Raw genomic sequence first — 288,358 nt, forward strand, 5'->3', positions numbered from 1 at the left:
GTGCTGCCAACTCTCTCAACTTTTTCAGGAGATTTGTAATATTTGATATCTTTTCTTAAAGCCCCTACCCTTAAGACAGAGAATCTCAGCTTTCATTTAAAAAAAGTTCCTAGCCCTCCTGGTTGCAGAGAAAAGCTTGAAAAAGTGATCCTTAATAAGTCAGCAACAGGAAGGCAAATAAAAAGAACCTATCATTTTCAAGCCACTTAGTTTTGTAGATCCTGACTCATGATTTTTAGATGCTTGTGATTGGCAGTACTGCAATTTTTATAAAAAGAAAATAAGATTACATTATGATGACTAAGAAAGTGACAGGAAAAATGTCAGACATTCAGATTATTGGAAAAAACAACCCTGTATCTTTATTTATTTAGAAAGCACATACAGCAATGTATGGGGAGGGAACAGAGATGCAAAACAGGTCAGCATACAAATTCCTTTCAAAAGATATGGTGAGACGCTTTTCCAATTAGTTATATATCAGTCTATGTGAGCATTTAAACTGCTATACCTTCCCCAGATAAAAAGAAGCCCCACACAATTTCTGAAGAACAAGTTAAATGTCTATTTTCAGAAATTCCTTCATAGTCAATTTTGTAGGCAGCAAAGTTTTTTGTTTTGTTTTTTATTCCTGATGTTTCCCAAGAGGGTTTTTTTGTTTGTTTTTGTTTAAGCCATGGTTTCTTTCCTCAGTGTCCGCCTCTGATGACAAGTAAGGATACTTGTGAACGATGATCTCCCTTTAGTTCTTGACCTTTTCTTTAACTTCTTCTGATGCTTGAGTGAAATTCCGAGCTCCTCCATTATAGCATTAAAAGAAAGACACTAGAGAAATGTGGAAAAAGTGTTTAACATTCAATGAACATAAATTTCAAACTTAAATTCTGCAAAACTTAGGCTTTAGGTTTCTATAAACACAGGCTTTAAGGCTTGATTCATGGACTTCATGAGTTCTGGGAGTCTCTTCATTGAATTAAACAGTCTGTGGAGTAGGGCCATATTGCACAGTGGATGGGATTTTCAAAAGCTCTGGGCACTGACTCAATCCTGCTCCCTTTGAAAATTAATTTAACATTTATTGCAATGGAAGCAGAGTTAGGCCACTGTTATGCGGTTTTGAAAATCCTACCTAAACACATTTATGCCTTCCATGGTGCCTTCAGATTATGAAACTTACCTTTCCTCGGAAAACCGTATTCACATTAGTCTTGAAACACATAGTGCTAAAGAGAACAAATACAACTTCTTTTGACGATTATTTGATTTCTCCTCCCCCACCCATGAAATTAATGAATCTATAAATAAAACATTTTCCAATGCTCTTTTGACAGAGAAATAGAGGAAAAACACTTTTAAAACGTGTGTCCAGGAAAGGAGAAATTACATTAGAGTGAAATAGTTGGAAAATTGCAAAATGGTTTAGAAAGTGGAATGCCGTTTGGCTACAGGATTCATGAAGATGTGTTGGGGGGAAAATAACATAAAGCTGACTGCTAAAATAACACCATGTGGTATGGAAATGTAGATAGCTTCAAATGGAAAGAGTTGTGATGTACAATTAATATATAGATTTTAAAAAAAATCAGGTGATAAGTGTGATTAAAATGTACTTTTTTTGACCACCTCACCAGTACCCAGCCCACTAGTCCATCCCTTATTTTTAACGTTCCAAACCCCTCTGAGGAGTTTTAAGAGATGCTTTTTTAAACAGCCCATAGAAACGTTTCCTATATCCCAAACATGGATTTTCCCCTAAAATTACACTGCTGGAAGATGGGCTGTATTCAGTCCTTGACCAGTAACAAGTCAATTCTAATATGTCAAAGCCCTGCAGAGCTAAATATGAAATATTTATTCTAGGGGAAAGAGAGAAATCCAAGCTTTCCTACCAGCTTCGAGTTCCCAAGAAAGACTTTAAAATGTGAAGTATGGCATTATGTTTAGGGCTGTCAATTAATCGCAGTTAACTCACGCGATTATCACAATTTTAATCTCACTGTTAAACAATAGAATACTAATTGAAATCTATTAAATATTTTTGAATGTTTTTCTACATTTTCAAATATATTGATTTCAATTACAACACAGAATGCAAAGTGTACAGTGCTCACTTTATATTTTTATTACAAATATTTGCACGGTAAAAAAGATAAAATGAAATAGTATTTAACAAAAATATTTAATAAATTTGGTATTCTATTATTGGTTAACAGTGTGATTAAAACTGCGATTAATCGTGATTAATTTTTTAATAGTTTGACAGCCCTATTTATGTTAGATGTTAACTCAGGCAGAAAAGTGATTTACCAAGGCTGCAGAGGGAATCCTTGTCAGAGCAGAGATTAGAACTCAGGAATTCTAGACTTCCAGTACCATGTCTGGTCTACTATTAACCATGCCCTCCTTTATCTGAGTAGTGCCTGGTGCTGATTCTGCAAGCTGGTGTGCACACAGCTCCAGTCAGAGATTGGGGCATTACTATGAATGCTTCTTCAGTGTACATGCATATATTGTACGTACTCCATACAATGTAGTATATACTGTGGTGTACCTGGTGAGAGTTTATTTGAGCAATATGTTGCACACGGACCTAGTATGACCCTAGATTATTTAATATACACTTTCTTTGAGAGGCTTCATTTTTGTTCATCTTATGAAACACTGAATGCCTTAAGTATATAATAATTAAATGGTTATTAACTCATGACTGACATAAAATGTAATCGATATGGGCAAGAAAAACATACTGCTTTCTTCAAATTACTTTCTAGTAGATCAGCCCTTGGTAATAGTCAGGACTTCACTGGTGTAATTATCATTTTAAATAGAGCTTTTGGCCACACAATTTAGGAATTTTTGGTGTTAACCATTAGTTTGAACCAGTGATATTTGATAGATCTCTGGGCCCTCTGGCAGCAGTTGCTGAAGCAGGTGTCATCCTGCTGTTGAAGTGACTTTTAAATTGCATGAGCAAAGCCTTTTCAGAGAATGTCACCACTGATTTCTGCAGCTGATAAAAATTATATGCACCAACTCACTGGCTCTAATGCGTGGTTACTCCCTCTACATTACTTTAATTGTAATTGGATTTTTTTTTTTAATCCAGATTTTTAGAATGAGCCAAGAATTCCATGGTGATTGAGCAAGGGAATATATGAATCGCTAGACTATCTACTTTTTATATAACTGTAATGCAGCGTCTGATACTAATCATTGTTCGTTGTGTGTGTTATAGATGTAGATTTCTGCAAGATGTGCATAGGGATAACTCCTATAGTCGGAACAATATCTTTTACTGGCATGTTAATGTTTACATCTAGGTTTTCCCCAAACTTATTCAGTTTATCCAGATCATACTGTACTCATTACATTGTTTATCATTTGATATCAAGAAACTTAATCCCACGAAGAACATGTCATATTTATGCAGAGATGTTTGACACATCATTGATAGGTTGATGCTGTTTATCCAGGTCTGTGTCTGTGTGTGTTTAGATCTTGCATTTCAGAAGTAAACTTCTGCCATCTTGCTCATTATTAAACATTTTACGTTATCACCAGTTTCAAGAGTTATTGGTTTAAAGGTCTGTTGCTGGTCTTGGTTTTAAATTTGGCTTTATCTATAAATAGTTTATCATATTTACAAGAAGTACATATGGGGGCCCTGGCTTAATCCCAAATGTCTTTGTCCCGCAGAAAATATCCGCAGCCATACAAGCAATTCAGCATATAGATTTGGGCTGACCCATTCAGAAGAGAGGTTAATCAGCCAAAAGCAAACACACACTGGAATCTGCTGTTATATACAAGGCACAACTTGGGAAAGGGGAAGGAGGAAAGCTTATATGACAACTTCCTGACTCCTACACACCACAGCTCTCAATGCTGTATCTATTGGAAACACACGAGTTGTTGTAGCCCTAGGGTTGGATTTAAATCTATGTCTTGGGAGAATTAACCAGCTACAAAAGTTGTTTTCGTTTAACAGAGTCCTATAATAATGAAGTGAACGTAAAAATAAGACTGGGAACCTGGACTGATCCTTTTAAGGGAATATTGACAAGGTTTGTAGGCTCCAACTTTGATCTATGGCATATCTGTGTCTGTCTGCAAAGTCCTGCCACCTTTTAGAAAACAGAGTGGAGGAGATGGTGGGTCTCTACAAATAGTTTTAAAAGGCCTTGAGATGAGCGACTCTGTACTGCTTCTCCTTCCTCCCTTCCCATTTTCATGCACTTTAGGATGTTCTGAAGTGCAACTGGAGAAGGTTCCTTAAATTATTTACTAGAACACTGAAAGTTCATCAGAAGAACGTCATACAAAATCCCCTATGGGCCCCATGAAACATACCCCAAAGTACTGTTTATCTTAAACGTGTACATAGATCACACTTCACTGCTTCTAAAGTGACCTAGGCCCAGTAACAACATGAAGCACTGACAATTGCTCTTTCTAGTTTGTGTCATGCAAAGTGGAGATGAGGAAGCAGGACAGATGTTCAAAAATCAGAATTGCCCTGAACTTTTCAGATGAGGAGACAAACTTGCATCAGCACTACAGAGCAACTGTAAGCCAAGCCAGCGTGCATGTGACTGACAGAAGAAAAAATGGCGGTAAGGAAATGCATTCCATTATCAAGCTGCTAAAGGATCTTTATGAAAAAGTAATGTATATGAAATATCATAACATTCTTTTTTTAAAAGGGCATTGTGAAGTTAAAATTACATTTAAAATCACCTTCTGGGTTTTACCTCTTCTTGAGGTATTCAAACTGAAATTTTTTAAGAGCTTTAAAAATTGTTCTAATACTGTCAATTCCTTAGAGTTAGTTGAGGGTGAACATTGAAGACAGACCTGTAAATTTCATTTTTGCTTATAGTGTGCTTCACTTGCTGGTTCTGTTGGGATGCTGCAGTATTTGGCTTGCAAACACTGCATGGGAACGTTATTCCTTTAAAATATATTGGTTGAGGCCTAATTAAACAAGGGAATTGGTCTCTCCACTGTATAATGGGCATAGCAGCAGATCCATCACCTGCTCAGGTCTTCCAAATCTTTCCTCCGCTCCCATCTCAAAACAGTGAAAATGCTGTTAGACTTTGGGGTAGCTACCTAATTGGACAGGGATTTAAAAAAAAATGTAATAGAGACTAGATTGAGGAAAACAGGGAAATGTAATTCTTGACTCAATATGCCACACATGAATCTTTGAAGCCTGTGGTTTCAATCTATTCAGAAGACTTTATACTGAACTTCATAAATACCTAAGAAGAAATACCTTAATCTAGAGGTGCTGTGTCACACTTGAGAATTATGAAAATTCTTCACTGATGAGACAAATTTATCCTGGCAGAATATATGACAAGAATCCAGCTCAGAGTTTAGTAACAGAGAAAGAAGAGCCTGAATCAGGATTTCCCTTCTGTGAGCCACAGTAGCCATGTTTTTATAGTTACACATAGATGAAACAGTGGCATATGCTTAATATGGGGGGGGGGAGGGGGCGGAGTACTTTGCCTTGTATCTAATATACTGGAGGAAAATGTTTCAAAGTAGTTCTTTCTTGTGAAAATATCACTGCTGTAGTGAATTCAAAGTCTGCTTGAGTACTCCGCCACTAAGAGCTAATTATACAAATTAGACCAGCAGGCAAGCTATTCTAAACTGTGCATCAGATTTTTAGAAAGCCTAGTTCTGCACTGAAAGTGACTGTAAAAATGGGCATTTCATGTTTTTTTTCCCAGTTTTCAGTTGGTAAGAAAAAAGATGGTTTCTCTGATTGCCAGCCCCACAAACCACAAGGCTAGTGGGATAACTGAGAGTAAAATCTGACCTGCATATCTTTCAGAACTAGTGTAAATGCATGAGAAGGACTGAGTGCCTATTGATTTTTGAAGCAGACGGTAAAGTTGCAGAGCTAGTAGTTTGGGGAAAAATCCTTCTTGAAAATTTGACGTAGATGTTACTGAGAAATGATAAAATGCTATTTGTATGCAGTCACTTCTCAGAGTAGAATTAAACTTCAGAGATGTGAAGGGTTTTATTAATTATTTCAGTGATCATTACCACACCTTTCTGGTTTGTACCACACTTGCTCAGAGTACACAGATTTGTTTATACAACTCACAAAACATTAAGCATGTGTAGAGTCTAAGTCATGCATGAAAGGACTCTAAATGTCTCCTGATGCTTACTAATAATTTTAGAGACTGATGTCTGCATATTTTCAAGTTGCCTTTTAGATAATTATATTTATAATCTGAAACAAGCGACCTGTTCCTCATAATGATAAGCACGTTAACCATGTTATAGAAAAGTGTAATTGCAGCGCATTTTGAAGCCTTTGCAGAATATTGTTCATAAGGACATGGTAAATAATAGGTAAAATATAATTATCTAGTTAAGCAAGGATAGTCTTTGGACATAGTCCTCTTAACACAAAAAGTATTAAATAAAGATAACACTTCCAGTTCGATGCGCTACAACATTCGTTTTTAAAATATGTAAAAAAATGGTCGTAGTGCCTAGAACCCCCAGTCATAGACCAGGTCCCGTTGTGCTAGGCATTGTGCAAACACAGAAAGAAAAGATGGTCGCTGCCCCAAAGACCTTACAATCTGTGTGGACAAAACATTTAAGAATTTGATCATCAATTGGTTCAGTTTGTTGATCTGCCACAGACTTCCTGTGTGACCTCAGATAACCCATTTAATCCCTCTAGGGCTTAGCTTTCCATCTGTAAATGGAGATGGTGATGGTTTTTGTCTTCCCACTCTGTCCTTTTTTTGATGTAGAATACAAGCTGTTTAGGCCAGGGAGTCTCTCTAAATGACTGCACAAGAGAGCCCTGAACTCTAGTCACCAACATAATACAAATAAATATAACCATTTAGGATCAAGTACTTTGGCTTTGATAAGTGCAATGACTAAAATTACTAAATGCCCTTAACTTCCATTAACCTCAATAGGAGTTGAGAGTGCATAGCTCCTCTCTGGAGGCACTGAGCACCTGGCAGGATCGGGTACCTTCGCTACAAATGTACCTTCTATTAGAGCTCAAGTGATTGTCCCATTTTTCACATGAACAGATGCTGGTATAATTTTTGAACGGCAAGTTTTTTAACACATCTTTGTGGTTAGATATAAAATTCCATTTAAAAACAAGATAATTGTTTCATGATTGTCCCCAGAGGCAAGCTAAATCTACTATGCTGTTTGGCACAGTAAGACAAGAAGTAAGGAGCATTGTTCTTAAGACTGGCTCTTTTTTTCTATAGTCTTTCTCAAAGATGTGATGGTGCTCATCTAAAAACTGAACAAAACAAAGGCACTCCACACTGAATGTCCATCCAAAATTCAATGGAGATTAAGGGACTGGTGAATGGGAAACTGAGGGGGACAATGTTTAGGATAATAAGCATATTAGTCATTGTCCTTCTCTGAGAGCTCAGAGGAGCTGGATTTGATTGGCATTAAAGTTTTTTTCTCACTGGGGAAATCACATGCTTAAATGCTTTGTTGAATTGGGACTAGAGTGCCTAATTCTCTCACTGCGATTAGATCTTGGTTTGTAAGCACACAAATTTTGCCAAGACTTATGGATCAAAGCTCTGGGGGCCTTAGCCAACAAATTTTGTTACAAGGTGAAGTATTAACTATTGTGAGTAATTCCATCATAACCAGGATAACTTCTTCCAGGATCTTGAGTGGGACAGACACAAACTGACATGCTTACATTGTAAAGAGTACTTTCTTGGTCATAAAAACACAAATGGTTTTTAAGATCAATAGAAGAACCAGGGAAACCACTAAGATTATTAAAAGGGTAAATAAAATTGGCCAATAGACAATAATGCAAAATGGAAACAAAATGAACAGAACTCCTGTCACTGTATATAGAAGACCATGTTTTCTTGTCTCAGTATTCAGGTCAGATAGAAAGCAGATAGAAGAAATCAGAACAGGGCTGAGTTGGAGTGTGTTAAGGGAGACTAGAGCATCTGGAGCACTTCACCTACTTAGTGTGAAGAAGTCAATCAGCAAGAAGTGTTTAATTGCAATAGAGCTCAGACATGGTCCATCAAAAAAAGGGGATCATTAACTTGCTACATCTTGTGTTGCAAGGGTAAACTGCAGTGTACAAAGAAACCATACCAATAGATAAAAAAACTCAAGTACCCATAGCAGACAAAGATGATCAATACAAATGAATTCTAATGGTCAGGACACTACCAAAGAGACAGATGGGAGTGATGTGTGGGAGATGAAATAAGTGAAATTACAGGATCAGCTGGGGTATAATCAGATCTGGATAAAAAGTAACTGGGTTTATTTAGAATAAAGGGCAGTTTATCATGGTTCATGACATTATTCTGATTCCAGATTTATATAAATATATATCTAAAACTACAGTCACAATAGTATTTCAGCATAGCTATTCAGACCAACTTCCTACACACAACTTTGTAGTAACTTGTATATTTATTGTGCAAACAAATGCCAAGGGTTTACAATTCAACATGATTTGATATCCTGATTGGTGCTTATACCATGAAAGAATCCTCTGTCTTATAATAAGTACAGTATGTCTGATCCTCCTTTCAGTTACACAGACGAACATCAAAATTAAATCTATGCTATTACACTGATGTAAAACTAGTATATACAAGAAGAAAACTAGGTGTTCTATGAGGATGTATTCACGGAATAGTTTTCTTTTTAATGTTAATGGTTACCAGCTTAAAACCTAAGTGTGATTTTGTGGTACAATAGTACAAGCTGCTTGGAGGTGGTGTATAATGAATTTTAAATGGATGAATTAAAATTAATTAAATATTTGACACTGGGAACAAAGTGCTGTCAGCTAAAAATCACTGGCTCTTTGCCATGAACGGGTCTTTCAGAGAGTTAATGGAATCCTGCAGATTGTTGATTTGTGAGGTTTCTAAATAACTGCCTGGACTTCTTGCTAAATGCTCTGCAGAGACTAAAGAGTGAGTTCCTGCAAATCATACTTTCAGCAAATGGCACTGCAAGGGAAAGATGGAAAGAAGGTAAATACATTTTTCTCACCTGAAAATGCTGAACTACCCAAAGGAATGAAAAGAAGCTTATTCTCTATAGAGAGATATAGAGACTAACACTTTTTTTTAAATCTATTTTTTATTCTATGATATGCACTTAACTGCTCAGTTTCTCAGGACCCTGGAGAGCCATCTGCTACAGTAGTCAGGCTTTAAGGCTATTAATATGCGAGGCAATATTTTGAGCACTGTCATGTACACTCTTTAAGATGAATGCTTTCCATTGGACACACCTTTTTCCTTTACTGATTATACAGTATGAATTGAGGGTTGTGTTCGAATCCCTCGCTCCTCTCGGATTAATTTGCCACAGTCTAACTCCGTAGATAAGGTGGTTCCAGAGGTGGAGTTGGATGGATGGGTTTGCTTACATTGTAGTCCATAAAAGAAACAAAAGGCCTTGCATGCAGGAAAAAAAATGGAGAAAAAATAAATAAGTGAAATAACAAAAAATATGAAAATGAGACCTCTAAATTAAAAATACTATTATGGAAACAGAAAAAGTCACAGATTATATGCAATTTATAGTCCTAATGAAACTCTCTGTATTCTTCTTTTTATACAGTCATTTCCCACATATTCTGTGATAGTAATATATGATATCGCCACTTTACTCTAATGCAACTGAAGATTTTCATTATGATGAGACAAGCTACCGTCTATTGCATGTTGCTGTGATATAGTAGCAGGATTTGCACATCAACTGAACTTGTCACATCAGATTCACACTGGTACTCACCCACATTATAAAGAAGTGAATTAATAGTCTTCTTGGGATACAATTTTTGGCCTATTCATTATGATTCCAGAAATATTGTCCTACACACTTATCCCATTATCATTTTTCCTACAAACTTTAATCAACTGCATTACCTTTGCTTTTTTATACAAAAAGGATAGAAATAGAATAATGGATAAAACCTATCTGAGTCAAGAGCTGGAGAAACCCTCTTTTCATTGTATGTTTTTGAAACTGGTAATTGAGATTTTAAAACTTATAAGAAATTAACAATATATACAAAGTACATCAGTTCTCTTGAATTTATGCCTAAAATACCAAATGTTTGGCTTACTAAAGCCTTGATCCTGTAAATCGCTCCACATAGGTAGACCTCTGTGTCCATGTGCAGCGCCATTGACTTTAGTGCGGGTCTGCTCAGGTGCAGGGATCTGCCTGCATGGAGCAGTTTAGAGTATTTTAGGCCTCGATCATGCAATAAGCCTATCCCTGTACCATGATGGCCAAACTAATGTGATGCCACTAACACTGTTATTGGCTCTAACTGATCCACTGGATGCACCTAAGCGCCATACAGACAAATAAAGCCATGGTGCCTGCCTCCAATCTGATCCCAAGCCAAGTCCCGTAGAAGTGAAATGGGGGGCTGAGCAGGCCCTGGGGATCCACCTACAAAGATGAGATAGCAGAATCGGGGTCTCAGTAGAAAAGTGACAAGGGAAGACATAGGGACAAAGTAGGGATTACTGAGGACAGTAACTGTACTGTAGCTGGAGAATGGCAATGGTAATTTTGTCTTTCTAAGGAGACCCTGTAGAGCAGAACAAATTATTTAGTATTCGTTGCAGGATCTGGGGTGTGCTTAGTAGTACTGCTCTTCATCGCGTTTTGTTCTTAAACATATTTAGTGTGTGCTAGGTTCTATAATGAAAACAGAATAGTATTTCCTCAAACATTGCAAAATCCATGTATTTGTTTCCATCCATTATTTTCTTGGGTTTTTATATTGTTCATTCCCCTCAATGGAGTTACTTCAGGGATCACTTTTAAGCTAGATCCTACTGTTCTGTGGCTCCCATCTTTCTATCAAGGCTCCCCACTTTATGGCCTGCCCTTCCCTGTGGAACATGCAGACACCTGGCTTTGAAGGAATGCTTTAGAGTGAGAGAGAACTGCATTGGTGGAGACAGACCAGTAGATTGCTGCCATTACCAAAGGGATGATACTGAAGCTATAGAGAGAGCTGCAGTTTTCTGTTTTTATTCCTTTCCAAATCCATTTGTTTGAAGAGTTAAGACCAAGCAACAACTGTTCGAGAAATTAACTATGCTTGAAATTTCTGCACAGTCATACTAAATAACGCTAATTGGATTGAGTGTGAGGTACTTCCCTCTTCTCATTTAATAAATTTATGTGGCTTTAGTGCCAGAAATGCATGGCAAAGATTCAATAACACAAGAGCCTGAATAGACTCTTAATGGTACAGCTTCCTATACCATGGCAACCCCAGCCCTAAAAAACAAACCAGAAACGAGTTGGCAATAGACAACTCACCTGTTCAATATCGCTGTTTTTCCTGGATTTATATATAAATTCTCCAATGGCTACGAACACTGAAAGAACAAGTCCGGCAGCAAGCACTATAAAGATACCCCCAATATTCTCAACCCCCAGAGCACTGGCCTCTTTGCTGTCCTCCTCAGGGCACCCATTGCCCCGCCACCACTTTTCTTTCATCATGTGCAGTTTCCCCTCCTCCTGTAGCTGGAGAATGGCAATGGTAATTTTGTCTCTATAAGGAGACCCTGTAGAGCAAGAACAAACCATTTAGTATTTGTTGCAGGGCTGGGGCGGGGAGATGTGCATTTGAGACAAAAGTGCACCCTTATAACAATACAAATTATTCCTGATAGAGTATAACCAAAACAGTTCTGTGAATGACTGCTTATGTTTAGATTTCTCTCTCATTCTTATAGATGGATAGCATTAGCTAGTGAAATTTGCATTGTTGACTGACAAAGAGAGGGATCTCTAAGTCTAGCTATTCATTTGGGAATGCATTGGGATTTCTCTGGGTGCCTACAATGGACTTTGGCTAACCCACTGCATTGCAGCAGATTTTCCCCTAAATTCCTTTCTGTGTCTGAGTATTTCACATTCTCCTAGACTCTCTACTTTTACATCTATTCAGTTTACTTCAATTTTTTTTTTACCACTGCATTTAAAACTCAGCACAATCTAAGAAAACACACAGTGAGTTAAGTAAGTTCTGGCCTCAGTTATACCTTTGCGTCCTTATTTATGACAATTGAGCTGGATGGTTATGAGAGCTGAAGCTGGCCTTGTATTTTCTTTGCATTCTGCAAAGTTTTGCCAGCATATAGGTGCAGATAATAAAGTACTTGAGGCCTTTCTTTCTGTTATTTATTGCTTTCCCTCCACTGACAATCTACTGGTAACAACACACCAATGCATGCTATACTATCAGAGTGGATGAGTATGCACGAAGCCTGGCAAGCAAGGGGTTAAAACTGTGCCTTGGCCACCGCCTCCCCCTGCCAGAACAAAGTAGCAATGGAGCAATTAAGCTTAATAGATTAGCAGGAGCTAGCAGTGTAGACAGGACTAATTAGCAGCAAGCACAAAATTCCCCAGTCTGGACTTTCAACTGTAAGAAGCTTTGTCTCCTAGGCTGGTCTACGCTACAGCTTATGTTGACCTAACTATGGAAATGTCTACACATACATTTCACTCCTCCTGACGTAACTGTCCTGCTATGCCAACTTCATAACTCCACCTCCCTGAGTGGCGTAGAGTCGAGGTTGATGTAATTAGCTTGGCGCAGTGTCAGTGCTAAGTGTCGACTGTTGCTGGCTTTCAGGATCCTTCCCACGCTGACAGTACAATTGATACAAATACTCCTGGTGAGGGGGGACACCGCCGACACAAAGAGCAAAGTGTAGACACACACAAGCGATGTAATTACTGTGGTGGCTGTGTGCCAACGTATGCTAGATCAACTTAATTTTGTAGTGTAGATATGGCCTTATAGTAGAGATTGGAAGAACTCCAATGTGGTCAATCACTTATTTGTGTGACTAGTCATCGTACCTACTAGCTTAGTAATTAGCAAGACAGCTGTCTAAGTAATGATTCCACAATTGTAATTTTAGCTGCAGACTTTAGATGCAATTTCCAACCTGATCAATGTAAACAACACTGAGTTCTTTAAGGCAGGACTTGCAGGTCAGATTTCCATAGGTGTTTAGGCATGTAACAATAGGCATCTAGTGGAATTTTCAAAAGTGCCTAGGTGTTTTGGAAAATCCCACTAGGAGCCTATCTACATCTTTAGGTGCCTAAATACCTATGAAAATCTGTCCCCATAAATCCATTCTCTCTAACATGCCATGCATCTTATGGTACAATAAACAAATGTATTAAAATAATTGTACTATGAATACAGTAAGACACCCCCCGAGCTTTTTATTTCCTTTAGCCTACTATATTGTTTAGAGAAACAATGTAAAAAACATCCTAGTTCATTCATTTGCAGTGCCAAGCCTCAGATAGCTTTCAGAGCACAGTCTGTTGTCAGCAGTAGGATATGCTGAGACCGCAGATGCCAAGAGATATCAGATTATGCAGTCTTTCTGGGTAACCAAAGATCAGCAGCCTTTGCTTTGGGTAGCCAGCAGGAGTGGCGCCAGGGTTTTTGCCGCCCTAGGCGGCAGCGCTCCTCCTCTGAGCATTTGGCGGCGGGGGTCCTTCCACTCCATGTCTTCGGGGCACTTTGGCGGCGGGTCCCGGAGCGAGTGAAGGACCCGCCGCTGAATTTCCGCCGAAGATCCAGAGCGGAAGGACCCACCGCAGCCGAATTTCTGCCGAGGATGGCAAAATGCTGCCCCCCAAATCCTGCCGCCCTAGGGTCGCCTAGTGAAAGCGCCGGCCCTGGTAGCCAGCAATGAAGGGAAAATTATACCCTGTATAAGAATAGCTTATTTTAATGAACATGCATTCTAGATTTTTAAAAAAATCTTAAAAGAAAGTTAAAAGTTGCCAGTTAAAATACAGTAAGCAGTGCCTCCTGGAAAGTGAGTACAACTGCCTAATCTTTAGGAGGGGTTCTGATTCCTGCAACAGCTAGAGTTTGTTAGCCTGCAGGGTATACTGCAAGGCCCCTCTTCTCTCCCTCTGTTTCTCCCCCCTTCCGACCCCACCATAAGGAGATGGGTTGGTGTGGGGATTGTGTGGAACATCTATTCTTTGTTTCTGTTGCTGTGGGGTTATTTGATTCAATCTTGGGAGTAACAGAGACAACTGTATTTATACTTGTACTTTTAGAATTTTTGCCAAGTGTGCCTAGGGCATTGGATTGGAACTTTTAAAATTATTATTGGAAAGTAGTGAAAATTCACACAAATCCATTCTGATACCTCTTTGTTCAATATTTAATTTATGGCCTTGGTGCTGTTAACAGAAGCCACCTCTCAGGTTGTTGAAATACAGCTACCCACTTGCTTAGCTACCTCCCAAATCACTGTTAATAGTTAGTATGAGAATTACTAGCACACGGGCACTGGCAGCAGTAATTGTGAAATTAGTGCTTGTTTGACGCATTTAATAACATTTCTTTGTTCAACTGAATTCCTCCTAAGATGCCCTTTTGCATATTGTTTTTTTTTTAAATGTTACCTATGTCCTATGCACTAGTCCTCTCAGAATGCACTAAGCAGATACGTGCTAAAGAAAAACAAGTATTGGCTGCTTTAGTTCAGAGCCAAATGCAAAACCCATATCTTACACAGTCACTAAAAACCACTAATAGAAACAACACAGTGAAGGTCCCCTATATCTGCCTCTTTGTGCTAGGGAAGGAAGAAAGAGCCTTGTCTCTCTCTTTTTTTTTTTTTTTAACTTGTGGAGATTGCTCAGATACTAAGTAGAGCTGGTAGGAAAACAATGTTGGAATGATTTTTCCAATGAAAAATGCCCTTTTTTTGGGAAAACTGAAACTTTCAGTGGAAACATTTCAGTTTCTCTCCTCCCCCCTCTGCCCCCCCAAAAATCAGTTTCCATCAGGAAAATCAAAATGACAGCTGCCTGCCTGGAAGGGTCTTGTCAATTGCACTTTCTGAGTTGCCGAGGCAGAGCACCTGGAGCTGGAACGTCTATACTGTAATTAAACAGCCCCTTAGCCTGAATCCCGCGAGTCCCAGTCTGTGGGCATGGGCCAGCCCCCGTTTTTTAATTGCAGTGTAGACATTCAACTTGGCTGTCACAGGGTCAGGCTCTTATAATTTGACAAGAGCCTTTCAGCTGGGCAGCTGCAAACCTGGAAAATTTCACTTTGGTTCCTCTGAAATTTAATTTTTCTTGAAAACCTTTCCCATGAAATATTTCAGTTTTGATGTTTTATCCCTGTTTTACTGAAATTTTTTTCAAAGATGCGAAATTTTTCACAGCTAAGGATTTCCATTTTCCAGCTATCTCTAGTGCTAAAAGCCATGCATGTCCCCAGGTAGATATACAGATTTTTTTAATCAAGAATTACATTTTTATCTTTTCCACTTGTCTGAGGACAACACTGTGATCCTACTTGGCACATTCATGAGGATTTCTGAAGTGCCTGGGCATCTGTTTCCACCTGTAAAGTGTAGGCATGTTTGTGCATTTGAATTCTGAGGATTGCACAAGGGCAGATTTGGCTAAATATTTGGTCCTAAAAATACTGAGAACCCAAAGTACGTTCATCTTAGAAATAACTTGATGGGATGGTCTTGGATACTGGGAGAAGACAACTGAGCCCGATTCCTTTGGGAATTCATGTGTGTTATGGGAGTATCTTTGCGGCATACCTTGTCTAGGGCAAGTTTCAACTTTTAATTTCTTATTAAAATTGCCCATATGACATTAAAATGGTTTATTTCAAGACACTTGGAGACTTGTACATATATTCTATATATCCTTGAATCCTAACTGATCTTTCTAAAACAGCGTATTCATCATACAAGAAACCTCTTACAATATATTCCACAGCTGCATTTCCAGTGGATGTATTCTCTCTGAGGATTACCATCTGTTCCAATTATCCTTCATTGTTTTTAGTTTAAGCATGGAAGCTTTATAACTGCTATGAAATTCTTGCCATGTATTTATCTTTATTTTGGGATATTTAAAATTTTTGGTTCATTCTTCTCAGCCAGAGAAGTTTGTTCTCACATAAGCAATGGAAAAATATTTTTACAATATCATCTCTAGGGAATTTTGGCTAAGATTGGGCAGAGTTCAATATACTGGGGCAGGCTTTCTACCTCAGTGGCTCTCAACCTTTCCAGATTACTGTACCCTTTCAGGAGTCTGATTTGTCTTGCATACCCCCAAGTTACACCTCACTTAAAAACTACTTGCTTACAAAATCAGACATAAGACAAAAGTGTCACAGCCTCCCGTTACTGAAACATTACTTACTTTCTCATTTTTACCATATAATTAGAAAATAAAGCAACTGGAATATAAATGTTCTTACATTTCAGTATATAGAGCAGTATAAACAAGTCATTGTATGAAATTTTAGTTTGTACTGACTTTGCTAGTGCTTTTTATGTTGCCTATTGTAAAAATCAATAAAGGCAAATATCTAGATGAGTTGATGTACCCCTTGGAAGACCACTATTTACCCCTAGGGGTATGTGTACTGTGGGTTGTTCCACTTCACTCAAAATGGCCAAAGAAGAAATTGAAAGGACAAAGTCTGTGAACAGTTATACCGGTGTAAATCTATAGCTAATTCCATTGAAGCCAGTGGAATTACGCTGATGTAAACCGAGAAGAGACATGGGTGGGGTGAGTGCATGACTGAGCAGGACAAATATATTAAACTAGAAAAAGAACTGGCTACACAATGTCCATTTGCAGAAGGACCCACTTTCTGTGGAAAATACGCTATCTCTTTAAATATGTATAACTGGCAAAGTACTGAAACATACAGGGGCAAGGCAAGCAAATCCACCGAAAAGGGCAGCTACTTATTGGCGGAAGTGAGGGAGCTGGGTTTAAGAATGCACCCAAAGCATTGAGATTCTTGATGTAGGAATATAGTCTTGCAATGGCTTCTTATAGTCCCTACATATTGCTCTGAAAATCATTGCAAACTTTGTAGACTATTCTACTAAGGTGCACAGGCAATGGCGCATAGGGTGCGATATCAATCCTGTCTCCTTTCATGCAGCTTTTCAAGGGGTACATATGTTGGAGATCACATTCACCTTGATTCTCCCCCCACATCCCCATCTTTATATATATTTATATATAAAAGGCTCCTGGACCAAATATGGAATCTGTCTTGCTAGCATGGTTTAATAACATGGGAGGGAGGAGCAGAGGGCACCCCGTCACCCGTGAACAGGACCTTTTATCCACAAGAGCAGCAGGCCAACTGACTGCTTCTTGAAGGCACGCTCTACATCTTAATTTTCCTGTTTGCTTACAAGCCGCCCTCTTGCCCCTGCCGAGTAGAGCCATTGCTGTAGCTGGGGCAAGAGGGGAGACGTTGAATGAAAGAAGGATCCTGGGTGCTCAAAGGTTACAGAGAGCTCCTAATGGGCATCCAGATTTAACTGCCCAGAACCTCTTGAGGTCTGCTGATCATTAATTATCTTTAATGCATCTTACCAATAGGAGTTCCCACGCCATAGCCTTTAGAATCAATGAGTCCGCCGATCTGTGTGAGATTGCAGTTTCTCTGAGTCACATATTCTATGCTGGTTGATTCCATCAGCAGGGCATAGTCCGTTGTGAGCACCCGCTGGATTCCCTCATCATTGTTCTTCACCAGTGCAGTCTGCTGCCTGCTGCTCATGAATGCCCACATTTTTTCATATGTTGATATTTTGGATTTCTAAGGAAGGAAAGTGGATTCAGCAGAAATGTTAGTTCTCAAATTATACTTGCAAAACATTCCTATGCTTAGCGTGAACGCTGTCAATAACACCTCTTGAATTGGGAGGGACAGAGAGAGGACTCTTTCAGACTCCCTGGAAGCATTTTCCCCCACACACTCTTTTCACACTGTGCAGTGTGCTGTGAGCTAGTTTCTTCCTGCCTCCTGCCCTAGAGGTGCCAGCATTTCAGTGTTCACATGTAACCTGGGAGGAGCTGTGGGATCTTTTTGGATGAGCAGTGCTCTATAAATGTAAGATGTTACAATGAGCCCAATGAATTAGTTAGCTGGGTTACATGTAAGCAAGTGTTTGAGATTACTGCATTGTGGGACATTGTTTCCTCTTCGTTGGGCAGTAGTACCACACTGTGTTCCAAAAGCTGATCAATAGGGTACTATTTATCCGGATGCCAGTAGTCTGTAAGTCGTGCACTCCACAAGGAAGCTCGAAACTATATGAGAAGGAAGTGAAATCTTAAAAGCCAAGATGCCCTGATACACTTGTGCTTCTGCCTCCCACCACAGCGAACATAAAGGGCCTAATCCTGCTCTCACTGAAACCAATGAGCATTTTGCCATTGTGTTCAAAGGGAGCATGTAGGGCCTTAATGTGCTGAGACCTGGGCTTCAGATCATGCCATGTAATATGATGCCATCTAAACAATAAAACTAAAGAATAGATTGTGCCGGGTCCCTGCTGGGGTGCTTGGGAGGGAGAGGAAGTACATAAGGAGTGTCCTTAATGCTCCTCACCTAAGAGCCAGACACAATCCCAGGGAACTCAAGAACTGTTCCCCTCTTAGCTCCCCTTGAGGGGAATAAGGGAAAGGGAGGAACTGAACACAGCAGAGAGCAGGTTTCACAATCCTTGAGGATGGTGCACAGTGCACACTCCCTTTTTTAGCTCAGGTGCTACAAGAGGTGTTATGCCGCCTTAAGCGCCATTCCTCCTGGAGCTCTCGGGGGTAGTAAGACACTGCCCATATGCTCAGTGTGCGCCTCTCTTGTAGCTACAGTCGAACCTGAAGTGTTTGCACTATATTAACACTATTCCCTGCTTCTTTTTTGTACTCAGTCATGCTATATTAAACACACACCTTTTTTTTAAAGTTACAAATTGAGATTTGGTCTAAAGGTTAGAGCACCATTCAACGTTTTGTCCACATTACCTGTATTTTTTCTTAACGCTTCATAGCTTTCCACCCATTTTACAAAAATGAAAAACTACTGTAACTGTACAGTCCAATTACACATTTGTACATGGATAGAAAAGTTGTTGCATTCATCACTGCAGCTGAAATCAGTTTATTAATAGCATGTTTTAGCCAAAAATCAATGTACCACCATTTTTATGTCTGCGCTCTCTCTCTCGCTCTCTCTCCTTAATTCTCTAGAGTGTTCCATTGCACTTTAGGATAGTACTTCCTGCATAGCCACTGGTGCTATGGATGTTTCCGTCTATTGGACATCTTTCTGTTCTATTTTCACTCAGCGAGACAACCAGGCTGTATTGCTTCATTTGACTAAGGCTACCCCATCAATGATGTAAATGAAAGTCTGTTCTCCATTTACAGAATGAGTAATTAATAAATTGGAGGTTTTATTTTCATTTTTTTTTTGAAATTTCAAACACTTCACAGCTTCCCAAGTAGCACTCTCCCTCTTGTCACATAAATGCAAATACTGTTGGAAAAGGACTCGTTCTCCTTTAGCCTGGTGCATTTTCTGTTACTTAAACTCACAGAAAGGATCCAAGTGAAAAACACACATACTAATGAATCTGGAACAAGAAACACAATCCCTGCTGTAAGAGTCCTTGTTTTAAACTTCTATTTTTACAGCAACCAAGAAGTACCTCTTTCAAAGTTGTTAAGACTAGTGAGCTAGCAGTAGAGTGGGTGCTGAGCTGTGGGTACGAGACAAGCTGGGGTTTTGTTCCTTGTCTCTGCCTGGCGCTGACCTGCTGTGTGACCTTGGGCAAGTTGCTTCACAATTCTGTGCCTCTGCTACCCCTTCCCACCCTTTGTCTATTTAGATGTCACAGGCTCTTAGATATTAAGAGTCTCTACCTCAGTTTGTATGCCTAATGGGGGCCCCAATCTATTTGAGGCATCCAGGTCAGTGGTTCTCAAACTGGGGCTGCCGCTTGTGTAGGGAAAGCCCCTGGCGGGCCGGGCCGATCGCGGCTCCCACCTGCCGCAGTTTGCCGCTCCAGGCCAATGGGGACTGTGGGAAGTGGCGCGGGACAAGGAATATGCTGGCCGCCGCTTCCCCCAGCCCATTGGCCTGGACCGGCGAACCGCGGCCAGTGGGAGCCACAATCGGCTGAACCTGCGGACCCGGCAGGTAAACAAACTGTCCCGGCCCGCCAGGGGCTTTCCCTACACAATCGGCGGCTCTAGTTTGAGAACCACTGATCTAGGTGCTACCGCTAGAGATGCAAGACATAATCCGGTTACCCACATTGGTTACTGAGTGCTTGTGAATATTGTATTGTTTCCCCACCCTAGTAGTAGTTAGGCTCCAGGTTGGTGTGGTTTTGAAAGGCTGGGGGAATGGAAAGGAAAAGTAAATGTACAGGAGTATGGTGCTGCCTGTAGCCAGGTCTGTGGACATGGGCACTTCTGTCTGGGGACTCCAGGCTACACTGAAAATGATGATTGCATTTATTTCTTGTGCCGAGTGCTGGGTAATGTGCGGACTCTGTTCCCGGTAAACTAAGCTGGCTCTTTATTAAGAGAGCTGCTCCAATGGCAATTTAACATTCTTAGCCAAGGGCACACAGATTGACTTCTTGGTGCTTCCTCCACATTCTTCCCTTCTGCAACCCATAGAACCTTCCTCCAGCTTGCTACAGTAGTAAAACCACATAATCTCATTTTCTTCGTCTGAATAGTCTTGATGTAACACTCTTCTGACCATGTCACAGGTCAGGATAACTGAACCTGTATTTCCGCTCACTGGTCCAGCAATGGCACCCATTCTCAGGCTTCCAGCTTCCCTCTGGTTGCCTCTCTTGAGTGGAGACCTGTGTCTCTTCCCCTTCTGACTGAGGTATGTCCAGACTTTACAGTTCCCTGCATTTGCTGCATTGTTCCCAGCAGTGAGAGGCTTCATCTTCAGAGATAATTAATAAGTGTAACTGCTATAGTTAAAAGTACCACACAGTTCTTTCTATGCAACCCTATTTTATTTTGAAGGTAAAAAATACTACAGTAGAAAACATATTCTTGCAGGAGCAGTTCTTTAAACCCACACCCAAGGCACTGGCTTGTGGTTACAAGTTCATCACAGCTTCAACTCAGAACAAGCACCCAGTCTTATGGAGCCTCAATAGGCCCAGTCCTTCCAATCCTATCCTGAGGACTGGGGCTCTCTGTGAACCAGGGGTCCTGTCTGGTTGCTGGATCAGGAAGAAAGCCCTGAGCCAGTTTAAAACCAGGCTATTTATCCAATGTCTGTTGTCATTTATCTTTGTCTGTTGGTCCCTAGAATCTAGTTTGAACTAGTATATGCGCACCTCTCCAGAGGGGTGGCTTCAAAGCGTTGATAACAAAGGAAATGCATTAGCATTCTCCTCCCTACTAGAGAAGGTACCATATAATTCCACAAAAACACATACACAATTGCCTTTTTAATACAATGGACCCCCAAAAGTATGAACCCAAATTGAATAAGGTGTAACTTAATTCAATACATTTTATTTTAATGTCATAAGGTTTGTGCAGGATATTGTCAGTCTATCTCAGACCATTTTTAGGTTCATTGGGTAGAGTTAGTCTGTTCTTATTAAACACTATTCTGCATGGCAGCTCATATTAGATATTGACTTCCTACTTGGCTGCGTATTAAACTTTTAAGCAAAATTTCTTTGACTCTGAAGTTTGGGGCTTAATATTTCTTCTACTCTTGAGTTTGTTCAGTCAGAGGACAATGCTAAACTTTGAAGGTTAAATGGATCTGCTCAGTTTCTTCTCAATTAGTATAAGCTATTTTTTACCCTAATTAGGAATATATTTTTGAAACTGATACACTTTATAGGGTAGTTTAAGACTGATACAGACCTATAGAGGTTATAGGAATAATGTATTCTGTATGCAGATGAGTTTGCAAGAGATATTTTAGCTTCCTGCTGTGTTAACCCCTCCCCTCCCCCCCCCTTCCACCCCCCTGCCATGCCCCCTCACACACACAGATTTCTCCACTAAGGATGAAATTCAAATTTCTGCCCTTTGGATGCAGATGCAGGACTGACTGATTTCAATGGAGCTGTATATGCATAGCAGAAGGCAGGATTTTGCTAGCTTCAGAATGGGAAATTAAACATCAATTATTATAGATGAGCCAAAAATAAAGTGAGAAAACAGAACAAACTGATAGAATTACAAGAAGAGCTGGTTGCAAAAATTTGAATGAGACAAGTTTTCATCAGAATTTGCCGACTTAGCAAAACTGAAGCATTTTGTGGAGACAGTTCTGTGGAACCCAAGCATGTTTCTACCCAGCTGCTGGGGAACCAGGTTTCCAAGGTCCGTGGCCCCAGGGCAGCCTGCTATGCGGAGTGCTGTGGTGCCTTTGAGGGGAATTTCAATTTTGTGGGGGTCCTATTTGGAACAAAATAGATTTTGAAACAGATCTTCCATGAAATGGAATGGCCCGTCTTTGCACAGCTCTAGACGGGATAGATGCATTCATTTCTTAAAGCTGCTCTTATTCTAAAATATTTTTTTTGAGAAATGTGTAGAGGCTTGGAGTTTCTATTGAACTAGTATAAGGTATTCAACACATGAATGGAAATATACTCAGAAGTGTGTGTGTTTGTATTCTGTGTGTATTGTAAACCAACAATAGGAATGCGAGTGGGCGTGGGACTGAATAAATTCGAACAGAGTTCCTAGACAAGTGATGTAAACATGTTTTCCCAACCTGCTCCTACCATATTCCCTATACACTCGATAGCTTCTAAAAATACCCCCTTCTTGGGATTTCCTTTTACTATTTTAAACAAGTTATAAATTTAAGCTTGGGCTTTCTCTAGAGTCCAGCTGGTCCTAGGATTTCTTTTTGCAGGCTCTTTCCGCTTCTGCCCCTCCTCCTAGTTCTTTTTACTTTTAAGGAGTTATCTATGTCTTACATTCCATAGATTAGAACTAGTCAGTCCAGATTGGGCTGACTGCTAAGGGGAGTCCAGAAAATGGCTCTGCATCTCATGTAGGGCACGTGACACCCTGTCACCTATCTTTCACCACAAAGAGCGCCTGGAACAGTGGGTGTGCCTTAAAATTTTCTACAGGTTTGAAAGAGATTGATTCTACTGGCATGTCCCATTTTAAACACAAGGAGTATCTTCCAAAAGAGAATACACTTTTAAAGAGTGCCCGCTCTATGCCCTTTTTTCCTTCCAACCTAGTCAGAGCTAAGCTCCTGAAGAGCTATGTTGCTGTACAAGACCCAGACTCACTGCTGTGGCTGCTGCTGCTGCATGCCTTGTTTCTATTTTGGTGGCCACGAGTGACCTCCTAATCACTTCAGCACTTTCTGAAGGGCAGGAAACTGCTCCTCGTCTCTCCCCAGGAAAACATACCAGGCTTGTGGGCAGGACACTACCTGCCTGGACTCGACTCTACTGCACTAATATTTGGGCACTCCCGGAGTCCACTAAGTCCAATACCATCCCCCCACCCACTCACTGCCTTCTAGCCAGACTGGTCTGGAACAGCCCTCTGGGAACCCTGGGCCTTGTGAACTCAACAAGACCACATCTCCCCCACAGTCACTTTCTGCAAAGGGACAGGACTTTTTCCTATGTTCCCTTTAGAACTTCTACTGTGAGCCTAATCATCATTGATCTTCTATGACTGCCCATGTCTGATCACTAGGAAAACTCACAGCACTTACAGTCTCTTGAACTGAAAACCATTCTCTTCCTGCTTCACCAGGCTCACCTGGAGATTTTCATACATTTCTCTTAGACTTCCCCCACCTGTTACAGCAGCCATCTAGTTCAGTGAGCTTGGCCCCCCTCCATCTGTTTTTCTTCGGATTATGAGTTTCCTAGGAATCTATTTTGAGGGACAAAGCCTTTCTTTTAACTGAGCCACTTGAACCTCACACCCTGCTGGTTACCATATTATCCACTGTGCCCCATTCAGCTAGCAGTATTGCAAGCTGGGAAACAGTTTGATGCCAGTAGACTGCAGTATCCTCTTCGGGAGAAATATGTTTTTTGATATCTAAATATCTCCCCTATCCTATGAAAGTTTTATTTCAAAAAATAAAATAGGAAGGCTTGTGCTTAAATTTAAAAATATAACTGCCCTTTGTCTCTACTGTGGCTCTGAATTATTTTGCAATATCTGCTCTTTACTATAAATCATGATGGGCACACAAAACTCAATCCTCTGAGGGCCCTCAACTCCCAGTGACGTCCCTTGAGTTGAGAACTGTCAGCACATTGCAGGGTCAGGCCTGAAATGATTTCTTAGAAACATTGGGGAGGGAAATCACACCATTTCCTTCTTCCTCCCCCAGAAGTAAGCCAGCTCTTCCCTGACTTCACATGGTAATGTATAACTCATATATATAAAATTACAGCTGGGGCTGGTAGAAACTGCCTATTAATAAGGTTGACTGACACTTCCCTTATAAGACCCTGTGCTTTAAATTTTGCCAACATTTGACTGTTTGGCCTATATTTCTCATGCTTCGTGTCAGCCTCAGGGTGATTTCTTTTGCCTTGGAAAATTTTAGCCAAAACTATGTGTTTCCAAGAAGGAGGCTAGAGAAAAATAAATTGCTTCATCCATGTTACATACTGGTGAACTTTTCTTTGAAAAGCTCTAGTGCCCCCATGCTGTGGAGCAGGGACTCAAAATTTGGTAGGGGGTGTCCTTTATGTCCACGATGTGCCTCTTGACACCCTAATGAAAATCTGCTCAAACTTGGGAAAGTTATAGGCCTTTGAAAAAATCACAGTTTGCACATGCTCAATAAAGACTTCTCAGATTTTAGCAGCTAAATTCCCCCTAAATTCCATCCACACTGGGTATGCATCAGCATGGACTGAGCAGGACTTTCCCTGCTGTTGCAGCTCTGGGCTGTGTTGGGTCTGGGCACCTGAACTGAGAGTATGGAGACTATGTCTCCTGTGCGCTCAATGACACCCCTCCTGCCCCCCGCCCTCTCCCGGAGCCCAGGTAGCATGGAGGAGGAAGCTGTCGGATTCAAATGCAGAGGGGACAAGAGTTGAACCTCTGGGGAGCAGTGGAGTAGATTGGGACAAGGAGCCTGGCAGGCATTGGGTGTTAGGGGGGATGGGAGACAGGGACTGCAACTGGCAGTCAGGGGCAGAGATGGGTACTGGGAACTGAGTGGAGTGAAGACTGGGCAAGGAGACTGGAACTGAGAACCCTTGGGATGGGGGGGGGAACAAGGTGATGGGAGGCCGATCTGATGAGAAGCCAGGTTGTAGGGCTGGCTGGACAAGGACTTGGGAAAAGGACCAAAGGGGCACACTGAAATTAGATAGAGAGGGAGGGGGAGATTGGAACTGGAAGCCAATGCAGCCAAGGGTGGGTGGTTAGGTGGGGAAACTGGAGGCCAGGGGTGGGGAGAGAGGCAAATCAAAGGAGGGGCTGGGAAGGAGGGAAATAGAATGGTTGGGTAGGAAGATTGGGACTGGGATGAGAAACATGAGGAATGTAGACAGGGAGTGGTAAGGTAAAGAGAATGGTACTGGGGCAGGTTGGTGGCGGTGGGACAGAATAATCTGTGCCCACTAGAGAACACTCCCTTCCAGAGCCTGCAGTGGAACCCAAGATTCCTGAGTCAGCAAATATCTGTGACACCTACTGGCAAAGTGTCCCATCCCCCTTTAGTTGTGGTCACATAAAGGAGGCCCACCTATTACTGCTACTATTGGTTACTCCATTATCTAAAGTGGCCGAGGTCTTTGCGGTGGATCTAAAGGTTCCAATCGTGCTGATGACCCATGTGGGTGTCAATGTGATGCCACCTGATGGAACTTCTAATTTTTCAGTTTACTTTTTTAAAACCCTAGGAAATGATACACTAAAAACTATATTAAAAGAACATTATCAAGGTTGCAAAGTCAAGCACTCAAAAGTTAGGAAATGCCGGAATGAAGACAGCCTGGGAAACCTTAATTCAACCCCCTTGTGCATATGCATTATGACAGTCTTTAATTACATGATCACATAACTATTTTTTCCATAGGCTCATTGCCTCAGTCAGTGCACAAAATGGACCTGCTTTGGGGGTGAATCAGGGTTGTGTAGTTTAGCAGACTGTTGTCCATAGGATTCCTGCTCCATTTAGTGCAGAAGTAGGAAGATGCATGGTGAATGTGGCAGGGAATTACAATAAGAGGATTTCATGGTTAAGGCAGTTAAATGCTTCCCTGGAGAGTTGGATTCTATCCCTTTCTCTGCCCCAAAAGCCCAGATACACGCAGGGATCCGCTGCAGGCTCTGGAAGGGAGTGTTCTCTAGTGGGCACAGATTCTTCTGTCCCACCCCCACCAACCTGCCCCAGTACCATTCTCTTTACCTTACCGCTCCCTGTCTACATTCCTCATGTTTCTCATCCCAGTCCCAGAGTATGGAGCCTATGTCTCCTGTGCTCTCAATGACACCCCTCTTGCCCCCTCCCCTGGAGCCCAGGTAGCATGGAGGAGGAAGCTGTCGGATTCAAATGCAGAGGGGACAAGAGTTGAACCTCTGGGGAGCAGTGGAATAGATTGGGACAAGGAGCCTGGCAGGCATTGGGCGTTCGGCAAATCCTGCCCAACCATTCTATTTCCCTCCTTCCCAGCTCCTCCTTTGATTTGCCTCTCTCCCCACCCCTGGACTCCAGTTTCCCCACCTAACCACCCACCCTTGGCTGCACTGACTTCCAGTTCCAATCTCCCCCTCCCTCTCTATCTAAAGGATTTAGGAGTTGCAGTGGAACAGCTTCAACAGGAGAGATTGAGCCCACATCCGAATGTTTCATAGCTCAGTGGTTAGGGTAATCTTCTGAGAGAGAGGGAAATCTCTGTTCAAATCCTTTATCCCCTATTTGGCAGAGAGGGGGGAACTGAACTTGGGTCTCCCACATACCAGGTGAGTATGCTAACCACTAGGCTAAAAGTGATAAGGTGGACACTACCACCTTCCCTCCCAAATTTGGTATAGGACTGATCTTGTAGGTAGCCTCTGCTCAGGCCCCACAGATGAGATGGGGGAGGAGCACCTATCTTCCCCCATTTTGTGGATCTCTCTGGGACTTAGACAGGAGATAGACATTCACATGCCTATTGTGGGGCACATGCCCAGAGGTGGAAATGAAGGCACCTGGGGAACTTTTACCCTGAAAACTTAGGTGCCAACTGAGTACAGGTTTTGCGAGAGCCACGGTTTTGTGGTTTGCAGTGGAATTTAGGGGTTTAAGTACCTATGTATCTTTGTGGATCTGAGCCATTGTTCCTATTTGATGTGCTAGGCAAGTCATTTAAACCAGCCTCTCACTACTGCTCACCCATTCTGTATTCCTCATTTCTGGGTGCCTGGCTTGAGAGTCTGGTGTCTGATTTGCAGAAATGTTGGATGGCATATAACACACAGTAGGTTATAAATAATATATATCTTTGTATGTATAACATTTCGACTGAATGCACCCTGGGGACATGGATTTGTCTCCTCTACCTCTGTACCTAATTACCTGATTTGAAACCTCAGTTAGATATCTAAATGCTAAAAAAAAATATTTAAAAAATGGATCCATCTTTATTTGTGCCTGCAAAATTCCACTCTCTTATTTGTGTCATAAAAAGCTGGTGCAAAACTGGAAGCCGCTTTGGAAAACTTGTTCTGATTTCCACAATGCTTAGAGTATGCAGTGATTTCCTCTGCTATAGAGCAGGAGCCACAACTGTGGAGTCCCTCTTTGTGCAGATTCATCTTTCAAGGCCCTGTATTGTGGTGACCTTTCTTGGCCAATGAGGGGAAATTGGGCTAAGGAATTTTTCTGGGGTCTTTTAAGTAGTAGCAAAAAGTTCTAACCAGCCTAATAGGTGTTCCTTATTAAAATAAGTGATATTGTAGTTACTTTGTGACAATTCCTAGGGTTCTCGAGTTGTTTCCCAGCATATGTTAATAGAGATTTCAACTTGTTATTTCAAAAACTGACTAAATAATCAGGCTTTGAAAAAAGCATCGTTTATTCTCTTATTCAAATACACAGTCACCTCTCCGCAATGATAGATGGAAGTAAGCAGGGGCAGCAAGAGAGGAATTTGCCCTTAACTGCTAAAAACAGGGTGGCCATGTAAGATGTAGCAAACTACTGCAGAATCCTTTTTGAAAATTACTAGTTTTGAGACATGATCCAAATATTTGAACTGCAATCCATTACTTTCCTTTATTTGTATATAAAGAACCTTTCTTCATCTGAAGGCAGTCTTGTGGTTAAGGTACTGCACTTGGATTTGAGGCATCTGGGTTAAATTCCCAGGTCTGCCACAGACCTTTTTAAAATCCTCACTTAAGATGTCAAACTGACAACACCAGAAACTGAAATGTTCATTCACAGAACATCTATGACACAGGTAGCAGAAGCTGTTTTTCCACCATGTTGCTTCACCAATGTGACTCATTGGCCTGCTAAACCCAGGGTTGTGAGCTCAATCCTTGAGGGGGCCATTTAGGGAACTGGGGTAAAAATCTGTCTGGGAATTGGTCCTGCTTTGAGCAGGGGGTTGGACTAGATGACCTCCTGAGGTCCCTTCCAACCCTGATATTCTGTGATTCCATAAGATTCTATGATTCTCTTTAGAAGGACTGCTTCCTAAAGGTTAGTTAAAAGATGCTCAGATACCATACTGAGGAGCATGATATTAATACTTACCTAGGTACATTCAATCCTTGGATTTCCTGCTGCGTGTGACAACAAAGCTGCTAATTAGTGCTAATTGCCAGGGGATGTTTTTTGTACATTTTCCATATTTAAACTTCTTGGTATATGTATTGACATTTTATGAGATCCATTCATTTCATATGTAATTAAAGTTGATTATCAAAAGGAATTTAGTTATCTACTGAAGCAATTTCACTAGAAAATGCTTTCACTTAATTATATTTATTAAACTTTAAATCTATATTCTTTATCTAAAATATTTTTAAAAGCAAATTAGCTATTATTTTGTATTTTTCCAATTGCTTTTCAAGATCAAGTAGCTATCTTAGCAAATTACTCGTTATAAACTTCAGGCCAAACAGCCCCCTTTTGAAGACTGAAGAATAGCTAGTAGTAATGAGCCCTGATGGGACAAAACTGCGGAGGTTCTCCTCGCAGAGTTTTCACTAAATTCTTTTGGCTAGGGCATGGGTTTGCCTTTCTCAAAAGGAGGAGGTTGTTGGGCCCCAGACTGTATAGATCTTGGGGGATTCACTAAAAGCATGGGGCTATTCCAGCAGAGACTTTGTGCCTGTACATTGTTCCAGAGTCCTTTATCCCCTCTTGTATTGGACCTGTTCTAGTAGGGACTTTTCAGATTGTAGCTTCCCTGGAGCTCTCCATTTTTAGGGAGCACTGGGTGCCACGGTACCGAGGACCTTTCACTAAAGGTGCTACAGTGTCAGACTGTAATCTATTTGTGGTGATTTCCTGTTGGTTGGCAGAAGGAAACATGCATATAACACAACCTTCCCCATCACTCAGGTGTAGATTCCTGGAGGATGCTCTGTGGATTAGGGATTTGTTATAACTGCTAAATTTCTAAACTAATGTTTTCAAAATTTCTCATTCTGTTCCACGTTTCAGAATCTATTAGTGAAAGGTTACAATACTGACGGTGCAAAACCACCTGGCACCATCTTACCTTGAAGAAGGTCATTGTTGATCCATCTCTAACAGCCCCATATTCTATCTTGGTTTGCTTTGCCAAATCATCTGCTGAATCGATGGGGGATTCCATTCTCTCAACTGTCAGGAAGGCAGCCAAGTTGGCAGTGTAGGATGAGATTATGATTAAGGTGAAAAACCACCATATTCCTCCAACTATTCTGGTAGAAAGAGCTTTGGGCATCAGCTCTGATCCTGTTATAATATCATCAAAACAATCATATTAAAACATGTTGAAAGAAGTCTTTCTCTGGCAGTAGATTATTTTTAGGAGCATAATACATTTATGAACCACAGAATAATAAAAGAAATCTACACAGTAATCTCACATATGTACAGCTAACATTTATAATGGTAACATACTTTGAAGGGGATGTATGCCATGATACCTAACAAACACGATTATCCATGGGTCTGAACACCAATTTGTCTTTGAGATAATGTCACCTTTGGAGTTAACCTTTTAGACTCCTAGCAAGCTATACTAGCCATTTATCTGTATCTTAACTGCTTGTTACAAGTACTGTAATGAGGCTTTAAGCCTTAAACCTTCAGAAGAACAATACAGTAGAACTTCAGAGTTTCAAACACCTCGGGAATGGAGGTTATTTGTAACTCTGAAATATTTGTAACTCTGAACAAAACGTAATGGTTGGTCTTTCAAAAGTTTACAACTGAGCATTGACTTAACACAGCTTTGAAACTTCACTATGCAGAAGAAAAATGCTGCTCTCCCTTTATTTTATTAGTAGTTTACATTTAACACAGTACTGTACTGTATTTGCTTTTTTTTTTTTTTTTTTGGTATTTGCTGTTGCCTGATTGTGTACTTCCGGTTCCAAATGAGATGTGTGGTTGACCAGTCAGTTTGTAACTCTGAGGTTCTACTGTATCCCATTCACCTCTTAGAGGAAGTGCTTAAAAAGATGGCTTTACCCTGTCTCTCTTATCTACACATCCAGGTATGTATGGTCCTGCAGCCCTCACTCAGGCAAACAGTATCATTGCCTGATCAGTCAGTGGTGTTCCAGTAAAGTCAGTGGGACTTACTCACATGAACAAGGGCTGCAGGGGTCAAGGCCTAAAATATGTCGTCTTATAAGCCTATACTCTTTGTTTTAAAGGTAAGAAAGTTAAAGCAACTATACAGTCCCTTCTGGATCTCTACATGATGGTGCAATGTTACGAATAATAAATTAATCCCAGTTTAAAGGACAGAATGATGACTGAAATGGCATTAGCACATCCGACTGCACATCTCACATTGTGAGACTAGGACAATAAATGGATAATTTGTATGATTCATTTTACTTTTTAAGGGCATATAATTGACTCAGGAGGGTTAATTTGATCCCAGCTGTGAAGCAAAGTACTCCTAAACATTACGAGCCAAATACTGCCCTGACTGACACAGTATGCAACCTTGCTGACTTCAGTGGATTGCCTGGGGTTTAAGGCCCAGATTCAGACACGCACTTGATTGTGTGCTTATAGTCAACTGACTTCAGTTTAACTTCAGAGTTAAGCACACTGCATAAGTGTTTTGTTGAATAAGGATGGACTTAAGCAAATGCTTAAGTGCTGGCTGAACTGGGGTCTGAGTGTGTACAGAATTTGATTTAATTAATATTCATTATTGTTAGAGAAAGGTCCCTGTTGTTGAAGTGTTATGTCTTCTGAGCTACTTAATGATTAGGAACTTCAGACATTTCACAGAAGGTATTTAAGGCCTTGGAAGATTTTAACATAAAAACTCTATACAATTTGAGCAAAAGTTGAAAGGGTAATAATCTTCAAACCACAGGCAAACAGATTTAATTTAGCTTTTTATAAATATATGTACATCTCTCTTAAAGGTCAGAGCTAAGCATAGCCGAGGGCTCTGAGTACATTGATGTAGCTACCAAATTATGAGAGGTAACAGCAAAGCAGACTTCCTGCCGTGTGTAGCCTTTGTGTTGTACTGATTTTAAACTAGGCCAACAGTCTAAAAGTAGAGGTTCCTATTTAATTTAGGGAATCTTAATGTATCATTTCAAGAGCTGCAGAGTCATCCAGATTTATGTTTGTTAATTGTGCTTTTCTTGGTGCTTTATCAGACTAGATTTTTTTTAATGTAGTGAAACATGATTTTTTACTCCTAAGGATGTATTTATTTCTAAACTGTAGTTGATCTAGCAAACGTAAGAGCAGGCTGCTATGTATGCTGATTCAGATCTTCATGAAGATGTCATTTTCTAAAAGCCTAGATAGTTATAGGAATATAAAAGATGTAGTTAGACACTGGTACAATACCTAGTTTTAATGTATAGTGATAGTAATAGCCAACTAAACTTCAGAGACCTTAGCAGCTTGCCATAAAAGCTGGTAGTGCAGCCTTCTAGTTAGAGGTACACGACAATAGATGGAGGTGGAGAAACTCTTGGTTACTGTAGCTTTTTGGCAAAATTATAATACTCCAGTGGCAAATTAGTTGTATAAATGAAACAGAAAATCTTTAATCTAATTAAACTAAGAACAGTACATTTTAACTTGCCACTGAGTGTTATAAGCAAGGGGATTGATCTTGTAAGATGCTGAGCACCCTCCACTCTCACAAAAGTCAATAGGAGTTGAGTGGGGTTCAGCATATTGCAGGATCAGGCCCATGATTTTTTTCAGTATTCACCATCTCTTGGAACCCACTTCAGCAAAGGGTGTAAGCACATTTAGTTTCATTGATGTAATCTTGTGAGCCTTAAGCTCTACCTTTAAAAGTAAGAATGTGCTTATGCACTTTGTTGAATTCGGGCCTTAGCAGGTTACTTGAGTTTTTAAAAGTAATAGTTTCTCATACATTTTTTTAAATTTATCTGCTGACTATAATTAGAAGTATGCCATGTCTGGATACCTTCAAAGACCAGAGGAAATATCTGGGTTGAGAACTTCAAGGGAATGGGGAAATAACATCTAAGTAAAATGTACTAGCAAGATTCAGGGTCAGAGACAATACTTGCTGAAGTCTCTCTAGTGCCTTTTTATGGCAGACATGACAGCCAATCCTGATCCAGACTTTGCTCACGCTCTGTAGAAAAGAGAAAGTCTGATCATCACATTTTAAAATTTAATAAACAAGTGGCTTCCAATCAAGCACAACAAGCAGCTTCTGTTAACAAGAAAGAGCATAACAATAGATGCAGAGGTTAGCAACCATTCATCTCTTGTTCAAACTCTACATGTTACTGATGGTGCACTTACAGTCACACGTACCACAAGTTTGTACATGGAAACATTTGCTTCACCTTACAAATGTTTTTGTAAAGCTTCTTGAAAGACAAGCAGAGTCTGGTTGGGGCTGACTGTCATGTACCCAAGGTAGTGGTAACTAGTAGACACTGCATCCCACAGTTTGCTGTGGATGATGGTAAACTCCAAAAAGGCAGGACATTAAAAACACAAAATCTTGGGGTACTCTCACACACAAGGCAGTCACAATTATATACACACACCTGCCTGATACTGTAAAACCTTAGTCTGTACTTTACAGATACATTGGAAAAAACAAAAACACCTTATCTCCAATCTTCTTCAAAATAATTTTGGTGAGGGTATGTGTGTCCTATGAATATACCAATAAAACTGTGTGCATGTATTATCCTAGTTACAGTGTGAAATTTCTTCACTACCCTGTCTAAGAAAAATTCCTTTATTATTATTATTATTTATTATTTTACAAAATCCAAATTGGTATTCATGCCTATGAAAAGAATAAATTGTACCTGAATGAATGTAGGTATTCCTTCCTTTCTTAAATATTTGGGAATTTAATACCAATATATTGCTGTGACTTCCTCTATGTGTTGACTTTTTTTTTTTTTTTTTGGCCAAAAAATGTTTTCAGAGATGTTGAATGGAGCCCCCTATTGATACAATATAGCCCTTTAATGGGAAGCCTCAGTATACACACGCCATAAGCATAAGTGTTTAGTACATGTATCTGCGTGACTTCCCATATCGAGTGCACTTCGCTGCCCTTCATTGACATGCGAGTATCTCTGTGCAGTTTCCAAAATTCAGCAGCAACTGGCACTTGACTTGGTTAAATTCTAAGGTTGGATGCATTTACAAGAGGATGGGACTCAAACCTGCAGAAAAGCCAATAAAAATAGGTTTTGTTTTGGTTTTAAATAAGTTTGACAATTGCCAACAAAACTTAACAATCTTTGTGAAGAAATACCTTTTGACTGGCTGTTACTGTATGTGTTCCAGAATTGCTATGGCTATTACTGTCTATATTGGGATGAAGCCTACGTGAATAGAGATTTTTCCTGTTTTCAGTGTAGGAATTTTAGATTTATCATCAATAAAAATACCTTTGTAGTCATCCGGCTATTATTTTCTGTTTTGTCCACAGAAGCTCCCATATAGGACAGCTGACTTGTATGTTTTCCCTTCTAATTTCTGCGGTTACCATATTTTGTATTTAAGCAAGTGTTAGTTTCATTTCCCTTCCCTCCCTATCCCCACTTCACTGTGTAATCTGCTTTTTTAATTTCTGAGATCAGGTTTTACAATATATGTGGTAGCTACAGATGGTGGAGTTTACCAGCACAGAAGCCCGTGAGCAGACTGTGGGATGTGTGCAATAATGATGTGTGACCGGTGTACCTTGCTGCATGAGAGCTCCAACTCCAAACCAGAAACTATTTAGTAAAGTAAAATTGTTTTCCACCACATCTGAGTCAGGGTTGCACGGGTGGGGGTTATACCACTCATAGGGTGTAAACCTGTGGTAGTTAACAGAAACAGTCTGTAAACATCAGATAAAATACACACTGAGCCAGCAAACCTGCTAAAGAATGCAGAAAATGAAAAGATTAATGAAGAAAATAACCAAAACTAAAGCATAGATATGTGTCCCGCTACCGTATGCAAGCTGCAGAGCAGCACTGCAGTGCAGGGAGGGGCTTTCAGAGCTCCAGTTTTAGCATAAGCCCTACTTCATTAATCCTAATGCTCTTTGACTGTAATCCTCAAATATAAGACTACTGTTTCTTTCAAAGTTCCCAGTCATTCCCCTAGCCACGCGATTGATGACCTGCAGAGAGGGGGATGCACTGATTCCATGTAGCTGCTCCCTGGCGAAGCATGAAAGAAAATGGCACTCTAAAAGCAGTGCCTTTGGAGTACTATCTATATAAAGAACTGGCATTGGGCATGACAAAAAAACTATATTACAAGACCCGTTGGTGTTAAGATACTAATTTTTGTGGCACTTTCTCCAATAGTGAGGTTACAGCACTTTAATAATAAGTTGTTGCTACTTTGCGGGAGTAATTTCAGTGCTTAAAAACCATAGGGGTATATTTTCAGTATCATGTATAGAGAATTAGGCAGCCAGTTTCCCCTTAATGAGTGGAAGAATAGTGCTTAATTCCCAGCGCACCTTGCTGAAAATGCAAAATCTAGACCCTATTTTGGTCTGCAAAATAGTTGGCAAAGTTACTTTAAAGATTGTTCCTCCCCATGGTACTGTGCCTGCTGCTTCTCAGCTCTGCAGGGCACATTAGGTACATTCCTGCTGAAGTTTATGAATATAGCTTTAATTGACAATGCCATGCTAATACATTTTAATTACTGTTTCAGCAATATAATTAAGCTTTGAATTTATGCACTCTTGCAACCAGAGTGCTACGCTAAGCTGAAGTAATGAACGCTGATAGTAATGAACGTACTAATTGAAACAGTAGGTAGCTTAAGATGCCATTAACTAAACAATATCATCATCACTAGTACAATAGTTGTTACACATAATTGCAAGAGGCAATATAAAGATTAAAGATGACAATTTTCTACATACGCCATTTAAAAAAAACAAAACCAAAACCAAGCCATTACATTCCAGCAAGTTTTTCACTGTGCTAATAGAGTGAAAACCACCTTTCTACAATCAATGAAATTGTTCTTAACTAGATTTGTGCACAAAGGGTGAAACTCAAAGGGTGAGCCACAGCCTATGTACCAGCTAACTTGCACATAAGCCATCGAAGTGCAAAGGCCTTCTGCTGGGCATTCACACACACTGAATTACAATGTTGACATGTTACAAGCAGGGCCGCCGTTTCCATTCAGGTGACCTAGGCGGTTGCCTAGGGTGCCAGCATTTTGGGGGAGCCGCATTTTGCCGTCCGCTGCTGAATTGCCGCCGAGGGGGGTCCTTCCGCGCTCTGGGTCTTCGGCGGCAATTCTGCGGCGGGTCCTTCACTCGCTCCGGACCCCCCCGCCGCAGAATTGCCGACGACGACCGGGAGCGCGGAAGGACCCCCGCCTAGGGCGCCAAAAACCCTGGCGCCGCTCCTGGTTACAAGGAGTGTAAAACAGTAATTGCGCATGATCTTTTGCTGTGAGTCTTGCACTGCAAATTTTGCAGGGCTGGGCTCTTACATTTTTTTAAGTAATAAACATATTCTGTAGCTTAGACAAAAATGTATCTATAACAGAAGGAACAAAATGGCAACTGCTAGAAAATAGCAATAAAATTCAGTCGGCAGAACTACTTCTGCCAGACTAGAAAGGCTTTATTTTATTATATGACCTTTTGATTATTCAAAGAGCAAAAGTCTACAGCTGCTATTTTAAAAAAAATTGTGCTAGTATATCAGTGACTCATTCTCTATTAGAATTAAATATCAGATTTTCTTGTTATGCACCTTATTCTGTGCGATGCACTGTATAAAATGTTGATGCAATGAACAGAGGAGGGGCAAGTCAATGATTCTATTCCAGGACTTGGCTAACCTAGGAAATTTCTGTTAATATTTCCACTGTTGTTTCTCCTGATTCATTTCCATCAGTGGGAGCAGTAGTGTAGACAAGATGATGTAGGTTGCTGGCAGTTAAGCATTACTTCATGTAGGGTTTCTCTGAGCAAAGTTTGATGACTTGCCTATATCATTGATAGACACCTATGCTAGCACTTCCACCACTGATATCACCAGTGGAGATGAAATGAAGGTGGCAACAGAGAGAAATTTTAGCAGAACATTATTAGTGTAGTCACAGCTAATGTGGAGAAGAAAAAAAAAGAAACTGTAAAAATCAGTAACTTTACAAATAGTGATAAGGCATTGCTATTTGTTTAATTATTATGGCACTTTATACAAAATTTAAATAACAATGGTAATGCTACATAAGACCTCGGGAGAACTAAGATATGAGTCATGCCACCGAAAAAAAAATCTTTAGAAGTACAACAGACATGTCCATAAATATTATCCATGAATATTTCTCTCAATGAGAGTGCAACAATAAACAATGACGTTTATTTGTTATAGCACTGCTAGAATAGTGGAGATTTGTGTGCAAGGGTCTTCCTGAGCTCTGCCTCCAACAGCTCACCAAAAGGTTCTTGAGAATTGACCTGTCCAATCCCTGGTGAAAGAAGCAAATCTTTAGCAGATGAAAAACAGATTTGGAGGTGTGAATGGACTATTCTGGCTTTTCCTAGATATGTAGTCGGAATCCTAGCCTGGTGAAGCAAGTTTAAATGTCAGGTGTGTACTAAACACCTTCAGCATAACTATTTGCCAGCTAATTTAGCACTGCTTCTAGATACCAGTTCAGCAAAGCACTCAAGCAGGCTTTTAAGTTCCATTGACATGAATAGAACTTTTGCTGAATTGGGCCCTTAGTCTCCTGTTTTCCTAAATAAATAATCAGCAAGAATAATAAAGCTTGATATTTCTAAGGATTTTTTTAAAAATTAGAAAATGGGAATTATCATTGTTCCGGGGGCAAAGGACTGGTTTTATCTAAAGGGAGCAACGGTTAGCAGTTGAGAGAGTGAAACACAAGGGATGATGATTCAATAATATTTTCCTCTTTTTTGTTTGTGTTCATTTGAGCATGCATTTGGGTATAGCCCATTGGGTGGCTTTCTTGATTACTTGCTGTATCCAGTGCATTCTTTCATATACTTAAAGCTTTGTCTGTTTTCTGAGTTTGACATGGTTTTCCTAGAGAATTTACAGGGCTGAGGGCAAACTGGGGCTTGTTTGTTTGTTTTTTTCCTTCTCCCTGTTCCTTGGTGGAGAAGGCTGTGGGATGTTTTTAGTCTTGGCGCACAACAGCAGAACGAAGTTAATCTGTCACTGATGGGCAGATTTAATATCAGCCATGAATGAGACGAGTTGTGTGCAGTTAGAATTATTATTCATGGTACAGTGAGCTACTGCAAGAGCTTGTGGGAAATCATGACTAATTGTACACAGTCTTGTGGCTGATATGAGATTAGCCGTCAGTTATGGATGAACTCTTTCTGTCACCCAGGACCTACACTAATGAGTTGTCCCATGATCCTCTAAGCAGTTTAAAACAAAACAACAATAAAACCTACAAATTGCCCCCCATCACTGTAGTCTGCCTTGGGCATTGGTGCTGAAACCAGCAAGCAGACAAAGTTTCACGTATATGAAAGAGTGCGTTTGGCAGTGCATCCACTTGAAAAGAAAGCTGTTCTGTGGGCCATAAAGAAATACACAACCATGTCAAACTGACCTCTGTGGGACTGCTCTTGTAAATAAGGGAGCTCGCCAATTAAAAGAAATCATAATTTAGGGTGCGGGGAACTCATGACAAGAACTATGTAACTCGTCTCAGAGCTGTATAGGAAATCAGACAGTGTGTATGCATATTATCAGAATGACTAACATGGGGCTACTATAATGATGCTATTTTATTACATTTGCTCTTTCATTGTAATCTCTAGAATCAAAAGATACAATTTTAATTGACTCAAATTAGTTTGAGCATTTACAAGAGTTTTGTATTAAATGTTTACATTGTATCTTTACTCTGATATGAGGAATATTTAGAATTTCAACAATACAGCATTACAGCTTTATATATTATCCTATAGCTACCTGTATTATATAAATGTTAGATCATGAAGAGTTACATTATTTGAAACTTGTTTTCTTGGAGTATCTACTCTGATGCTCTTTTTCCTTCATTAGCGTGAATTATGTCATTGTTTTATATTCAAAGCAATACATGATAGAATTGGGGGGAAAGCTTTACAAGGTGTCAGAAGAAAAAATATAATTGTTGGTAATGGAAAAACCAATAACCCAGACAAATATTTTTATGTATATTCCTAGGAAGGAGGAGGAAGGGTTGGAAAATGTTCAATAAATAGTGATGAAAATTATAATTCCAAATAGTGGAAGAAGTGAAAATAAATGATTTTTTACAGAGTCTTAGTATGGATATCAAATGCCATCAGAAAAAAAAATGTTTCAAATATGGCATCCAAGGGATGTTGAATTAATATTTTATATATAAAATATTGAAATTCCTTAGGAAGGGATATCTTGGAAAGTTTCATATGCAATGTAGATGTCTGATCCCACAAACCTTTATTCAAATGACTAACCCTTATTCATACTAGTAGAGGCATTGAAGTGAATGTGACTACTTATATATGAACTATTCATGTAAGAAAGGCATTGGAACATCAGACTCCAGAATTGCTAAGAAAGGAGTACTGCTGAACTTTGTCAATCATATTTTCATATTTTTCCTTTTCAGTTTTTAAACACAATTTGTTGAACTTTTCATTAATCAATTCCCCCTTTCCCCCCCAGTTTCTAAACTTGTTGTATTCTATTAGGAGTTTGCTCTTCCATGGGTTAGGAGTTCATTGTTAGCAGAGGCCTGATTCAGGACAGCAGTTAAGCATATGCTTAATTTTAAGCCCAGTTTAAGTCCTATTGAAGTTAAACACATGCGCCCCTGGATCATAAGTGCCTTCCTGAATACGGCTCTCACTTGGGATTTGAGAGTACACAGTGCTTTGTACCTCCTGTGACAATTCACTTTAGAGAGAGGTATGGGAGCATCTTGCAGAGCCAAGCCCTTGGGTTCTCTGTTATGCTATCCTGAATTTTCAGAGTGAATTGATCTGAGCTGACTTCCACCCTTCAGCAACAAAGATTTTCAGATTCTCTCTTGGCTTTTAACTGTATGCATTGTTAGTTGAAAAGTGCAGTGTTTAGAAAGGAGTAACTATGCTGAAAAGCAGTTGTATATAATATTTTCATTTCTATTAAGTAACTGATGACACATTTTATCAATTTTATTTTTTCTCCCTTAAACTCTTAAGTAAAGAAGAATCCCGTCACACTATGAATATTTATTTTCAAATAAAAATAATGCAAGACAACCCCTCTGGAATGCAATGTTTTTGGTACTGTATAAAATTCCCAGAATATTATTAAATTGTCATTGGTGGAGTGAGTATATGTTGTGTGACCAGTGCAACACATATATGATAAGAGGAAAGAAAAGAGGTTGTCTCTCACACAGTCTTTTAACTTACCTTGCAATTACAAAGAGTACACAACTGACTCCAAGGCAGGCTAGGAGGACATACATCCAAATATCAGGAGAAAGAGGGTTGAGAAAGGAGAAAACACCAGGATTTGTGCCATTGGGTTTCCGGTACAAAATACTGATCCCCAGTGTCATGAAGGGTTTTGAAAAGTCGATTACTTTCTCCCTTACGTAGGTGATAGTGAGAGGAGCAACCGCCAGATCGGCTTTCTGGGAACACAAATTGGAAAATATTCTCATTTTCTCTGCATTCAACAAGCATATTTTTATTCCTTCCACCTTTTCCCATGGGTATTAAACAAGCTAAAACAAACATGTCTAGTTTTGCCTAGAAGCTGAACTGTAATTGAGTGTAAAATAAAAATTCTTGGTTTCCTTACTAAAGGTCATTGTGGGCAGAAAAACTACTTCAGAAGAGCTATAGTAATTTGAGTATGACTGAAACAGTTTACATCAAGAAACTGTGGCAAAACAGTGCATTATTAGGACGTTACCAGAAGCAGAATGGACAAGTCTGACATATTATTCATGGGAAGTGAGCACCCAAACAATTCAAAGCTTTTCCTTGTCTTTGCAGACACCGAGATCCTTTGATGCAATAATACGGGCACCTTTCCAATGGATAGGGTAGGGCATGATTTGCAGAGCCTGCAGGGGGGCTCAGCACCGCTCATGAACTGCAGAGCAGTGAAGTGCAGCGGCTCCCTGCCTACTGTTGTGTAGGGGAGATTGGGTCTACTGCTATGGAGATTTAACTATCATTGCTGCAGAGTAAGGGCCTAGGTGCTGGGTGAACTACTGTAGTCTCAGGGCTGTCATAGTAGCCATGGATGAGGTCTACAGTGTGGGGGAATGTATTTCTTCCCTCCTAGAATACCCCAGCACTGGGGGGAAGGATTTTCCCCCAAAATGCAGACCTTAAGTACTTGTCTTTGCTCAAAGGCTTTTCTGCTCTGTGAAAACGGCTAGTCCTCCTGTTAATGTAAACACTTCATTTGACTTGGCTTCTTATAAACTATCTTAGGTTAAAGTAGAATAAAGACAGAACAATTCATTCTTACATGATCTATGAGTTCTTTGACCATCCCATTCCACTCTCCTTTGTCATTCTGGGCTCCATATTTACCATCAGAAACTAGTTTGACCTCATAGATGAAGCCTAAAATATTTGACAGTTCCTTCAACAAATCCAGGCAATATCCTTCAAATCTGTCATTTCCATACAAGGGCTTATCAGACTTTTTGTACATAACATAGGGATCTTCCTATAGAATAAACACACCAAACATGTAACAATAGAAATGAGGTACATTTCAGATAATCTCAGTTTATACATGACACAAATAATTGGATGATTTACTACAGTTGTACAGGTGCAACAAATTTACCCTGTCCATTAAAAGTCATCTTAGATATGTTAGTAAATTGCCCAAATCAATCAGCTATAAATGTCCTGGGTCTGAGTTTCATGGGATCTGAGGGACTGTTACTCCCATTGGCTTTAATTAGAGTTGTTGGTGTTCAGCGCCTCCAAAATCAGGCCCAAGATCTATACTATATAATGTGCCATGTTAAGGGATGGGTAAGGATACTGCAGTAGTACAATAAATACTAGACCAAGAATCATAAAGTAAACCTAAAAATTGACTTTCTAAATAAAACAAACCTTAAAAAGTATGAAATAATATAGCCATTGACTGGAATATATTCATGGGAGAGAATAAAAAAATAGCATAGGTAGAGTGGTTTTGTGTACAGGGTATTTCCTTTTCAGCTCTGGGCAAGGCAGGTGTCTGTAGTTTTAACCTAAAGCGCAGGGCTCCTGGCAGGGGAAAGTCAGCAGAGAGGAAGTTGTGGCACAAGGAATCTGCAACTTTCCTTTCTCTAGGGAACCCAGAACCAGCCAGTACAGCCCAAGAAGTAGCAGCACTGGCCAGGAAGACAGGGATCAGGGTGGCTGGAGGATACACAGTTCAACACATCCTCCCCACCGTAACTTCCATTCGACATCAGTGAGGATGTACCAGAATCTGTCTGTCCACTCTGCACCATAAGCTGCTCTTCTCATCCAACCTTGTTTGTAGTGAGAAGTCAGAACATGTACACGCTGACTATAAAAGTTAGTATTTGGGTGTGTGAAATTTTCTTTGTTGAAAGAAATACAAATTGTTTCTTCAAAGTACAGAGATAAGCTAAACATAATTTGGAAATGTGATTACTTTAGTGTATAGATGGATAATGGGCAGTTTGAGTCTGTGTCTATATGCAAATAATATGCTGGGCTAGAAACATGGGGTGAAAAGAAGAACAGGAGTACTTGTGGCACCTTAGAGACTAACAAATTTATTAGAGCATAAGCTTTCGTGGACTACTTAAGTGGGCTGTAGTCCACGAAAGCTTATGCTCTAATAAATTTGTTAGTCTCTAAGGTGCCACAAGTACTCCTGTTCTTCTTTTTGCGGATACAGACTAACACGGCTGTTACTCTGAAACATGGGGTGGTTTGTCAAACCATACATTGGTACAGGGAACCACAAAAGATGAAGTGCGGAGTTTAGGCTGAAAAGGAAGGCTTCATATAAATATGTAAAACAATGTAAGCAATGTATGATCTATTCTACACTATGGATAATAATATTAACACTGAGTCCTGTGGCACCTTAAAGACTAACAGCTGTATTGGAGCATAAGCTTTCGTGGGTGAATACCCACTTCGTCAGACGCATGTGGGCATTCATCCACGAAAGTTTATGCTCCAATACATCTGTTAGTCTTTAAGGTGCCACAGGACTCTTTGTTGCTTTTTACAGATCCAGACTAACACGGGTACCCCTCTGATACTTAATATTAACACTATGCAGCAGGACTTACCAAAATGGTAGTGACTATGAGTGTTCGGTTAGCCAGTGAATCGGTGATATTGGTAGATCTGTCTTTATTGCTGTCAGTCATATTAAGGCCACTATTTGAGTTCCAAACCCCAATCTGCACAGAACAAAGTAGATAAATGGCTGCTAAGCCTCGGGGATTGCATTCAGTGAAATTATGTATAATTTTCCATAAATGTGCATTATAGTTCACAGTCCAAAAAAAGAACATTGATACCATACATCACTGTGATAAATTAAAACATAAGCTGTATGAAATGTTTCAGGAACAAACTGGTTATAATTCTAAATAAGGGAACAACATCAAATGGTTGATTGTCGTATTTAAATCATTAGGAACACACTGCTCTTTCAAAAGCAGGTTGAAATGAATTAACCATGAGTATAAGGTATGTCAATATAGCTGTGCATTTGCCCATTTACTACAAAAGTGGAACGTGTTGACTTTGTTTCCTCCTAAAAATGTCAAATGTCTATTTTCATGAAATTGGTTCTTTTTGTAAATGGTAAAGTTGAAACATATGGCAAGACCTTTCCTTTCCAAGACAACAGATTAAAAGCTTGGATAAATATGCTGAAACAGATTGATGGATGCACTGGCCTTTTACTTTTGCTCTGAACCTGCTGAAGGCACAGATGATTATTCCAGTCACTTCTTGACTACTGATAAGACAGAACCATCAAGGTGATGCCATTTCACCTCCGATCAGTATTTGTCAGTAAATGCAAAAGACTAAAGGAGAATGTAGGTTTAGATTCCTTTCCAATCCCCACAATAAGTAGTAACTCCAGCATTTAGGGCCTGATCCAGAACCCAATATAGGCAAGAGGGAGGCTTTCACTGATGTCAATGGATTTGGATCAGTATCTTTACAGTGGTGCAAATTACAAAAGTAAAGTTAATTTATTCAGATAAATATCAACTTTACATATATTCAAATTTAAATCGTCTCAAGATTTTATTTCCAAATCTTTCTGGTATTAATGTCTTTTAAAATAAAGTTGTATAGATTTGGAAATTGGGCAATAATAACTGACCCCACACAAGTTTTCCTCCTGAAAAAATATTGTGCCTCCAAATAGGCGTAATTAAAAATGCTACTTGCCTAACTTTGCACAAGGCCCCAGTTCAGCAAAGTATTTAAGCACATGTCTAAGTAAACACATGAGTAGTTCCATTCACTTCAATGGGGCTATACATGTGCCTAAAGTTAGACATGTGCTCAAGTACCTTGCTGAGCACATGTCTAACTTTAGGCACATGTATAGGGGCCTAAGTGCCCGGCTCTGCAATATGTTGAGTGCTCTTAAAGCCTGCTGAAGTCATTTAGCACCTCACAAGACAACTGGCACATTGAAGAATCAGGCTGAATGTGAGAGCCACTGTTCTGAATGGGCTTGATCCTGCTAGGTGTCGAATGTCTCCTACAAGACATGAATGCCCAGATCCACAAAGGGACATAAGCGTTCCAATGCTGAGAGTCACAATGCCCAACTTTTAGGTGCTTAGAAAAATCACAGGAACAACATTGCGATCCACAAAGCCTGAGTTAGGTGGCTAGGCTCCCTATACAATGAATGGGGAAAGATAGGGGCCTTAAACTGCCATCCACAAAAGCCATCACACTAGTCAGCTCCCTGCTAGCCAATGGCAGATGCTGACTGGATCAGGGCAGAGGTATGTCTTAAGCCCTGCCCCTATCTCTGCTTGCACTCCACAACTGGGAAGTCTCTTCTGGAGTCAAGTGGCTTAGAAGCCAAAGGTGTTTCTTGTGAGATGGAGCTAGGTGCCTGTCAGTCTCCACACAAGGCATCTCGGGGGTGCGGAGGGGGAGCATTTCAAAACCTTTAGCCCAGTGGTTAGGGTACCCCCTGGGATGTAGGAGCCCCCCTGTTCAATTCTGCCCTCTCCTTGGTGAGGAGAAGGGAGTTGAACAGGAATCTGTCACCTCTCTGGGTGGGTCTCTCTCCACATTAACATTCTCTCCCCACCACCAGATCAGGCCAAACAAGCAAGACAGGTGTTGGCGTCACTAGGCATAGCTACCAGGTAACTCGGGGGAGTGGAAGGCCATAAGTGCCGATGAAACTCCTGCGCTCTGGGTCTAGGTAAGCCATAATAACTTTATTTTGTGAACTTTTACCTACTTTTATGCTAACTTCTTACATGCTGTAGCAGAAATGTAATGGTCAGCTTTTCTAGCAAAACACAGTAGAGATAAGGACAGGGGGAAGGGGGAGGGAGAAGCCTCTACGTCTTAGCCTGTGAAGGCCGAAGATAAGCAGACAAATGGGAACTGTTCTAATAAGCCACAATGTGTGTCTGCTGTAACTGCTCGAGGAGGGAGGGGTAGAAAGGGTAAGAAAATAACACAACAAAGGCTTGCACAGAAACAGCTTGAAATATAAAATGGGACACTTGCTTGTATTTGCTGTGCTTAATTTGAGACACGCTGGTCTCCTAGTGCCTATTCAGAGCTCTTAAATAAAATTGGTTTGCTTCTCCACCTCGGTGTCTTCATTAATGCAAAGCACAGCAGGCAACGAACCCCGCTGTTGCCCCCCTCGGGCCCTTTTGGACCGGCAACACAGGCACTCCTCTGCCTACCTTTCCCCCCAGTCTGTGGATTGCATTGGGGCTTAGGTGGGTGATTGGGGCCTGGGTGCCTACAGCGGGGCTGCAGTGTGCATGCCTAGAGGCAGAAACATAGGCCCCTAGGGAATATTTACAGCAGAAATGTAGGTGCTAAATGAGTCTAGGTGCCTACAGAGTTCGGTGGCAGCTGAGCAGGAGTTTTGTGTACAGCAGAGGAGTCTAAAGCTGGGACTTAGGTGCCGAAATATGGGGTTTAGGCATGTAAGTACCTTTGTGGATCTGGGCCTATGTGCCCTCAATTTTTATGGGATTGAATATGTCACTTCAACGGGAACTGACTTCAGTGGGGATGGAGGGCACTGAGCATTTCCAGCATTAGGCCCTGAAGTGACATCTGAATACAGCAATTTGAAAATGGAGCTTTTCATTATCTATCTATTGTTAGACACTCGTGATGAAATGACATATGCAGAAGATGTTTAGAGAGTATTCAGTATCTTTCTATGCTATTAGAAAACTTGATGAATGAAGCATAATATGCCTTAGACCAAATTAATGCAAAAAATGCACAAAACGAGCAGATTCTCTGTACCAACATTCCAGGCTTTTGAAAGGTTAGAAAAAGAATCTTGCCAAGTTAACTGTCAAACAACCGGAAATACAGAATCAAAATATCTGTTGCTGAGGAATGATACATTTTACAAAGCTCACCACAGGTTTTACTTTAATTGCATGGAAAGATTTTCTTCTTAACCTGAGCTAATGAAACAACAACCTCCACTTTGAGGAGCAAAATCAATACAAAAATGGTATATGAGCCATCTGCGTTAAACTGCCAATTTAAATATGATCAATACCCATATAATGATCCACAGTCATTGATTTGTTAAAACAGTCTGGAATGATGTCACAAACATCACTTACCATCTTAGGCTAGAAGAGTTGACCAATGTACCTTGGATTTAAAGAGACAGGGCCAGCTTTGAGTCTGGTCCATTCAGTATACATATATTTTAAATTGAAAGTTTGTGAAAGGTACCAGATTGATGGCTTTGGGGACTGGCATACTCCATCCTCGGAACAGCATGCTTCATCACGCTGGTCTGCCAGTGCGTTTCAACCGTATCCTGGAGGGACCAGCTTTGAGTGCCTCCCTGCTGAGATTGCCAACAAGGCTGCCAAATCAGACCAAGACTGAAACTGCTGACCTGCCTCACATACTGTACACCTCCATCAGCTGTCAGATGGTCAGTCACTACTGACTCAGGCGGGATTCGTTGAGATTATTAACTGAGGCAGGGACTGTCTTTTCTTGTCCAGAACCCAGCACAATGGGACACTGCTCCTGATTGGGGTTTTGGGGATTGCTATTCTATAAATATTACAATAACAATTATATCATTCAAATTATCTATGGCTGAAAGCCCCAGGATCCCATTGTCAATTTCTTTAGCTAACCATTTCTCCTCCTATGGCATTTTTAATTGGGATAATGTTGCTCATGATTCCTTCCCCTCCCCATACAGACACACACATACACACACGTCTTTTAGGTTTCTTTTGCTTCCAGGAGATCAATTTGATCTGAAAAGTATTTGTATACATGACGTGTTGGGCATAATCAGTTTAGTTAATCTGGGGCCATGATAAATAGCTAGTTTCTTTTCATTTGTTTTGGGGCAGTGCGCATTAATCAAAAGCTATTCTGCTCAACGTTGCTAACTTCCTGACACACTGGTGTGCTTGAAATAGCTGGCAATGAGGAAGAGCAGAACGGTCATACAGAACATGGAATAGTACAGTCAGTGTATACACAATACATCAAGATGGCCACTGTACATTAAAATTAAAGGAATGACACCGTAGGTCAGTCTTGATACTAACAATGAAAAAGGTCAGAAGGGCATTGGATGAATGAGGCCAAGGTATTACATCACTATGGTGAATCTGGAGGGGTTTATTGCAGTTTAGTGACAAATTCAAGACATATAATATGCCCTTCTCAATGAGTCTGTGTTCTGAACCAATTGTAATTTGGTTTAAATTAATTCAACGTAACATGAAATGCCTAGAGTCAAAAGCTAGATTGGTTCAATAAGCTTCTGTATGTCAGGTAGGATGATCTATCCACTAGTAATGGGGAAAATAGAATCCGTTGTGCCTTAGCCTGATTCACTGAAGATTAAAACAAGGTTATTAAGTATGTGTTTTATTAGATTAGAAAAAGAGTGCTATAGGACACTCAGCTACTCTAGAGTAGAGTGCCAAAAAAAAGTATTTTTAAATGGGGGGAAAAAGTTTAACGTTTTTAAAGATGTATGCAAAATATAGTTGTTATTTTACACAACATTTTTTTATCTGTATATCCCAAGCACTTTACAAAGGTGGGTAAGAGATTATTATCCCCCTTGTATAGAGGTAGAAAACAAGATTCACAGAAGACTAAAGGCCTTATCAGAGGTGCTGAGCACCTGTAGTGCCCTTCGACTTCAGTTGGAGCTATGGGTGCTGAGCACTTCTGAGAATCAGGCCTTGTAAGTGACTTGCCTATGGCCACTCAGTGAGTCCACAGCAGAGCTAAGAATAAAACTTGGTTCTTCTGATTCTCAGTCTGGTGCCTTTTGTATTGGTCCAAGCATCTCCCATATGTTAAAAGGAAGCATGAGATGCCTGGAATAAGTTGGACAGTTTATAAACAAGCCTGCTTCCAGTTTACATGTGTTATTGAATGTCTGAATTGACCATTAATCGTACTGTATGCCAGGAGCTAATGTAGTAGTGAAAACTTAAGTCAACGATACTAGAAAAGTCATTCATGGCACACACTTTGTGGGAGTGTCAATAAGCAACACACTTAGCACAGCACCCACCATTAATGCTGTTAAAGGCACTGATACTTGAAACCCCACTTTAATGAGTGAGGTAGGGGAACAGCTGTGAAGGTGTCTGCTTTTTAATGCCATCATTCAAAGGAGGAAGAGGGCCAACCCTTGAGAATTAATAAAAAAATATTATTAGGGAAAAATATTTAATCCATCTGAGGCCTCTTTACAATTTGTAAGTACTAGAGTACATATCCTGAGTAGGAATGGAATTCATTCTATCACAGAAAAGCGCACTCTGAGATAGAATATTGTCTCTAAACTGCAATCTGAGATCCATTTGTCAAAACCCAAAGGATGAGTTTTAAGACCCAACCTGAAGGTTTCTTGCATCACCTGTCTGTGTACAAACCTTCTTCCACACTTTATATAAATGCTTAGAAACCTCGCCAGCAGCCTTGGTAAAGAGAAAAATAAACAGAGTGCTTCATTAAAGATGAAAAGTGAAACCAGTCTAGAGAGCTGGGTGCTAGTAGTTATGTTTCAATTAACTCATAGATGATTATTCAGAATCAAAATGGAAATCCACTGAGCCAAATGTTTTAAGTGGGAGGAAAAATAAAGTTGTTTTTAGTTGACATTAAGCACTGAACTCTGTAAATCAAGAACTCTAACTTTTTCATAATTGACACCTCCGGTCTCCCCCCTTTCCCTCCCACCATGAGCCCTTTCCTCTCTAGCTGGAGCACAGGGAGCCCTGTGGAGCACAGTTCCTTGATGCACAGGGTGCATGAAGCCCCTGAGTGGGTGTTTGGTATCCTACCCTTTACACCACACAGCAGAACTGTGCTGGTTCCAATAAATTCAGAGACTTCTGCATCCTTCATTTTTGCCAGTAGTAATTAGATCTAGCTGACAATATGATGCTTGAGATTGCAGCAGTAGCTTTGCGTCTGTTGTTATAGATCGGAGCCTAAATGGAATCTTCCGGGATTAGGTGCTTTTTCTTACCCTGTGTATTAAATAAGGAAAGAGAGGTAGGTTCTTTAGTATCTTCCCAATCTGCTAGCCTACAAATGTGGATTATTTGCTTTTGTTTAATTTAACAAAAAGAAGGTCCAGATAGGTGTCCAATCTGCATCCTCAGGACAACTGGTAAACAACAGTATAAGGGAGACAAGACCTTTTCACATAAATTATTTCTGAAGTATAGCTTTGCAATTTACAAGATTCTAAAGCATGTCCTGATGGAATGTGATTTTGCTTGACCTTTGCTTGAGTGTAATACCAAATTCAGAAGCTTATCCCATAGAACACTGTTTAATCTCAACAGACTAGACCACAACTAATTTCATTTTTCCTCAGTAGCATAACCATTTTAGTGCAACTATGAGTAATTAGGGATGGGTGAAAACATAATTGATTGGCTCATCTTCAATAATTAAACAATTTTTAGTATTTTAGCACATTTTGAGAATATTACTTAAGTTCCTTAAACCCCACCACCACCTCCTTACACATTCATTAAAAAATTCATAATAGATATATAACTTTGGCTAAACCTCCGGAAGTTAAAAAAATCACTTTCTTTAAAATACAGATGCTATTCTTTACAAGGCACACCGGTTTATTGTCTGATGGTACCTACATAAAAGTTCGTTCAACTAGCGCCATTAATTTTGTGGGGAGTTATAAAAATTATAAGATTGAGTTGACATTTAAACTTATATTTACAGGATGTGAGTTGACACAGTGAGGCCTGGGAGGAGCAAAACCTCATGGGAGGAGCAAAAGAAAATTTATTTTCACTTAAGATAATGACTGCCATTTCCAGATTCCTATTCAGTACCCAGATATGTAAGATAATATGAATTGCAAAAGTCAAAAATCTTTTCTCAGTATCTGTGTAGGAGAGTGAGGGAAGGGTGACTTGTCTCCTTCCCGCCCTACCCCAAAACCTGCTGCCCTCCTGGAAGGATCTAGGGAGGTGAGTTTTCTTTACCAAGAGCCCAAGAAACTTTAATGGAAGTTTGTCTCATTAAACACAGCCTTTTGGGCTTTCTGAATGGGAGGCGGGGCGGCTCCAAGCACCAAGCACATGCCTGGGGCGGCAAGCCATGGGGGCCGGCGCGCTGGTCGCCGTGAGGGCGGCAGTCAGGCTGCCTTTGGCGACGTGGCTGCGGGAGGTCCGCCGGTCCCGCAGTTTCGGCGGCAATTCAGCGGCGGGTACGCCGAAGACACGGGACCGGTGGACCTCCACAAGCATGTCGCCGAAGGCCGCCTAACTGCCATGCTTGGGGCGGCAAAATAAATAGAGCCGCCCCTGGTGGGAGGGCATCCCAAACTAACTTAAAAGACAGCTTTTCCAATCACTCTCAGAGCCCCAAAATGTGTCCCAAGGCATGGCTCTTACTTCAGAGCCTGGGTGGGTGGGGAAAAAAGGGGTTCCTTTGCAGAGTATCTCTTATAATTTCTTAGAAGGTGACTCACCCTGCAGCTAGTTGTGGTACCCAAAGCTGACTCCCTTGCAGCTTCTCAGAGTCAGTCTTTGTCCCATCCTCCACCCTCACCCCACAAACTGCTTCAGCTCTCTTATAAGGAATCAGCTGCTTGAGATTTCTTCCCTGCACCGGTGTCTCTGGTTAGCTCATTTAGCAAGCCTGCTCCAGACTTCGTCTCTTGCAGGACAGCTCCCTCACTCCTTGGCTCTCTGCCTTTGAGTGGGTCTGTCGGGACACTCACTGTGTGGCTTTCCATCTTCGTGCACATTCTGGTGGTTCTTGTCGGCATGATGGTCTATACGAAAATGAAAGGGCTGTAAGGTGAGGTATCAGTGGTGACCTGGGCATTGTCTGGAGCCATTGGAGTCCTGTGTGGTCAGTGATGAGAAGAAGGTGGATCCCAAACAGATGATAGAGCAGGACTTTCTCCACCCAGTGTATTGCTAGGCATTCCTTCGAGGATCGAATACCACATTTCATAGTCCAGGAGTTTCCATCATATACAGAATAGGGTGTTCCTGGCCATGGAACTTCTGGGGCAGTACCACTCCCAGGGCCCAGTATGAAGCACCCGTGTGTAAAATAAAATCTTTTGAAAAATCAGGGCTACACACTACAGGTTTGTTACAGAGAATCTCTTTAATTTCTCTGAATCCCAGTCACTCTGGGGGGACCAAGTGACCTGCCGAGAAGCTATTTTTTAATGAAATCATTGAGGGGAGCTGCTAGTGAGGAAAACTGGGCACAAATCACCTATAATACTCTGCCAGCCGAAGGAATGCCCAAACCTGTTTGTTTTATTCTCAGAATGGGTGTGTTGGCTAGGGCTTCCACTTTGTCGACCAAGGGTTGTACTTTACTGTTTCCTGCTAAATCAGTGGTTCTCAAACTTTTGTACTGGTGACTTCTTTCACATAGCAAGCCTCTGAGTGTGACCCCCCCACCCCCTTATAATTTCTTTTTATATATTTAACACCATTATAAATGCTGGAGGCAAAGTGGAGTTTGGGGTGCAGGCTGACAGCTCGTCACCCCCCATGTAATAACCTCGCGATCCCCTGAGGGGTTCCGACCCCCAGTTTGAGAACCGCTGTGCTAAACACTCTAAGTAGGTGGACTCCTGCTTCCCTTAAGTGTATTTCTTTGGGTTTACAGTTAAATTGGCATCCCGTAGAGCAGGGGTTGGCAACCTTCGGCATGCAGCCCGTCAGGATAATCCGCTGGCAGGCCACGAGACATTTTGTTTACGTTGACCTTCCACAGATACGGCCCCCTGCAGCTCTCAGTGGCCACGGTTCACTGTTCCCGGCCAATGGGGGGCTACGGGAAGCGGCAGCCAGCACATCCCTGCAGCCCGTGCTGCTTCCCGCAGCTCCCATTGGCCGGGAACGGTGAACCGCAGCCACTGGGAGCTGCGGGGGGCTGTGCCTGCGGACAATCAACATAAACAAAATGTCTCTTGGCCCGCCAGCAGATTACCCTGATGGGCCATGTGCTGAAGGTTGCCGACCCCTGCTGTAGGGTCTGAAGGATGGCAGCTAAGTCTCTGACGTGAGTTGGCCAGTTCCAACTATAGACTGCCACATCATCCAGGTAAGCTGCTGCATAGGGCTAATGTGGCCATAACACCTTGTCCATTAGTGTTTGAAAGTGGCCAGGCCACTGTGTAACCTGAAGGCAGTATTAATGAACTGAAACAGGCCCACACCGGTCAAGAAGGCAGACGTGGCATGGAAACTGGGGGAGAGCAGGATCTGTCAAAAACCATTAGTGAAATCTAATGTAGAAATGTATCAGGCTTTGCTGAGCCCATTGAGCACATCACAAATTCGGGGAATAAGGTATACAGTACATTGAAGTCAGGGATCATGTTTATCTGGTGGAAGTCTATGCAGAATCGAACGGTCCCATCTGCTTTAGGGACAAGGATCACATTGGATTACACCAGGGACTTTGATGTTTCAATTATGCCTAGCTTTAACATCTCCTGGACCTCCTGTATTAAATGGGATTTTAACCCTTTCAGGACAGGTACATTTAGCAAGCCTGCTTCAGGCTTCAACTGGGTTTTATCTGAATGTAGTGGTTGACTAGCAAGGTTTGTCTTGGCAATGGGTAAAGTACGTCCTAGTATGCCCACACCAGGTCTCTAATTGACCTCTCTGGTCAGTGGACAACCCATTACCAAGTTGGATCCCTTTGACCCCTACTGCAAATAGTTCTGGGAGCTGGGGTCCTAACTCCTCATCTCTTTCTGGATGGATGAAGAGATATTCTGCACCCTCCAAGGTCACAGCAGGGTAGATCTCCTGTGGCCTTTGTCAGTCTGGGTAGTAAACCTTGTAATCAGCTGGCCCAACACAGAGTACCTCACAGGGGCCCTGAAATTTGGCTAGGAGTTTGCTGTCTGAGCTGGGGAGAAATAGGATGACTTGGTTGCCAGGCTGGAATACCCTCATCCTAGCTTCCTTATTATACTGCCAGGCCTGGCTCTATTGGGCCTGAAATAGGTTGGCCCTGGAAAAATGACCAAGGCACTCCAGCCTCTCTTTCATTTGTAGGACATAGTGGAGGACATAAGTGGGTTGGCTGGGTTTCCTGTGACTCCTCGACCAGATCTAAGATACCCCGGGGTTGTCTTCCATTGAGAATTTCAAAAGAGGAAAAGCCAGTAGATGCCTGTGGAACTTCTGTGTGCCACAAATAAAAGGTACAGCAGCAATTGATCCCAATCTCTGGTTTCTGTCCCAATGAACTTTCTTAGCATCAACTTAAGAGTCTGATTAAACCATTCAAGTAGGCCATTGGTCTGAGGATGGTAGGACCAAGATCCAGCGTCAAACCTTTAAGGGAAACAAGACCCCTTGATAATTTCTGAAGGAAGGCCTACCCTGGAAAAGATCTGCAGTAGCTCCTGCACAAGGGTGGAAGTGATAGGGTTCTGCAAGAGAGCAGCTTCTGGTTACTTTGTGCCATACCTGATGAGTATGAAATAAATGTGGCCCCGGGCACTTTTCTCAAGGGGGCCTACGATGTCAATCCCTACCTTATATTGTTACAAGAAGGAGGGATATTAAGGGTGCCTGGCCTCGTTCCTTATGGGCTACCTTCTGTCAATCCGGGCAGGACAATAAAAATCCACTACTTCCTAAAATATACTCAGCCAAAAGAATTGGGCCAGTAGTTTTCCAAATGTCTTTGCCTTATCCAGATGTCCAGTCATCAGGACAGAGCGTGCTAGTCTCAACAGTTCTTGATGAGCTGGTTTGAGAACCAGGAGTTGGACCTGTGAGGTTGTTTCTTCACCCAGTCCAGAATTTCATTCTGTAACTTGAAATGGGGAAACTGTTGGATAATAGTGTTCTTAGGTGGCTTCCCCATTGATCACAGCTACCTTGTTGAAACATTCTTGGAGGGTCTGAACTTTATCCTGAGCAGTGATGAAGTCAAAGGTGTCATCTAGTCTAAGGGTCTCTGACTCGCTTTGGGGCGGAGTGTGATGGGGGTCTATTGGGAGGTCTGTTCCAGGGAGTCCTCTTCTTGGGATAGACTCTCTCCAGGCCCCAAGGGTACAGCCCCAGCACAGGCCCAAGTCTTACTGGACCCTTGAGAGTTGCCTGGGGTAAGGGGCATTGAGTTTCTATTCAGGAGCATGGGGAGGTGGATGCTAATTGTGACCCAGGATTACAGGCCAAGGATGGTGCTCCACTACATCTACCTGGAGACACCCTATGTAGTCAGCTACTTGTAAGATAATAGGGACAGTTGGATAAGTGCCTCTTTCCCATGTACGTAGAAGATTTGGACAGTTCGGTTGGATTAGAAGGCTTGGTGCAGGAGCATTTGCCCAAAGCCAGAGTCCATCAGCCCATCTATGAGGTGTGGTCTAACTTGATGGGAACCAAGAAGGGTCTTTTGGCATCCCTCTTTGTCAGGTATGAGATATTGCCTTGTTGGCCAAAGTGACACCCTAAATAATCAAACTCCAGGAAGGGGCACTCTCACTGCATGTGTCTTAACTGCTCACACTGATAACATATGATCACACCCTCTTGAAAGGTAGATGAAGTCCACTCTGGCACCTGGAGCGCCACCCACTTGAGATCCCCAGGAAGGTAGGGGCTCTGTCCATCAAGGGGGCCAAGTAGTGTGGGCACCTCCATGTTCCAGGGGTGCTGAAACCTAGTGCATCTCCAATTACTCTTGACTTACCGTGGGGAAGCAGGAAGGGGTGGTGCTCCCAAGGCCTGGGGCCTCTGCCTCCAAAAAGCTTTCTGTCATCTCCACGGCCTCTGCAATGGTTGCTGGATCGAACCAATGGACCCAGACTTTTACTGCTACTGGGAGAATTTGTAAGTACTGTTCCAAAACAATGCTATATATGACGTTGCCCATGGTCTTGGTTTCTGGTGTCAGCCAGCCAAATCTCAGAGCTGTTGGGCGATGGCCCATGGGCTGCCTCCTTTTGGAAAGGTTTCCTCTTGAAACTTCCTATGATAGACCACTGGTGAGAGTCCAAACCAATCCAATATGGCAGGCTTCAGGGTAGAGTAGGACTTGGCTTTATCTGCACATAGGGCCCTGTAAGCAGTCTGGGCGCACCTGGTTAGATAAGGGGCAATCTGGGTGGCCCAGGAGCTCCTCTCATAGCCAGTGGTGGCCACCCACTCAAATGTTATCAGGAAGATTTTGAGGTGGAGTTAGTCAGTTTGGTTAGGGTGGGCCCTGGGAGAGACTCAGCAAAGAGCACCCTCATGGGAGTGCTCAGTGAACCTTGCATGAACAGCCTGGCCATCTTGGCTTGGAACTGTCAATTCTATTCCTGTTTGGCCAGCTGGGCCTTCTCCATGCACTGATGGTGGATGGGGGGTTGTAAAGCCTCCTAGAACTGATGATTTCACTCCTCCTCTATCTCTTGCTGCTATATTATTAATTGCAATATTTCCTTTCTGGCTTCTCTTGGGAGAGGGGAGATCAAGTCCCTATTCAGACACTAAATGTAGGAGGGTGAAGGAGGGATGGACTGTCTCTTTCCCCTACCATCTTTCCTCCCACAAGGATCTGGGGAGGTGGTTTCCTTTCATAAGAGTGCAAGAAACATTAATTAAAGATTGTTTCATCAACACATGGCTCATTTGGGCTCCTTTCTGTAGGGAGGGGTGCCAAATAAACTTAAAAGGGAAATTCCCCAATCACTCACAGAGTCCCAAAATTCTGTCTCAGGGCATGGCTCTTACCTCAGAGCCTGGGTGAGGGGGAAAAAAGTGGTTCCTTCACAAAGTCTCTCTTATCAGTTCTTATGAGGCAATTCACTCCAGGTCTAGTTTGTAGCTGCTCTGCCCAAAGCTGACTCCCCAGCAGCCTCTCAGAGTCAGTCTTCCTCCTCTTCCCCATAAGGGCTACTTAGCTCCTTTATAAAGAATCAGCTACCAGGTGTCTCCTGTTGGCTCATTTAGCTAGCCTGCCCCAGGCTTTAATCTTCTGCAGGGCAGCTTCCTCGCCCCCTCTTGCTCCTTTGCTCTCTCCCAATCTGTGTTGCAACTTTAACCCAAACAATGTAAAAACTAGGACGAGCTTTTTTCAACCATAGGAAATGTAGGTGAAGAGGAATGGGCTTCAAGATATCACTGTCAAATTAGGTTTTCATCCTCATGGTTCATGAGGTCCACCTTTCAGTAAGCACAGTCCCACTGACTGTATTGTGTGGCTCACAGTTTGAACACAGTTAGTTACCTTTTCTGTTCCTTCTTCCTTGAGACTAATAATGTCCAAATCAAAATCCTTTCTTAAGCCGTCTGTTTTGTTGAAGGTAATGCGCCCTGTCAAACCATCCCACCGTGCCTAGGGACAAATGAAAAAACACACTTCCATTTAATGTTTAGCAACAATTATTCTAAAGCCATCAAAAATGTTACACTTATTAGCGCACCAGATGGCTGTTCCCTTGCTGGGCCCATAAAAAGGGGTGGGGCCAATCCTGTCCCCCACTACACCCTGCCAAGCAGACTGAATGATGTGGAGAAAATCACCAGGGGAGTTTTCCTACCCCTGAGCACTCCCCGTCCCCCTCCCCCATGTGTTTTACTGTGGCACATTGTGATCTGGACGTCAGCTGTGATCGTTTGTAAAATGTTGCTGAAGCCTCATTCCCTTCCTCACCAGAATTGGTGGGGTTCATTAGCTGAACCAACTAACCATCCAAAGTTGCCAGAGAATCCAAAAACAGTCTGATTTTGGTTTTCCTCTTTAAAAGTGACACTCAGGTCACCCCTGCCAAATCCACTACAGGAGCCCGATGCACAGAATCTCAAATTTCACCTAGCGCTCATAACTTGTGAAGGGCTTTCATCACTCACTGTTTGGACTGTTGAACAGATTGTGGTTAAATCTTGTCTAGAGCCAAGGGATTTGGGTCTTAATGCCCTTAGACTCCTCTGAAAATCTCAACCTAAATAACTTTGTTCAGAACATTTTCTGGAGGACTACATTCATAAGTAATATACATGCAGCTGCAGTGGTCACCGAGGAAGGTTTTTTTTTTTGAAAAAACATGAGACATATCTTATTTATAATTAAAATAATGCTCTTCAAATCATGACCCCAATTCTGCTTCCATAGATGTCCATTGCACAATTCCCATTGACTTCAATGGAAGCCAGAAGCAGGCTTTCACCGAGGCTGGCAAAAAGCCCCGTGGTTTACTTAAGTTACACTCAAGTCTTTAATACAAGATTTAAATGGGGGCATAGGTGGCGCATCAGAGTTTACAGAGACTCTCTGGATCAAGGTGCATTTTAACATAATTAAATAAAAATGCATCTTCACAATTTCCTTTAAACTTTAATATCAGGGAAGAAAGTAAACGGGGACATTTGTTGTACACCGCTACCTCGATATAACGCGACCCGATATACACAAATTCTGATATAACGTGGTAAACCAGTGCTCTGGGGGTGGGGGGGGGGGCTGCGCACTCCGGTGGATCAAAGCAAGTTCAATATAACGCAGTTTCACCTATAACGCGGTCAGATTTTTTGGCTCCCGAGGACAGCGTTATATCGAGATAGAGGTGTATATCACAGTATATTCAGGTAGGATTATTGTATATAACAGTATACAGTAGATACGACCAAGGATAATTCTGAATTGTGGTTGTCAATTCTCTGTTCTAAAACAACCTCTAATGAAGCATAAGATTGCTACATCTGTGTTCTTTCCCAATATAAACCAAAGATTTGCACCTTTTAAAATTAGACCCATATGCTATATAGCCTGCGGATTTTGGTCCCACCACTGAATCTTATCAACTAGAGAGAAGGATTTGATGGATTTTAAGCTGAAAACAATTGTTTTAATCTATTTTTAGAGACCCCCACATTAGATTAATTTCTTCAAAAGTACAAGTTAGATATAAATAATGACATAGCTTCCACATACGTGCCAGCCTTATAATTCTTAAATTACAGGCTTTTCTGCTATGCTTTTTCTTTTTTTCTTCATTTGATTGATCTTAGGTAGCTTTTAAAAAAGATGCATAATAAAATCAACAAATATAAATTACAGAGTAGTGTAACCACTTCTTGTTTAATCTGTACATAGTTCTGAATCTTCAGGGATTAATCTCAGACACGGGTTTGCCATTACCATGTATCTCAAGCAAATCTGCTATGGTTAGAGCTTGTCTCTAAATGTTATGGAAGTAGGGTGGGATTTTCGAAAGTGACTAAGGAATTTAGGAGCACAAGCTGCCCATTCAGCGGGGCTTGTGTTCCTAAATCACGCAGGAGTGTATGAAAATCCCACCCATAAACAATTAAACATTTTTTTTGAATATGCAGCTCATATTTTGATTCGGTGATGTAAGATACTAAAATGTGCATCTGAGAAGGATCATGTTGACGCATTTTGTTTTATGAGACCAGTTCAATTTCTTCTTCTGACATGATCACCATCACTTAGTTGTAATGATGGATCTTGTCTAAATGATCATATTTTTTAGACAGTGATTTGCCACTAACAATTCACTTTCGTCATCACTGTATCACATACCTCACTCCTCCATTAAACGTATTATGGTCTTGAATAAAAGAACTACCAGTAAAATTTTCAAAAGTGACTTAGCAGCCTAAATCTCATTGAAAAAATCAATGTGACTTGATTACTTGAAAACTAAGTATCTGAGTTACTTTTGAAAGGAGGATTTAGGATCCTAAATCATTTAGGTGCTTTTGAATGTACATAATTCCATTTCTGTCTGCAAAGATACTGTAAGAATAAAAATGGGGTATTTCCAGACAGTCATATCATAACCTTTTTATGCCATGAATGCCCTATGAAATTATAGAAAGCCTTCCTCAAAAACTGATGGCAGGATATGGGCCAAAGACTACCCACTTAGGTTCAAATCCTGGTCCTTTTGAAGTCAAATCTCACACTGGCTTCAAAATATGCTCAGGGAAGCCCTATGGCCTATGCTATACAGGAGGTTGTTTTTAGAAATGGTCAGACTAGATAATCACAGTGGTCCCTTCTGGCCCTATAAACGATGAATAAGACCAGAATTTGGCCCCTAAAATGAAATATGCCAGTTCCAAGAAAGAATAGTCCATATTCACTTCTAGGGAAATGATCAGGTAACTCCAGGATGTTGGAGCATATTAGGTATCACGTGGTCAGGCAAATGACGGAAAATCAGTTACACAGTTCTCAAATGTAATTAACTAACAGAAATGAAGCAGAAATTTCAGTACAGTGAGAATTCACATAACTGTGTAACAGTGCAGCAAGATTTCATGCTTTTATATGCAATATTTATAGCAATTTTAATGTTTCTAGTGTCATTCCATGTTAAATGTTACAAGGTATAATAAAAGTGAATCAGAATCTAATCAGGCAATTCATCAAAAGAAATAGCTTTTTTGCACTTTGTCCTTGCTTTTGACTCCAGTAGAAGTTAGGGCACAATTTAAACGCTGATGTATATTATCTTCCACTTAATTTTGGTTGCTTTGAGTATGGCTGTAGCTTAATTAAAAATACTTAATTTCATTAATTTGTGTTTGCAGTATCCTTCTCTTAAATCTCAAACTTAGGGGCTGCATCCGACAATAGTACCATGGTCAAAAGAGGTCAGGAAATGAACTCCTACAATGCTTTTCATTCGGGGTTGGCAGCAGTAGGACAATGCAGTGATTAACAGAGGTTCACAATCAGATGCACTACTCTAAAATAATATTTTATCATGTGATTAATATTTTCATTTCTACTTTCTTTATATTTTCAGATCATCAACCAGAATCAATATTAAGCCTTAGTTCCATCCAAAGCCAATCAACAGATCAATAACAAAGTCAATAGTTTCAGTTGCAACCAGTTTTCAGTAGCTGACAACTTTAGAGTTCAAATCTTTGTACAACAGATGGGTTTAATGATCTCTTGTGTTTCTGATAGACTTCATTTTCAAACCTGAGCATTAGCAAGGTATAACTAGAGCAAGTAATTATAATGTGTAGTACATATAATACTCTTAGTGTCATAAGGAATGAATACATATTTATTTTCAGGAGGAAGCTCTCTAAATTCAAATCTCAGTGTTACAAATGTACCCAGACAATCTTATGTTTAGACCGTGCTCCATTACCATTGACATCAAAACATTAATCCTTTCTCAGGCAGCGTGATGGGCACACAAACCCCACTCTGGTTGAAATAAGCAATACAGTGTCTACACTGACACTTCGTTGACCTAATTACATTGATTGACTCTACACTGCTCAGGGAGGTGGTGTTACTATATAGGCATAGAGAGGCACTTACGTTGGCGTTAGCCAAATTTAAGTGAAGACACTTCCACAGCTAGGTCAATGCAAGGCAGCTTACATTGACCTAATTGTGTAGTGTAGACCAGGCCTCAAAAAGAGGTATGCCCTGGGAGGAAGTCAACCTGCCATAACTCTGCCAAACTATTAGTTTTATTTTTATGATGTATTTATTTTGATTTATTTAAAATATGTCTATCCAAAGTACTTCAATTAGCTGCTTGCAGCATTCTCTCTCTCTCACTGGTTATGTCTAGACTTCAATCACTGTGGGTGAGTTAATCTAACTAGCTTGGGTCTCAGAGCAGTGAAGCCAGCATGAGCTGCATAAACCCTCTCGGAACTGTGCGTAGCCAGCCTGTGCTAGAGCTGCTGTGGCTTCACTGTTCTGGGATCTGAGCTAGCTAGATTCAAGCTAGCCCAGGCACATTGACTTGAACTGCAGTTACACTAAATGATTGCTGTCTAGACGTACTCTCTGTGAGACTAGTATTACAATGACAGTCATCGGTAGTGGGGGATTTTAGATTTCAGAATCTCAGCTTCTTCAAAATACCATAGCAATATAAAGACGTAATCAAGCAATCTTTACTTCTAGGATCTTAAATTATCCCCAGAATATTTACTATGGGATCTTCAGAGAGAGACTATAACAGGGTTTAAAAAAAAACCTAGATAAATTAATGGAGAATAGGTCCATCAATGGCCATAAGCCAGGAGGGGAAGAGATGGTGTCCCTAGCCTCTGTTTGCCAAAAGCTGGGAATAGGCAACAGGGGATGGATCACTTGATAATTACCTGTTCTGTTCATTCCCTCTGGGGCACCTGGCATATCGGAAGACAGGATACTGGGCTAGATGGACCTTTGGCCTGACCCAGTATGGCCAGTCTTATGTTCTTATGAGAGACTTGATGTCTGTACATTCCCTCTTTTCTATTGATTTTTCCATGTTCTCCAATATTCTGTGTAACCAGAATTTTTTCCTGGACCTGTCCCTTGGTTTTCCATTTGGCATCTAATCAAGCACTGCCTCTTCAATCTCAAGCTTCATTTCAACTATATCCAATTTCAACTATATCCAGCTATATTTGTGGGTAATACACGAATGGGAAACACCACAGGTCTCCATGATCTATCCATAGGTGGTGGTGGTTTGAGAAAAGCCTGGGAGAGGAGGAAGAGCCAATGTATATGTGTGTGAAATATATAGAATATGTATGAATATATGTGACTAAGTACTTGCAAAATGATTAAGGTCCAGGTTACCACAACCGTAAATAAATAGCTTTTAAAAATAACCAGCCCAAATGATCACTAAATATGGCCATTGGCTGGACTTGGTGTAAAAGCTGCATTAGAACTACACCCACTACAGAAAATTCATTCTCTTTGCCAGGCATCATTGAGATGCTGCACAACATCAAGCTCAAACTCAGTTGTGTGAAAGGTCTTCTGACATTTTGCATCTGTCACAGGACAGTTGAATTATTATATAATATTAAAGCAGACCAAAGGGATGTTAAGCTGTATCTTGTGTGGAAATGTGAAATATATCTTTGGTTACAAATGCTAAGTGACTTTGTCTCCCTTCTCCCAAAAAAAGCCTTGCAGATATAACTAGGCAGCTATAAATAGCACTGTTATTGACCTGAGAGAGTCACAAAGCTGACAACGAGCCACATTTAAAAAAACAATAGCCTCTACATTTTGCATAGTCAATTACTGTGCTTGCAGGTGCAGCTGGAATTTGAGCATTTAGGGCCGGATCTTAGAATCATAGAATATCAGGGTTGGAAGGGATCTCAGGAGGTCATCTAGTCCAACCCCCTGCTCAAAGGAGGACCAATCCCCAACTAAATCATCCCAGCCAGGTTTTCATCAAGCCTGACCTTAAAAACCTCTAAGGAAGGAGATTCCACCACCTCCCTAGGTAATCTTAAGGCCACAGAAGTTAGTTGGAGCCTTTCTATTGACTTCAGTGGGTTTTGGATCAGGGCCTTAAACTGTCTATTTGGACTCTCTCCATATTGCTTGTGTAAAATTATGGATGCAAATTCAGAGACTTGGTTGAGGCCTCATTAGAAATGTGGATCTTGAAATCCAGTTTTCCTGTAGACAGTGAGCAGTTTTCTCTGTGTAATAGCAATTTTGGAAAAGGTCCCCGCTGAAGATAATGGAGTTATGCTGATTTGCACCAACTGAAGATCTAGCCCATTGTGTATGACTTTATGCTTAAAATGAAGAGATCATTCATGGTCTAGTAGTTAGAGCAGAGACTAAAAGTCAAGAGGCCTTGGGATGAATTCCTGACAGTTGCAGATGCTTGGCACTTGTCAAGGTCAGGCCTTTAGTTGTGTCATTGCTGCCTGACTATACCAAATATGTGAGGCAAAATACACTAACAGTGGTGTAGTAATCATTCACCGTCTCTTTCCTCTTTCTTGTACTTATCTCTCTCTCCAGCCCTTTGTCTTTCTTAAACTTAATAGAAAGTTTGAGGAGGAGGAATTCAACAGCAGAGTTTGAGGGAAAACAGATTATTCCTCTCCTTTGTCTTTATCAGCACTTCCTGATACAGAATGGAAGGGTGACCATTTTCTCTGGCTTTGACTTAATAGTCAAATGTGTGATCAGGACCCTATTGTGTTAGGTGCAGTACAAATCCAGAGATAGACATGGTCGCTGCTCTGAAAAACTAATGCTAAACTGGAAAACAGAATAATATTCCAAGGGTTATGAGAATTAATGCAAATGCTGGGGAGATATAAATTATATTATTTGATTGGCAGTGGTAGTTAGGAAGTTGATGAGAGCTGCTTTTCTCACTCTTAGCTTTTTGCTTAACTAAGTTTTGCTTTTTGACTAGTACTATAGAGCTACTATTTGTCATCACAACACATTATTGAACAGATATAGAATAAGCTCTTTATCAATTTTATTACTACTCTCTTCAAACAGCATTTAGGGCTGGTCTACACTGGGGGGGGGGGTCGATCTAAGATACGCAACTTCAGCTATGTGAATAGCTTACATTGACTTACCGCGGGATCGATGGCTGCGGCTCCCCCGTTGACTCCGCTTCCGCCTCTCGCTTTGGTGGAGTTCCGGAGTCGACAGGGAGCGCATTCAGGGATCGATTTATCACGTCTAGACGAGACGCTATAAATCGATCCCCGATAGATCGATTGCTACCCGCCGGATTGGCAGGTAGTGAAGACATACCCTAAGTGACAGTGCTGAGTAGTTCAGCAAGCCCAGTGAAAACAGTTCTCAGACAAGACCAAAGTCTGGAATTTGATAACGCTTGCAATTTTATTTTGCTGTTTTAAGTTGATTGTAAAACACAGTTAGATGTAAAGCTATATAGAGTGTATTGTATTAGGTATGTGATGGGCCCCAGATTTTTTTTAATGCCACCGTGTTTTAGAAATGCTTCTCAGATATACTGTTGAATCACGTGTCTTTCCCATTTCTCATATAGTTTTTATCAACTTCACAAAATGTGTACAATTCAGGTGTCTGAAAGATTTAGACAAACCTTGGTTTACTGTACTACACACATGGACAGGAAATACTGTAGCTCACTTCTCCAAGACAAAACTTGCTAACACAGTATATAGCCAATTCCATTGTAAGCCATGTTGAGCAGTAATGAATAAGAGAAAGTTTGATCTTCCTTTGGTTTATTAGTCTTCAGTCAAAGTCCCTGATTTTTTAGAATTGTAAAGAGATCCCTCACAGTTAACTGATGATATTGCTTTTGGTTAGAGTTGAAATTGTAATAGAAAAGCTGCTTCAATTCTCTCATCAACTGAGTGACTCATACAATTAGTCTTTTTACTAAAGTTGACATCTTAGGGGTTAAATAGCAAAGTGGGTTAATGCATTACCTTTCCTCTAGCTAAGATCAAATCCAGCACAAAGAATAAGAGAAAAAACATTTGATGGTGCAATTTTATCTGCCCCACCTAAAACCCACCACATTTGGCAGCGTCTTTACTTGGGAGAGGTCCAGGACTGAGAGGGTGTGAAGAATATTGCTAATTAGGATTGAAGTGGGAAGGGAGAGTTATGTGGTGAAGCTTGTTTATATACGCTAGCTCTGACCCCACTTATAAGACTCTTATTTTCATGAGCACCATGTTCACCTAGTTTTGAAAATAAAAGTTGGAGAGCTAGTGAAAGAAATGGAGGCGAGTGGATTTCTCATGAAAGCTGAAGTTCTTTGAACTGTTCAGCAACACTCATTTTCAGAGCGGTTTGGGCTACATGGTGCGCAAGAGTAGTGAAGAAAAATTTTGAGTGTGCCATTTCAGTGTGAAATTTGACAAAATGATCCCTAATTACTTGAGGGTGACAATTCAGGTGTCCTTGTTTCAAAGTCTGTATTGTGAAATGCCTTTGAGGAGATTCTTCTTGGATACATGTCTTCAATGCTTAAATCAGACAGCTTAAATTTCCTATCAAATAAAATACAAAGGGGAAGTGGGTTGAGATTTGAGGGAAAAGCATAATTTTGTAAGGTATTCTTCCCACTAGGAACTAGGGTATTGTATATTTTTCAATTACCATTACCAAAGTGACAAAGTGCAGCACAAAATATTAAAACAATTATTATTTATGTTATGGTACAGTACTATTGGTTAGTATTAATTGGTTTGAGACTGGGATTCCATTGTGTGTTATACACCGTATAAGTAGTAACATAAGAACATAAGAACGGCCATACTGGGTCAGACCAAAGGTCCATCAGCCCAGTATCCTGTCTGCTGACAGTGGCCAATGCCAGGTGCCCCAAAGGGAGTGAACCTAACAGGCAATAATCAAGTGATCTCTCTCCTGCCATCCATCTCCACCCTCTGACAAACAGAGGCTAGGGACACCATTCCTTACCCATCCTGGCTAATAGCCATTAATGGACTTAACCTCCATGAATTTATCTAGTTCTCTTTTAAACCCTGTTATAGTCCGAGCCTTCACAGCATCCTGAGGCAAGGAGTTCCACAGGTTGACTGTGTGCTGTGTGAAGAAGCATTTCCTTTTATTTGTTTTAAACCTGATGCCCATTAATTTCATTTGGTGGCCCCTAGTTCTTATATTATGGGAACAAGTAAATAACTTTTCCTTATTCACTTTCTCCACACCACTCATGATTTATATACCTCTATCATATCCCCCCTTAGTTTCCTCTTTTGCAAGCTGAGAAGTCCTAGCCTCTTTAATCTCTCCTCATATGGGATCCGTTCCAAACCCCTAATCATTTTAGTTGCCTTTCTCTGAACCTTTTCTAATGCCAGTATATCTTTTTTGAGATGAGAAGACTGCATCTGACTGTAGTATTCAAGATGTGGGCGTACCATGGATTTATATAAGGGCAATGAGATATTCTCCGACTGATTCTCTATCCCTTTTTTAATGATTCCTAACATCCTGTTTGCTTTTTTGACTGCCACTGCACACTGTGGTCAGTCTTCAGAGAACTATCCACCACAATCTCTTTCCTGATTAGTTGTAGCTAAATTAGCCCCCATCATATTGTATGTATAGTTGGGGTTATTTTTTCCAATGTGCATTATTTTACATTTATCCACATTAAATTTCATTTGCCATTTTGTTGCCCAATCACTTAGTTTTGTGAGATCCTTTTGAAGTTCTTTACAGTCTGCTTTGGTCTTAACTATCCTGAGCAGTTTAGTATCATCTGCAAACTTTGCCATCTCACTGTTTACCCCTTTCTCCAGATCATTTATGAATAAGATGAATAGGATTTGTCCTAGGACTGACCCTTGGGGAACACCCCTAGTTACCCCTCTCCATTCTGAAAATTTACCATTTATTCCTACCCTTTGTTCCCTGTCTTTTAACCAGTTCTCAATCCATGAAAAGATCTTCTCTCTTATACCATGACAACTTAATTTACATAAGAGCCTTTGGTGAGGGACCTTGTCAAAGGCTTTCTGGAAATCTAATTACACTATGCCCACTGGATCCCCCTTGTCCACATATTTGTTGACCCCTTCAAAGATCTCTAATAGATTAGTAAGACATGATTTCCCTTCACAGAAACCATGTTGACTTTTGCCCAACAATTTATGTTCTTCTATGTTCTTATGTTTCAACTAATTTTCCCGGTACTGACGTTAGACTTACTGGTCTGTATTTGCCGGGATCACCTCTAGAGCCCTTTTTAAATATTGGTGGTACATTAGCTATCTTTCAGTCATTGGGTACAGATGCTGATTTAAAGGACAGGTTACAAACCATAGTTAATAGTTCCACAATTTCACATTTGAGTTCTTTCAGAACTCTTGGGTGAATGCCATCTGGTCCCGGTAACTTGTTACTGTTAAGTTTATCAATTAATTCCAAAACCTCTAGTGACACTTCAATCTGTGACAATTCCTCAGATTTGTCACCTACAAAGGACGACTAAGGTTTGGGAATCTCCCTAACATACTCAGCAGTGAAGACTGAAGCAAAGAATTCATTTAGTTTCTCCGCAATGACTTTATCGTCTTTAAATGCTCCTTCTGTATCTCGATCGTCCAGGAGCCCCACTGGTTGTTTAGCAAGCTTCCTGCTTCTGATGTACTTAAAAAACATTTTGTTATTACCTTTGGAGATTTAGGCTAGCTGTTCTTCAAACTCCTTTTTGGCTTTTCTTATTACATTTTTACACTTAATTTGGCAGTGTTTATCTTCCTTTCTATTTACCTCACTAGGATTTGACTTTCACTTTTTAAAAGATGCATTTTTATCTCTCACTGCTTCTTTTACATGGTTGTTAAGCCACAGTGGCTCTTTTTTAGTTCTTTTACTGTGTTTTTTAATTTGGGGGATACATTTAAGTTGGGCCTCTATTATGGTGTCTTTGAAAAGTGTCCATGCAGCGTGCAGGGATTTCACTCTAGTCAATGTACCTTTTAATTTCTGTTTAACTAACCTCCTCATTTTTGCATAGTTCCCCTTTCTGAAATTAAATGCCGCAGTGTTGGGCTGTTCTTCCCACCACAGGAATGTTAAATGTTATTATACGATGGTCACTATTTCCAAGCGGTCCTGTTATAAAACTGCATTCTTACACCCATCTTCCAGAACAGCCTCAATAGCTTTCTGCCTAGCAGAAAGGTCAGGTGACCCAGACCCAAGTCCTCTAATTAGACAATGGGAAACATAGCTAATATATTTTCCATCATGTCCACATAGGGTTGCAATGCCTTTAAAGTACTAGTCTAGTTTCTTTTTTAGTCCATGACTGCAGACTTTCCAAGTCTAGTGGAAGCACTTGAAGATGCTGATCTCTGTACTGATGAAAGATCATGTCTAAGGAAAAAAAAAATTTTGTTCTCAGAAAATGTTATGTGCTCATCAGCTAAATGGTCTGGAAGTTCCACTCAGTGTAACTGAAAGTTAGATGCACATCACCCCGTATGGAGTGCTTTTGTATTTTTAGCCTCTTTCAAACTCCTATTATCATTTCCATAATGAAAAATCTCCTCTTTCTTCTCTATCCAATACATGTGACTACATTGTGTGTCTGTTCATATTTTCAGTTTTCAGATTTAGTTTGTGTTCTACTAGTTGTCATCAAGGGAAGAATCTCCTGGAAATAGTTTTTTGTGATTTGAATCCACTAAACCAGAGTACTGGATATCCTGCCCTTCCCTCCTTCACTTAGTCAATCCAGCAAAAGCAGCCAAGAAGTGATCTGGAAGTGTTCACTTCTTCAGATCACCAATTCTGACCTTCAGTTCCTCTTAGGGCAGCTTCCAAAGCAACAGCCAGCTTGGAGATGTGTTCACATCGCTTTTCCCAAAAGAAGAGAAGACTGATTGGGTGAATGTCAAACTGTTCAGAGGCCTGGCTCAGATCAGCACTCAAATGTTAATTGCTTATCTGAACTTTGTTGACATCCCAGGGCTACAAAACTTAGCTAGAAATTTGGCAAGGTTGATTTCTCTCAAGATTTTCACTACTTTCTTCTTCTGAACCCAGCAGATCCAGGATATCCAGTGTACAAAAGACATCTGTGGGCAGGGATGTTCTTTGACTCTCAGGGTATGTCTTCACTACCGACCGGATCATCGGGCAGCAATTGATCCAGTGGGGATCGATTTATTGCGTCTAGTCTAGACGTGATAAATCGATCCCTGAGTGCTCTCCCATTGACTCCTGTACTCCAGCTTGACAAGAAGCGCAGGCAGAGTTGATGGGGGAGCAGCAGCAGTCGACTCACTGTAGTGAAGACACCGCGGTAAGCTGATCTTAATTTAGATCGCCCCCCCCCCCTTAGTGTAGACCAGGCCTCAGAAAAACTTGATACAAGTTTTGCGTGAAGGTTAGGTTGGTGTTGGAGGCAAATTCACTTATATTGAGAAGGGCCTTGTATCTGTGAAATCCAGTGGAAAATTGACTGGTAACTCCCATTCCTATGCACACAGGTTCTTCCTACTTAATAAATCCATTGGGGAGCTTAGTTCCTCTTGGAAGTAAGTTGTTTTGTTGCTGAAGTTTTTCTGTTCTATTAAACATTTCTTCCCTGAGATGAGAATTCTTTGTACTCCTTCACCATTTGATACAAGCAATAGACATTCAGTTGCTTTCTATTAGCAACAAGAAAAACTGAGGGAGAGACATTTGAAAAAGCAGCTTGATGACATGGGTGCTGCTCCAAGCAATTTATACTGAGGCGAGTCTCTGATCTTGACCATTTCTTTTCCTGAAGAAGAACTCTGGGTAAGCTCAGAAGCTTGTCTCTTTCACCCACAGAAGTTGGTCCAGTAAAAGATATTACCTCATCTCTCTCATATCCTGGGACCGACACAGCTACAACAACACTGCGTACATTTTTTTTTCCTGGCAGAACTGGAGATCTCGCTGGGGAGGATCCAAACTCAGAGGCTTGTATTATCTGGATTTGGTGAAGGTTTGAGGGAGGTTATTTTTGGACAGTTACCAGGAAAGCTGGTTGAAAAATGCAGAGCATTTTTTTGAAAGCTTTTACAATTTCCTTGAAAAATATTTTCATCAGTTTCAAATTTTTTGAAAAAGATAGACTGTGCTGTAAGCTGGCCACACAAGTGGGAAAAAATCACTAAAATTTTGAAAAACGTTGCCAAAAATGTTCAGCCAGCTCTAGCCACCACTTTTGGGACTAGGGTATTGAGTTTGGTATTGTTAGAATGTATGCTAGATGGTCATCCTCCATTCCTGTTTTGTAGAAGAAAAAAGCTTGTACCAATACCAAATTTCCCAGTATCTACTCAGACTCTGATTTGCGGGCATTGTCAAGCTGCTTTTGTAGGCTGGGATTTTCAGTGGGACTTAACCAGTCATCCACTGAATTTCTGGATTCCCTTACCACAGATTCCCTATGGCCCTTCCTCACCTTCCCCAGATTCCTCCAAGACCTTTTCTACCTAGTAGCTCTACCATTTCCCCTAATGTGAGCGGGAACGGGGATGAGCCACCAATGGTTGTGGGGGGCAAAGACGAGAGACGAGAATCTCTTTCCTCCCCTGCCTGTCAGGAGGCCAGGTCCTGGAACATCTGCTCTCCCCTTAATGCAGCGGCTGGGAGGGAAATGGTATCTTTCTTGCAGCTCTCCTGCTGCCCGCTTGCATAGCTCTGGCTATCTGTGCTGTTAAGCTGGAGAATTTTTAACCCCCCCATCAACAGCTGATCAGCAGCTTGGGGACAGGACCCAGAGGCAACAGGCAGTAGAGTTAGATTCCTGGACTTTTCACCTCACCAGTGGCTTCTTCCCTTTGCTCCTTCACAGAGGGCTGGAAGTTTGGGGGGAGGCATTGTTGTCTCCCTCTATCCTAGAGCTGGAGGGAAATATTCTTATTCTCCCTTATTAAGCCAAGGATAGGCTGCTATTTATAGAGCAAGACTAATCATTTGCTTCTGTTCCTTGTATTAAGGGGAACTTATATTCCTTTCTATCTAACACAAACAGTTTATTATTTTTCGTAAAGGAGACACAAGGTAGGAAAACAGAATACAAGTACACTCAGAGCCAGCATTTCCAGAATGTGAAAAACATCCATTTTATCCAACTAGGCAGCAAGCTGTGAACAGGGCCGGCTCCAACTTTTTTGCCACCCCAAGCAGCGAAGAGAAAAAAATAAAAATAAAATGAAATAAAGCCGCGATCGGCAGCACTTCGGCGGCTGCTCTACCGCCGCCGCTTCATTCTTCGGCGGCAATTTGGCGGTCGGTCCTTCCCTCCGAGAGGGACTGACGGACCCGCTGTCGAATTGCCACTGAAGACCCGGACGTGCCGCCCCTTTTCATTGGCTGCCCCAAGCACCTGCTTCCTGAGCCTGGAGCCGGCCCTGGCTGGGAATCACCATCATGCTTCTGAAGTGCAGATGCAAGCAAAAGTTAAGAAGATAAAGATCATTGCATTGTGTAATCTCATCATGTTGGTACTGAGTCCAATTGCTGTCCTGGGATTTTCAGGCTTGCATATGTCCATGGGGAGGTGGATACATTCTTATTTATACTGAGGGTAGTATCTGGGAGCCCAACTCAGGATCCCCGTTTTGCTAGGGACTCTACAAACACAGACAAAAAGACAGACCTGCTCCAAAGAGTTTACAATTCATCAATTCCCAGGCCAGAAGGGACCAGAGTGATCTAGTCTAACCTCCTTTATGACACAGGCCAGAGAACTTTCCCCAAAATAATTCCTAGAGCATATCTTTTAGAAAAACATCCAATCTTGATTTAAAAATTGCCAGTCATGGAGAAGCCATCACAACCCTTGGAAGTTGTTCCAATGGCTAATTACCCTCAATGTCAAAAATTTACAACTTATTCCCAGTCTGAATTTGTCTAGTTTCAACTTCCCGCCACTGGATTGGGTTAGACCTTGTTCACTAGATTGAAGAGCTCATTATTAAATATTTGTTTCCTGTGCAGATACTTACAGACAGTAATCAAGTCACCCCTTAGTCTTCTCTTTGTTAAGCAAAATAGACAGCTCCTTGAGTCTATCATTGTCACTATAAAGCATGTTTTCTAATCTTTTCATCATTCTTGTGGCTCTTCTCTGAACCCTCTCCAATTTATCTTGAATTGTGGGCACCAGAACTGGACACAGTATTTCAGCAGCAGTTGCATAAATGCCAAATAGAGAGGTAAAATAACACCTGTACTCCTACTTGAGATTTCCCTGTTTAGGTATCCCAGGATGCATTAATGCTTTTGGCCACAGTGCCAAGCTGATTATTCATCACAATCCCCAAGTCTTTTTTAGAGTCACTACTTCCCAGGCTAGAGTCCCCCAATCTGTAAGTAATGGCCTACATATTGTTTGCTTGCGCCCAGTTTATCAAGGGATCCAGATCTCTGAACCAGTGACCTGTTCTCTTCATTATTTACCACTTCCCCAATTTTTGTGTCATCTGCAAATTTCATCAGTGATTTTATGTTTTCTTCCACGCCATTGATAAAAATGTTAAATAATGTAGGGCCTGAGGGCTCCCACTGGAAACACACCCACTTGACAATGATTCCCCATTTACAATTACATTTTGGGACCTATCAGCTAGCCAGTTTTTAATCTATTAAATGTGTGCTATGTTAATTTTATAACATTCTAGTTTTGTAATCAAAATGTTGTGTGGTACCAAGTCAAATGCCTTACGGAAGTCTATTACATCAATACTATTACTTTTATTGACCAAACTTGTAATCTCATTAAAAAAATCAAGTTAGTTTGACAGGATCTGTTTTCCACAAACCCATGATTTGCATTAATTGCATTACCCTCCTTTAATTCTATACAATGTAAGTACATTAGGAATTTAGTGAAATTATGCCTTATTTATATATCTACAGTAGGATGAGTTAGAATCTACCAGTCTTCTTTGGATCCAGAAAGAACCTAGAATAAGTTCTCTTCTAGGTTTTCCTGAAGTGAACCTAGTATGATGGGAATTAATACTACCAGACCTTTTTCTTTATTGGTGGTTTAGAAAGATGCTTGCAAAAAGAAGTCAAGGGACTTCTTTGGAGTCTGAGGAAAAAGCTCTTTATTACCATTTGAGCCTACTTGTCTTAAATCAATCAGCCCCAAAATCAAAGAAATCCCTCTTCTAATCTCAGAGATAAGAAGGCTCTTGTGCTTGCAGGCATGCATTGTGTTTGGGCTAGACTTTTCTCAAAGGGAGTCCTGGGGCATATTTTTGGGGAAGTATTATTGCAGCTCTATTGAAGCTTGAAATAAATGTAATTATACTATAATAAATAATAATAATAATAATATCAAAGTTGGTAGTCCCTGGACTGACCCAGTGTACCTATATTGTTGATTTCTAGGGTTCTGAGCCTAAATAAGGAGATTGTTCAGTTCAGAAGAATCCTCAGCAAATTTTGCTAATGATTTTTTAAATAATTTAGTGCCATCAGACTAGATTATTCCTTGATCTAGAGTTTATATGTAAAGCTCTTAAACACAGATTTCTTCTAGCTAATAGTCCTTGAGGAAAATCTTATTGTAGCATGAGGTAAATGAAACTTTAGGGTGTAAATGCTTCAAATTTCTTTTAATCTTTCTTTGGAGGTTTGTGATTTGGAGAAGAGGGATTTCCTAAAGCCTCTCAAAAAGATGCAACACAAACAATAGCTAGGACTGTCACAGCCTCCCATGTCATGTAGGATATTAGCCAATCCTTCTTTGTTATCATCTAGAGATTGAACTCTGGACCTTCAGAGCTAAAACTTGAGAATTGCCTTCCTTCCTCCCACTACCTTGCATTGGAAAACAGCAACAGAGACATTGCTGTGGGAAGCAACAGAGGGTCCTGTGGCACCTTTAAGACTAACAGAAGTATTGGGAGCATAAGCTTTCGTGGGTAAGAACCTCACTTCTTCAGATGCAAGTGAGGTTCTTACCTACGAAAGCTTATGCTCCCAATACTTCTGTTAGTCTTAAAGGTGCCACAGGACCCTCTGTTGCTTTTTACAGATTCAGACTAACACAGCTACCCCTCTGATGATTGCTGTGGGAGGAGATTTTCTGGAATGGAACCAAGAAGCAACTTTGTGCTGAAAACCAGTCTGTTGGTGATATGGGCAGGCGGGGGCATGAAGGTCTCCTGCTTGGATAAGGGTGGGCGTGGAGAGGTCTGTCTTCTGTAGCTGGAAGTGGGAGGAATTGGAAAGTAGGGTGGTGTTGGTCAAACAGGTAGAGAAGAAAGAGGGGAACCAAGTGAACTCAACCTTCTTTGCAGGGCCAGATTAACTCTCCTGAGGGCCCAGGCTATTAGATTTTGTGAGGGCCCTGTGTACAAGGCTTTTTCCTGGGAGGGAGTTTGGTGCAGGAGGGGGCTGTGGCAGGGGATTGAGGTGCAGGAGGGGGTGTGGGGTCTGGGAGGGAGTTTGGTGCAGGAGGGGGCTGTGGCAGGGGATTGGGGTGCAGGAGGAGGTGTGGGGTCTGGGAGGGAGTTTGGGGCAGGAGGGGGCTGGGGCAGGGGGTTGGGGTGTCGGAGAGGGTGTGGGGTCTGGGAGGGAGTTTGGTGCAGGAGGGGGCTGGGGCACAGGGTTGGGGTGTCGGAGAGGATGCGGGGTCTGGGAGGGAGTTTGGGTGCAGGAGGGGGCTGGGGCACGGGGTTGGGGTGTCGGAGAGGATGCGGGGTCTGGGAGGGAGTTTGGGTGCAGGAGGGGGCTGGGGCAGGGGGTTGGGATGTAGGAGGGGGTGTGAGGTGTAGGCTCCGGCTGGGAGGCGTTTACCACAGGTGGCTCCCAGCCGGCGGCGCAGCAGGGCTCAGGCTGCCTGCCTACCATAGCCCCATGCCGCTCCCGGAAGCAGCTGGCTGCTAGCATGTCTCTGCAGCCCCTGCAAGCACCGCCTCCATAACGCCCAATGACCGGGACAGTGCTGGGGGCACGGGCAGCACGCAGAGCTGACTCCCTCCCCCGCTGGGGACCGCAGAGACGTGCTAGCAGCTGGCTGCTTCCGAGAGCAGCGTGGGACTATGGCAGGCAGGCAGCCTGCCTGAGCGCCCCTTTTAGCGGCCCGGAGATCGCTGCCTGTGATTTATTTCTGCGGGGCCCCCCTTGAGCTGGGGCCCTGGCCTGCAGCCCCTAAAGCCCCTGCCTTAATCCAGCCCTGCTTTTTTGGAATATCTCCTCCTCCTCCTCTCTCTCTCTCTGCTTTTCTAATGTGCACACCACCATATCTAGGAGCTAGATACAAAAGTAATGACCACATTATAGATGACAGAAAATTACTGAATTTCTCTCTCCAATTTAAGCAACCTTTTCCATGGGAATCGTGGTGACTGTTTCCAGCAGAAACATTGCTAGTCATTATAATACTCATCTTAGGGTGCCTACTTTGTGCCTCTGAAAATCTCCCCCCTTTGGAGGATCTGAAGGAATTATTTAATTTTAGTTTTAGATCAATGAAATATTTTGCAGCACCTGCCCTATCCATAGGAATAAAGAGGGTTTTTTTCTTACTGTTACTAGTTTTCAGCAAGAATAGAGCCCACTGTGTTGGGGGGGAGTGGTAGAAAAATCTATTGTATTTATCTGTTTAGATTTTATGAGTTTAAGAGGATCCTTTACTGATTTGCTGTTTCTTAACAAGTGGAGGACATTCAGAATCCAATGTCTTTTCGATCAACAGCAGCACAGAAAAATCAACTTTATTTTTCAGATTTTTTTCATGTTTTAAAGGATCTTTCATTGGGATTTGCCCAGAGAATCTGATCATTAAGGTTTTTAATACTGAGTGCAGAGTAATTTTCAAAGTAATTTATCCATCTTCCTACTGAGACTTTTCTGGCATTGTAGAGAATGAGATTTCTCTCCCTTAAAGACTTAAAGGTGGCAATTTTGCAACAGAAAAGCTTCAAAAACAGACTCCAACGAGAAACTGCTGAGCTTGAATTAATATGCAAACTAGATACCATGAACTTGGGTTTGAATAGAGACTGGGAGTGGCTGGGTCATTACACATATCGAATCTATTTCCCCATGTTATGTATCCTCACACCTTCTTGTCAACTGTCTAAAATGGGCCATCTTGATTATCACTACAAAAGTTTTTTTTCTCCTGCTGATAATAGCTCATCTTAATTCATTAGCCTCTTACAGTTGGTATGGCTACTTCCACCTTTTCATGTTCTCTGTATGTGTATATATCTTCTAACTATATGTTCCATTCTATGCATCCAATGAAGTGGGCTGTAGCCCACGAAAGCTTATTCTCAAATACATTTGTTAATCTCTAAGGTGCCACAAGTGCTCCTGTTCTTTCTCCCTTCAGTATATGTCATTTCACTTTTATTATAACCAAAGGGCCAAATTCTGTCCTCAGATACATAATTCTCATCATTTGAAGTTAGTAGAAATGTTTTTTATCTTATATTTCCTTAGGGGTGGTAGAGAGGAAGAAGAAAAGTAGAAATTAGAATTTCCCCTTCCTAACTTTGTTTCCTGCCTGTAGGAAGACTAGGAGAGAAGGAAGACTCATGTTTATCCTTTTCATGTTTACTATTCCTTTCTGTGTGAGGAAGAATTATGCTTCCTTTTTGTTTCCTTTCTGAAGAGAAAATTACTTTTTTTTCCTCTCTGGGCAATGGATTGGGGGGGAAGGGACAGCAAGCCCAGAAACACTTCAGAGACAAATGAATTAGAAGGTCTATGGAATCTAAGGACTGGTTTACACTTAAATCTTACTTTGGCACAGCTATGCTGTCAATCCCCCCAACCCACAGTGTAGACACAGCCGACAGAAGAGTGTTTCTATTGACATAGCTAATGTCATTTGGGGAGGTGGTGGTGTTACACTGGCAGAACAACTCCTGTTGGCATACGCTGCATCTACACTAGGGAGCTCTGTCGAGGTAGGCTTAGTAGTGTAAATATAGCCTAAGATGAGGTTTGTGAGGATGGGAGGAATGGTGGTTGAAGCAGCTTTTAGGCTTGACTTAGATGCTTAGGGCTTGTCTACATGATGGGGTGATGCACTCTGTGGGTGTGTGATGTCTAAACTGCGCAAACGTGTTATGCTTTAATTGGTCTATGTAGATCCTGCTGGTGCACTTTAACATAGTGCTATTTGAAACAGTACTACATTAAAGTACATTAGGAATCCGTTAGTGTGCACCAGACACATTCGTTAGCGTGCGCAACACATTCGTACAGTTTAGAAATCACACCCCAGAAGAGTGCACTACCCTACTGTGTAGACAAGCTCTAGACTGAGATCAACAGTGTCCTACTTTCTTCCAGTGAATATGTGGGAGAGGGAGATCACATTTGCTACAGACATTTTTTTTGGAGCTAGTTTTCTGTCATGAATAGCTGCGGGAAGAGTAGAGCATGGGCTGTTATAGGCTTTCAAAGCTCTGCAGTGCTGTCTGCTCCACCTGTAAGCCTCCCCTGATCTCACAAGTACTATGGCCCTTATTGCCACAGGCTGTCCCTACAACAGCCTCACATTGTCACCTTCTGCTCTCCTCTCTTACAGCCCCTGCAGGAGAGGACCTGCCATGCAGCAATTTTGAACCCCACTGGAACGAGGCACTTTGCTCAATGGTACTTCCGCTGCCTCCTGCAAGCTCTTCGGGTCACTAAATGTAGTGTGGGCTTCTTTCTGCTATTGTACACCCCTTCTCCTACAGATCCCCTCCTGGGGAGTCCTATGCAGTTCAAGAGCTGCTGCTTGCCTCCTGGCCTCTTGCACTGTGAGTAAAGCTCATGATAGTATCCTCACTCCTTCCCCATCAAACTTTTTAAATAAGGTCCCTGGGGCAAGGGTTGCTCTGGTCCTTACTTTATCCTTTTTAAAGGCAGAAGCTTGGAGGCAGGTACAGGAAATCTACAGAATTTCCCTTGTGGGGGAAAACATAGGAAAAAATAGGCAAGAAAAAGAGGGCAGGAAGGTAAAATGGTTATCAGTACAGCAAAAGAGCAAAAGAACCAATGCTTTGGGAACCTGTGCAGCTGCATAATCAAATGATAGGTAGGGACCTACCTATGACAATCCTTGAAGGAAAGAGCCCTCAAGTATTCTGAGAAGCTGCCTGTATCTTGTCTATATTTTATGTGACTTCATGTTCTGGCTGCAACTTGCTTCCAGAGAGATTCCTGATCTCAATAACATGCCATATCATGCCAGCTACTGTCTATGTATCCCTCAGCCAGCCAGTTCTGTTCCACTTACACAAGTGCAATGTGGGTATAGCTTTGATAGGAATTAAAGCTCTCTGAATGAAGGCAGAATTAGGCTCCAAATGTGGGATGTGGGGAAAAGGAAAGAACCATCACTTCTGACTGCTGCCTCCATACAGCCTTTCCTTTGCAGGAAGAAGAGTTCTGATTTTTACTAATGAGATTCAGTAATGTAAAATAAACTTGTGAGAGAGTGGAAGCACTTCACCCATTTGACAAGTGGGGAATCAGCCTGACAACGGTGGTCAAACAAAGGTTCACCCCAGTTTATACAATGGTAGCAGATGGTTCTTCCATAATTTGATTACTGGCTAGCACTTTAGTGAATGATGAGTACCCCAACTCCATAATAAATATAAATCAAGCAGAAACACGGGAAGTCGCATGGGAAACTTGATCGTGCCTGGAGTTTCTTGCTACATTTTTAAGATGGGATAAAGTTGCCATTGAAATGCAGGCAGCAGCCTTGTGTTTGTAAACCAAAGCTCTTAAAGGAGGAAAACAAGATAGAAATGGATATTCTAACTGTGATGTTGTGCAGTCTATATGGTTTTATAAAAATATGATAATAAGTGAATATAATGTAACTGGAATATGCTTCATGCAAAAGGTCTCTTGTAAGGTATCATTACAAAGCTTATAATCTACCGAGTGTGATCATCCTATTTGTATAAATGTACCACTCTTGTATCTAAAACTAGAAATATGAAATATAACTCTGAGGGCCTATTGTAATTATGCAAAGTGTGGGCCATTAATAGTGGTTTGGAATCTTGATAACTCCCATTAACTAGGACCATTGTCTGCAGATAGCTGTGTTTACCTGTGAGTCTTCCTGTATATGTGTGTGCTGGCAAGTGGGTAATGAAGTCTTGCAGTGACATGTGATCATGTCACCTGACCTGGAATCCATCTTTAACCTGGTGCTTTTCCAGTGTGTGTGTGTGTGGGGGGTGGAAACCCAGAGGGACAAAGGGTTCCCACCTTATGCAAAAGATATATAAAGAGGTGTAAGAGAACAAGGGGGAGGGGGAGCCATCATGAAGAATCCCCTAGCTACCACCTGAGCTGGAACAAGAGCTGTACCAGGGGAAAGAATTGTGCCCAGGCCTGGAAGGTGTCCAGTCTGAGAAAAAACTTACTGAAGCATCTTTGAGGGTGAGATTATCTGTATTCAGTTTGATTAGACATAGATTTGCGCATTTTATTTTATTTTGCTTGGTGACTTACTTTGTTCTGTCTGTTACTACTTGGGACCACTTAAATCCTACTTTCTGTATTTAATAAAATCACTTTCTACTTAGTAATTAACTCAGAGTATGTATTAATACCTGGGAGAGCAAACAGCTGTGCATATCTCTCTATCAGTGTTATAGAGGGCGAACAATTTATGAGTTTACCCTGTATAAGCTTTATACAGGGTAAAACGGATTTATTTGGGTTTAGACCCCATTGGGAGTTGGGCATCTGAGTGCTAAAGACAAGCACACAGAAGTGTGCTGTTTTCAGGTAAACTTGCAGCTTTGGAGTAAGATATTCAGACCCTGGGTCTGAGTTGGAGCAGACGGGAGTGTCTGGCTCAGCAAGACAGGGTGCTGGAGTCCTGAGCTGGCAGGGAAAACAGAAGTAGGGGTAGTCTTGGTACGTCAGGTGGCAGCTGCCAAGGGGGTTTCTGTGATCCAACCGGTCACACTAATAATAGAAATCAGAACGTACAATATGTTCCATAGTGGCATGTAATACAGAATCCAATGCAATAAAGAACAAAGAGAGGATTACGCTGGCTGTAAGCAGATGGTGTACACTTGCCTCTTTTATCAGATTCATAAATCTGGGTCCAAAACGCCATGGCTTGTGTCTGTGGCACTGCAGGGAGCTGACAGTCATTTGGGATGCACGCTGGGAGGCCACTGCTACCATGTAAACAGCATCATACATCAGAGCTGCTTCAGTCTGCATGAAAAACAGAAGGGGGCTCTTTAATTTACATCCTTCTTCCCCCTCCCCTTTTGTCATCTCAGAACGAATATCCCGTTCTATTTATGAGAGATTAAGCTGCTGCTTTTCTGCGACTCATGTGAGTCCAAAGTTAAAACAAGAGACAGGCCTTGTTTCTTGTGCTTTGTGTTAATTTGTGCTACCAGGTATTGCTGAGCAAAATATTTAACAATCAGATGGAAGAGTGGTCTAGGTGCAGGAATGAGGAGATTTGCATTTTATTCCCATCTCTGCTGTAGATTTCCTTTGTGATACCAGGGAAGTTATTTGGGGTGGAATTTTCACAAGTGCATCAGGCAAAATATTGAAAAGACAAAGCGATTTAGGAGCCCAAGTCCCATTTTCAGAAGTGCCTTAAAGTCTGATTTTTAAAGGTATTTGGGTCCCTAAAGATGCAGAAACTTGCCTAGTGAGATTTTCAAAAGTGCAGTCAATCCCACTAGTTGCCTCTCTATTTTCAGGTGCCTAAATACCTTTAAAAATATGTCCTTTAGGTACTTAGGCGGTTAGGCTCCTAAGTCTCATTAAAAGTCTATAGGACTTAGGAGCTTCTGTTTAGTCACTTTTGAAAATGGGACTTTGGCACTTTTGAAAACTTTACCCAAAGTGTTACTGCAAGCCAATGGGACTTGTGTCACGGAGGAGTTTTTGAAAATCCCACCCTTACTCTCTGCCTCAGTGGTCTCTTTATATAGAAGGGGGATAATTTTTACTCACCTCACAGGGATGTTGTCAGAATTAATTCATTAATATGCTACATTATTTATTATAAAAATACTGACTAATTCAGAAGTAAATTTGGGCCTAAGAAAATACTAATGACTTTGCAGATGAGAAACTGGACTCGTTTATATGAACTACATAACTAACCCATTTTTCATTCTTTTTCCCCGGTGTTCCTTTGGGAAATTAACAGCTTTGATTCTTTGTCTGTTTCATTTACCTAAGTAAATTACAATGGCATCAGTCTTATCAGCACTGAAGGCTTTTGCTGGCAATCACATGTGATCTGAATGTACTTGCTAATCTTAATGTACTGCAGAGGAGGAATCACTCCTGATACCCCTGGTCAGGCTCTGCACAAAACAAAGCTCCCACAATCAAAAGCTAATCAAAAATGTTATAAATGGTGAGATGCACCGCAGGAGACAATAGCAGCTGTACTGTGGGCCAAGCATCTTTAAAAGTTCCAAACAGATCCTGTTGACTAAGATCCTAATCCAAAGCCCCACCAAGTCAATGGAAAGACTCTCATTGACTTCAATAGGTTTTGGATCAGGCTTGAAATTAGGCTGACTAGGGCACATTCATTTAGGATGAATTCAGCCTAGAGAGTTTGAGGATTTCTGGTGGAAATGCTTCAGAGCAGATCTCAGTTTGCATCACTATAATGGTCCGACCGTACCATTACTCCAAAATAAGATGCATATATTGTTTGTCAATGGCAGCACAGCCTGCATTGTTACTGTTGGGTATGAAGCTGGAAATGGTTGATCAAAGTTCACTGCTTTATAATTGTTAATATTCATCCATCTTGCTGTGTGACGTTGAGCCAGTCACTTTACCTCTCTGTCTGTACTTCCCCTCTGATCCTTTGTTCGTTTCTCTATTTAATGTTCAATCATGTGGCTGCACTGAGGAATGAGAGGGCACCTTGCTCCGCTGCATGGGCCACCCATTCTGTGGGTAGCTGTGCAGGGGGAACAGAAGCCTCTGTGGGATCATGACATCTCCCGCATTGTGCATGTGGTCAGGAGAGAGTGGAGAATGGCTCTGCACTGGCCAGGATAGCTGCCCACGTGCACTGGGAGATGTATGCTGTGCCAGATATAGACCTACTACTTACCTACTAGAGCAACCAGATAGTGACATAATCCCAATAATCTCCCAAATACATTCCTGGAAATGCAATTTGAGTGGGGAAAGGCTTTACTGCTGTGAGGGTTGGTAAAATATGGCAGTGGATTGTTGGTAAGAATCTGGTCCAGTGTTACAGCAATGAAAATCATCACCCTCTGATGGTAGTTGATGGCCTCTGTGAAATGAGTTGGTTTGTTCTCCTCCAATTTTTAGTAACCACCACTCAATGAAAAGGCCAAACACTGTGTTGGCATGGAGACTGCAACTGCTTTCTTATCACTAGTAGCCAGTGCTGTTACACTACCTGGCCAGGGTAGTGCAAGCTTGAACTGCTGCCCGTGCTAAACCTGTTCTCTGGATCGACAAATTAACTTAGTAGGCCTGTCAGCCGCCTGCCATTCACTTAAAAATACAACCACATGGAAAAGTCATAAAAACCAAATCAGGGGTGTGCATTGGTAGGGTGTTATAGACATGGCTATGACATCATGGACACTAATCAAAAAGTGACAGTTTTATCCAGGTTTCACAGTTCAAAAATGATTGTGATCATCACAAAAACATTTTGCCGGCTGCTAGTCGATGTGTTCTAGAATGAGCTGATATTTTGTAGAAAACATTACATTAAAAAAAAAGGCTACTCTGCATTCACAACAACAAACATGAGTATATACAGACATTTCTAGTTGGCTAGCCTGAGATCTATGCATTTCCCAGAAGATCTCAAAGCATCTGTGTGGTTAAAGCCATTCCAGACCGTCTTGCGTAGCCTGAAGAGCAGAACACATCAGAAATTCTGTGTAGTGAACTGTCTTGAGTGTTTCCATGTAACTTTTGCCCTTAATATGGGTTTTTCTACAAAAAAAATGATAGCGTCCTACCTCTTCTACAATAGTTAGGCAAAATAGGGTAAATCAGGGGCAGAGATTCAGCCTTTTTATTTCTCATTATTTTGATTTTAATACTTTATTTAGATAGGGTTACCATTCGTCCGGATTCCCCTGGACATGTCCGGCTTTTTGAGTTAAAAATAGCGTCCGGGGGGAATTTGTAAATGTCCGGAATTCCCCCCCATGCAGAGCGCGCGCGGCTAACAGGGCAGCCGGCCGGATGGTGCCACTTACATGGGGCTCCAACAGCCAGAGAGAGTCCTTCCTCCGCTTCCCCTGCAGCAGAGATCACTCCCTCCCTCCCTGCATTCGCAGATCGCCTCCAGCAGTCTGGAGCTCCTCCCCTGCTCCTCCTTCCCTGCTGCCCAGCGTGCTGGGACGAGCAGCAGGGTAAGGGGACCAGGGGGTCGGAGAAGGGGCAGGGAGGTTCTGGAGGGGGCAGTCAAGAGACGGGGGGGTTGGGAGTTCGGGGGGGGCTTTCAGGGTGGGGTGTGGATAAGGTTTTGGGCAATCAGGGTACAGGTAGGGGGTAGGGTCCTGGGGGGCAGTTAGGGTGGGGGGGGTTTAGGAGGGGGCAGTTAGGGGACAAGGAGCGGGGGGGGGTTGGGAGTTTTGGGGGCGGGGCTGTCAGGGGGCAGGGGTGGGGAGAGGGATCGGAGCAGTCAGGGGACAGGGAGCAGAGGGGTTTAGATGGGTCGGGAGTTCTGGGGGGGGCTGTCAGGGGGTGGGGAGTGGTTGGATGGAGCGTGGGAGTCCCAAGGGTCTGTCTAGGGGTGGGGGTGTGGATAAGGGTTGGGGCAGTCAGGGTACAGGTAGGGGGTAGGGTCCTAGAGGGCCAGTTAGGATGGGGGGAGGGTCTCAGGAGGGGGCAGTCAGGGGACAAGAGGCAGGGAGGCTTAGGTAGGGGGTGGAGTCCTGGGGGGCAGTTAGGGGCAGGGGTCCCAGGAGGGGGCAGTCAGGGGACAAGGAGCGGGGGGAGGGTTGGGGGTTCTGAGGGGGGCGGAAAGTGGGAGGGAGTGGAAGGGGCAGGGGCGGGACTAGGGCAGGACGGGGGCGGGGCTAGAGCAGGGCTCCTCCCGTCCTCTTTTTTGCTTGCTGAAATATGGTAACCCTAATTTAGATGATTGCACAGAAATCCAGGTATCTCATTGTGAGAATCTTCCCATTTTCTCCACACCATGCAAGTGCCATTTTGTGAACTAAAAGGGACAAATCTTGCATTAATATTAGAAAGTTTAATCATTCTCCTGATAATGCGTAACTTGTCATTTCCTCACTGTCTAATGAATTACAGCAGTCATTGGCGATCCCTTGAGGCTGAAGATGATCTCTTTCACAGGTTATATGTTCCATGGGTCCTTAGGTGGCTGAGGAATCCGATCCTTGAGTCACAGGCTCGTTAGCACACATTGCAGGTGGTGTTGGAAGACAAGGTTGGGCCGTGATTGCTGCGTGACAGTTGTCTTTCCTTTCTTACAGCAGTATTATAGCTCTCTACCTAACTAAATAAGTGAACTTGCTATGAATGTTTAAAGTAAGCGCAGCTGATTAGTGACCTTGTCTGTTTATATTGCCTGTAAGACATCTGAGCAAATTTGGACATATGGAAAAGGAAGGTTCTGCCTAATAAAAGACGAGATCTAAACTCTGTCTTGGACCCCAATCCCGCAATCAGATCTGTGTGGGTGAATGGCTCTGCCTGCACGTATCCTATTGCAGGACTGGGGCCTTCCATTGTGAATTCCTAGGGACAGAGACACTATCTACTCCATCTTGTATATTGCTGTAAGCACAGCAGTAGTGCTTAAAAGAGAATTTTTTTTAAAGTTTTGCTGAAGATAGTTGACCTGGGAAATTCTCTGTAACGATTAGCATGTTTCAAAATGACACCAGAAATTATTTTGTAATAAAGTCTGGTTCCATACTGCATTCCACATCATTCAATTTGTGTTAAGAATGTTATCAGATGCTGGAAAACAATGCCAAAATCCAGAACCATGTTCGTCAGACTTAATCAATTCAATTGCTTTTATTTGTTCTTTTGATCCTTTGAAGGGGAACCCCCACACACATTTCTCAACAAGATGATACCTTATACTTATCTCTAAATTACATCTTCAAAGCCAGAGTGCTGCTGTAGATGATCGGAATGGAGAAAGAAGGCACTTTTCCAATTTAAAATGCTATTACCTGCCTACACATACAGTATCTTTCCTTGCAGATTACTAATACTATACCTCTCTGGAAGTTTTTATCTCCTCTTATATTTATCAAATTCTGAACTTTCTTAGAGAAATGAGACTGCTGCAAGTGCATTTGACAAGAGAGAGATAAATGATAAGCGCAAAGCACCTTGTCAGAGTGCTTTGTAACTCATCTATTCATGTGAGCGTCACTGGTTGTCACATGGCTAACTTCAGCATTGGTTAAAGGAACAAATTCACAACCGTGGTCAAGTAAAGCAATAAATAAATAAAAATGGTAAAAATGCCTCTTTACCTCTATGGATTCTCTTCCAACATTTGGAAAATGGAGTAAGTGGAAAAGCAAATGGGAAACTTCAACCTCTGCTTAAATTTGGTTAAACTTTCGACAGTGCATACTGAATTCTATCCTATATTCCTACTCATGTGAGTATTCCCATTAACTATTTATGTAAGTAAGGGCTGCAGTACTGGGCCCATAATGCTTGGGGGAGTTGTTGGCCACCAAATTACATTTTAATTTTGTTTCCTAAGTGTCTTCCTTTGCTGTCTCTTGCTTTCTTCCCCTCTACCGATCCAGATAAATATGGGTAATTAAGAACAAAACATCTGTGTTTATCCTTGGATTGGAATAGAATTGGAAAGGTCTCTGTAGCCATCTGCTATAAGTCTAGGCTGTGGTTATTCACTTACTGTCATCATGCCATCCAGGAGGCCAGTTTCTGGTTTGGGCGGTGCCTGCAGCCGTTCCATCGACCACTTTTCAATAACTGATGTAACCTGTGGATTGTCAATGTTGAGCAGGCGAAACCCGGTCATGTTTACTCCACTGTATCTGTAGGGTTCCAGATCTAATGCAAATAGATCCTAAATCATCGTTTAAAAAACAAAAACAAAACACATTTTCAAGATGCTGTATTATTTTTAGAGCAAACTATTTGTCAGTTACAATCAAAGATGCTTGAAGCCTAAACTATAGAATTTTTTGTCATTTTCAATCAAATGCTAGTATATTTTTTTCCATTGTATCTCTTCCTTCTGCACTCCTGCAAACAATAGTCACAACATTTGTGACGAGGGTTTTTTTTGTTTTGTTTTTTACAAATCTCATACCTGGTTTGCTGGAACATAAAAATCAGTTCCCCACAACAGCACTATTCTACAAGCAAGCTGCACTTCAGTATCTGGTTTTGATTTATCAGTCCTGTCATAACGTTACAGCTATGACAAACCAACATGAAGAATTGGTTGGCCAACATTAAGTATACTTCTCAATCCTAGGAATGAAGATACCAGATGTGGAGAGTAATACAGTTTTACGACTTGCAAACCCCATTTTTCTCCTGCCTTGCCAGCTACAGGTAACTTGCTGTCAGTGTGTCTAATGTATGTGTCAGGCCAGTGCAGAGTAACTCCATGTGCATTAGACACTTGAAGTTTGCAGGGCAGGAAAATAATGACTACTGTAAGTGACATAATTCCATGACACTTTTCAAAACTATATGTCCTGCAATGAAAATATGAAAGGTGCTTGCTAGAGCTGGTTTGCATTTCAGAACAAAATCTTGCTGATATCAGCAGACCAGTGAAGCAACAAATGATCAGGTCATGGCTATGTACAGTCATCACCCTTAAAGTGTCAACATTTACAACATCACAGCGATTTCTTGCTCTGAGTGTAGGGGATATACAGCATTGCCCCAGATATTGTAGCATGCCAACTGTCTGGTAAGTGCTGACTTTTTAAAGTTGAATTCACTAATCTTTTACAAAGGAGGGAAGCCCACATCCAGTCTTAAAATGTGGTGTGTATTTTGGGGGGAGATTAGGGTGAGTTGTATGGGAAGTTTTTAAAGATGGTTCTAAATATTCAAGGCAAGATGTCTATTTGGCATCTCGATGGAGTGACTTCAAGAGTGATGATGGATTTCACTTCAACATAAATGTTTATCTGATACAAAGAAATAAACAAGTTTATGTATAGGAAGTGATATGCACCTGACACTGTAGGCTGTGTGCCACTAATCTGGGTTCTCTCCTCTACCTGCGGTTTAGGTAAAACGGATCTCAAGTTTAGATTTCAAAGAACAAATGAGTGATATATTTAATGAAAATTCAAATATTCATATCATAAAAGAAATATGAGGACTCTTCTTCTGTAAGCCTGAAACTTTCTTGTAGTTCCATATTTTTGTTTCCTTATTAAATACTTTTTTAGCTATAGGTTTTATTTGTGAAACACTTGGTGTCACACAACACACACCAGCCTAATCCACTACAGCTGCTGACCTGCAGCTGAAGGACCTTGTCTACCTTCTAGCTGCAGCACAGCTGACAAACTCGGAGCAGAGGGAGTGGAAAGAGAATAATGTTATAGGCCCTGATTCAGTCAAGTATATTGGCATGTGCTTGACCCCCATTAAGTTGGACCTAAACACATGCTTAAAGTCAGGCAGGTGCTCAAGTTCTTTCCTGAGTAAGGACTGATTTGAGCATGTGCTTAAAGTCTTTGCTGAATTGTGGCTTTAACATAGACTGTGCAGAACAAGAGATGGGGCTTCATCTAGAACACAGCAACTCAACCCCAAATGGTGAAGTTTGGATTTGCTCCAAACTTGAATTTCTGGTCTCAGGCCCATTTCTATAATGGGGTAACTCAAAACCCTATACCTAACCCCCACTCCTCTGCCAAATCTGAACTTAATTATTTGGACTCATCTCTACACACTGAACTTCCTCAAATGTGATTTTGTTAATGGGCATTTCATTTTAATTATTTTTATGGAGCACAGTAAGAATTAGTGGTGGGAAAGTGTTGGCCAGTTCTGCCAATTTTGATAGATTCTTTAGGACATCACCACCACAGAATACTGGCTCCTGCAGTAATAATAATACTTAGTAATTTCCCAGTGTTTTTCATCTGTAATAGTGACACTCAAAACTCAGAGGGAGATACAAGATTTCAGCTGTCTTCACTGAAATAGGAGAACCAATGTTATTATCAAAACTCTCAGTATTTCTTACCAGTGTTGTAAAAAAGTAGTGATAGTATTCGGTCATCATTCCCATGGAAAGAATCTATTGAAAAAGAAAGTCAAAGGGTGAAATTGACATTCTAAATAAGAAATAGCCTCAGTTGACCTTGTAGTAGGGGCTTTCAGTGATTAAGGTTATTTCACTGTCTTTTGAAGAGCACAGGATCAACTTGGAACTATAGAATGCAGTTTACATTGACTACAATGAAAACTGCACTTTTCTTAAGAAGGAACATATGTGATTTTTGATTAAAACTAAAGATTTTCATTGCCTCTCCTCAAGAAAGAGAACAAAGATTGAAAAAGTTCAGGGAAGGGAAAACTGGCTAGATATTTGGGATGTGGGGGTGGCGTTAAAAGAAGTGTGCTGTTGTTTAGTCTGGAATGGAGATGCCTTGGAGGGAATGTGATTGAGGCATACCAAATGAAGGGGAGAGAATACTGATTTGACATGCCTTATAATTGGAGAAAAAGACACTCAGTGAATGTGTATGGCAGTAAACGTGACAGAAGAAGAAATGATTCTTTAAATAACACATAGTCAACTTGCATTCAATTCTGCAGGAGGTCACCAAAGCAAATAGTGCAAAATAAATAAATAAATAAATACATAAATAAAAAAATGGATCTGGAGTAACTTCAAGTGCTAATACAGTCTGAAGCTATGCAAACTGAGACAGTGTTTCAGTGGTAATTAAGCTTTGTTTAAACACAAGCTGATTACCTTTGTGAGTTGAGGAAGGAATTCTTTTTCTGCCCATGTCATTAAATTGGTCTACTGGTTAGGGTGCATAGCAAGGGTGATTTGTTAGATGGAAATAGATGGAAAACCACATGAAAAATAAGGGACAACTCTTTATTTTAAGACTCTTTAGGGAAACCATTTCCCTTAACATATCACATGTTTTTTTCTCTCAAGTGTACATTTCTACTGCCCCCAGCTCTACAATGCAATCATCATAGCCTTCAATTTAATGTTTAAAATGGTACTTATTAGTTTTAATACATTTCAATACATCTTTTTTTAAATCAATTCACAAAACTCTTTACATGTACAAGTGAAATTAATTTTAATTTGAAGCTCAGCCTTAACAGAATCAATATTTAGCAGGTTTCTACAATCTGTCCAAATCTGTTTGCAAAAGGAAAATATTCTTTTCACTGCTGCATTTGAGATACAAAGGCACATCATAAATTCTTCCTAGTATTTCCTTACCTGTGTTTCAAGTGCAAAAACACAGGCCTGGGGTGGAGAACCTTCTGAACATTTAATATCTTGTTTTAACAGGCAAAGTCTCAAACAAGAAGCCACATCCATGATTTTTATTTCAGGTGTGCAAATCAGTGCAGTCTTAGGACAATATAAAAGGAGAACTTTCTTTCTTTCTTTCGCTTTGTGATTAAGCTTTTGTTAAAAAGACTAGGTTTCTTCAAGCTGAATTCTACACTGAAAGCAAGGTTTAACAAACAATGATATTGTTTAGTGTTGTTCTTCAAAGGTTTGATTCAGTATTTCCTTACTTATGTGGCAAATCAATTAAATAAAAGAGCCAAAGGACAGCCCATAAAATATTGGAGGGGTTCTCATCCTAGTGCATTACAGGAAAGGGGGTAGGGCTAGCCTTCCTTTGAGGCTTCAGGAATTGGCTGCTACTGCAGCTATGATACAAAACTAGTGCCTCCCCTATCCTGGAGAATTGGCTCATATATAATTAAAATGTTAGTATTGGCCCATGTGTAATGGAATGTTCCACACTCTCAATTCTATTTCTTTTGCATTTATCTCCACATCCACCCACACAGTACAGTAAAAAAAATGAGGAGTCCTTTTGGCACCTTAGAGACTAACAAATGTATTTAATGTATTTATACCTGCTCCTGTATTTTTTACTTCATGCATCTGATGAAGTGGGCTCTACCCCACGAAAGCTTATGCCCAAATAAATGTGTTAGTCTCTAAGGTGCCACAAGGACTTCTTTTTTTTTTTTTTTGCTGATACAGACTAACACGGCTTCCACTGAAACCTGACACAGTACAGTAAAGTGGCTCGAGTGCATTTTATTCTCTTGGATCATGTTGGGAGAACTAATTGTGACATGAGAGCTAGTTTCTCATCTACAGCAACGTGGTAGCACAGGCTCAAAATAAACATTATTCAGACCTGCTCTCAGCAAGGCTAACATAAGTGTTATAAATAGTATCTTTAGAATATTTATAACAAATGTTTGTATAGCTGTTTGACATACCAGGGCTAATAACATTCTTTAACATGCCCAAATTCTCTTGTGTAGACAAGGCCTCTGTATACCAATTGTCTGCTAGCGCAATTCCGTGGTACAAATAGAAAAGAACCCATACTCCTAAAATTGCTGGTAAATAATAACAATAGGTCAGTGTGCATCCAAGATGGCTGATCCACTTCCAACTGCTAAAAATGAGCCAGAAGTTAAGTATTTCATTTAATCACTTCATTGAATTTATATTTCAGGAGATTTTTTTAAAAATTTCTTATGCTAATTTATTGCTTATGAAAGGAGGCAAATTGACAGTCCTGGAGATTGATGTCCTTTATATATCATATTTGTGTATGACAGCAAAAATACAAACTTTGCCATGACATCCTGCCAATGTGACCCAGTCTGACTCAGTTCTGGGCCTGGGGTAGTTTCCTCTCTATGCCAATTCAGTCCCTGGTGCTATATTCCTTTATAAATCCTCTAATTCATTTGACCCCCCCACAAAAAAGTCCACAATCAATTAATTTTATTAAGTCAATATAAAAGCAAGAATATTTACATTTTCAAAATTTACATATATAAATATTTACATTAAAATAGTTTATTATGTATGGTTTCAATTTAGCCTTGAGAGAGAAAAGCAAACATGAGGCTTTGATGAACACAGCATTCCCATTCCAGTGTCTAAAAGCAGACGCGTGAGATGCAATCTGCATAAGACACTTAGGTCCATAAGATACTAAGACATTTAGGCCCCGATCCATGAAAGGACTTAGGCATTTAAATGAGAAGTTAGTTCAAAATGTAGGTGCCACTGAGATCCTCAAAACCCCGGCTTGATGGCCACCTAATTCCGTATACACCTAAAATCCTTTGGTGCCTAAATTTCCCCCCAGGCACCTAAGTTTCTGTCACGGGGCGTGTGCACAATGCCTCACTCTAGGTGCCCAGATACCTGACCCCCAGCAGGATCCTCAAACCAGGTGAGATAGATGCTGCCCTGTGTCTCTCAACTGTGGGGCCCAATTTGGTAGGCATGCTCTGAGCACTCCTACTGGATTAGGATGCATACCAGCCCGGTGATAGTGCCACCGCCTCCTTTATAACTTTTAGCCCAATAATAGTCACTCATATGGGAGACCTTGATTCAGTTCCCTTCTCTGACTGGTCGGGAGAAAGGATTTGAACAGGAGGCCTTCCACCTCTCAGAGTGCTCTAACCGCTGACATACGGGATGCTTTGATGTGGGGCTCCCTCCCTCTCTTACTGGAGCTGTTCTGCTTTGTATAAATAAATAGTCATTGGAGCAGGGGCCTCCCATCTGAGTGCCCAATCACCAGGCAACAGACTCACTCTCTCTCTGGCACAATTGCTATTTAAGCATTTATACAAAGTGAAACAGCTTGAATCGGAAAGACTGACAGGTACCCACATCTGAATATCCCATTGCCCGGTGGATAGAGCACTCTCCTGAGAGGTGGGAGACACCTTCACATTCTTTCTCCCCATCAGACAGAAGGGGGAAATAAATCCATGTCTCCCAGATCGGAGTTGAGTGCTCTAACTATTGGGCTAAAACTTATAAGATGAGAGATGGTACCACTGCCGCCGCCTCTGGCATTTCTTGCAAAAAAAAATAACTTAGATGCCTAGCTCCAGGAGAGGGCTCATGGCTGGATCTCAAGCAGAAGTAGACACCTCCCTCCAGCCTGCACTTATGCAGCAAATTCCCTGAGAGGAGTGGGGCTTAGAACAGACCTCTGATTGGCATGTGCTATTGGGCAGCTTAAACGGGGAGCCATCTAGCATACTAGCTTTTGTGGATGCCATTCTTAGGCACATATTTCTCTCCATACAATGTATAGGTAGCCTGGACTCAGGCTTTGTGGATTCCAGTGATTTTTCTAGGCACCTAAAAGTTAGGTAGCTGAGCATTACAACACCTAAATCTCTTTGTGAATCCAGACTTTAGAGGCAGAATAGAGAGAACAACCTAGTGAACATATCATCATCTGGTTCACTGAGTAGGAAAATTCTACACTACACAAACCCTTAAAGTACAGTTCCATTCTGAAAAGTGGATCATAAGATTTTCTCCTTGTGTGTGTTCAGAATGATATTTGTGGACTAGCAGGACAAAAATAAGTTTTTATTGCTTTTTAGTCCTTTTAGCCCCACAGAATCAAAACAGCGAAGATGAGCAAGGTGGAATCTGTTCCTTGTTCATAAACAGTTCTGTTGATGCACAAGTTCTAGTCAGTTACACATGTGCAAACCCGTTGACAGCAATAGTTTTCCCACAGATGTCACTAAGGGCTTAATTTGGCTTACAGATATTTATTCCTGGTGATTATACACAAGAAGAAAAGAAACAAGTTTGACTTTCAAGATCCCAAGTTGACACTGGAGCTAGAACAAGCATCATTTTACTTGTAAATTGATTCACATTTGAGTCATTGAGATTGAAGGAACATGGAACTCTAGAATGCCTTATTAATGAAATCACTTTCCATAGTAGCACTGCACTTCATAGAAATATTAAATCCCATGTAATTTAACTTGAACACCATTGGCAGTATATACAAATACCTACTAACTATAATGATTTCAAAAGTCAGTCTACAATGCTGCCTTGGACAACAAAGAGTAAATAAGTATTGAGATGGAAAGAGTGAGCTCCAGTAGGAATTTTTATCTACCAAAGTCTGCACCCCAATCAAATAAATCCACTGAAGTCAATGGAAAGACTCCCACTGAATTCAATAGGCTTAGAATCAGGTCTATAACGAAGGATATTAGGTGGACTACCCACGAACAAAGAACTGCGGTCAAGAAATGAAAAAATAAAGCTTAATCAATTTAATGCTTTTTGAATTTAAAAAAAAATGGCATTGCTTTTCAAAGTGAGAGAGTAAGTATTCATAAATAGCTGAAGTGCGAATTACAGAATGTCAATTCACAGTGTAACATGCTATACTTTCCTAATAATGAATGTGATTTTACTCTTGTTCTCAGGGGCGGCTCCAGGCACCAGCGCACCAAGCGCGTGCCTGGGGTGGCAAGCCGTGGGCGGCGGCCTGCCGGTTGCTATGAGGGCAGCAGTCAGGCTGCCTTCGGCGGCATGCCTGCGGGAGGTCCGCCGGTCCCACGGCTTCGGGGGTAATTCGGCGGCGGGTACACCGAAGGCCTGGGACCGGCGGACCTCCCGCAGGCATGCCGCCGAATCCGCGTGACCACCAGACCGCCCGCAGGCGTGCCGCCGAAGGCTGCCTGACTGCCGTGCTTGGGGTGGCAAAATACATAGAGCTGGCCCTGCTTGTTCTATTCAGATTTGGGCCCTGTTGCTGCAATGAGCTCTACGCAGTCCAACCCCTCTGCTCACATGGTACTCACTAGGATCTAAATCTTAAGCAGTAATAATCATCAGCCCTTGTAGTCATTAAAAATGATAAAACTTGGCAGTTCTATAGCACTTACATACTATAGTGATGTGTTATATAAAAAAAAACCACCCTGAAATAGACAGGTAAATAGGATGTTTTTCATCCACAATCTCAAAGCACTTTACAAAGTGAAAAAAGAACAGGAGTACTTGTGGCACTAGAGACTAACAAATTTATTAGAGCATAAGCTTTCGTGGACTACAGCCCACTTCTTGTAGTCCACGAAAGCTTATGCTCTAATAAATTTGTTAGTCTCTAAGGTGCCACAAGTACTCCTGTTCTTTTTGTGGATACAGACTAACACGGCTGTTACTCTGAAACTTTACAAAGTGAGTAAGCATTATTATCTCCATGTTATGGTTAAATTGGTTCCCAAATGAATTTCCCAATAAAGGAGAGTGTACTATAATTACTTTTTGATACCCTTTTTCAACAGTTGTATAGTAATCTTTGTTTGCAAGTAATTGGTTTCTATAATAACTACTACATTTTATTATTAAAGTGCATGTAGTCCTTGTGAAGGGAGACAATTTATTTCAGTCTTTATTTTTGGGACATATACAATCCAGAAAGCAGTCACTAAAGTTTTCTTACACCATAGCAGCTACATACTTCCCCTCTGAGCTGGAGGGACCACTTTTGAGGCAAGAGAGCAGTACAGCCCTTATGTCAATTCAATCCTGAATTTCTCCGCAGAGATGGACAACTATTCATAATTATTTCGACTATAAGGTCTTTGGGGCAGGGGACCATCTTTTTGTTCTGTGTTTGTACAAAACCTATCACAATGGGTCCTGGTCCCACTGGAACTCCTACCTGTTACTAATAATATGGTACCACCCAAAGGCTCCGGTCACATTTGGATCCCTTTGTACTAGATCCAATATTTACAGAACGGTAGATCTGATCCTTGCCCCAAAAAGAAAGACAGAGGAAGTGACCATACCAAACAAGAGGAAAGACAGAGTTAATGGGAACCATGAGTGTTATTGTGAGGGGTTAATATCTAGACATCTGCCCACAAGAAACTAGACAGAGACTGCTAATTTATTTCATGTCCATCTCAGACCAACTATACAATGAGTGATGAATTTGAACAAATACAGATGAAAGACTCTGCACCCTCCTTGCTAATCCCCTGAGTCATCCAGTCCTATATAAACCTATTCTTTAGCTAAAACCCTTCTTAAGAGAAGGATGACTGGCCAGATATGAGAGATTACGTGTTGAATTTGCCAAGATTATTCTGTTGACCTTTGATTGCAGTACTTAAAATGTTAAATTAGTATGGTCTTCAGCTGGAAAACAGCTTTATGAGCAATAGGTAATGTATCCATGAGGAATAGATGAGGCTTTTCTGAGTTGTAGTTGCAATTGCCAGTAACATTAAACTGACAGAGTGTTGCAGAATCAAAAGGACAACAAATTAATCTACTAATTTTAATGGATTCCCATTAAGCTACATTCTTATATCCCGGCTACATTAAGTGCACGGTTTCTTTAGACAATGTCAAAGGAGGCTCTTATGAATGCACTGAGGTGCTGCTTAAGCCTTTTATAATTGAGTGGGTGCCATAGGTGACCAGTTTTTCCAGAGGTGTTTTTTTTTTTTAAACTACAGTACTTTTCATTTCTGTTGCTGGGGACTGGATGGCTTAAGAATTTGTAATGAAATAAAGATCCTTTCACCTCTAAGATCCTTTCACCTCCACCCAGCCCCGATCAGTGGTGAATGAAATTGTTGTTATATATCTGGTGTCTATTTGATAGCGCACCTGAAATTAGTTTGGTCTTCTCTGTGTAGTTCTGAGACGACACATTTGTCCATCCCCAAAATCTCAACCACAACTGGCACTATTCAGTACCCTGTCTTGTAATCTCAGCAAAGTGTCCAATGACTTTGAGGTCCAAATCCAAAGACAATTGAAACCAATGGAAGGATTATCTTTGAATTCAACAGATTTTGTTTCAGGCCACGAATGTGCATGAAGACTGAACTCTCCTATCATTCATAAAGATAGTCCTTTCAAGTCAGGTTATAGGCCCTCTTGGCCTGATTCATCAGTGGCTTGCACCTTTTGTAGTTATTTAAATCAGTGCAAAGTGAGGGGAAATTGCTACCAAATCCGAACTGCAACATTTCACGCCCGCTTTGCACTATTGTAAAATAACTACACAAGGCACAGGGCAAATCAAGTTTTACTGTCAAGTTTTATGGGGAAGCCTTTGCCATTAATCAGGCACTATCTGCTAATCAGGAACCTTTCATTATGATTAATTTGCTTATTTATTCTAAAAATTCCCCTCTTTCTAGCAGTTTCATATAGTACTTTACTTATTAAAGGACAAAATGAAATGTCAGGAAATTTCAAAAACTTCTTGTGACATTTCTCTAAAAGAAAGCTATAAAAATAAGCCTAAGAATTTCCCTACATTGCTGTGATATGTAAAGCACAGGGATGAAAACATGGGCCCACTGAAATCACCCAAGTACTTTAAGTAATCCATGTGTAAGTTTGCACTACTGCAAGCGTAGCTCTTGAAATGTGTTGTAAGCCTTGTTAAATTTCAATAGACAAAATATGTTTAGTAACTGGGGTACAGTGGATCAACACAGTGACTTCTCACCTCTGCACACCACCTTGGGCCTTATTACTGAAAACAAACATGGTGGTTTCATTGTACCACAGCTCCTAACAGACATTTGATCACCTTACAAAAGCACCTTATAATTTAGTACTGTCAGCAACCTCTGCACAAGATGGGGGAGGGGGGGATCAGAGAGACTTTAACTATCCAGACATTTCTGGGAAAACTAATATGGCAAAACACAAAATTTCCAGTGAATCCTTGGAATATATTGGGGACAACTTTTGGTCCAGAAAGTGGAGGAAGTAACAAGGGGGAGAGCCATTTTAGATTTGATTCTGACCACCAGGGAGGAAATGGTAGAGAAATTGAATTTGGAAGGCAATTTGGGTGAAGGTGATCAAGATGATATTTTAAGGAAAGGAAGGAATGAAAGCAGCAGAATAAGGACAATGGACTTCAAAAAAGCAGACTTTAACAAACTCAGAGAACTGGTATATAAGGTCCCATGGGAAGAAAAATCTAAGGGAAAAAGGAGGTCAGGAGAGCTGGCAGTTTCTCAAGGAGGCAATATTTAAGGCACAACTTCGAACAATCCTGATGTGAAGAAAGCATAGGAAGATGCCAATATGGCTCCATCTGCAGCTCTTTAATGATCTCAAAATCAAAAAGGAATTCTACAAAAAGGGGAAATGGATAAATTGCTAAGGAGGAGTAGAAAAGAATAGCACAAATGTGGGAACAAAATCAGAAAGGCTAAGGTGCAAAACAAGTTACACCTAACAAGGGAAGGAGAGCTAATAATTGATGGTATCAAGAAGGCTGAGGTGTTTAATGCCTATTTTCCTTCAGTCTTCACTAAAAAGTTTAATGGTGACCAGATATTTCACACAATTAATATTAAAAGCAAGAGGGAAGGAATGCAAGTTGAAGAATATTTAGATGCATTCAAGTCAGCAGGCCTTGATTAAATTCATCCTAGGGTACTTAAATAACTTGCTGAAGAAATCTCAGAACCACAGTTATCTTTGAGAACTTCTGGAGGATGGATGAGGTCCTCAGAAGACTGGAGAAGGGCAAACATAGAACCTATCTTTAAAAAAGGGGGAACAAAGAAGACTGGAGACATATAGACCAGTCAGCAGTATGTTTAGTCTTGAGAAAAGAAGACTGAGAGAGGACCTGATAACAGTTTTCAAATATGTTAAGGGCTGTTACAAAAAAGAACCATGATGAATTGTTCTCCGTGTTCACTGAAGGTGTAGGACAAGAAGCAATGGGTTCAATCTGCAGCAAGGAAGATTTAGGTTAGATATTAGAAAGTTATTTTTTTAACTATGAGGGTAGTTAAGCGCTGGAACATGCTTCCAAGGGACGTTGTGGAATCCCCATCACTGGAGGTTTTTAAAAACAGGTTGGGCAAATGCCTGCCAGGTATGGTCTAGTTTTATTTGGTCCTGCATCAGCATAGGGGGCTGGACATGATGACTTCTCAAGGTCCCTTCCAACTCTACATTTCTATGATAGGGGTATGCTAAGTTAGGAATAAAATACATTGACAGAGCATTATCAATGCTTGCTTACATATTGCTTATTCATTGTCAGTGCTGTTATTCAATGTCATGAGCATTAAGTTACTCATTTATCAAATAATTAGATGTATTATCACCACTCTATTTCCCCAGGTTATAAAAATAAGCCTTATTAAATACATCTCACCCACATCCCCTCAATGCTAAATGTTCTTATGATAACAACATAGAATGAGAGAACCATACTGTGTAAATCCAGAGTACAGTAACTCCACCAACTTAAATCAAACTATTTTAGATTTACACTGGTGGATTTGAGTAACTCCACTGCAATCCATGGAGTTTACCCTTCCCTGAATATGCACTTAGCTATAATTGAGTGTAGAATTTGGCTCCAAATGTACATACGTTTAGAGATAATGCTATATTCTATAAAATACTTCAGTTAGAAAATAACTCTTGTATCCAGTTATTCCACTTTGTGCCATCATACACATTGCTAAAACTTTGAACAAATAACTGTCGTCTTACGTAAGTGACCCAAGTGTCACTATAACCCGCTGACCAGTGTGTGGTACATGTTTCCCTGTGTGCTTGATCCACAGAGGATGAATGTTGTACAGCCACCAGTTACAGTGCCTGGCTCTTTAACCCAAGTTGTGGAGGCTAATGCTCTGAGTTCTGGAAGTCCCTGCTTCAGTCTCATGAGTGTCAGCAAAGATGGTAGTTGACACAACATAAAGGATTTTTTCAAATTACGTATGTATAGCCTCATATCTCAAAATATAATTTAGCCTCTAAGGATCTGCCCAATCTCTCCCTGACTCTGTGTCTGCCGGATGTGGAGACTCCTCAATGCACCCAGCATGCACAGCCACAGAAGGTGCTCACTTTTCCAGTGGGGTACTATTCACATAGATACAGCCATCTAATGCTGTCTTATATTGCTTCCTAAACCTGCCCCATTCAAATGATATATGGCATTAAGGTACTTGTGAGAGACATGGTGAGATGCACTGAGCATGCTCAGTGTTTTGGCTGATGGCTTAAAACCAGGGATAGGATTTTGCCCAGCTGACTGATCTAATTTAGCTAGAGGAAACATTTTAAAGGAGCCATGTGACCAGAAAAGGAAGTCTTCCTGGTAGACTGTCTCTTTAAATTAAGTAAGAGAGAAGAAGATCATGGATCTGAACATCTCTTCCCCGTGCTTCCAAGCCCAGATAGTGATCTAGAAGAAAAGAGCCACACTTAATCATGGGAATTCCTCCAATAGGAGTGGGAGTAACGCCAAAGCTACTTAAGTTGTGCCGTTGTGCGTGGGCCGAGGGATGTGCTGGCGCTGTTTCCCGCAGCCCCCATTGGCCTGGAGCGGCGAACCGCGGCCAGTGGGAGCCGCAATCGGCCAAACCTGCAGACGCGGCAAGTAAACAAACTGGGCCAGCCCGCCAGGGGCCAAAGGTTGCCAATCCCTGGTGTAGACGATTCCTACAGCAAAAGAAAGGGGGGGGGGGTTCTGCCAATGTTGTTGTTCCACCTCTCAGAGAGGCTGTAACTAGGTTAGCAGAAAAATTCTTTCATTGACCTCCTTGAGTCTACACTGAGGTTTAGGTCAACCTACTTCTGGTGCTCAGGTCGCAAAACTGTTCACAACCCTGAGGGACATAGCTAGGTCAGTCTAATTTTTAAGTGTATACCAGGTCTTAAACAAGTGGGACCAGGCTTCTATGTACCAACCAGTGACTGGGGGATGAGTACTGAAATGGTAGAGTTTTTAATCTTAAAAATAATTAAAAGGTCTGAGTTCCATTCCCCTTCTCTCCCAACCTCCCTTCCTACTAGAGCCATACTAGGGGTGGGGGTTAAAGTAATGCCTGCAGGCTGTTCCCCCTCCAGTCCCCCCCCCCCCCCCCCCGAGAAGATGTTTCCTAGGATAGTGAGCCGCATTAAGGAGAAGCTGCGGAGCTCATTTTATATGTTCTCCCATGCTGCTAAGCACAGAGCAGGATTTTGTCCTCGCACCATGCAACAACCAGGCTTCTGAGTTGGCTGATGGGCTGTGAAGCTGCCATACTACATGTGGCTTACTGGGTCCTGTGCAATCATGAAGTCTGGATAAATTGTGAGCTAGTTAAGGCCCCTAATACTTAGAGATACTTTAGCCAAGGAAGGTTCTTTACAATGGCATACACTACTTATTTTAATGAAATATCTTTTCATATTTATCATAGTAGTTAGAGTGCTTACTACTGTAGCACACAGTTTTAGCTCTTCTATAAGAACTGAATGAGTTATTTTGCTGCTATGACCACCACGTAGCTGAAGTGACTATAGAAAACTTCATAAAACATTTTCTGGGTATCCAAAATCTTATTAAAAATACAAGCACATTCCATAAACAATGTAATAACAAAAAAAGTGTGGGAAAAGAGAGAATTTAAAATGAGTGGCTACAAAATCAGTCAGAGTTTGTCTAGCAATAAAAGCTACATCACTATGCTTAAGTCAAAAGAGTAAATTGCAAGTTAATGTTAAAGACTTAACCTTAGCAGGTAAGCCATGACACACAAAAAGAGGCTGTTATACCAGATATATCTAACCTCTTGTGTACCTCAGGACACAGAACTTCCCCAAAATTATTCCTGCTATATTTAACTTTAGAAGAGTTGGCCAGTAAGTAGGGTTGGTCAAAAAGTAAAATTCTGAAAAAATTCAAAATTTGTAAGTTGTTTCGATTTCTTTGGGATCAAAATTAAACCCAATTTTTATATTTTAAACACATTTTCTCAAATGTTGACATTATTTTAGTAAGTGAAAAATTTTATAACCATTTCAATAACTTTTTGGATTAAAATGTCTAATTTCTTTAAAAAGTCAACCGTTTTTTTAAAAAGGATGATTTTTTATTAATTAACCTTGTTTAAAAATTTCAACCAGCTCTATTAAGGAATACTGAGCTCTGTAGTATTTATATATCTACAAAATCAAAACTTTCCTTGCCCAAACATAGTCCTCTTTTCATAAAGCCCACTGGATACTTTTAATTTATTTTATATAGACATTAAAGATTTCATGTTTCTTTTAGTAAAAGAATTTACCTGGATGTCCCTAGCCAAAATTGCAACTCCTTCAATATTATGTCAGTCTTTGTGAACTTTGCCAAAACCACATGGAGTTTAGAATCACCATTGGAACATAGCCATGGTAGAAGAGTTGGTAAACCCTGCTCAAGTTCAGGAAGATTACACACTCCGTTAGCAGAATTTATAGACTCTTTGTCAGCAGAGTCACACAGGCCTTTCTTGTTTGTATACTTCATCAGCCAAATCACTGGTTTAAAGAGAATTAGACTGAGATTTTCAAAAGGAGGTTAGGTGCTATTGGAAAATGCCACACTATAGACGCAGATGGAGAAGTGTGTTTAGTTTGTAAGTTCTATCAGTTCAAAATTTAAGAAAACACGAAGCTGTGGAGCACATAAGCTCAATCAACTGAATTGCTTGGTTCAAGATGATCCCAAAATCTGTTGACACAGGTGGTAAAATCTGTGAGCTCCATCTGCCAAATTGCTCCAGTTCCAGGATGTTACAAACTCTTTTGGAGGAGTATTAGAGATAAATATATGTTGTCTTGTAGTTCATTGACTAACATATAATCATCTTTCCACCACATCTAGAATTACAACAAAGTATCATCTTCCTATCAGAAGAAAATATAATGCTTTGTATAGGGGGACTGACCCTTCAGAGTTCCAGTTGGAAATTATATCTAGTCAGCAGCTCTCTATCCCTCTTTTGCCCTGGAGAAAATTCCAAGCAGCTACAGAAAAGGTGCAGGCCACTAGTAGGGATTAAAGAGTTACAATTGTTTTCCACTCTTCTTAGACTTTGGGTCTGAGAAGGGACAGCTGTGATTCTGCCCAGTCAGTCAGAACAGCTAGACCAGGGGTCAGCAACGTTTGGCATATGGCTCGCCAGGGTAAGCATCCTGGCGGGCTGGGCCAGTTTATTTACCGGCTGACCCGGCAGTTTGGCCGATCACGGCCCCCACTGGCCGCGGTTCACCGTCCCGGGCCAATGGGGGCGGCAGGAAGCCGCGGCCAGCACATCCCTCGCCTGCACCGCTTCTCGCCGCCCCCATTGGCCCGGGACGGTGAACCGCGGCCAGTGGGGGCCGTGATCGGCCGAACCTGCCGCATCAGCAGGTAAATAAACTGGCCCGGCCCACCAGGGTGCTTACCCTGGTGAGCCGCGTGCCAAACGTTGCCGACCCCTGAGCTAGACCTTGTTAGAGTAGCGAGGGAGTATAAAAAGGCTCTTCAAAGCTCTTCATTAAAAAAATGAGCCCCAGGGATCAGACTACTCAGAAAGGTATGGGTGTCAGAGTTTGTTTGAATTAATTTATTGATTTTCCTATTTGTTTATAGTGTGATTGCTAACTATACAAGGAAGAAGTATGCCTCAACTATATTTTATTTGAGTCATAAAATAAGCTAAAGGTATTTAGTCCACTCTAGGAAAGGGAATTCTGTTGTTTTTTTTAAAAAGGGAGTGTGGGGTAAATAAACTACCCCTTTCTGCATGGAGCCTCAGTTTGTACTTACTTATCCAATGGGCCTAGTTGTACTATATATTCACACATTTCTGCACTTACATGTTTTAAGGGCTTTATTTCTGATGTATATATTTTTAGTTAAAGGGCATTTCCAGCCATAAAACAACCTGTGATTCAGTCAGACTCCTGATTCTGCACTCAGAACCACGCAGGAGTACCGTGCACCTGTCTGGATACTCAGTGTAGTCAACAGTCACCACATTGCAGCATAGCTGCACTGGTGGTAGGGGAGACAAATGCTTTTCTTCTTACGTTCAGGCTGGCTGGGGAAGGAAAGTTAATTTTAAAGGAACAGAGCTCTGCTCCATAGGTGCCACTCTCCCCTAGCAGAGGGAGCCAGAGGGCAAGGATGAGCTTCCTTCTGCTAACATGCCACCTCCCCAAAAGTTTGTACAATGCTGAGGGGGAGAGCCCAATGGTGGCTGTGGGAAGCGGCGCCACTCCCAATAGAGAGAGAAAAGGTCCATCCGTGACAAGGAGAATCCACTCTCTTGGGGACATGGAGCCCTTGATGCTGGGTGGCACACAGAGGTCTTTGACATGGGGGAGAGGAGGGAGACTTCCAAGAGCCTCAGGGAGGGACAGGATACAGGCCTCTTCCAGTATGAACTACCAAGTCTCAACTGTCTTATTGTAAGGATAATAAAAAGCTAAAGAATTGTAGATATTGGGATTACTTTCATAGTGAGATACATGATTTTTGGCTTTGGTTTCTGCTCTTATGGGAAATCCTATATGCCTTAAATGAGATTTATATATTTCCTATCAAATTCTATGGCACAGTTTAAACGACTCTAGAGGGAAGATATTGTTCTCTATTAAGTTTTATAGGTTTTCAGAATAATTTCTGTAGAACTTGTTTAATTTATTCATTTCATCCCTATAAAGTTATATAGGACTTTCCAATAAGGCTACTGAGAATATCCAACGCCATGCTTTAGGTACAGATCTACCCTGTAGCATGAGTTAACAACCTGTATATTGATCCCCATCTCTGCTTCAACTGCCTTTTGATGGGAGGAAGTCTCAATGTCTTGCTGCTGCTTCTTTCATCTGCATTTCATAACAAGACTGTCTCATAACCACCATTCATTCTTTCTTCTTCTACAAAAGCTTCAAAATCCACTTCTTATTTTGTCATCACAGCCAAAACTTTGGTTCACACCACGTTTATCTCTCCTTTGACTACAGTAGCCACATCCTCTCTGACCTCTGATTGTTTCCCTCTCCAATCCATTCAACATGCTGTGCTGCTTCCTTCCTCACAGCTCTGACCCAAGGCACAGCCCTACTCAGTTCCCTGTTTCTTTCCACAGTCCACTTCATGCTCTTTGCCTTCACTTTCAATTCTTTGCAGAGCATCTTTCCTACCACTTGTCTCCTCCCTGCACTCTATGCCACTTTAGCCCACCGTAGTGCACCCTTTGGCTCCTCTTGTTTTTTTCGCAAAAAGAAGAACAGGAGTACTTGTGGCACCTTAGAGACTAACAAATTTGACTCAGTGGTTATTTTTTCATAAACAATTTACTATGCTTGAAGTACTCCCCACCTCCACCAGTGAGCCAGGTAAACTTAGTCACTTCCTTCATGTCCCTTGGGACTGACTTCATTTGCTTAGCCTTCCACTGCAAAGCTCATTCCTTTGCCATGTGTTCCTGCTCTTCAGAACTACCAACCTGTGTGCCAAAAAATAAATCAAATTACATCACTTCCTGGGGCTCCCCTTCGGGCTCTCAGCTTCATTATGTCTGATGTAAGCCCCCAACCTGTAAGCCAATGAATATGGCCTGTGTGGTGCCTCACTGAAGTCACAGTGTGTCTGCATGGGCACAGGGGTCTGCCCGAGCTGATCAGTTTGCAGGACTGGGGTCTTAGGCCCCAATCCCACAAAGATTTACACACCTACTTAACTTTATGCACTGAGTAGTCCCTGTGAAGTAAACCCACTACATAAATTTAAGCAGGTGCATATATATTTGAGGCAATGGGGCTTTAGATTGCAATCTCCTTGGGACAGGAATCTTTAGTGTTTATTCCTGTTTGTATCTGTGGTGCTGTAGAAATACATAGTACATAACAATAAATTAAAAAAAATTCTATGGTGCCATTTTCTTTGCCTCTTTTCTCCAGCTCAGAGCCGAAATTTGGCAAGTTGCAGCCAGTGGGCCAAATTCTACCCCCCTTACAGTGGTGTGAATCCAGAGTTGTTATGTTGTCTTCAGTGGAATTACTGCAGACTCACCCTGGTGTAACTCAGTTTAATTTGACCCAATAAGTTTTATGGAGAGAACGACTTGATTTGAACAAGTCAATGTGCATTTGGAAAATGATCCTTACATTTAGACATAAGGTTAAAAAAATTGAAACAGGACATATTACAAATAATGAAACATTCCTTTCACGCCAGCAGAATCCAAAGTTGTAACTACAATTGCAAATCATCTTCACGGGTGCAACCCAAATTCTCATTAGAAACTGCACACCTCCGAAGTGCTGTAAAACTCAACTGAGCTCATATGAGTTGCTCTGTATCAACTGTCTCTGATAACAGATCTACAGCTTAATCCACATGAATGCAGTTTTATTGTTTCCCAGCAAATGAAAACCAAATGGCATTATATCTTTGAGAATGAGAAATGAGCATGATTGGTGGGTTTTTTTCCTCTTACCTGTTTAAGGATTTCTGCTGCTGTTTCATGTGAGCAATCAAATATCACATAGAACTCCTTGCCTTTCTTCATCTCCTTGAGTAAAGGCCTGGCATCTTTATTCCCAGAGGGCAACTGACGGATTTTGATTTTAATGTTATATCTAGAAGGGGCTTTGATGAGCTCTTGCAGGCGAATTAGACCTAGAAAATGACAACCAATCATACAGTTGACTGTTCTGTGAAATGAGTATTTATTGCCACTTACTCAATCTCTTTTCATTCGCAATATATTTCAAGCTGCCACCTATCTAAAGGTTAAGCTATTAACTTCTCATTTGTCATCTTTCTTGCTGGTGTGGTTTATGCAGCTGTTTTACCTTTGTGGGCATATTTACTTTGGAAAAATAAACACTACAAATAGGTTTGAATTTTTCTAAGATGTAATTCTTTCTCCCCAGCCTCTAATCATAAACATCAATGTTAAACAAAGCAAACCTGGAATTGTGTAAACCTCTTGTGAATGTTCCTTTATAACTTCAAAAGTGAGCAAATAATAAAGCAAGTTCCGGCAATAAGCATATCCGCCATAGTTCATTTACAATCCAGTAGATTAGGATGAGTGGCACTTACCAATATTTATTTATTATTTATAGGCATTTCAGTGGTGCTTGTCACTCTAGTGCCAGAGTACCTTGCAATACCTTTGAAGTAGGGAATTATCGTTCATTATATTTTTTGGAGAAAGTGAGGCATAGTGAAGTTAAGTGTCTTGTATAATAAGATCACACAGGAAGAGTGAGGCAGTGAGTATCTCCTAACACCCAGTTCTGTGCCTTAACCACAAGACCATCCTGGTTCTCATGCTATTAGACATGCCTAGCTTGATTTCCAGGGGCTTAAAAACTCAGAGCTTTTGATTTAGGACCAGACCTTCAGTTGGGTGTAAATCTGTACAGTTTAAGTGAAGCCAGCAGGGCTACGCTGATTCACCACAGTTGAGGATCTGGCCCCAACTATCTAAATACAGTACACTGTTTACTAATAGGGATGTCAAGCGATTAAAAAAATTAATCACGATTAATCATGCTGTTAAACAATAATAGAATACCATTTATTTAAATATTTTAGGATATTTTCTACATTCTCAAATATATTGATTTCAATTACAACACAGAATACAAAGTGTACAGAGCTCACTTTATATTTATTTTTATTACAAATATTTGCATTGTAAAAAACAAAAACATTTTTCAATTAATTTAATACAAATACTGTAGTTCTGTCTCTTCATCATGAAAGTTGAACTTACAAATGTAGAATTACGTACAAAAAATGCATTAAAAACAAAACAATGCAAAACTTTAGAGCCTAGAAATCCACTCAGTGCTACTTCTTGTTCATCCAATTGCTCAGAAAAGTAAGATTGTTTACATTTGCAGGAGATAATTCTGCCTGCTTCTTGTTTATGTCACCTGAAAGTGAGAACAGGCATTCGCATGGCACTGTTGTAGCCGGCGTCACAAGATATTTACCTGGCAGATGCACTAAAGATTCATATGTCCCTTCATGCTTCAGCCACCAGTCCAGAGGACATGGGTCCATGCTGATGATGGGTTCTGCTCGATAACAATCCAAAGCAGTGCAGACCGACTCATGTTCATTTTCATCATCTGAGTCAGATGCCACCAGCAGAAGGTTGATTTTCTTTTTTGGTGGTTCGGGTTCTGTAGTTTCCGCATCAGAGTGTTGCTCTTTTAAGAATTCTGAAAGCATGCTCCACATCTTGTCCTTCTCAGATTTTGGAAGGCAGATTTTTAAACCTTGGGTCGAGTGCTGTAACTATCTTTAGAAATCTCACATTTGTACCTTCTTTGTGTTTTGTTAAATCTGCAGTGAAAGTTTTCTTAAAATGAGCAACATGTTCTGGGTCATCATCTGAGACTGCTATAACATGAAATATATGGCAGAATGAAGGTAAAACAGAACAGGAGACATACAATTCTCCCTCCAAGGGGTTCAGTCACAAATTTAATTAACACTTTTTTTAATGAGCATCATCAGCATGGAAGCATGTCCTCTGGAATGGTGGCCGAAGCATGTAGAGCATACGAATTTTTAGCATATCTGGCATATAAATACCTTGCAACACCAGCTACAAAAGTGCCATGCAAACACCTTTTCTCACTTTCAGGTGACATTGTAAATAAGAAGTGGGCAGCATTATCTTCTGTAAATGTAAACAAACTTGTTTGTCTTAACAATTGGCTGAACAACAAGTTGGACTGAGTGGGCTTTCCGAGGGAAATGGTGGGGGTGAGGGACCTGTCTGGTTTTAAGATTAAGTTAGACAAGTTTATGGAGGGAATGGTTTAATGGTAAAACATATTAGCTGAGGAATACCAAGCAATGGTAGGTAAACAGTATAATGGCTAACAAGGGTCAGGCTGGAGACTCTTGCCTACATGCTCGGGGTCTTACTGATCGCCATATTTGGGGTCGGGAAGGAATTTTCCTCCAGGGTAGATTGGCTGAGGCCCTGGAGGTTTTTCGCCTTCTTCCGCAGCATGGGGCAGGGATCTCTAGCAGGAGGGTTCTCTGCCAATTGAAGTCACTAAGACACAGGATTTGGGGACTTCATCAGCAGAGTCAAGGAAAGGGTAGGGATAGTTTTGTGGCCTGCAGCATGCAGGGGGTCAGACCAGATGATCATAATGGTCCCTTCTGACCTTGAAGTCTATGAGTCTATGAGGCTTGTAGGCTATAAAGTTTTACATTGTTTTGTTTTTGAGTTCAGTTATGTAAAAAAATCTACATTTGTAAGTTGCATTTTAATGATAAAGAGATTGCACTACAGTATTTGTATTTTTCAGTTTATCTCATACTATTTCTTTTGTTTATCATTTTTACAGTGCAGATATTTGTAATAAAAAATAATATAAAGTACACTTTGCATTCTGTGTTGTAGGTGAAATCAATATATTTGAAAATGTAGAAAAACATCCAAAAATATTTAATGAATTTTAAGTCGTATTCTATTGTTTAACAGTGTGATTAAAAGTGTGATTAATCACGATTAATTTTTTTGAGTTAATCATGTGAGTTAACTGCGATTAATCAACAGCCCTAATTACTAACCATCTAGCTCAGTAGAGGTCCCTGCTCTTCAAAGAACTCTTGAATAGTTTTTTAAGTGTGTCATTGCTTTCTCTTTCTAATTATGCATGCACCTAAATTTCCCACAAAAACCATATGATGTACTTCTGCTGAGTGAAAGTAAAAGGGATCCATGAGGGGATGAGCTTCCCACACTGGCCCTGCAAAAGCTGAATTGGGCCAGGTTGGCCCAATGAGTTAATTAGTCTGCAAACAAGGGAGCTTTAGGCTGGAGGCAGCTAATTAGAGAGAGGGTCACCTGTGCAGGAACAGGCAAAGCCTGTAAAGCCAGATAGCAGGCTATAGGTGGGGTCTGCTGCTGAGAAAGGGCAGTCATGCCCTGGGAAGAGGGTTCTTGGAGCTGGTACAGCCAGAAAGAGAAGAGGAGCCTGTGTAGCAAGAAGCAGTCCAGGGAAGGAGCAGTGAGGGTAGAGAGAGGAAGCCCAGAACTGTTGAGCTGAGGGATGCTGGACTGGAATCTGGAGAAGAGGGTGGGTCTGGGGTCCCCTACCACTCACCAAGGGCGTGGCTTAGAGCTGAGGCAATGAATGGGAAGACTGTCTAGGCTTGTACCCCAGAAGGGGGAACGCTGAGGGCTGATCTACGCTACTGCAGTAAATTGATCTAAGTTATGCTACTTCAGTTATGTGACTAACGTAACTAGGGTTGCCAATTTTTTAATTGCACAAAACCGAACACCCTTGCCCCCTCCCCTTCCCTGAGGTCCCTCCCTCCTGCCCCGCCTTTTCTCTGAGGCTCTGCCCTGCTCACTCCATCCCCCCTCCCTCTGTTGCTCACTCTGCCCCACCCTCACTCACTCATTTTCACCGGGCTGTGGCTGGGGTAGGCTGTTGGGGTATGGGAGGGGGTGAGGGCGTCGGTTGGGGGTGCAGACTCTGGGTGGGCCTGGAATGAGGGGTTTGGGGTCCAGCAGGGACTCCAGGCTGGGGTCAAGGTGTTCGGAATGCAGGAGGGGCTCAGGACTGGGGGTTGGGGCATGGGAGAGGGTTTGGGGTGTGGGCTCTGGAAGGGAGTTTGGGTATGGGAGAGGGTTCAAGGCTGGGGCAGGGGGTTGGGGCACAGGAGGGGGGTGCAGGGTGTGGGCTCTGGGAGAGAGTTTGAGAGGGGGCTCAGGGGTGGGGGTGTGGGCTGTGAGCTGCGCTTACCTCGGGTGGCCCTGCAAGCGGCAGCATGTTCCTCCAGCTCCTAGGGAGAAGCGCAGCCAGGCGGCTCTGCAAGCTGCCTCTGTCCGCAGGCACCGCCCCCACAGCTCACATTGGCTGGGCACTTGGGGCAGGGGTAGCGCGTGGAGCCCCCGCAGCTACCCCTTTGCCTAGGAGCTGAGGGAGATGCCGCTGCTTCTGGGGAGCTGCGCAGAGCCATGTAGGGAGCCTGCCAGTCCTGCGCCAACCAGACTTTTAATGGCCCGGTCAGTGGTGCTGATCGGAGCCGCCAGGGTACCTTTTTGACCAGGTGTTCCAGTTGAAAAACGGACACCTGGCAACCCTAAATGTAACTGAAGCTGATGTAGCTAGATCCACTTACCGCGGGGTTTACATTGCATGGTGTTGATGGGAGACCCTCTCCTGTCGACTTCCCTTACGCTTTTCGGGGAGGCGGTGTACACAAATCAATGGGAGATCGCTCTCCCATTGACATAGTGTGTCTTCACCAGACCCGCTAAATCAACACTGCTGCAGCAATTGGAGCAGTGCCAATTTAGCCGGCAGTGTAGACATGCCCTGAGTGACCTAGCTGGAGGGCTAAGTCACAAAGGAGACACGGAGGGCCTGGGAGTGACCGTGGAACTGCAGATCAGGAGAGACAGCATAATGGTGTGCAAACCATGGCAGGGGCTATCTACCTCAGGAGCTAATCCTCAGAGTGACCAGGAGAAGGCACCAGACCAGTGGTGAGTGGTGCACCTAGGATTGCCACCTTTCCAATTGTGGGTAACCAGACCCTAGAGGCCCCACACCTGAGCTTCTGTCTCAGCTTTGCCTCTTCCCTCTTCACCCACCACCAGATAAAATAATCCCAGACATCAGGGCTTGTCAAATGACACCCAGACACACAAGCTGAAACCTGGGTTGTCTGGGTGAAAACGGGATGGGTGACAGAATAAACAGAATAAAAGCAAGAGATACCTACTAAGAAAAGCTAACAAATAGTAATTATGAAAATGAACCCCGCAGCAGGCCAGTGTGAGGTGGCACATTTAATTTACTTTGTGTTTGAACCTACTTGGCTGAATAATCCTCTAGTATAAGCACTGTACTAATACAAGGCAAACTATAAGATAAAGCATCACTTTGTCCTCTGATGTTAACTGATGATTGCTACATTGCATGGTATTGGCTTTCACTCAAGAACTCACACTTACATTGGAACAAATGCCTTTTTCCCTGCTGTACTGGTTCTGTGCTTTTCATGGTTTTTTTTTTAAGCATCAACAGTCAATATAACCATTATGAGTATTCAAATGGAAATCATCGTACACACGGTCAGAGACCACAGGCTGGCTTCCAGCCAGGCTTCTAGATTCATTGTTATAAGAATTGAGCACAGGCTTCTGAAACTGACTAACAAGCAGGGGAGTTTATGTAATTTGGCTGTAAACTTGTAGTTTGGCTGTCTCAAGTGTTCACGTATTTTGTGGCAAACTGTGATGCTTCAGCCACTGGGACCAAAATGATTTTAACAAAGAAAAATTGAGATTCATAAAAAATCATTTCTGGTGCATCAACACTTTGTACCAACAATAATACCTGAGCTCAAACATTATTGCTTTGTTTAAATGTGTTCTGTAGCAACAGGAATTATACTACAGTTGTAGGTGAACTGTGGGAGCAAGAATGGGATTTGCTGGAGAAAATGACTCCATATTGCAGGGATGGAGGAAAACAGCCCAGCTCCCTCAGAATGTATGGTGGAAAATGTAGGCTCCCACTGATGTCTGTGGTCTTTCTAATGTAAAAGCAGAGTAAAAAACAGAACGAAAATGTATTTCATTCCTGACCTCCTCCACCCAGGTTTCTAGGAGCGGTAGCTAAGTATTCTGGGCCAAATGAAAGGGCAAGGTGCAGCTGCAGGGGAACAAAGAAATTGAAGAAGCACTTATGTCTGAAAGCAGCTACTATTTTAAGAACAGCCAAAACTCCACAAACAGTGACTGGACGTAATCAATAGCAAAGAGAAATATCTTTAGAAAGAAAAGTGTGTGAGAGAAGTTACACTTTCTCCCCCCACCTCAAAACCTAGAATATCATCAAATTGTGATGGTATTCAATTCTCAACTTCAAAAATTGAAGTGTATTAGCTGGGCAAATGCAGCACTTAGAATTTCAGGCTCTGTCTCTTTTGTGGTAATATCTCAAAAGGTCAATCTGCATTTGGAAAATGTTAACAAATTAGCAATCAGGGCTGGTGGTGTTGATGAAATGGAGCCAGGGTCTGTGGTTCTATACCATATAAGAAATGATGGGTAAGGTGGGGGTAGGTGATGAATAGTGAAGGGAAAAAACGTGAAATGTGGTATACGCCTGATGTGGAGTCAATGGAAGGATGCACAGAGGGGTAATATCATAGTCAAAGCAATGATCCAGAAAAATGATTTTTGCAGCAACATTTTGAATGGATTTAGGTAGGAAAGATGGTGCTTGATAAGACCAGACAAGAAGAGGATGCAGTAGTCAAGATGTGAAATAATGAGGACCCAGAGGAGAATTTTAGCTATGTGGATTAAGAAGGGCCATACCTTAAAGATATTGTGTGTAATTCCAAGGGATGGAAATTATATCCTGAACAGTTGCATTCTTAATTTCTTTCATGGATTCATATACTCATTTATCAGAACATTTGAGTAGTATTTTTTACCCCATGGCTATTTGAAATATAGTAGAACCTTTGCTGAAAACGGGAGGAATTAACACACAATAGGGTATTAATTCAAAAGTCAGTACAAATACTTCAGGAGTATTGAGGAAGGAAGCTCTGTATCTTGCACCTAAAATTCACTGAGAAGTTTGATAGAAGTTGAGCGTTGAACTCTGGAATTTGGCATTCCATTCATAGGATGATGTTTGTATGTGTCTAGTTGACTAAAAGGACTAACTGATTTTTTTTTAAATTAAAATTGTATTAGAATGTGAAAGTAGCAGGTGCTATGCTGTAGTTACTGCTGAAGAGGCACTGTTTTTATAAACCCTTGGAGTGCATAATTTTCTGAATAAATCACTTCTTGGTTGAAATTTCACACACTCGTTCTTTGACCACCTGGTTTATGGTTGTTTGAACACAGGAAAATTATTTAATTAGATTTAAACAGTAGAAAAGAGGAGATAAAGCTTATATAAAAAGCTTTAGGCACCCTGACAATTAATTAATCTTAGAGCAATATAACAATGATCCCCCCAGGAGAATTAGAAAATCATAGCTGGAGAAGGCAAACTCAACCCACCAGCAGCATATAAATTAGTAAATGGTAGCAATTTGATTGTATGTATCATGGTGTGGGTCTTCTTTCATTTACCTCCACCTCCAAAAAAATTGAGTTATTTGACCTCAACCTTTTTCTAAATCAGATTTGTTTAAACATTTCAAACATACCATAGCCTTATTCTTTATTGCGGAAATATGCTCTGATATTTTTGAAAAGAAAAAATCTTTAGAAATAACAAAATTTTCGTTTATAAATATGTGGGTGCTAATAAGGCAAATGCATGTTACAATAGGGGTCTACTATTGACCACCAAATCAATAGGAGGAGTAGGTGAATGTGAGGTATTTCTAGAACAAATAACAGAAATATCCAGAACAAAAGAGCTGGTAGTAATGGGGGACTTTAACTACCTAGAGATCAACTACCCAGGCATCTGTTTGAAAAGTAATTTGGCAAAACACAAAGTGTCTAAGTTCTTGGATGGTATGGGGGACAGCCTCTTGTTTCAGAAGGTGGAGGAACTAACCGGGGGAGAGCCATTTTAGACTTGATTCTGACTAACGGGGAGGAATTGGTTGCAATTCTGAAGACTGAAGGCAATTTGGGTGAAAGTGATCATGAAATGACAAAGGAAGGAGTGTGATCAACAGAGTGAAGGTAGTGGACTTCAAAAAAGCAGATTTTCAAAACTGTATAGAACTGATAGGTAAGATCCCATGGAAAGAAAATCTAGGGCAGTGCTTCTCAAAGCCGGTCCGCCGTTTGTTCAGGGAAAGCCCCTGGCGGTCCAGGCCGGTTTGTTTACCTGCCGTGTCCGCAGGTTCGGCCAATCGTGGCTCCCACTGGCCGCGGTTTGCTGTCCCAGGCCAATTATAAGGGACATAAAAAGCATTATGAAGAGGTTCTTTAAATATATTAGGAACAAAAGAAAGATGAAGAAAAGTGCAGATCAGCAGGGAAGGAGAGCTGATAACAGATGACATCAAAAATACTGAGCTGTTTAAATCCTATTTTCCTTCCTTCTTTACTAACAAGATTAATAGTGACCAGATAATAAGGGGGGAAGGAATGCAAGCCAGAATAGGGAAAGAACAGATTAAAAATATTTAGATAAACTGAGATATATTCAAGTCATCATGGCCTGATAAAATTCATCTTAAGGTACTTTAGGAACTAGCTGAAGCAATCTCGGAACTATTATCTTTGGGGAACTCCTAAAGAATGGATGAGGTCCCAGAGGACAGGCGAAGGGCAAACATAGAAACTTTCTTGAAAAAAGAGGACCTGGGGAATTATAGATCAGTCAGCCTAATTTCAATACCTGGAAAGACACTGGAAACAATATTATTAAACAATCACTTTGTAAGTATCTGGAGGATAATAGGGTTATAAAGAATAGCAAACATGGATTTCTCAAGAACAAATCATTCCAGACTGACTTAATTTCCTCAGGGTCACTGGCCTACTGGATGGGGGGAAGCTGTAGATATATCTTGAATTTAGAAAGGCTTTTGACACAATCCTACATGACATTCTCATAAGCAAACTAAGGAAATGCAAGTCTAGATGAAATGACTATGAGGTAGGTACATAACTGGTTGAAAGACCATACTCAAAGAGTAGTTATAAATGGTTTGCTGTCAAACTGGGAGGGCATATCTAGTGGGGTCCCAGAGAGGTCTGTCCTGGGTCCAGTACTATTAAATATTTTCATTAATAACTCAGAAAATGGAGTGGAGAGTATGACTATAAAATTTGCAAATGACACCAAACTCAGAGGGATTACTAGTGCTCTCGAGGACAGGATTAGAATTCAAAATGACCTTGAGAAATTAGAGAACTGGTGTGAATTCAGTAAGATGAAATTCAATAAAAACTACAAAGTAATATACTTAAGGAGGAAGAAATCAATTGCACAACTATAAAATGGGCTAAAACTGGCTAGGCAGTCATATTTCAGAAAAGGATCTAGGGTTTAAAATGGATCACAAATATGAGACAACAATATGATTCAGTTGCTAAAAAGTCTAGTTCTGGGTGCCACACTTTAAGAATGAGATGGACAAATTGAAGAGTCCACAGGACAAGAACAAAAAACATAAAAGGTTTAGAAAACCTGACCTGTGAGGAAAGGTTAAAAAAACTGGACATCTTTACTTTTGAGGAAAAGAAGGCGGAGACACCTCATAACAGTCTTCAGATATGTTAAGGGCTGCTCTAAAGAGGACTGTGATTGGTTGTTCTCCATGTCCACTGAAGGTAGAACAAGAAGTAATGGGCCCAATCTGCAGCAAGGGATAATTAAGCCCTGGACTAGGCTTCCAAGGAGGCTGTGGAATTCTGTCATTGGAGATTTTTAATAGGTATTGTACCCAACAGGAGGTAATTCTGTTTTGGACTTTATGACAGATAAAGATGAATTCATCACTAGACTGGAAGTTGATGGTTGCCTTGTGGCCTGATTATATTCAGTAAGGGTGAACAAAGGACAGTCTCGACCACTAATATATAGATATGCTTCAAAAGGGCTAATTTCCCAAAGGTGAGGAAAATTACACAAAATTGATTGGGAGGATAAATTTAGACAGAAAAATGTGAATGAATATTGGGAGCTCTTTAAGAAGGTTTTACATGACCAAAGAGCCCAGTTTCTCAATCAAGAAAGAGGACAACTTTGGCTAAAAGCCCATTGTGTTTCAGTGGCAAAGTGAAGCCAGAAATTAGAACTAAAAAAGCAATATATAACAAATAGGAAATGAGAAAATAGATAGCAATCACTAAATTAGGAGTTATGACATGCAGAAAGTTGATAAGTAAAGCTAAGGATGTCAGGGGAAAGTCTGTGACTGGCAGGATTAAGGACAATAAGAAGTTTTAAAATTTATATTAGGAAAAAAGAAATCCTAGAAGTGTATAGGCGCATTATTAGATGGAGAGGGTAAAATTGTTGATGATGATGATGTAGAAGAAGCAAAGTTTTCAATAAATACTTTTGTTCTATACTTGGAAAGAAGCAGAATGGTCTACTCATATCACATTACGAAGATGAAGTACTTTCCAATCTATTAGTGATCACCATTTTTAAATCAGCAAGCCCAGATACCTTACATCCCAGAGCTCTAAAAGAGTTGGCTGTGGCAATCTCTGGCTTGCTGGTGTTAATTTTGAATAAATCTTGGGAAAGTGAGTGAATTCCAGAGTAGCCCTAATGTTGTGCCTGTATTCAAATTGGGCAAGCGGGATGACCCAGGTAACTATAGGCTGGTTAGCCCGGCATCAGTTCCAAGCAAAATAATGAAAAGGCTGGTATGGGATTCAATTGATAAAGAATTAAAGAATGGGAATATAATTAATGCCAGTAAACTTGGTTTTATGGAAAATAGGTCTTGTCAAACAGACCAGATTTCATTTTTTGAGGCAATTACAAGATTGGTTGATAAAGATAACTGTAGATATAATATACTTAGACTTTTGTGAAGTGTTTGACTTAGTATCGCATGACTGATTAAGAAATTAGCACTGTACAATATGAATAGAGCATCTGCTGAATGGATAAAGAACTGGCTAACTGACATTTCAAAAAGTAGTTGTGGTTGAGAAATCATCAACAAATGGTGGTGTTTCTAGTAGGGTTCTGCAGGGATCGGTACTAGGTCCAATCCAGAAGTAAATATAAAATCGCTGCTGATGTAATTTGTGAATGACACTAAGACTGGCAGAATGATAAATAATGATGAAGGTGGGGCAGTCATACAGAGCAATCTAGATTACTTGGTAACCTGGGCCTAAACAAACAAATGCAAACAGAAATTATTTACTTTGATCTATTTACTGAACTAATATCGTTAAGGTCCAGTTTTATCTAAAACATGTCATGATTGGTGCTTCAGATTAGGAGCCAGTTCCTCAGCTGGTGTAAAATAGCATAGCTCCATGGAAGAATATTTGAAGAGTTCTGACAAATAAGTAATTGGAGAGACCGTGTAGTAGAGCAATGGATTGGGAGTCAGGAGACCTGGATTCTATTTCCAGGTCAGCCATTAAGCCGCATTAACAACAAGGAGTCCAGTGGCACCTTAAAGACTAACAGATTTATTTGGGCATAAGCTTTCGTGGATAAAAACCTCACTTCTTCAGATGCATGGAGTGAAAATTACAGATGCAGGCATTATATAATGACACATGAAGAGAAGGGAGTTCACAAGTGGAGAACCAGTGTTGACAGGGCCAATTCGATCAGGGTGGATGTAATCCACTCCCAGATGAAGAGGTGTCAATTCCAGGAGAGGCAAAGCTGCTTTTGTAATGAGCCAGCCACTCTCTGTCCCTATTCAAGCCCAAATTAATGGTGTTAAATTCGCAAATGAATTTTAATTCTGCTGTTTCTCTGTGAAGTCTGTTTCTGAAGTTTTTTTGTTCAAGAAGAGTTACTTTTAAATCTGTTATAGAATGTCCAGGGAGATTGAAGTGTTCACCTACTGGCTTTTGTATGTTACCATTCCTGATGTCCGATTTGTGTCCATTTATTCTTTTACGTAGGGACTGTCCGGTTTGGCCAATGTACATGGCAGAGCAGCATTGCTGGCACATGATGGCATATATAACATTAGTAGACATGTAGGTGACTGAGCCCTTAATGGTGTGGCTGATGTGGTTGGGTCCTCTGATGGTGCCTGCTTCTGTAATTTTCACTCCATGCATCTGAGGTTTTTTACCCACGAAAGCTTATGCCCAAATAAATCTGTTAGGCTTCAAGGTGCCACTGGACTCCTTGTTGTTTTTGTGGATACAGATTAACACGGCTACCTCCTGACACTATTAAGCCGCATTGTGTTGCTGGGCAAATTACTTAATCACTGTGTGCCTTTGTTCCCCCTCCAACCGTTTGGCTGTCTTGTCCATTTGAAAGAATATAAGCTCTTCAGAGCAGGGACTTACTGTGTGTTTGAATTGTATCTAGCACAATATTAGGTGCAGCTGTAATATAAGTAAGACTAAAAGTGTTCTTAATGTACACTTAATTTCTAAGAAAAAATGAGGTTTGCTGTTTTCCTGCAGCTTAGTAAGTTTTTCTTTTTATAGTGTAGTAATTTAAAAAAAAAAACACGAGCCAAGCAGTATTATTCCTGCTCAGAATCCAAATGTGGCGTCTTTTATTGATCATACTTGACTTGTTTGCTCTGCCGACTCCCATTTAATGTCATGATTGATTATTCATTTACATGTAAATATCTCTGCAGATGAAATCTCTTTAACATTAATCATCTCTGGAACATAAGTAAGCAACACTTAAATGTTTTTAATGCTAATTGGATAATATATTGCTAGATTGAAACATAAATTTACATTTATATATCCATAAATATATTTTGACATCTTGTCCTGTGAATCCAACAAAATGCTGCTGAGCTACAATAACCTTTCTGGGAATGAACATGACCACTACAGTAAACCCAGTCTGTTTTTCCCTCTTTGTGTACTCTCGCCCACTTGATAAATTCTGTAAATTCTGTAAGAATACTCATGTTGAGATCTGCAATGTGATCTGAAATAATAATTTTGTCCTTTGTATTGCCACTGATAGTATAAAAATCAAGATAAAAGTAAGGTTCTTAAAACTCCAGATGTGGTTAGCAAGGATTCTGTGTTCATGACATACATTTTATAATAGAAGGTATCAGTTTTGAGCATCCCATTTAAAGGCTTTGTGGTCGATAGTAAGATACTTGGATTGTACAGAATGAGTATCAAAGGATCTATTTAGACACCACTTGAATGCCTGTATAGAGGGGTGAAAGCCCCACTATCTTTCTATGGGAACTCAATAGACAATAGGAAAAGAAAAAAATTAAGTCATATATAGTCAGCAGTGCAATACCACATTTGGGAGGGGAGGATAGTGACAGATGAATGATGAGAGTTTCAAAATTGCTTAGTGTTAGGCTATGTCTTCACTGCAAAAGAGATGGGATTTTTTAAAACTGTGGGATAACTAATGTACATTAACTACCCCACTGTAACACTCCTAGTGGAAACAAGGCAGTGTGGTTTTACTGAGAGGTAAACTAGGTGAAGTCAATGCTATACACCAACCTATAGCTGATCTCACCTATGGTAGTTTACCTCACAATAAAAATACAGTGCCCTATCTCCACTCGGATTTTAGAGTGATAGCCAATGCTGGTTAGCTATCCTGGTATAAAAGCAATCATTTCTGGCAGTGAAGACGAAGCCTTAGCGTAACTGTGCCATTGATGTTGGAGTTAGGCTAACATGGAGCACTTTTTTAAAATCCCACCCTAAAGTTGTAAGCTTAATACCTTGACCCCTGGGGTGGCAGGGACTGTGTTGCTAAAGTCTCCACCCTCCTCCTGCTCAGTTATAAGAAGCAGTTCACATGAATTCCAGAGAGACAGGGATGTATCCAGGGTTCCTTGGGTGCTGGTAGTGGACTCAGCCCTGAAGCATTTTCTTAGCCAAAGCTCTTAACTAATGTAACTTAGAGGTTTTTGACTGAATAAAGACTTTAAAATGGGATTACTTTCAACTGGCTGTTGGAAGCTGAGGCGATGCAACTTCAGCCTTGATATTTTTTGTTTTGTTTGTTTTTTTGCTTACATTGAGAAGAGAGTGTATATGAGTGTGCTGCATTTGTCTAAAATGCAAGTGTGATTTAGTCAGCTCAGTTCCCCTGGCCTCTGCATTGTTTTTAGAAGCATGGTAAAGAATCGCCTTTGTGATTTATGGGTGTTGCCCTTAAATGTCATTTCATCTGAGTCTCTGGGGTGCCCTATGAAAAAAATGTGTCCTGTATCCCTTTTTGGTTGGAGTTCCTATGTTTTGCGATCTGACAGTTTGCAAATTTCTATAAGCTGTAAATGGAATGTTGCATATACACTTTTCCTGCAACAGGTAGGTTGCAGACCCTGAACTTGAAGCCTGTGTCTGCTCTGTAGTTGAGACTATGCCTGCTCTGAGGCAGATTAGGGGTTTGTGGGGCCCTGGGCCAGTGCAAGTGGGGGCCCCTCCCTACCTCTTCCGCCTGCAGTCCCCTCCGCCCCCACCCCTGACACTCCTGCTGGGGAAATGGGGTCAGGGTGGAGTGGGTGGGTACACAGGGGTGCCCGTTTTTCCGGGGCCCTCCCAATTGGTTTTAGATTTTGCCAACCTGGTGGCTAACATATGCCACAGTGGTCTGAATGGATTGATAATCAGTGTCAATTGCAAATCCAGTCTCTTTCAAATATTCAAAAATTCCTAAATAGTAACCAGGGAAAATTCCTAGTCTTCCACCACCTTTGGAAACATTTCACCATGTTCCCAGGAAGGCAAAAGTTTCCCCAAATCTCTTGCTTCACTGAACAAAAGGATACATGCTAGTGATACTGATCTTATATGGTATCCCAGTGCAGGGCTGCCCAGAAGATTCAGGGGGCCTGGGGCAAAGCAATTTGGGGGCCCCTTCCATAAAAAAAAGTTGCAATACTATAGTAACATGTATTTGGAAACGTAAAAAATAACTAGTGAAATACATTCAAAAATTAAATTGTAATAATTTGAAAATACACTAAATACATTATTTAAAAGCATTAAATGCTTTAATGGTATGTATACATTTGCAATTGGGCTGTTGCTGGGTGATAGTGATGGTTGGTGCCAATGGGCTGTTGCTGCCTGGGGGTGGTACTGCTGTTGCCCAGGGCTGGGTGGGGAGCTGGGCTCTGGGTTGGGTGGTGCCCGGCTCACAGGGGCTGGGCTCAGGGATGTGGGGGCGATGGGGTCAGGGGGGTGTCCAGCTCAGAGGGGCTGGGCTCGGAGCTGGGGGTCAGGGCTGTGAGGGGGATGGGGTTGGGGGGGTGCCCGGCTCAGAGGGGCTTGGCTTGGAGCTGGGGATCAGGGCTGTGAGGGGGATGGGGTCAGGGGGTGTCCGGCTCAGAGGGGCTGGGCTCAGAGCTGGGGGTCAGGGCTGTGGGGGATGGGGTCGGGGGAGGGGTGCCAGGCCCCTTACCATGCCGCTTACCCCCTCTCCCGGAGCCTCAGCGCGCTGTGTCCAGAAGCAGCCCCAGACAGCGCTGGAGCCACGGCACTGCAGTGCGCCAGGGCCGCTCCTGGATGCAGCGCGCTGAGACGCCGGGGGATGGGGGAAGAAGGAGGCGGCGGGGGAGCCTCCGACATACTCGTGGGGGTCCTTGCGGGGCCCGGGGCCTGGGTCAAATTGCCCCATTTGCCCCCCCGCCCTGGGCGGCCCTGTCCCAGTGTACAGCAATGAAAGTGTTGTCCATTAACCCCATCGTGCACGTGGGGAAGGGGGCTTCACCACAAAAGGAATATGTTCATCTGTATTTCATTCCCAAGGGAGCAGCATCAGCAGCAACTGGAGAACTCACAGCCTGGCTTTCATATACTCACTTGTTAACCAGGCTGGTGATTTCAGGGCACAATTTCGGGAGACACAGAGATCAGCCATGTTAAAAGGGCTTCAGTTTGAGTTACTCAACTGTAGTCTTCTACATACAATTATTTCCAGGTGAGCTAGGCATCAGTGCGATTCTCAACCTGTCATTCATAGATTCCGAGGCCAGAAGGGATCATTGTGATCATCTAGTCTGACCTCCTGTGTAACGCAGGCCATAGAACTTCCCCAAATTAATTCCTAGAGCATATTCAGACAAACTATTACTCAGCACAGCCTATGGAGATTAGCTATTTGATTCTGTATTATTGTTCTCAGTGATGAAAAGCACAATGTCATTTTATAGCTGTGGTCAAACCATATTCTTTCTGTACGCAAAGCACCAGCTGGTACCATGAGGGTGGTAGCACTTGAATGTGCAGCTCTGAATTCTGACCAAGTGAAAACCTGTAAAAGTGTGTCAAGTGATCAGTTTCTACACTACATCCTAGGAGAATTCTCCCATATGTGCCACATCCTACTACGTTCAGTTTTTATTAAACAAAATATTTTTATATATAATCATGCTCCAACAGTTACGTACCTGTACTGTCTTCATATACTACTGTCACTATTTTCCAGTTGTAATATAGTACCAAATCCAAAATTGCCCTACTGATGGCTGCATAGTCTGGGTAGAGGTTGATATAAAATGTATCTTTGTTATCCACTGTAGGGTGCTTCCATCGGGTCTGTATATGTGGAACTTCAAGAGCATTGCAAATAGACTGCACCGCACTGACCGAGGAACTGTGGGAGGGTCCAAACAGTGCAGCTACACCAAACGCAAGCTGGTCACATGCTGAGAAAGAGAGAGGAAGGGGAGAAAACAGCTGTAAATGATCTACAAAGTCAGATAATGTGCTGCATTTTTTGTTTGGTTGGTTTTGTGGTACATTCCATGTATTGAAAGGCATGCTTTTGCGAATGGGTGACCACGCTGCTCTCCAGTCCCCCAAGGCACCTGCGTTATAGATACTTTACATTTCACAACTGATGAGCAGTATAGCACAGAATCAACTCGCTGCAAATAAAAATAAGATGACTTTTACTTCATTACCTTTCATCAAACTGAGCTGAAATCCCTCACTCAGTGTAGTGTTATCCTGGAGAAACCTAGAGCTATGCTGACAAACCTATATGTCAAATGAATGTCATATGAATTAAGTTTCATGGCAGAGTGACAATGGAGAGATTCATTTAGATGCAACAGACACTATAAAGGTTCCCTAGATGATCGGCAAACTGCTATCAAAATGAGTTAGTTTGTTAATTTCAAGCCAAAGAGTTATAAAGAGGCAAGGGCATTGTGATTCGTGGTGTATATTTCTTGCTATTTACTATTAAGGGTCAGGGACATTGCTACTAATAAAAAGGGAAATGGAGATTCACTGCACATCTGTATATTCATTTTTTAAAATGTCAAGCAAATGTTGTCTTCTAGCAATGAAGTAATTTAAATGCAAGATGATGTAATGCATATTCGATCCACTCTTGCTCCCACTGGGGTCAAGAGCAAAATTCCAATTGAAATTAACAAGAGCAGGCCCAGGCCAGTGATATCATAAGAAAAAAAATAATATTGTTCTGGAAATAAAACATATCAAAGCAGGATACCTTTACTCCAATCACCATAACATATACTATTTCTAGCGATAAACTAGAAAAACCCACCCACATGTTGCTCTACACCTCTCTGTTCCTCTCCTCTTTTCCTCAGCCTAATCACTCTAAAATGCAACAAAATTCACAGCTCTTGTGTATGTGATAGAAATCTAGCTGCAAATATTTCTATCTTTATGGACTGGGGTGAAACCATTCTGTGTGGCCTGCAGTGATCTGATTCTTTGGTGGAAATGTTGAACAAACATAAAATAAACTGCAATTACTTGAAATGCTTAAAATTTCCAAACACTTACAATGAACTGAGCTCTTCTCTACTAATATTTTGATCTGTGATACTAGTCCAATGTGACAGAAAATCAAGCACTTTTTCTTTTCTCAGCTTACAAATGAGCAGCACTATGTACACACACAGCATGAAACATGGCTTTCTAAGGTTTAATTTGCAAGCCTTCTTAAAGGATTGTGGTTATTGATGTCTAAATGATAAAGATGCTGTCAATGTTTTATGAGGACAAAAAGTTAACATTTTTATTTTATGTGGTTTGGAATATGAGTTTAACAGTATTTCTAATCTTCTGATTAGATCTAGTTCTCAGTAGCTACAATGTAGGATCTTTATATGGAATCTGAAATTCTTTGTCTGTCGAAACCTACCACGACCTATGTCGTATGCATGAGTCCAGAAATGATATTTGAAAGGCAAATTAACAAGAAAAACTACAAAGAAAAAATTACAAGGGAATTTTATGTTTTGTCTGAAGCGGCTCACTGTTTTTGTTGTTGTTTTTTCAGTTGACTAATAAATTACATTGAGTGCTATGAGGCAAATATACTAATAATTTGGACATCTGAAAGGGTGTCAGCAAGTCATTGTTCCTAACAAGCCTCATAATATGGGTCTGCATATCTATTGCAGTAATCCTGAGCTTGCCTTCTAGCAAACTTATCTTATGCATTTGTTTTTACAGTAACCCACATTGTTTTAATGAATGAACTGCAAAGCACATCCTCAATCCTTGGTGATTTATGGCTCTTTTTTCTAGTCTTGTTTCCATCAAATTTTGTGACAGTGTCGTAATTCAGGGAACTCAACTACTGTCTATGGACTTTTAGCGTACTTTGAGGGTGTCTTCTAGAAATGAATGATTAGGCTGTATCCAAGGAAAAAGTGACAGTCCCAAATGAATTTTTGCCTTTTAGTCTGCATGTATGTTAGATGAGGTGTCAGACACTTGTCTTCCATTCAGGGAAAATAAATGGATGAGAATATATATTTCTTACTTTTTCAAGCCCAATTTTTATTAATTGTTAGAATAGAGCAACCCATCTGCTGTTACGCAGTGTTAACATTTCAGGATAACCTCTTCATTCACCCTGTGCTTAGTACCTTGGAATTAATTTGGCATGAATTATGTATATCAATGTGTCTTAATTATGAGACATGACATCTCACTGTTCTCTTCTAGACTGCTTTCATTTTCTTCAGAATTCTATGGTGAATCCATTTTTTTAAAGAGAATTGGGTTGGCCCTGCCATCTTCCATTTGGTGGTGTTAGAGTTTAGCTAGAATATAGGTAGCGTATCAAAGACTAGATAAGAATTATAAGTGTCTTCCAGCTTTAACTACTATCTCCCAATAATGCTGTAGACTGAATTTTCCTGCTATACTTTGTCTATAAATATCTGAGCTACCGTAAAAGCATAAGACTGTACAGAACATACAAATTACAGAAGATTAAAATATTAAGATAATTACCTCGTCTTGAAGCTTCAAAACTATCAAAGAGGTTAATTCTCTGGATGTCGTAGGTTAATGTGGTATTAGGCATCAGTGTTCTGTTTCTGTTAATGTTGGTGACTGCAAACTTGAAAGCTAATTCTTCAACATTAACAGGTTCATTTTCCACAGTTTCAAATATTCCTCCTGTAGAAGCAAGGAGATAAAGGAGAAGCATTATTCACCTCTCCATTCATCACTATACTTAAAAGATAAAAGCAAATTATGAGCAATAATAGCCTGAGTAAAAATGCTGAATATTTTCTGCTATGAATAAACTAGGATTTTAAGACTAATGCATGCAGGGTCATTCATTTTATCCATGACATTACCGTAGAATAAATCAATATTCTACACACTACCTATAGAGACATCTGTGAAAGATGCTGCACATGTTCTATGTAGACATTTTCGAAGTAACATACTTTAGGATAACATTTTCAAAAGCATGTAAGTGACTTAGAGCCTAAATCATGAATAGTGTGGAAATAGAGAAGTGTTATTTTCCCTTTCACACAATACAAAACACAGTGGTTACTCAATGAAATTAATAGGCAGCAGTTTTAATGTTAACAAGAGGCAGTACTTTTTCACACAGTGCACAACTAACCTGTGGAACTCAATGTCTGGGATGTGGTAATGGCCAAAAGTGTAAGTGGTTTCAAAAAAGACCTGGATAAGTTCATGGAGGATAGGTCCATCAATGGATATTAGCCAAGATGATCAGGGACACAATCCCATACTTGGAGTGACCCTAAACCTCTGACTGCCAAAAGTCGGAGTGGAAGGTGGGTGGATCACTTCATAATTGTTCTGTTCTGTATGCTCCCCAGGAAGCTTTGTTATGGGCCCCTGTCAGAACCAGGATACTGGGCAAGATGGATCATGGTCTGACCAAGAATGGCAGCTCTTATGTCCAATTTTCAAAAGTGATTTTAAGTACTTTTGAAAACATTGCCCTTAGAACTTTAATCATTTCGGGCACAGCCGGGCATTGAAGGGACTATGCAGAAATACCCTACCTCAGTGGGACCTTGGAGGGGCATTGTGCCTTGTGTAAGCATTATGCCACCTGTTGCTCCTGAGAGAGCAGGGGGAACCAGAGCACTGAACCACCCTTCTCCTGGGTAATGTATTCACTTGCTTCTGTACCTGCTGACCGGTGGAAAGGAGGGTGGGGTTATGATTCCACCTCCTTTGGAGAGGCTTGAGCTGGCAGCTGTGCTGACCTCATGGCATTCTGTTAATCAGGGGAACACAAGGACTGTAGTAAAGGTCAACCTGGGCACAGGAAGTTTGGGGAAGGCTCCTAACACAACTGTCCCCACTCGAGTCATACAGAGCTAGGTAAAATCTGGGTTGTCTTGTATCGGTTGCTTGGTTGGACCCTGCTAGCGTTAAGTTGCAAAATAATTTCTTTAATTCCTGGTTTTCAAATGCTTAAACTTTCCAATAAAAACCCGTCTTGGGCTGAAAGTTTCCAAGCTCTGCCTGGAAGGTTTTTGGGGTTCTTTTTTTTGGTTTAAATCTGGGCAAACTCCCTTCAGGCCTTGTTGAGCACACTAGAGGACAAATAAACATTGTTCCTGTTTTGAAAGCTTATTGCTGCACTTTCACACAGAAATCCCCAAAGGGCTGAACGCGGAGACTTAGAATGCAAACACTGTGGTTTTGTGAAGGAATTATGGCCATGACCATATTAAACCACAACCTAGCTTGGAGAAGTGTCAGAGGGGTAGCCGTGTTAGTCTGAATCTGTAAAAAGCAACAGAGGGTCCTGTGGCACCTTTGAGACTAACAGAAGTACTGGGAGCATAAGCTTTCGTGGGTAAGAACCTCACTTCTTCAGATGCAAGATTGCATCACTTCACTTGCATCTGAAGAAGTGAGGTTCTTACCCACGAAAGCTTATGCTCCCAGTACTTCTGTTAGTCTCAAAGGTGCCACAGGACCCTCTGTTGCTTTTAGCTTAGAGAAGTCTGCATACTTAAAATTAACAAAAGTCAGGAAATACAAAAATCAAGGGCCCAAATCTTAGGCTGCCACCAAAAAGCACCCAGCACAGCTCAGGTGCAAGGACTGCAAAGGTTGGATTTGTGCCCTTGATTCTAGGCTAGCTGTGCACGAAGACCTTTGTGTAAATCAGAACAGGTGAAAGCTGCTCTAAACTGTGCTATTTAAGGAGCTTGTATAGCTTAGTTATGCTTCACTTCAAGGGTCTTGAATAGCAGCCAAGGATCAGCAGGAATGCCTTGGCCATGCCCTCTATATTGGTATAGCTGAGGTGGATTCTATACTACTGGAGGATTGCCTGTGCTGCTGAGTTGATCCTCCCGTGATCAGCAATAGCAGCTTGCGGGTCACTTTGCATCAGCACTACACCACAAAGCAGCTGCATCACAGTGCTGGATCCAGACCAAGAATCTTACAGCAACATTAATTTGGGCACCTTATGTATGCTGTACATTTTGTGACATATTTAATATAAACAGAATTATATTAAGTTACTGGTAACCATTTAGCAAGAAAGGCAGGAAGAGAAGATGCTGCATGTATGCAATATGAGTTAATGTTGCTATTGGAGCCTTAACTTTAACACTTCATTACTTGAAAATTTTAAACTCTCATATTAACAAACATTGTATTAACACCATGGTGGGTCCACCCACATGGAGCCACTTGGAGGAATGGGGCCTTACTGGGAGCAAAACTGGCCCATTAAACTGTACGCAGGGATCATTTTATGCACTAGTGAAATGAAACTGCTTCTGGGGTGAAAAATTCCAGCAGTTTAACAGCACACAGAAACGTCGCACAACAATGAAGGATAAAGAATGCCGCTATCTAATTGAAACTGCATGGAGAAATGTAAATAGGTAGAAATTGCAGGGGGAGGGATAGCTCAGTGGTTTGAGCATTGGCCTGCTAAACCCAGGGTTATGAGTTCAGTCCTTGAGGGGGTCACTTAGGGATCTGGGGGCAAATTAGTACTTGGTCCTGCTAGTGAAAGCAGGGGATTGGACTCAATGGCCTTTCAGGTCCCTTCTAGTTCTATGAGATAGGTGTGTCTCCATATATTATTATAATGCAGATTCTGAAGTTGGAATTTGGTGAAGGAACTAGAACTAATGTCCCTGTTCTGACAAAAAGTTTTATAAGTGCTCAAGAAAAACGATACCTTCTGTAACACAGTGCCCACTAGCACCATGCTGGAGAACTGGTTCAGCAGTTTCTCAAAGGGGAGAACGCTACCTATTGAATAATCACCCACAATACTTCTTGCAGCAGGTAGGTAGGTGGTTTTTGGGAGATGTCCCACCCAAATACTGACTCATCCCTTCTTCAACTTGTAAAATCTGATAGGATCATGGCTGTGTGTCATGGCTGCATGCCATTCCACATGGGCAGCTATATTAGTTCCTAGGTTCTGTTCTGCTTCTTATAATTTCAGAAGCCAGAAAATAAAATCTATTTGGTCTGCTCCCAATTATACTGCTGACAACTTAAAGTAGGTCTTTCTGGAAACTTCAGGTGAGATTTCCAAGGAAGAGCCTTTTTAAGAGTAACAGGTGTGGTTGGGTTTTTGTTTTGTTCTTTTTTGAGCTGAATTGAACATTATAGTGGAATGCCTTGGTGTCTTCTCAGAGGGAAGTTTAGGGGGAAGGAAGGCTAGTATGTTTCAGGGTTTTCAGGTCTTCCTGACCTGGTGCTTAGGCATCTGATTTGTGGTGACGGGAATATATACTAACCTCTAGGGACTTTTTTATGCCAATAACACATTCAGGCTTTCTGGGAACACTGCGATTTGATGAATGCATAACAAACAGTCTTTAAAAAAAAAAAAAAAGCTCCTTTAAACAGCAATCTCCAGATTCAGTACCTGATTTAGCAAGCATAATTTACTCATTTTGGATTTCTCAGTTAAATATTTTCCCATTTCCCCCTTGTGAAATTTAAGCACCAGATATCGCTTTATATTTTTTGTTCATCAGACTATATTCAGTTAATGTACTGCAATCTCTTGCAGTTTTGATGTCACCAGTATAGGTTTAGTGTAGTCATTAGCTGACAATCAGGAAAGGGAAACACACAGTGGAATTAAGACCTGCTTTGCATTTTAACTCAGCAGTAAAAGCACTCGAAGCTATCAAAAGAAAACAAGATGTAATCTCTTTCTATAGCTACTCTTTAAATATGCAACATTATATTACCTCTCTAATCCATATAAAATAGCGTATCACATCTAAAGCAATGTTTTTATTTAAGTTATGTACTGCAGGGTTAACTCTGACTGCACAATTGTTTCAGGTCCTAGAATTCTTTTTGATTATGAACAATGGCATTACCAACCAGTTTACCATTCCTTTGGTTAACCACAATTTACCTTCCCTCCTCTCATCAGCCGACAATATTTCTCCTCTCTGGATTACAGCCCCAGCCTCTTGGTCTTAGGATAAGAAGATACAACTGATTTGCCACTCACTCAGCCTTGCTTTTTTGGGGTTCATCTTTTTCCTCCTCAAGTTGCATTGCTACTTACCCCTGAAGATGAGTGTATACATCTGCAGTGAATAATATGGTTAGCTTTATGGGTAATTAGCAATGCAACTTGAATGGCATGTGTACAGAGTGGCAATGAAGTTGGCTAAACAGCTTTCTCATTGATATATGGCAAAGTTATAATCAATTGAAAACAGGGTATTATAATGGGAGGTGTTGGACATTACCTATGTGCCAGATCCTGTTCTCCTTACTCAGTTGCTTAGACTGCTCACCTGCTCATCAGGATTTGATCTTTTGAGTCCAATCCTCTTCCAACATATACAAACACTGACTAAATCTACTCCCAAACAGAGGTAATTCTGTGCTAAAGCAAGTCAGGGTCTGTCTATATAGTATGCCATCCTCTTTTTCTTGCTGTTGGTTTCTTTAAACTATTATGATCTTAGCAAAACATCTCCTCTATCTTGCTTGCTACATATTTTATGCTTCTATAACTTTAGTTTCCTGAAATACTTTAAATGGTTTGATCTCTCAGATTTTGGGTGCTTCATACACCACATGCACATTTTTAAATGCATGCATCCTCCCACCCCCCCATGCAGAAGAACCTAAGAGCCTCCACTGGAATATTTACATCATCATTATTGTGGCCCAATCATTTGCAACCTCCATGCCAATTTAAAGGGCCCTAATCCTGAATGAGATTCAGATGGGCAGATCCCTTGTGCCTGCACACAGCCTTATTGATTTCCGTGCAGGAGCAGGGCATCTATTGATACTACTCTCCTTACTACATTGGGGAAAACTAGAAATATTTAAATTAGTCTGTATTTAGGACCACACTTTTTCAGATGTTATCGGTCACCTTCTAAGTACACTCAGAAAAACCAAAAAGAGAAATTAAGATTAATAGTTAATATATATCACAGTAGTCATTTATACTTAAAAAGCAGAATTTTACATCAAACTTTTTTGGTCTCCAAATAAGAAGTGTCCACGAAAGCTGCAAGCTGATTTTGTTTTTAAGAGAAAAAATGCACATCCTAAGAATGTTACTGAAAAGGACAGAATCCTCATTAGAATATCATTGCAAAGCAATCTCAATGGGAATTGTATATGCATTGTTGTACTCTAAAAATGTACTCTGAAAGTATTTCTAAAAGCCTGCTGTCTATAGCTTAAATACCTGCTGTATTTTAGAGGGCTATGCTAAAGTGCTCCTCTAGTCCATGTTCCAGATATGTCTCATCTACACTAACGGTGTTAAAGTAGTTTTGAAAATGGCTTATGCCATATACATACCAGGTGCATTTATTTGTGTGTGAGGTACTCTGGCTATGCCTGCAAGAATTAGTTTTGGATATGCAATCGATATGTATATGTATCTGTACACGCATCTGTATGAAGCAGGGTGTTTAGCTGAACTAATCAGAGATGCACAGCCACCAAATGCTGGATGCTGTTTTATTAGAAACTGGCCTGAGACCACTAAACTGATTATTTTCAGAGGCCAACAAGCGGCTATCTGATTGTTAATAGTTGTTTAGGACAAGATGCCACCACCCTTCTTCATGCTGAATAATGTCTGCATTTGAATATACTCCTGTTAAATCATACCCATAAAAGGGATTACTTGCAGAGTAAGGTGCTACTCAGTGCGAGTAAGAGTGGTGGAATCTATTCTTGTGTGAACAACTTTGGATCACTGCTGACCTGGGTTTGGTTCTAGCCAGTGCCCTAAATGTGAAAAGGGTCATATCAGCCTATAAATCCTTCACCAGCCATCTTTAAAAATGATAGTGAATAAAATAAATCCTATTGTATTCTATTCTTAATATTGCTGAAGAAATGTAACAAATTATTGCACTAAATAATTCACCTTCCTATATTTATTCAATATCTCACAATCATGTTTGTTGTCAGCTCCAGATTAGAAAAGAAACAGAAGTTTAAGTGATAAACTAGTTCTTTATCATACTTATCAGATGCTGCAATTAAATACAAGTGAAGATTGTATTTTAAAACATTTTAAAAATGAATTAACCAGAGGGCTCTACAAGAAAAAAAATCAATACACTAGATATAAACAATGCTCCTGAAATGATGCAGTTTAACACCAAACATGGAGGTGACTTTCAGAAGCAAGGCCAATTCTAGGGACCAGCGTTTCAAGCATGTGCGTAGGGCGGCCCTTTTTAAGGGGCGGCACTCCGGCCTTTTTTTTTTTGCTTGGGGCAGCAAAAAACCTGGAGCCGGCCCTGTTCAGAAGGGGCTGATGTTTGTTTCAAATTCTTTGGAAACTCTCCCATTGTCCCCCATCCTATGAGCTAGATCTAAGACACCTTTTCTATTACTCCAATCCTCAGCCCCACCAGGGGATGAACTATTGTAACCTGGAGCAGTGTAAGGGCTGCTCTCAAGTCCATGGATTAGAACAGTACCTGGGGAGCTGTTTCATGAGCCACTGAACACTGGAACACATTAGCTTTCATACCCCTGTTATGCTTGGGATGGAGGGAAGCACGTGATGTAGAACAGATGCACCAGCCTTACACCACCTGGCCCCTGTACATCAGGGGAACCCCAGCTGCCCTGAGATGACAGCTATCCCTCTGCTTTTGCACTGCTGGAGCAGTGTGAAATGGATGAGTCCAAGAACTGGTCCCACATCTTTTGTGTACACACACACACACACACACACACACACACACACACACACACACACACACACATTTGTGGATGAATGTGGAAAACCATCTTTCACCATTTTCACTGAGAGACTATGGGCGAAAGGCTAAAGACAGACATTTAGAGTCAGGTGTATAAAATATTCCTCAGCAGTGAGTATAAGGGAAATGATGGCTACTTGGCGAGGGTAGTTCTGACAGTGACGAGAACCCTAGCCATATGAGTGACTGATGTTCAAAGAGGAGGATGAAGGGAATCCAAGTCGAACTGACTAATATGACAAGGCATCAACCCCATGCATCCTTTGAAAGAAAAAATCAACAACAAGTGAAATGTCAAAACCATAAAAGCACACTTCAGTGGGCACTCCTAAAAATGCTACAAAAGTCTTTCTAACCATATAAATCTGTCTTCGTTTAAAGAAGCTGTCAAGGACTAAGACAGACTCAAAGTCATTACTAGATCATGTTCCTCCCCCTCACCTATTCTTAAAATGCTTCACTCCAAGGCGCTCAAGACAGTGCTAATGGGACAGAGCTTTTGATTCCTTTATGTACCTGATTCAAATTCAACCCTAATCAGTAGCAGCAAAAGGTTGTTGCTCTTATGAAGGATATTATTGTCTGCCCAGTTCCCAGGGAGAGTTCTCAATGTGACAAAAACATCATTATATATGGCAGTCTTAGCACTGTGGCAAGATTGAATAGGCATGATGGAAACTGATCCTCAAAGGTGTCTGTGCACGTTGGAGCCAAAGCATCTGGGCAGGACAGAGGGGAAAGTTTGGACTTCTACTGCCTGAGATTCTACCCTGTTCCGTGTCTCAACAGCAGATGTCAATTTTCAGTGGTATCAATCCAACATTTTTCAAGCAATAAATTAACTTACAAAAAAAGTTTTTTTCAAAGCTACAACCCTCCCCCCCTTGCAGAAAGATTTCTGTGGACTTTCCTTCCTAATCTTATATCCAGCTAGCAAATGCAACCTGACTATTCACTGAATCCCTCTTAAACCATCTGTAACTCTCCATTATAGCCTCCTAGAAAGCAAGCCAAACTGGAAGCAGTCACCCAAAAATCTAACCTGCAAATTACAGGTGTTAAAATGCATCTGCTTCATGAGGGTGAATCTATACCAGGCTCTGACCCTTCAAAACAGGATTGACACACGAGGTCATCTGTGGGGGTTTTTTTTGTTTTGTTTTTTATAGTCAGTGCCTCTTTGAGAGTACCCTGCAGGAAAGCCAGCCTGAAAGCACAGTGTTTATTGCACAGTACACAGACAAAATAAATAGTAACTGGGACGGTTTTCAGCACCAGGCTCTGCTCTAACATGCTACTGAGTTCATCAGCTTCAGTGCATGTTCTCCAGATTTTGCACCAAAACCTATTGAATGCTTCCCAACCACAACTCACTCCAATTAGTCAAGGAGCACAACAACATATACATGACTGCCCTCTCTTTTTTTTAGTCAGTTGCAGGTCTCCTTGCGGCACTAGTCCTCCCAGAAAATTTCCAGCAAGGATTGTGTTATAATAGGGTCCACTGAATTTCTCTCCAGTATTTTCTCTAGTAAACTCTGCTTTCTCCTGCTATGTAAATAGTACTTACAGGATGCATGCCAGCAAAAGGGAAGTCTTTTAGCATGACTGGGGAACTAAAGGAAAACAATATTGCCAACTATAAGTGTTTAAAAAATCATAAATCAGGACCACAAAACCCATGAGATTGGCTTAAATCTTGAGGGATTAAAAATAACACAGGAGTTCTTTTTAATTGCCTTCTGGTTTGTGAACCCATATAGTATATTCATGTGACATTTTCAAGCTTTTCTCCACAACCATGAGGCCTAGCAACTTAGCTTTCATTTAAAAGAAATAATGAGATTCTCATATTCACGACTCCAAGAGCCAGGCTAAGAGAACACAGGAGGCTGTGGGACTTGGAACACTGGGAAGAATTCAAGTGACCAAATACAGAGGGTTTAAAAAACACAATTAAATGTATTTTCAAAAGCTTCATACTCAGTCTGGGACTCACCTATTAAAACCCCTGTATTTGAAAATGCTGAACAGGCTGTACTTAAAACCCCTAAAAATGAAAACCCAGGGCATAAGCAGAATGGTAGACAAGACGTACAGCTGAGATTTATAGCTAAAGCTATTATCAAGACTGGCATGAAGTGTCCCGACACTCTCAAATTCTCCTTTTTCAGTTGGATGTTCTTCATGTAGGCTGACATTTTAAAAAGCACATAAGTGACTCAGGAGAACATGTTCCACTGAGAGTCACTCCTACATCACTTAGGCCCCAAAGGTTATGTCTACTCTGCAATAAAACACCTGTGGCTGACCTGTGTCAGCTGACTCCAGCTGAGGGGCTATAAAATTGTAGTTTAGATGCTTGGGCTCGGGCTCCAGTCTGAGCCAGGACATCTATAGTGCAGTTTTATAACCCCATAGCCTGAGTCAGCTGGGACCAGTCACACATGTTTTACTGCAGTGTAGACATACCTGCTGTCACTCAGGGCCAGACTTTTAAAGGCATGTATAGAATGCAAATAGGCATCCAGTGGGATGTTTGAAAGTTCTGAGGCATTTATTGCCCATTGAATTAAATAGGAATTAGGTGTCTAGGCTCTCTTGAGCATCCCACCCACGGATGCTAATGATCTGATTTTCAGTCAATGATTATTGTGGGTGCTCAGCACCACTGAACATGCTGCCACAAGTTTCTATCGTCATTGACGAGATATAGGTGTTTAAATCATAATAATTGCAGTGATATGGCAATGTCTATTGGAAGAACTGGCAGCAGATAACAGGAGCTGTTGCTGTAATAGCGGTAATGCAGGAACCTAACTGAGCCAAATTAGCCATCATTCTGTCTCCTGCTTATACAGACATAATGCATGGCAGAAGTCCCTGGCGATTAAAACCTCCATTGCGGGATCAGGCTGTCGCAGTGCACAGCAGCTGTCTAGGGGGCAGAGAATGTGTATGGGACTGGGACAATGCCAAAAATGGCATTGCTGGGCAGACAGGAGTCCATTTCTCTCCAGACAACTTCCCACTTGTGTAGTTACCATGGAATCCTGTTTGGGAATGAAAGCTGCAGTCTCCGTTGAGTATGTCTACTCTGCTATCAGGAGATGTGATTGCAGCACATGTAGATATACCCAAGCTAGCTTTGATGGAGCTAGCTTGCTAAAAATAGCAGTGTGGTCACAGTGGCTGTCTCAGTCAAAGCTGGCTGGGGATGCCTATATGTGCAGTCTGACTGAAGTGTAGACATACCCTTCCTGGAAAACCCATGAAGGGCAGAAATGTTTCCCATGCTTGCCCTTCGTAGGAAAGAGGTTTTCTGAAGCACTGATATTTTAATGGGAAAAAATCAAGTAAGATTTATTCTTTGAACAGACAGTTTAATTGTATCTCTGTTTTTAATGTTTTGGTACATTGACTTACATATGATTACTCTAGAAATTGGCTCACATTTCACTTAGACATGACCTGAAGAAACTCTACAGTATATAAAGAACTGGTTCATAATAAGAGTCATTAACTGCTCTACACCTGTAATAACCATCTTTTGCACTTACAAAGCCAAATTCAGACTTAGTGTAAGCGGGTGCAACTCCGTTGGTTTCAATGATTGATAATTTTTAGTACCCTGTGCTTTTTATGACCACTTGTGGATGTGCATTTAGGTCTTGATCCTGCACCACTGAGGGCTGTGGGAACTTCGCCATTAACCTCACTGGGCACAGGATCAGACCCAGAGTGCTTTGGCATCTTGAATACAGACTTTGATTTATTTGCAGTCAACTCTCATAGGGACTCAACCTTCATGTTTTTTCATGCAACGTATTTAGTGTTTAATTATACAGTATTGGAACACTAGTTGAAACTGGATTTCAAATTGAGACCTTGTGGAAATAGGTGTGTCTCCTTTGACTTCACTGGAGTTGTACTCACTTAAACCAGGTCTGAATATAACCCCTAGTGAATACTCATTATTTAAAGGTCCAGCTGAAGTATGCAAAAGAGGAAAAGGATCTTGGTACAAAAGTGATAAAACACTACACCATCCAAAATATTCTGTTTGTAAATCAAGTTCAGGATTTTTACAGATTTCTGCACACTAACAAGGGACTGCACTCAACTAGGTTTCCATCCTTTAGAAGATCAGAATGAAAATAGTATTTTTTTTTAAAAAAAGGTCATGCTTGAAGATATGAAGATATACCAGTGGGATCTTTTTGAATTAAGCTTGCAAGTTTGGACATATTTCCCAAAGGCTCAGTTGGCATGGTTCATGTTCCAGAATATCGAAATTGATAAACTCTTTTAAAGTGGTAGATGTGGTATATCTTGACTTTAGTAAAGCTTTTGATACTGTCTTGCATGGCCTTCTCATAAACAAACTAGGAAAATATAACCTAGATGGAGCTACTATAAGGTGGTTGCATAACTGATTGGAAAACCATTCCCAGAGAGTAGTTATCGGTAGTTCACAGTCAAGCTGGAAGGGCACATCACGTGGGGTCCCACAGGGATCAGTTCTGGGTCCAGTTCTGCTCAATATCTTCATTAATGCTTTAAATAATGGCATAGAGAGTACACCTAAAGTTTGCAGATGATACCAATCTGGGAGGAGTTGCAAGTGCTTTGGAGAATAGGATTAAAATTCAAAATGATCTTGACAAAGTGGAGAAACTGTAATAGGATGAAATTCAAGAAGGACAAATCCTAAGTACTCCACTTATGAAAGAACAATCAGTTGCACACATACAAACTGGGAAATGAGTGCCTAGGAAGGAGTACAGCAGAAAGAGATTTGAGGGTCATAGTGGATCACAAGCTAAATGAGTCAATAGCATAACACTGTTACAAAAAAAGCAAACATCATTCTGGGATTTATTCGCAGGAGTATTGTAAACAAGACATGAAAAGTAATTCTTCCATTCTACTCTGCGCTGATAAGGCCTCAGCTGGGAGGTTTAGGTTGGATATTAGGAAAAACTGTCAGAGTGGTTAAGCACTGGAATAAATTGCCTAGAGAGATTGAGGAATCTCTGTCATTGGAGACTTTTAAGAGCAGGTTAGACAAACCCCTGTCAGCAATGGTCTAGATAATACTTAGTCCTGCCTTGAGTACAGGGAACTGGACTAGAAGACCTTTCTAGGTCCCTTCCAGACCTATGATTCTATAACTATGCAAAATCTACATTACCATGTTCCTTTACAATGTATGATAATAGTCCATTAAAGATCTTGTACATTCCAAAAAGAATTAATCGATATAGTATGTGCAGCCATTGCATTTTTTCTGGCATGCAGAAGATCTATAGAAAGAATGAAGGTACATAATTTTTGGGAGAATAAAGCCAAGAGGTTGTACTGGGACTGGAAAGCAACTGTACAATTCTATATTCAGGGGAAATTATGATGAAAATGGATAACTCATAACTGAGCTTCAGCCTGCTTCAGGACCAGCCTTTTCATTATGATGTTATCCTAAAAAAAGTGGGTTTTACACACCCTACAATGTTCCTTGAAGTCTTGGCTGTTCAACAACCAACATTTCAAAAGAATAAACATCTGGGTTTCCCCTTTAAAAAATTACATAATTTTTTTTTTTTTGCTTGAGTGCCCATTAGTTATCTGTAAGGCGCTTACAAACATAAGGTTTTTATTAAAGCTGCAGAAATCTGAGCTTATCCTGTGAAAGCATGGATAAGCCCAGATCACCGATTTTTCACATAGTACATCCTTTCCAAAAGGAAAGAAAGAGAGAAGAAAAAGAATTCTGTACATTTTCAATTGTACCTAACTGTTCTTCTTCTCATTGAAATCCACCCATAATCATTCCTTTAATTCCTTTAATTGCATAACATTTATTGATAAGGAGATTATCAACTCAGGTTTCTCTGAGGGTGAACTTCCAGGAGTCAGCTGCTTGCAGGTTGCAACAGACATTTCAGCCTTTGCGATCACGAGGGACTGTATGCAATCTTTTTATTTTCATGCAGGGAGAAAAAAAAATCCCAGTGTGGTTGGATCAAGGATTTTAACTTTAGGGAGACACAGATTACACTAGCTTGTGACATTCTGATGACTATCAGATCATGCTATTGCATAAAAGCAAAAGAATCAATAGCAGCTGACAAGATTAAACTTGTTTGCTTTGTGCGTTTCAATGAGGTACTCTCCCACTGGAGAAAACCTTTATAAAATAATTTGGCTAAAAATTAAATTACTTTGCCAATAATTTTCAGTGTCTCCTCTAAATTCCATGGACTTGTCAGGGTGTTTGAGTCACTGAACCTACAAAGGTGCTAAGATACATGTGGACCCACAAGCACAGGAGCATCCATGGAGAGGCCCACGGTCTCTGTACAGCTCCCATAACTCTCCCCTTCCTTAGAAGTCATGTGTTATTCCCTCACTCCTGGCAACTGAATCAAAAATCTTTCTGTCGCTGGGGGTTCTGGCAGGCCACAGGGGAAATTATTGCTGATCTGAGGAGCAGTGGATTTCTGCTTGGAAATCTTGTCAGCCTCTGTCTGAACAATGCTGCATCTCGACACCTTCCCTTTTACTCCACCCACTGGTTCTGCGGAGACACAATCCCAGAGAGGAGTCTCTGCAGGATATAGGGCCAGGGGAGGAAAAGCAGTGGCGCCAACTGCTTCCTCCCTCCCCCACTCTGACCACCACCAGAGGTTTGGCCCCAAACTTGTTTCATGTTGCTACTCTTTCTTGTGCTTGGCTGAGGTTTGGGAATGACCCAGTATTATTTTAGAGTAGCAGCCGTGTTAGTCTGTATCCGCAAAAAGAACAGGAGTACTTGTGGCAGTTTAGAGATTAACAAATTTATTTGAGCATAAGCTTTCATGGGCTACAGCCCACTTCATCAGATGCATAGAATGGAACATATAGTAAGACGATATATATACATACAGAGAACATCAAAAGGTGGATGTTCCCATACCAGCTCTAAGAGGCTAATTACGATAATTAAGATGAGCTATTATCAGCAGGAGAAAAAAAACCTTCATCTTAATTAATTAGCCTTTTAGAGTTGGTATGGCAACTTCCACCTTTTCATGTTCTTTGTATGTATATATATATTCTTACTATATGTTCCATTCTATGCATCTGATGAAGTGGGCTGCAGCCCACAAAAGCTTATGCTCAAATAAATTTGTTAGTCTCTAAGCTGCCACAAGTACTCCTGTTCTTTTTGCAGTATTATTTTAAATACTGCTATTTCTGCATTTGAGAGAGCTGAGCCAAGCTGTACTTTAGGACTGATCTGACTAAAATAATGGTGGCTCTTCTTGTAATATCTCAGTGAGGGGAAGAGACATTTTGTTTTTTGGTTTTGTAGATAAAAGTAGAATTCAGTCCTGGGAGGACATAACTCACTGAAGTATAGCGAGTTTCAGCACCCCCTGTGTAATACCACTGTTGTGAAGAGTTTAATCAATCTATGTAAAGTGCCTTGAGATCCTCCGATGACCTACTGCCTAGTGTCTGTCTGAACAAAGAATGTGTTCGTACTGCTGTGTTAACAAGAACTGCTCAAAAGAGCTCCTCCTCTACCCCTGCATGGAGAGACCAAACTTACGCATGGTTGAGTCTGCCACAGTGAGACAAGCAGACCTAAAGACTTGTGAAAAGAGTGACAGAGTCCAAGAACGAGTGCTGCAAGCAATCAGAAAAATTTCTGCTTTTTTAACAATTCTTTGTGATTTCAAGTGAATAACAAAGTCAGGGAGTTGAAAAGGTCAATACGAGACACTTTTCATTATTGACATCACGTTTTAGACCTTAAGGGCCAGAAGAATAAAAAGAAATTTGTGGATTTAAACTGAGAAGATATGAAAACAGAATTTAAAAGTAGAACAAAACCAAAAAATAACAAACAAATCACCCTGTTTTCCATTATAAAACTCCTTTGGCCCCACAGGTATTTCAGTGGGATAGAGGTAAATACAGAAATGAATGTAACCCCAAAACTCCAAACAAGCCTGTAGGGATTGAGTTCCTGTAATGGAAGCCTCCAGTTTCAGTTTGTGAAACACCTGCAAGCTTAAACAAATAGATTTTGCACAGCTTTACCTATTATCCATGGAGACATTTAAAAATATTTTTACTTTTGTGTTGATGGATCAATATATGCATTTTCTATTAGCACTAATGGAGTTCCATCCTTGAATATTCATACATCAAAATGAGCACATGCTACAAAATGAAAACATTTTTCTCAACTAATTATGATTTATATAACACCATCAGCGCAGTAGGTGCTTTACAGGCAAGCAAGGAGACAGACCCCCTGCTTTGGAAAGCATATCATTTAAGCAGGCAAACCTGAGGTTTCACTTTTAATGGTGGGGGTTGCAGATTTTGCAACTGATGTATACTTACAACAAGTAGGTTTCATCAACACATGCACATTGAATTCCAATATTTCTTTATAATAACGTGGCTGGCTCTTGTTAAAGACATTTAGGTGCCTGCAATTTGTAACTTTCTTGGTAATTACCAATCTGGAACATTTCTGTTCCAGAATCCACTGAGGGCTGTTAGTATCTCGAAATATCTATTCATGTCTTTATTAGTGAATACTAAAGTAACAAGGGCAAACAGACTGCATCTGCACCTAATCACAACTTTATATGAAGTGATATACTATGCAAGTTGAATAAAACTTCTGCAATGGGAACCCAAACTGAAGTTGTTATGGGAGTACTGTTTTATGAGATGATTGGTTTCTTTACTAAAGAACATGTGATAATCTTCAAGAGACTGTATTCTCACACCTGTGATTTAAAACTACTGGGAAGTCTCTATTTCCTGTGTGAGCTGGTAATGTCAGATCATCTATAGAGGATCATATATACTGTAATTCCTATGCATAATGGTTTTAATAAAGGGGGCTATGCAAGCCTTAACTCTGAATTGTCTTGCTTTAGTGGGAACCATCAATGCTATATCATTATAATATACTTTTTAATATTTAATATCCCTAAAGATCCCTTTAAAAGAACTTTGTTTCTTAATTTAGTTTTTACATTTCTTTGGGACCTTTTATAGGCTTCAATTGAGGTCATCCTCAAAAGTTTTAAAAACTTTCCAAAAGGTAAACCCTGGTGTTATGTAGGCAAAAGACCCAATCTTACAGTTTATAAAACTCTCTAAGCCTATACAGAAGTAACCTAACTCTGCACTATACATAAATAATAAATACCTATTTCACGCACAGCCAGTCATACATTGTGTCTTGCTAGTTTGGGGGCTAATTGAAAGAGCAAAATGTTGGATTCAGTATATGAGCTTAATAAAGGAGAAATAATAGTTAGGTCTGGTGTTTTTTAAAGTGTTTCCTCCAGAAGGTATTAGTGTTAGGTTTGTGTCTATCATTTGGTAATTAATTGGGTTTTTTTATTAAATGCTACAAATTGATCATGTTTGTAAGCAAAATTTATAAAACTTCTCCAGAAGAGTAATCTCTGATCCAGATGATGTAACATTCTTGCATTTTTACATGTCCATTGGGCATATGAATGATTCTTGTGCAAATATGTAAAGTATATGTGAAATTTCCATTTTTAAAAAGGTATGACCCATGTAGACAATGCACATGTAAAAATCACACTGTCCTCAAAATGTATCATTAGATCATAGCTCAGTAGGGGGAAAAGACCTATTTGGCTGTCTAATCCATTATGCTGCTCCTGAAGGACTATTCTTTCCAATACATTTTTTGTTGTTTTTTTCGAATCCAGTATTAAACATCCCAGGAAAGGTGACTAAGTAAAATTAAAGTGGATTCCTTTCATTGACATCATTGGAATTTGGATCAGGTGCAAAATGCATAAGAACAGTGATTCCAGGCTATGGTTGCAGTATGCAGAGTGCCTCCACATGTCTAGTTTTAAGCATGTGGGTAGCTTCAGTGGGAGTAATGCCCAGATACTCAACGGTATTTAGGCACCTAGCTCCCATTGATTTAAATGGGATTTAGGCACCTAAATACCTTTGAGCATCTAAGTGACTTCAGCAGGACTATTTATGTGCTTTAAGCTAAGCATGTTTAAATACCTTGCTGAATTGGGGCCTAATTTCTTGCAATATTTTATTCAAAGGTCGGAATTTGGCAGTAAGAGAAAGTATCTGAATTTGTGAGAATTTTACAATTGTGTTGGTCACTTACTCCTAAATTGCTAAGCCAATTTAAATGCTTTTTAAAAAATGAAAATAGTATAACAGTTGAAAAGTTGTATGCAACATTTGTCTGCTGTAATTTGAGTCTCTGAGATATTAACTTGCCCCTCAAAAGTGATTCAAAATGTAAAAGCTGAAACAAGTAAAGCTACTAGGTATTGCTATAATGTGGCACTATTTGACTTCTAGCTTCATTGTCAGAAACTTAATTTAAATGTCCATAAAACCATCTTACTACAAAGAAGAAACAGTAATAACTTATGATTAATATAGTGCATAAAATATGCCTCAGAATCCATTGCATAGCTGTAATTTCAGCATACAGCCAACCAAGAGAGCAAAGCGAGTTTCGAATAAAATTACAATTTTTGTGATAAACCAATAGAGTATATATATTTTTTGCTTTTGCAATAAGTGTTTCTCTTCTCCCTCCCATATGCAAAATTATAGTGTAAATTTGACATTTCCAAGTTTGAGATGGCTTCTCTGAGGTTTCAGAGGAGATATGGACGGTCTGATCCAAAGTCCACTGGAGTCAGTGGAAGTCTTTCCATTGAAATCAGTGATCAGGCCCTTAGTGTTAGATGCCTTCTGGAAAGTTCAGAGAGGATTATAATTAGAATTAAGACTGTTTCCAGTCTTTCACTGGTATTGAAACTGAAGAACTAAAAGGAAATATGTAAGTAGCTCGTTTTCAAGTAGTAGTACCCATGCCACACTCCAGGACTTTCACTGCACTGTAGCAGTGTCCACACAGGACCATACTGAGCAGCAAACTGTTGATTTGTAGGATCATACCCAGGCTTCTCATATAGTAACTTGCCATCTAGATAGGCACTTAAGTTAGCAATGCCCAATGTTTCATCCTTTTAAGCAGACACACTGTGGCAAGCCCCTCCCTGTGACAGAATTCAAGCAGTGTGCAACCTGCAATTGTTGCAGAACCCTTATGTGGTTCCTGGAGTCGCAAGCTTCCCCCCACACAATTAGAACCACTTTTATTCAGTTGCATCCAGAGCCCTCAGTGCTTGGGATGGGGGGAGTATTTGGTTCAAAAGGTGCCATCCTGTTCCCATTGAAGTGAATGGAAGTTTTGTTATTCACGTCCATCAAACTAGGATTGAGTCCTACGTGCACATTCTTTACTATAGTCCAATTGGTTTTGGTAATTTAAGGAATACATTTGAAAGGGGCAGCATATATACTCTTAAATCATGGCTATTGGGTATGCAGAGAAATTATTTTTCATTGGAATTTTTAATTACTCTAAACATAGTGCACACTGCTGGAAAAAACTGCAAAGGGTTTAAAGCAGTTCTTGCAGTCTTCTAAGTAATTAGTGAACATTTTAACATTGTCGGAACTCCTAGTTACCAAAAGCATACATGGACCAACTGCTAAGGTTTGCATGGTGAAAAATGGCTGTTTAACTATTTGATTTAATAGTGTAGATATTCCAAATGAGCTGCTTTGGTTTATTTTGTTGATTTATCCATTTATAAGTCTTGCTTTTCTTTGTGCATATGATAGTTATTTTACAGGCATAGGGCCTGATTCTGATCTGTCATCAGTTTTCCAACATTGTAACTCCATTTACTACTTAGAAGCAGTTACTCCTGATTTATAGCAGTTTTAATGGGAGGAGACCCAGGCTCATTGTGTGTTTTCTTAAACAAAAACAAACCAACACATTTTGGAACAGAAAATACAGAAATCTTAGAAAAGAGAGTTGATGATTTCTGCCATTATTCAAAAGCAGGGGTTTCACGCTCCTAGTGAGGGTTCTTAGGTGGCTGGTGACCTTGCTGGGGGTTGTTGGGAATGAACAAACCTCCCAAGACTTGTGAGGAAAGGAAGGCTTGAGGTGCTCATGGAATAATGGAGAGTTTCATATGAAAGTCCCCTATAGACATGAAACAAATATGTCAATAGCTGTTTATCTAAATAAGGCCTATGTGGCCAGGCTCTTTAGTCTTTAAAAATATTTAGTTTTACAAACCATAAGCCTCATTCAAATCCAGACTGGATGCCTTTCTGGAAGATATGCTTTCATCAGACACAAGTTATTGGGCTCAATACAGGTGTGATGGGGCGAAATGTTTTGGTCTGTATTATACATGTCAGAAAAGATGATCTGATGGTCCCTTCTGGCCTTAAACTCTTTGCATCTGGTAATGAGGTAGTCAATCATATTAGAATATCACACAGGAAGTTGTATTATAATAGATGAAAATAAAGTTTTATATCACTATTATGCATATGAATTAAAATGAACTGTGTAATAGAATTTATGCACACTTGTGGCTTTCATTTGGCAACAAAGTTAATCATATTCATGTATGTTTTTTGAAAACATTGAAAGATGGTCAAATTAATGACCAGTGTACATTTTCTATATAAATCAAGCACATGTAGAAGACACTTTTAGTGATTATAGCTCTGTGTAACATATGCTTAATGATTTAGATTGGCTCCTGTGGAGAAGGATTTAATCTAAGGCATTTACGGCATTGGGCTCAAATTATTTGTATCAGTTGACTGAAGCTTATATTTCACCCTGCAGATCATGTTCAAATGAGGATCCTTTCCTGTGTATGTTCCATTTGTCTCTTGCAGGATCTAAACTGGGAGCTTTTGTCAGATTTTCTCGACTCAGATGCAACTCTCCATACGTGTTGTTTAACCAATTTACAATGCAGTCACCTGTCACTTTTAAATCAGCTTTAAAAGCATTTAAAAATTAGCAGATAAGTTTCATAATTCATTTTTTTATTTGTATGCTTTGGCTAAGATTTTCAACCCCTTCTTCCCCCTACCTCCCCTCTCCCCCCCGAAGAGGGCTATATGCCCAGTTCTAATTCAAATTGCTGGGCATCCAAATCACTTAGGACCATTGAAAATCTCAGCCTTTATATCCACTGTTTCATCAGTGGCAGATTAAGGACTGATTCAGGGGTCCCAGGAGAAGAGAAAGAATGTACCTGTGGATCAAAGAGAGGCTCATAAGTCTACCACTGAAATCTGGCAACTATCCTTCTTCCCCCATCTTAATAAACAAATTTAAATAAGCAACATTTTCCATCTACACCCCAAAAGTACAGTTTTACCTGCAGCTGCACGTGTATGTTACTTGTTGAAGCAAATGGGAGCTGTGTATAGTTTTAATTGAAGTGGTTTGGGTGTGCGCTGTATGGCCCTGATGCGAAATGCACGCACATCGATGGAAAGGTTCCTATTGACTTTAAGTAGCCTTTGGATCAGGCTCGGCACACTCATGGGACCTGGGATCAGGCTCTATGCACTCACTGTTCCTGAGAATCTATTGAGCCTTTGTGACTCCTATTAATAGTAATGAGAGTTAAATTCAAATATAAAGTAGGGAATGCAGAGCCTAGGCTAGAGCAAATAAACAAAATGAATCTGTCATTTCCCCCAGCACATCGGCAGCTGTCCTAGAAACGATTGAGGGCAGCTGAGGCATTTTTTTTCATTTTACTCCAAAATTGGGTGGCTGATGAGCCTATTTAGATTCATCAGTTGGATGTTTGTCCTATTTTGGCTCATTTGATAGGAATGAACCTCCTAAGGCTTGGGTGAGGGAGGAGATAATTGATCGATCCTGGAAGATTTATTCTGAGGCTCGCGAGGGATGAACGCTGTGGGACCCTGCTTGACCATCCTGTGGCAAAATGGCGGAAGCAGGGGAAACTCCAATAACCTTATAATGCTTGTGTGTGCAGAGGGGAAAGAGGTGTGTCAGGAGGCTTATTGTGGCCAATCAAAGCTTGAAGGAGTTAGACATTGCCTCCAAAGAGCTTCCTAGGGCTCTTAGAGTGGTAGTGGAAGGCATAGTTGTGCCCTGAGGAAAATCAAACCCCCAAAGTGCCATATGTGACTATAACCAAATAGTGACTATCAAACCTAGAACACTTGACTGTAAATCACATATTGTTTGTGCCAGCTGTAGCTGTATCCTACTATGCTCACTCCACAAAGGCAAACTGGTTTGCCAATGTCTGATTAGCATACTGGTACCATACTTACATAGTTACAGGAGAAGCTGTACTTTAGACAAATTTTGGTCCCTCTTGAGTGCACTCCTTTTGGGGACAGGTTTTGCTACTGTCACCCCCTTTGGGGGGAACCATGGAGTTCTACCACACTTAGTCTGGATCTCTAGGCTGCAGCCCCTTCTTTATCAGCCATATTAAACACAACACTCCTAACTGATCATCAAGTGGGTGTGTTTCTAGTGGGGTACCAGAGGGATCGGCTCTTGGCCCTACGCTATTTAACATTTTTATCAATGACCTGGAAGAAAATATAAAATCATCACTGATCAAGTTTGCAGATGACACAAAAATTGGAGCAGTGGTAAATATTGAAGAGGACAAGTCACTAATACAAGCTATTTGGATCACGTAGTAAACTGGGAGCAAACAAATAGAATGTGTTTTAATAAGGCTAGATGTAAACCTATACATCTAAGAATAGAGAACGTAGGCCATACTTAGAGGATGGGGGACTCAATCCTGGAAAGCAGTGACTCTGAAAAGGATTCGGAGGTGGGGGTGAATAATCAACTGAATGGGAGCATCCAGTGCGACACTGTGACCAAAAGGGCTAATGCCATCCTGGGATGCATAAACAGGAGAATCTCAAGTAGGAGTAGAGAAGTTATTTTATCTCTGTAATTGGCACTGGTGAGACCGCTGCTGGAATACTGTGTCCAGCTCTGGTGCTCACAATTCAAGAAGGATTTGATAAATTGTAGAAGATTCAGAGAAGATCCTCTAGAACAGGGATTGGCAACCTTTGGCACGCGGCCTGTCAGGGAAATTCGCTGGCGGGCCGGGACGGTTTGTGTACCTGCAGTGTCCACAGGTTCGGCCAGTCACAGCTCCCACTGGCCGCAGTTCACCGTTCCAGGCCAATGGGGGCTGTGGAAAGTGGTGCAGGCCAAAGGATGTGCTGAAACGGCAAACTGCAGCCAGTGGGAGCTGCGATCAACCGAACCTGTGGACGCTGCAGGTAAACAAACTGTCTGGCCCGCCAGCGGATTTCCCTGATTGGCCGTGTGCCAAACGTTGCCAATCGCTGCTCTAGAATGATGAAAGGTTTAGAAAACATGCCTTTTAGTGACAGACTCAAGGAGCTCAATCTATTAAGCTTAACAAAGAGAAGGTGAATGGGTGATTTGATTAGTCTGTAAGTACCTACATGTGGAACAAATATTTAATAATGGACTTTTCAATCTAGCAGACAAAGCTGTAACATAGTCCAATGGCTGTAAATTGAAAGTAGACACATTCAGACTGAAAATAAGGCATAATTTTTTATAGTGAGAGTAATTAACCCTTGGAACAACTTACCAAGGGTCAGGGTGGATTCTCCATCACTGACAAACTTTAAAATCAAGATTGCCTATTTTTCTCAGATATTTTTCCAGGAATTATTTCGGGAAAGTTCTATGACCTGTGTTATAGGTGAGGTCACACTAGATGATCACAATTATCATTCTGACCTTTGAATTGATGAACTATTTGGCACCTGTACACACTTTTCCTCTGTAGCCTGTGACAGGTGCTGATTAAAGTGACTCCAAAATGACTTCTTAAAGCAAAGCATTATTTTTTCATGCCAACGTACAGAGCAAAGGGTAGAAACAATAAAGGCTTATATGCATAATCAACATAAAAGAAAGACAGATTAAAGTATCTGCAAGCCATGGCTCAAAGATAGCTTTGTGTTCTACAGGATAACTGGCAGGAAAAGAGAGCAGAAGAAATACAGCATTCTACTAATCCTAAGAATGCAATGTTGTTTCATATCTCCCTGAAGGCCATTTATGGCTCATACAAAGTGGCACCAGCTCCACTAAAGACTTCAGATGAATCTACCTTAATCAAGGACAAGAGAGACATCTCTGAAAGATGATGCAGCAGCACTTTACTGAGCTACTCAATCATCCCTCTGCTGGCAACCTACAGGTACCAAAGGAACTAACCCAGCACCCCACACATGAAGAAATCACACTACCGTTGAGAGAGTGCGAAAACCTATCAAAACCAATGCAGTCAGATAAATCATCAGGCAAAGGTAGCATATTAGTTGAAATCTTTAAACTTGAAGGCTATCAAACTGTCAACTCTCTCTATATGAAATATTTAGGCTATCTGGGAAACTCAGAATATTCCTCAGGATTTCAAAGATGCAATCATAGTTATACACACAGGCAACAAATCTGACTGTGGTATCACCCTGCTCTCTGTAGATGGTAAAATCCTTACTTGTATTGTGCTCAGTCAGCTTGTCAATTCAATATCAGAGTAGCTTCTACCAGAGACTCAATGTGGATTTAGATCAGGTTGGCGAGCCACAGACGTGATTTGCATTGTGAGGCAGATTCAGGAAAAATGCATTGAACAAAACATGGCACTGTATGCGTCTTCAGTGATCTAAAAAAAGGATTCAACACTGAGCAGGAATGGTATCTGGATAATTCTAGAAAAGTTTGGGTGTCTCACCAAATTCATTAACATGTCAATTCCACAAAAACCATGACTGTTCAAGTATCCTCAGATGGTGGCCTCTCTAAACCATTCCCCATATCTAATGGGGTAAAAGAAGGCTGTATTCGTTTTTTCTGGTCTCTTCTTTACGGATGCGAGTTATGCAACTGACAACCCTCAAAAGAACATTTATGTCAGGTACAGAACTGATGGGAAAGTTTTTTTTCAGTCTCAAAGGCTTACTGCAACAACAAGAGTCCTTAAGGAAGTCATGTGAAGCCATTCTTGTGGATGATTGTGCTCTACTTCAGTCATAATGAAAGTGATCTACAGCTTATCCTTCACAGGCTCTCAGAGGCAACTAATCCGTTTGGACTCAATGTCAGCATGGAAAAAACTGAAGTCCTCTTCCAACCAGGTCCATCAACACTACCACTGAGCCAAATACCAATGGAACAAAACTAAAGAACATCAATCACTTTACATAGCTTGGCAGTACTACCTCAAGTGCCAGGTCCCTGGGTTGAGAAATATCAAACAAAATATGAAAGGCAAACCTGTTTTCAGAAGACTTTGCCATAGGATACTGAACCAACATATTGTCAAATTGTCAATAAAACTGATGATATACAATGCAGCAGTGATAGCACCCCTTTTATACCGGTGTGAATCATGGACAGTTTACCACAGACACATCAAGCAACTTGAAAAATTTCACATGTGCTGTGTTCGCTCTATTCTGAAGGATCACTGGCAAGACAGAGTCAAACATCATCTCTGAGAAAGTAAAAACAACCAGGATCAAAGCAATGATTATCAATGCTTGGCTTAGATGGACTGGTCACATTATCAGAATAGTGATGATAGGCTCTTGAAATAAGTCTTCTGTGGCAAGCTGAAATTCGGAAAGCTCAGGAAGGGCAAACAATGTAAATGCTTCAAAGACACCTTTAAGCATAATCTCAACTCATGAGGCATAAATATTGAAGACGCTGCCAAGAGCAGACCTGAATAGAGAACAACTATCAATAAAGGTTGTAAACACATTGAGAAAGACAGATGCAATAAACTGGTTGAAAAAAGGGCTGTCATCCCAAGTCTTCAGTGGGAGCCTACACTTTCCTATGTGACATCTGCCTGTGATGTTGCTGCTTGCAAATTGAGCTATACAGCCACAAGAGAGAACATGAGATGCTGTGATGTCATTGTTGGGTATGACGGACAGCTATCATGCCATGAAGTGTGTCCCACAGAAGCCCTCTCCCCAGTTGTAGAGTAAACGTAAAGCCAGTCAATCCCTCAGTGATAAAAATGAGTAACTCAACTATAGTCTCAAATAATGAGTCCTTGTGGGGTCCTATGAAGTGCTAGGTGCCACTATTGGATTCTGGGAGGCATGTTGTAATGCACAAGGTGCTCAGTTCTTTACAGTCCTGTAAAGAGGTTAAGTGGTGACTTGATTACCATCTTTAAGTACCTACATATGGAACAAATATTTGATAATTGGCTCTTCAATCTAGCAGTGAAAGGTATAATATGATCAAATCGCTGGAAGTTAAAGCTAGACAAATTCAGACTGGAAATGAGGCATACATTTTTAATGGTGAGCGTAATTAACCAATGGAACAGTTTACCTAGGGTCATGGTGGATCCTCCATCACTAACCATTTTTAAATCAAGATTGGATGGTTTCTCAAAGAGATGCTTTAGGACTTATTTGGGGGAAGTTCTATGGCCTGTATTATATAGGAGGCCAAACCAGACAATCATAATTGTCCCTTCTGACCTTTCTCATATTTACACTTCTGATTTGGGCCAATATGGAAATTCAAGCTGCAAACTCAGATCTGAGTCTGGGAGATCAGGCGGCCGAGGTGATTTGGTTTGCACTCATTTCTCCTTAAAAGTAATTTCACATTCTTTCATTTTCCCTCTAAAATTGATATGAATTTCAGATTTATTGTCATGCAAAGGATGCAATAGGCATAGATTTGCTGTGTCAGGAATTAAACTGCTTTGATTGTCCTTTCCAATAACACACTTGTTCATATTCATAGGATCACATTTCTTTCTAATCTCTGCTGTCATATGGTTAATCTTGCAAGAAATAATACTGGTTGATCTTGATAGGATTTTAACATACGGTTTTATCCTGCCAAGAAAACATTTCTTAAATTTGTCCTGCCTGAACTCTTAACAGATGGTTTTTGTGTGTGTTCTGGCAAGAATTTGGTCTTGACAGGAATTCAGTCATATATGTTGTTCCTGAAGCAGAGAAAGTGAAGGTGGAAGTTCTAGAAGATGGCAACAATTGTAGCATTAAGCATTTAAAATTTTATTTTTATTTGATAACACTTCAAAGCTACTGCTTTGCATTTCTGCTGTCCAAGCTTCACTTTCATCCAAGAATGTGATGATTCACAAAAAACAAAGAAGGGGTAAATAGAAGAAAATCAATCCAAGAAGGAAGGACATTGAAATCCTGTACGAGAAAGAGGAGGAGAAACCCTTATCTCCTTGGCATCTATCTTTATACTTTCCTATTGTTTTCCATTTTGATCTGGCCATTTGCTTTCAAAGAACACAATTGGGCTTAAAAAGTATATATTTTAAATTAATTTTGTTTTGATGTGTAAAAAGGCACTAATTACCTTTCTGAGTAGTAAATATGAGGTTCAGATGGAAGGCATTCAAGAATTTTGAAGAAATTTTAAGAATGAAGTGTCTGAGCAGCTAACAAAATATGCAGTCTCATTAAAATAGATTACTATTCCAGCCAAATGCTGGATATCAAATGTTCTATTTATTTTATATTTTACAATATTTTATAGATTACAGTCCAGTAACCCTGATAGTGCCAGGAAAATTGATCAATGGGATAATTAAAATTATTGAGTTGTATAACATCTGGATTAAAATGTTATTCATCTTCTGCAAAGGAAAATCATGCCTCTCCAGTTTACAAGAATTATTGTGTATGTCAGTAGTGGATAAAGGAGAACCAGACGACATTTATTTGACCTTCAGAAAGCTTTTGACAAAGGTCTTCAAAAAAGGCTATTACAGAAGCTCAGCAGTTGTGAATGTAATGTTCTGTCAAGGATTAGAAACTAGCAAAGAGGCAGGAGACAAAGAGAAGGAATAGATGGTCAGTTTTCAAAATTCTAAATGTCTAACAGTAGGGTGCTTCAGGGCTCTGTGCTGAGACTTGTGCTGTTGTATATTAATCAGTGACCTGCTAAAGGAGTGAGCAGCAAGGTAACAAAATTTGCAAATGACAAAACGTTCTGTTTGGGCAGGGTATTCTGCAGTTGTCTACGATTGGATTTACTGCATCATCCTCTGCAGCATCTGATGTTGGCCCTATTAGAGACAAGATACCAAGCTCAATGGACTGCTGCTCCAATCCAGTATTGCAATTCCTATATTATTATTCTGTGCAATTGACTTTATGAGGGGAAATACTTCTCTCGGTTAGTTTAAGCTGTGGCTGCTCTTTTCCCAGAAGTAAAATATAAAAAGTAAAGACCCAAGTTTGCTTTCAGGCTTTCAAGGGCTTACTTAAAAGCCCATTTGGTATCTTTTGAATATACAAAGAAACCAGAATCTATGGTTAGTGTTACCATCTAGAGCTGGATTCTGTGCTTAGTTGCCTAGGAGCAATTCTTTTTAACTTCAGTGAGAGTTGCCCCCAGGTAGCAGATCCCTAGTGTAGGGTATACTCTACTTAGCAAGAAATCCACTTAATTATGATGTATCTCAGGGAAACAATTTAAGCCTAGTGATACTTCATGACTGCTGGTTAGTGGGGACAGTAATTCCACTTAATGGAGATGCTTCAGGTGGTTTAGTAGTCTTTTATGTTTCAATCTGGTGCTAGTTCTGGCTGTTTGCTCTTCTAACAGCTTTCATTTCGGCCTTAGCTGCTGTAAATCCAGAAGGCATATGAAGTGTTTCACCCCACCGCTTGTTCTTTGCTGTTAGTTTGCTGCTTCAGCAGATACGTATACTGGGCCAATATGTAGTATGTTTCACACTTGCCCTTGTTGCTGACAGTGGGCAGGTTCCGGCTCATTCCCTGTTTTAGTGCAAATAATACCTCCTCTCACCTGCCTATTTCTTTGTTAACATGATGGGTTTGCTGCCACTCTGGAGCATTAAAATGGTGCCTTTTTAAAATCAGAATTTCTATTGCTGTTCACTGAGGCACCTCAATTAAAAGGATTCCACTAAATTCAGATGTATATTTTAATAATCTGAATATCAGTTGTCAATAATATCAATGGTTGTCATTTATGCTTAGACAAATTGTGACATAACAACTTCACAGCACCAAGGCCCAGATTTTTTGCTGTTCCCAGTATCTGCTGGGTACAGCTGGAGGAAGGTGAGGATACAAAGGAACCAGTTGCAGTTCCCTAATTCTCAGCCCTGTTTTACACCAGCCTCTAATTTATGTCAGCTGGCTATGACCCTGAAGGTGTTGTCCGCCAGACCTAGGATGGTGCAGAGCGAACAGAGTATGGGCGAGAATATGGCCCCTGATATCAAGATTTAGAGAAGACAAAAATATATTATCTATCTTTTTTCCTTTCAGATATAAATGGGACAGAGCTCTCTCTGCTCGAGAGTTACTCCTGGTGTTATATCATCATGTTACTGTTCCTCCAACAATGAACAACTCATTCTAAAAACCCTCTGTGGAGCCCACAGGTTTGAACAGGTACATCTCATCTCTAGCTAGGATGCTGATGTGAGAAAACAAGTTTATTATTGCCTAACCTGGCAAATACTGTGGTTCAGCTGTTACAGTTTTAGTGCATTCGTGCATAGCCTCAGAATGGCCAGTTCCTCCTTTTAAGGTGCTTTCTGCAAAAACAGAATAAATCTCTTTTCTGAAAGCCCCATGTGATGCTTGTAAATGTTTTAGCATTGAGGCTGTGCATGTCCTACAAACATGTGTCAAAATTAATTTCCTGTTGCTTTGTCACGGAAGGAATCTTGCCATATGCCCCCATACATAAAACTAAATGAGTTTAGGAAAAGGTGACTAGGATTTTACCTAATTTGGCTTTACATTTCTTAAAGCAAAATCTTCTCTTCTCATGGAAAAGGGAGCATTGGTGCAAACATGCATGAATTCAGTGCTTCATTTTTTGTAAAAATATAGGTGTGAATTTTATCTGAAAGATTCAAGATACTCTGTAGACACTATCTGGATTAATGCACATGGAGACAAGGCAGACAAAATGTAGTATATAAAGAATAAGCCTGGATCATACTTTATTGTAGTTACACTTAATGAGTGAAATCCTGGCCCCACTGAAAACAATGTCAATTTTGCCATTGACTTCAATGGAACAAGAATTTCACCAAGTTCCTGCAGTTTGTATTCTGAGGTTTTGATCCTACAAAGACTTGTGTGTATAAATTCATGCACATGAGAAAGCCCATTGAGCTCAAGGGAACCACTCACATACTTAAAGTTAAGCATGTGCATAAATCTTTGTTGGATGAATGGAAAATATTTTAATCCCTGCACCAGGTAATTACATTCCATACCAGTAGATAGCCAATTTTCGCTTCTAGACCACAAAAGTGTGTATCAATCAGTTTAGTCTGATAGACAGGAAAAAAGACACTGATCCCTCCCTCAGGCCAGTGCCTGGGGAATGCTGTGGACAGAAAATTACAGCCATCTGAGGGTACTCAGAAGTCAGTGGAAATAATAGCTTGGTTTTAAAATTAAGAGTTCAAAAAGTTAGACTTTACTGTAAATCCCACTGAAGGAGATTATACTACCTAGTGATTTGAGATTAGGGAAAGGATTCATAAAGTTGAAGAAAACAGTAATTTCATTCCACACAAAAAAAGAGTTGAAGAGGAACAAAAAGATGCTTGAAGTTACTGTACAGTATATCAAGAAAAGGGTAGCAAATGCACCAAAAGAGGAAAAAGTGATAGGCATGTTGGGGGAAATGGAGTCAATTTCAGTTCTTGTCTGATATGTATGTACAATTCCATTCACTTGAATGGAGCTCCACTGGCCTACACCATTGCTAAATTTAGTCCAGTCTGTCTTTTGATCCTAATTCTATCTGGAATGGGATTTAGGGGGATCTACATCTATTTATTTTGTTAAACTGCAGCAAAGCTTGAACTGGTACAAGCAAAAGCCTTTCTCTGCAATGATTCACATCTTCGATTTTTTTCAGTGATCAAAGCGCCCCCATCTTGCTTCTGCAAAGTACAGAATTTATTTAATTAAAATAAGTGGCTGCTTTAACAGAAATGTACAATTAATCACTGTTGTGTTGTTTTGTTTTTGGAAGAGTAGGACTCTGCGAAAATATCTGTAATTTTATATTTAGTATTTTGAGGTGATTGGTTTTGCTAAGAGGACTTCCTCGCTACTGAACATGGAGTATCACTATGTGGATAAATGGCACTTTCTGCGTAAGGATCTCAAGTTCTCTACGCAATTAATTTAGCCTCAAAGTACCCTAATGGCCTTTTTTACACAAGCATTTTTCTTTAGATTTCTTACCTTTTCACCACCACCAGTGCATTAGCAGCAATGGCACCACTGATATTGGCCACTGGCCTGCCTTTGTACAGTGCCCACGTTGGCCTGCTCTGATGGCAGGGTAATTAAAATACATCTGCTCCATCTACAGTATTGCTCCCACCATTGCTACTGTCAGTGGTTCTGCATCACTGGTAATGGACAAGGTACAGTTTGAGGGAAAATGCTAGTGCAGACACAGTTTGAGGTAGGTAAATATTATCCCCACTTTACAAACTAGGAAACTGAGCTACACAGGGAGCTTAAGGGCCTGTTTTGGTCAAAGTGTCAGTTTAATTACAACACAAACAGGAGACACTTGGATCTAGAAAACAAGATGTTTCAATCTGTACTAAACAGCACATACCCTAAATGTTTTTAATTAAAATAAAATGAGCATATTTGACTATTATATTATGTCATAATGATATATATGTCACATGATGTCCTGTTATACACTTCTATTACTGACGTCATGAAATAATGTAAAATTAATTAAAAAAATGAAAAAACAAAAAAATAAAATAGATTTTGAAACAAATTTCATTTTGAAATGAAAATCTGAAATTCTTCTGAAATGTAATTTTTAAATGGAATTTCTATTTTGCAGAAAATTTTTAAAAATATTTATTTTAGTTCCCATTTGATCTGATTTTCTGCAAAATGGAAATTCCAAGTTTTGACCAACTCTAGTCAGCATGGCCTATTCTTTGCTCAGACTTCCTATTGAATATAAAAGGAAGGTCACTTGAGAGACTGGAAGAGGTAACTTAATTTTTCTGGCAGAAGTTATCCTTTAGGTCTCAGAGGGTCTGTCTACACAGCAAAGAAAAGCCCCTGGTTGGCCTGTACTAGGTGACTCAGGCTTAGGCTGAAGGGCAGCTTCATTGCCGTGTAGGCTTCTGGACTTTATCTGGAGCCCGGGTTGGGACCCTCCCACCGAGCAGGGTTCTAGACCCTGGGCTCTAGCCTCAGCCCACACAGCTACACAGCATTGAAACAGCCCCATGAGCCCGAGTCAGCTGGCATAGCCCTGCTGTGGGAACTTCTTTGCTGCATAGACATATCCAGAGTATCCCTGATTTGTTTTTATAAAAAAAAACTTAGGTTAGGCCTACACTGCAAGCTAAAGGTGTGATTCCCGGCTTGTGCGGACATATTCACACTAGATCTCATCTGAGATAGCATACTAAGAAGAGTAGTGTAGCCACAATAGCAGTGGAGATACGGGCTAGCCGCCCTGAGTACACACCACATGGATGTGGTGGGTACATTCCAGAGGTGAAGCCAGCCCTTCAGAGCACAAAGAAGTCTACTGTTGCTGAAGCAGATAACAGGCCAGTTTCTTCCTCCACTATCACTCTAACATCAGAAGTGAATTTTTAAAATTTCTCAGCTGTTGACACAATGGGAACTTGTGAAGAGGGGAAAATTCTCAACAAGCAGTGTGGGGAACATGCACTGGCAGAGGCCGGGGGTCACTGTGTTGAGGAAAGTGGGGAGGGGATCATGGGTAAGGGGATAGTTTTGATAGGATTTAAATGTGCTTGAAAAACTTTAAAAGAATACAAATGAATTATTAAAATAATTTGGGTTTGTAGGAGGGGCCAAGCACTAAGAAATCTAGGAACCAGGGCAATTGGAGATAATTCCAACTATGTAAAAAAAAAAATGGAACCCATGGAATTAACATAACCGCTAGGATCATTTTGTTTGTTTGCTACATTGTATCCATTTTCCCTACCCTTCATTAGTTTTTCATCATAGCGTGTAAGCTTTCCAAAATAGAAACTGTGTCTGTCTAGATGTCTGTGCAGTGCCCAGGACATGGAAAGTGTAAAATGTAAATAACTGTTAGAGAAGCTACATTGTCCTCTTTTATTCAGATCTACGAGCACTCTAAGATTTCTGGGGCAAGAGAGAGTCTTTCTGATCTGTGCCCAACACCTGTCACATTGGGGCACTGGTTTGTGACTGGGGCTTGTAGATGCTTCTGCAGTACAAATAATGACTGTGAGACAAATTCTTTGCTGGTGTAAACTGATGTATTGATTTAATCAGGTGGGAATTTGGCCTTGCATTCCAACAATGCTTCATATTACACATGAAACTAACATTAAAAAAGAAAAAAAGGACTTCATGTTGGCTAAACAGTCTGTTTAATTCATATTGCTTGGTGGTGAGGGCTGGATTTCAGCTTCATGGGAGACTTTTCAGCCTTGCTGCTTTGTGCTGAAAAGGTCTTTCCCAACGCATTTTGTGACCAAATAATCACAGGACTTCTTCTCGTCCTTTACTACTTCCTCTCTTTTCTTCTTGATCCTTCTCATATGCCTTTAGTTTTATTCACTTGAATGGAACAATTTCGCTCTACTATAGCCAATACTGTTATGTTCATCTCCAGTCACTTATACGCTATCATGATTCCTAAGACTTGATCCAACATGATAACTTCTTTCCAACATAGTTTTTATTTTCCTTTACAAACCATTTTTCTGAGGTTTTTCTTCAGTAAATCCAGGACACTTAATGCCAAAGCAAGAACTGACTTTTAGGTGGACATAGATTTTGATGTTAGTTCCTGCATTTCATAAAGAAGCTTTCTTGGCCAATGCTTGTCTTGAGGATACTTTATAAATTATGATCTAGGTATAAGAAATTGTTGTTGTTTCGTGGTGAAAGATGCAGTTTTCAGAAAAACTTGTTAGTTTTGTCTACTTTTTTGTTTAAATCTAGAAAATAATGTCCCTTGCGTTCAGTCTTGGCAATAATTAATTGCAAGACTTTTGTGGGCAGACTCCTATATCTTGTACAGTATTTCCCTTGTGTTCTGCCTGCCAAGAAAACAATCATTCTTTTGTAAAAGCTGAAATGTCTGAGACATGTACTACCCTTGCACCACATGCTCAGCTCCCACTGATACCACTGGGGGTTCTGTAGGTGGACTGAGGGCAATGTGTGCTCTTCAGTGTTCAGATTACAGACTGCCGCAGTTGATTGGCAATATTAAGTTGCTCTGAAATCACTGTCTTAGAGAAAATGGTGATTCTATAAACAAAAAGTTAAAATAATTCCAAGTATATAAATAAGAAATGGGAGAAGAGACCCTAGGAAGAGTCCTGGGCAAAGGCGTATCATTTCCCAGTGTGTTGAGACACATAGAGGGTGAAAAATAATCCTTTAGAACCACTGAGTTGGTATTTGCAGGTGCTCAGTGTGTGTCCTATAATGCTTTTTCCATTAACTACTAGAAATTCCTTCTAGTGTAATTATATTTAGTTCTGATAAAATGAAGGTGTGTTAAGAGCGCCGGGAAGTGTGTGTATGGGGTGTGTGTGTGTGTGTCAGGCTCTCCTCACTGTGTTATGTAATGTTGAAATAAAAATAATTCAGTTGTTAAATACAAGCTTTCTGTGCCTTCCTAAGAATAACACTGTCCCTCCCAGCATGGAAGGAGACTAGGAGCATGGACCCCATTCCATTAGGGTGACCAGACAGCAAATGTGAAAAGGGGACAGGGGGTGGGAGGTAATAGGAGCCTAGATAAGAAAAAGACTCAAAAATCGGGACTGTCTCTATAAAATCGGGACATCTGGTCACCCTACATTCCACTCAGATAGCTCTCCTTTGGTCTGGTCACTACTGCTAGCAGCCATTGTTCTCCTCATTGCTTGCTGCCAAATATGGCTATCTTCTTTGTGGGTGTACTAGCGGGAAGGGGCTCCTGGTGCCCTCTCCTCTTTCTAGTGCAACTGTTCAGGGAAACTCTTATTTTTCCTTTTGGTGTTCTCACTACTCTCAAAACGCTGCATATAAAGATCCCCAACCTTAGATTAATCAAGCACATTCTAGTAGCTTTTCAAGGCTCTTTGATCACATCCTACCCAGAGGTATACATGGTTCACTGCTCTTTCTGCACTATATATTAAAAGCCCTGTCAATAGACATCATTTTCCTTTTCACTCTAGAGACCACAGTTGCATATAGATATTGACAACTATAAAACCTCATAATTAAACACTTGTTGAAATTAGCTGGTAGCTGTCACTGCACCTTATGCATACTTACCCTCTGTTACTAATGGACCATTTTATCTGAAATCCCACCATATAGGGCAGAATGATGAGCAATGATGGAACTTAAGCTGTGATCTATTCTCAATGGGATCATTTTAGACACAAATCAGGAACTAACCTTTAATGTTCATGCATTTCATCCATGATTATGGCACTTAACTACTACGGATATCCAGTGTCAGAAATAGCCCAGGGGACCTAATTCTACCCTGATTATAAATAGGTACAACTCCATTGGCCTCAGTGGAATTGAATCTCTTTTACTCTTGGGCTGAAGTTGGTGCATTGTATCAAGGTTTAATCGGCCAAATTACAGATAGAAAATGTCTTAGATTTTATTATATAGTAGCATTAGCAAATTACCCAACCCTATTTTTTAAGTTATTATGGTCCTGATTTTCAGAAATGGCCTCCAATTCTGTTCCCACAAATAACGGAGTGCAATTTATAGTAAATAATTGCATAAATGATGTCTATGTGCTATAAAATTTGCCCAGAATAGAGTAATTTGCATCTGAAAAATTGCTTCCACAAAATGGGAGAGTGAGTTGAAGCCCTCTTAAAAATAGGAGCTAAAAGTAATTATATGATTACTGTATATGTCAGGAAACGGCTGCTATTACAGGAAAAAAATGTTTAAAAACCTCTTTCAAGTACATGTTCTTTTGTCTGCTGCACTGAGAAACTTCTGGCCATCTTCTAAAATTGTCACCGTGGTGCCTACTGTATATGAGAGAGAAAAATCTTCCTTGTGATGATAAAAAAATCATTTATCTTGTTCAAATGTTTTGATTTATGCAGTACGCGATATGTTAAATGACAGAGGTGTACGGTCACAAAGATCAAATAGCTACCAGTAAATGAAAAGAAATCGCTATGAAAAGAATGTGAAGTGTCCGGGATTTTTATTAGCCTTATTTTGAATTGTGCAGTGTGGATTTAGTGGTGCTAACATCTATATATTATTGGTATTCTATCTGTGATTTACTGGAGGCCCAGTTCTACATCCTTTACTCATGTTGAGAAATACCTATGGTGATAGTCCCATCTATATCTGTGAGACAACATGTATGAGCAACTGAGCAAGGGCTGAAGGACCCAGATAAGTTGGGAAATGGTATACAAACTAATCAAACGTTGGTTTATATCAACACACTATGGCTCAAAGTTATTTCTGATAGCAATTGTAGAGTGTTTTTTCCTCTCCTTCTTCAGATGCTTAGAAAAGTTTAATTAGTCAGTTTGTCCTAGCTCCACATTACAGGATAGAGCTCCATCTAGTTAGATTGTCACACATAATAAGCATGAATTTGCCAGTTGTGATAGGAGAGCCATGCAATATATTAATCCGTCTGATAGTGGATGAGTAACCTTTCCAGCCATACCAATGGGGTATTTTTTTAAAAAGGAAAACAAATCCAGTTTGAAGATGACCCTCTATTATGATTTTCCCATTTGGGCAAGTAACAGTACTTTAGTTTGAGAGTAGCTTTAATAAAATCTATATACAGCATTGCATAATGGTTAAAATATATTAAACCAGTTCTAGGCTATGTGAAGAGGAGAATTCATTAGCCCATGGTTGTTCATACTTCCTGTTCATTCTACCCTTCTGTGTGTCATGGGAGAGAGCAAAAGAATCTTTCTTGGAGTGCTGGATTTCTTGAAGCCATCTAAAGTGTGACTGAATCAGTAAACTAAAATATGGAGCTAATTTATTCATCCTTGCACCACAGCAGCCACAAAAGCACTGTAGCTTGAGAACTGTGTGCGGCTATTCATTATTTGGAGGAAGAAGCACAATGTGATCTTCATTAAAAAAAACACTTCATCATTGAGATGGACGGATATGTAAATGCTGCATTGATAAAATAGCAAGTGAATGTTCTGTGGCAGACATTGAAGTTGAACATACATTCCCTTCATCAAGTAATGCAGCATTTATTTCATACAAGGGAAGATTCCCTGCTGCAAACTTATCTTGAGCTTTGACAGCTCATGCCCACTGATATCTGCATGCTACTCAGAGTGGCTGAGAACCAGCATTACAAACTAACCTCTGATGGTAAGGGTTCAATTTCCTATCTAACTTCCATTCCAAATGAAATTTGACTCCTATCTTTCCTTTCCTTTCAAATTGGACAAGTTTTTATTCTTCCGGAGAGGTCTGTAGCTACCATCAGGACAAATCTCTTGCTAGATGACAAATGGTAGAGAATGTACTATAAAGGATTTCTTATGACATGTTAGAGTATGGCTGGTTTAGTGGATGGATCCTAACTCGCAGCCCCCCATGTCCCAAGAGGGACTTAGAACTCTGGTAAAACTGTTCGCCATCTCTTCCATCAAGTTTTTCCATGCTATGTCAATGAAGAGAAACCACTGGAGTGTACACAGTTTTGAAACAAGTGAGATGGTTCGAACTGATTAAATGTAAATTCCATCCCACGCCCGAAAAAAAGAGGAGGAAGGGTCCATGTTCCATGATTTGTTCAAACCATAAACAAAATTCTAATGGAGCTAATTCTGCATTCTTCTGGCATCCAAAATTTCCATTGAAGTCAGTGGGAGTTTTGAATGTGCAAATAATCCAAGACCAGGACCTGAATGTTATACAGAAATGAAATCCTATAATTAGCAGTTTTTGATTAAATCTGGCAATTTAAAAGTAAAGATAAAATCATACTTAGGAAAAATGAAATGCATGTTAGAGTAACATTGAAGTATGCAAGCAATCAGCATGTGATAGCATTGCTCCTGTGAAGCGCTAATTGAAATTTGTGATTACAGAATATTCTGTAATGAATTACAGTTAGCCATGTCATATTGGAATATATGACCAAACTTATGCTCCTCCACTTCCATGAGTGAAGGGAAGGAAGTCTGCAGCCACAAGTCTTGTTTTTGGAGGGAGGAGGAATGCATGGGGGGGGGCATACTCCCTTCTTCCACACAAAGCCCCTTGGAGGGGCTGCACGGGCTTTGCAGGATCAGAATGGGTGGACCAGGAGGCCGGCATCACTCTGCCAGATTTGTTCCCATCCCTAACCCACAGGGCAAAGAGCACAAATTACTGTAGACCAAATCTGCAGTAACTTGTGTGGCTTCCCCTTTTTTTGCTATGGATCCCCCTGTCCTGAGCCTGATTCCTGGTGGTTAGGGAAGTCCCTGGCAGCAGGACTCCCACTGGAGAAGTACCTTCAAGGGGGCACTGAGGGTGGGGAGGAACAGTAGTGTAGAGGCAAAGGAGACTTTGGATAGGCAGCCATTGTTTCCCAGGCATGCCCCAAATTTGCCTGGATCTTGGGGAATTTGCAGGATATGAAGTGGAGGTCCTGACCTCTTCTAGGGGAACACTGTCTCCCTGATAGAAGAATTTCAAGGAAACTAGCAATTTGGAACTTGTTCAGTTTCCACTTTCTTATATGTGAACAACCTACCTCGTTCTGGAAGACCCACATTTTTACCCCATCAGATTACATCTGTATGTTGTGTTATGGTTAATGTGCCTGTTACTTCCTCATCCTATTGGGATCCAGGAAATGGACGGGCGAAGCCCGCCCACTGCTAAAGGATCCCCCCAGCCTAAGCAGGAGGGTCCACAGGACCTGGAGACCAAAAAATTATGGGGGACAACTAATAAAAGAACAGGGACAGGAGTGAGGTCAAAGGGTCAAACAAAGCGAACCAGACGGGGACACCGAACAGCGAACCTCGGACAGCGCCCACTGCTCCTCGAAGGCGTCAAGGGAGCCAGCGGATGCCGCCCAGAGGAACTCTGCCCGGATACGTGAACGAACGGAGAACCTGAAATAGGCCCCACAGTCACAGGAGACTCCATTGGCCAACCTCCTCACTCTGGTTTTATAAATGGCCAGTTTCGCTAGGGCCAGGAGGAGGTTGACAAGGAGGTCCTGTGACTTTGTGGGGCGACGGATAGGGAGTGCATAAATAAAAAGGTGAGGAGAAAAGTGCAACCAAAATCTTAACAAAATATCCATGAGGAGCCGGAATAGGGGTTGCAGCCTGGCGCACTCCAGGTAAACATGCGCCAGGGTCTCCCTCACGCCGCAAAAGGGGCAGGTGTCTGGGATGGGGTAAACTGCGCCAAGTACACGCCCGTGCTCACAGCTCCGTGAAGGAGCCGCCAACTGATGTCCCCAGTGGGCTTCAGGATCAGAGCAGAATAAAGGCTGGCCCACCGGGGCTCCTCACCCTCCAGAGGTGGCAGAAGGTCCCGCCACTTCGTATCGGGGCGGGACGCGAGGGTGAGGACATGAAGAACATGGAGCACGAGCATGTATAGATGTTTCCTTGGCGCGGTCCGGAACAGAACCGGCTGCAGATCATGCAGCTGGCTCATGGCAAAGGGACGGGGAGGGGGCCGGTTGGGTCCATGGGGCAGGGGCCCGATGAAAAAGTCTGGAGGGCTCGGAGTGGAGGGTGGGCGGGGCGTGCCCTCTCACAGGACCTGGTTGAGGGCAAAGCGGCCCTCACCTCCTGAAGTACACGCCGGGGAGTACAAGGTCTGGAGAGCCCCATGCGCTGAGCGAGCATCAGGGGATCCAGTCAATCTCCCCAGTCGTAGTCCAGGAGGTCTCCGACTTTGGTGACTTCTGCCAGGACCAACCTCTGGTGCACCATGTGGGGTGCTTCCTCATTGTAGGCAGGCATCCTTGCAAAATCAGGATGCAGTACTGTCCTAAGCGCAGTGAATGGCAGAGCAGTAAGGTGAGGCACAGGTAGGTGCTTAACACTTTGATGTTATTTCTGTGACTTCAGTCTTCCCCTGCAAAGGTCACGGAAATATTATAGTATCAGAGAGGTAGCCGTGTTAGTCTGGATCTGTAAAAAGCAACAGAGAGTCCTGCGGCATCTTTAAGACTAACAGATGTATTGGAGCATAAGCTTTTGTGGGTGAATACCCACTTCGTCAGACGCAAGAAATATCATCAATTGTTTGTTTTTTAAAAAGCCCCCCCCAGAAAACTCACCACTTAATCTGCCACTGCTTAATCTGTAGTCCACGACAGATCTGCTACTCTAGTGATGGGAAAGTGCACATTGAGCAAAACTGTGGAATAGTAATAAATAGCAAAATCCTAGAGAACGAAATCTGAAGGGAAGGGATATTTTTGTTTTTCCAGCCGTAGTGCCGACTCTCCATTATACAATTATAGCAAATCTGTGTAATGCTCTTTTACATAGTCTCTTAACCCAGCATAATGTAGTAATGACACACTGTTGAATGTTTCACCACTCTAAATGGTTCTGATGATTATTTTTTCATAAATACAGTTCTTAGCCCCATTTTCACAGAGAGAATCCCTATAATATTGAACATCATGTTACTATTTGTTTTCTGGTTGTGCCTGCCCAAGTCTCTGTCCAAACATGTGGGAAGACACCATTCCTATATCAAAGAACTTGCGATCTAATTAATGTGTGTCTTGTTTATTATGGTAACTCACAGCAGTAAATAAAACACAAAACTCATCCTTCAATCAAGTTTTACCTTTGACTCATGAAAATATGTCAGAATATTTTACCTTTACTGGAATGTATCAGGAATGAAAAATGCACACCCTCCTACTCTGGGATTTTCATTTGGATTACCATAGTCTGAAGGAAAGAATGTATCTCCTCTGTCTAAAACAATCTATTCTTTATTTATATGAATTTTGTTGGCAAGGCACAATACAGTAAACACTTTCTCGGTGTTACCAGATCTTGCAATTTTATCACAAGTAATCTGCCTTTGATCTCCACCGTAGGCAGTCTTGGTTTGACATGAAAAGTTCTGGCCCACATGTGGTTTCAGTGATGCAAAATCAGAGAGACGCTCATGGTGCTCCTTAGCCTTGTGAAAGGTGCACTGGGAACCCCCAGATCATGAGTTCTAGTTCCAGCTCTTCTACTGACTTTTCTTAATAGTTGTGTGCGTGTCACAAGCCTTATTATTGAATAAAATTTCATACTGCAGGGGAGGTAACTATAATTTACCCATGTTACAGATAAGGTAACTGGGAGCTTGTACCTAGTCACTTGAGGCAGAGTTGGGAATAGAGCCAAGTCTCTATTATCCAGCTATGCCAGAAGAAAGACAGGAGGCAATGGATATTGTTTAATTAGGCCACAACATTAGTCACTTAAAATATCTGTGAGTACTCGGCAACGAATTATACTGTGCGGTGAGGAAAGGGGTCAGCTCTCCGCTGTTTCAGAGCTAGGAGCGCCAAACCTTCTTCCTGAGCTCTCTGAAAAGGAGCTAGGAAGAGGAGGGGTGTTAGCTCCCCACTGTATGAGATATAGAAGCCCCAAACTCCCCTTATTCAACTCCCCTAAGAGTTGCTTTGCTTCAAAGCCCTTTTATTGTTAACTGTGTCCCTTCCGTACTGAGTACTTGCACTGGACGTCTGCCACAAGTTTTAAGCTATAATGGTGCAAATTATTATGTAACTCCCCCCCTTCACAGTCCACCCCACCAGGTCCCAGAGCAGCTTCGAAGATGGCAAAAAACAAACAAACCCCACCCTGCCTCTGCCAATGTGGCGGTGAAGGAAAAAAAATCTTCCCAGCCACCTAAGGAAAAGGGCAACTAGTGTAATGCCCACAGCAGGTCAAGAGGGAACCTGCTGTTTTTGCTAAGTTCATGGGTGGGTGCTGCTAGCCTGATGCCAATAAAGAGGGCCTCTTCAGAGCTGCATGAGGTATAAATGCTCTTCCCGTTGACTGGAAGAGTGGGGATAATGCAGTGACCTTCCCCTGACCTGGCCTCAACTGCTTCCTGCCCTTCCTGTTCATCCCTGTAAACTTTGCCCCTTCTCCCCATTGTAAGAAGTCCTTAAAGGGTTAACACCCCTTTTCTTCCAGCTAGCTAGACAAAGACCACCCCCCTTGCATGAAGGTTGCCGTGTGCACAATATAAGTGTCTCATTCACTTTCTCTCAGTCCTTCAGAAAGCATATGGCCAATTCTGTGCTTTGATGACCCCCACTAACACAATGTTACTCTGTAACCTTCTAGCAACTAGCCTACATAGTGATGTATGACTCTCCTATTGCTGTGATGCTAAGGTATCTGATTACTTGGCTTAAATTGTAGAGGGCTCACACTTTTATATCCACACAGCCCAGACTCTGTCCTTGAAGAGGACCCAAACTGGAATGTTGGCACATTTGGCTATGTTGTGTGTAGCCAGTAAACCACAATCTGCTCCTACTGCCAGGAACTAAAGACAAGAATACTGTTGCTCAGTATTCCACTGCTGTGTAATGTATACTTGTGCAACATTATTGCAAATGTGTATGTGCTGTGTTCACCTCTATGGGATATGTATGTTTCCCTCCTCATTTACTCCTATAATTGAAGGAAAAGCAGGCTGTGCTTTGGATCTGAAGTTTGTGGGTTAAAGACCAGCTGATGACCCACTCTGGAGTGTAAATACTGTGTGTAACATATACACACACTAGAATGGGAATGAAGGTTGTTTGTAACTCTGAAATGTTCATAACTCTGAACAAAATTTATGGTTGTTCCTTCAGAAGTTTACAACTGAACACTGACTTTATACAGCTTTGAAACTTTACTATGTAAAAGAAAAATGCTGCTTTTAACCATCTTAAATGACACAAGCACAGAAACAGTTTCCTTACCTTGTCAAATCTTTATCTTCAACTTTCCCTTTGTTTTGTTAGTAGTTTACGTCTAACACAGTACTGTACTGTATGTGCTTTTTTTTGTCTCCGCTGCTGCCCGACTGCATACTTCCAAATCCAAATGAGGTTTGTAGTTGACCAGTCGGTTCGTAACTCTGGTGTTCGTAATTCTGAGTTTCTACTGTGTGTATACATTAGTGACGGGGTCTTGGAGTGATTGGTGGAATGATTTTATATTGCAAAATGTTGCAATGAAGTGAATTTAATATTGTGTTAAAGAATAGGATGTGGCAGACTGTGTATGAGGCAGAGAGAATGTGTGGGGCTGTAGAAGACTTGTCTGTGTAAGCTCTAAAAAGGTCAGAACTTGTGTTAATAACCTTATCTTTCCAGAAATAAAGCCGTGTTCTGGAAGGTGTAATATTAGCGTTCATGGGGACTGAATGCCTCAAAGTATAGCTAATGAGCTATAGAACCTTTCAGCTGTAGGTCATGAGTTTGAATCCTGACTAGCGCTGTAAGGCTTGAAAGTTGTTTCCATCCAATGAAGTTTGGTAGCCTCTATATGAGATGAGTTTGGCAAGTGTCCAGCTCAGACGTGGGCAAACTTTTTGGCCCGAGGGCCACATCTGGGTAGGGAAATTGTATGGCGGGCCATGAATGCTCACGAAATTGGGGTTGGAGTGTGGGAGGGGGTGCAGGCTCTGGGGTGGGGCCAGAAATGAGCAGTTCAGGGTGTGGGAGGGAGATCAGGGATGGGGCCAGGGGAACTGGAGGGGGTCGGGGTGCAGGCTCCGAGTGGCGCTTACCTCAAGCAGCTCCGAGAAGCAGCGGCATGTCCCCCCTTTGGCTCCTACGTGGAGGCACAACCAGGCAGCTCTGTGTGCTGCCCCGTCTGCAGGCGCCACCCATGCAGCTCCCATTGGCTGTGGTTGCCGGCCAATGGGAGTTGCGGGGGCAGCACTTGGGGTAGGGACAGCGTGCGGAGCCCTGGGCTGCCCCTACGTGTAGGGGCCAGAGGGGGGACATGCTGCTGCTTCCGGGAGCTGCACGGAGCCACGGCACACGTGGAATGGGGCAAGCCCCAGACCTTGCTCCCCAGCATGAGCTCGAGGGCCAGATTAAAACGTCTGAAGGGCCGGATGTGGCCCCCGAGCCGCAGTTTGTGCACCCCTGGTCCAGCTCCTATCTCACAAACTCAGCATTGTACTCTGTGCTAGGTTGTAAACTCTTCATCAGAGCAGGGACTTTCTCCTTCTATGTGTTTGTATTTGATTTGCACAATGGGACCCTGATCTTAGTGGGGATCTGTAGCAAGAATTCCTGCAGCAGAGGACAAAAATGCTTCACTGTAAATCTGTGAGAGTCGGCAAGTCTATAATTCTCTTTTTTACACACATGACGAGTATGGGGAGGGGGAGTTCAAATAGCAAAAGAGAGATTAAAAATCATGATTTAGACTGTTTTTTAAAATGTCGTGGTTTGGGGCCAATCATGGTTTTTAGGGTTTGACTCATGATTTTAGAATTTTGGGGGATGACAATATTGTTTTCTATAAAATGTTTTAATATCCATCCTCAGTATTCAAAGCCCATTACTCCTAATACACTTTCTCAAGGTGTACAATAATTGCCATGAAGCCAGTGAATGCTATGAAACTGTAATTTTCTAATATATTACTCCTATGATTAACTCCCTTCCAGAACTTGATGCATGGCTCTGTTCTTTCTATCCCACCACCCCCTACCCTTATTCTGAAGAACTTCAGTGTCAATTACCCCCTGATCCCTTTCGTGAACCTTACTTGATTGCTGGCTTTAGGCAGATTTCCCCTACTCGCTATTTCAGTCACGTTGTTGAACTTGGCGTTTACCCAGCTGTGTTTTATTTCTTTGACCCACCATTTTGTTCTCTTTCAGCATTCCTCACTCCTTTTTTCCCCATCTCTTTTTTTTCTCATCTCCAATCCATTAATCTCTCTGACATCTATGCTGCTCCCAGGCCTTGGGCAAGCTATGTGCACCGGTCAGTTATCAAGCTGCATTCAAGAGAGGAGTAGTGGAGTTGAGTTTGAGCCGAGTCAGGGGCAGGCATCAGGTTGCAGACACCAGGCAAGTAGCAGAGTTGGGGACAAACCAGCATCAGAAGCCAGAGTCTAGAGTACACAGTAAGGCAATGCCTGGAGGAGAAGCAAGCAGGCAGTTTGCACCATTGCTCAGATAGATTCCTATGCTGGCTTCCTGGTTTATATACTAGCATGAGCCAATGATGGGCGGTGTAGGCTGCCACTCAGCCCCTGCTAGGTGGTATTTCCTGCAATGCCTAGCTTCACAAGTTCCTCCAGTAGAACCCTAGCCTAGGCTTCCAATGGCAACAAGGAAGTGTCAGCAGCCCCCAACTCCCATGGTCCTAGTCCTGCAGGTTCTTTATACCTTCTCTCTGTGCTGTTATTCTGTTCAGTCAGCTTCATGGTTTCTTCCACTTCCTTTACTTCCCTCCCACACCGCTGTCCCTCTAATCCACATCTTTCCTCCTCCTTCTCTGTTTCCCATCCCCACTCGTTGTCTCACGCTGCTGAGCACCAGGGGACAAAGTCCTGTGACAGTGTTCCCTTTCTCCACTTTAAATGTACTTTCTATTCTACCCTTTTCCTTTCTAAACTACTTTTCTCCCCAGTCAACACTTGCCCCACCAATGCTTGTCAGCACTTTAACACTCTCATTAAAATTTCTTCCCTTATCTTCTTCTGCCCAGGATCATTTTTTATCTTCAAAATAAAATTGACACCCTCCAGCAAGAAAGCATTGTCCTCCCCACTCTCATCTGTCTTGTCCCTATTCAACCATCTTCTTCACCCCAGTTTCCAACTCAGGTCTTCCTTCTGTCTGCTTCTCACCTCTCCATCTCCTGTCCTCGCTCTCTCATTCTCGACTTTTCTTTCCTTCCCGTGGTCTCTATTCCCTCTGCCTATCAGAATACTCTTGTATTCCTTAACTTGATAAATATCTTCCTTCAATCTCCACTATTATTGTCCTATCTCTCTCCTCCCCTTTGTCACCAGAATCCGTGAGCATGCTCTCTGCTCCCACTTCCTTTCCTTTGCTGTGATAGCTGTATTTCAATGGTGGATGAAGAGATCCTTATAGCAGCCTGTAAAACACTTTTGGATGCTTAGAATGGATGATGATATATAAATGTAAATGTCTGGGTTTCCTTCCTTCTTTATCTCTGGGTGGCTTCAATAAATATAGTTTAAATTTTGCCATCTATTATTATGTTGAATAAGCATTGCTGGAAATTCTTAATTTTCTGGGAAACAGGTACTTTTCTGACAATGCTGATTCAGAACAGAAGTAGTAGTCAAAAATCATCCAAGAGATTTACAGAAGTGTTTGTGGCTAAGAGAGAAGAGCCTAACAGATGAGATAAAGCTTCAGTAGTTGGTTAAGCTGCAGTTTTGTTCCACATATCTTTCAATAATTGGCTGTTGTTCTACTCTTAGTAGGTGGTTGTTTAATTTTCTAGGTGAAGAAGAGCACATGCATTGATCTGGACACTCAGATTAAAAATATGCTACCCAATAAAGGAATCTTGATGCTTAACTAAAAAATGGCATAGGTGATGAGAAGTAGGGAATTAGAAGGTACCTGAAGGTGCAAGTATGTAGAGTGGAAGGTGTAGCACCAACATAGCTGTCATTAAATATCTGGTCCCGTAATACTGTTTGTTCTGATGTTGCACTAACATGATCTGGCATAGCTGGTCATCAGAAACTAAATGAATACATTTGGGAACTCTGCCAATGCTCCTCTGTACATTTGCTTTTTCTCATAATCATCTATGACTTTCACACAAATGTAAGGGTTCTATAAAGGGAACACAGTCCTAACATCAAGAAATTTCCTTATTCAGAGATTGTATAGGTTTCTATTTTATTTTCAATCCATATGTTTTTTTTATTGTAAACACATTAATCATTTTATATGTAACTGTAGCTTTGCCATCCCCCATGCTATGTTTAAAGATTTACTGGCAGTATTAAATCTAGGGGGTTATATTAGACTATGAAAATATGATCCCTGCTGGAACTTGACATAACAGAATTTTAATCAACATTTTTTTAAAAATCAAGTTTTTTTATAAGCTAGACTAGTTTACTAAAAATAGATTGAGATTTCTTTTTCATAGATTTTAAGGCCAGAAGGGACCATTATGATAATCTAGTCTGACTTCCTCCATAAAACAAGTCACAGAATTTCAAGAAGAAATCATTTGAGCTACTAATACAAATTACTGGATTCTAAATTAACTTAGCCCTAACTTCACTAGTATGACATGGTAACATGCTTTTTGGGTCTCTTCCTTAGTGGCTGTGTATGAAATTTGTAATACTCTTAAGAAACCAAGGAAATTCCATGGCAAAAGCTACTTTAAGATGGAGTTAAGGTTTTGAATACATATCAGTAATTTAAGGGCAGAGTAAAGATTGTTTGGGTCCCTTAACTGTACATTTCCATACTTTAAATTTAAAAGAAATCTAAAGATCTTAACCTTAATTCTAAATTTCCTGGGTTTGTAATGCTTGCTTGGGGATAATTATAATCCCTATAATGTGTTTACTCATAGGTTACTGATCAGTACAATCAACCTTAACTCCATTTTAATGTCATTTTTCTAGGAATATGGAATATATTAAAATGTGTATTCTGTACACTCATGATAAGTGATACAGAATGAGATTTAGAAGGCAAGTTTATTTGAAAGTCCAAAACTCAAATTATCAAAATAAGTACCAAGGAAGCTTTTTAAACTTTAAGGTTTGGGGATGGAGGAGTTTACCCTCCATTCCATTTTACAAGGATAATGGGAGGTCATAGTTCCTATCTGCTCTCCATCTGAAATATAACCTATCATTTTGAAAAATTTGTAGACAAAAGGGTGCTGTTATGAGATAACAGATCCATTAGTCACTTAAAAACCTGATTCCTTGTTTTCAAATCGATTTAGCCTATAGCAATCTGTACCAGAAAATTTGCTACTCAGTTTCTGGAAATTGTACAAAAAAATAGGGTTATCCTAATATCCATTGCTATTGTAGGTAACCATCCAATAGAATTTTACACTTGAGTACCTGTATGTATATTGCTATTTACTAGTCATCTTGGCAGCAAATGTTTGACATGTGCCTTGGTGTCTTTTGAGAACATACAGCAGATTAATGTATTCCCCTTGCTATACAAAAGTGTAGAACCATTTCTAATTTATCAATAGTTTACTTAGTAAGGTGGCCACAATTAGATATTATTTAAAGCAACTATGATGTTATTTAAAGCAACTATGGTCTACCAGATGAAGAATATTTTTTTGTTAATTCCCGTGTAGCGTATATATATTTACACAAACAACTGTGGCATTCTGGCCTGTCATGTCAGTCCACATACGCCTCAAGTACAGCTTTTTCTTCTGTGTAACATCAATGCTACTAAACAAAATGAAAGGCCCAAGAAAAGGGAACCAAAATAAACTACATTAATGTAGTATAATGAGTCTGACCCAAACCTAAGGTAAGGACAACATGTGGGTGTTACATCGTATGTACAATACAATTACACACTATTGATGAGATATGGAGCCTGTCACTTCTAGGTCACCCATTCAAATCCATTTCAAGTTATTAAACCAAAAGGCTGTGTCACTGAACGCAAGTTCAGGGGCCTATCTGAAATGAGTTGGTAGGTCTCAGTTAAGTTCTGAGTGGATAGGTGTTGACATTACAAAACAGGTACCACCACAAGTGGCAGCCTTGTTTGGCAATGTCAGCAGAGAGACCAGGAGCTGCATGGATGAGGATGCTTTCACTGTAGAGTCAGGCCCTGCAAAGCAGGTTTGATTCACACTGGCAGGAGTGTGCTGAGAAGTTTTCACTTACATGGCACCATTTACCTTTTGCACTGTGGAATAAACGGTTGTCGTAAAAGCCTTCAAGTTGTGTGTATTATGCAGTAGTAAATATAAATACTAGTATTTTTGGAGGTTGATATGGAAGGTCTGTTTTTATTAGTAATAATCTATGAATTGCCATTGAAGAAGCAACTAGTAGCTAATCTCTCCAGGAACCTGTCTCCAACACTGGCCAATGAAGAATGGTTCATAAAGTTCCTATAATACAATTAACTGTGGAAAAACTTAATTGTGACCTTAATTGTACAGCAGTATAGTGTCCTGCCCTAGACTGTAGAACTCGCCAAAGTGAATGGAGCTATGCCCAAATAATAATCTGTGGCACTGGCAGCGAGTTTGATGGATGGGTTGATAATGTGGTGGCTAAAAAAGAATTTCCTTTTTTTATCTATTTTAAATGAGTTGCCTCTGTAGTTCTGAATGCTCTCTTGTTCATGGTTTTATGTGAAAGGGTAAACAGGAACCTGCGAGTGACCTCTATGCCAGTAATTATTGTATACATTTTCCTCATATCAATTCTTACTTGTCTGCTATCCAAGCTTCTGTAAATAATCCTGGGCCAGATTCACACCAGGGGTGTAATGGGGTGGTGTTTGCACCATCTGTACTCTTGGCAGAAGCTGCACCACCTGACTGCGCTTTATTCTCTCCAGGAGATGGCAGGCACCAGTACCCCTGCTGCTCTTCCCCAAGGGTGCCACCTTGAGAGGGCAGCTTTATACTCCAACCAGAGCTTCACTGCAGCCCTGCTTCCCAGGAGATACTGTTCCCTCCTGACCAACTCTTCCTCTCTTTTGAGTTTGTGACAAGCTGGCTCTGGGGCCCTGCGTGGAGCAAGGGTTGCAGGGAGCTTGCTATATGTACTCATACTCCTGGCAGACTTTCTATTGCCAGATGCCCAAAGGCTTGGTGTGAGTTTGGCACACCCTCTGTTTAATCTCTCCTCATATGGAGATTCCACAACTACCAGACTTTCAGTCATCTTAATTTCCCTTTTCTGCATCACCTCTATTTCTGGAATGTGTGTTATAGTCTTGCAACTAACAGTGCAATCCTTGTGAAAAACCTGATTCATTTTTCCAGCACATCTGATTTATAGTGCCCTTTGGTACACACAAATGGATGAGTGCACAAGTTCTGCATGAACACAGATCAGAAGCCTTTTGCAAATACGGCTTGTGTCCAATGAAATCAATTATTTTCCCTGAACAATGATTCACTTTTAAAATGCACTTTCAAAAGTTACTTATCCTGTGAGACACCCATCAAGTAATTATTCAGTTAAGCCTGACGCCAATGTGACAAAAGTGTAGATTAAATCCAAACAAAACCTCAAAAATGAAGCATCTTCAAATCCAACTTGAGGCCAGAATATGTGTGTGTGTGTGTGTGTGTGTGTGTGTGTGTGTGTGTGTGTATTCTGTATATTTTGTTTTGCTGGATCCTCTTTTGCATTGATGCAGGGTCAGAGCAGTATTCATTACAGTGAAGTATGTTCTAAATAAACTGCTTCTACAGCTATCAAATGTCTTGATTCAGTTCAGCATATGATCACCCACAAAAGCTGTTCATTGCTTCGTATACGCCTGCATCCCTTAATTATGGATGAATTAACAGCCAAAACTTGTGGCGTTTATTAAATCATATTAATTTTATGTCCCAAAAATAGTAATGGCTGAATTCTACTTTTTTTTTTTAACAAACCTACAAAAAAGGTTCATCCCCAAACCAAACTCAGTCTTCATTCAAGGTCAAATAAGGAACATCACCTTCTTCCTCCCTTCAGCCTCCATCCTGACTGCCAGTGCTACTGCATCTTTTCCCTGTCTAAGAAACACCATTACAGGGAACTTTCACCTCTTCATGACCTCTCCCTACTTTTAGGCAAACACATTTCAAACAAATAAGGATTTGTAACTATTTAGCCTTCAGTGGTGCTTTCCTCTGAAATGATCTTCTCTTGTGGATTACCAGATAATGCACCTGGAGCTACATTAGTTTGTTCAGGCTTGTGGTTTATCTCAAAATAATTTCCCAGTAATCTTATATATACCATCTGGCTAAACATCCTGTTTAGGCATCAGCCACTGAAAAGAGACAGAAGCATTCCATTTTCCCAAACCATTGCTGAGGAGCTGAAGTAGTAATAATTGAATCTTTTTTTTTTCTCTTGTGCAAACCTATGTCAAGCAAGATTCCTCATCCACATCTGAGGCATGAACATGCAATTGCTAAGGTAGATAAGCTGTGAAAAATGGCTACTTTTTCATCTCTCCGCGATCTTGTAGCCAATGTACAGGGGAGGTTATTTTTCCCTATAGGAAACTGATATAACTTACTTTCATTTGAGGGACTCACAAAAGGGAGCCTGCTCCTAAGAAAGGAGGGAGTTCCTCCTGGGTGACATTGTTTCCCCTGTCCCCTCAGTCCATGGATGCCCATTGACAGGCCGCCGACAGCAATTCTGGGCCCAGGGCAGAACAGTCAATGGGCTCCCTAGAAAGGGATGGCTGAGGTTTGGTGCCCAGCGAGCTGCTGCCGGCTGCGCTGCCGGCTGTGCTCTTCTGGCATGGCCAGGGCTTCCACATGCCAGCCCGGCTGCCTTCGCCACTGCTGGTACCACTCCGTGCATGCCCCGGGCCCTGCGCTTTGGGGGGCCGCACGCTTCCATAAAATTGTGAGGAGTCAGGGAGGTAAGGCGGGTGGGCGAGCAGGGTGAGGAGGTGAGTGGGGAGGCAAGCGGCAGGCAGGCGGGGTAGTGAGGAGGAGCCCCCCTACCAGAACCTCCCCCTCCCTCTCAGTGCCTAACGCCTGCCGCAGATCAGATGTTTCATGGCGTCAGGAGGTGCTGGGGGGGAGGGGAGAGGAGCGAGGGTACTGTGCGTTCAGGGGAGTGGGTGGAACTGGGTAGGGAAGAGGCAGGGTGAGGGTGGGAAGAGATGGGGCGGGGGCAGAACGGGGGTGGGAAGAAGCAGGGCGGAGGTGGGGCCTTGTGGGAAAGGATGGAGTGGGGGCAGGGCCTGTGCGGAGCTGGGGGGAGCACCTCCCGGCAGATTAGAAACTGAGCACCTATGTACCGGGCCCTGCACCCCTCTAGGGGCAGCCCTGTGTGTGCGAGCACTTAGGAACCCTGGGGCCCACCAGGGCAATTTAAAAGGGCCCAGAGCTCCTGGCCGCCACCACTGCGGCAGCAGCAGTGGTGGTGGCTGGGGCCCCCCCAGCCCTTTTAAATCGCCCAGGCCCATGGGCAATTGCCCCCTTCCTTCCCCTCCCCCCGTCAGCGGGCCTGCCCATTGATGGGGACTGTGCAAGGTTTGGGACCCATGAAGATTCATGGGATAGGAGTTGGGCAGGACAGGGGAGCCATCTGAGCTCCTAAGGATTGGCTTCCACCTTCCCTGGCCCCATCCCAGCCTGCAGAGGACAAATTAATAAAGCCTATTGCTTTCTCCTAAACACTGTGGCTGGCTTCAGGGGGCATCCCCAGTCATTGGATCCCCAGCCATCCTCTCCAGGTGTCAATAGAAACCACTGGGACCAGCTGGGAGAGGGAAGGCAAGAAAACATCTGTGAATTCTAGGAACTGACCCCCATGATTTCTTCTATGGGGAAGAAAAAAGGAAGAATTCATATAAAAATATGGTCATGTCTGGACTAGGAAAATAGGTTGTGTTTTAAAATGTATTAGCTAACACTAACATTTTAAGTAAAATGATTTCAAACAGGAGCTTGCACCAAGTGCGGACAGGGCCAGTTGAATTAAAAAATGTGTCAACTAGTTGTGCTTAACCCTAGATTCTCCCCTAGTTTAGACATGACGTCTGAGATTAAATTCAGTGTACAATGTTGGTTACTGCTTATGAAGGGGAGAATCAGGTAATAAACTAAGTTATATTGCCCTGAATGCATCTGTATAAGTTTACCATCTCTTTCAAAGCAGGCAAGTTTACTAGCGAATATATGTAAGCAACTTTGCTATTTAAATGAATTCTTCCAAGATCTTATTAATTAATCTCCGGAACACTGCAGGTGCATTTATTAATACAGAGAGCATCATGTTAAGATGTGGTGATCCCTTCTGACATATTAAGCTGTTTTTAATTTGCTCTCATCATCTCCAGCCTCTCTAGTAGACATTAGATAATTCTAGGGTCCCAAACAAGCTAGAGTGATTTAGGTGGAAAACAAGGGAGTTATTAATCTTATGCAAATGCCTGTTTAATTTTCAGAGGATCTTGGCACCATTGCAAATGCTGAAAGTCATGGACTATAAAGAGGAAAGATAATTTCTGGTTTGTTTAATTGATCTCTGTAACTTTTCTCCTGGCAGGTAAAGCTAGGTAATGGAATTTGCATGGTAACATCATTAGAAAAAAACAGCATGACATTTGATTAATCCAGTCTATTTAGACTTAATATGAATACCTGACTTATGTTCTAGAAGAAAATTACTTACTATTTCTCCTTCTGAGTTCTAAATGTATTTATAAATGTATCTAGTGTTATGATGATTGACTATCAGTTACTTCCTGTTTTTCTCCATGAGCCTTATGCACTCATTAGTGCACTAACTAGTAATCTGGTATAGGAAAGAATGAATTCTCCAGTAGTAATACTTAGTTTTCTGTAAGATTTGTAATTAAAGGAACTTTTTGATCTTTGTAATTCCTGAATATAATTGCCATATGCCTGGAAAGCTACTAGAGCAATGAAAAAAACATTCAATTTGTGAATACCTGGAGGATCAAGGGGTAATGACTAGCAGCCAGCATGGATTTACCAAGAACAAATCATTCCAAACCAGCTTGATTTCCTTCTGACCCAGCCCTGGCTGCTCCTTGTAGGGAAAGAGGAAGTCCCGTCCTCCTTAGCCCAGCCAGGACTAGTAGCTGAGCCTGGCACAGGGTAGGAGCCACTGGCTTAGGCATCCCCAGCCCCGCTACCTCCCCCACCCAGTGATTCTGGGTGCCTAAAACAACACAACCACGCTGCTGGGGAGCGGTGCAAGATCGGTCTTGCAGCTTCCCTTTGCCTCCCTCTCAGAAAGTCATTTTTCTGCGGGGGACATGAATTTTGTGCACGTGCAGTGGCGCAGAATTCCCCCGGGAATAACCTGTGCTGGTTAATAATCAGCTTAGGAACACTTGGGCCTCATTAGGTCTTATGAGGGCCCAGTCAGGAAATTCCAGAACACAGGACACTTCTGAGGAGAGAGGCTTCTCAGGGAGCTGCTATGGGAGATCACCAGGAAAGGTACTCCTAGAGGGAAGAGGAAAGGGAAGAGTTACAAGCCTCCAGGGAGTCATGGTCTCAAATAAAGGACCTTACCAGAAGGCAGCAGGTGGTCCAGATTGCAGAGGAATTACACACTGCTCTAGAGAACCCAAAGCAGGAACGCTTTCCCAGGTTATGGTAAGAGGCCCGTCTCCAGAGGAGACCCCGGGGCAAGAGGGCCTTACTGGTAAGGAATCTGAATGGAGGCAATGGATGGATGCAAGTGGGGTAGAGGGACTAAGATTAACTTGCCCCTTCCTTCTCCCACCACTCCCACTGGATGCCTTGGTTGCATATTCATTTGGCTTTTAGTTAAATAAATTAGATCCCTGAAGGGCACTGTTTACTACTCAGGAGTCTCGCTGAACTCAATGAAAGCCCATTAGGGGAAACTGAGGCAAGGATGTATCTGTGGTAATGCACTAAGTTCCCAGGGTGTGTGCAGCATGACATGCCAGCTTTGACACAAGGGAGGTGCTCCAAAGGTGAGCATCCCCATAACAGATGCAAAAAATATCTGACAATGTACTTTATTTTCTCTCTAAACCAAGTTCTGCAATGATGAGTTTGTACATTTCTACTAAGAAGTGTCTATTTTTCTAGTTGATCCATCATTCTTTATATCACATACTACCTCATGTATGCAGTTATTTTCAAATGCAGCTTTCTTTTTAAATTGTCTTGTGCATTTTAATAATCAGTTGTGCTACGTTCATTTTCTTTCCTCGGTGTTTTTCTTCTTCTGTACACATAAAATTATTGCACATTTAGATATTTAATGTATAATCTAGAAAGTGAATCTTTAAAACTCGTTTATGAGTTCAATCCTACCCTTATTAATATATGCTTTATAAATGGACAATAGAATAAAGTCATTTATTTCCTCTATATCCTGCCTTTCATACTAATTGAATTACTGCAGTATTGCACCTAATAATAGCCCTACTATTCAACTGTATTAAATGTATATGACCAATGTAGCAATCCTTTTTATGTAATGTAATGTAGTAATCAATCTTTGGAATTTATTTTGGTTCACTAAAATGGTTCTTAGTTTCTCTTAGCTTCAATGCACAGCTGAGATGCTAGATTTATAAACCTTCTTTTTCTTTGAAGTGGAAGGTATTTAATCTTATTCTGAGAAAGTGAATATTGGCTAATTGTAGTTTCAGCAGACAATCTGATTAGACATTTAATAGGCTAACATCAGATAGTATACAGTAATATAGTAAATTAGATTAGCCTATCCTGATGTTTTACAGTTGCAGTAATAATTGTGTACCTACAATTATTTTATGCTCTTTAATCTTAGATGTCTAAAGATGACAGTAATCTAACCTGTTTGTTATTTATGGGGTTTTCCCCATAATATGATTACTTGTGCAATTTTAGATTTAGCTCAAGAACAAATCAGTAGTTGCACACTAGGTAGTAACAAAGTACTGACGGTTCACAATACACCTCTACCTCGATATAACGCTGTCCTTGGGAGCCAAAAAATCTTACTGTGTTATAGGTGAAACCGTGTTATATTGAACTTGCTTTGATCTGCCGGAGTGCGCAGCCCTGCCCCTCCCCGGAGCACTGCTTTACCGCATTATATCCGAATTTGTGTTATATCGGGTCACGTTATATCGGGGTAGAGGTGTATCTGGATCTGTTTAAACCTTTAGACTGCTAAAATGTTAACCTTACAGAATACATTCAGGTTTCCAGCTTTATACCTCTCTTTTTCTAGACTGGTTTAAGATCTTCTTTTTTGGTTAATTTTGCTTTGGCAGAATCATGTAACTGTTAAGATGTCCATAACCCTCATTAATTAAATACAGAAAACCATTATTTAAAATAGTTTACACCTAAAATATGTACTAGAATGTCTGTGGATATCTGATGTATTCTTGAAATATTTGGCCTTCAGTGATCATTCTTGTGCTATGTAAGATAAGACAATAACCATTTTAATATATAAAATAAAAAATATGCAGTGATTGTGATAGGAGCTAGATTGGCATCCCGTGTGGTGGGCATTTTTATTCCAGAATGAGTGTCTTTTTCTGGTTTAGCTTATTCCACAATGGTGGTATAATTAATAGGCGGTCTCCTCAGGTAAAGTTTGAGGAACATTAATTCAGGGTGAAGCTTACACTTGCACTGCTATATCTATTCTGCCCAAAGGAGCATGCAAGCTGAAGATGAATAAATCCATGTTGTCTGAGACTGCCGTCACAAGACTGCCAGTTAAGGCCAGCTCTTGTGCGTAGGGAATTTGTGATGTGGACTCTTATCCCTTAGGTAAAATTCATGGACACCACCAAAATGGCTTTACATGGGCTGTTGAACCACCTATCAGGTGGTAACTACTTTCAATCATGGCTGGCCTGGCTGCATTTCCATGCAACCAGTGACAGAACTGAATGGCTCCATATCCCATTAGCCATCTCCTGAGGAAAGCTGTCCCTTCCTAGGTATACTTACAAAGATATTGCAGTGCCTCATTCCAGTTACTGATTTGGCAGTCAGCTCTAGTACTTGATTTGGAATGGTCTTCTTTGGAAAACACAATAGTATCTCCTCTATCCATCAAGACTTAGTGAGTTTTTTAAAATTTAGTATTTTTCAGAATGCTCAATGAGCACTCCAGAGTTACCTACAAGAGTATTAATTATTTTTGCTTTTTCTCACAGACTGTGATTAATAATGATCCAGTTGTTCAAGTATCTTCTACACCAAATCTCATGACTGATTTAGGCATAATCTTCAAAACTCAGAAACTGTATGCACAGATGCCTATCTTTGCCTTTACTTTCTCCCAGAGTCTTTCTACCAAAACAATCATATGAAACCACATATCCCATTTGTTTCATATGGCCACACCCATGATTATAATCCTTTTTAGTCAAGTGCCTCTGGAAAACACATCCTTATTTTTTGAAGCCTCAGTGTAGTTGTTATTCGGGTTGACAGACACTATGGCTCGTGCATGGGAACTCGGATCAGTCACTCATTCTAGTTCATATGAGCAGGGAGGATTTATTTATAAAAGCATAAAAGGTGGGTTGAATTAGCTATTCACAAGTTCATTCAAAAGTATGAGCAAGTTTACCTTCAAGTGACAAGAAGGTAGGGTTTATATAGAGGGACTAGATGACAAGGTATTTGAATGGGATATAGCCTTTCACTTTCAAGTCACCAGTTCAAATGCAGCCCAAGTCAATAGTGACTAAAAGTTGTTACCAACAGCTGATTGGTGACTGATTTGAAATTGTTATGAAGGTTTCAGTCTATGCTCTAGCATCTGTTGTGCAAGTAGAGCTGTGGTGAATTCAGTTATTCTATTCTCACAATTAGTGGCTAAATAAGAATTGGCAACTTCCAGCAAGTGAGCTCTGTACCTTTTCTGATAACAAATAGTGTATAGTTTCTAAAACATTCTGCAGAACAGCAGACAACATAAAATATCTCATTTATGACACTGTATATAATGGGTCTCCTTAATACTGCAGAATACAAAGAGAAAACATTTAGTGCTCCAGTTCTTTTGATGTCTCACAACTACTCAAGGGAATTATACCTTTGCACTGCACTGTTGTTTTTGTATTATTTTCATTACGTCATTTTAATGTTAATTTTTTCTGAGTTAACCAAAATTAGAATTATCCCTATCCTTTAATTATGTATTTCATAATGCAGATTACCTACTCCTGCAACATGCCTGATTACTTGTTAAAATTAAATGGAAACTTGAATGTATTCATAGCAGACAGAAAGTCATAACTCCTTCCATCTCATGGAATGCACGGAAGACCACCAATAAACCATTTGGAACTGAAAACATTCATACTTAAAGGACTTTCTTCTTCAGAGACATTTCTTACCTTTGACAAATTAGGATAATTATCTTTATCATTATGAGAAGTTTCCCTTTCATGCATTTGTTAACAGAAAGATAATTGCAAATGGAAAGCAGCAAAATGAAAGGAACTTTAGTTATATATAAGAACAAATGTGTTCTAGCTCAGGTTAGGCTGACCAATTAAATATGATTAGTGAATGGAAACAATTGATGTTTCCTTTTTTTCAGGTTAAGCCAGTTGACCTTTCAGTGGTGAATGTGCTATAGTCTCTCTCCTCCTCCTCCATATTCAAGACTGTGTATCTTAATTGGCAGAACCTTTTCTTAAAACTAGTTCAGTGTGCTTACAGACAAGTAAAGCTTTTTGTAACTGGAGTAGGTGAGTACTAACTCCAGTCACACACAGAGAGCATAACCCGACTCAGGGTACACAGTGAATAGGGCCAGGAAATAAAGACCCATCACTTACCAGCTCTTAGTAATGGATCTTACAATATTTCAATAAATGAGAGCAGATGAAGTTAGAGATGAGTCTTAACAAAACCCTATGTCTATACATTGCTGAACTTTGAAGTCCAAATTTTGTCAGCATTCAGATCCAGCTTTGGACTCATCTCTAATTTTAATAACAAAAGTATGATCATATTGATTTGTATTACAGTAGTTTTTAAAGGCTCCAGCTAATGTTGAGGGCCTATTGTGGTAGGTGTTACATAAACATTGTGAGAGACCATCCTGTACTAAAGAGCTTACAGTCTAAACAGACAATAGAGACACAACCAGGTGTAGAGATTTTTCTAAAGTCAGAGAGCAAGTCAGTAACGGATCCTGGAACAGAACCTAGGTCTCCTGGGTCCCAGAGTAGTGTCTTATTCACTAGACTACACTGTCTCTCATGTCACAGCAGCATATTCAGACCTTTTAAAAACGGACTCTCCTAATTTTGCATTGGTATATTATTACAGCTCCAGCAGCCGGGAGGATTTAGTGAGCATTTACATTCCAAAGACAAAGCAAGAAGTGCACTTTTTCGAAGGACACTGAAAGTGATGTGACATTCAGTTTGCTATGGGAATGTCAACATAATGTAAGAAAAAATAACTCATTTTAAAAAGTAAGCTGTCTAAAATACCCTTAATTTCCCTCCAACTGTGACAAGTAATTTCTGGTGTTTACTTTTACTTAGCACTACTGAATAGCTCTTTAATTCAGCCTCTGAATAATTTGGCATGGTATGCTGCAGAATGCATCACATTTCTTTAGAACAGAAGCATAAAAGAAATCACTAGAAAGCTAAAAATGCCAGTAAGTAAGAGATTCATTTTACTGGAATCTCCAATTGACAGAAATGCCGGAATTGCTTAAAATGTGGCTCTACTTTAAACAGGCTTTGTAAAAATGGCACGGTGGGTTCCATATTTATCATGAGCCACAGGTTCTATATCACATGTATTCACTTTGGTAACATGATGTCCTGCAACTACATTGATTGTTTTCAGAATATGCCCTCAGACGTGTGCAGACCCACTTTTGGGTAATGGGGTGATACATATGTCACTGGAAATAATAGGGTTGCATAGGTGTAATCATAGGGCATAATTTGGCCTGCCAAATTATTACTGGTGATTCATGAACAATAAGAAAGTTCTCCTGTTGACTATCAGAACCTGGGATGAATTAGTGGAGTTGAAAGTTAGAAAAAATGTTTTATTTTCATCTGAGTAAATCTGATATGGAATTGGTGAGGCACAATAAATACAGAATCCTATAATGACACTTTTAGTCACATTTTGTGGACAGTGACAGGACTTCACTTTGAGCCTTTATTCAAGATCAGAAAATTAACAATGTTTTAATTCCAAATGAAATGAACTGTGGTCATATTTATGAGGGAGGACTATGGCAGGCAGCCGTGCATGGCTTTCTATTACCGCTTATGTTTGTAAGAAAGTTAGGTTTGGGGACACTGAGACACATAGCATTTGGGTATGCTTCTCTTCCTTTCTCAGCATTCCATCATAGGTGCAAGATTCCCCAATGGTTATCCACCTTTAGTTGAAATGGCATTTACCTACTGTCTAAAACACTCACACTACCTTTGGCTGAGTGGGTTGCCAGGAATAAGGTCACTGCCCTGTGACAGCATAGCTCCTAAAGGAATTGTACGAGCAGAAAGTAGGGTGACTAGGAGGAGCATGGAGAATTGAACTCTGGGAGCCTGGGAAATGATTTGAAGAACACTGTGTGAGGGGATTTTTGCAGACTTTCATGCCCCCTCGCCATACTCCCCATGGGTGTCGCCATAGAAAAACAACACTTAAATCTGTTTTAAATCCGAGATTTCCTCAGTGTGAAGATATTAATCAGTAGTCTCCAATTGCATATGATAAAATGATTTGTCCCATAATCAATGAATGCTGAATTTTATCACATGCAGTTTAGAGAATAGTAATTTAAAATAGATTGAAGTGTAGTCATCTCTGCGTGTTTGGCATCCACTTGCCACTGAAAGCTTACTTTTGATTAACATCTTCACATTTTTACAAGTATGAAATGAGGATGCATGTTAAATCAGTGCAAGTAGAGAGCATGAAAAGAAACTGCTACTGAAGATACCGAGGCAGAGGATAGATGAGTGGAAAATAAAATAAGAAGGGGGGAGGAAGATGAATGTAAGGTGTTTGTGTTGTGGTTGTCCTGAAAAAGGTCCCAGGACCAACAACATTGCCAACTCTCCTCTAGTCTTTCATCTTCTTCCCTTGTGTTCTGCTACAGACTGATGGCAACACAAATTACTGGGGTAAATTATCTTTGTCCAGGTCCTGTGAATGAGATTCAGGGATGGGTAGGTAACCTTCAGCACTTCTTCTTAAAGAATATGGATTGAAACCAAAATAATTGGTTTGATTAACATCTCTAGATGTACACTTCTTTTAAGGTAAAGTAGATAAGGGACTGTTACCTGACTTAGAGACAAAAAGAAAAGTGAATAGCTTACATCCCTTGAAAGCAATACTCTCTCTCTGATCACTCTTTGGGCAGCCTGTCAGCATAGCTTGTTGATTATACCAACTCCCTTTGCTGTATCCAGAGATCTCTTGTATAAAGCCCCTTCATCTGGGTCAGTCAGATGTTTAGCTACAAATTACGTCAAGGGAGGTTTATGTTGGACAGTAGGAAAAACTTCCTATGAGGGTAGTTAAGCACTGGAACAAATTACCTAGGGAGGTTGTGGAATCTCTATCATTGAATATTTTAAAGAGCAGGTTAGACAATCACCTGTCAGGGATGGTCTACAAAATGTCAGCACTAAGGAATTTGGGAGGGAGAGGGGGCAGGAGCAGGAGCAGGATGGGGGGGGAGGCAAGGGGAAGCCAGAAGCAAGAAGCAACAGAAAATACCAGGAGTAATTCAGAGAAACTCCAGTGAAGCCAGTGGGATTTCTCTAGATTTATACCAATGTAAATGAATGAAGAATTTGGCCTGACATCTGTATGTAAACTTAGCATGAGTAGTGACGCTGCAGATATGAACTGAGATTTATGATGATAAACTATAGCCATGTACAACTCCGAGCCATAAGGGAGGTGTCATTTCCAAGGAGCTGCCAAGCCAGTGACTCTCACTGGACCAGATGCTAGTCCCATTTGCAATGGTATTAATCTAGATCAGGGAGCGGCAACCTTTGGCACGCGTCTCATCACGGAAATCCGCTGGCGGGCTGGGCCGGTTTGTTTACCTGCAGTGTTTGCAGGTTCGTCCGATCGCAGCTCCCACTGGCCACCCTTTGCCGTTGCGGGCCAATTGGGGCTGCGGGAAGCGGCGTGGGCCAAGGGACGTGTTGGCCGTGGTTAAGCACTGGAATAAATTGCCTAGGGAGGTTGTGGAATCTCCCTCATTGGAGACTTGTAAAAGCAGGTTAGACAAACACCTCTCAGGGATGGTCTAGATAATGAGTCCTGCTTTGAGTGCAGGGGAATGGACTAGAAGACCTCTGGAGGTGTCTTCCAGTCCTATGATTCTATGATTCTTCTCTTCCCTTGTTTCAGGACCACCCTTACAGTTTTCTCACACATGGTGTGGTTTGGAGACCCACTGCCTTCTTTAAGGGAGAGCTACATGGTGATACAAGGACTCTTAATGAGGATTGAGAACTGTCTTTCAAATACTTAACTACCTAGCTCAGAGACCCTGCTCCACAGATTCTCATGCCTGGTTAGAATCCAATTTATGCAGGTTTAAAATCTTTGTTTATCAATTTCCCCTCCAAACAATTTTCCTTTGCTACATATATGAAATATATACAGGTGCCCAGACAAAAAAGACTGAAAAAAAATTCATCCAGCTGCAACTAATCCTATTGTGTTTAAGAATTACAGCATCTAAGGTCTGCTCCTTCTTCTGCTCCCATTGACTTCAAGTGGTGCAGGATCAAACCCTCCATGTGTAATGGATGATTGTATTATTGTTCACTGTATGCTATAAATCAGCACAGCTTCATTGACTTCACTTGAGCTACACTGATTTACATCCTCTCATAATCTGGCTTACATGCTACGATTTATAAACACACTAAGGTGAATTTAGAATGTTATTGTTTTGCTGCAAGGTACTGAACATTCAGGCCCGGATCCAGCAAATTGCTTAAGCATATGTAGTGCTTTTGATTCAGTGGGCCAGAGTGCTCAATACCTTGCAGGATCATGTTCATAATTCATTTACTAATATGAATGCCATGTTTTGTTTAAAAAAAAAAAAAAACTTGAGATACAGAAGAAAATATCCAAAAAGATTTTCTTGGATGGTAATTTCTTGACCGAGTAACAGAGCTGTGCCTTTCTCACTCTCTGCTTTAACTGTGTTATTGAATGGCATTTCACTCAGTCTAAATTATCGATTCTGCCACCCAAGCAGAAACACAATGAGCTGATGCAGATGAATTTCAGCAGCCTTTTAGGACCTCTCTGCCATGGAATGCTGCCTGGTAGAACTCAATACAGTGCACTGTCAGATATGAATTATGCATTGACACTTCACTCCCACATCATTATACCTTTCATTCTGCTGTGTCTGCACAGATAGAATTGATTCACACATCATACACTGTAACATTCATAATGGGGAAAGGCTGGAAACATTTTCACAGTGAGAAAAAACATGAATAAGTACATTTTCGGTATAACCTTATTAGTGGTTGGCCCTATAGGTCCTAATGGGGCATGAAATGTCTTCCAAAAAGCCTTTTGCTTTTATCAAAATATTCCCTGTTTAGGGAGAAATTCAGAAAGCATGCACTGGGGGCCTGATGCAAAACATCTACATGCATACAGTCTAACAAGAGTGAGAAAGCACTTTGTGAATTCTGAATAGCCTGCTTTCCAGAACGATGTTCTATAACAGCTATACCAACCGTTCATGAGTATCATTTTAGACTTCTTGCAATAAAGAATTGCCTCAACTATGCAGTAAAAATCAGAACAGAAATGTTGCATATCAGGAACGGCATTATAAGGCTGTAGTATAGTATTTTATTTTACAGCACCTATTCTTTTCTGAAAAATAACATGCTCATTTTTTGACTGAAGAGAAGACAAGTGCATTTCTCACCCTCCCCTTCCTCACCTTCACACTGAATAAGGGGTCCAAGTTATTTCTCAGATACACATATCATCTGCATGTGATATAAGCAAGAATTAATTACTAGTTTTCCACATAAATGCAGCTTGATCTGAAAATATAGATAATGTAACAAAGAAGCATGGATTGGAAAACATCCATTACTATCTACTTCCTATCCAAGAGGAAAACTAGCAGTTTTTGTTAAGAGGCCAATCCATCATTGTATGAAGAAATAATTCATTAGTCTGAGCAGCAATCCCGTCTCTTCTGTGATCCTTATTTTTGCCCATTCATTCTGTTGCTGGGAGGAAACAAACTGACTCTTGAGACAGAATTGATAATATTCTGTATATCTGTCTGTAGGGGTGTTCATTGCCACAGAGAACAAATACGAGAAAAAGAAAGATTAAATTGTATTGCTGGGAGTATTTTTAATGGAATCATGGTAATGACTTAGACTAATACCCATGCCCTTTTTGGTTCCCCTTCTATATCAAAATAGCTACTTTTCATCTAACAATTGTCATGCTTGGTCTCTGGACAGGAGTAGTTTTTTTTTCAAGATGGTCAAAACCATTTTTGAGTTATAAAGATGGAAAGACTTCAGCAGGTTTTTGGATCAGCTTGAATGGTAAATTTCCCATTTCAATGTGTCAATTTTGATGAAATCTCATATAAGAAAAAATTAAAAGGAGCATTTTGATAAGGATGAAATGTTCTGTTTTGACATTTTCAGAATGTCAAATTTTTGATGTTTTATTTTGAAATGACTTTGTGAAAGTAATGTTATAAATTATAATTATAATAATGTTAAATGTCAAAATTTGAAAATAAATGTTTCGGGTCTATTGAAACAAAACAACAAAATTTTGAAATTTTGTTTTGTGGGAAATTTCAAAATTATTTGGTTTTCTTCTTATCTGGAACAAAACAAATTTCAAAATTGTGGAATTTCTGACAAATCAGCAATTTTGGTTCCCACTCTGCTCTATTTACATGTGTATCTTTAAACTTACATGCTACAACTGATTTATTAAATCATTCTGGTCCATCAGTTACTCCTGCTCAAACTGTACTGAACCCAGCCCAGTTTATCTTTGCTCCCACCAACCTCTCTTGCTGTAATACAACAAAGAGAGAGGCTCCATGATAACTACAATCCAAAGCAGAGATATCCAACCGCATTGCAGTCTAGTATTTACCAAGAGTCATGGTAGTGACCTGAACCAAATCAGAAAACATGATAGTATGTGTACAAGAATGAACTTGATGGGAAGGGGCAATACACTGACTATACTGAACATTAAGGGATTGATTCTTTATGCTGTCTGAGCTGCTCTCTGGCAGTGTAAAGGCACCTTTACAAATGGGAGTAAAGGGGGGATCCTCCAGGGCCACAATCATCATTTCAACACCAGAGCAAAAATGAACTAGAGCATTTAAAAAAGGTTCCTTATCTAGAATCTATAAAGGTCTTGGGTATCCCTGGAATTTGAACTCCTGAGAGATGGATGGTGAGTGGGGAGCTGTTTCCTCTAGCTAGTCTGAAGATGGAACTGCATTACTGACTCAGGCCAAGTAAGTAGTCTGAGTTACACCCTAAGGCCCCAATTCTGGACAGCACTTAAGCCTCATTGGTTTCAATGGGATTTAAATACACGCTTAGGTGCTTTCTGAAATAAAGACCCTTTCCTGAATTGGGGCTTTAAAGGGGGTCAGGAATGGGAGATGGAAGAGCCTGTTCTGAAAAGTCCATGCAATACAGAGGACTGAGGAGGGAGTGTAGGACATATTAGTAGTGGTTTGGATCCATTTTGTCCAGGTGACTATACATAAGATGCAAGACAGTGGAGAACAGGTCCCAGTGTCTTTTGTTTCATGCACACCAATCTGCTTTTCATGCACTATTCCATCAGCTAAAGGAAATTTATTAATATCTTGAGTACTTAGTTCTGTGATTAGAACTTTATTAAATGTCACTTGGATACCAACAGACTGAACACTATTCCGTCAACTAAAGGAAATATATTAATATCTTGAGTACTTAGTTCTGTGATTAGAACTTTTATTAAATGTCACTTGGATACCAACAGACTGAACACAGTGGAATGGATAGCAACATGGTGAAGGGGAAAGTAACACAAATATCAGGCAGATGTGTGAGAGAGGGCCAAAATATGAGAGATGGGCAAATAGATATCAGAGCAAGAGAGAGTCTGCATAACATATAAGAATATGCTTAGGTAGGGAAAGGAGAGAGGGACAACAAAAATAGGATGAAAGGGGAGCAGAATACAAAATAGGAGGAAGGAAAGAGATGTAAACTCTTCCTGTCAAACTCTTCCACAAAACTTCTTGCCATGAAAGGACAGCCTTATATCATGAGGGAGTGCAGGGTAATGGGTGAATGAGTGTAATTATGTTGTAAAAGTGGCTGGATGTCCCAAAGGAAAATTAATTCCTTAAAATGGGCTGTAGCTTTAGAACAAAACTGGACACATTGTCACCTAAAATATAGGATGTGCCAGCTATGCCATTATCCTTGTTGCTAGCTGAGTAAGCTGTCAATTTCTGAGAGCTCCTTCTGATTTTGTGACTGATAAAAAGCTAGGACAAGGAAAAAATTGCCAAACTTAGTACCTTGTTCTTTGAGACAAATAGCAGGACATCATGGTCTACAGCAGTATTTCTCAACCACCAGTCCATGGATTGGGGCCAGTTCCTGAGATCTCCCTGACGCAGTTTAGCAGTCTGCTGGGTGATTACTCTGGTGCTTTTGCTGGAGAATAATTTTAAGGAATCGTTCCTTCTTTCATGTCTTGGTAGGTAGCCTCTCTGGAAAGGGTGATGGAGCACAGCAAAACTACAGAAATGCATGTGATCCAGCTGACGGCTTTGAATCAGTGCTGTCAGCTGGGGATGATGGGACCCACGAGGACTAAATTCATGCCTATGCCCAGGATTTGGCCATTTTGACTTTAGAAGTCTCAGAAAATAGCTAATTCTCCTCACTCCTTCTTATGGGAAATTCACCTTGCTCAAAAAGCATAGGGAAGACCTCATGACAGGAGAGTTTCTCACCTGGTTGAGTCCATTGTGAGGTTTATTTGGTGAATCGCTCTAGTTCATTCTGTGTCTGAAAAGAAGTTACATCTGCTCAAAAACACTCCAGACTCTCATGAAATGGTGATGCAGGTTTGGTGTGTAAGGAAGAGAGGGAAAGCACAGTAATACATTACTGTGAGCTTTTAGTGATGAATAATGCTACTTAGTCTCATAGCCGGGCGCAGAAAGGAAAAGCTTAGTTTTACGGTATTTGGATATAATTAGCGTGAAAAAAACTACAGTTGTAGAATTCTCAGCATTTTCATGATAAAGTCTTTTACCAAACGACAAAAACAAGCAAAATTGTGGTGTTAGTGACAATATAGGTGGTTATTTTCTGTGCACTGCACCGATTTAATGACTAGTAATCTGCCATCTACAGGAGGTAGCAGTCATTTTCTGTTCCGGCCATATGAAGTTTGTTACAGAGGAGAAGCACACTGTGTTCTCTCTGAGACTTTACTTTTGTTCTTTCTTGGATTTTTGTTTTTGTTTTCCCGTATCGAAAAATAAAGGTAATTTAAATTGAACATATATCGTTGTTTTTTGTAAGGAGAATATTGGAAAATAAATCCAGGCTGAATTTTAACATGCTGGTTCCCTCAATGGATAACATTCACCTTCCCCTACTCCTTACATGAAGCCAGTAGTAGTAGTAATAATTAATACCTAGCATTTAAAACCCTATCTTTTCATGCATCGATTTTTGAAGTGCTTTACAAAGGAGTTAAGTATCATTATCCCCATTTTACAGATGGGGAAACTGACTGAATGGGCTAAAAATGAGCTCTTAATAAAAAGATTTTGTGTGTGTGGAGATTTTGCAGGGGTTGTGATCTGTAGGAAGAGTGCTGTGCAACTGCTGTTCCAGTCACTGAGCTGGAAAAGTACTGAAACCTTTTACATAGGGGATTGAGGTGCCATTGGGTTTCTTGTGGGGGGAAGGGATCTGGATACACATGCTATATGCTCCCCTTTGTCTGCCCCCAAATTTCTCCCGTGGTATCTTCCAGGAAGAAATGGGGTCAAATCCTTAGCTAGTGCAACTTGGTGCAACTCCATTGTCTTCAGTGATGTGACATTGAGTTACAGCCCCTGAGGATGTAGCCAATGATTCCTATCTCCTCATGCCAGCAGAATTGGTGGACTTCCAGTTTCATCCCCAGAGAGGAGGAGAATGACTTTTTTTAAAAACTAACCTTTGTTCCAAGCTGCTTGAGCTCTGTGTCTGTTTAAAAGGGTGTGGGGAGGAGGGGGGGACAGGAAGGGGGAATTAAATACATAATAAAATTTTTGTTAATTTCCCATTTTGTTCTGTCATTAAGACAAATACAAGCAAATAACACACGTGCTTTCAAAGAATTATCCTGTAATTGCCACTATAGTAGTGCTCAGTCTGGCCTGGTGCTTGTGGCATTTTTATATTCTTATGAGAATAGGCGAATAATGACTAAAATCCTCACTGAGGATATGCGGTAACTACTCCTTCATAAGAGTTCCACACCATTGAGCTTGACAAATGAACCCTATCAAATTGTGTTTTCCCACAAACTTCCTTTGGTATCACTTCAACTCCTGAAGTTGATTTAGTCTCTATGAAAACACTTCCTCAGATCAGGGCTTCCCACAGATACTGGGGTTTATTTTCTTAGTTTCTTTGGTTCAAGAAGAAGAAGATAGTTTTTGTGTTATGACAACATAACTATTCAAAGTACAATTCATTCTTGTGTAAATCAAGCATTTAACAAACTCCCTGCTCTTGTATGAAGATCAGATAAATTCCCCTGAGGCAGGTCTTTTGAATTTATGAAAAAACTGTCCAATATGTGAGAATGGCATGGGTTTTATGATCTACTCCCAAGCACATAAAAATGAAAAATATTCACATAGCAGGTGAATGTTTATAACCACACAGTCTTTAACATTTAGGCAGCTTGGCAATGTGTCAATTATTGATTCACCTCGGTTGCCATTTTTCAGCAAAAATCACCACTTCCCACCCCCACGCACTCTCTAAAACAGGCATAAATACTTATTTACGGCTACTGTATGGTGCTCTATTAAAATATTTAACAAATGGTGTAATGCAAGAATAGTTTGCTTTGCACTCCTTAATCTTTATAGCCCTGTTCACAGGAGGACAGAGTTGCCAAATCATTTTATTTGTTTCTAAAACTGTTGTAACAAACACACTCAAGACTGGTATGACCTGACTTTCCCCCCTTAATAGCTTATATGCAAAATCTGTTTTAACTCTTTGTATTTGACTTTTAGTGATCCGAACATTTCAATGCATTTTCCTTTAAAAATAAATAAATAAATAAATGTCGACAGGCCATCCTGTGCTGCCATGCAGCTTGACAATAATAAATCAGTCCTTAAGGAAATTTAAACTTTCCAAGGTCTGATTCAGTGCCAATTAAAGTCAATAGAAAGCTTCCTTTTATGAGCATTGAATCAAACCCATGATAAACAATGAGAAATATCTGGATGTTAAAATAATATAATAAAAAAACCCTTAATGTCATTTTATGGGCATTCCAACATTCTCATGCTTGATCAAAACAATTAATTCACATATACGGGTCCAAATCCTATTGAATGTAATGCTTATTAGGAGGTTAAATCCTGGTTGCCAAATTCATGTAAGTCGTCCTATTCAAGTCAATTAATGTGAAGTTCATGCCAGTGCACAGCCCGGTATGTCACATATGGGTGAAGTTCATCCTTTGTGCACAGGGGACACACACAAGGGACTATGCACCTCAAAATAGGGATTAAGTTGCACTTAAGTGGTGCTTAGGCCTTGTGCAGGGCCGCTGCACAGAGGTGAATTTCAGAATCCAACTCTAGAAGTACATGGGGCAAGGAGCTATAGAATGCCTAAAATGGCATCCCACAGCTGGCAGAGAGGGAAAGGGTCACTTTACCGAAGGAATGAGACGCATCCTTCACAGCCCTGATGGAAGGCCCAAGTAAAAATCTTGAGAGCAAGAGCCTGGAGGGCACCTATAGGCTGAATAGGGCAAGTCACAATGGGTCAAATTCTCTGTTTCTCCATTCCGGTGCTCACTACAGGAATGGAGTGGGAAGCAAAGGCAGCTTTGTGTCTTACACCTTCAGGGGTTGCTCTAACTTATGCTCTACTACAACAGTCCCCACTAAGGGACCAGCACCGCAGCCAATAATAGCTAACATACAGTGCACTCCAGCCACAAATTCCTTCTCTCCTGCTACTTACTCCTGGCACACCCTCTACTCTAAGGGTGGGGAGGGAGGACGGTGAAAAACCATTGCAAAAGCTCCATTAAAATAATTTGAAAAGGGACAGAGAATAAGACGGAGAATATCTTATTGCCCTTATATAAATCCATGGTATGCTCACATCTTGACTACTGCATACAGATGTGGTCTCCTCATCTCAAAAAAGATATACTGGCATTAGAAAAGATTCAGAGAAGGGCAACTAAAATGATTAGGGGTTTGGAACGGGTCCCATATGAGGAGAGATTAAAGAGGCTAGGACTTTTCAGCTTGGAAAAGAGGAGACTAAGGGGTGATATGATAGAGGTATATACAATCATGAGTGATGTGGGGAAAGTGAATAAGGAAAAGTTATTTATTTGTTCTCATAATGTAAGAACTAGGGGCCGCCAAATGCAATTAATGGGCATCAGGTTTAAAACAAATACAAGGAAGTTCTTCTTCACACAGCGCGCAGTCAACCTATGGAACTCCTTGCCTGAGGAGGTTGTGAAGGCTAGGACTATAACAGGGTTTAAAAGAGAACTAGATAAATTCATGGAGGTTAAGTCCATTAATGGCTATTAGCCAGGATGGGTAAGGAATGGTGCCCCAAGCCTCTGTTTGTCAGAGGGTGGAGATGGATGGCAGGAGAGAGATCACTTGATCATTACCTGTTAGGTTCACTCCTTCTGGGGCACCTGGCATTGGTGCCAGACAGGATACTGGGCTGGATGGACCTTTGGTCTGACCCAGTATGACCATTCTTATGTTCTCCACACCACTCTGATGCCCGGTGTACTCCCCAAGCAGCATGCAGTGGCTGCAATTGCTTTACAATACTTCCAGCCCCACCTCTTATTAGCCCATAGTGTAAAGGGTATGGAGTGGGCCTGGTATATTTAGTGGCTTCCTTAAGGGTGTATATTGGAAATTTGAAGACTTAAAATTGTAAACATTATATTCTACCCTGTAATTAAATTCACATTTCCTGTCAGATTCTTAACCACTAATCTCACTATTGCTTATACCAGTTAATTTTCAAATCCAATTATTTAGTGACCATTTTAAGAATTAAATCCATTCTGAGGCTGTTACATATTTCTCCCTCACCTTAGTCTCCTGGTATTTTTTTTAAAAGGGAAGAGGGTTATTTTAGATCTAGAGTCATTTCCCTTCAATTCATTGTTATTCTACTTTATAGAATTCTAATTAACCCAAGATTTTTTTTCAATAAATTCTTTCTTTTCTTTGGCCCTCATTTACCTCCTTCAGGACAAAAGCTTCTGAGAAATTGTGGCCTGTTGTTACAAGTTCCCATTATAACGGGCAAAGCTGAACAAATTCTAAATCTTATCTACTAATTTAGTCTTGAGCCGCTGGAGGATCCTTTTCTTGGGTCTCCAGCCCATCAGTGTTTTATACCAGCTGGATTTCCTGCTCATTCCTCTCTGCTATTCTTCACTCTGTTCAGCGTGACCCTCCTCCCTGTATGTTTGCTTTTCCATTTGCTAGTCTTTTTATCTAACTTTAACACAGCTAGCTTGCAATTTTTCATTCGTCTTTCCCCCTTCCTTTTCCACCGCTTTTGTCAGTGTTTCATTTTATATTCACATAACATCTTCGGGAGGATCAGTTGTTGGGATAGTATTGATGATGATTGCACTTCTATAAAGTTTATGTCTGTCCTTCCATTAAAAAGTATTTGTTTATAGGAGGTGAAAACATCGCCATAAAATTTCATCTGGACTGAAGCATAGTATATGTGAGTAGTTCTAGAGTTTTTTTGAATTTTACAAGTTTGAAAACAATGTTGTAGAAAGTTAGTTGTGTCCAATTCTAGGGCTTGATCCCGCTGCCATTGAAATCAGTGGCTACACTCCTGTTAACTTCAGAGGGAGAACAGGCCCCTGCTTTGCAATCTTATAAACTAAAAGCTTTCAGTGTTTCAGAACTTCTTGGAGTGCTTTTCTCCAGCACACTGTGAAGAGTTTTTAAACTATTTTATTTCTTTCTCACACATATTTTTAAACTAATGGTTTTTGTAGGCTGTACATTCAGAGCTGAGCACTCCAGCCGATGGTACCATTGTGGTGTGTCTCTCCATATATCGATATGTGACATACACACCATGCATATGTGTGATTCTAACTTAATTGATCAGTCATTTGTTTTGGATGATGTACCTCACTCATTTGTGAGTAATGCAATCATTCCATGCTCATGCCAATAAAACCTTCATAATATTCCCCCATGGTGCCCTGTCTTCTGTGGATGTGGGTTCATATCTAAATAAATATAGATTCACAACTAAATCTGTTTTTAAAAGTACAGAAAACAAAGTTTTTCCCTTTTTTGTTATATAACACATGCTCATTTATGGGACATTGTGTAAAGACATGAAAGTCATGAATGAGGCTGCATATTGTAAAATGTCATAATTCAGTGTTTCTTGTTTTAGTATTGGTACAGCTGGTATTTATTGGGCTTTCACAGAAGGGGAAATGCCAAATGAAGCATTTGGTATGCAAACATAATGAGAGCAAAAAATCCACTGTGGTGGAAGGAAAGGGAATGGTGAAGCATGCAGTCCTATGGGGCTTCTTCCAGAATTTCCTAGGGCTCTGCTGAATTGTAGGTTGTTTGACAACAAGGGCATTACAATTTCTGTTACCCATGGAATAAAAAGTCTCTCATTCTGGGATGTTGCTGAATGACTACAGAATGGAAAAGCAGCTTAGAACCGAAAATGGTGTTCTCAAGTCTGTAGCTTTTTCACATGATTTTGTTAATAACAAGACAGAGAAGATGCTCAGTACAGTGAGGATTTGGTTATTTTCCATTCAAAATGAAATATGTCCTAGCTAGTCAGAGGCCATTTTGTGTATTAAATATTATAATTAACTTCATGGTGATGGGATTATAAGAAATTAGTCAGTTAATGATGGCTAGGGGAAAGAACAGATTGGTATAGTGGGCATTTTACCTGCTTATAATACAAAAAATGAAAGTGTATAGAGTTGATGCTATATCTCTCCTCATGTCAGCTGTGATTATAAGCTGTTTGGGAAACACCAATTTGTGCCGCACCTAGCATAGTGGGGCCCAGATCCTGTAAGACCCCTTGTGGTGCTACAGCAATGTAAATATTAAATAATTATTATTTTTTGTTAGAGTTCACTTTCTTCTGCTCCTGATTTCTTAAAAGCTGACTCCCGCCACCCCCTGCCCCCTGACTGGAAAAGGTGAATTACATGGCTTATTTTAATGGATATGCAGTAGTGGATTTTTTTCCAGTATGTTTATATTCCTCAAGGTTGCTTCTTCAGTGAGATGTGCAAGTCTTACTCTGGGGAGAAAAGGAAATTATCAGCTGCTGAACTCCCAGTACTGAACTATGATTTAAAAAAAAAAAAAAAAACCAAAGGCGACGTAGCCAATTCATTGAGTCTGTAAAATAAAGAACTTTTTAAAAGGCTCTTCCTCTCTGATGGGGCTGCTCTCTCCTTTGGGAGTAGGGATGTAATCCATTGTCCAGATCCCAGGAATCCTGTTGTTCATCAGTATAAACCAGGGGCGGGCAAACTTTTGGCCTGAGGGCCGCCTCAGGTTTCGTAACCAGGTTTTCGACTCCTGCCCCATCCAACCCCCCCGTTCCCTGACAGCCCCTCTGGGACCCCTTCCCCATCGACACACCCCTGTTCCCTGTCCCCTAACTGCCACTGGACCCCTGCCACCCCATCCAACCCCTCCTCTCATTCCTGACGGTCCCCCCGAGACCCCTGATCCATCCAACCACCCCTTCTCCCTGTCCCCTGATTGCCCCTAGAACCTCTGCCCCTGACTGCCCCCTGCCACCCCATCCAACCCCCCCTCCTTCCTGACTGCTCCCTGGGACCCCTGCCCCGATTCAACCCCCTGTTTCCCCCAACCACCACCCCGAATTCCCCTGCCCTCTATCCAACCCCCTCTGCTCCCTGCCCCCTTATCATGCTGCCTGGAGCACCGGTGGCTGGCGGTGCTACAGCCGCACTGCCCAGCTGGAGCTGGGCCACGCTGCCGCCACCACCACCATGCAGCTCAGAGCACCAGGTCAGGCCAGGCTCTGCAGCTGTGCTGCCCCAGGAGCTCACAGCCCCGTCACCCAGAGCATTCTGCCGGCGGCGGAGCAAGCGAGCTGAGGCTGCGGGGGCGGGCGGCAGCAGGGGAGGGGCCGGAGCTAGCCTCCCGGGCCAGGAGCTCGGAGGCCGGGCAGGACGGTCCCGCAGGCTGGATGTGGGCTGCGGGCCGTAGTTTGCCCACCCCTGGTATAAACCATTCTCCCACCCCCTTACTGAACAAAAAAAGCAAAGCCAATTAGCTTTTCCTGAAGCAGCTTTCAGAATTGTTTTTTAAATAACTGCTCTTCTCTCCCAGCAAACTGTGTTCTCAACAATGCTGCAGTTGCCCTGAACGCTTCATTGGTGAGGAAGAACCATGAGGCAATTGCCAGTGTTGCTGGATCCATATATAGGGATGGAACCTCTTGGCCACCTGTAAAGCCCACAGATGCAATTTCAGTGCCAGTGGCAACTTACTTTAATCAGTGAATTGGCACAGGTTGTTATGAATATTTCCTTCCCCTGCAATAAAATACACCTTGCCATATTTTCAAAAACAGACTCCACCTTTGTACCATGTATTGAGTACACAAAACATGTAGATTCAAATGCTAAACTAGATCCACAATTTTCAGAAGTGATTAACATAGGCCTAACTCTGCCCACATTGAAGTCAATGGGAGATTTTCCCATTGACTTCAGTAGGAGCAGTTACATCAACAGTGAAGACTTCTTTGAAAATCCCACCCTAAATATGTGACTACCTGATTGTTCTACAAATTGGGGGTATTATTTGTTTTTTACAATAGTGCCCAGAGTCCCTAGTCTAGATCAGGACATTTTTCACAGTCCTGGGCGATGTAGCTGAGTCAATCTAATTTTTAAGCGTGGATCTGACCACTCTACATTCTAGAGATAGCCCTATTCCTCATTTCATGCATAGGGCCAGATTCTACTCCTGTGTAATTAATTACACATGAGTATCTCTGACTTAAGTGCATAACCACTCCGTGAACTCAAAGAGCACTTAAGTAATTCTACATTCTCCCTCTTTGTGCCTCTCTCTAAACCCCCATAGGATGGTTTAAATCACTGCATGTTTTACTTCAAAACCCAAATATGGCCACGGGGAAAAAGCTTTTCCACATAAGGTCAGAGAGCACATCCCTGTGACTATTATGACTTTGTGCAGAATAGACGGTGGAACATGAATGGTTTTATAAAAGTGCCATTTTATGAAACTATTAAACTTAATAAAGTAAGGCAGTTTTAAAACAAGGAGGGGGGAAACAAAATAAGAGAGTCCATGAGAAAATCCTACACCTGATCTTTCTTTCTGTCTTTCTAATGTTGTTTCAACACCTTCACTTTCCCCTTGGCCACTCTTCAATCTTTATTTTTTAATCCTCTAACATCCTTAATTGAGCCCTTGCTTTAAATTGTTAAACATCTTTCTTTGGCTTATAACTTGTATTTCTGATTATATGACTGAAACCTTTCTATTGGATGGAACAAAGGATGTAAAATTTCCTCAGATAAACAGGGTTTTGGATACAAGGGGGAGTTGGAGTTTTCAGTGTAACTGATGTACTTGGGGACATAGCCCAAGTAAGATGGACGGCTATAGCTGAATATGTTATATTTTTATCCTCGTGGAAGCCGATATTTACTACTGTAGGAAGACAGTACTGGCTTATATATGAGAAATGCTATGCTGTATTCTCTACGAGAAGGTTCACCAAGGGAAATGGAGAAGGGTGCTAGAAAGAATATATTTGGAATTGGCTCCAGAACACTGGCTACAGATAACAGAATACCGCAGCAGGGTGTCAAGGAAAAGAGCTTTGCTCTGTGGAGCAGTCCCTAGGTTAGAAAGGAGAGACGGGATTTTTGAGAGATCAGAAAATGATGCTCTTCTCGGGGAGCCTGTTAATAATTGGGCTGGGGAGAGAGAAAGCAAAGAGTGAAGCACAGACATGAACTCTGGCCTGCAAAATTTCTGCATTGTTTAACCTTTGTAATTCGTTTTTCATGAGCCATAGAACAATAGCTTCCAACTGTGTAGTCCACACAAAAGGAAATAAATTCACTTTAATTTAGTTGTTTCTCTCCTGTCTTCCTTGAAGGAAAATGACATATTGTTTAACTGCAACAAAATCTGAATCTGACTGTTAATGCTAAGGGGAACAAGGGCTGACTTGCTGCCCAGGCTCTCCCATTGGGGAAGGAATTGCTAAGAGGTAGAATTTAACCAAGGCATAATGGAGATAAAGAAAATGAATGGAGTAGAGCAGCTTGTGCAGTCCTGTTTATCCTTTCTCATCATACAGGAACAAGGGGATATTCAGTGAAATTGAAAGGAACCAAACTTGAAACTTATGTAAGCAAATACTGTTTAATACAAGGAATAATTAACCTATGGGACTCATTGCAGTGATATAAGAGCTCTGTGATATAAGAGCTCTGAAAAAAGGATGAAACATTTATATAGATAATGAGAACATCTACAATTACATTGGATAAGAATAAATATGTTCTAAGGGCTACAAACCCTCATGCTTCAGGGAAAAGTTAATCACTAGCTGATAAGAGGTTAGGAAGTAACTTCCCATATAAGTAGTCTTTCCATAATTAACTTCTGTGGTGTTTCTTGCACATTCCTGTGAAACTTCTGATCCTGGCCACTATTAGAAATAGAAGACTGGACTTAGTGGGCCACTAGACCAATCCATTGGCAATTCCTATGTGCCAATGAAGTGTAAATGATTTTAATGTAGGGTGACCAGACAGCAAGCGTGAAAAATCGGGACAGGGGTGGGGGGTAATAGGATCCTATATAAGAAAAAGACCCAAAAATCGGGACTGTCCCTATAAAATCGGGACATCTGGTCACCCTATTTTAATGACTCCCTTACTTCACTTTTGGGGGAGCCGCCAGTTACATGGTAATACCTGCTGTGACTTTTGAGGCAAAACTCCATCTGTGGATTTGCTTCTACAAGACTAATCATTTTTAGTTTGTATCTGAATTCCCACCAACATCAATGGGAGTTTCATGCAAGGATCAAGGCTACTATATAGCCCCTAATCCTAACTATATAATATCTCCCTTTCCCCCACCAAAATGATGCATAACAGGTGAATCAGCAAATATTAAAAACCTTCAATTCGTACCCCTTGATAAATGATCAATCATAATCCTAACCGCCAGCTCATAGACAGTAAGGAAGAATTATTTTTTAAACACACAGACTATTATATCTCATTTGATGATCAATTCTCTGTGTGGAATAAAAATATTATCGGTGGTCTGCAGAGATTCAACAGTGAGACGCAACGGCTCACTGGACTAGGCATAAAGCATGTCTGGCACTTTGATGATTTGGTGGATAAATACTTGCTCCTGGGAAGGAATAAAACAACGGATCCTGACTCCTAGGGAAAGCCATTTACTGTGATTTATACACTTATTGCAGTGGGTAAACACTAATGGCCATCGTGATTGCCCATTGTAAAGATCCTGTCATCCGAAGCAACCTGTCTTTTCCATTGGGGCCAACTGTGCTATCTGGTGCTAAATAATAAAGCTCTAGAAGGTGACTGCAAAAGTAACAGACTGTCAGTAGCAGTCAGAGCTGTCATTTGTTATATCACTGCCAGTTACTTGAATTTTTAAACTTATAAAAAGGAAATCTGCTGCCTTTCTTTCACTTGGTCTTTTTTTCCTGTCAGAACTATTGACCATCTTACAATTTTAACTAAATTCAAAAGCAAACTACAGTGAAAGATCAATGATAAATCCCCTATTAGCTGCTAATACACTCTCTTATGAAATGTTGTTTCAATAGCTTTAGCAACATGCTAGTGTGACCTGCAGTTTGAGTTCACAGTTCAAAAACTGTACACAGCTTAGGGCATGCATTCATATATCAAGATGTGGGAAATATATTTTTGACTTTCATTACAGTTTTCACAATGAATTCTGTAAGCAGTTAAACATATTGCATAGTGAAAAGTACTTCAGCATGTACAGAAAACATGCAAAAATACAGTTCACAGATAAACATCAACCGGCCAATTCACTCTTATCTAGATGTGGGGCAGGAGGAGCATTACATTTTTACTCTTTTATCCCGTTTCCCTCTCTTTATCCTCTTTGTGTACCAGTGCATGTAACACAATGACAGGGGATGGGAAGACTGTAGCAAAGAGATCCAGTAGCAGAACCCTTCTCACTGAATCATCTCACAATGATCAGCTTTATAGGGCAAGGCTGCTTGCTTCAGGTACAACATCCAGCCCAAAAAGGATGAACATTATGACAAGGAGAGTTTTGAGAGTGAGAGGGAGGCAAGTAAATGTGAAATGGGCAAGGGCAGGAATTCTTGAGACGCTGAGGATGGGAGTCCCTGCAAATCCCTCTCCCTCAAAAAAAGACAAAAAAATATAAGGAACTTTCAATGATAATGCTTTGCAATTATACAGCATCACAGCTAATGACTACGTAATGTATAGCACCGATCAGTCTAACAAGATCAAAGTACTTTGCAAATATTACTTCATTAAGCCTTACAACATTGGTGAGTTGGGTAAGCGTTGTTAGACCCATTTTCTAGATGACTGACTTCAAGCTCACAGAGTCAGAGCAGTGCTGAGAAAAATACACACACGTCCTGACTCCTAGTCTCCTGCTTTAAATAGTAGATCGACTTGGCAACATTCCATTTTTATTTTTTATAATTTCAATGGATAATGTTTCTTTATAAGCATTTTTTTCTTTTTTTATCTAGTTAAATTTTCACAGTTGCACAAAATTATGCGGGGTGTAAGACAACAAAGCAAGTCAGACAATAATTATTTAATGACAGTAGATGTCGATTTCAAAAAGCGAAAGCTTTGTAACCATTAAACACAAATTGTCAACATCTATGTCTCAAAATACACGAAGTAAATAGCCGTAAATAAAACTCTTAAGTTCTCAAGCAGCATTTTCTTTACTTTGCCTATCTGTAAATTTTGAGTATTATTAGTGGAAATATTTTTCACCAGTTTGTGTGTGTACAATGAAATCCATGTTTACCAACATTTACAGGTAAAAATCTAATCCTTCCAAGCCCGATAATTAATCACACAGTCTCCCTTACAATTCTTTCTGTTTTTCCTTCCAGTCTTTTTTCAGATTCAAAAGCTGGATGTTTATGAAGATAAATGTGGAATATTCAAAGAATCTCTTTTAATAGGGTGAAAATGGGCCTCTTTGATTTTGGGGCTTTGCTCATTATCAGCAATATGACATGGTACATTTTGAAATAGGAGTGCAAGATACAGATTACACTATTTTTATAATAATATGCCATTTTGCTTCAAAACTTCCTGTGCTGCTTGAAATCTTAAAACATTTGCCTGTAAAATGGAGCAAAAACTGTTACAGCAATGGACCTAACATTCCAGAAATTGGTATCAAAGCTTTTTCCATTGATATTTGCCTGTGTCCTGATTGTACTCTCTCCTAGGCTGGACAGGCAGAAAGATATTAATGGCACAGTGAGAAATGACTAGAAGAGAATTAGCATGAAGTCTTAATCCTCTCTTGCCCCACAAGGAACATATATCTCTTCAGATCCAATCTCTCCAGAAAGCAGGTGCTGTACTGTGAGGGCAGCTACAGTTTGATTTTGATTACACATCTTCATTGAGCATTGGAGAGAACCTTGCATTTTGTCTACCTCTAATGCAAGCCAGCTTATGGATGGACAGACATATTCATTGTCACTTCAGACATATTGACTTTCATAAACTAAAATTCTCAAGTCCCTTTTTGCATTGACCTTTTCTCTCTTTGCACTTTAATTTTTTTTTTACAGTAAATTCCAGTATCTCACAGAATAAATTCAGGATCAGTTTATCCAGCAAAAGGGATCTAGCAGGTTCAATTAATTGTGTAGGTTTTCCATACTGAATAAAACAAAACATACGGGACCAGATCTTCTGCTGAAGTAAGTCAGAGTAGTTCTATTGAAGTCAGAGAAGCTGTGCTGATTTACAGTAGCTATCTGTATTTAAAGATCAACAATCCAGTTAAGTTTTTTAAAAGTCGTCATTAAGATGGAGCAATATATTTGAACGTCTCCATCTCTTTACTTCCATTCTTCTTCTTCTATGGCTACCTCCAATTTTTTTTCTCTTATACTTTCTTCACCTCCTCCAATATATACCATTCTCAAAGTCTCCCTATTTCACACACATTCCAATTTTAGCAGGGCTGAGAGTGCTTCGTGCTGGAGCCCATCAGCGCCACTCCAGTATGTCAGCCAGAGGTGCTTACTCCAGAATTGGTGCTGAGGATAGTGCCTCCATTGCAATCCCTTCCCCATATCAGGCAGGGAAGTGATGGACTGAACTCCTATCCCATTACATGTTCAAACATGCAGTATCCTAAGGCCTGTATAATCAGGACCCACAGCACTTGGAGTTAACAAGAGATCTTAGTTATGGCCACAGTAGATAATTTTAACTTTTTAATATACATGTCCTTGCAAAGAATGACCTCCTCTTTGGCTTTCAGTTCAAAGAGTAGAAAGTTTTCAGGTCGTCTGTATCTCTCCAATGAATAGTGGATTTAGCAGGCACACAATCTAAATGCCACAAATAGGATAAAAAGTTGGCACACAATTCTCCTACACCTATACAGATGCTGGCAGTTCAGTCCCACAGAAATCTGGGGTCATATATATTTGGCAAGCTATGCATCCATTGATGGCAGCAGGAGTTTGTGTACTGGTAGAAGGTAGTATGGTATCCCAAAAGCTTGCCTTATTTGGGTTCCTTTTGTTTGACTTTCATTTTACAGTTTAAAGGTATCATGACAGAATATGTTTAACCACTATCTCCTTTTCATGTTATTCAATATAATAAAAGCAAAGTTATGATAAGATAGACAGTGTTATTACGTTCCCTATTTTTATCCCTATTGATTCTTTTATATCTTTCATGAATCATCCTATTGAAAATGTTATAGGTTTATGCCAGTCATAACAGGATAAGAAGAATTTAAAATGACATTTAACTGTATAATATTTAACTTAATTTAAACAATTCCCTTGCTGAATCTACGGGTCAGTGCTAAGCCCCACAAAAGGAGGAAAAAGAAGATCTTTCCTAACAAGATATTCTTCCTATATCATTACCGGCCTGTGCTGCTATTTTGCATGATAGCATTAGTAATGCGTACATAAGTATACAATAATGCTATTTTTAGAACTTGTCGGTGGAGGGAGAAATCCCATCCTTTTTATTATGAAAGTCTGTTTGCAGCAGCATCAGTAGCTGAAGTGATTTGAATCTGTCAACATCTGTTCTTATTATAAACCAGGGAATTTATGGCAGTGTTTTTATGCATATAGCTTGTTTTTTTTTTAAACTTAGCAATCTCATTATATTTTTAGAAAATCAGCAGCCTGAGAAAGGGGGAGCTAGGAGGAAGCTTTCCTCATTAATTTCCTCCAGCTAACAAGTCCAGAATTTTAATGGTATTTAATAATTTGGATGAATGGTAGTAAATTAACTGGCTGTTGTCTTCAGTCAGAATAATACACTGGCCAGATCCTCCGCTGGTGTAAATCTGCATCGTTCCATTAAAGTTAACAGGGTTGTGCCAGATTACACCAGCAGTGGATCTGGCCTTTTCTGTTCCTATAGCCCTTATTATCCAAAGATCTCAAAGCACTTTACAATGGTTAATTCATTTTCACAACATGCCTGCAAGATGATTAAATATTTTCCCTAATTTATAGATGGAGGATGGATCATGTGGCCACAGAGAGGCTTAAGGGACAGATTTTCAGAGATGGTTGTTCACCATTGCAAGTGTTCTGATATGTGAGGCAATACATACATGGCCACTTTGACAGCATTAGAACAGCTTTGGCATGACTTTTCCTGAGGGATTAGAGAAAGATGGAGAATCAGAAGTTCTGGTTCTATACTCACTTACTGTGAGACCTTACACAAATGACTGAAGACCTCATTTCAAAGAATGATTTCTGCAGTTATACATGGTGTGAATAGCTAGTGAAGTCTAGTGTCAGAACAGCCTTACTGGGGATTCATGATAGAGGTTAAAGGGCAAGAGTTAAGTACATGATGTTTCTGTTTTCCTTTTTTTCCAGTGCTCAGAAGGTATCTTGCCATCCTCTCTGGTAATGACGGATATGCCCAAATTGTGACTGACTGGTAGTGCTCTCTTAAATTACCGATAACAAACATAAGAACTGCATCTCATGTTATTATTGCATTGTTTATAAGTTAGGCAGGTTTGATTTGGTTTTGAATGTTGTAGGTAGTAAAGGATGTATGTGCTTTAAGTAGCTGCATGCTCTTTATTGGACTGAATGTGCTCCCAATGAAGTCAATGACAAATTTCCATTTGACTTCAGTGGAGCAGAATCGGGTTCTAAACCTTTCCATGATGATGAGCCTGCTTATCTCCAAGCTAGCCCATGCCCCAAATGACAAAAGTGATTTTAGATACGATGTAGTATGGAGGTGCTTGTCAGCATTTCTGTACTTAAAACCTGTCAATGAGTCAAATATAAGCCTCTGTTTTTAGGGAGCTTCATGGCATGCAAGACTGAGAGTCATCTTTTTTACATTTTGGCTCCTTTTAACATCCAGGAGTGCAGAACAGAAATAGACAGTTGTGGTTATGGATATTTTATAGTTTGGCAACTTAAAAACATGTTGGATATTTTTTAAAATGAAAATTTTTTGCTCATTAATTTTATAGTATGGCCTAGCTCAAATGAGATGCTACAATATAAAAAAGCAGCAACTTTGCATGAGCACTTTTCATTAGACTTTCTTCTGTGCTCTTACAATTATGGGTCAAATTTACAATGAGCAGATGTTATTTTAAATACATACGGTATTTCAACATGAAATATCATCAGTCTTCATGGGTTCATTCTTTATTGACTGCAATAAAAACAGTACTCTCGTTGTAAATATCTATCTCAAAACCACAAAAGCAAGGAATTCTAGCATTAGCAAAACCAAGGGCCCAAATTCATCCCGTATATGTCTCCAGTGATGTCAATGAATAGGGGCTGCAGGGTTTGGCCAATACATGATAACTAAAGCCCTACTTGAATCGTGGGATGATTGTCAAATAATTGCGGCTGAGTTGCAGAGAAGACATGGAAAATCATGGAAAAATAATAATGGGCTGACAGTGGGAGCCCCACTCTGCATGTGACTGACAGTGGGGGGGGTCCCGCTGGTGGTTGCCCGAGGCTGACAACGGGAGCCCAGGGCTAACAGTGTGGGGTCGCATTGACAGCTGCCGGGGTGGTTGGGGCTTCCACTGTCAGCCCCGTGCCCAGCAGGGCTTTCACTGTCAAAATTGTGGTGGAAGCCTAATATTGCGGGATCCACAGTTTCTACAATATCGTGAATTAAGTAGGGCCTTAATGATAACAGAATTTGGTATATCTAGTCATTAGGGATCGTTACCAGGATCTTCTGGTACTATAGAAGAGTCTGTCTTCAACTTTGTAGCAACCCTAAGGCCTCTCTGGCCACAAAATGGATTGAAATTCTCTGTAAAAACATTAGCCCAAAATAAATATTCCTTTAAAGAATGCCACTGCTCTGACTAGAAAAAATCCTCCTTTTTGCTCTGCAACTGTATGGTAGCACATGAACCGTGTCTCAGCTCAGTCTTCCACCTAAAAATCTCCAACCTTTACAACAGCAATTAAAAACCAGAGGAGAGAGAGAGCTCCTCACAATTGTCATAGAAATCCCTAAAAACTAGAAATCCCAATGTAATTTTTAAAGGAAAGAATATTTACCTGATTGTTTTCTTACCCTTTGTCTAGATCACGTTTTTGTAACCAGGGTGGGGATGATAACACAAAATGAATGTTTCCATGGGCTGTTTTAAATCATTAATGAATAGTAGTTATATTTTACTCTTGTTGAGGCTGCAACAGAGAAATCTGAGCAAGATTGGCATCAGTGCGACAACCATTGACAACAATGGAAGAAAGGTTGGGCACAAAATCTAGCTGCCCAAAAATCAGGTATGCATGTTTTACAGTGCATAAGAAGAACTCTAGTGGCAGTATAGAAAAATACAGTCATGTAAAATAAAGGCTTGACTGATGGATTTCTTCAATTACTATAAGATGCTTTGCAGAAAAAAATAGGAGGAAAACAGGAGCCCTGTGATCTTTGGTTATTGAATTTTAGTGCTAAATTAGGCATAGAAATGACCTCAAATAGGTGGTTGTCATATTAAATATTTTAAAATGTAAAGAACAATTTTCCTTTTTTTCTCTCCCCACATTTATCTCCCTGTGAAAGGAGTCTCAATAAAATAAGAATAATTGGACTCATTTCTGCCTATATAAAAAATTCTATGAAATGCCCTGAACAGTACTAAAGAAGTAATCTTCTTTAATTAAGTAATACATGGAACATTCCCATTTAAAGAACAGAACTACATGGCATAACGCATGCAGTGGTTCAGTGATCTTATTATTAACAAATTCATGTTTCCTTTCTCATCTTATTTCATACTAATTTCAACCCTTTTAAAAGGGATATTCTTGAAAAGCTCTTGGAATGTGAGTGACTGCAGGTATAGATAGAGAAACTGATGAAGGGATATAAAGGTTTTATCAGTATGGGGTAGCACTTGTGGGTGAGCCATGCAGGCCATCCCAAGGAGATACCAGTAAAGCCTACATGCTGTACAGCTCAGTGGTTTGAGCATTGGCCTCTTCAATCCAGGGTTGTGAGTTCAGTCCTTGAGGGGGTCATGTAGGGAATTGGGGTAAAAATCTGACTGGGGATTAGTCCTGCTTTGAGCAGGGGGTTGGACTAGATGACCTCCTGAGGTCCCTTCCAACCCTTAGATTCTATGATCATGTAGTCTGTACATACCACATGTGACAAAAAGTATTTTAGAAATGTTGCTTTTGAGCTATCTAAACAATTGTACTGTTTCCAGGTACCTTAGTTACGATGGGCCAGATTTTCAAAAGAGCTCAGCTCCCGGTTAGTCCCCCAGTTAAGCGGCCAGATTTTCAAAAGCCAGTTTCAAATTCACATCACAAGTATTCAGACAAGAAACATTATTCAAAGAGTTGCACTCACCTCACCTGGTCACTTGCTCTGCTTCTGTTCCCTACATGTTCAATCAGCACAGCTTGAATTTCAAATGGTGAATTTTGAATACTTGAGTTAATAACTCCTAGATAAAAGCCTGAGGGCTTGCCTCTCCTATTGTTTACAGCAGTTTTACACAGGTGAAATGTCATTGGCTTCAGTGGAGTTGTTCCTGATTTACACCAGTGTAAGTGAAAGGAGAATCAGGCCTTCAGTATCCCGACTTTATGGAGGTGGAGTGCAAAGATGTTGAATAGGTGAAATTCACCAGCCCAGACTTATGACCAGGGTATCTCTGGGTCTGAATAGCAGCCACTGCCCCTCTGGCAGGTTGCCTGGCTTCATGCAATTACAGCTTCCTGGTCCTTCCTCTGGCCTGTCCCCCGCCAATCTGCACTGCGACCTTCCATGCTGGTCTATGTAAGCCCAATGTCATGGCGTGAAGGAGGATGTGGACATCCCTGCATAACTGCTCATCTGGCTGACTCCTTTCATTGCCCCTGTGTGGAATTTTAGTGGGGAGGAGGGCCGTGTGCTGGAAATCAGGTTGGATTAAAGTTGTGGCCCCAGCTCCAGGAATCATGTGATTCTAGCAGATTCTCAGTTGTTGTTTTTTTAAGTAAGTTTTTAGCCCTCATGTTGGGGAAGAAAATATTGAAAATGTGACCTGAGTATAACTGATGCAATGATGCCTGGCTGAATCTGCAGAGTCTGGAGCAATAGCTCTAAGAGGTGTGAAATGCCCCATGCATCTCAGTGGGGTACCAGCGCCACGATGCAGTGCTTTTAGGGCCCCACCAACACCATTCCAGCAAAGCACTCTGTGTGTGGCAGTAGAAGAGTGCAGTGGGCTCAGCCCACCAATCTGAGCAGACACTTCCTCCAGCAACCAGGGTGTACCAGTGGGGGTGGGAGGTGGCCTGGCAGCCACTCCTATCTCTTGGAGGTAGAGGGGAGACTGCTGCTGCTCCCCATGCTTCTCCTGAGAGAAGAGAGCTCTGCTGCCATTGGGGATAAGAAAGGGCCACTTCTCCTGCCTGTTTGAGAGAGAAGGGGGGCTCTGCTGCCACTCCATGTGGGCGTGGGGCCATGGCATAAGTGTGTAGCAATGGGGGGAGGGGCATGTGTCATGGCATGCCTTGGATCTCAAATTGTCCTAAATCTGGCCCTTTCTAAAATGTATCAATATAAAATATCCAGTTTATCATTTCAAACAAACAATCCATAATCTTTTTTTCAGACAGTTCATAAACCAGGGGAAAAGGCTAAATTCCTTCCTTTATAATAATAATAAAATATGGAGATATCTTATCTCCTAGAACTGGAAGGGACCTCAAAAGGTCATCAAGTCCAGCCCCTTGCCTTCACTAACAGGACCAAGTACTGATTTTGTCCCAGATCGCTAAGTGGCCCCCTCAAGGATTGAACTCACAACCCTGGGTTTAGCAGGCCAATACTTAAACCACTGAAGGCAGTGCTGCTATTTGCAGTGAATGGCACTTTCAGACCTTTGGGACAAGAGATGGAAACAAATACACTGGGGTACTTGCTTTGGGCATGCTTTGAAAAGAACAAACCTGTACATCATGCTCACAAGAGCCTAAGTAAGTCAAGAAGGGAGGGAATGGGCTTCAGCCTCTGGCCACAGGCAACGGAGTTGGTATTTCCTTCCCAGACAGTGCTAAAAAAAGGCACCTGAGACCAGGTCAATGGACACCCAACCTGAAGTGTGCTAGGCTTAGCTTCGATAATGTTCTGCAGTAGCAAGACCATAGATAAGCTTGTGTCAGGATGTTCTTGTACGGGGTTTGTACTTTAGTCACACCTTTTTTCAGAAGCTCTTTTTGTAAACATGCCATGGGGAATTAGAACCAAATTTCAGCCACTAGTTAATATGTGTGTGGAATAATCTCCAATGTATATTTGTGTGTATGTTTGTGTAGAATAGCAACACACCAACATTTCACTTGTTAAATGGCATGGCAATCACTTTTAATGTATGTTTGCGTATAGGAACAGTATAATTTAGTAATAATGCAATGTATACAGGAGATCTGTGCTGATATGCCTTCATTGGAGTTGTTTCTGCACATAGATGCTAGGGCATGTCACACTTTCATGCTGCGTTTGGAGCTCCCACTGATGACAGTGCATGGATCAATGGCAGCCGGTCATGGCCCCACATGAGTAATCTAGCACCTTAAATTAGGAAGAAGTGTTTGGGCAGCAAAGGATGCAATGAGCCATTCTGGTGCAGGACAGATTGTCCATTTCAAAGTGAAAAATCTGCATTCTTTAGGAACTAGTATTCAAAAATATAATCTTCAGACAGTTCAATGGAGCAGCTGTATAATTTACAGCACCAGATAAAGCTAGAAGGTGTAATATGAAATAGCGGAAGCAGTTCTTGAGCAACAGAGCCTTAACTTCCCTTAACATATGTGTGTAGCAGATAAGTAAACAATTTGGACTTGAAATGGACATTTTAAAGATAGCTATGGTTGGAAAGGCATCAGCTCACATTTAATGTTAGCTGCATTGCCCCACTGATGTGTTTTTTGGGTTGTTTGGCACAGAAAAAAGGAAGCAGCTATGGAAGAATGAAAATCAGTTGTTGGAGCAGAGATAGTGAGAAGAAAGACATCATTTTAAAGGGAAGTTTTGGGAAGTGGGCTTGCCTGAAGGATTGAGTTGGGTGCCAGTGAGTGTAGGTAGGTTGAGTTGAACAACTCCGTGTTCAGAGTAGAAGAGAGAGTGGAGCAGAGGAGCCAAGCATGGGATTTGCGAATGAGTCTGAGGCATTTAGGTGTGCAACTCGCATTGAATTCTATTGGGATTTGGGTTACTAACTCCCTTTGGCTTCTAGGAAAATCTCAGCCCAGGGTCTTAGTCAGATGAGTACAAAGAGTGTAATTCACATTCCTGCTCAAAGCCAGTGTCACTGAGCTTTTCACATGGGGCACTATGTGTGTGGTGGAGGGAAGGGGTGGAATTAACCACCACCTATTCCCAACTCATAGGCAGTCAGAGGACTGCAACTCAGCCTCTCTTCAATTGCTACTCTAGCCTGTTTCAAATCTTCCAGCATAGTCATAAATCCAATGCTCCCTTCCTAAAACTCCCTCCGCCCACCCATGCTGGCTAGTATGGAACCCACAACAACCTTTCCTTTGCAGCGTGCTGCTTATTTGATCACTCCTGAACCAGGGAGTTTAACAGCTGTGGAGAGCATTACCTGGACTCTCTGCACCCCAGATGAATTTCATCCTGAGAGAGATGGGCGTTGAAGTATTTCCAAATGGAGGATAAAGTTAAAATAAAAAAAAACTTCTACTTTTCCTTCCATTGCTTCTTGGCCGTAAGCAGCCAAACAGCTGGAACTTGTACAAGAAAAAACGAATGCAAATTTTTATGGCCTCACTCAAAAAAAGTCCATGCTGTCTGATCATATATGATCTGCAAATGCTTTGCACTAGCAAAGGTAGGGCTGCCTATAAGTAAGGTGGCCCAACATTTCCCATTCCAAGATCCTGTTTTCAGTTCCTCAGAACTTTGTCAAACTTTAACCACTGGGCTGAAATTTTCCCTGCTGGGTGTTTTTTTTTTTTTAAGACAAACCCAAAACAGTCCAGACATTACCAAGAATCAGATTTTTCCCATATTCACAAAAACAAAATATCCTTGCTCTTGTGTGGAGGGATAACTCAGTGGTTTGAGTATCCATTTGCTAACCAGAGTTGTGAGTTTAATCCTTAAGGGGGCTACTTAGGGATCTGGGTCAAAAATCAGTACTTGATCTTGCTAGTGAAGGCAGGGGGCTGGACTCAATGACTTTTAAATTTTTGGGGGAGGGATAGCTCAGTGATTTGAGCATTGGCCTGCTAAACCCAGGGTTGTGAGTTCAATCCTTGAGGGGCCATTTAGGGAACTGGGGTAAAAATCTGTCTGGGGATTGGTCCTGCTTTGAGCAGGGGGTTGGACTAGATGACCTGCTGAAGTCCCTTCCAACCCTGATATTCTATGATTCTATGAACTTTTTTGTTAAGGAACTCTAACACCTCCGTGCTTTGGAGCAGAAGCTTGTTTTTAGGCAGGGTGGTGGCCTTTATGTCAGGGATGCACCTTTTGCTGTCTCTCTGAATATCTGCTCAAGTTTAGCCAAGTTATAAGCCTTCAAAAATCATAGTTTGTATATGATCACTTGTTAGTGTTTGGCAACTAAATTCTCTCACGATTCCATTCACACTGAGCATGCTCCAGCTCAGGGTTAAAGGAGCTGAGCAGGATGTTCCCTGCAACTACTACTCCTGGCTGCTGTAGCATTGAGAGCAGGGAGACTATTTCTTCTGTGCTCTCAGTGCTCCACCAGCTGGTGACCAGGCATTGTGATAGAGGAAACAGCCAAACTTAAATACACAAGGGACAAGAACTAGACCTGGGGTTGAGACTGGGAATAGGAGCTGGCAAAGTGGGTGAGTAAGTCTGAGCCAGTAAATCAGTGATGAGGAACTGGGATGAGAAGCCAGGAGTGTTGAAGAGACAGGACTGAGACAAGGACAGGCTGGAGGGGATAGGGCAGAAGAAGGGATCAAGGCAGAAGGGTCTCTGACCACTAGAGACACTCCTCTTCAGAACCTGTAATGGAACCCAAGTTTCCTGAGTCTCATTATTCCTCTACTGTCAGCAAATATCTATGAAATCCACTGGCAAAATGTCTCTCCCTTCCTCCAGGTTAGCCCATACAGGGGATGACAGTCGACTATTGCTAACAGCTCAAGTGGCAAAGGTCTATGCAGTGGACCTAATGGTTTGAACCTTGCTGATGATCCATCTAGGTGTCAACATGATGCCCTATGATGGGATTTCTGGGTTTTTTCAATTTGCTTTTTTAAAAACCTAGAAAATTATATGTCAAACCTTCTACATTAAAATAATGTTACGTTTGGAAAGTGAAGCACTCAAAAGTTAGGAAGTGCCAGAGTTAAGGTTGCATCTGCAACCTTAATTCAGCCCCCTAGTGCATATGCGTTATGATACAGTCTTTAATTACATGATCACATACTACTTTTTCCATAGGACATTTCTGCCTTAGTGAGCACATTCTTTTAATCTAGTTTTGTCTGTATAATATAAAGTGTGGGTGTGTGTTTGGGGGCCATTTAATATTAAAATGAGTAATGTGGTGTTATAGAATTGTATGAACAAAGTAAGCCTGCTTAGCATGATCACTGATTTTTAAACCCTATGCATCCTATACAATAGCAAGAGAAAATAGTGCAGCTGTGATTTAGTCATTTAGTGTTCCTTTTGTGTGTCACGTGTTAGATATTCTGTACCTGAGTTCTAACCAGCTATCTAAGATTATTTTTGGGTTTTTTTTTATAATTTGTTATGCTTATCTGAAGTCTTCCAAAATGTAGGCTAGAATTCACCAGCAAAGCAAAACTATTTTATTCATACAATATAATTATATACCTTTCCCCCCCACCCCCCTCCAGATTACAGGGAAGAATTCCCCAGTGGTTTATTGCTGCAAACTTTTTTTTTTTTTTTTAAGAAAGTGCTAACTTGCTGTACATGTAAGATGTCTAAATTTGTTCATGATGTGTTTTCATTTCTGGGTCAACCTGACCATGGTTGTCAATCTAGAGAATAGTATTGTAATCTTTAAAAAAAGCTGACCTATCTTTTAAATAAGCTCCTATTTGACATCAACATCAAATAGAGTTACACGGTTGCTGCAGCATCCTTGCCTGCTCCCCATGACCTGCTACTATGAAGTTTCTTGGCATGATGTACTCACATGAAGAATGTCTTGAGATGTATCTCTTGGGATCATTCCAGAAGAATACAGATTAATTTGCACTTCCACAAATATAAAGTGACTACTTCATGTAAACTACTTTCCATGTTCCATCAAATCTGAGATTTCCATTCATAACTTTTATAGAAATGACCGATTTGGCTTGAAGCCCTCAAGACTTTTTAGTGTAGTGGAGGGTGGTTGGGGATAAAAAAATTACTTTTGCTTCATTTTTTACTTCATCTTGAAAGTATATTGGCTCACCACCTCCCTAGGCGCTGTAGTGTTAGGGGGAATCCTCAACTGCCACTGTAAGGTAATTTTTTTTCAGTGCTTTTGTGCTGTTAACATTGGGGGCTGAGGACTGAGCCCACTGTTAGTAATCCAGATCTTCAGCCAATTTAGCACCAGGATCTGGGAGTAATTTTGGTTCTAAAACAAAAGCTCATATTTCTGCCTTTATACTGTTTCATTAGACAAATAATATGTCTGACCTCTTGTACCAATGATAATTAACACTTAGCACTTTCACAGGTTTTAGGGAGCTGTATAAATAGTTCAATAAAGTATCAAAGTTGTGACATAGTGGATAGAGTGCTTGATTTGGACCTGGAGACATGACTTCTATTCCCAGCTCTGTTGCTGGCCTGCTGAATGACCTTAGCGAGTCGATTTACTGCTCTGTGCTTCAGTATCCCCATCTCTAAAATGGGGATAATGGTACTTCCTTTGTAAAGTGCTTTGAGACATAAGTGCTGACTTCCTCATTTCCCCGGGAGTGCTCAAACCTTCCTCCGCTCCAGACCTTGCCCTCAGTCCACCCCTTCCCCCAAGGCTCCACTTCTGCACTGCCTCTTCCCACCCTTTTCCACCCGCTCCCCTGAGCGTGCCCTGCCCTTGCTCTGCCCCCTACCCCCAGGGCCTCCTGCACACCACTGAACAGCAGATCCGTAGCGGGCAGGAGGTGCTGGGAGGGAGGGGGAGAAGCTGATTGGTGGGGTTGCTGGCGGGCAGTAGGTGCTGGGGTGGAGGGGGATGAGCTGATTGGTGGGGCCACCAGTGGGTGCTGAGCACCCACTATTTTTTTTCCGTGGGAGCTCCAGCCCCAGAGCACCCACAGAGTTGGCGCCTATGATTTGAGATGCGCTGATGTAAAGTGCTACATGAGAGATAGGTATTACTATTATTAATCACAGTTCTTCCTTAATCACCATATTCCATGGACTTCTACTTCTTACGACAAGTTATGAGCATAAGGTATGCAGGGCTATCTACTTAATAGAGCCTTGTGCTGTTATACCAAACCTGGATTTCAGAGAATCTACCTTCTTCCAAGGTTATCATGATTCATATTATGCTGTTCACTGCCTAATGTTTCTGTTTTACAATATGCAGGCCTTTAGCAGTGACACCACATTACACTGTAGTTAACATTTTGTTAATATTTTCGTTGGAGATGCTGGGTGACGATTTTGAATAAAAATCCAAACCTGTCTCTGCAGTGACAAATTACCCTCATCCATCCCTGGTATTCTGTGTTTCACTTTGCAGTGGCTGAGACCTTATTAGTCCCTACTCCTAACCCACATTATTGGAATCCTTCATTAGTGTGAAGTCAACACAACTGCACAGGGTGCAAACCAGCAAAGAATTTGGGCTGATTTCTCTGTCTACAAATTTTTAACACCAGTGATACTGATTTCCCCTTCGATGTCCACAATGAGACTATTTCCTGGCCTCTGTGTACCTCTATCCCTGATCATGAGGGTCAAATCTCAGATATGAGATAAGTAAGTATTAATGAAGTGAGGAGATATCAGTTGCAGCTGAAAAGACTGTAAATGCCCCAAGTCACTGCTAGATAACCATGCACTGCAGACGCTATCAGAAAAAGGACCCGATATAGCTGAGCTAATGTGTCATGTGGGGGTGGGGGTGTTAAGGGAGGGGTGTTAAAGGAGAAAAACAAATTGGAAAAATGGACAAAAAATGTTTTTGGTTTCAAAAACCAAATAGTATGTTATATATGGAAGGCTGGCAAAGTTACATTGCTTTTAAGGGCTTTACAGTGCACCATTGAAGTCAGTGATACTGATTTGAATGGGAGTAGGAGCAGAGCCCCTAACATAAATAGTAATATTTATATCAGAACAGCTCCTTCAACATGATGGATGTGTGGAATTTTGCTGTCATTTAGGTTTACTTCAGTGGAATTGTGAGTTTCATGCACATCCTCACACACCCATCTATAAACTAGGGCCAAATTCTGCTCCAGTGTTTTTCAATCTGTTCCATTTTGGGACCACCACTCTCTCTAGTCAGGATCCCATTTATAAATATGGGAAGGACAGGTTGATCATGACTTCCATGTTCACAACCCAGGCACTGTGACATACACAGCTGCTCCCCTTGAAGTAAACAGAATTTGCCTGTACCTATCTGACAGCAGAATTTGGATACAATTACAATGTAAAGAGAATGTTTAATACCTATTGTTTTGATTTTGGGGGTAATTTTAATGCGAAGGAACATAAAACATGTGACTTGTACAAATAATGTTTAAATCCTGATGTAAAGCAACAAGGGAGGAAACTCAGAATTAAGGTTCTCACTCTGTTATTAACTCACCTGCCTGTATTGCAGTTGTACATAAGTGATTCAGGTTTTCTCACTGTTTTGACACACTAATTTAATATCTAGGTGCAGGAAGTGCCTTAAAGATAATGTTGAGAACAACTGTGCATTGGTTGGCAGGTAAGAAGTCTGTGATTCTGATGATAAATGTGCACAAGTGGAACAGTGTGATTTTAACTCTGAATTGTGACTTGATTCAATAAAAGCATATAATATAGTTTTAAAAATAAGTTTTTGAATGTAAAGTTTTATTAGCTTCAGCACAGAGAGTGGTAATAGCAACATTCCCATTTTAAACCTCTCCCAAAATCATAAACTCATTATTGTAATCTAAAACCTAAAGTCAACAGAAAACTAGGACAAACTGGGCTTGCAGGTCACAGATCCAAAGCTCTGAAGTAAAACTAATCAGTTCTTGGATAGGATTTTTTTTTTACTGCAGCACAATCTATGGTCCAGTCAGTCAAATCAAGCCTTTCTGAGAAAAGAAGATTAGAGGCAGTTGTTTAAAATACTTGGAGGGGGGGAAGATTTAAGCTTTATTACTGACCAGGATATACAAAATAGTTTGTAATGAAAAAACAGTAGTGGGGTTGTACTCATTGAGTGAATAGAAAATTTTAACTGAAGACAGAGCCATATGGAGCAGCTTATAGTTAACAGCAAGGACTGATGATGAGGCAAATGTCCTCTAAGTATGTGAAATTAGGAACTGTACGTTTGTTATGAGATATATGCAGAAAGTAGGAAAAAATGACTACATTAAAAGGGTATAAATAGGGCTGTAAGCATAAAAGGCTCATTCAGAGAAACCTAACATTTATTCATATGAGTTATTCCTTATGCAATAGCCTTACCACTGTGCATTCCAGACAATAATTGGCAAGAACTAGGGATGCAAATCTTCTCTCTGCCACAAGTTGGTATAATTATTTTGTTTAAACAAAACATGTAGGGTTCTACATGCTGGAGAAGTTCTAGCTTTGGTGTAATTTAGGCAAATTAATTTGTAGCCTCTAGTAATTTAGTTGCCAAGTTCTGTTCTCAGCACCTTCCCTTTCTTGTTCTCCACTGACTTTTTTGACAACTGCTCCAGTACAAGAGCAATTTATCATCAATCTTATGCTGTTAATTGGGTCCTAAGTGGTTGGCTGCTTGTTGCATAATCTGACAGGCTCAGAAATGCCTAAATGTCACAGTGCTATAGACCATTTGAGAACTATCCTGTGTCTTTACTCTATGGCTAATTTCTTTTATGCTGGAGCAGACATTTAAAGCCTAAGTGTATTCTTACTACAACAAAGACACAAATTTCCCCTCTTTACATTTTCTTCAAATGTCAAGCTGCTTACACATTTTCAGCCATAATGAAATTCTAGCAACTGCACACAGTCATTCAGCATATTTATTGAGATATCAGTCATCACACAAATACAGACTTAGTGTGCTTAGAGATCACCGTTGCTCAACCTTAGCAATGACTTCCAGAAATACAGTATTTCCAAGTAACTGATGTAAAACTAAGGCAAAAATAAATGTAGGGCTTGATTTTTGCCAGGTACTATTCAGTCTGAGTAAGGGTGGCAGATTACTGGAATTATGAAAGGTTTCCCTTGTTTTCATACATTAAATACTTACGGTCAGATCTTTAGCTGGTTAAATCAGCATAGCTCCATTGACTTCAATACAGTGATGCTGATTTACATCAGCGAAGGCTCTGGCACAGGGTTTTTAAATATTCCCCTGCAACATCTGCAACCCAATATTGCAAGATTTTTCTAAGACATAAGAACCAGAAAATGAAAGTCTAGAAATCTGTAAAAACTGATTAAAACTGTAAAACTGGCTGGTCTGTTTTCATTGTCCAACGTAAATAAAGAACAAAAAGTGAACAGCCAATGAGCTTTAACATATTTCAGCTTTAATTACTTAGGGTCCAATCATGCAAACCTTTACTCATTACAAATGTTTTCACTGAGGTCAGTGCATGCATTAACCTCAGTGGACCTCATTGCCTTTATTTTTGTTAGTAAAGGTTTGCAGGACTGTGTTCCTCAGATGTTAGATTTCCTTAACCGTCTCTCATTTATCTTTTAAATGTATTTTAAACAGTATCCCTTCAAAGCTTGTAGGCCAAACGTTCCACTGTCTTACATGTTGTGGAACTCCACCGATTTCAGTTGGGGGACATGGGTTTAGTTGCCACATAATTCAGCCTTGTGTTTTCAAGCAATAATCCTTAAGAAATGATTTGTTACAAAGAGTTTGCTGTTAAGTGTGGTGCAATTGATTTCAGGGAATTATGGTCAGGTTAAATGCTGAACTGTTGAGCATCTGGATTCTGATGACCAAAAAGCAGCGGATGTCTGATTTGTGTTTAGATGTACAATACAATCCTACGAATTTATACTACTTTATCAAGTTTCGTAATTTTGATACTAAAGTTCATCTCAAAGCAGATATCTAGTAGTAGATATTATTTAATATTTATGTTGCAGCAGTGCCCAAAAATTTGATAGGGACTTTCAAAATACACAGGAAGACACAGTCCTATTGAATAATCTTAATGTTATATTCATCTCCTTGATGTTACAAGCAAAGCCTCTAATCGAGCAATTTACAATAAGGGCATATTTGTGATGTTAGTCTCTTGCCAAGTTCCCTTTACACCTTCCATGGTGCCGGTGCAGTAGTATCACATTAGAAAGACCTTATATCTGTGGCACTAAGTAAGAAAATAAACATCAAGAAGGAAGATGTTTTCAAATCTACATTGAAAATTTTAACTTTTTATTTAAAATGTATTTAGTAAATTAGGTTGATTTGTGTGTATGTGCGAGATTAAATCTCTCTCTCTCTCTCTCTCTCTCGCTGAGTTAAATAGAATGGAACAAAACCTGCTCTTCTTACTCATTGAATCAATAGGTGTTTTGCCCAGTTAGTTAACAAGTTAATGTGGGATTTAACCCTATGTTTCAGAAATTATGATTCCACTACAATAGTCTATACAAAAAGTTACATGAAAATTGCAATTTATCTGTTTCAGCACCTAAAATGTTTCATATGAAACCTAAAATATTATTCATTTACTTCTTAAGACGTATTAATTTTAGAGACTAATTCCATTCTTCAGCCAAGTATATAGTTTTAAAGTATTTGTTGAAAATTTGACATACTTCCTTTTTAATGAACTTCATTGATATATTAGTAACTTGTGAACTTTCTCAGCCATTGTTTAATTTTAATCGGGAAAATGGGTTAAATTAATATATTTTTGTAATTTGACATGCGATAGTTCAACATAGCATTAAAGCATATTCTTATAACTTGGATTTATGAATGGTATCAATTAAGTATTGCTATGAAATGATAAAGCTGTGAGTCCACTCATAATGAACAAATAATTCTGTTTCAGTCTTGGATTCCACTGTTTTGGGAGCAGTTCCGACAAAGTTTAGTGCATGCTTGTTTTTTAATTTTGTTATTTCTTCCTTTTCTCATTTGAGCTTTACATTGGGCATGCTCCTTTATTTTATACAAGTAGCATAGGATAGACTGAAAGGGGTATGACAGTTAGGTTGACAGTGCGAAAAGTAAACATCCTTTGCTTTTAAATCAGAAGTATTGGGTTCATTAAGTTTAACTATACCTTTATATAATTCAGTTCAGTGTATGTGTGTAGATATAGATGTTATTGCCTGGGACTTTGACGTATGAACTTGCACAAAAGAAAAAGCTTTTAAAAATGTACCTGACAGGAATAGCCCAGTAAGGCATCAGAGTCTAAATACTGAATTGTCTGAAACTGAGTGCAGTACTGTCTTTCAAAATCTCTTGTTTATGGAGAGAGAGTCATTATTAAATTATTTGTATGCTAATGATTTATTTTTATTGGTTGTATTGAAATCCCTTATTTGTCTTTTTTTGTTCAAAGTGTTAGGCAACATTTGAAAAGCAATAATTACCTAGATAGTAATATCTAGAATTTCTAAATGTCACTTGTTCCTCCATGAGCTCCTTTCTCTAGTAATTAAATGTAAGCAGTAAAGTACACTAATTTGTTATATAAACCAACAAAATCAAATAATCCAAAAGCACTCTAGCAGTGAAAAATGCAATTAAGCCAGCAATGTATTCATTCGGATACAAAATACCGCACCATGGTATACCACTGTCGTCCTTTCCTTCATTAACTAGCACATGAATAAGAAAGCATGATGGCTTAATAGCATGTTTTTCACTGTTAGAAAGTATTTTGTTGTCTCAAAATGGGATTGAGGAGTCATCCACATAATTTCCATTTGTCCCATGTAAAAGTGATACATTCTACAGAGAAACGTGTTATGGCATATGGATGTGAAGGATTAATATTTATTATGCCATTTCTGTATAGGCAGACTAACTATACTAATCAAAATTTATGTTTTTATAAAATTAAATATCTGCATTTAAAAACAATATAAGAATAGTTTTTCTCCTATAGTGTGTATTTGTATGTGTACTTGTTGCTCTGATTTAAAGCTTACTAAGTGTCTACTTGTTATTTGTTTATATGGTGGTAGCATTCAAAGTGCCCAGTTAGGATTAGGATCCCATTGTTCTGGCTATTGTACAAATGCATAGGAAACATTGTCCCTACTCCAAAGAGTTTACAGTCCAGCGCTTGATCTTGCAAGGAGCTGAACACTGTGGCCCTAATCCAGCAAAGCACTTGAGCATACGCTTAACTTTAAGCTTGCGAGTAGTCCTACTTACTTCAATTGCTATTCATTTTAAAGTAAGGAAATTAAGCATGCACAGGATCAGGGCTCAAGTTAATGTACTTTTGAAGCATAATGATGCTGTTTAGTATATTAATTTAACACGTTAAAATATCTTTCTCTCTTTATTCAGGCCCATTTCCCATTGAAGACTACAGAACGATGCCTTGAATTTACCAGCATATGTAAGGGTGATGATTGTTATTTCTTCTAAATTCTGCACAAATATTTTCTTTCATACACTGCAGTTTGTTATGCCAGTATTACACAGCTTCATTGCATTACAATGGTTAGTGTTTATACAGCGAAAATAGTCCATTTCACTTTTGGCTCATGCACAAAATAACTGAGTACGTATTAAATACGAAGAGTTGCACTCTTTGGACATGAAGCTCAACTCCCGTTTGCCTTGTAGGAACTGCTCAGCACTTTGCCAGATTGGACCCCACAGGGCATGTGTGTGTATTTTGCCGTTTTTGCTTGTTAAAAAACAAGAATGCACTAAACTTTGTCGGAACAGCTCCCAAAACAGTGGAATCCAAGACTGAAACAGAATTATTTGTTCATTATGAGTGGACTCACAGCTTTATCATTTCATAGCAATACTTAATTGATACCATTCATAAATCCAAGTTATAAGAATATGCTTTAATGCTATGTTGAACGATCACATGTCAAATTTATTCAAGTTTATCAAAGTTAAACTCCTTTTCTCTATAAGTGTAACAGTAGTCTCCTTGACTTTAATGTAACTACTCATGTGAGTAGTATGAAACAGGTTAAGTGTTTGCAGGATTAAGCTGACTCAGGGCAGGAATATTCTTTTGTGAATGTGTCTGTCCCTTGTTCCACACCCCTTCCCCCCTCTTCATGCTAGGCATATATCAAATAGAAGAGAGAGAGTGCAAGGAAATGGAGGTGCGGGATTCCGCCTTTATTTTTTCCCCACAGTTTCTGCCAGGCCCTAACTCTTTTGATACTTTGTATTCACTGGCTGACTTGAGTGACACAAGAAATCCACTGTAGGAAGAGAAGCTTCCTGTGAACTAAGCCTTGTTTCCATGGTGCAGAGTTTTCTATTTAAAAATAAATTCCTGTTTTCTGGGGCTACATGTATGTACGGTGCTTGTGGTGTATTCACGCCAAGCAAAGGTTACATGGGGGCAGAGGAAGATAAGGATTTCTCTCCCCCTCCCTACTCTTTCTCACATACACTCACCCCATAACATTTACATTCTGCATGTTTTAGCTTTCAACTCTTTGATTCTGAGCAAGAAAATCTCATTACTTTTTGGCATGCATTTTAAGGTCACTGAATCATTTTTTGTTGTCTCCTTGGCATTGTAATGACTGACCAGACTTAAAAACCATTGCGTTTGATTGTTTTATGTTCATATTAAATCCTCTGTCATTGTGTATTTTACCATTTTAAACACCCTGACGCCTGTTAGTTCTACACGGTTGTTTGGTAGGTTTTGTCTTCTTGTCCCCATGGCTAGAGATCTCAGTAGGAGGAGGGGGGAAACTTCCAGCCCACAGGGCCTCACTTTAGCCACTTTGGTTTAAGTCTTTTAGGACTTCAGTTAATTCTACAGCACGTGAGTATCTGTCTTCCAAGTGATTTATAAATGGAAACGCCAGTTCAAAGGTTAACAGACAAAACTGTGTAGCGAAGCTAGTCTGCCTGTTAAAGCCTCTGACCAGGAACTGAATTTGAAAGCAAACTTGACAAGCTTTGAGACTTTCTAAGTGGAACTTTAGCGGTGAAACTCACCTCCATCCCCCACCCCCAGTACAGCCGCCTCCCTCTTTCTGGAGCACCTCACTGGCATTAGAGAGCTCCTGGTATGACAGAAGCTGTGACAGGGAGGAGGGAGAGGGTGGCAAGTGCTGATCCAAGGCAAAAGACAGGTAGAAGGAGAGAGACTGCGTGAGAAGCACCGTGGGGCACTCCAAACAAATGCACCAGCAAGGCAGGGCACAAGCCCCAGTGTGTGCACTGCAGCCAGCCTTCAGCTCTAAGCAGTATGTGCCCGGTCACCTAAGAATGACGCTTGTTAATTAGTTCAAGTGACAGCATGATAATCAGAAGTCTTTTCAATTAGTGTGTGTCAGAAATCAATGTGATTTATGGGGGGGGGGGTTGGAAAATTGATGTGCATATATATAAAATAAATTGATCTGTTTCTCATACACATAATATTTGAAGGGAGTTAGGGCCATATTGTCATTTGAATGTACAGTCCATATGTACGATCCGAATGTGTGTGTTAATATCTATACAATCAATAAACCGCATACACATTTCTCACCACCCCTCACCCCCAGAGTTACCAGCAGGAGGGAAACACTGAGCCCTTCTTTACCCTCTCCCCGCCCTCCCCTTGGCACTTACCGATCCTTAGCACTTGCTGGAAAGTCTGAGGGATGCCTATTAAAACGTAGAGAAGGAGAAATAAGAGTCCCCTGCTGGTATCCATAGCAGAGAGCCTGGGCTCACAGCGAAGGGTGCTCTCCATCTTCTCCACTCCTTTTTAATTCATGCTGAGCCTCTGCCAGTTCCATGCACTCACAAGCTGCTCCGAGGTAGGCTGTATTTCCACCTCATTCTCTCTGTGTTTCTTGTTCGTTGTGCAGAGTGTTAGAAGTGTATGTTTCCTCTGAGGTATTTAGACATGAATAGCTGTTGCTGCTTTTTTGGGTCCCGTTACACTTCTCTCTCTCTGTCTCTTTCTCTTAGCCCATCATTCCCCGTCCATCAGTTAGTCGCACGTTGCAAAAGGGTCTTCCCAGAGATTATGGATCGATGCTTCTGTTCTGTGTTGAGCTCCAGGGGGTGGAAAGTTGCCGCTCGAAATGGCTGGAATGTCTTGCTCATTCGTCCTATAGTCAAGTACAAAGGTAGAAAAGAAAAGAAAGGAAGGGCAGGGAGAGAGGGGGAGAAGGGAGTTGTTGCAGAGGTTCCAGCACTGATCTCCAGCAGATTAACTGGGATCTCAGCCACTTCTCTCCCTCGCTCTCACACGCACAGAAGTACTTTATGCTGCTGCTCTAGAGCTGATTGAATCTTTGCTTGCATCCTGATGATACAAGCAAATCTCATCTCCGTATTGGCTGGCACTGATGCTGTTCCTGGATATGATTAAAGCGGCACTGTCAACTTGAAACTGGTCAATTTCACCAAAGTGAAATAAAATCTCTTTTCTGGCGTCCACCTGCCCCTGAATTCTGCCTTGCAAAATACTCTGGTTTTTTGGACCACCTTGTCCTGTTCTGTTTTACATGTTTTTCCTTCCCCCCGTTACTGTGTGAGAGACTCACACACCCAGCATGTGAGTGGGTGTGACACAGCAGGGGTCTTTTGGAGTATGAGACTTCAGTTCTCCTTGCTGTGCACACATTTCTGGGAGCAACTGAAGCTAAGTGCCAAACCCTGCTATCTCCTGTCAAGCTCCACAGAGTAGCTTTTGGGGGTGCGGTGGGGGGTCCTCTCTCCACCTCCCAGCCCCCATTTCTGGCTGCTTTTCCTTCAGCTTGACTGCCAGTCTGCTGCTAATCCTGCAAAGAAGCTAGAGGGAGTGGGGGCCCCCTCCTACACACTTCTTGGCACCTAATCTCATGCCCAATTTGGCAGAGAATACAGAGGATGCAGGGGCAAGCCCCCTTCCTGTATTCCAAGCTCACCTGGCTCCACCAAGAGAGATGGGCAATGGAGGACTGTGCAGGGAGTACCATCTGCTTCCTAGCCTGTCTAGTCTGTCCCAGGCTCCTAGAGAGGCAGAAATAGGCTGTCACCCAGCACGCCTTCTCCTACTTCTGGTGCGGTGATATAGGGCATGGGTTGTGTGGTTCTTCTTAAGAGCTCTGCTCTGAACCCTCTCCTTCTACCCTTTATTGGGAGTACTAGTTGGTGTCTTCAATAAACCGCCAAATCACATTTAGGAACAGGTTGACCAGCTTCTTAAGCACCTATCTATAATGTTGAGGAAGAAAAACCTGTGTTATCATGGGGGGACTTCAAACTGAGTGGCATATGCTGGAGATCTCATGTAGCCAATCAACATGGTTTATGGCAAATAGATTTTGTCAAACCAGCTTGATATCTTCTTTTTTTTATGAAATCACAAGTTTGGATGATAAAAGTAATAGTGTTTATGTAAAAAGAAGAACAGGAGTACTTGTGGCACCTTAGTCTCTAAGGTGCCACAAGTACTCCTGTTCTTCTTTTTGCGGATACAGACTAACACGGCTGTTACTCTGAAACCAGTGTTTATGTAATATACTTAGACTTCTATAAGGCTTTTGACGTGGTACTGCACAACGTTTTGATTAAGAAATTAGAATGATACAAATTAAACATGATGCATGTCAACTGGATTAAAAAATAGGTAACTGATACCTCTCAAAATGTAATTGGACATGGGGAATCATCAAATGGGTGCATTTCTGGTAGGGTCCTGCAGAGATTGGTTTTTGGCCCTTTTAAATCGCCAGCCCCAGGGAAGCTGCTCCTTTTCCCCCCCCATCAGCGGCCCTGCCCATAGACCCCACCGACAGGGAGGGGCACAACGGGCAACGACGTTAAAGCGCTGCCGTAGCAGCGCTTTAATGTTGGCTGTGTGTGGGCCGGTACCGGCTTCTTACCGGTATGCCGTACCAACCCGTACTGGCTCACTTTCACCTCTGGCCCTACCCTATTAAACATTTTTAGCAATGCACTGAAAAAAACATAAATTCATTACTGATAAAGTTTGCAGATGATCCAAAGATTGGGGACGTGGTAAATAATGAAGAGGACAGGTCATAGATATTGAATGATCTGGCTCGCTTGGTAAGCTGGGTAGAAGCAAACAATATGTGTTTCAATATGGCCACGTGTAAAGTCATACATCTAGGATCAAACCATGCATGTCATAGTTACAGAATGGGGGACTCTATCCTGGGAAGCAGTAATGCTGAAAAAAGACTTGGGGTCATGGTAGATAATCAGCTGAACATGAACTCCCAGAGCTAATGTGATCCTTGGATATATAAATGGGAATATTAAGTAGGAACAGAGAGATTATATTACTTTCGTATTTGGCCCTGGTGCATCCACTACTGGAATACATCTACTTCTGGTGTCTACAATTCAAGAAGAATATTGATAAATTAGAGAAGGTTCTGAGAAGAGCCATAAGAATGATTAAAGAATTGGAAAACATGCCTTATATTGAAAGAGTCGAGTAGTTCAGTGTATTTAGTTTATCAAAGAGAAAGTTAAGGGGTGACTTGATCACAGTCTGTAAGTCCCTACCAAAAATTCACTAAAGGGCTCTTCTATCTAGCCGACAAAGGTATAATGAGATCTTATGGCTGGAAGCTGAATCTAGACAAATTCAGACTAGAAATAAGTTACATATTTTTAACAGTGAGGTTAATCAACCACCTGAACAATCTACCAGGGATCTTGGCAGATTCTCCATCACTGTTTTTTTAAAAAAAAATCAAGATTGGATGTTTTTCTAAAAGATATGCTCGAATTCAAAGAGGAATTAATTCAAAGAAGTCAGTGGTCTGTGTTCTGGAGGAGGTCAGAGAAGACACACTCCCGTTTATCTGAAACCCTACTATCTGAACTGCCATGTAATCGTAATCCCTTCCTTGTCCCCCATGTATCTCATGCTGGGGAACAAGGAAGGGATTCAAATAAAGTGAAGGTTCAGATAGTAGAGCAGAACCCCATGGCCAAGACTGCAAGGAGGAGGAACAGGACAGGCCCCTGGCTTCAGGGGAAGCCACCCTGCTGCTGAATGGCTCCTCACAGGAGTGAGTGAGCAGGGCTATGACAGAGGAGCTGTAGAGGGCTCCCTGCATTGCATGACTTCCAATCCCTGTAGGCACAAGGTGCTCTCCTGACTGGCCCAGCAGAGTCCTGTCTGGGTGTCTCTGCTCTGCCACACACCTTGCTTCAGGAATAAATTTGTTTCCTTCTGCAAATGCAAACTGGTAAAGAGATATACATAATACACTCTACAGTTTAGTACTGATATACAGACGGCTTTCCTTTTTAAATAGAGTATTAATGATTGAAAAATACACCATGGCCCCAATTCTGGAAAGGATCTCTCTTCAGCAGAGCACTTAAGCATGTGTTTACTTCCCATTGTAGCCCATTTCTTTCTGTATTTTAAGTGTTTTCAAGCGTTTAATACATGCAGAGTGTTCTTTAATAAATATTAATATTAGAGCTAGTTGCAATTTTTCTAATGAAACCACTTTAAATTGAAAAATGGTCCCTCTTAAAAAACTGAATTGTTGCCAAAGACTTCTTCAATTTTTACAGTTTTCCATTCCTCATTTTCCGTTAAAAGTTTAAACGAGGAAAAAATAATGTTTGCTCTTCTGTCAGATTTTTTTTCTTTTTCTGTATTTTTTGTTGTTAGTCAGGTTAGTCACATTGTGGGATTTTTTCACAATTGGGATGTTCCATTTTCCAAATTAAAAATTGAAAATCTTCTTTAGGAATTATCTGTTTTTGACAGTTAAAAAAATGAAAATTGGACCATTTTAAAACACACAAGGATAGGAAATGTTTTGAATGTATTGAAATTTCCTTGGAATCCCTGCCGCCCTCATTTTTCATTCAGCTGATCTCAGTATGTTTTTTTATGGTATTCTTGCCTGTGTGGGTCAGAAAGTTAACAGTTCAAGTTGTACACCAAAATGTGGGTTAATATGAAATGCTGACACTGCAATTCACTGCAATGGGGAGAGCTGCACGTTTTGAGTTGAGGTTGTAAATCAAGGTGTCTAAACTACAATGGCTCTTGCCTGTCTCTGGTGGATGTCATAGGATCTTTAGTGTCCACCTGGGCATATTTTGGAAAATGTAGAGGAAAACCTAGGTGTCCTGGCCAACATTCCTCCTCTCAAATGAACAGGTTCCGATGCCCAGAACTTTTGTATTTGAGCTATTGTTCAGCTCATACTGGCTGGCACATTTGCTTACTCATTCATGGCATTGCCAGTATTTAGTTCAATGCATTAGTAAAATAGTTTGGAATACCTTGAGAATGAAAGGCACTAACTAAACCCTGGACTAACTGTAAAACACATTAGTATTAGAAATATTAATACTGTCTCTTTAACAAAAATCAAAGGCTGGTGTTTCCTTGCCTTTCACAATACTTAGTTTTAGCTGGTTGAAATGTGTAATTTGCCATATTAATATTGCTATAAATTGGAACCTCTTAATATTTCAGGTGCATTCTTATTTGAATCCCAGGATTTAAAGCCTTCCCCTAAGGTTTTTGTCCCAGGTTAGTGTCAAAATTAGAACAGCTCTATTTTCATGTTTGGATGTGGCCAAAATGTCAAGACAGTTATTCTCATGAAATTTCTACCCAATATAAAGAAAATCTCATGAGAATGGCTCATACAATTTCTTCCAATTTGTTCTCAAATTTTGTGAAATTTTGGCACCACTGAATCCAAATCTGATACCTGGTTCATCCTTGATACCAAACTTTAACTTAAACATTGTCTGATCTAAACAGTATCTCCTTTGTGGATTCAGGTCTTAAAAGTCATTTAATGCTAATTATAGTAAGAACATTTCTTCCACATTCACATTGACCATTTCACTACACCTCTAACATCATGCAGTATAATAGTCAACATTGCAAGTTAGAAAACAGTAGCAATAAAAACTCCAAATGGAAACTTGCTAAATCACACTCCACGAGTTCTTTCCTAACCTGCAGGCAACACCTGATAACACGGAAATTGATATGATCATTTAAAAATAGCCACACCAAATCAGCATTCTGCTCTTGAAACAAACAAAAATCTCTTGTGTTCACGAAATCTTCTACTATGAATATACCATAGAAAAAGGGGGACTGCTGGTGCCCCGGCTAGCGGGGGGGAGAGGGAGGGAGCGGGGAGAGAGAGAGAAGGGGGGCGGCCCGGGCTTCAGCGGGGCGCTGCCACGCGGCTCCAACTGCCGCGCCGCCTGCCGGAAGGGCTCCACGCTGCGGTCGGCTGGGAGGGAAGGGTGCGGGCTGCCCTGCCAGGCTTGCTGCAGGGCGCTCCCCTCCTCCACGCCACCGCCCTCTACAGGGCAGCCAGAGCGGAACAAAAAAAAAAGCAGCCGTGCCGCCCTAGGATTGGGCCGCCTCATACAATCTGCCGCCCCACGCACGAGCTTGCTCGGCTGGTGCCTGGAGCCAGCCCTGTTTGTAATCACACTGAGAGGTTCCCCAGGTTTGAAAAATGCTACAATTTCCAGAGAGATTCCCTCTCTTTAAAATGAGGGATTCCACTGACAAGGGTGGACTCTGTCTAACTGGTGAAACTTTTTAAGGGTGCCCAGTATACCTGAGTTACCTCTTTCTGACCATCACCTAATCTCCTTAAAAGTGATCAGTTTACCTGCTGACCCACCTAACCCTTCTGTAATCTCCAGTCCATCAATATACACAACTTCTCTGCCACTTTCTGCAACTAATTATCTCCTCCCTATCATCAACTGTGGATTCACCTCGCTCAATTCCTTTGCCTCTTTGTCTCACTACAACCCTCAACCCTGGGTCATCCCCAACATCTGCTTCCTCTACTCCTGATCACATGCTGCTGAATGGCTTTGGAGAAAGTCCCATATAGCCTTCCTCCACCCAAAACTTGCCCTCTCCTTCTGGTCAAATAACACTACTTCTCCACTGTCAGTGACTCCCACACCTGCATGTGTAGCCACCTGTTAGTCACCTTTGATTTTCTACTATAATCCCTCCCTCCCACCACCACCACTATCACCAGCACAGGGCAGTACTGTTCTACTGTTTGACCACTACACATACACCAGACAAGGGCCATTGGCCAGCAATCTTGTGTTTAGGGTGCCTGGATCTCTCCTAAGGAGACGCATTCCCAAACAGAAAACCTATCCCATCACCAGGAGGTTTTTCACCCCACCTGACAAATTATCCTCCACAGACAGAGTCCAAGGAACAACCCTCCTGCCATCACTACTGCAGCAGAAGACATGGAACACTTGCCTGCCTCTGCCACCACTGTGGCTGTGAGGAACCACCTCCAAATAGGGGAACCACCTAGAGAGTATTAGTAAAGTTCTGAGTCTGAGTAAGCATGGTGGGGCAAGAAGGTTGGTGTGTGTGTGTGTGAAAGAATTGGTGGGTTTGGGGGGGAAAGTATGGAATTGATGGATTTTGCAGGGGCAGTTAGGTAGAGAAGTAGGAAGGAGTATTTTGAGGTGGGATTTTCAAAAGCACTCAGTTCCGGCTATGGTAATGCTTGCATTGACTCCAGTCAGAATTAGGCCAATGCTGAGCACTTCTGAAAATTTTTACAGCACTCAACACAATAGGGCTCTGATTCAGAAATGGGCATCTGGGCTACTGTAATACAAATAGGTATTATTAATATTATTATTATTATTATTATTATGTCACATGTGCCACCAAGTGTGGTAGAAACTTCAAGTGAGCCTTTATTGTTTCTATTTTAGCAGTGCATCACTGACCCATCTGTAAACTGAATATACTAACCCTTACCCATCTCACTTGGGGGTTGAGATTTAATTAATTCTTAGATGAAAAGCAATAAGATAAAATATTCTTTTCATTAAAACATCATATCACACAATAAGATAAATATAAATTATTCCCAATGAACATAGTATAATACTTAGAAGCTTTTAAATGTCACATGAGAAGAACTCTGCTGTCTTATCCAGTTGCTCTCCTCATTCATATTTTTAAATCCATTAGTACAGTACTCTCCTTCCTAACTCTAGCAAACTCTTCACTGAAACATCTGCTGAGAAATCCTCAAGAAACTAACATCAATGCACTCCATTGAACTAGTCTAAATTTAATCTGCAAATTTTCCCCCCAGCAGCAGCCACTTTTCCCCACCATAGTATTAGCTATAGGACATAAACTACAATCTAAAATGCAACCTAGGTCCACCAAAGACCCCTCCCACGCAAAGGGATGATATATAAGAAATATTCTGAAAGAAGAAACTTCTACTATACAGAATGTTATTGGTGCCTCATATACAGAAGTAGAGACTTTGGGTCAAATCTGCTTCATTATTACATTGTTACTGTTACATTGATGGGAAACCAGAAAATTCATTTGAAGTTAGTGGAGTTAATCTGAATTTGCACAGAGCAGAGCAGAACTTGCCCCATTGAAAGACAGAATGTTGACTGACTCCTGAAAACAGGCTCTTCAAATTTCCCACATTTATACTTCCTGTGGTGAATTTTTCAGTAACACATATGTTTTTTAAAAGTATATTGTTACTAAATTGTACTGAGCACTACATAGACCATTTTACCAGTATGCATTAAAGGTAAATTGGTTTGGGCAAACTAAACATTATACCAAACCTCCACCCAGATTAAAATAAGAATTGTCTTAACTAACTTTTCCCCTCTCCATTTTTGTACCTTTTTGTTTTCCTCTATTGTCCTGGTTTTGGCTTAAATGCCCAGTGAGTGTGGAGGTTATTGCAGTATTCCACCATGTCTGAAATTGGGTAGTACTGAAAATTTCAAGGAGAAAGCATATTATCATCCTGAGATTTTTCTGCCCTCATGTAGAATTGACATAGAGAGGGGAAGAAGTATTAAGAACCAGGTTCATCCTTGCTTTGGTGCATGCACTGACATGGGGACAGATGGGAACAAGTTCCTCTTCCCTTCTTCAGGGCTTTCAGTAGCCAGTTCAGTTCTTGACATTGGTTATTGCAGCTATGAGCCTTCAGTTAAACTTCTGCTTCCGTGCGTCCTATGAGCTATTGCAGAACTGCAGAATCACTGGTGGCACAGGTCTACACTAACAGCACTGACAGCCCGTAATCTGAGGCCTACCCCTACTCTGCCCCCACCTGGAATGCCTCCAATGCACAGAGCTGTTGCAGTAGTAGCAAAAAGCTGAAAGCAACAGCTCTGAGACTGGCATAAGGGGCCTTTTACCACCAGCCTAGCTTTAAGAATAAGGCTCTAATGGAGGATCTAGTCTGCAGCTTGCAAAGTACTGTAAATTCACTTAAGGCCTAATAACCCTGACAGTGTTGGTTTAAAGAGTTATTGACTTACATTTTGATAGCATATAATAATGTCCATATAGCAATTGACTCAATAAAAACTACAAAGAACACAATAGCTTTGGCTTCTAAATCTCAACGTGCAAAGATTAATGGAAGTGCGCTACGATCTCTTGACCTTTCCCTCTTTGGCATGTGAAATGTGCATAAGCGTATGTTTATAAAAAATCCTCTAAATTACTATTTTTATCTTTTTCTCGCTGGTAACATGACAGCTGCAGTCAAGATCAGGGCTCCATTGTGCCAGATGCTGTACACACACAGGCAGGTATAGTCCCTGCCCCAAAGAGCTTACAATCTATAAAGATCAAAAACAGAGGGTGGGCAAAAGAGGTACTTCGCACCAGCAATATGGCTGGGGAAGAGAGAGGTGGTGGGTGTTCACATGGCTGGTTGGTTCCATTTCTTCATTTTTTTATCTATTTCATATTATTTTGGAGGCAGGGGTGGAATGAAGAGGAATGGAAGGAGCAGGTGAATAGCTAGAGGTGAGGGAGTAGGAAATAGGAAAGAAGGTGAAATGAGGCATTAAGGAGGAAGGAGGGATGGCAGGATGGAGAGGTGCAGACAGAGTGAGGCTGGCAGTGGCAGGAATAATGAGCAGACAAAAAATAATATCTAGGGTTCAGATAGTAAAACAAAACAGTTTGTTGCTTTCACTGGTATCCAGGGGGTTCTGCAGGTCTATGAGGTAGGGATAGGGAGACCCAGCTAGGCCCTTCCTAAAAAGGTCCTGCTGTCGTTTCCCCAGCCCATGTGGTCTAGGCATGAGGATGTGGCTGAGAGTCTCTGCTTATCCTACTGCTGGTGGGCAATAATGTAGTTTATTAAAAATAGCCTCATATAGAAGTTTCTCTCTCTTAGGGTTTTCTATAGCATCCATCATCATACTGGTATAGTGTCTAAAGGCTGCACAGATAGATTAGATTCACACTTGATTCCATGGTGAACTTCATGCAGTATTCTAGTTTTTGCCCTTCCCACTCTCTAGTAGTTTGTTCTATAGCTGGGCCCAACTGACTGAAAATGTGCTGTGTCTTGCTCTCACATATTTTATTCTGGGCTTTGACAGCTCCACTGCTCCAGAGGAGAGCGTATGCCTTGGCAGATCATGAATAGAGACATTGGTGCTGACTGGAATTCAATCTTGACCTGTTCGGGGCTTTGAATTGGCAACAGAAGTGAATTAGGAGCCAAAGGAGCATGTGGAGAATAGAGGTGATGTGTTCATAGCGAGTGGTCCCATGAATGAGCCAGGCTGCCATATTCTGTACGAGCTGGAGTTTCTCCATCGCTTCTACCTTCAGCTCCAGATACGATGAATTGTAGCAATTTGATCTGTAAGTGACAGATGACAGGTGATGGGCTGCATGGTCAGATCTTTGAGTGGGCAAAGCCTCCTAGCAAGCTGAATGGGGAAGAAAGCAGGACTTCCTGTTGTTGCTACTTTGTCAGCTAGTGTCAGTGAGGGGTTGAACAGTATGATGAGGGTTCTCATCACTTGGGGCAAAAAGGGATGGTCAGTGTCCTGACATAGTACTTAATGTCCCTCCCCTTACAACCAGCATCATTTTGGTCTTGGGGGTTTGATATTGAGATCTTCATATCCAGATATTTTCTGCTTTGGGGGCCTGATTCTTCTATAGACTTTGATGGGCTTTGGATCAAGCATTTGATATTTTCATGTCTGAAATATTTCCCTAAAATGCTATCATATATTTCCTATCACAAGCAATGAAATTACACAGGAAAATAAATCATTAAAATATAACCAAATTAAGGAAATAATTCCTTCAGAATTAGCTTGAAGTTCCTATATATATGACATTATATTATACACAATCTAACCCTGATATGATGCTCTCGTAGACCTCTTAAAAACCCAAATCCTTCACAAATTACATTTTACAAGTAATTTAGATGTAATTTTAATGTAGTTCTCCTCTGCAGTACACAAATGAAACCAAAACTGTATCTGTAAATCAATTTCTTCGTAAATTTTGCTGTCTTTCTCATATAGCTAATGACACTGCAAACCTTAGTAGAGGTGCAAGTAATGTGAGCTGATAACAGTCCACATGTCCTTCAGCACTGTCTGCATTTTTATTTTATCCTTTTACTTCTGACTAATTTGCATTCCATCCACTCTATTGTGTTGCTGCATGAATACTTTCTCTGCAACTAGCTGATGACTATCCAATCATTTGACCCAGCAGAAACATGTTACTGCCTTTTCTGTACAAAATAGGATAGCATTATATATATCAGCCAAAATACCCCATTTTTCTATGCTGAATATGTCTGAAAATTAGCATAATCAGCTGCTGAAATAACCAGCTGGAGAAAGTACTAAGACCACTACATGTAACAAGACTCTAAATGGCTCTAACCATGGCCTTTCGCTCTCTCTCTAGCAATCATGCTTATTGCTGGTGAGGTGAATCAAAATCAGGATCAGGAGAAGCAGAACATATATGTACCAGTGATGTTGTCATTGATAAATCCACTGCCAGCCTCCCACAGATCTCTGAGTTGTTATGATTCTTAATTACTCTGAAGTGTAGATAATTGAAACAATCAATTTGATATAGGGCAACCTCCATAACTGTGACTGAGATGCATAATGCAGTGTTTTTGGCAATAATAAAATGCCTTTGCAAGCTGAGAAATTAATCAGCACAATTATTTTTAATCCTTTGGATCACTACAGACTTCCTTCATAACACTCATACCTAGTCTTCCTACTAACATAACCAAAATACTGATGTTTAACGTGCTGATTCTCTCATCATGTATAAGAGAATCTTGGCAGTTAATTCTGGCATTTCCCTTTTGACCTAGGAAAAGGGGAAATGGGGGGAGGGGGAGAAAGAGCCTTGACCATTATAAACAAAATGTTTCAGAAAATACCAGAAAAAGGTTCATTATCCCAAGCCCGGAAGTGATTATTTTGTAAGCCTCCTTGCCGATGGTATTAAACATACTAGGCCAGATCCTCAGCAGTTTGTGTAGCTCCATATGACTTAAATGGACCTATGCCAATTAACACCAACTGAGGAGTTAGCCTGTTCTGGGGCTAGACCCTATTGCACTTCAAAATGAAATATAAATTGAATTGTCTCAATGAGACATGGGAATAGTAAATCTTTAAAAATGAAGGGGGTTTCCCCATTAAAATGAGAGTGAAATGACTTTTACCTCCAGAGTTATTGACCAAAATCTACTTGAAATCCATCTATAAATATCTAATACATATCTCAAACTCTGCTGCAATTTTCTGATGCCTGAAAATTCTACATGTCCTACCGGATGAATTCCATTCAAGAACATTGTGTTCCTATTGAGACATCTTCTTCTTGCAGGATAGATGAGATTTATAAGTTCCAAGACTAGCTCATTTATAACAAAGTTTAGCATCAGTAGCTGTGGACTAATCTGTAATGGAATAGCCTGAGTAAATTCACGTTGCACCAATCTTCTTGCAGTATTTGCTGCCTTTGGTGTTTTGGAACTAAATTGAATGCAATGGGATCCAAAAATCTTATTTACTAATAGTTTAGATATAGAGCAGGGAGTACCTGAGAGTCCAAAGTCTGCCCTGATGCAACCCTATTGATATTTATGGTCAGGATCTTCAGCTAGTGCAAACTGGCATAGCTCCATTCAGTATAGCTGATTGCAGTTGAACTATGCCAGTTAACAGTAGCTGAGGATCTGGCCCCTAGACTTCACTGAGATTGCTCTGTTGTGTTAAAGCCTCTAATGCTGGGGTTATCAATAATTTTATGAAAACCTTGCTGAGCCATAGTGGTTCTTCTTGACCTCTAAACATGTTACATAAAATTAGTGATTAAAAACAAGCACAATTTGGAGTGAAAGCAGGGCTGTCCCACAACATTTTGGCATCTGAGGCGGGGAGCTCTTGACGCCCCCATGCCTCGCTTGGGCCAAATCTTTGAAAGGTCTCAATTCTGCCTTCTTCCTGTTCTACTCCTCTCATGGTACTGCTCTGCTACCTACCCCAATAAAGGAGAACTAATAACTTAAAATGCCTTGTTCAAAAATTTTAAGTAATACTTAACTTTCAAACACCTGAACAGCAAATGTAACTTTTCTTGTCTGCATAGTAAACACTGGCATTTTTATCTGTTTGAATAATCAAAGTGATGCTTTCATGCCTTCTTGGTTGCAAAGATTTGAACTGCTTCCTGAAGGTCCACAGTCTGGGCCAGCTCATGCTCCATTGAGATGGTTGCAAGGCCGACCAGCCTCTCCTGTGTCATTGTGGAACGTAGATGTGTTTTTATTAACTTCAGCTTGGAGAAGCTGCATTCTCCACTGGCAACTGTTACAGAAAGTGTTAGAAGTATGCACAGAGCAACAAAAGCATTTGGAAAGAGGGTGGTCATCTTATTTGTGCACATATATTCCAGAACAGCCTTTGGAGTTGATCCTGCTGAAATGTATCTTGAAAGGGCTTTCAGTTCATCACCTAAATCACTTGCATCAATATGGCACATGTCATCATGTGTCAATGCTGTCTCTAGTGCCCTGCATTGCTGGTGTAGGTCTTCTTCAGGTATAGTGAGGAGTTTTTGAATATCATACAACGTCCCAAATATACTACTGTGTTCCTTGAGCTGCATGAAACATTCTTCAACTGACTGTATTGCACAATCTAGCACCTGGTTAAAGAATTCAACTTTGAATTGTTGTTTGGGGTCTCTTATGGGATTATCCCATGCCTCATAATCAAAATGTCATCTTCTTCAGTGACTCTTGTATTCTTGAATGGGTGGGAAAATAGCTTCAGTGTGAAGTTCCTCTGCCAACTTCTGTGCACTCTTCAGAACTTTTTGAAATCCCTCATCTGACCGGTAAGACTGTAGGTATGACTTTACTTTGTCCAGTTGTTCCATTGCTCCAGAAATATCTAGGTCAACACCTTGGAGTCTCTTGCTTACAACATTTATTTCAAACAGTATGTCATGCCACAACACTAAGCCACATAGAAATTTGAAGTTATGTATGTTTCTGGTGATTCCATTTCCCGCTGCCACTGTTCTCCCACAAATAGTTCCTGTCATAGCATTATCCTCCATAATGGCAACTATGGCATCATCTATCTTCCCAATTTGGTGTTTGATAGGCTTTATTGCCTCCTGTCATAACTATAAAGGGAAGGGTAACAGCTGTCCTGTGTACAGTACTATAAAATCCCTCCGGGCCAGAGACTCCAAAATCCTTTTCCCTGTAAAGGGTTAAGAAGCTCAGGTAACCTGGCTGGCATCTGACCCAAAGGACCAATAAGGGGACAAGATACTTTCAAATCTTGGGGGGGGAAGGCTTTTGTTTGTGCTCTTTGTTTGGGAGTGCGTTCACTCTTGGGACTGAGAGGGACCAGACATCAATCCAGGTTCTCCACATCTTTCTAAACAAGTCTCTCCTATTTCAAACTTGTTAGTAAATAGTCAGGCAAGGCGTCTTAGTTTTACTTTGTTTTCTCAACTTGTAAATGTACCTTTTACTAGAGTGTTTATCTTTGTTTGCTGTACTTTGAACCTAAGACTAGAGGGGAGTCCTCTGAGCTCTTTAAGTTTGATTACCCTGTAAAGTTATTTTCCATACTGATTTTACAGAGATGATTTTTACCTTTTTCTTTAATTAAAAGCCTTCTTTTTAAGAACCTGATTGATTTTTTCCTTGTTTTAAGATCCAAGGGGGTTGGATCTGTATTCACCAGGAGTTGGTGAAAGGAAGGAGGGGGAATGGTTAATTTCTCCTTGTTTTAAGATCCAAGGGGTTTGGATCTTGATTCACCAGGAGTTGGTGAAAGAAAGGAGGGGGAATGGTTAATTTCTCCTTGTTTTAGATCCAAGGGGTTTGGATCTGTATTCACCAGGGAATTGGTGAAGGTCTCTCAAGGCTTCCCAGGGAAGGGAACTAGCCTTGGGATGGTGGCAGCGGACCAGAGCTAAGCTGGTAGTTAAGCTTAGAAGTTTTCATGCAGGCCCCTACATTTGTACCCTAAAGTTCAAAGTGGGGATACAGCCTTGACACCTCCACTCAACTTTCCCATCGTGTGGCACTCAGTGGTTTCAGTGTCAGAGGATATTCCCAGATGTTGCTTCAAAATTTGCTGTTGATGTAAGGAAAAATACATAGATGCTTTGAATTACATTAAAAAATTCAGCAGCCTCACTAGAAGCTGATGCTGCATCACTGACCACCACGTTCAATGAATGAAAACTGCATGGGACAAAAAAAGCTCAAGGGTTTAACTCTTGGATCCGTGTCTGCACTCCTTTGTTCTTTCCTCTCATGTTGGCACCTTTATCGTAGCCCTGACCTCTCATGTCAGCTATCGCAATTCCCGTATCTCCCAGCTTTTTAAGAAGCACATTTGTCATACCAACTCCTGTAGTATCATCAATGTCAATAAATTATAGAAAATGCTTTCTGACAGTCACCATTGCAGGGACATTTTCACTAGGTTCTGCTGTTGTTACAAAACGCACCATTAAAGTCATTTGTTCCATATGGTTGATGTCAGGTGTGCGGTCCAAAATAACAGAGTAATATCTTGCTGACTTCAGATCTGCCTCAATCTTCTGTTTGACTTTTGTTGCCAGTAACTGTATGATCTCATTTTGAATTGTTTTTCCAATGTAGTGGTGTGTGTACATTTCTTGGGTGGTGACTCTTCTTAGGTGCTCCTGGATTCCAGCCATCAGCTCCACAATTTTAAGGACATTTCCATTGTTTGGCACATACAGCTGATCTGAAGTGCCACACAGTGCTAGGTTTTCGGTAGCAAGCATTCTCACAACGGCAATGAGCCTTTTCAGCACATTTTGCCAATAAAGAGACTCTGATGCAATCTTCTCTTGATGCTGATCATTTATGGTGGCCTTTAACCTTAGTCTCATCTCAAGCTCTTTCCACCTATGGAATGCTCTCTGGTGACTTGCTGCCTTCTCATAGCATGCAGATTTCTAGCCAGATTTTTCCAGTCCTTTCATAGAATATCAGGGTTGGAAGGGACCTCTCACGTGGTCATCTAGTCCAACCCCCTGCTCAAAGGAGGACCAATCCCCAACTAACTCATCCTTTTTTCGCCCCAGATCCCTAAATGGCCTCCTCAAGGATTGAACTCACAACCCTGGGTTTAGCAGGCTAATGCTCAAACCACTGAGCTATCCTGTAGAACCCAATATAGCTGGAACATTAGGCTGGAAGAGTTTGCAACGAAAACAGTGTGCAGCATTCTGGGTTTTTGAGTACATAAGCCATGGCTTCTCCACTTTGTCACCATTGGGGATTTCACGCCAGTAATGTGTCGGATGGAAACTTCTATTGTCATTGTCTTTGGGGAACATGAAGTTTTTCACTTGCTGTGGCTCATGCAGTACAAAGAAGTCCCTCAGGCTACTGCTCAAGTGGGTCCACAGTCCTGGATCATCTAGACTTAAGGAACTAAACTCAGCAGCAGCTGTTTCTTGCGCCTCCACCACACTCTTCTCTGATCTACACTTTTCTTCAGGAATGTGCATGGTTACATCCATTTGAGATGGAGATATGGATGCTGCAGTAGCTGCCAGGTCACCTGCACTCTGACTGGAAGATCAGGCATCTCCTCACCACTCACATCCTCACTGGGGCCGGAAGGCTCACCGTGAACATTTGTGTCTATGTATCTCAGGAGAGCTTCTTCCTGCTTAGATAGAAAAGCTTCCTTTGCTTTCTTTCTTTTTCTGAATGCTGCCCCAGAGGGACGTTTTCTTCTTTCACTCATGACTGCTGTTCTGTGCCAGCTATAGTGGCTCTCAACACTCAGTTGAAGGGGACAAATAAGCAGGCTGGTAGCAGGCCTGAGTGAGGGAAGATATTGGCGTCTTAAGGGCCTAACTGGCTCCTACTACTTCAGTTGACTGCCTGTTCTCCTCAAGTGGGTTCAGGGAAGCAGCAGGAAACAGGAAGCTCCCTGAGAAGCTGGTGTTAATCAGTCCAGGCTCCTGGGGGTGCCAGAGAGGTACATAAGAGGCTCCTCCTCCTCTCTCTCCCTGCAGCTCCTGCTGCTTTCTGTTATTCCATCTCACCTTTTCTCCTGCCTGCCTGTTATAATCTCTTGTGCCCTCCTTCCTCCAGCACAGCACTCCACCATTTCTGTGCATCTAGAGCAGAGAGAATACATATGCACCAGCATCAGACACAATTTTCTACACTCTGGGTCCTAGTGGCGCCCCCTCCACACACACACAGAGTCTGAAACCTGAGGCAGGCGCCTCAGTTCGCCTCATGGTAAGCCCAGCCCTGAGTGAAAGGAATTTCATGAACTGAGTTTATTCAGGGTGAAATGTAATAGTGACACTACAGGGACTCTTATGAGGTCACAAGGCGGCATGACAATGGACCAGGAACTCCTTGGAACAGTAATCTTTGGAGCATCAGCAAGTGTTTTAGTAATGCCTTAATATCTGTGAGCCTGATACCCCTTTAATACAAGAGGTTTAGGTTAGGGTAGCATTTGGCCCATAGTATTCTTGTTACTTTGTCAGGATTCATAACATTATTTCTGTCTGTGTAAATTATTTATTCCCTAATAATTTGTGTATCATTAGACTTAACCAGTACATGTGTGTTGCTGCTGCTGTTCTGTTGGAAATTGCAGTAGGAAGTATCTACATTAAAAGACTAGACCTTGGGAGATGTGGGTTCTACTCCTGGCTACAGGCTTCCTGTGAAAACTTTACTTCTTGAGGTCTCAGTTTCTCCTATTGTAAAATGAGGATAAACAAAAAATAGAAGGAACAATGATTCCCGACCTCACTGTAGTGTTATCGTCCCAATTCATTAGTGTTTGTAAAAGACTTTCCAATGCTCTAATGGAAGTTACTATAGAAGTGCAAATGATTGTTATTACCAGATTCTCATTTTATGTAAATTGGCATAGCTATGCTGAGTTCCATGCAACTACACTGATTGGTACAAGCTGAAGATCTGGCCTGTACTTAAATCCATGTAAACCAGGGCATGCATATGCTTCACAATCTAAAATGCAAGTACTGTAAACCAAACAGGACAAACAGGGTTTGAGGGGTCATCGTATATTTTTAGACAAAATGTAGGCATAGAAAAAGATCCTTTTGTGCCTTGAAGGGATTGTTCTGTATGTTGTATTTAAACTTGTGAACTTTGTCCTTTTAGTATATCTAATGCTGGAAAAAAGTTATGAGATACAACCATAGGTCCCCCCAGCACATCATAGGCCCTGTTCTTTATGCAAATTAGTCAGCTTTTAACTGTAATACGCCTATGGTGGCTAAAGAGAAAATTTCTGTTTCAAGGGCTGCTAATCTCCAGAAATATGTGTTCCAAATAAATACAGTATATTCCTAGGAAACTTAGAGGATGCTTTCATTTTAGGTATGTAAGAGAACAGATTTTAGTGGAACAACTTGAGAATTAAGGTACTGCTCAAGGTGAGTAAGGGAGCAAATCTGAGCTCTCCCACCCTCCCCATGTTGCCACATGAAAGGCTCCATGTAAAGAAGGAAAGCGGACAAACAAAGCAAAACTGGCAGGCAAAACAGTGAAAATGACTGTATGCATAATGCTGTGGAATACACAAAATAAGCAAGCTGAAAAAGAAAAATAGGGAGAATTTATATTTTCTAATCTTGTCTAGTTATAATTACAAGATAATATGTGTAACAATGGTAGGTGACGTTTTTTTTTTCCAAACAGAAGAGTGATCTGCAAGTTATGTTGCTTTAATTTAGTGTTTTGTAAAACTGTATCTCGAGGTCTGAGTTATTCACTCAGCAGTGTCCTTTTAAAATACTTGTTTCTGTGAATTTATTAAATATTCAGGCAAAATCCTGCCATCAGGTTTTATCCCAAATTCCCAGTGACTTCAGTGGGAGTTCAGTGTATGTTGACAGTCTGTGGCTCTTATTATCAGTAGAACTAGCAGCAGCACCTAAAGTTAAGGTTGCCTAACTCTTTCCATTATCATTCTCTGTTTATGGTTTCTTATAACTTTACCGTACTTTATAATCATTTGCTCTGAAATTTTCCATGCTTGGCATCTGCATCAGGTTGGAGTTTTCTGGAAAGGTCAACAAAATGTTTTACTAATGATTTAAAAAAAAAAAAAAAAAAGATGTTCCTACCACTTGTTTGAAGAGCTCTCCCATGGTTTGGAGCCGAAATTTGGCAGACCTAAGAGCAGAACCATATTTGCTGGCAAACAAGAGCCTTATCCACACTGCCTTTGAAAATGAATGTGACAAATCGGTGTGCTGTCTGTGACCACTGTGGATATGTCTACACATACACATATAAAAGACCCACGATGCAGCTGGCCCACGTCAGTGGGCTTGGGCTGTGCGGCTAAAAATTGTGGTGTAGATGTTTGGTCTCAGGCTGGAGCCCAGGGTCTGGGACTCTCACTGCTGGAGTCCCAGAGCTTGGGCTGTAGCCTGAGCCCAAACGTCTATCCCACAATTTTACAGCCTCGTGAGCCTGAGCTTCACAAACCTGAGTCAGCTGACCCGGGCCAGCCACAGGTATTTAATTGCTGTGTAGATGTGCCCTACATGAAATATCCAGAGCCTCAGCTGCACATAGTCAGAAATAGAACCCAGGAATCTCAACTCCCAGTATTTCTCTAATATCTAGCATTTAATTGTGAGGATGACCTAAGTTTTATATGAAGGAAGTCTTTGGGTATTGAATCTCAAAGGAGAGAATGGGGCCATGTTAAAGAGTCATAACAGGACACAAATGGATCTCGGAAATTACAGGGCATTTCCGCCCTCTTTTGCACAAGAAAAATGTATTGTATTTGACTATGTACATGGCCAACAGATTTTTACATAGCTGGTTTCATTCCTGAATGAGGAATAGAGAAAGATTTAATCCAGATTCATTGGCTGTCAAGCAGAATATAATTTTTACTTGTCACCATCACTCCACTAATTGCATATACAGGTATGTACATGATGCAGAGATTTCTCTGGCTCATGCAATTGTCTCCCTGTCAGGGATGTTCAGGGAGCTGCTGTATATTTCCCCATCATATATGGAACAATGCACACTGTTTCATGTATGAGCCAAGAGCGTGGGTTGACTCTGTTGGACTCCATTTTAACAAATGTCCTCACCAATCAATTGTTATATGTGTGCAGTCCTCTTTATGAAGAGTGTGTTCTTTTTTGTCTATCTTATTTGCCCCAGTTCTGGGGGTTTGGCCTGGAACTGCTTGGGAAATACTGTGTGATGTATCCTGTGCAACAATACTTTTCACAACCAATAAGAGCATTTATTGGATTTACCATTTTCCCATTTTCTGTCACAATTTACTGCTGCTCACAAACATCAGCCCTTCAAAATTGTTCTGGTGGGAAACTGTTTGGCTCCAGGACTATATAGGTTATTTACCCCATGCCCTTCCTTGACAGATTAGTAGCAGATTGCTATTATTCTTTACTCCAAATGTAAAAAAGGAGACCATTTGGGTATATTTATCTACTTCCTACCTAACAGTCTGGCAACAAAATATATATTTTCAAAAAAAGTAACAGGAGACTGCATGCCCAGAACCCATATTTTCTTCTCATGAATTGTTCAGGAACCACCCACACAGTATGTTCATATTTATCCCTGAGGCTGATATTATTTTTGACATGGCCTTATGACTAGTCAAACATTGTCTGCAGTGTGACTTTTTAATGCAAGAAAGCTAAGCACGCCCTGAATTTTACTACTCATGTCAGATTCATTAGATTCACAAGCAGCATCGGAGAGCTAATTTTATTGGCATGGAGGTTGGAAACTCCTAGTACAATTAATTTACAAATCCCATTTTTTTTCTCTATTGGCCCACCCCAAGGGAAGTTAGAAGCAGCATGTGCACTCTCTGTTCTTTACTTAAAAACTACCTTTTCCCTGCATCCAGAGAAAATACTTCAAGAAATTACATATTTCTATTTTAATAACTTACCTTCAAAAATAATGTCTGATTTTTAATAAATAAGTCTATCGTAATCCAAAGCTGTATATGTAAGTGAAGTTTGCCTGGTAGACAAAAGTTCACTAAACCTTGTACAGGGCACTAAGATCTTTCCCTTTAAATCTGGATGCTATTACAATGAAGTAGCTGTCTTTTCATGGCTATAAAGGTACCCTACACATAAAGCAACACAGAACTCATTAATTTTCCTTATAGTGTCTAAAAGAACACAGGAGAAACATTTTATTTCTTGGGGGGGCCGGGGAGGGAAGGTCACTAACTGCACACAGTGTGAGTACTAGAGATTAGAGGCGACTTCTATTTTGTCAGCTAAAATTAATTCCTACTGCTGGGGAAACGGTTCTAACTGTTATTTTAAAGCTTTATGCAAGTAGATGTGGCAGCTGGCATTATTCTAAGAATCTTTATCATTTACCAGTTAGTCATGTTAAGAAGTTGTAGTTTTCTGCATCTATTTTCCTTGCTTGAAGTTGTATGTGTATTTATTTTACATTAGTGAATTATTCTGTTTCAGTTTATATTAGCTTCTTCTGGTAAACACTTCCAGGAAGGAAGGGAATACATATTGTTTTGTTAAAATATTTCTAGAATTGGAATTCTTTAGTCAAATGAATAAAAATCTGTTTTTTAAACACATACAGGAAAATAACTATCAATAATGGCCAGATTCTGACATCCTCACTCATGTCGAACAGTGCTTTAGTCTTTGAGTAACTTCATTGAAGTCAACAGGAATACCAGTGAAGTAGGGTGGCACTCTGATGAAGGGGGTCAGAATCTGGCCTTAAGGCATTTCAACTACAAAAGCAGAGGTAATTGTGAAGAAGTAGCAGTGGTAGTGGTTGCATAATTAGTTTAATAAATCGGGTCTCACAAACTTGGGTCCAGAAGCTGAGTTGTGGGTAAAGAACACACTGCATAACCCAAGCTCAGGGGGTGCAAAGGTAGCTTTAAAGCATATGTGTGCTCCTCTGAACTTAAGCCAGCTGTGGACTGCTCCAGTCACCCCCTCGTGTAAGTTAGAACAACCTGAAGGCTGCTCTAACTTGTGCAGCTGCCAGAGGCCCCAGAGGAGTAATACAGCACCTAGGGATTGCCCAAATGCAGCAAGCCATGCCCCCTTTTTAGCCACTGTGCCCTTCTTCACTTGAAGGTGGGGGACCCCTGTGCTGGGGTGCTCCTCCTGTGTTTGTGTTCCGGATTTAATTGCCATTTTGTGCCACCAGCATAGCTCAAAGTAACTGCAGCACAATAGAGAATCTGGCCCTTGTTTTAATTTCAAAAACTCATTTCCAGCCTCTGTGTATTTGAGCTTTTCAATAAACAATACTATACTTCACATTCAAATGCTTGATCCGTTGATTTACCATTATTGAGGTTAGGTTTTGCTGAGAATGGACTATTATTTTGGATCAATATAGAAAATTTGTGAAGTAACATGTTGTCAATAATGAAAATATATTGAACTCCTTTAAGTCACTGATACTTTCCATGCCCTATAACCAAAATTATGCTCTACAGCAGGGGTTCTCAACCTTTTTCTCTCTGAGGCCCCCCCCTTGACATGCTATAAAAACTCCAGGGCCCAACAGGGGCGGGGGGTCTCAGGGCAAGGGCCTTGGGCATAGATGTAGTTTGACTTCTATTTGGGGGGGCAGGGGCCAGCAGGGCTCGAGCCACCTCCACACAGCAAGGTCCAGGAAGGGAACGCCACCTCCACCCCCTGATTCACTGCAGCAGGCCACCCAGCCCATCTGGGTTGGGGGGGCACGCAACTAAAAATTATAACTCAGAGGTGGGGGGCTTAGCTCAAAAAGTTTGAAAACAGCTTAGGGTGCAGGGAGGGGATAGCTAGGGGCTGTGTGTGGGCAGGGGATAGCTCAAAGTGCAGGGAGGGGGTAGCTGGGGCTGTGTCCAAGCATGGGGGTAGCTCAGGGTGCAGGGAGGGTTTGGACTCTGGGTTTCAGCCACGGGGCCCCGCAGTCCTCTTGAAAGGGCTCGTGGACCCCCAGGGAGCCGTGGACCCCTGGTTGAGAACCACTGCTCTACAGAATAACTGTTGCATAATGTACAGGTAACTATGCATTCTTGGTGCAGGAGATCTTCAGAAGCATGAACCAACAATTTTACATTCTGATTTTCATCCAAAAATTAAGATTGTAAATGAAGTTTGCATTTTCCTCTCAATGTGCAAACATGATTGTGACATTGCAGATTGCAGTCCAGACCAGTGAGGGGCTGTATTACCCCTGGCCTGAAACTTTGGGTGCCTTACAATGCCATGCTGCAGTTGCTCCCACCTGGGCTGCTCACAGTCGTTCAGCATGCAAGTCACACACCCTGAGTGTCTGTGCGTATCTGTAACCTGCCAGCCACACCTGAGTTACATGCTGGCTTTTACCAGCCTTGATTGCTTCTGCGGGGTGACCCCAACACACCCCCAGTCCTGGATTTCCCCCCAAAATGTATGTTTTGTACTGTCCACCCTCTCCTGGACAGTCCAGAGATATTAGGTCTGTTGTGCCTTTAAGAGAACAGTACACAACAATTTAAAAGGAATTACCCAGACAATTTGATTTAAACACACTGGATTAGTTTTAATTAAAGAACAAAACTACAAAGAGATTTTAAGTGAGTGAAAGTAATGAGGCACGAAGGTTAGACATGGTTATAGAAAAAAATATAAAAATTGGTCACTAGGAAGCATTTTAACAGACTATACTTGATTCCGAGTAAAGTCCTTAAATTCCAACAGCGTTACTGACCAAACTTTTCAGGTGAGGACCTCTCCCCGAACGTCCAACAGCTGCTTCTTTTATCATCTTAAGTACAAAGGGGGGGATGGGAGAGAGATATTCTGGAGTGTTTGCCCCTCACTTTTGTAGTTCAGCCCCCCCCCTTCATAAAGTTCTGTTCAGCTGAGCAGAAGGAGACATGTAGGATAGCAGGAAAGTGCTTTGTGCTGTGTTCTTTCACCTATGTGTGCTGAGATGCAGATTTTCTTCATCTCCTTTCTTTTCCCTCACTGTATGAGGACTCTGTTTACAGCTTATATGCAAACTGTGGTAACCATATATCCCTTTGTTTAAGACATGCTTAACCTGTTGAGCCTAATCTGGGCTATGTGAGTTTGAACATGTGCTTTTAGCATTATACAGAGTCAATTTCCAGATCTTTACACACAATGTCACTACATACATTTCACCATGACATTATTGACCAGTGAGTTATTAGTTTTCAAATGATACCCTACCAGTCATATTTTGTATAAAGATTATTACACTATTGTGTAGGGCAGGGGTAATCAATAGATGGACCATGAGCCACATCCAGACTGCCGGATGCTTTTGAATGAATCCCGAAATCCTTTTTTTTATTTTATGATTTTCTCTGGAGTCTGGACCTTGACTAGTATCAGGGGGTAGCCGTGCTATGGGTACCCGCATGGCCCCACAGTATGCCAACATTTTTATGGCTGACTTAGAACAACGCTTCCTCAGCTCTCGTCCCCTAGTGCCCGTCCTCTACTTGCACTACATTGATGACATCTTCATCATATGGACCCACGGAAAGGAGGCCCTTGAAGAATTCCACCTGGACTTCAACAATTTCCACCCCACCATCAATCCTCAGCCTGGACCAGTCCACACAAGAGATCCACTTCCTGGACACTACAGTGCAAATAAGTGATGGTCACATAAACACCACCCTATACCGGAAACCTACTGACCGCTATACGTACCTACATGCCTCCAGCTTCCATCCAAGACACATCACACGATCCATTGTCTACAGCCAAGCCCTAAGATACAACTGAATTTGCTCCAACCCCTCAGACAGAGACAAACACCTACAAGATCTTTATCAAGCATTCATAAAACTAAAATACCCACCTGGGGAAGTGAGGAAACAGATTGACAGAGCAAGACGGGTACCTAGAAATCACCTACTACAGGACAGGCCCAACAAGGACAATAACAGAACACCACTGGCCATCACATACAGCCCCCAGCTAAAACCTCTCCAGCGCATTATCCACAATCTACAACCTATCCTGGAAAATGATCCCTCACTCTCACAGACCTTGGGAGGCAGGCCAGTCCTCGCTTACAGACAACCCCCCAACCTGAAGCAAATACTCACCAGCAACTACACACCACACCACAGAAACACCAACCCAGGAACCTATCCCTGTAGCAAACCTCGTTGCCTACTCTGTCCCCATATCTACTCTGGCAATAGCATCAGAGGACCCAACCACATCAGCCACAGCATCAAGGGCTCATTCACCTGCACATCCACTAATGTTATATATGCCATCATGTGCCAGCAATGCTGCTCTGCCATGTACATTGGCCAAACCGGACAGTCCCACCACAAAAGAATAAATGGACACAAATCGGACATCAGGAATGGTAACATACATAAGCCAGTAAGTGAACACTTCAATCTCCCTGGTCATTCTATTACAGATTTAAAAGTCACTATCATTGAACAAAAAAACTTCAGAAACAGACTTCAAAGAGAAACAGCAGAACTAAAATTCATTTGCAAATTCAACACCATTAATCTGGGCTTGAATAGGGACTGGGAGTGGCTGGCTCATTACAAAAGCAGCTTTTCCTCTCCTGGAATTGACACCTCCTCATCTATTATTGAGAGTGGACTACATCCACACGGGTGTATTTGGTCACAATGATGCTTATCAGTCTTTGTCTGTGTTAGTGTAAAATCATAATGTGCATGCACCATAATACCTATGAAAATGTAAGCCCCTTATTTAAAGCCAGTGCATTGTGGTACTGAAATACTTTAGCAGAATGGTGTGAATTAAGGGTGGATTGACAAGTGTTCAGATACTATGGTGAGGAACACTGTATAAATGTTTAAATAGATAGATATTATTATTAGCCCCAAGAGGCCCCAGACAAGATTGGGGTCCTGTTTTCCTATGTACAAACACATAGTAAGAGACAATCCCTGCCCAGAAGAGTTTCAATCTAAATAAATAAGAGACAAAATAAGGGAGAAAGGAAGTATTCAGTCAGTTTTATATGTTGGAAACTGAGGCACGGACTATTAAAGACTTGTCCATCTTTACATCAGAAGGGAGCCTGTAGCAGAGCCAGAAGTTGAACCCCCAGATTTCCTACGTCTCAATTCTAGTTCCTAACCACGCGTTCTCGGTTTTCTGGCTTGTGTCATAACGCTGATGTTATTTAAATGTGGTTTTTTATTTTATTTTATTTTATTTTGGATAATAGGAAAAAACTTCTGGCTTCTGGATCCCATTTGTAACTTTGGGCTGGTCTACACTGGGGGGGATCGATCTAAGATACACAACTTCAGCTACGTGAATAGCGTAGCCGAAGTCGAAGTACCTTAGATCGATTTACCTGGGGTCCACATGACGCGGGATCGACGGCCGCGGCTCCCCCGTCGACTCCGCTAGTGCCACTCACTCCGGAGTTCCGGAGTCGACGGGGAGCATGTTTAGGGATCGATATATTGCGTCTTAATGAGATGCGATATATCGATCCCCAATAAATCGATCGCTACCCACCGATAGGGCGGGTAGTCTGGATGTACCCTTTTTTTTGGTATTTTGTATTATTAAAGTATGTGACTTAAAACAATAGTCCTTTCAAATGCATCTTTAAAACATGTTTCAACAATATTTAAGCTTTATCATGTATATTGAAAACATTTGTCTGTAGTAAAAACTACAAACCATTATTAGCATCATCACTATGGATTCAAACACAACTTGCTTAAAAGTATTTAAATGCTGTGCTGAAAAATCATAGTGAAATAAGGGGAATGAAATCATTTCATTATGGCTGCATTGAATGACTCTCATGCTCACAACATTCTCGTTATAGTTTCTTCTGCTCCTCTGAATTCTTGAAAAACAACAACAAAGAGTCTGGTGGCACCTTAAAGACTAACAGATTTATTTGGGCATAAGCTTTCATGGATAAAAACCTCACTTCTTCAGATGTATAGAATGAAAGTTACAGATGCAGGCATTATATACTGACACATGGAGAGCAGGGAGTTACTTCGCAAGTGGAGAACCAGTGTTGACAGGGCCAATTCAATCAGGGTGGATGTAGTCCACTCTCAATAATAGATGAGGAGGTGTCAATTCCAGGAGAGGCAAAGCTGCTTCTGTAATGAGCCAGCCACTCCCAGTCCTTATTCAAGCCCAGATTAATGGTGTTAAATTTGCAAATGAATTTTAGTTCTGCTGTTTCTCTTTGAAGTCTGTTTCTGAAGTTTTTTTCTTCAAGAATAGGGACTTTTAAATCTGTTATAGAATGTCCAGGGAGATTGAAGTGTTCACCTACTGGTTTTTGTATGTTACCATTCCTGATGTCCAATTGGTGTCCATTTATTCTTTTACATAAGGACTGTCCGGTTTGGCCAATGTACATGGCAGAGCAGCATTGCTGGCACATGATGGCATATATAACATTAGTAGACGTGCAAGTGAATGAGCCCTTGATGGTGTGGCTGATGTGGTTGTGTTCTCTGATGTCGCCAGAGTAGATATGGGGACAGAGTAGGCAACGAGGTTTGCTACAGGGATTATCTGAATTCTTGAAGGCTGCAAGTCTTACAACACATGCAGAAAAATCCATGGGATGTTTAATTCTTGCTGAACCATGCTGTTATAGTGCTTTGGTGTCCTTGCTCATTACAGTTCCTTTTATTTGAAATTGGGAGGAGGTGAGCAGTATCCAGTCAGGAGTTGTCACTAGAATTCATCTTAATCAAAATCATACATTAAAAGCAAACATCGGTGGGTTCACATACATTAAAATGTGTTTTATTGGCATGTCATACATAATAACTTGCTTTTATTTCAATATTGTCCTTTGGATCTAATAAAATTGCAGCTGTGCACTGTGTTGTTATATGATTGTGACTTTGACTTAAACCCAAATAGACTTGGAGTGAAATGTGTTTGTTGACTTCCTCCTAGTTCCTACTGTGCTGTGTGTTATGCACCTGATACTGTTAAATGTAGCTGCTAGACCATGACGATCATACAGGATTTCCTGAATAATTTTGGGATATGTAATTAAGTTGCATTAGTTACTTGCTGATGCAATCACTCTTCCAAATGAGGAAGATATCATCAATAAACATAAAGCATATCAATATGTAATCCTTAAATAGCTGCCTGGAAAAAGTGAAAGTCTTCCCCTTAATATTCCATTTGTGGTTTGAATTACACAGGGATCTATCTGTATATATTTAGGGCTAGATCATGAACCAACTTATGCAACAGTTCAGGGACATGAGAGAGTAAAGTCCCTCCACACCTGTACTCCTGCACAGTCTCCTTGGACTGTGGGTCCTGGTGTGTAGGTGTTGCACACCTGATTACCTGCTCCCCCACTCCCACGCCACCAAAAAAGGAAAGATGTGTGGTGGCCAAGGACAATGCACCATAGCTGGGTAGAAGTGGGGCTAGTAATCTGACCAGTATCTTATTACTACTCCCGGAGCAAGGGGGAGCAGGGAAGTAATCAAGACTTTGAAGTCCAAGTCCTTGCCTACGCTGCTCCTGGAGCAGCACATCATTTTATGGGGCAGATTGCGTATGCCAGTCTAGCCCTTACTGATTCCCTTGTGTTCTGCGAGATATTTGATGTAAAAATGGGTTAAGGCAATTGGAACAGAAAATTGAAGTCTTGATAGAAATGTTGCAGAATATGAATGTCTGTTACCATTGGTCATAGGAGGCCAAATATCAGTAACAATGTGTAATGCTTGTAGAACAGTTACCTTCAAGGCACTTTGCGAACATTAACTTGGGAGGTACGGTTAGTAAGTAGTAGTATCCTAACCTGTACATTGTTAATGTTTGTGCTCACATGAACCTCTACATGGAGATGAGAATGTAGTCCTCTTTAGTTCTCTATCTTTCAGTGATTTTTCCAAGCTCAAAAAGGCACACACTTTTTCTTTTTATGTTAACTTAGCTTGAATGGACAGTTCCTCTCTCAAACATATGCTTATGCTCACTCTCCACTATTGTCTTATATGCATAAGAATACAAGTCAACTTGAATACGTGCTTTCATATTCTTTGTTCACTTTGGGCCTGAGCCAAAGCCCATTGAGGGCTATGGGTGATGTTCCAGTGACTTCAATAGACTTTGGATCCAGGCCCGCAGTGTCCTATGATCTGTTGGCAGGGTGCATGTGCTTTGAAATGGACATTTTCTGAAGTACAGGAAAACCTTTGAAAATGTAGACTTAAATATGAGATGAAACTGGAAAAGTCAGAATCCCCAAATATAGGACCAAAAGCAGAAATTTTGTTTGTTTTGTTTCTTTGTTTTTGAAGTGCTTGGGTCAGTTTCTCATGAGATTTTTCTTTTTAGGGGGAAGGATGTGGTAAATGAGTTACTGAAAGGTCCCCCGTATTTAGCCAACAAAATCTCTGTCAACTCAATCTCTATGAAATGCTGAGTTCTTCTAATTCTCTACGTATATTGCCAAGAGAACATTCTCCTGTTAGCTGTTGGGATAATAGCACTACCAGCTGTGCACCCATTTAAAAAAATCCTTTGCCGTCAGTGGTCATTGGTTCATCCAGGGCCAGCAAAGTGTTTCACTTCAAAAGAGTCCAGCTCCCAATTTCAGTGGATTGTTGCATTAAATTAATCTTAGTCATCTCAATGTAGGTAATCTGTTTAACGGATAGGGCCCATTTATGAAACTATAAAGTTTATCAGACTATAAGTACTTTACATTCCCTTTACACCACTGGATTTCACCCAAACAGACTCTAACTCCTGCAGACATAGCACCTTTTTTCACAACATTTTTCTAAAATATGCATTGGCCAATCCCAGTGGCACAGTATGTGGTCAACAATTTGGTCAACAATTTTTTCATTCAAAAATGCAGATGCAGATCGACTGAAACATTTCATGAATTTGTGTCAATTTCAGCAGATTATTTTGGTCAAAAGTAAACCTTATGCCCAATAGCCCATTAGTTAAGGCACTCATCAGGGATGTGGGAGACCCAGGTTCAAATCCCCACTATTAAATAGGGACATGAGTCCTGGTCTCCTACCTCCCAGGTGAGTTCCCTAACCCACAGGTTATGGGCTATTCTAGGGTGGGACTCTCTGTCTCTCCTGTTGAAGCTTTTCCAGTTTGTATAAATAATTAAATGTTAATTAGAGTGGGGAACTGGAATCTAGGTGTCCCACATCCCAGGTAAGTGCCCTAGCCACCAGACTTGTAGAGTCATTCTCTCTCTGACTATAGCACCTTGTGGGAGAGACCTGGACTCAAATTGCTATTCCAGAGCAAGGATTTGAACCTGGGTCTCCCACATCCTAGATGAGAGTCCTAGCAATTGGGCTATTACGTTTAAAGGCATCACTATCACCACCACTGCCAACATCTCCTCCTCCTCCTCATTTTGAATCTAGCCTTTCATTTTCAAATTTCACTTGCTTTAATTTAAATGACATTTTTTCCAACTGAAAATTCTGAAAAAAATGTGGTTTGAGACAAAACCCATAATGAATTATCTTTGATGTCTCAGAACCGCCAACAAACCGAAAAAGTCAGTGATTTGCCCAGCTCTGCTAAGGAATCCAATCCAAATCTGTGGGGACTACTTATATTAGGGTAGCAACATTACTAATTTCTGCCTGGAGGAGGATGTTGCCTACTCTGTGAAGTGAGTTAAAGAGGAGACCTTAACAATGGACTCCCTACCTTGGAGAGTAAATGCTGCAGTCACAGCCCAAAGCATATGCACTGGTGAAAAGGTCCCTGACAGCACCTAGCATAACAGTTTGACATGAATTTACTGACCTGTTTAAATAATGCTTTAAAAATGTTTGTTATTTGATAGACAATAACTTTTCTTTTTGAACTTTTATGTTGTGTTACATAAATAAATGTATAGACAATGCTGTTATTCCTGCAGGGGAATCATAAGCTGCCAAAAAGAAGGTGAGGGAAAGAGGCGCTACTCCTAATTGAAGGTGAATTGTGAAGCAAAAAATGTCTGTTCCTTTATGATGAATAGATAAAGCCGCCTAACCTTAAATATGAATCAGTTGTCTTTGTTTTTGTTTTTTTACACTTCACAGAGCAGGAATATAAGCTTCACATTTCCCTCTCTTCGCTAGAGGAAGTTGGCAGGGTCTTTGGAGGATGTGAGTAATAATGCCTCATGAAAGCTGCTGCTCTCACCCTTTTCCCAACTCTGTTGGGGGAAAGAGAGGAGGCTGACTCAGCATCTCTGCTGCATGTGTGAGAAAGAGAGAAAAAATCATAATTCAACATTTCCTCTCTGTGCAGTCGTGGGGAGAGGGAGAGCTGCAAGCTCATCTCCTCCTAAGTTCTTGCTACAGTTCTACAGCAAAGAGAAGGACACGAGAACCTCATCTTTTTAATGTAAATATTGTTTGACTATTTGGACCATGTTATACATAATAAATAGCAATGAAGGATAAGGTTTTGTCTTTGCAGTTCATCTTCCCTCCCCATACACTAGAGTAGCTAGTTTTCTTCTCAGTTTGTATCTTTTTTGTTTGCTATTACAGTAACTCCTCACTTAAAGTCATCCTCAGGGGCAGCTCCAGGCACCAGCGCAGCAAACGCGTGCCTGGGGCAGGGCCGGCTCCAGGCACCAGCTTAACAAGCAGGTGCTTGGGGCGGCCAAGGGAGAGGGGCGGCACCTGCGGCAATTCGGGGGCGGTAGGTCCCTCACGTCCCTCACTCCCTCTAGGAGCGAAGGATCTGCCGCTGAACTGCCGCCGCCAATCGCAGCTTTTTTTTTTCCCCCCAATTGCTGCCGCCGATCGCTGTGAGGGTGGCAGGCAGGCAGGTGGCTTTCGGCTGCATGCCTGCGGGAGGTCCGCCAGTCCCGTGGCTTCGGCGGCAATTTGGCAGCGAGGACTCCAATGGTGCGGCACCGGCGGACCTCCCACAGGCATGCCGCTGAATCCGCGTGACCAGTGGACCACCCGCAGGCATGCCGCCAAAAGCTGCCTGCCTGCCGTGCTTGGGGCAGCAAAAAACACAGAGCCGCCCCTGGTCATCCTGGTTAACATTGTTTCATTGTTATGTTGCTGATCAATTAGGGAACATGCTCATTTAAAGTTGTGCAATGCTCCCTTATAACGTCGTTTGGCAGCCGCCTGCTTTGCCCACTGCTTGCAGAAAGAGCAGCCTCTTGGAGCTAGCTGGTGCGGGGCTTGGAACCAGGGTGGACTGGCAGCCCCCCTATTAGTTCCCCCCTCCCCTAAGTTCCCTGTGCGGCAGCCTCTCAGCAAGCTATCAATTGCCGGGCAGTTCAGCTGTCCCTCCCCCCACTGCCATGTGCTGCTCCTGCCCTCTGCCTTGGAGCTGCTCCCCGAGACTCCTGCTTGCTGGAGGATAAGAGGGGTGCTAATGTCAGGGTGTCCCCCTCCCCACTCCTGCTGCTCCTTTACCCCATCCGGCCATCTCCACAGAGCAGCAGGGGACACGACAGGGCTCAGGATAGAGGGAGCTTGCTGGCAGCAGCTGCTGTGTCAACTTGCTGATCAACTTAAAAAGGCAATGTACTTAGAGTGGGGTCAGTGTACTTAAAGGGGAAATGCAGTCTCTCTCTCTCACACATACACACTGTGTGTGTCTCTGTCTCTCTCTGCCATGCTGTCTCCCCTCCCTTCATTCATGCTGCCTTGTAGAGCGTGAGGCTACATTAACAACGTGTTAACCCTCGAGGGCTCAGCCGAATGCTAGTTCATCATTTAGCAGTAAGGCATTCCCTGGGAAATATCCCACCCTCTTCCACCCTCTGACTCCATCACCTCAACCAGGCTTCACAATCATCATTGGTGTGTACAGTATTAAATTGTTGAAAACTTATACTGTGTATATGTGTGTGTGTGTGTGTGTATTATATATGTGTATGTGTGTAAAATATAGTCTTTTGTCTGGCGAAAAAAAATTCTCTGGAACCTAACACCTGCTATTTACATTACTTATTATGGGGAAATTGGATTTGCTTACATCGTTTCACTTAAAGTAGCATTTTTCAGGAACATAACTACAACGTTAAGTGAGGAGTTACTGTACAAACAATGTGATAGCTGAGATACTTGTGTTTAGTTAACACCATATTTCAGTCCAGAGAAATGAAACACAAAGTAGAGTATGATTTGCCCATGTCAGAGACATTTTTCTCCTGTAAATAATGCACATTTTTACTCTAATTTTCTGAACCCTTAATTTTGTCTTGCCACTTGTGAAACCAGAGTTGCTCCTCTATGTGTGAAATTGACTTTATAATGTGAAGTATTCCATTTAATTTTAAAGACTCCAATTTCCAGCATATATTAAATCCATGTTTATGGTGAGCACACACATACTTTGATCAAAGGGAAGCTTAACATGTAGGTAGTCCCCCTTGCCACCTTAGTGTGGGGCGGAACAGCCAGTTGATTGGGTTGCCACTGGTGATTGAAATTAAACTGAACAATGTATACACAAGATGTGACTTCTGACCCATGATCATAGAATACCTTCCCCAGAGACCAATAGAGACTGTTGGTGTTATGAAGGGGCCATATATTTGACCTTATTTGCACACTCAATAGGAACTGATATCAGTGAGATGTCTACTGTAGATCAACGACAATTCCTAAACTATATGCAGATCCTGGGCTGTTCTGCTGCATCCTTTAACAACTACTTCTTGGGTCCACCTTAATATGAACTTTGGGGACTTTTATTTGGAAAAAACAACAATGCAAATAGTTTCAATTAAATGAATAATATTCCTGCCCCCTAGATGCTTTGTTTTTAAAACTGTGGGAGTTTGCATGCACTGATCTTTGACATCTCATCCTTCCTGGGCTTTCCTGTTACTATCCTCTCCTGGTTCTCCTCCTACCTTTCTGAGTGCTTTTTAGTGGGTCCTCTTCTTCTGTCCTCTGACGGGGCAGCCCCACCCCGCATTAGCCCCAGCGGCGTCAGACCAGAAGCTCTGACGGAGGAAGTCCCACCCCGTTCGTACTGGGCATGCTCCAGATGCTCAGGGAGTATAAAAAGAGGGAACTCAGCTCAGTCTGGGTTGGTGGCTGCAAGGGAAGGACCTAACCAGGAAGCTCCTGCAGAGGACCAGCCAACACTCTTGAAGCTGCCGGGAACAGAGGCTTCTATAGGCCGGCACGAACCCCTACTGCAGGAGGAACCAGGGGAGGTGACCGACCCGGAGACCCGCGGAGGACCCTGGGACTCGTGGGAGACCCCAACTCCCAAGCCAGTAGGAAGCGACCCGGGGGGGTGACGGATTGGTACCTTGCCCCCGGTAAGCCTCAGTGTGTTTTGGTAGGACTCCCCCTGCTGAGCCAGCAGTAAGGTCCTACTGCCCTGTAATGAGGGCTTGCTCTATGGACTCTGGCCCCTAGGCCATGCTGCCCTGCAGGCAAGGGCTTGTTCTATGGACTCTGGCCCCTAGGCTGTGCTGCCCTATAACGAGGGGTGTAAACCCTCACATGTCCCCTCCCATTGCCTGTGGAGGTCCCAAGGATTCTGTCTTTCAACTTCTTCTCTTCTCACTTTGCACCCTGTCTCTGGGCAATCATCCATTCATAAAGCTTCAATTCCATCTCCAAGGTGACGATTTGCAAATTTACCTCTTCATTCTTAACCTTCTTTCTCTGCATCTAGTCCCACATATCACTCTGCCCATCTGACATCTCTTGAATGTCTCATCATCAGCTTAAACCTAACATGGGCAAAAAAGCCCTCTTATCTTCTCTCCCAAGCCCTCCCCACTTCCAGCCTTCTCTATCACTGCTGACAACACCGCCATCCTTCCCATCACTCAGACATTCAATTTGGGGATTATTTCTGACTCCTCCATTTCCCTTGCTCCTCATAGAAAGATCATTTCCAAATCCTGCTGTGTCTTCCTTCTCAACACCTCAAAGATCCATCCCTTTATTTTCATTCCCACAACTAAATCTCTTGTTCGAACCCTCATTATATCCTGCCTCAACTAATGCAATATCTTCATTTTTGGCCTCCTTAAAATGCATATTCTGCACATTGTTTCTCCCCTCCCTTGCACTATCCACTCCGCTAGCATTCTCCCTCCCCCATAAATGGCTTTGCCTCCTGCTGTTTTCCCCATTATGGATGATTTGACCTTCGTGCGCTCATCCCAAAAGCCCTTTACCATTTTCACATTTAAGTCCCTCTTGAAGACCCACTTCTGCTGTGCTAATTACAATGAATCTTGTTGATATGTCCATTAAGTAAAAAGAAAGCAAAGTATATGTTGTTTCCCATTTCCCCTCATCTCGGTCTACTTGTCTGTCGGTCCTTAAGTGGTAAGCTCCTCAGGGCAGAGACTATTCCTTCTTGTGTGTAGAAAGCACTCACAGTAGGCACTACCATAAACAAATAATTTTCTTCCTAAAGACCCCAAAGAGAGGGTCCCATTACCACATGCCAAGATTGTGCTGGAACATGTGATAGCTACTGTAGCTATTCATTATGACCAAAAAATTCAAAAATAGCCTTTGATTTTTGGGTGCCTTTTTCTCTGGGGTGTCCACGTTGAGACACATTAGGGCCTGATTTTCAAATGTGCTGAGCACCCATAACACCGATTAAAGTTAATGGGAGCAGTGAGTGCTCAGAACCTCTGAAAATGAAATCCAGTGTGTCTCAACCTGGGCACCCAAAATCAATGGTCAACTTTGAAAATGTTGGCCCTTATCTATCTTTGAAGCGTTGCTGTTTATTTCTACAGCACCCTAGGTGTGCATGGCTCTTTGCAGACAAATACAAAAAACCAAGCTCCTTCTCTATAGAGCTTACCAGTCCCATTCCTACATTTTCAGACAAGGCTCTAGCCCATGCAAGTGGAGAGGGAATCATGCAATGTCTTTTCTGGAGACACATAGCCGTATGTTTTGTCTCCTAGCAGTTAGCAGACAGATTTCTCTGAGGGGCTTGAAAGATATATGACTTGTTAGCACTTACAAATATTGGGCGATTTAAAACAAAATCAAGGAATTAACTAGGCATGTTGGTGATTTCATTCATCTTTCTTAAAAGGTGGGTTATCTTTTAATGAGAACAGAACATGACTGTAGAAAATGGGTTGAGAAGCACAAAAGGGATGGATAAATGGATAGTTAGCCAGAATAACAGAACAAGTGAAAACTGACCATCACCTGAAACTCCCATCCTGAATTAGTATAATTAGTTGAAGATAGGGTTGGCTCTGTTTTCCTAGATTCTCATTTAAATATAGTACCTGCAGTTTTCAGACAAAGTTGGCTGTAATACAAGGGTGGCATTTTTTAATATTAGATACTATCCTAATATTTTCATTATATAATGTTTCTTATATAAAAACAAATAGAACAAAATGTACCAACTATTTCTCTTTTAATCACTGAACTCATTAGACAGATGCTAATACATGTATAGTCTACGTGCATTTTATGTAGGCTCAGAAACATCCTGTTCCGAGTCTATTCCTCTTTAGTTGCATTTAAATTGGAGAATGGGATTGGGGGTACTTATTCCAAATGAATTAACAGTCTTTCTTAACTAATTCTTTTTAACCAGGAATCTGACTTCATTTTTCAAAAATGAGATCTGGTGACATTCATGGGGAAATTCCAGTTTTGATTTCTTTAGTAAATGCAAAGCCAAGCCCCCTTGTTAACAGCTTGTTATTCTTAAGAAGTAAAGAGCACCGGAAATTATTACGGTCCATATGGTACTTAAAAGGGTTTTCATGTGGATTAGTGGCTTATATAATGGTGGGTCTAACCCACATTGGGCTTAATTTCGCTTCCCCCCTCCCACTCTGGAGAAGAAAAAGTTTGTTTCCTAATTATAAATGTGGGTATTAGTGCAATTTACATTTTGTTTGCTTTCAGGCACAATCAGCATACACTGGAATAAGCATTTAAAAACCCTTACGAAACACAGTTGAGTTTTTGCAATTATTCCTTTAAATTTACTGAACCTATCTTGACTATTTTACTTGGTTGCATCAATTTGGTTAGGTTTGATTTGGAATTACAGACAGTACTTTAAAAAAAAAAAAAAAAAAAAAAGACTAAATAGCATGCAGTCTTCTTTGGGAAATAAAAACAAATTCAAGATTGTTCAGTAAGGATGGAAAGATTTTAACCTTCTAGGTCCTGGTTCACTCAATAGACCTGAGGGTGGTTCCCACTATGCAAAGAATACATAGCCAAAGTGATCAACACAGGATATCACCAATAAATAGCTGCATAGAATACTTTTTGTAGCAACTTAAGTTAAGCAAAGCAGAAATGCTCTTGGAGTAAATCTTCCTCCTTTGACTGCTGCTGCCACAGATATAATTTGCATGATTGAACCAAGCAATTTGAGATTGTACTATATTCACAATTGGCTGCCAAATGGAGTTGTCAAACACTTACTACAGATAAAGGTGGACTTGATATACTCTAACTACTCAAGTAGACACAACTACCACCAAAATATGTACCCTATTTTAGAAGCATCATATTGTTCTGGGTGTTTAATGTGCATACCTGTAGTATTTGAAGCAAAAGTGTCTGCTTGAAATGATTGATCACTGAGGAAAAACCTAAGTCTTAATTTCTTATAATTATCAGTACAGTGAAGACTACAGACATATTCCTATTATACTACCAACGGTGGGGGACAATTATGGTAGGCACTGTGGTAGGTAGCTGAGAATAGCAGGGACACTTAAAACTATTCACCTCAAGCTACTTGTATGCAGTGATATTTCTAGAATACAGCAATAAAAGGTTATTAGATTTCAGGAAAGAAAATGTTGAGGAAATAAGAAATCTAATGAGTTATGTTTTATGGGGGGAAGTATTAAAGCCCACCCAGATAGTGGAAGGTTGGGGAATCCTAAAAGTTGCAATACTTAAAACACAGTTATTACTATTCCCCTGAAAAAGAAGAATGCTGGCAATATGAAATATGTAGTTTCACAAGGGAAAGCTCAAGTATCAGGGTTAAAAGAGCCTTGTACTACAAATAGAAAAGCAGAGAGTTCACAATGCCAGAATATGATATCAGTTGAGACTTGCCTAAGGCCAGCAAAAAATGAGTTAATGTTAGCTAAGAGGTCAAGGAGAAAAGCAAATGTCATGTTAATTTTTAATAAAAGACAATATGATGGGGGCAGTCACTGAGGAGAAGTCATCGTCTCAGGAGAGTTTTTTTTTCTTTGTAGATGAACCCATTCTGACTTTAGGACCCAAGAATGAAGTTTCATGAGCAGGCATCATTGGAGTTCTGCTCAGCCCTTTCCCCTAAGATCTGCTGTTAGGGATTAGAGAGCATGTTAGTGCCTGTGCCCATTCAATCCTTGGCTTCTTTGAGTGTCAACTTAGTTTCCAAGTAATGTCAATTTGGAATACTGATTTATATCCTTGACTAACACTACCATCTTTCTAAGGGCTAGATCCTCAGCTAGATCCTAAACTGGCAATGCTCCATTGGCTTCAGTAGAACTACATTGATTTACACCAACGCCAGATCTGGCTGGCCCTAAATGTATAGAGCTCACCAAACAGTAATAAGGTGGTAAGGATTTACAGTCACTACCAACATGGGCCAGATTCGAAGCAGTAACCTAGCGATTCCCAGGTTCTCTATGGCATTGCAAATCCATTGAGCCAATCAGACTTCTACTCACCACCTCTAACAGGTGCATGGCACATCTCACCACTGGCTATGTGCTGCCACAGAGTCCATTGCTAATGTTTACCCTTTTATAGTTAGTGAATATTTTAGATGTGTACATGTATAAACTTGGCATGAATATTAAAGGAATGCAGAGCTGTCCTCACACCTGTTAAAATCACACTTAAAACCTGCTAATAGTTAAAAATAGGTTTTAAAGATGCCACTCATAAGAACACATATGCCAAATTTGCAGAAAATGTAAGTAACAAAAACAAAGGGATAGTTTTAAAATAGAGTATTTTTACTCCTATCTTTAAAGAAATTTACACAGATGAAAATGTCTGAACACCATTTAAAAACACAAAAAATTAAGAGACTCCAATATCATTATCTGCTTCTTGCTGTCTCAGATCTAGTTGAACTCCCCCTATGGGATGCGCACCTGGAAAGGATCCAAATGCTGAATTCTCATGTGCTTTAAGCTTCCAGAGTCTTCTCCTTAACAGGCATTTGTATTCCTTTCCTCCAGTGTTCAAGCTGTGATGGGATGAGGGCTTGTCCATGTACCCTCTTCACGGGTGTGGGGGGAGCAATCAACAGTCATTTGTCCACAATGGCTTGTCTGTCTGTAGATCTTCTTTTGTTGGGGAGGAATTAATACCTCTTGTGGAAAACTAGCATTTCACACTTGGTAATGTTTCTCCCCTGACTCTGGGGGATTTACAGTCTTATGGCTTGTCGAAACTGGCACTTTACAGAGCTGCAACTTTCTCGCTCAGGGGTATGAACCTCACCCCGTCCCCCATCCCCTGAGTGCAGCAAGTTTCAGCGCTGTAACATGCCAGTGTAGACAGTGCACCAGCGCTGGTAGCTGCGCCCCTCGTGGAGGTGGGTTTTTTAGAAAGCTAGGAAAGCTCTCTGTAGCGCGCTGCCGTGACTACACAAGCCACGGCAGCGCTTTAACGTTGCCAGCGTAGACTAGCCCTTAGCAAACATTTTTATAGTTACAAAGCAAACATTTAAACATCTTATAACATGGGATACAGATATTATAAGTAGGATTAATACATGCATCATCCTAAACATTCTTACAACTCTAATATCTATTTAACAGTACTAACACACAAGTGAACCAGGTTGGTTTCCAGCTATGCGTTTTTCAGTGTTTAGTAAGGCCCAGGGCCTTGACATAAGCTGACACCTAGTCTGCCAGCATCACAGGCAGGGCTTTGGAGCAGAGCCCAGAGCCGGAGCGCGGAGCAGCTCCGAAGCAGTGGAGCTGCTGGTTTTTGCCTGGAGCTGGAGCGAAGCTGGAGCACAGCTCCAAAGCCCTGGTCACAGGTCCCACAGCTAAACTGGATGCCCCTGCTATAAAAGCATATGTTTTTTTTCCAAAACTTATTTTGTCTCTTTCAAAAGCTTCCCCCCTCCCATGAGTCCTTTTTAAACCCATGTTTTGTTACCTTTGTCTCTGTCCTGTTCAGGAATTTTCCATTCTCCAAATGCCAGACCACTATTGAGGGGTTGGAGAAAGCTGCTTCTCCTAGCTTCAGCCAACTTCCTTAGTATATCCATTCTGTGGTCAGAGTACAGTCATTATGGTTAACTATTCTCCATTGTCCCTAGTCTGGTGGGGTATATGGTACAGGTCCTGTCAGCAGGGCCACCCAGAGGATTCAGGGGGTCTGGAGTCTTCGGCGGGGGCCGCCGAATTGCTGGCACTTCGGCGGCAGATCCCGGAGCGGAAGGAGCCCCCTGCTGCCGAATTGCCGCCGAAGACCCAGAGCGGAAAAAGCTCCGGGGGCCCGGGCCCCACGAGAGTTTTCTGGGGCCCCCGGAGCGAGTGAAGGACCCCGTTCCAGGGCCCCTGAAAAACTCTTGTGGGGCCTGGGGTCTGGGGTAAATTGCCCCACTTGTCCCCCACTCTGGGCGGCCCTGCCTGTCAGCCCATGGTGGATTCCATATTTACATAGAAGCATTCAGTAATACAGCACTTTTCATAGTAACAATTTAGATTAGTAGAGTCTAAGGCCCAAAGGACCCCCGTGATCATCCAGTCTGACCTCCTGCACAACAGAGGCCTTAGAACTTCCCCAAAATAATTCCTGTTTGTCACATTGTCCTGAATTTCTTTCGAAGCAGCAGCTCTATTTAGATTAGTGAGAACACTGGGGTGAAATCCTGGCACCCCAGAATTCAATGGTAAAACATCTATTGACTTCAGTGGGGCCAGGACTTCACCCTCTATTGGTATTAGTCTCCAAGGGATAGTCCAAATTCCCTGACCCATCATGCTTAGTACCTTATTTTTAGGTAGTTAGCTACTCTTTCCACTGTTGGTTACTGTATCCCTGCCTGCACTGACACTGCTCTTCCAGCAACCCATTATATTCTCTGATAGATGTCTTCTCTTTCACCAACTGAAGTTGGTCCAGTAAAAGATATTACCTCACCCACCATGTCTTTTTAAAGTTTATAAGGTGTTCCTACAGAACTCTTACATTGGAAAATGTGTATGTGAGAGGAAAAGACAAAAACTGGAATCTTAAACTGTATTTAAAAACGTGTGCCCACATTCACAGCTGTGCCCATTAGCCTCAGGGTCCAGCTGAGAAGAATGGGAGGAGCAAGAGAGTCAATTGTGATTCCCTGATCCTGGGGCTGATCTCTTCCCCCCCCCCCCATTTGGTCCGTGTTGTAGCTTAGAGCTGCTTTAGAAGTGCTCTAAAATGGCTGTGGCTCCTCAAAGCTAAGACAGCAGCAAGAGATTGCTGCACTCCAGCCATTCCTCCCTTTACTTAGTCATGTCCCCAAAACACCCTCTCCCACTGGACACTGTAGGAGAATTGGTAGCTATATTGGCTCTATGATAGTTGGGGATATCCCAGTGCTGGGGGAGTCCTCCGCTAAATAAATCCCCTGGTGGATGAGCCCAAAAGGTCTGTAAAGACAGTGGAGAATCTGGTCCTCAGGAGTCAATGTGAAAAGCAGATGAACCTTGGAACTGTAGGTAAGGAATTAGTCCCCTTTCCAGAACTGTGGTCTCTTTGGGTCATGGTATTCATTTGCAAACCTAAGTCTGCAATGCAGCTGCCAGCACAGTTTGTTTCTTGTCAATAAAGCAGTGGAGCCCTTGGACTCTGAATGGCTCACTAGCAATGCACCTTAAATTGATTATAACATTAGTCCTCAATTTAACAAAAAAGAAGAAACAAACAACACACCAAATCTCAAATGGCAGCAAATAAACCTTTGCTCCTGCTGACAGTTACTGTAAATTGAAATGCTTTCTATTTGGGAGGGTCATTAATATGAGCCCCTAAAGCTCATTTCTTCATGGTCTAGAGTTTTAAATCAAGATTGAAAATTCCCAATCGATGAAGCAGCTGACAAATCTCTTGGCAGTCTGGTATGAGCATGTATTTTGTGCTTTCCATTTAGATGGCACTTGGTACTGTCCTCAATTCATTTGAACTCCTCACAGAAACACTATTCTCATCCTCTTGCCTTCATGTGGTGAGATCTGGAGTCTCTTGTGTCTATTCTATGCATTTATTAGCATGAAAAAAGAGCTTCACTGAAAACTACCATGGGTCCTGACTTGTGCAAAACTCTCATTGATTTCACTAGGAGTACTGCCTCTATAAGGACTGAAACGGGGCTTCAGGACCTATGGGGAGAAAGCTTGGCCCCATTGAAGTTACTATGAATTTTGCTATTGACTTCAGTGGGGTCAGAATTTTACACATGGTGTTTTGCTGTTGAAAAGTTCCTTTGGCCAGATCTTCAGCTGGTATTGCTCAATTGGAGTCAATGAAGTTACATTGATTTACCCCAGCTGAGGATCTGAGCCTTTCTTTGCAGCCTCCAATATAGCAGTCCATCCCTATTCAACAAAGAACTCTGCACATACTTAAAGTTAAGCGTGTGGTTAAATGCTTTGCTAAATTTGGGCTTTAAAGTGCAGAAGTTTAGTGGTGTTTCCTCTCAAGTATTTTAAAAAAAAATTAATTCTCAATTTCTTACTGTTACAAGAACCATTGCCATGCAAAGTTCCAATTACCCATTGGTAGTGATGAGAATGTTCTACTGCTAGCACAAAAGATAAAATGAAAACACTGTCACACTGAAATGAATGATTTTTATGCTTTATTCAAGTTCTCAACAGCTGTTAGTAAACAGGCATCAGAACAAAATACTCTTAACTATATGTAGTCTCCAAATTCCTTTGGGTTATCTGGTCACTCTGCCTAAATACCAAAACAAATTTGGTGTTAAGTACCTGCATCTTTTTGTACCAATTACTGCCCATTGCTTGTAATGGTAATACAAATTATATTAATGCTTTGCCAAACCAGAGCGCTGACTGAATCTGTATCCAGAATACTTTGTAGTGTGTAGCACGTTTTACAATCCACATTGTTTTCATTTTATTATTTTCAAACTTGTTATTGTAAATATTATAATATTGGGAGATTTTATATATAATGCTTTCTCTGTTTGTTTCTCTATTTATATCAAAGCAAGGGTGTGAAGGTCTACTTATATCAAATAGGTACAAAAATCATATGGTAGTGGTAAGCTATGTTACAGCTTTTAAAATAATGGATTTGTTATTTCCCATTTCCTTTCAATCTGTTCCAAACTCTGTGTTGCTCTGGCTAGTTTGCTTCACTATAAGATTTACTATCCCATTGAGTTGAGTTATACCTCTTTCTGTGGTCCTGTAGTCCAAATTTCAACAGCTTTGTACAGGAGCTTTAATGGTTTTCATAATGTAATTTGCGGCTAATCTTAAAAGAAGTACTTAAGTGTTTTAAACAAACTTCCTTTAAGTTTTGTGCCATTATCAAGTCCTAGTCATCTCTGTCTGGAGATGGAAAAACTGTGTATCCCGCCTAGTTGGGAATAACATTTACACCTTCTTTACCACATTGCCTATGCATGATTTTAATACTATTTTTAGTTTTGTGAAAGCAAGTCTGCTAGTAGTCCCTGAATAAGGTCATTTCCTTTAGCTGTGACTTGTTTTAATCAATAATTGTATTAGTGTGGCCATTTATGTTTTTATTGTCTTTTAGCCTACCCTAGTCTTTCAGCCACATCATTCTTTGAGCTGTTGCTTCACTAATGTACTGAATTCTTGGCAAGCTGTATTTCAACCATATTATAGCAGTTTTTCATGTGTCTCTGCTTTCTGAATCAAACTTTCTTGGCAAAAGTGCATTCATTATTGTATTCCTTCAAGTTGATTTTAGAGATCATTTTAATTTGGTTTTTCATTTGGTTCTGGTTGGCTTTGGTTTCTGTTATCTGCAGTATCCTGTTGAGGCTGTTACCACCCACTGACAAAGCAGTTTCTGCCATTACTGTACTTTTTGGATTCCCATTTCTATTATTAATTGTCAGAAATAAATAACATTGCCCAATACATCCTTGCAGAGACTCTTAATGTAATGTAGATGTTGCAGGTGGAACTTCTCCTCCCAATTTAAGGTGGGGCAGGGAACCTCAGACAAATATAAACCACCAAAAATCAAGCCAGAAGAGTCATAACTCCAAGAGTTCACAGGATCCAGGTTACTTTAAATATCCCTTTAGTATTAGTCACAAATCCATTGTTCATCCACTCTACGCTGAATCTTCATTTAACTAGTGTAATATTCACCCACGGTTTTTTTAAGTGCTTTGCGGGGAATGGTGTCTAACTTTAAAATTAAAACTTTTATCCAAAACAGAGAATAAACTTAGAAATTCAAATATAAATTTTCAGATTTACAACTGTTTAATAATAAACTCAACAATGGACTAATAGCTATGCATTTTTCCCTTCCCTCACATATTCTTATTTTGGAATATTCAAAATTTGTACATTATTATTTCTATTATGGTAGCACTTAGAGTCACTGATCTGGTACTAGGGCCCCATTAAGAACATAAGAATGGCCGTACCGGGTCAGACCAAAGGTCCATCTAGCCCAGTATCCTGTCTACCAACAGTGGCCAATGCCAGGTGCCCCAGAGGGAGTGGACCTAACAGGCAATAATCAAGTGATCTCTCGCCTGCCATCCATCTCCACCCTCTGACAAACAGAGGCTAGGGACACCATTCCTTACCCATCCTGGATAATAGCCATTAATGGACTTAACCACCATGAATTTATCCAGTTCTCTTTTAAACACTGTTATAGTCCTAGCCTTCACAACCTCCTCAGGTAAGGAGTTCCACAAGTTGACTGGGCGCTGCGTGAAGAAGAACTTCCTTGTATTTGTTTTAAACCTGCTGCCTATTAATTTCATTTGGTGACCCCTAGTTCTTATATTATGGGAATAAGTAAATAACTTTTCCTTATCCACTTTCTCCACATCACTCATGATTTTATATACCTCTATCATATCCCCCCTTAGTCTCCTCTTTTCCAAGCTGAAGAGTCCTAGCCTTTTTAATCTCTCCTCATATGGGACCCGTTCCAAACCCTTAATCATTTTAGTTGTCCTTTTCTGAACCTTTTCTAGTGCCAGTATATCTTTTTTGAGATGAGGAAACCACATCTGTACACAGTATTCAAGATGAGGGCATACCATCGATTTATATAAGGGCAATAATATATTCTCAGTCTTATTCTCTATCCCGTTTTTAATGATTCCTAACATCCTGTTTGCTTTTTTGACCGCCTCTGCACACTCCGTGAACATCTTCAGAGAACTATCCACAATGACTCCAAGATCTTTTTCCTGACTTGTTGTAGCTAAATTAGCCCCCATCATATTGTATGTATAGTTGGGGTTATTTTTTCCAATGTGCATTACTTTACATTTATCCACATTAAATTTCATTTGCCATTTTGTTGCCCAATCACTTAGTTTTGTGCGATCTTTTTGAAGTTCGTCAGTCTGCTTTGGTCTTAACTATCATGAGCAGTTTAGTATCATCTGCAAACTTTGCCACCTCACTGTTTACCCCTTTCTCCAGATCATTTATGACTAAGCTGAATAGGACTGGTCTGAGGACTGATCCTTGGGGGAACACCACTAATTACCCCTCTCCATTCTGAGAATTTACCATTAATTCCTACCCTTTGTTCCCTGTCTTTTAACCAGTTCTCAATCCATGCAAGGACCTTCCCTTTTATCCCATGACAGCTTAATTTACGTAAGGTACTGCATGCATATAAAATAAAAAGCACAATCCTTACCCACACAAACTGAAGTGTCCTTCAGTTCTGTATTTTCACCAATAAGTAGGGCTAGCAATTTCTACACTCATTACATATTACAGCATTGTGAGCACTTATGCAAAAGACTTACAAAACTATAAAAGCAGAAAACATTTATCTGTATTAGTTTAAAGAAAATGCTTGACCCCTGTGCTGGTTAGCAAACTGCTGATACTGCTTGTGAACATCTTCTCCCTGCTAGAGGGGAAAAAATGCCTCCAAACATAACGCCTTAATGTACAGAGTACCTTCTGTTATGTAGGAATAGAATAGCTTTACTGCCCTTCAGTTACCCAGCAAGTACACTAGTTCATATAGGTTTAAGTTTGCTACGCCATTAGTGCTTGGTGTTGAACACAATCATGTGCCTGCATAGTAAATACAAAAAAGGCAGCCTCCAGAGACCAGAGCTGTGTAAGAAGGAACATTGCAAACTGAAATATAAAGTAAGTCTGGGTCACGTTTCTTCTCTGTATTAGAGAATATTTTCTTGTGTAGTAAATTACAAGAAAAGCAGTCAATGCCCTTCTATTTCTCTGGAGTACTGCCCTCTTAGTCTACGGCTGTAACAGAGGAAGTTCTGAAACACACAAGTAGTCTATAATTGTGGGCAGACTGATACACAAATGCATCAGCAAACATTCTGCATTATTTCAGTTTCACACTCCAGCTTTAAGGAATAGCCTTAGGTCCTGCCTTAGGAGCCACTCTGTACCCACTTTGATAAGACAAACAGGCATACAGAGACCAAACAGCACAAAATGGAGAAAAAGCTCTAGTCGTTTGTGAACACTATGGAGTGATTTTAATACCAGACAGCAGCCCAAATTCACTTATGGTCTCAATGACAAAGTCTGCTGCGGAAGAGACTGGACAGTGCCAAGAATCAACATCCTCCCCCTCTGCTGGGTTTTATGCAGCTTATCAGAGCAACCCCCCAAGGACCACCCTGCCAAGGGAGGGGAGCATGATTAGGGTGACTGAATGATATGCTGGTCAGAACATGCTTTTCCCATCTGCTGGGACATAAGCAGAGACATGCAGGGACATGGACTGAACAGGGATGCTCTCCTAAATTAAGGCCCAGGATTCGTGACTCCCATTCCTGTGCATTAACCATGAGACACTCTTCCCTCCCACCATCATGCTGAATGTACTCTGGATGTGTGACTGCATATAAGATTACTAGTTACCAATAAATATAAATACTTAACATGTCACAGTAATGAACTTAATTTGTAAAACTTTAATATGAGGAAAAATTAAATTACAATCAGAGAATGTTGTGGTCACTTTCCAAGATTTTTGCACATGAATAAAATGGTTGACAACTGGAGCTTGCTTGTGCGTGGACACTATGGGAACACTTGATTTAGTAAACCACAGGATGCAATATTGTTTACTGAACTATTTCTTAATTCAGTGTAGCATTTTAATGGTTTGTTTACTTTGATTTAGAGTTTTTTAAATTTCTATTCTTTCTTTGTTAGGTGGGTCAGATAAGCCTCTCAGGCATGAAACATCCAATGTTCCATTAATTAGTGCTCACATGGTCACATGACCATCAAAAAGAATCCTGATGGCTGCTCTCAAATGACAGAATGATCCAATTATTTCATTGTAACTAATCAATCCACCTAGGACACATACAGCCTGATTCTGAAAGGTGCTGAGTACCTCCTGGGGGAAGTGATCTATTCTTATTGATATCTGTGGGAATTCAGGGAGCTCAGTGCTTCTCAGGATCAATCCCAAGCACGCTAAGGGAAGAGCTGTTCTAATCATGCAATTAGCAAATGTATGAATTTTTGACTGCAGGTAGATCACATAGACTGGTAGGACTGCTCTTTGGTTTCGTATTTCGGAATGCTGGATACCATAAGCCAATTCTGTCACACTTGTATCAGGCATGAGACAAGGAAAGGAACTTAAAATGGTCACTCTGGCACCTGTTACTGACCATTTGTGGGTCATTGGTACTATACACCATAGATCAGCACCTTCTACAGCGTAAGTTCTCTGCAGGAGGCAATGTTGCACAATCCTGAACAGTCCCAGGTGAATCAATTTAAGGATTAATTTACTTGTTTAAAGTGGCTAATGCAATCAATTCATTTTTGGCAGCAGTGCATGTCATCTTAGGCATCTAAGATTTTTTTTTTCAAATACCACTTTGTGATGGGGTGTACAAACCAGACTGGGCAACAAAGGGTTAAGGGGCTGCTCTGGGCTCACCCAGTCTCATTCCCCTGCACCTGCAGAGATGCACAGGCTGGAGGAAGAGTTAAAAGGGACCAGAACAGCTCATTGGTGAGCAGGGCAGGGATGAGAAAGGACTTTTACCTTGCAGCGCCTGAGGAAAGGGCAAGGGGAAGGCAGGCTCTCTTCTTCAAAACCATCCTGAAGGTCCCATTTCTCTCTCCCCTCCCCCCAAGGGAAGGGAGGACCTGCTTCTTATAGACCCAGAGAGGGAGGCATTTACCCCTCTCACCTACTAACCCAGTTTTTGTTGATTCCCCATTTTTTGTTTATGGTCTACCCTTGAAGGGGAGAGAATCAGAACTGATCTGGCAGGAGGTCCAAGCCATGAGTGGAGGCAGTTGTCACTCCGAGAGAGCTACCATGCCACACCCAGCTGTGAAGAGCCTCTGGTGATAGATTGTGAACTTTGGACAATAATAGTGTGGTTAGAGTGGGGCAGCTGTAAGGCTCTCCTGGGTGTCAGACCCTTGGGTCACCCTGAGAGGGCCCTGAGTCAGTACCTGGTGGAGTAGGAGGTTCCAGGCTCCCCTACCAAAACCTTCCTGTGAATGTTGAAGGGCCTAAGTCCTGACCACAGGGCAATGTTTCCCATGAACCAAGATCATCACACGTTTACATTAAATGTATCCCAGCTCCTCTAGAGCCTCCAGCACCTTTTGTTTTGATTGTTTATAGAGCGGGGCGGGGGGGGGGGGAATCTGCCTTTTCATACTTTTTAAAAACTCTATTTCAAGTGCTCCTCTCAGTTTAGAGAGAAGGCACCAAGTTCAGAGCATAGATTTTTGGATTGTTTGTGTTTATTTTCTCCTGCTACCTTTTTTCCTGTATGAATGATAAAACAAACATATGCGCGCCTATATCAAATACTATATATCAGTGAAAAGCAACAGAGGGTCCTGTGGCACCTTAGAGACTAACAGAAGTACTGGGAGCATAAGCTTTCGTGGGTAAGAACCTCACTTCTTCAGATGCAAGACTTGCATCTGAAGAAGTGAGGTTCTTACCCACGAAAGCTTATGCTCCCAGTACTTCTGTTAGTCTCTAAGGTGCCACAGGACCCTCTGTTGCTTTTTACAGATTCAGACTAACACGGCTACCCCTCTGATACTTGACACTATATATCAGTGGTTCTCAGACTGTAGGTTGGGACCCCAAAGTGGGTCGGGACCCCTTTTTAATGGGGTCACCAGGGCTAGCATTAGACTTTCTAGAGCCTGAGGCCCAAGCCCAAGGGCTTCAGCCCTGGACGACAGGACTCAGGCTTTGGCTTCAGCCCTGGGTGGAGGGCCTTGGGCGGGCTCAGGCTTTGATCTCCCCCCCCCCCCCGCCCCCACACACACACCTCCTGGGGTCTTGTAGTAATTTTTGTTGCCAGAGGGGGGTTGCGGTGAAATGAAGTTTGAGAACCCCTGGTATATATACATAGATAAAAGATGTTAAGTACATGGGGATGCAGAAAGAAAGGCAGGGGTTTTCAAAAAAAGATGAGAAAGGTAGGCACCCAATACTATTGTGCCTAGCCCTTTCAGGCTCCTTTGAAAAGATCAAGCCCCAAAGTATAAGAGAAACTAAGGAAACAGAAATTAAAACAGATGCATGTGTCTTCAAGTCATGCTGCTCTCCTCCTGAAAGTGCACTGGACAACAGTCTGAGGAAATATTTCTTCACTGACCATACATTTCTATGGTGTATTTCTTGTTGGTTTTTTATAGTGCTAAAAGTTCCTGGGGAGAGAAATAAGCCTTCTTTTAAACTACGAAAGTACGGTATGGGTTGTGTATGCAAACTTCCCCACATTTCCTAGTAATGCCAACATTTTCAAAAGTGGCTTCTAATTTGGGGTGCCTCTGTTTCTGGGTGCCAGTTTGCAACACACAGTGTCAGATTTTTTAGAAGTGCTGAGTACCCACAATGCATGTGAAGTCAGTGGGAGCTGTGGGTGCTTCATATCTCTGAAAATTAGGTCTTAAATTCTTAGACCGGGACACACAAAATTTGAGGAATCTAAAATGGGTGGTCATTTTAGAATATTCTGGACTAAATGTCTCAGTCTGACTGGAGAGGGGCCTCCTCGAGTGGTGAGATGACTGACTAGACTTCATGCCCATAGAAGCTGTGATTCACAAAGCCCTTAAGCACATACTTAAGTTATTCTTCCCTATTCAGGAGAGCACTTAAGCACATACTTAAGTTTAAATTTAAGCATGGGCTTTGCCCCTTGATTTCAATGCTTCTTTGAAGGTATCACTTGTAGTGTTGGTTTTGGAGATGTACTACATAAATGGAGTGATCTCCAGGAGGGTGGAAAGGAGGTCCTATTTGGACATATTCAGACATTTTGTCATCCGAGTCACATTAAAGCTCTTACAAAAACAACAAGGAGTCTGGTGGCACCTTAAAGACTAACAGATTTATTTGGGCATGTGCTTTCGTGAGTTAAATGCATCCGAAGAAGTGAGGTTTTAACTCACGAAAGCACATGCCCAAATAAATCTGTTAGTCTTTAAGGTGCCACCAGACTCCAGACTCCTTGTTGTTTTTGTAGATACAGACTAACACGGCTACCCCCTGATACTTGACATTAAAGCTCTTACATATCTGGCATATGTTTGTCACTATATCTGTGAATGTGACCCATTATTAAACACTAAAGTCCCAATCCTGCAACAAGCTTTAAACATGTAGAGGAGTCTCATAGAAAGATTTGGGTCCATAATTGTAATTCCATTGATGGGTTCTAGTAACCTCATAAACCAAAGGAATTAAACTTGTCCCCAGAATCCCAAAATGGAGCTCCTGGTTTAACCCTTGAGACAATGCAGATGTAGTATCAAAATGAACAAAAATGGTAGATCAAGGCACTTTATTGCCCAGCAGTCATCAACATTTCTGTTTTTACAGATTTATGCAATATATCACTTTAGTAAGTTAGGTTAAACTTTGTCAGTTTCACTGCAAATATGAGCCAAAGTTACCAGCTTGGCATATTTTTCTTGATTTCTTTAGTATTTGGGGGATTATCACAGAATTTCAGCTTTGTGCTTTGTTGAGACCTTTTCCTTATTTGCTGGCCCAAGCTTTGGCCTGATCTATTTAAACTGTGGATATTTAAATTAACTACTAGAGAAAATAGAATTAATCTGGGTCCATAGCTATTGGTTCTCCCTGATCTGTTAGATTTCTGTAATTTTTAAAAAACATTATTCTCCTCCCTCCCGCCCCGGCAAAAAGAGAGGATTTCAGCCTTTTCTCCAAGCTGTGGATTGACCATTCATTCGTCTCTATTTCCCAAAGTTTCTCTTGAAATCTCTTTGTTATCCTTTCAAACATGATGTGGCTGCAGGGTAGCCCTCAACCAACCCGACAGCAATCAATTGCATAAAAATACCCAAACTGTTGGATCTCCTTGGAAAGGACATTTCAGCCCAATCAGAGACTGTTCTTTGAGGGTACTTGATGCTGATGATCCTTTTGTTTTACATCTTTTATTTTGGTCTGTTCAATTTTGTATCTACTTCTTTGTTCCCTGGAGATCAAGTTTAAAAATAAATATTTTCTTGAACATGATCTTTAGCAGTGTACTCACAAACCTTTCACACCACAAGCCCTACATGCTTAAGCCCCACTTTGAGAGAGCTTCACCCCAGCATCTGATCCAAGAAACAAAACTTGTCTTTGTGACAACTGGTTGAAGGATTATTGAACAGCTAGAAATACATTGAGTCTGAATGTGCCATGTGTATGTGGAAGTTCACAACCTCTTCTTGCCCAGAAACCAAGGAGAGCATAAAATCTTGGCACACTGAAGTCAGTGGCAAAACTCCCATTGACATGGGTCCACAATTTCACACACACAGTCTATCTCTATTCATAATCCTTAGATCCACAATCATTACTCTGCAGTCAGGAGCCTGGCTTGATCTAGATAACATTTGAAATAGAAAAGCTACCATATTTCAATAAACTTACCACAAATCAATTGTACTTAAATATGCAAAGTATTTGATACCTAGTAATATTACAATTACAGCTTAATATCTCTCTCCGGGGAGAGAAACACCTGGGGTTAATTTGACCAACCATTGGATGTCACTGTTGAGCTATAGAATAAAGTTGAAAAGAACAGTTACATTTATGCAACAGTAATAACTTGAGTCTTAAAGGTCTTTTACGTTATGAGTTTCAGCTGGTTTGCCACATTTCAAAATTGCGTAGGCAAGTATTCTGTGTGTGTATTTTTAAGTTAGATATTTAAATTATAAGTAACTAGCAAATAAATACCTGTCCTGTTGACACATCTCACATTCAAACTCAGCTCATGACAGCAGCCAACATAGCTCTTGAAGGTAGTAATAACTTCTTTCAAACAGGAGGGGATAGTTTAAAACCTCTGCTAATCCTGGAAACAGGAGGATTTTTCAGTCTACAATTAACACCATTTTCCCATTAATAAACAGGCATTTATTTTTCCATGTAAATGAGAGTGCAGAACTGTAGCGAATATGTGCATATTCAACAAGGAGAAAAGACTAATCAAGCGACAAAAACCCTTTCCTTTCCTCAACTTCACTTGTTTTTTGTGTTCTACAAGCGCCCCCCCCTGATCCCCCTCCCCCCCCCCCCCCCCCCCCGCAGGACAAATCTAATATGAAAAGTTAAGTAACGGAGTGTTGTGCAAAACAGGGCCGCCCGGGGGGGCGGAGGGGGCGGCGCAAGAGGGGCAATTTGCCCCAGGCCCCGGGCCCTGCAGGGGCCCCCATGAGAATATAGTATTCTATAGTATTGCAACTTTTTTTATGGAAGGAGCCCCTGAGATTGCTTTGCTCCAGGCCCCCTGAATCCTCTGGGCGGCCCTGGTGCAAAATTTGCACAACGAATAGATGTCACTTTAGATATGTGGGCAGCTGGGTCAGCAAATACCAAACCTAACACAGGATAGAAATGCAACATTACTTGCATATAGAGTCCTGGCATGTCACTGAGGGGAATGTGATTATTTTAATTGCTAGCCACTCCTTGAAAATGGTATATGTGTAAAATACAATGGGAGTATTCTGACATCTGACAACAAGGAATAGTATGTTGCACTTCTGTAACAAACATTTAATTAAGTCTCGCAACATCCTTGGGGGGTAGATAAGGGATAGGGTGGGGCCTCACCACACCCACTATGGAAATGCAGCCATACTTGGGTTACCATACAAAAGTACTACACAATGGTTTAGGGCAGGAAGTGAAGGACACTGTATCCAACTGATATTGAAAGGGGTGTTTGGGAAGACTGAATGCACTTACCTAAGCTGGAAAGTTCTTAAATACACCATGGGGGAGAGGGGGCTAATGACCACAAGTGTCTCATTCAAAAGACACTAAATTCACTTTCTGACCTAAAATTTTCACTATACACTACACTGTACTGCATTTACACTGTACATATGAGAACACAAACTTTGGCTTGGGTTTAACATTGGTTATTTTATTAGTGTTTATTATTTCTATGACTGTAGCACTAGAGCAGGGGTTCCCAAACTTGGTTCGCGGCTTGTTCAGGGTAAGCCCCTGCCAGGCCCTGAGACGCTTTGTTTACCTGAGCGTCCGCAGGTACAGTTGCTCGCAGCTCCCAGTGGCTGCGGTTTGCCTTTCCCACCCAATGGGAGCTGTGGGAAGCAGTGGCCCAGCCAGGGCCATAGCAACAAAGAATGTGGCCCCCTCCGAACAGTGGCCCCCTCCGAACATATGTCCGGGCGGGGCCCCTTACAATGCAGAAACTGGAATGCGGTATTTATTTTGCCACGTTAGGGGCCCCCTTCCTTGCAGGGCCCCCTCCGGTCAGAGGGTACAGAGGGCGCTCGCTACGCCTCTGGGCCCAGCCCACGCCGCTTCCCACCGCTCCCATTGGCCTGAAACGGTGAACTTGGAGCTGCGAGCAGCCGTTCCTGAGGACGCTCAGGTAAACAAAGCATCCCGCGGCCTGCCCGGGGCTTACCTTGATCAAGCCATGAACCAAGTTTGGGAACCTCTGCACTAGAGTCCCTGATTGGGAATGAAAACCCCAGTGTGTCAGGCAGCATGTGCCCACAAAACAATAGGTGGTCTTTGCCCCAAAGAGCTGCCAATCTCTACAGTCTAATTTGTTATGCGAAGAAACAAATTGTTGCCCTCTTCCATGAGAGAGACATCATAAGGGAGGGAACCTGAGGGCCTGGTCATCCAGTTAAGTGCATGCTTGTGTTTTGCAATGCAATTAGTTACTAACTAAATTCTCAAACTTAGTCACTGCATCTACATGGGCAAGCAATTATGATTTACTAAAAAGCACTGCGCAATGCGTTGTTCCCCATTTCCGTCAAATCAAATGACTGAGGGGTAAATCGGAGTCTAAAATCCATTTGAAAATGTTTTCTCTGATAGCTCTGACTTTGGCTACACTAGAGAGCTTACAGAGGCGCTGCTGTAAGCTGCCTAGTGTAGCCGCTCTAAGCAGATGGGAGAGAGCTTTCCCGTTAACTTAGCTACTGCCGCTCATTGGGTGTGGATTAATTATGTCAATGGGAAAAGCTCTCCCACCAACACAGAGCTGTCCACACCAGCATGTCGGTCAGTGTAACTTTGTCGCTCAGTGGGGTGGCTGATTCACACCCCTAAGTGACATAAGTTAGACCGACATAAGTAGGCATAGCCTCAGCCTTATGCTGCTTCTGTGAGAGACATGGAGGCACAGGGAGAAAGGGTGGGAGTGGGGACAGCAGAGTGGGATGGCAAGTACAGTACTTGGAGAGGGGGAAAACAGCCTTGGTAATGGGAGAGGACTGAAGATTTCCTAGTGAAGTATTACTGAGAGGTGACAGGTTTCAGTGGTAGCCGTGTTAGTCTGTATCAGCAAAAAAAAAAAAAAAAAAAAAAGGTGATGGTATAAATCTGAAATATTTCAGCTTTGGGGACAATTTATATCTTCAAGTCAGCGGCACTGCTATGAGTACCCGCATGGCCCCTCAGTATGCCAACATTTTTATGGCTGACTTAGAATAACGCTTCCTCGGCTCTTGTCCCCTTACGCCCCTACTCTACTTGCGCTACATTGATAACATATTCACCATCTGGACCCAGGGGAAGGAGGCCCTTGAGGAATTACACCAAGGGCAGCTCTTCACTACCCGTCGGATCGGCGGGTAGTGATCGATCTATCGGGGGTTGATTTATCGCATCTAGTGTAGACGCGATAAAATCAATCCCTGATCGCGCTCCCCATCGACTCTGGAACTCCAGCTCATGAGAGGCGGAAGCGGAGTCGACGGGGGAGCAGCAGCAGTCGACTTGCCGCCAGGTAAGTTGACCTAAGATACGCCGACTTCAGCTACGCTATTCGCGTAGCTGAAGTTGCGTATCTTAGGTTGACCCCCCCCCTCCCCCGCAAGTGTAGCTCTGGGCCAAGATTTCCACGATTTCCACACTACCATCAACCTCAGCCTGGACCAGTCCATACAAGAGGTCTACTTCCTAGACTCTACAGTGCTAATAAGCGATGGTCACATAAACCCCACCCTATACCGGAAACCTACTGACTGCTACACTTACCTACATGTCACCATTTGCTCCGATCCCTCAGACAGAGACAAACACCTACAGAATCTCTATCAAGCATTCTTGAAACTGCAATACCCGCCTTGTGAAGTGAAGAAACAGATTGACAGAGCCAGAAGGGTACCGAGAAGTCACCACACAAGACAGGCCCAACAAAGAAAGTAACAGAACGCCACTAGCCATCACCTACAGCCCCCAACTAAAACCTCTCCAGCGCATCATCAAGGATCTACAACCTATCCTGAAGGACGATCATTCACTCTCACAGACCTTGGGAGACAGGCCAGTCCTCACTTACAGACAGCCCCCCAACCTGAAGCAAATACTCACCAGCAACTGCACACCACGCAACAAAAACACCAAACTAGGAACCAAACCCTGCAACAAACCCCAGTGCCAACTATGTCCATATATCTATTCAAGGGACACCATCATAGGACCTAATCACATCAGCCACACCATCCGAGGCTCGTTGACCGGCACACCTACCAATGTGATATGTCATCATGTGCCAGCAATGCCCTGCTGCCATGTACATTGGCCAAACCGGACAGTCTCTATGCAAAAGAATAAATGGACACAAATCTGACATCAGGAATCATAACATTCAAAAACCAGTAGGAGAACACTTCAATCTCTCTGGTCACTCAATAACAGACCTCAAAATGGCCATTCTTCAACAAAAAAAACTTCAAAAACAGACTCCAACATGAAGCTGCAGAACTGGAATTAATTTGCAAACTAGATACCATCAGATAAGCCTGAATAAAGACTGGGAGTGGTTGGGTCGTTACAAAACCTAAACTTAATTTCCCCAATACTAATTTCTCCCTACTGTTACTCACACCTTCTTGTCAACTGTCTGTAATGGGCCACTCTCTTACCACTTCAAAAGTTATTTCTCCTCTCTTGGTATCCTGCTGTTAATTGATTTCTCATTAGACTGACTTAATACTTGGTAAAGCAACCCACATCCTTTCATGTATTTATACCTGCTTCTGTATCTTTTACTTCATACATCTGATGAAGTGGGTTCTAGCCTATGAAAGCTTATGCCCAAATAAATTTTAGTTTCTAAGGTGCCACAAGGACTCCTCCTTTTTTTACAGAGAGGTGAGGATTTCAATGTGCATTTTGGATTAATTGGTTTTGTTTTGTTTTTTAAGGAAAAGTAGACACAGGACCCTTAGGCCTTGGCTACACTTACCGGCAAGTTCGACGGCTGGAAATCGAACTTCTGGGTTCGACTTATCGCGTCTAGTCTGGACGCGATAAGTCGAACCCGGAAGTGCTCGCCGTCGACTGCGGTACTCCAGCTCGCCGAGAGGAGTACCGCGGAGTCGACGGGGGAGCCTGCCTGCCGAGTGTGGACCAAGGTAAGTTTGAACTAATTCGAAATAAGGTACTTCGAACTTCAGCTACGTTATTCACGTAGCTGAAGTTGCGTACCTTAGTTCGAATTAGGGGGGGTAGTGTAGACCAAGCCTTAAATTAAGGCTATGTCTACACTGCACTTTTGGCGATAAAACTCTGTTGCCGAAGGATGTGAAAAAAACACCTCTGACCAACATTAGGTTTACCGACGCAAAGCGCTGATGAGGACAGCACTTTGTCAGCAGGAGATGCTCTCTTGCCAACAAAGCTACTGCCCCTTGTTGGGGGTGGTTTTATTTTGTCAACAGGAGAGCTCTCTCCTGCCGACAAAGAGCAGCTATGCTGCGTGCCTTAGATCGGCAAGGCTTTAGTGGCACAGCGTAGACAGCCTAAATAAAAACCAAATATCAACATCCTGGCAGCCAGGCCCAAGCACAGAGTGGAAGGGACAGGACCAGCCACTTCTGATGCTGTGGGTTGCTGCTCCATGCAGCGCAGCAGCTGCCTGAGAGAGCCTGGCTGGGGAGGTGGCGGCGGTGGCAAGTCCCCCACCTGCTGGGGACCCATCAAACAATCCGTAATCCCCTCTCCTCCCCGGCACGTTTCCAGCTTACTCGGGCCCTGGCCCTAGTGGTGGGGGACTGCCACTGCCACCTCTCCAGCCAGGCTCTCTCAGGCAGCTGCTGTATTACATGGAGCAGCAACCCAGAGCAGACACCTTCAACCACATGAGAAGTAGCTTCATCCCGCTCTCCACGTGTGCCCGGCTGCCAGGAAGAGCAGCCAAACATGCCAGGAAGGGGGGGGGGGTGTGGCGCAGCGGGAGAATGACAGAGCCCCTGCAGGTAACGTGGGGTGAGGACAGCAGCAGCCTCGGGCTAGGCGCAGGGTGGGGGTTGCTGGGCAGAGGAGAAACGTAGGGCAGTCACATGTCCTTCCCTTTAGATTGTACCCCCCCCTCCCCAGTATGGGGAAGCACAAGTCGTCTATGCCAGAAGGTGTAAAGGCATCGGAGCTAATTTTACAAAACCCACTCCTTCCACTCCAAGGTAGGAAGACTTATTGTGGGTAGCTGCTGGCGGGAAGGCATGTGGCCAAGTACACTGTGATCTCCAGCCAGAGTAAGAGTGCCCAGAAGCATAACTTAATTATGCAGAGGCCAAACCAACTCCCAATCAACCCTAGGATTCTGGAAACAAAGTGGTGGCTTAGCGCTACCGTTCCCTCTGCATGTCCCGCCAGATCCTGTGCTGAACAGAGCTCAACCAGACCCAAGGAGTCCATTTTATTTAAGAGTGTAGATTAGATGCTGTAAGAGCTAACATTCACTGCAGATCTTATCTCAGGTAATTTGCTAAACTGTTACCTGATTTTGTAGATGTAGTTGTGGGATGTTCTATTAACACTGTCACTCAGAGAAAACCTTATTTGACTCTTACAGCAGCCAGATACCTTTATTTTTAAGCTGATTAAAAGGTTAGGTAACATTTTGCCTGATTGTTTCAGTATTTACTATTTCTTTTCAAATGACTACCTAGAAGCACAGAATATTTAAAGGAACAGAAAGCAAAATAAAAGTATATACATCTATCTTCCATTTTTCCAATAAAATATAGTATATTAAATAAAGGTAATATTCAAACCCACAAATATTATAAAATATATTTAGCATATTCCATTTATGTTTTATATCTCTGAAAAGAAGAAAATCACATCCACATCTAGATACCAAAAATGAATATTTTAACACTTACATTCCGACACCTACCACTGCAATTGCTTTGAATGAACTGTGTAACTACTATATCCATCCCAAACATGTACCAATCAGCTTTTTATATTGCACCGTCCCATGATGTATTTATCTACATATGATGTGCATTTAATGTGGGCCAGTTTTTAAAAATTAAGCCCTCCAGTTCCACCTGAAGATGCTCAGATTGGCACATAGGTGTCAGAATACCCATAGTTTAAGTGCTGACCTATCTTTTTTTAGGTAACTATTTAGCCCATCTTACATTCACATTTGAATACTTCAGAGTTTTTAACATCTGTATCCTCTCACACCTCTGTTAGGTAGGAAAGTACTATAATCGCCATGTTACAGATGGGGAACTGCGGCCCAAGGAACCTAAGTGACTTGCCCAAGGTCATACAGGAAGTCCAGAAACTTGTGGCAGAGCAGGAAGTTAAACCCTGGTCTCCCAAGTCCGATGCTACTGTCTTAACCATCCTTCTCATCTCAGGAAGAGTTGGACACCATGGCTTGATTTTTAGAAAAACTGACACCCTCCCATTGACTTCAGCTGGAGGCATGTGACTGCTGTGAAAATCAAGCCTCAAATCTACAATTTAGTGGCCTTGCTCAGTCAGCCAATTTGGCAGACTGGACTTCCTATATGACTGTGTATTGTTTCTCTCTCTCTCCATAAAACATGTTTGTACTTGTGAGTGCATGCAGAAACTGGTAAACAGATTAATAAAGTTTATTATAATTGTACAGCTTTTCAGCTTTTGACACCTTGGGATGAGTTAGTTTTTTGTTATGAGCCAATTGGGAAGCTGAATCAATGTCAGAACCAGCTAGCGAGTAAGGTGCAGACTCACAAAGCTACTTAGGTACCTAAAACCCAGACTTAGTTGGCTAAGGCCCAGTTTGGGCTTCACTGAGATCCATAAAACTCCTGTTGAGCCCTGTAGGTGCCTAAATTCACTTGGTGCCTAAGCTTCCAGGGTAAAATTCTCTAGGTGCCTATGCTTCTGCCTCTGAGCATGCAGACTGCTATCTCCTGCCCGCGCAATTCACAACCTAGAGAAGATAGACATTCGGCCAGCTAAGTCTCATGAGGGGCCTGATACAGTAGGTGTGCTCTGAGATTGCCTACTGGACTGGATCCCATTCAAAATCTGGCAGGAGGAAAGGGTGGTGCCCACTTTATCACGTTTATCCCAGTGGTTAGAGCACTCACTTGGGATGAGTTTCAATTCTCCCCTCAGATAGAGGAGGAGAAATGTATTGGAGACCCCTGCTCAAGTCCTCTGAGGAGAATGCTCTAACCACGGAGCTATGGGATATTCTGATGTGGGGCTCCCTCACTCGCTTCTGTTGAAGCCGTTTCAGTTTAGATAAATAATTAGTGACTGGACAGGAGGACTGGACCCTGGGTCTCCCACCACCCAGGTGGGAGCCCTAACCACCAGGTTATAGAGTCATTTCCTCTCTCCCTCTCTCTCCCTGCCCCCATCCCCAATGACTCTTAAGTTTATATTAATAGAGAAACAGCTTCAAATACTTTGTGAACCCAGGCCTAAGAGCTTATTCTACCTGAGAATAGTGAAGCTAGAATGTTAGAATTATAATCTCTTGGATTCATATATTCTGAAGGAACAGTTTTGGAAATAGAATATTCTTTTATGCTGACTGATTTGCATTCTGAAGGATCCATCTTATTCCCCGGACCATAGTGATAGTTTGTTTTCCTTTTTCTACCTCAGTATATATTGACATGCTTTTCATAGGTTGTCAGCAAGAATCACATGTCAGGGTCCTGTGAGCTATTGTGCAAAATTCAAGCGTTAAAGTTCACCGAGCTCTGAAGAAGAAGACCTAAACCAGAAGGGAAAAGGAAGATTAATGGGAACCAGTTCTTCATAATCACAGTACATGGTGCAGCCTCTCTCAACATGCTACTTCCAGGGTACGTGGTGGCCTGTCAGGCAGAGGGAAAGGGAAAATTCTGCTGTCCTCTTGGGTTTCTCAGGGTATTATGTACTGAATTTTAGGAAGGTCTTTGCACAACTGCAGTCTGCAATTGTCTGTGTAATAATTCTAACAGCAGACTTGATGGTAGTTTATCCACACACACTCTGGCTGCAGAGATTTCACGGCTGGCTTCAGAAGATTGTATTCAGGAACATCTGCTTTTAAAACCCAGACCTTTTACTCTGTCAGTTAAAGAAGAATTTCTGTTAGCTCTCAGAAAGTTTGTTTTCTGCAATAGCATGTAGTTTTAATAATAATAGGATTTACTTGCTCTGTAGGTCAGCTACTGATTTAGTCTTTCTCTCACACACATTTTTGATTAGGTCTGACCGGTCTTGAATAGGCCTGGGAAAGAAATATATACATACAAGCCAGTACCTGACAATCTATAAATTTAGTAGCATGAAGAGAATATGGCATCGGAACAGGCAATTACAGAACTCAGAATCTTTAAACTCTGTAAAGTTTCTTTTCTCTTGAGGACAGAGGCCAATGAGTAGAGGACCTGTGAATACCCAGGAGTTTCATTCAACCAAATGCTTGAGTACAGTGGAAATCTCATGTGAATACAGTAATTTCCATTGCACTTGTGGATTTTTGCACTTCAAATAAAAATCCTTCATGTGCCAAGTCAAGATCATTACCGTTTTCAGCAGGCATGCTTGTATTTTATTGCCTGTAGTGTATTTGTTTTCATTTTTGCTTGACTAATTTAATGTTTTTAAAGGATCTTACAATCACCTTTTCGATAAAGGTATAAAAAAAATCACTATACTAAGTGAGTGGTGCACCCTATCCCCTTCCAATTATGTTGAACTATATTGTGAGGGATGTTTGAGAGTCAGTTCTTACAAGAAGCACTGTTCTTTTGTGATCATTTTCAGGGACAAGGCTTAAGTGATATCTAGGTCTGATAATTAAGGAACTATAAAGTTGCCCTTGTCATACAAATATTTAATTTGCACTGATATATTTTTAGCTGATGAACCACTGTTTCAGGGCTTAGAAAAGTCTCTTTAAAATTCATAAAACTCTTTTGATATGACATGGTCACAGCATTACTTATAGCATGAGACACTTTTCACCTAATTACTATTCTATCCCACCCTTTCCCTCCTTGAGAAGTGCATTGTATTAAAAATAATAATGAATAATGAAATCCTCCATGTCATAGGATAGGTGGAATTTACTGGTCCATTTATGCAAATAGCCATATTATTTGCATTATTTTAATGCAAAGGAAATATGTTTGTGCTACTCATCAAGGGGCAAACATGAAGGATTACAAAGAGGATATAGGAGAGGGTAAGATTTAAAAAATGGCTACACCTGCTTCTGAAAGAATGTTTGTGTAAAAACTTAGCTGCAAGTATGGAAGAAGAGGCCAACATTGCTAAGGATATTCCCTTGTAGCATTGTGAAATCAAGTGACAGCATTGTGTATCAGCAACTTAAATGCCAGGCATGCACATGACAGCTGTGTGATTTAACTGAAACCAGGAAAGGATAAATCAGCTCCCAAATCTAGCTTGCTATCAGTCTCTGGCCTTCAAGATTATTGGACAACCAATGAGAGAGTTCTAATGATGCAGCGTTTCCTTCTGGTGTTCCACTGGGTCAGTGTATTGTCATTCAGCTTCCTATTGGGAAAATTGTAGGGGTGGGGTTCTGTAACAACTGGTTTGAATTGTTTTCAAATTAGAGAAGGTTTCTGTTATGCTCATGTTGTTTCAATGAAGCTCAGTTGAATTTCTCTCTCAATATAAGTAGTGTTGCAAAGTCTTGTAATTTTATCGTGAGTCTCATGATTTGGTGTTTTTCTTAAAGCCTCAATTCCTGGAATCATGGGATCAAGTGAGAATCTCGGTTTTCAATTTGAAAAAGTACGTTTCTAGCCCTCATTGTGGCAGAGCCAAACTTGAAAATGTGCCCCCTGAAGTCTCAAAACCCAGAAAGCAAATAGAAGGAACCCAATATGGATTAAAAAAAAAAAAAAGCACCCTCATGATTTTAAAGTCAATCTCATGATTTTTAAATGCTTGAGGTTGGCCATGATTGGGCAGACAAAGTCAATGGTGAGCATCTTGGTAGCTATAACAGTAATATGATGCTTTCACTTTACAGCTAACAATCGATTATTTCTGTCCTCTTCCAAGGCTTGAAAAGCTCTGCGTGTTGTGTGTTGCCATGCTGATCTATTTAACACACCCTTCAAGGTCACGTGTACAGTTATGGTAACTCCCAAAGTGTAAATGGAGGGATTCTGTGCAGAAAGCTTATGCAAATAAAGCTCTCTCAGTAACTGTTCTTCTCCCTGTTCACCAACAGATGGGAACAGATTGCTCTTTACTTGTAGAGCTTCAGGTCGCAGGACTTATAGCTGCAAAATGCTTTTGACAGCGGTTAGGCAGCTTATGTGCTGGGACCACTGCAACTACCGCTTATTATGCTGTTTATAAGTCTTTCACTGTTACCAGGTGCACTCCGCGTCGGTTTGTTGTATTCACCTGTTTCTCGACTTAAATTTAGATTGTAAGCTGTTTTGGGCAGGGACTGTCTCAATATGTTTGTTTAGTGCCCAGCACAAAGGGGCCCTGACATCTAGGCATTGTTGCAAAATAAATTATTAAATATCCTCCGGCCTTGTACAGTACTGGGAGAGTTCCCCACCCAACACTCTGTGACCCATTTGGATTAATACTATTTTGGTACATGTGGTTTGTTATAGTCTAAGTAAATAAAGCAGAAATCTAGAAAAGGAGGAGGAGGTATGTAAATCATTCATGAATTGGTTGCAGCTTTATTTCATGTTTAATTCTTTCTGTGACCAAGAGAGAACTTTTCCAAATATGTATGCAAAGGGCATCCTACAGCAGATGTAACAGTACTGTTTACTGTACTGCTCTAACTTTTCTTATGGTGCAGTGGTTCTACTGTGCCTCATTTTATTTTAGGTTAACAATATACATGTTCAATAGAATGATACAGGAAACCAATGGGTACATTTTGATGAGGGCTAAAAATTTTGTAAGAAGTAATTTCTTCACTCTTCTTAGTATCGAGGCTAGGTCTTGACTCTTGGGAACCACATAGGCTTGGACTGAGAACTAGCTGATATTCTGTATTAATTTCTCTTAGAAGGTAAGTATAAGAACAAGG

General features: G+C 41.1%; 1 protein-coding gene and 1 long non-coding RNA gene across 6 annotated transcripts; one reads left to right on the plus strand and one right to left on the minus strand.

The window, feature by feature from the left end:
• Positions 1-339: 339 nt before the first annotated feature.
• On the minus strand, positions 340-225,409 carry GRIK1 (glutamate ionotropic receptor kainate type subunit 1). 5 transcript variants are annotated; one of them, XM_065576883.1, is made up of 18 exons: positions 224,521-225,409; positions 124,341-124,508; positions 121,502-121,759; positions 104,931-105,112; positions 87,835-87,888; positions 85,504-85,677; positions 79,668-79,811; positions 56,577-56,684; positions 48,755-48,799; positions 42,908-43,021; positions 41,098-41,301; positions 40,023-40,246; positions 34,313-34,431; positions 29,643-29,860; positions 17,497-17,722; positions 11,377-11,627; positions 9,317-9,482; positions 340-825 (listed from the first exon to the last, which is right to left on the minus strand). In XM_065576883.1, the coding sequence occupies exons 1-17, from the start codon at positions 224,642-224,644 to the stop codon at positions 9,333-9,335; spliced, it is 2,763 nt and encodes a 920-aa protein (XP_065432955.1). In that variant the 5' UTR covers positions 224,645-225,409; the 3' UTR covers positions 340-825; positions 9,317-9,332. The 5 variants fall into 5 exon arrangements, 4 of the variants coding, with proteins under 4 accessions (XP_065432955.1, XP_065432948.1, XP_005283954.1 ...); XM_065576876.1 differs by lacking the exon at positions 9,317-9,482; XM_005283897.5 differs by lacking the exon at positions 48,755-48,799 and having other exon boundaries at positions 224,521-225,355.
• Positions 4,457-122,344, plus strand: LOC135977226 (uncharacterized). Its single transcript, XR_010594601.1, has 2 exons — positions 4,457-4,613; positions 121,634-122,344. It is a non-coding gene; the product is annotated as an uncharacterized LOC135977226 (long non-coding RNA).
• Positions 225,410-288,358: the final 62,949 nt, after the last annotated feature.

Source organism: Chrysemys picta, chromosome 1, assembly GCF_011386835.1.
Source record: "Chrysemys picta bellii isolate R12L10 chromosome 1, ASM1138683v2, whole genome shotgun sequence".
Lineage (NCBI taxonomy): Eukaryota > Metazoa > Chordata > Testudines > Emydidae > Chrysemys > Chrysemys picta.

Bases quoted from the DNA above. Each gene is read 5' to 3' on its own strand.
- GRIK1 (XM_065576876.1), bottom strand. From the start codon at position 224,644: ATGGAGAGCACCCTTCGCTGTGAGCCCAGGCTCTCTGCTATGGATACC. The intron at 56,685-79,667 runs GCAAGTGTACAC...ATTTGTCCCTAG, and splicing joins TTATGAATCTGATAAAAGAG to GCACGGTGGGATGGTTTGAC. The intron at 826-11,376 runs GTGAGTTGTCTA...ACATTTCTCTAG, and splicing joins AAAACAGCGATATTGAACAG to TGTCTTTCTTTTAATGCTAT.